Genomic DNA, 228,857 nt, shown 5'->3' with positions numbered 1-228,857 from the left:
ATACCTGCATCAGAGTGTGCTGTAAACATTAACATAAGAGACTTGACATTCAAAGACATGCCACAAGAAAGAGCACTAGGCATCCAGTGGAGCATTGAAAAGGACTGTTTCAAATTTGACAACACACTGAAAGTCCAGCCAGCCACACGCAGAGGTATTCTATCCACTGTTGCGTCAATCTACGACCCACTTGGATTTTTAGCGCCATATGTGCTGAATGGAAAGAAAATCTTGCAAGAAATGTGTCAGCATGGTGTCGGGTGGGACGACCCCATACCTAATGCACTCAAGCCAAGGTGGGTGAGTTGGCAAAGTGACTTTGTAAATCTAGACAAGCTAAACATACCTCGCTGTTACCTGCCTGCTAACTTTGGTGAAACTAAAGAAATAGAGTTGCACCACTTTTCAGATGCAAGCTCAAGTGGTTATGGACAATGTAGCTATCTGAGGGCAAAGAACGCTAAAGGTGAAGTTCACTGCTCTCTGGTAATAGCAAAGGCTCGAGTTTCTCCAACTAAACTGACCACAATCCCCAGACTTGAACTAACAGCAGCTGTAGTTTCAGTCTCAGTCAGCAACATGTTACGGGAAGAACTGTGTTATGGTGCAAAGGAGTACTTCTGGACTGATTCAAAGGTGGTGCTAGGCTACATAAACAATGATGCACGTCGTTTCCACACCTTTGTAGCTAACAGGGTTCAGAGGATCAGGGAAAGTACAAGCCCTCAGAAGTGGTTTTACGTGCCATCAGAACTGAATCCAGCTGACGGTGCTTCGAGAGGTGTAACTGTCAATGAGTTAAATAAGTCTATCTGGTTCACTGGCCCCTCCTTTTTGTGGAAAAATGAACTGCCCACAGCACAACCTGTCGAGCCGGATCTGACCATAGGAGATCCAGAAGATGAAGAAGGGAGTGTGGGAACGTCAGATAAAGACTGTCAGAAGTGTGCTGAAATCCATGAAATCCAATGCACCGTTGCCCCCACCTGGTGCCTTTTCAAATGAGGACCTGTACAGCAAGAAGAGGTGGCGCCGCGTGCAGTTCCTTGCAGAGCAGTTCTGGAGCCGCTGGAGACGAGAATACATTCACAACATCATTTCAAGGCAAAAGTGGCACTCACCAAAGAGGAATCTAAAAGTAGGTGATGTTGTGTTGGAAATGGATGAACTGGCACCCAGAGGGGAATGGAGACTTGCAAGAGTTGTAGAGACTGTCAGTGGAAAAGATGGACTTGTGCGAAGGGTAAAGATCTCACTTGGAGAAAAGAGACTCAATAATAAAGGTCAACGCTCTACTAAACTATCAGTTGTTGAGCGTCCAGTACAAAAACTTGTATTGCTGTTAGAAAGTTCCTAAGGTAACTCCTACATGGGTTATTTTGTTTGGGAAAATTATTCATTTTGGTTCTTATGTAAACCAATTATTCGCAATTTTGGTGGGAGTGTAAATAACCCTGAATGCGTTTCCTTGCACCTTATTTTGGCACTCATTCCTGTTTTCTACTACCAACTTCCTGTCCGTGTGTAGAAGCTTTTATTTTGATGGGACGATTTCCTGTAAAACTGTTTTTGGCGCAGTTTTCAGCAGCAGTCGCGGGAGTTTAGAAAAGTGATGGCCTAACGGAGCCTATGGTGATTTCTTTTGTCATTAGCAGCCCCCTTGATAGAGGCACAAGGTATGGTTATGATGTAAATAAGGAGACGTTTAGATGTTTTTGTGACAGTCGCTACATTTGTTAAATGTTACGTTGAAACGAACTTCATGTTATAAGGTTTACGATTGTAAGAGTGTGGATTATTTTGCTTACACGCTGTTTCTATGTATACATCACCAGCTCTTACGGTGAGATTGATGGTTTACTGCCATTAAACCTTCAAAACGTCATCAGTAAAGTGTCATCCTTCATTCGGGGGGGTTCGCTACAGTTACTTTGATCCAAAATATTAGGAGTACTCTGATCCCAGCAGAGGGCTGGATTCAGACTGGATTGCAAAGGAAACGTGAAATAAAAACTCAAAATGTTCTCAGCAAACGGTGTAAAAATAGTGATGCAATTCTCTTAACTCTGACTTTCTACACTGCTCAAAAACTTACACTTCGAAAATACATCAGCTCTAAATGGGAAAAAATCATGCTGGAGACATTGAGGGCTAGCAGGAGAGACCATGCGCTTACCTGCTGCTCTCTGGCAGGTAGCTCCATGCCCTCCTGGGTTTTAAATGCACCTTAGAACACACATGCATCAACACTACAATGAGCGGGTGGAGGGAGGTTTGGAGTCTTCTCCCACCCCCATTCTCTGCGACCTGCTGGAGCGGGGGGGCTAGGAGGAGGAGTTGGCCGTCCGACTGCGGTCTGGGGTGTGGGGCCTCCCTGCTGCTGCGGAGTCGGGGCGGTCTGCCTCTCCCCACCGCAGGGAAAAGGGTAACACCACCTGGGTCTGGGTGCAGTTCCCCCCTCCAGGGGCAAGGGTACCTAGACCCGGTTCGTAGAGTACGCTTGGGGAGTGTGATCGTGTGTACAGCGTCTCTTCATGTCTGTCTCCACGTTGGTTGAGTGTGGAGTAAGTGCATATGAGAGCATGAGGGTGGGAATGGATGTTTGTATCTGTGTGTGCCTGTATGTCTGTGTCTATATGTCAGGTTGGGTGTCAGGCGCCACCTCTCTGGGGACATCTCAGGCCCTCCAAGGTTTGGAGGCCTATCTCCCCCTACCACCACTTCCCCTGCCAGTGGCGGACTCCCTCAGGTATCGGTGCGTTGGTGGTTCTTTGTGTCTGGGGATGGGCGTCCGGGTACACACCGGCTCACTCCTTGGCGGCCGCTTATCGGGGCCTGGAGCCTGGGGCTCGCTCGGGCCACTTCGGAGGTGGGGTGCCCCCGGCCTCTCGGCCTGGGGCTCGGTCACTCAGGCACAGCTGGCTGCCGGCGGAGCTCACGGGCGCGTCACTGCAACTCCCCCTGGCTTCTGCTCCGCGGCTGCTGAGTGAGCCCTCATCTGGGACTCTCCTCAGCTCTTTCTGGGACAGTGGCGCAGCTGCCCCTCTGTTGGTCTTCCTTGGTCTCTTGTGTTCTGGGGGCCTCTGGATGTCTGGAGTTTTGATCTCCTCCATACCTGCTTCATACCCTGGAGGACGGGGCTGTGGCTCCCCACACTCCCTAGCAGATCGTTACATGGAGAAACCTTTGGAATGCAAGCATGCTGATCCACACAGGTATGCACACAGGTGTACACACGGGTATTTACAGACGCGGACTACAGCTTTCTTGGCTGCTGCCCCAAAGCACATTGTGCACTGTCTATCTTGCGTGCTGCACAATATAGTTTATTATTTAGTATCTACTGATATCTACTGCTAGCTAGTTTATTGTGATGGTGCTGTTTTTTTTATTATGTTGCTCTTTGTTGTTTGCTTTCTCTTCTGTTTTTTTTCTCCATACAGGTGACCCAGGTGTTTTGGGGTTTTTTTGTTTGTTTTTTTTCTTTCTTCCCCCCCTTCTCACCATCTCTTCTCCCCTTCGGTTTTCTTTCTCTCCCTCTCTTTCATTCTTTCTCCCTGTCCTATCCCCCAGTCATGTCTGTCCTGTTTGTAGCAACTGAAAATAAAATAAATTCATAATTATAATAAAGGGTCAAATGGACCAATATGGCAAGGCCATGATGATCCACTTGGTAAAATAAATCCGCTTGGCATCTTTCTTGGCCTTAAGACAACAATTCTGATGGCTAAAGATCCAAACGGGACACAAAAAAAAAAAAAAAAAAAGGATTTAGGTCAGATGAGCATTAAGAACAGTCAATGGTATCAATTCCTTCATTCTCCATAAACTGCCTGCATATTCGTGCCACATGAGAGCAGGATTTGCTGAACATCAGGAGGAACTCAGGACCCCCTTCACCAGTGTAGGGTTTGACAATTGGTCCAAGCATTTTTATACCTATTATACCTAATGGCTCTCAGGGTGTTGTAGCTTAGCTTGTAAAGGTCTGTGTGTCTCTCCAAGGATATGCCTCCCCAGACCATTACTGACCTACCACCAAACCGGTCATGCTGAACAATGTTACAAGCAGCATCTCAACAGCTTCTCCAGACCGTGTCACATCAGTCACAAGTGCTCAGGATGAACTTTAACTCAAGTGTGAAAAGCACAGGGCACCAATTTCAATTCAGTTTATTTATACAGCACCAAATCACAACAACAGTTGCCTCAAGGCGTTTTATATTATAAGGTAGACCCTACAATTGTCGTGGTCTGGGTGAGTGCTGGGGTTTTTCCACTGAGTCACAGTTCCACCCCTGGGAGCAGTCGCTGCTTTCCTGCATGTCTCCACACCTGCTGGCAATTGAGCTGCCAGTACTTAAGACCAGTGCTCATCACTCCTCTTCACCAAGTATTCAGCTAAGCACAGTTAGTGCTGGTCACCATAGTGGGTCACTGAAAGAGATTTTGTTTGTAAGAGGATTATATCCAACCTGTGCTTTTTCTTCCATCAGCTATCCTGTTGTCTGCCACCTCCATCTCCTGGCAATACACGCTTTCATCCTGAAGCTGGTTTGTGCTTGGCAGCTCTTTGCGTCACAACACCTCTCGGATTCACCCACCTGCCTGCCCTCCTGTCACAGTACTCAATCGGACCACCATCTCCTGGAGACCAAAACTGCTCACTCGGACCACTCACCCCTTCCTTGCCATTCCTCCACCTGCCAAAGTAAGAATGTTTCTTTATGGTTCATACTCACCAGGATTTACAGATTCGGTCACTAAAACTTGTCTCCTCTCATTCTAGTGTTCAGAGCCTCCAGGTCATGTTTCCTGAAGGCCAACAAAGATACCCAACTCATTTACTTTACCGGGTAAAGTAAATCCAACCTCCCGGGACTGTTTGGGGGCAATCTGCTAATTCTGGTATTCTGTGGCAAATGTCAGTCATCCTCCATGGTGCTGGGCAGCGACCAGGGTCCACTAGAGGACATTGGGCCGTTAGGCCACCTTCATGAAGTCTGTTTATGATTGTTTGGTCAGAGACATTTACACCAGTGACCTGCTGGAGGTCATTTTGTAGCTCTAACAGTGCTCATCCTGTCCCTCCTTCACAAAGGGGCAAATATCGGTCCTGTTGTTGGGTTAAGTACCTTCTCTGGTCCTGTCCAGCTCTCCTGGAGGAACTGTCTGTCTTCTTGAGTCTCCAAAATGCTCTCGAGACTGTGCTGGGAGAAACACCAACCCTTCTGGCAATGGCATGTATTAATGTGCAATCCTGGAGGAATTGGACTGCGTGTGCAACTTCTGTAGGATCCAGGTATCGCCTCATGCTACCAGTAGGGACACTGACCCTATCAAAATGCAAAACTAGTGAAAAAAAAATAGTCAGAAAAGATGAGAGAGAAAATGTCAGTGGTCTCCAGCTGCAAAACCATTCCTGTTTTAGAGGTCGTCTCATTGTTATCCCTCTAGTGCCCCTGTGGTTCATTTCATTAACATCAAAGCAACTGAAACTGATTAACAATCCCCACTGGTCCCTAAATAACCAGTTCAATATCCCAGAAGTTTAACTAGCTTGATGCTATACTCTGACTAAAAAGGGTTCCTTTAGCATTTTTAAGCAAGCTATTTAGAACTTTAGGAGTTTTTATTCATTGCTATCATAAAGAAATTAAATATACAATGAACTGTGAGCATTGTGGTAAGGTTGAAACATGCAAGTTTTACAGTACATGCTTTCTGAGGATCTGATCTCTGATGATTAATGAATGTAAAAGTCTCTTAAGAAATTAACTAGTTTTGCATTTAGCTAGGAGTGAAGACTTCTTCTCTGGAGAGAAGAATAATCTGGATTTGACGGTTGTCAGAACGGTATCTGTCTGACTGCAGTGCGCCAAGTGCAAAGTTTAATGGAGGGGATATAATGGTGATGGACTGTTTTGTTTTCAGGAGCTGGGCTCAGCTCCTTGTTCCAGTGAAAGGAACTCTTAATGCTTCAGCATACCAAGACATTTTGGACAATTTCATGATCCCAATTTTGTCGGAAAAGTTTGACTCCCTTCCTGTTCAAGCACAACTGCACACCAGCACACAAAGCAAAGTCCAGAAAGACATGGATGAGTGAGTTTGGCGTGGAAGAACTTGGCTGGCCTGCACAGAGTCCTAACCTCAACCCAACAGAAAACATTGGGGGGAGTTGGTTTAGGGCCCGGATGGCTTGGGGATAGAAGCTCCTCTTGGGTCTCTCTGTTCTTGCCAGGATGATGCGGAACCTTCTACCGGATTGCAGAAGTTGGAACAGTTTGCCAGGATGGGACGGGTCCTTCAGTATCTGCGCTGCTCTAGTCCGGCAAATCCTGGTGTAGGTATCCTGAAGCGATGTCAGACTTGAACACAGGCTGGTATGTGGTTGCCTGCTCACCAACTGAGCTAAACTGGCACCAGAGTCAGGACTTCCTGACCTCTTAAATGTACTTCTGAACGAATGGTCAATGGTTCCCATAAACACTGACTTAAGCCTTCTCCGAAGGATTGAAGCTGTTATAACTGCAAAGGGGGAGCAACATCCTATTAAACCCTGTGGATTAAGAATGGTACGGATAATTTGGAAAAGGCAATTCTTAGAAGTCTTGACTAGACTCATTTTGATTCCTGTGTCTTTAGGATTTCCCTCTCTTAAACCCTATTTACTTTCACTGTCCAACTTCCAGATGCGTGCCAAAGAGCAGCCATTGCAACTCATTGTGTGATCACTTACTAGCTGTACTTCCTGGTGTGCTGTGCCTAGCAGATGACTTTAAGAAGGAAGCCATGAGCTCGTCACAAAAAAAACCAAACATTTACCATTTTAAACTTTGGCCGTATTTTTGTTTGAACATCTAACAGTGTGAGGTACTTTTGGCTGTTCTGTTATTTCCCAAGAGGTCATCACAGCAGAGGAATCCACATGTTTGATTTTGCACAGATTTAATGGTGCTGTCCTCCCATTTTCCCAGGCTTGGGACCACCATCGGGAGTATACCAGGTTGTGACCAATAATGCTAGGGTTATGTTTCCCAGACTAAAACTGGATTTCTTTCGTGTGAATGACGTAGTGTAAACCACTACACCACAGAGCCATCTAAGCATCAGACAGTGTAGCATTACAAATATGCTAAAAAAAATATGTCCTGCTTCAGTCCTTGTTCAAGACTCTCATCCTTTTGTAGGGTGGCTGTAGCTCAGGCGGTAGAGCAGGTCATCTACTGATCGAAAGGTTGGTGGTTTGATTCCTGGCTTCCCCTAGTCTGCATGCCAAATATCCTTGGGCAAGACGCTCTCCAATGCATCGGAGTATGAATGTGTGAATGTTAGCTTAAAAAAAAAAAAGCACTTAGACAAATGTGCTTGGGTGAATGCACAAGTTGTATAAATCACTTTGAGTGCTCAGAAGATTAGAAAAGCGCTATATAAGCGCCAGTCCATTTACCATTTTTGCTTTTACTCGTGGATATTCCTATTAAATAACCACAGCAAACCTGTGGGATGTGGCAGAGGTCACATTACAAACAGGGTTGGGAGAACAGGAAGTTAATGAGGAGCCACCAGTTCATTTTTCCCTTGGGCCACCCTATCAGGTTAAAAAATATAGATTTGTTCTGCTGCATATTTCTGTGAATAGTAGAAGTTCAATTTGGTTGCCAGATAGATAATTTACTTCTCAGATAAACAGTCTTAAAGGAACAGGGAAGTGTCAGAGGCTTTATTTCACACACTTAAACTAAAACTAACTGAATTTTAATTTGTAGGAACCCAAGGATCAGTGGTCAGTCAGAGCTGACTCTTTAATTAACCTAACTGATGATGATCTTTCCCCACAGAGCTGGAAACAGATGGTGAAGGAGGCAGAAATGCACAGGACATTATTACATTTCTTATTCTTGCAGGACAAAAACGGCCTTCTAGTCTATCCAGGTCTCTCTTTACTGTCTTGAATTGGCACAAATCTAACATGCCACTTAAACTGTAAATGTCTGCATTTGTGTCTGTGGTGGCAGAGTAGAGAAGCAGCTGTGCTGCATTTTTCACAAACTGAACACAGCGTCCCCACTGAATGAATCAGCAGCAGACTCGTTGACCAGCTGATAACAGTGTCTGAATTTGTACATCCTACAGTCTGAGGAAATCAAGCACAACGTGTCTTGTTCTCTTCTTGCCTCAGCTGCTGAGTACAGTCAATTTCCTTCTATGTCTGCTCATATTGTCTCTCAGCAACTACAGGATGTTTACTCTGGCTTTCAAAACTGACATGTTTTCGAACCTGTTCACAGAAGCACCTCGTAAATAGTAAATTCACCTGAGCTAACCCCTGCATTCAAAACAGAGGGGTTAGCTCAAGGTCTGTGTGCACTGTCTGACTGCAGTAGGCAGCGGTTCACTGACCTTGACAGCAAACCATAAAAGGCCCTTCGATTTTGAAGGAGCTGCAGGATCTCCTTCTCATCATACTTATTCCCAGTATGATTCTTAATTCTTCACAAATCATCCACCCCGGAGGAGCAAGAAAGCCATCAACACGTAAGTGGCTCTTCATATTATCAACCATAAAACCCTGGAAGAGAAAATTGTTCGTGTGGAGGGGAAAACATGTTTCTTGGAGCTCTGCTGTAATTTCTTGTGTGATGTTGTCACCAAGTCAAACACAAACCAGTGTCGGGTACTGTAGAACCTCCCTGAATTATAATGCAACATTCTTTATTTAAAATACTTTTTATGGATGTCTCCTCTCTAACTTTGCCTTTTTTTTTCTTCAAGTTCAATTAGGAGCCAATGGAATGAAAGCAAGATGCAGTTTTGTAATAAAAAAAAAAATCAGTTTCAAACTGCTTCTGTAAGGCAAACAGAACAAATATGAAGTGATCAGCTATGGCTGTAGATTTACATCCACAAAAGGTGTGTCTCTAGATGTGCTGTTTTTTTTTTTGTTTTGCATTTTTTGTTTGTTTTTGGTTTTTTTCTCCAGACATCTCTCTCTTGGCATTTAAGAGGTTTACATTTTATACAGTCATCCTGAAATAGTGGTATATTTTAAAAAAAAAAATCCTACACAAAATAAACCTTTACTTTATTCTTCACTATAGTACAAAGACAATTATGATGCTTTTTAAACTTTTTTTTTATTATTATTATTATTATACGGTCCTTACAATACAAAACACCTTAAGGTGACTGCTGTTGTGATTTGGTGCTATATAAATAAAACTGAATTGAATTTACACACTGACACCTCGAGTTATTGTTGGTTTCACCTTAATCAGAGACTTTATTTGCTTCTGTACACATGTCAGAAGGTTTTTGAGCAAGACTCTGAATTCCAAGAACCAAAAACATTACAGATTCTGCGAAATGAATGTTCAGGATAGATAGGAGGGATAAAGAGATGCTTACCCGTGAATTTATCTGTAATAATAACCTTGTCCTAAAATGGATAAAACAGAAACAAGACACAAATTTGTTTGGCTGATGACTTCTGCTCAGGCTCAGCAGTGAGATCGAGCTACAAAATTATGGTGTGATGGCATGTGCTCCTGTTGGAACCACAAATCTTTAAACTTTGTTTGTTGTTTAACAAAAAAGCATTGTTGTGGGCCTGGGTACTGGGACCTGGTTCAGCAGAAGAGGGGCCTGTGAACTGAAGACTCTGCCTTCCATTCGACTTTTAAATATCCTGGGAACTACAAGTAAACCTCTCAATCTGAGAGCAAAGTTGGATGATATGGTACTACGAGGTCCTTAAGACAAGATGGGGTCTGATTATTCAAGACCTTGTCTGTCAAGAGAAGGAATTTCAGTTCAATCTTTTCATTGACTCAACAGGGAATCAATGAAGAGAAGCTAATGTGGGAGAAATATGCTTTCTCTTTTTGTCCCAGTTAACTAAAGATGCTGTCTTTCAAATCAATTTCATCTTATGGTTCTTCTTTTATAATATTTCCACTTGGATATGCCATAAGTCAAACATGTAATGGGATGTAAACCTGAAAATAACTCTGTAGATGTTAAGAGGTAAAGTGATATCTTGAATGCAGAACATTTATGTAAATTGAGTCGATATGCATAGCTACAGAGCAGGATTGCCACTGGATCTGAACACAGTTTACCACCACTGTAGGATTCTATTTAGAGGCTGAAAGTTGTTAGCATCCTCCCCGGTAATCCTCCCTACTGTGCTTACATCTTCAGCAGGGTGATCTCTATCTAGAGCCAAATGACAACCCACTTTGGATGCATTTTTTTCCCACCGGTCTGTGCACTGTAAGCACAGACCGGTGGAAACTCTGTGCTCCCCACTGCAAACAAGCGCACGTCTCTTGCTGTTAGATTTGTAATCAACTTCATTTTCCGACTCAGCTTTTCCTCTAAGCTGCACAAATCACTGTCCTGTACGCTGAATGGAATGAGCTGAATTGTCTAATTACATCTATATCTCATCTAGCTCCCTCCACAGTCACAGCCACATTAAACTTCCTATTTGTGTCCTCATGATTCCCATCAGCTCAGAACAAGGCCACTGTTTTGATCTTCAGAAGTTCACTGCTGATGTAACTACCGCTTCCTCTCCTTTGTCTCGAGCAAATCATCGGCACGCGTTTGATCTCAAGTCTTCTGGCATCTTTGCAAACTCATTGGGATAAATATTGTATAGGAGGCTGCAGCTGCGACCTCAGCTGATTCTCTGCCCTTTTCCAAAAGACTGGGTGGAATTACCCTCGAGTCCAGGTGTTACGACCTGTATGACTAAATACCTCGAGTGTTGCTGTCACTCACTCACTCCTATTGCTCACATGCAAATGGCTTTACAACCATCTCCCTGTCCTTCAGCCAGCCACGGTTGTCATGACAACAGAGCGGCTAATCTCCAGTGGACAGAGAGAGAGAAAGAGAGTGCATGAGCTCGCACAGAAACGTGCTTCTGGGGACGCGGAAAAGGCGTGCGAGTGTGATGAAGAGATGCAGTGCACGCTTGCTTACGTCTGTGTGTGTGTGTGTGTGTGTGTGTGTGTGTGAGAGAGAGAGAGAGAGAGATTGTGTGAGCTTTTTTTAAAAATAATAATGGAGTATGATTGGAAAAAAACACGCATGTTCTCCATCCCACTGAGAATTCCTAAATCAACTGTTCCCTTCTTCCTTTTAAAAAAAATTCTCTCCTCCCATTTTCCCTTCTCCTGACCTTCATCATCTGTATCTACTTCCCCATCCTAACTTCTTTCCATTTAAATCTCCTGAATGTGCTCATTTTTAATGTCATTTCGTTGTTTTGTTCCACTCCGTTTCACCATACATTTTCTGGCCTTTTCCCCCTCTTCTACCTCTGACACAACCTCTTCATCCCGTCAACAACAATTCCTTAATCTTCCACACTCATCCTCTCTCTCTTGCATTCATCCCGTCAGCCTTTTCATCCTCTCAAACTGCTTCAGCTAAACCTTCTTTTCTATCTTTCTCTCTCTCTCTCTCTCTCTGCACACCTCCTTTCATCCATGCTCTCATTTCTACCCCCCTCCATCTCCGCGCATACATATACAGTGTCCATCCATTTCCTCGTGTTCCTAAATCCTTCCCTCTCTGGCACCATGGTTGCCTAGCAGGGATCTCTCAAACGCACATATGTTAGGGCTGATTAGGCTGGCACAGCCACTGGGCGCTCGGCCCACTGGAGGAGATGATGGAGAGATTCGTGGAGAGTGTGAGGGAGTCATGGAGAGCTGTGTGTGTTGGGGGGGAGGGGGGGTATTGATTGATTGAGCGTCAGGTGTTGGGAATTTTTTCTTTCCAATGAAAAACTACTTGGAAAAACAGTCCATATGTTCCCATACAGTGCACGACCATAGTCCGTGTGCGCGCGCTCGCTCGAGCGTGTGTGCGGATGTGGATCGGGGGGTTTGAAGTTGTTATCCGGTAGAGGGCGGAGTGAAAGCGTAAGAGAACGTGAGGAGAGGGGAAGCAGGAGCTGCAGAGGGCTGGAGCTGCGGAAAGGAACGGAGCGGACATGGGTGGCAGCGGACGCCGGGCATCTGCAGCCTGAGTGCTGGGGGCAGGAGGAGCAGGAGGGCCTCCAGTTGACTGAACAGGAAGGTTTACATTAGCAGAGCCGCAGTTAAAGAGAATAGCCTGCTGTCCGTTTAGCGCCCACACACACACACACACACACACACACACACAGTCACTCACACATCTTAAGAACAGCGGGAGATGCATTACGTCATAGCCTCTCATTGCCCTAGATGACCGCGCGCGCAGGACGGGGAGGATGCGGGGCTGCCGGACTAGAACGGTAACAGATTCCGCTGCTGCTGCTGCTGACCGCGAGCCCCCGGCGGGTGTGTGTCGGCCGGTAGAGAAAGAAGAGGAGCCGCCGTCGCGCGGCCGCCGGCTCTGATGGCTCCTCGCGCCCAGGGCGGGAAAGAGTCACAGCAGTCGCCGCGGAGCGAGAGGGTAGGGGACAGCAGGTATCTGGGAAGTGACGTGGTGTCCGCGCCCCACAAGAAAGCAAAACGGTGCGTTTGTCGTGCATCTCGCAGGAGGGCAGGAGCGGGAAGGCGAACATGGCCGCACAGTCCGACGGCGGCAAAGCCGGGGTCGGGTGCGGCGGCGGCGGGGGTTTCGCCCAGCTCTATGATGTTGACGCCGAGGAGCCTCTGGACTCCGCGGCGATCCACATCTGTCAGTGCTGCCGCTCTTCCGCTTGCTACTGGGGCTGCCGCTCAGCTTGCCTCGGCTCTCTGCTCGGCGGGAGTCCGCCTGCCGGAGGGGTCGGCATCCGGGAGACTCACTGCCCGCCCCGGGAGCAGCTGTGGCTGGACTGCCTCTGGATCATCCTTGCCCTCCTTGTCTTCTTCTGGGACGTCGGCACGGACCTGTGCCTGGCGATGGACTACTACCAGAGGCAGGACTACCTCTGGTTCGGCCTCACTCTTTTCTTCGTACTGGTGCCCTCGGTACTGGTCCAGATTCTGAGTTTCCGATGGTTCGTGCAGGACTACACCGGCGGGGGGCTCGGGGAGGTCGAGGGGCTGACCAAGCGGGGCACGGTGGTTCTCGGGTGCCTGTATCCTGGAAGGGACCGCCTGCAGCTGGCCACTATCTGGCTGTGGCAGGCCACCATACACATCCTCCAGCTGGGACAAGTGTGGAGGTAAGAGGGGGAGGGGGGCAACACAAACACACCTGATCCTTCTCTCGCTCTCTCTCTCTAACAGGCTCACAAAAACTTAATGCTCCTAATGAGCAGAGCAGGGTGTCCACTTGATGTGGCTACTAGAAAAGACAGCTCGCTTCACAGTGACAGGCAGGAGAGAAAAGCGAGAGGAAGACATGGAAAGGCTCTCTGCGACTCCCTCTGTGCTTCAGTTGCTGTCTGGGAATGACAGGAAGATATTAAGAGAGACAGTCAGGAGAACAGAGAGCCTGATTTCACACACAAACTCTGATCTGTTGAAACTTTTCATTTCTGACTCATCCTATGAAAAGCTAATTCAGCAACTCGCTGACCGCCCTGCAGTAAGAAAGAGTAGAATTCAGAGCCAGAACAGAACCTGAGTAAAGCATCTGCAGTTGCAGAGTAGCTACAGTTAAGCCTTCACACAGTGTAAAGAAACAAAGTGAGCCACATCCTTCAGAGTGTGTGTTTTAAGGGCTGACCGAAGCGCTCTCCATGGTGCTGAACAGATTCCCAGCATTTCCAGCTTTTGGTCAAGGCTCTTCCCTTCTGAAATGTCAGCATGCCTTTGCGTGTATCTGTGTGTGCGCTGACACATGTCAGCACGTGTGTGTGAACAGTGGAAAAACGGTGTCAAGGCTCTTCCCATGAGTGTCAGCATGCATGGAGAGTACAAAGAGGAAAAGCATCTGCGCTTCTGGCAGCACATCTCTTACTCTCTCTCTCTCTCTCCCTCTCTCTATTTATCTCTCTCTCTCACACACACAGACACACACATATATTCCCACAGTTGGACAATGTTAGGTGTTAATTGTGCTAAAAGCACTGTTGGGGGAAAAACTGAAATACACACACTTCTTTTCATTGTGGGCTTCTTGCCTCATATAAGCATGCAGCTTGGTCTACACACACAAACACACACACTGTAGTTATAGAAGTAACACGAGTGCGCTGGTGTTTTTTTTTTCCTTTCCAGCTTCCCAGTCTATGTAAGGACAACGTTTGCTCTCTTCCCTCCCTCCTCTTTCTTCTCTCTGAGAAGACTTCTTAATGGTGTCCACTTGCCCCTGGGTGGGCAGCAGGGAGAGTAGAGTAGTGTGTGTGTGTGTTTACGTCCTACTATGCTGATGTGCTACACAGCTGCTGTGCTTTGGTTGTAGGGTTAAATCAACCCCTCTCACACCCATACACACTTACCAGTATTTGTCCCCCCTTGGCCCTCAGAATGGACTCTCCCACCTGGAGGAAGGGCCGGATGGGAAGGAGCATAGAGAGAGGGTGGGGGAGAAGAGGGCGAGAAAGGGTGGTTATAGCTGGGGAAATTGAGAGATGGAGAGGCCGTGGAGAGGGAGAGATGGGGGGTGAGGACATGCACAAGTGGAGTGAAAAAGAAGGGGGAGGGGAGAAGAAGGAGACGTGAGAGTGGTGGGGGCAGGGTGGGCTGGATGGAAGATCAGCTGTACTTGGTTTGAGACCACCTCCTTCCATGTCAGGCCATTAAGGAGCTTGTCTGCTACACTCAACACTGCAGACCAGAGCTCCTGTTTACAGAAGCCAAACAAATGATACTGATTATTTATCCTTCACTGCTCTTGAGTCAAGGACACACATCCTTCTGGCCTTATTTTAAAACCAAAACATCTCGAAATGGTTCGTTTGGGAGGGCCGGCGTGCTGTAAATCGATGCACATGTGGGCATTTTCTTCCAGGGACGCTGCATTATTTATGGGGCGTGAATTAACCTCCAGCTCTAATAGGCGTACTGTACATAATGTAGAAGTGCACGTCTGCATGGAGGACACCCATGCATGGACTGCAGCCATGCACGGGGAAGCTGAAGGATTTTATTTTTACAGCACGTTTACATTTGTGTGCATACTCCTCTCACACACACACACACACGCTCAGTGTGGCAGTGAGGCAGTTTAATTGAGATCACTGCCTACATCCCGCCCACATGTGCTGTAGTTTCCCACATCCAGCACGTATAGATCAGCATCTCTTCAAGGCTGTTTATAGAAAGGTTAAATTCAGTGTAATGAAGTAATGAAGGCTAGAAATATTCACAGCCACCAATCAGGTGAAACAGGAATAAGTCAGAGTGTTGGTTTTGATTTAGTTGCCCGATTAGGCGAAAGAACGCAAGGGAAGATGTGACCTATTAGGCTCATTTCCAGCTCCTTATTCTTATTCCTGGACTCTGGTAGAGTTCAAAATAATCCATATCTGTCTGATACGGGACCTTGATGAAGTCCACGAGTTTGACTGCCGTCTGAGACCAGCTCTTTTGGCTCCCTTTAAACCAGCTTTTTCTAATTGGCCGGCCCTCCAGCAGGCGGGAAGCTGCTCGTGTGCCTTAGATGACCATATTAGGGAGATCTGCTATCAGTGACAGCATGCAGATTTTTTTATTTATATTTTTTGCATCTAAAGGAGGTGTGTTAAAAATAAGGCCTGAGGGCCAGAAGTGGCCCAGCACAGGCTCCAACCCGACCCAGTGGACATCTTTGGTGGAGTCTGAAGGAGGGCGTAAATTTTGAATTTATCTATATTTTAATAAAGTTGACATCTTGTTCACCATCCATACTACATCAAAGTAATGAAGTAATAGATTTTTTCATGATCTACTATAGAAATTTAAGTTTTTTTCAGTTTGTCCTCAGTAAAATATAATTAATTAATTAAAAAAGATATTTTCTGTGATTTAACAAAAACATTCTGCTTCAAACGTACAGGACAATCCAGAACTTTTACTGTTATTTTTACACATTTATTTCTTACATTTTAAGCCCAAAGAGTAATTTCTTTATCATGTAGAAAAACTAACATGTACTGTTGAATTTGCACTTCTTCTTTATTACATTGTGATATCGCAGAGATTTAATGTGCAGATAAACTGCTTTACACTTTGATCTTAAGTGAGTCTGGCACACTTAAGATCAAAGCAGGCCGTACATGGCCCACGACGTGAAATGAGTTTGACTTCCCTGATTGAATGTGTGTAGAAAAGCCTGACATATGCGTGTTTGCCCCTCTGAACCCCTACAGGTACATCAGGACGCTGTACCTAGGCGTCATGTCGCGTCGGCAGAAGGAGCACCAGCGGCGCTGGTACTGGGCCATGATGTTCGAGTACGCTGACGTCAACATGTTGCGTTTGCTGGAAACGTTTCTGGAGTCGGCGCCTCAGTTGGTCCTGCAGCTCTGCATCATGATCCAGGAGAACCGAGCTGAGACGCTACAGTGTAGGTGGTTGGATGGATTTACAGACTGCACTGTACCGGCGTAATAGCATGTTTTCGCGTAGCCAGCAAACAGCATGCAAATGAGCAGCTGCTCAAGTGCTAATTATCAATTTGCACCTATTGTGCTTGATTATGTGTAGCTGCAGATGGCTGCTGGATTTCGCAGGTTTTTACTGTTGTTCAGGTTGTCAAAGATAGAAAGCGATGTGCGAGTCAGACTCCATCATCCTCCTCTTCCGTGTTGCATGCATCATCTTGGGCGGCCACCCACTGGTGTTATTCATCGCGCTCACTCTGGAGTTTTGGGACACAGTTTACCTTAATGGAAAGATGTGACGAGTACACAAGGGGGCGGATACACACGGCAGCTGGGACATTAAAAATAACTTTGTATTTGAGACTCGTCATTACCAAATGTCTCGGTCGTGACACGCACTACCTCTTACTTATTGTATGCTCACACCATTACACAAAACAACCTTCCCCCCTCTCCCTCCCTAGTGAGTCATTATAATGTCGTGTTTATACAAAACAGGAGAAGCATGGAAATCATCCACCTCTGTGTCTCCCTGCAGGCATTTCCTCCTTAGCCTCCCTCCTGTCTCTCGCCTGGGTTCTGGCCTCCTACCACAAACTGCTCCGAGACTCTCGTGACGACCAGCGCAGCATGAGTTACCGCGGGGCGCTGCTGCACCTCTTCTGGCGCCTCTTCACCATCTTCTCCCGCGTCCTCTCGCTCGCCCTCTTTGCCTCCCTCTTCCACATCTACTTCGGCATCTTCGTGGTGCTCCACTGGTGCGCCATGGCCTTCTGGGTGGTGCACGGAGGCACTGATTTCTGCATGTCCAAGTGGGAGGAGGTGCTCTTCAACATGGTGGTCGGCATTGTCTACATCTTCTGCTGGTTCAACGTGAAAGAGGGTCGGACGCGATACAGGATGGTGGCGTACTACACCGTGGTGCTGGCCGAGAACAGCATCCTGACCGGGCTGTGGTGAGTTTAGCGCCGTTTGCATTCTTTGATATCCCTGATGCAACAAGCGTAAAATCGTAAAATATGTTTTTTCACATAAATATCACAGAATGTATGCAAGAATATCCAAAAACTATAAAAGGTAGGCGTACCTCTTACTTCACAAGGAGCTACCGTAAAGGCACGCAGTGTCCTGCAGCTTCTCAGTTTCACACCTACAAGGTTCATCCAGCTTCACAAAGCTAAATGGCAATGATCTGTATAATGATCTCTTTCTAATTCTCTTATAAATGTTTTCTTCTCCTTCCTTTGTAATTTTGGAGTTTTTTTTATCTTTTCTATGCTGCCTGTGTTCTCTCAGGCTTTCCTTTCATTCTTTACTTCCTGTTTTATTTTGAAGGTTACTTGTTCTTGTTCTGCTGAGTATTTAATCTGTATTGTATCCTGCTCAGACTTCAAATTTATTCTGAAATGAACAAGTAAACAGACACATTTAAAGTATACCATAAGTGCTTACCAAGGCTTAGCCCATTTACAACACTAGCAAGGTAAGCCTATATCACAATATTCATGTAATAAAAGGCTAGTAAATGCTTTCGTGATGAGTTTACTGCCATACTACTTGCAATATGGCCACATGGCCCAGGGCCAGTAAGTAGTACACCGAAAAATTGTTTTGCCAGTTGATGACAGTGTTTCTGGCAGCCAGAGTTATCACAGTCATGGCTTTATTGAAATTCATCCATCTTTTCATGTGCTCTCATCCACCACCAGCATGCTTTACATGTTTGTGCAGTCGTTTTAATATGCTAAAGCAAAAAGCTGCGTGTATGCAAACAAACTGCTTGGTTAAATTTGACAGATTTAAAGTTTGGTGCCCTCCTCCTGTCCCTCTAGCAGTGCCACCTGCAGCATGCAGGGGCTTGTCTAAAAGAAGGGTTACTGAGTGTACGACTCTACATTTATTTTAAAACGATGATTAGAAATTATTTTGCCGATTTAGATTATTAATATTAAGTACAACTCCACTAATAAACCATGTTTTAAAATACACACTGGGCTACCCATCAGTAGATAAAACAATTATAATCAGATTTGGGGGACCAGTGGGAAAGATGGTTTAATGCTATAAACACGTGTAGATGTACACCGATTAATTTAACCCCTGTACTGTCACCTGTCATCCTGTAGGTATGCCTACAGAGATCCAGTGCTGACCGACTCCTATGCCGTCCTGGCACTGTGCAGCGTCTACCTGACATTCGCAGGGGGCGTCCTGGTCATGCTGCTGTACTACGGTTTCCTCCATCCTGCCACTGCCCACCTCCAGCCAAGTCCCGCCTCATCCTGCTGTGCCCAGCTGCTCTGGGGTCTCCCTCTCCCCCCGTCAGCCCCACCCACAGCCCCTCCCACACCAGCCCACATGGCCAAGTCACAGACGGAAGAGGATGTGGCCGAGACGTGTCTTCCCGTCTTCCAGGTGAGGTCTGCGCCCCCCACTTCCAAGCCCGAGGGCCCGCTTATAAAGATCGACATGCCCAGGAAGCGTTACCCAGCATGGGATGCCCACTATGTAGACAGGCGCCTGCGGAGGACTATAAACATCCTGCAGTACATAACGCCAGCCGCTGTGGGCATCCGCTATCGTGATGGACCCCTCCTGTATGAACTGTTGCAGTATGAGTCCTCACTCTGACAAACACACAAATCAGCACACACACACACATATACAGACAAGTACACAAAAGCACATGTGCACCATAAAAAAACATGTATGTATATGTGGATGTTCAGATTTAGAGAAGATTTAGAAACACGTTCATGCACAGAAAGTCACACTTGATATAAGCACATACACACACAGAAGCAATCTGTCACACTTATATGTGTGCGCACACACGCGATCACACTTACATTCCTTGCGGGCACCTGCGACCTGTGAGTCCCATGGCCATGACTCAACAAGCTGCTTCGGCGCGAGTCCGTCTCCTCCTCTCTTAAACCTTTTGTCACTCTATTTAACTTTAATCGTCCCTCACTTGGTCTCATTTCCTTAATTTCACATGTGCGCGCTCCGCGGCAAAGAAAAAAAAAGTAAAAATATGAAAAATAAGCGTAGTTTTACGATGGAGTCCTTGACCACCGCAAGCCATTTATGTTGCACGCGTTCACAGGTTTAAGAAGAATAAAAGGATGTGACACAATGACGGTCACTTTTAATAAAATGAGTTGTAACATGTCGTTATTAGTCTGGTCAAAAGATAGTGTATATATTTTCTATGTACAGAGAGGATGTTTTTTAATCTGTTGTTATGTTGTTGTTGGACACATCAGTTTCTCGACATCACTGACAAGGTTAACGGGGAGAGTGGCCGAGCATGATGGAAAAGATGGAGACAAAGTGGCAGTAATGGCATCCAAGGCACACTCAAACAACAATTTTTACATTTGCAGCCTCAATTTTAAAGAATCTAAAATTTTAGCTAAAGTCTCTCAGAAGGACAGTTTTAGTTTAGTAGATTTACTTGTCTTGTCAAAGGCAACAAGTAAAATATTAGCACTAGAGAGTTGACTAGCTTAGCTTAGCTTAAAAAAACTGAAAACAGGTAAAAACAGCTAGCCTGGATTTCTTCTCCTAAAGTATCTAGTAGCTAGCATCTTGTCTTATTTAAATTATACAAAAAGATAAATGTAAAAAATAGTTTTTTGTGGGTTCAGAAAGTAGCCAAACCATCTACCATTAAGAATAATTGCACATTTACTTGCTCCTAAGACAGTAAAAGAGTAACTCTTCGAATTTTGGAGTTCATGTGCTTGTGATTCAAAATATGGAAACAAATTCATACTATAAAAATTATAATTCTTATTGATCAGGGCTTTTAAAAGAAATGTGTTAGTTCATACCTGACCTATCAGGGTAATCAGGGGAGTAAGTTTTCCAGCTAATCTGGGTTACTTTGTGTAGCGCAATAGTAGATGCTATGTTATAAATTCATACTTATCTAAATAAAGAAAAGCATGTATATGAATTTGTAGCAAATGTTATTTCTATCAACAAAATAGTTACTTTTCTATGCTCGTTTCTGCCTACACGATGTCAACAACTCAGCAAGTCCTGCCACAAAATCTGACTCGAGATCTTGAAAGCTAAAGGTTTCTACCTGTTTTTGGTTGTTATGCTAACCTAGGCAGTCTGCTTGCAGGAACTCATATTTAATGGAGAGATAAAGAACTAGTACAACTTTCCTCATGTAACTCAAAGGCCAATTGAGCATAGAACAAAGCAAGCCCAACTATATCCTTAAGATAGACTTGAAAAAAGTATGTTGAGGGCAGTTAGCAACATGTTAGCTGTAATGTGGAAAAATGAAAAACAGTTGCTTCTTAAAGCATATTACAAAAGCACTAAAATAATTTCTTCCTGAACATTTGGAAAAGTAAAAATGTAAAAAGTAAAGTCCTAGATGATGCTGGTCATAACCATATTGCTCATCTGGGAGGGAAATAAAGTGTGAAATTTGAATGCCATCTTAGGGGAAGTTCTCCATCATTTCCTTTTATGCTCCAAGCAGTTGTGGGAGGTCTTTTTATATTATAAAAATAAAGGTAGATTCAAGAGTAATTGTTTTTAATTGAGGTCTACTACATTTTTTTTGTGTGATAGTTTAATCATGTTGGTCCCACACTAACAGGGTGCTGCCACTGAAAATGACATAAAACAGTTTTGGACTTCAGTCATCACAACCCTCCCAGTGACTTGTCTTCTCCTGTTTCGTGTCCAATATCAACTCCTCCAAAGCCACCCACAGCTGAGCTGTGGTGTATGGCTCATTATTTATTTCTTTTGGTTTGTTTACCCCTGTAATCCAAGCTGTTACATTGGCAGGCGAAAACACATGAGCTGAGATATTAGTCATCAGCATGTCAACGGGAACGGTGCAACTCCTGAAATCTCACGCTGTGGGGGGGGGTTTCCTCTGATCCCGTTCCATGAGCCCACTTTCTCCTGCTTTCTACAACCGCCTTTGCTATGAGGGCTGGGTATAGAGAGAGTTAAAACTGGGGTACGTCAACAAATTTTGTAATTTTGGTAAAAGTCAAAGTCTTTCTGAGAGCGACTTGCAAATATACGTAATTTATTAATTTATTAGTCCTCAAATTATAATTCTGTGATTGATTTCAACCAGTGACCCAGAAGTATGAGAATCTTTTGAATTATTGGTAAAACCTGCAATTTTAAGGTATCACATTAAAATTTGGTTGTAGAAAAGCTTGTCGGATATGACCAGTGCTCCCTTTCCATGGCCACTGACTCTGAAGATACCAAGGCATTCCCAAAAACAGCCAAGAGACAATATCTTTAGTTTGTCCTGGGTCTACCCAAGGTCTCTCCTCAGTAGTCTCACCTAAGAAACTTCCAGGATGCATATTAGTCAGATGCCTGAAACACCTCACTTGGTGTCTTTATATGCTGAGAAGAAACATCTCTACTCTGAGTCCTTACCTTATCTCTAAGGATGAGTCCAGACAGTCTTTTGAGTCTTCTTTCTGGTAGTTGTATCCACCGTTTTATTCCTTCAGTCACTATTCACAGTTTGTGGCCAAATAGTTACGGATCACTACAAACATTGTACCAATCTCTGGTCAGCCTCCCAATCCATTTTCCCCCATTCATGAGCAAGACCCCAAGACACTTTAACTCCTCTATTTGAGAAAACAGCCTGTCCCCATAGCAAAGTGGGCAATCCACCTTCTTCTGGCTCAGAACCATCGCTTCAGACTTACAGGTGTTAACTATCAACCCCGCTGCTTATTAGCTGTGAACCACTTAGTGTCTGGAAAGCAAAAAAGTCAGCATCGTACTCAAACAACCAAGACGCAATGTCAAGACCCAATATCCTCTGTCCTTGGCTGTTCCTACAAATTTTGTGCATGAAAGTTCAGAGAAAAATGACAAAGTTGGAGCAACAAAAAACCAAAACTTAGCGATAATGATAGTCCTGATCCTTACCTTGGGAAACATTGCCAGCTTTAACCCTAAGGCTTGTTTAAGGGTTAGGGTCACATCTACCATTTAGCGCTTTCACCTGTTTGGTGAAATGCAACCCTAACGGCAACCCTACCACCAAAGTGGTTCACCGATGAACTAGCGGATGTTAAGAACACCATTAATGACTGATAAAGTTAATCAGTAGATAAAACTGTAATAATTACCCCAGTGTGGAATTTTTTTAAATTTAAATAAGGAGACTAAAAGCAGAAATACAGCGTCCCTTTAAGTGTGAACGATAGGTGGGCTCACATTATTTTTCTGTGGTGCTAGCCGACTAACAAAACAGACAAATCAGTCCATTTGCTGCGATCCGGCGAGTAGAAACATTAGTTGCGAACGCGTAACAGAAGCAGCAGCATCAGTGTTCATATGGTGCGACACTCTCGAGCTTCAGAGTCAACTGGCTGCTAATCCCACTTCATATGGTGCAAATACAAAACACACATGTACTTATGGTGCAATAAGGGCAGATTGTCTCTTTGAATTCTATGGTGCAACTTGAGTACTGCCTTCAGTTATCAGCCAAGGCTGTGCCAAAGGCTCCGTCCAAACGGACAACTGCTCTTCCTGTCCTGCAGAAGCTATGCAAGTCTCCAACATGGGGGAGATGTGCTTAGTGTACACACACACACACACAGACACACACAAACACACACGGTTTTCCTCTGAAGCAGGGAGAGACACACAATTAAAGCAGTGTAATAACATGGGATGTATCCCTACCTCACCGCTTGAACACACACAAACACACTCACACACCAATGTCCAGTATTCCCTTACCCCTTTATAATTTGGGAACAATATTCATATGGTGCTATTGAGTAAAGCTAGATGGGTTTTTGTATAGTTGTGGTTACAGTGAAGAATTAGCCAAATATGTGTATCAAACATTCAAATCGATGAAACAGTCTAATTCCTTCATGTTGACGGCGTATGTAAAAACAGCAACACTTTCCGTCTCTGTGAAACACATCAAAGCAACAATGCCTTATCTGCTCGACTGAAGTGGAGGTGGTTTCTTTTTTTCTTTCTTTTTTTCTGTGTGTGTGTGGTTTTTTTTAAGATATGAGTCATAGGAGGGTGGTGCTACTTTTCTGGTACACTCTGATCTGGACATGCACTGTACATGAAGAATAGCGTCAACACGCAGAAATCAAAGGAAAACAGCGTCATGTGCCATTTAGAGAGCACAGTCAGGCATCTCCTGCTCGTTTCACAGAAAAACAAATAATCTCGCATGAGCGATCTGGATTTGAGAGTAAATATAAATGGCCAAGAGTCACAGCTTATATGTTTCTGAACAAAGAGCAGCTGCCCCGCTTGTTTTTTTCCCACAGCATTAACCGCTGATTTAATTTTTTTGATCCAATCCACAGCTCTTTGCACCCAGAGCTCCAGCCAATGAGAAATCAGGTTTATTATAGCCAAATCAGGTTAGAAGCAACCAAATAATACAATTCTCTCTCTTTATATGGAACTACTCATAAGGAGCGTTCAGACTCAGCAATAGCCTCATGATCAAAGTCCAGGTATCATACATCAGTCTCGGTTGTGTCACCCAGCAGTCAAAAATCATCCACACTGGGCCTATGACTGAGCCTGCGCGCTCTGAGTGATAAGTTTCTTCCGAGAAAACCAGAGCCTTATTCATGCCCACACTGTAAGAGAATTTAAATCCAGTAGGTGTTATGTCACTGTTGTATGGCTTCACATCCACAGCTATGCAAGGTTACAAGCAAGAAGGTTCTGGCCTTAGATAACCTTTACAGAAATACCACATCACTGTTCTCACGCGTTGCTTGTTTTTATATATATGTTTTAGGCTTTTTTTTCTCTTAGGAGGAAGGAATAAACCATAAAGTCTTGATGTGCAGAATTGCAAATATGTGATGTACCATTTGTTTACAGATTTTAAGCTTTTTGCATTTTTCTTAAATAATTTGGTGATTATTTTTATGGACTTTACATTGTTCTCTATCAGGATTGACTTCTGATGGTTTAAAATTGGTCGGGAGGGGAAAACTGTACCTTGGGAATAACTGGGATGAATGCCACCTCCCGACTGAGGAATGTGTATCTGTGAAAATGAAATGAAAACCAAGGAGTTGTTTTTCCTTTGGATAAAATACATAAATGTTCCACTATCAGGGTCTACAAAGCATATGAGGCCTGTGGTAAGGCTGTGTGTGTGTGTGTGTGTGTGTGTGTGTGTGTGTGTGTGTGTGTGTGTGTGTGTGTGTGTGTCTGAGCACAAGCTACCATACCGTGTCATGAATGCTTCATATATTCTTTTGCGTGCTTGGTCTAGAGCTGTGAAAGTATGGTTTTATTGAGGCCAGATGTTAAGTTGTTTCTGATCTCAGACCAGTTTTTACCAGATCTGAGTCCGATGACAATTCAAATCCTTTCCTTGAGGAACCGAAGAGGTTTGGTAGTTTTGGCACAGAAAATGAACAAAAAGGATTTCAGTGGTTTGACTCAGGTTTGGATACTATAAGCACAGGGCAGGGTCAAACTAAACCTTAACTTGGAAGTACCTGTTAGACGTACCATGAGCTTTTATTTTGTTAGGGTCATGCTTTTCTACCATGTTCTTCAGCTTGGGGGGAGAAAAAAAGTAGCTCTAGCGACTTCGATGTGCAAAAGTAACTTTTATTTTCTTGTGGGTGGCATTTTGATTGTAAATACCTTTTTCTGGTAATCCTTCTCAGTTGGATCTATGTTCCATGGGTTTGCTTAGATGGCTCTTTGAAATGTACCGATAGTAAATGTTCTTTCTAAATATCCAGAATGTAAAACGAGAGAAGAAAAATTCAGCCTGACTGGAAGCTGTGTTTTCATAGGAATCTGTGCCATTGTGTTGTCTTGAGTATAAGCACACTGATATTAGCTCTGTGGGTGGGATGACGTTTTTGGAGGTGATTTGCCAGACAACTGTGCTCCTTTTTTTTACTTTAAAATAAAATAATTATTAAGCAATAATTTATTTCAAAAGAAACCTTCACAAGAAATGTTTATCATAATATATAACAAAATAATTTGTTATACATTATGATTTTAGTCACAGAAAATTCAGAGAGAAGACTTTCATGTTTATGGGGGGAAATTAACAAGACAAAATAATGGTAAATGTAAAAATAGAAAAAGTTAACATTCTGACAACTAATTTATTTTTTTTTAAACCTTAATCTTGATTTCTGAGTTCAATCTTGCACATTTATCACTTCATCAATTCAGGTTATCTTTGCTTACATATTACTACAAAAATGTCAAATTAAAAAATCCATTGGGTAATTATTTTTGCTTCAGTTTAAAGTTTAACGTACAAGGAAATGGCTAATTAGCTAGCTAGCTAGTTCTGGCCAAAAAGCTAACGCTAACGAAAAAGTTTTTCGCACAATTGGTTTTGTTTGGAATAAATAACATAAAAGATATAAAATAATAAATCGGAAGTATTCATTTATTATAAAAGAAGACTTCTCCCACATCTAATCTCTGTACAAACCTTATCTAGAGAGTTTGTGACTTCTAGTCACATTTATCATTTATCTTTTAGTCGTATATTTAGCATACATATCATTAGACATGAAAGCAGCATCTTTTTATAATTGTCCATATTTTCCAAGTCAGTCATTAGTTTTTACCTTCATTAAAAAAATGTTCAATTTCTCAATTCACCCCAATTCCAAATATCAGCTCGCTAGTTTGGTTCTGACTAAAAAATACAGTGTCTCGTACAAAAACAAAAAAAGCTAACTAGCCATTTCCCTTTTCCTGCAGTCCAGGTGATTGTGATAAAAATGTATATATTGGATAAGGAGGACATTTTAAACTCCACATATAATCAACTAGCTGAGTGCAGTGCAATCACAAAAAAGCCAAAACATGGGCGTGTATTACATTTCATATGCGAGTCGGGCTGTCTGGCTAACATCTCCTAACTTCACTACAGAAATTCAAATCGCTCCCACGTCAGCTCATGAGAGATACCATTCAGGGGGTTTCCCTAATTCACAACAAATACAAATGGGAGGGGAACGAGAAGACCCATCGTGTACCTTCAGTTTGTGTATTGCGTGTCTACGATAGTACCTAAGCATTACGGTTAAGAGTTGAATGATATTTTCGGTGATTCTAGGCAGCCACCATTAGGAAATGTGTTATTTTTGTTACAATACCTCCTGAAAATAAAGTCTATTTATCTGTGAAGAGACAAAGATTTACAATAATACAGATGACTACATAGAAATTATGACAGATTTTAAATGATGTGAAAGAAATATAAATGAAAACATGTACAGTTCGTTTGGTTTTGAACACAGAACAAATGTATATGCGTCAGTATTGAGTTTGATTTTATATGTTTATCATTTTATTACATTGTAATGTGACTGCAATGGAGAAAAAAAAAATATAAAGGAATATAAATTAATTTTTCCCAAAGGTGTCTCGGTTGTTTTTCCCCAATGCCAGCTGACATAAGGAGTTTTTGTGTAGTGATTCTGAGGAGGATTAAGAGACGAATCAGGCTTCCCAACATTTTTTATTTTGTCAAAATCTCGTAACTACACAAATATTTTGACATGTTAGACACAATTTGCATAGTACAGATTTCTTTTACACTTCTAAAAACAGTAACTTTAAACATCAAGCCTTGATGCGAGTGCAATACAGAGAGCATACATGTAGCATTTAAACACCTGGATATGACATCTGCATTTAAAAAAACAAAACAAAAAAAAACCTGTCATACCAGTGGCCTGAATTTAACTCAGTGCACAACTTGCTCTACTTCCTGAGCCACAGCTGCCCACATATGTGCACATTACATAAAGCCATCAGAAATAACTATATGTGCAATATGCAGAAGAGGGAACATCACATGGCAAACTTTACAAAAGTTAGGGTTTCACATTCTAAATGGTTAAAGTATGCAAGCAGCTCTGCACTGAGTGCAAGTTGTATGTTTTTATTGTGTGATGTGGTTATACTCAATAAATCCCTTGAAAAGTACAGAAAATATTTCACCCATTTTCTTTTTATATATATATATATATATATATATATATATATATATATATATATATATATATTTATTTATTTATTTTTTTCTCCATTTAATAAAGAAACAATGAACAAAACAACTGGGACCTTTGGTTTGCAGTAAATCTTACAAGACAAACAAGATAGAAGTTTTTTTTATGTTATTAAATATTCATCTAGTGCTCTGGTGAGGAGGAGCAGTGTGTCACTGATGTTCTTTAAAATTTTGGGGGGGAAACAGGAAAGGTTACAAGCAAAAGAGCAACATTTCCACAAAACGTGTCATATGGATCCATCCCTCATTGGTTCAAGTCATGTTGTTGAATTTGCCAATAATAGGAGTGTTAAATATCAACAGGCTCATGCTGTGACCTTGAGCGGTGACAGTTTCTGATCCTGCTAACAGGCGTGTGCTCCATCTAATTTCCTTGATCAGGACAGCAGACCTGTGGTTGCTCCCTCTGTGAGCATCAGATTAAATAAAACAGCCTTTGAAATTACTGTTCAACTTTCAAACTACTACCTGAATTTGCGTTTGTACTGTTTCTTAAAAAAAAAAGAAAAAAGTGTGCAGCTAACCTATCTGATGCTAAAAATAACAATTACAGTTTTAATTTTGTAATACAAATCCCTGTGTAAGAAAAAAAAAGACATAAGTGCTGATTATTTCTTTGTGCATCTAACAGTCTTTGGTATCACTCATATACAGGAAGCACAGATGGACCCCTGACACACCCTCATGTAAAGTGAACAACTGGCATAGAAAGCTACTGTGAGGAATTACCTGTAATTCAACAAATTAATATTATTGTACCAATTCAGATTTAAAATTCAGGTTTTGGCATACTTGGGCAAAAAAAAACAAACAAAAAAAAAAACAACAACCACAGAACACCAGATAAAGAAAACTGAAGGTTAATCACAATTAAATCTTTGTCACAGCTGAATTAAATGAGCTAGTGGCTCCCTCTGCTGTTAAAAATGTAACAGCACACAACTTCAAACAACATTACCAAAGAAAAATGGAAAGAAAAGATAAATGAAAGTAGTCAGTAGCTTTTGTCTCTTCTTTGAGAATAATAATAATATCAGACTCATTGTTACCGTCTTCCCACCAAAGACTTCGCCAATATTTCCCCAAAATTTCACAGCTAATCACCACTGGCTTCTTGTCACATGTTCAAGTCCAAGGATTTTTAACAGCAGTAACATTATGAAGACTCAGTAACAACAACAGAATATAGCATTACCCACAGCTGTATTTATACCAGTGCACGGGATCTGCAGACCTGAGGCCTGTATTATTAAGCTAGTTTTCCACACCGGGGATGTCTTTTCATTATCTGGGTTCACTAAACCCGACCTCTGTAATCAGGCTTAGCAGTCACACAAACGTTGTTATCCACGGATTCCCAGTCTAGCTGTGAGCGGATTTTGGAACATAAGACCAATCACCAACGTGGACAGGAAGCAGAGCGGCATATTTTACAATCATAATACCAGACAATTAAAGAGAGGTTAAACATAATACAGGCTAAACTGTTAATGCAGTAGGGAGTGTGTGTAATAAGAAAAGTGCCATGTTTAGTTATGGTATAAAAAGTCCACTCTTGGCCATTTCCTGCATGTCACTACCACTCTGTCTCCCAGCTTTCCTTTCTAGTCTGCACCGTCCCTGGAAAATGTGACTCCTGGATTGAAACCGTTGGCAGCGACCCCGTTCTCACCACCAGCAATGATCTTCCAAGTTCAAATGGTTTGTTGACATCGTCGGAAAGGGACTCTTACAGCATGATCTGAAAGTAGCCAGGCTGGAAGCTGTGTGAACATGCTTGACATTATAATCTTTAAAGGAAAAAAAAATGATCTCTGGTAAGGTTCTGAGTCTGTTCGCTGAACTCTGAACTCCCTCATATGTTTCTGTCTTTAACCTTTATGTGCTCCCAAGAGCAAAGCCTGGGGAGCAGCTGAAAGACTAGCATGACATATTTATGTCTCATAACACAATCACGTGATAAACTGCACAATTGTACTCTCTTTGCATAATGATGGGGAAGTAAGTGACAGGCCTACTAAATTATACAGATTGCATTTCCTTCCAGGCTTTAGTTGAAGCAGCTTCTTGCTTGCTTTTAGCCTGGATTACATTTTTACATTCTTGTTTTGGGTTGCATTGTGGTCTGCTCTTGATAAATGTGTGGTTCTAAACCTGTTTGCGACACAGTTGGTTTACTCCAACAAGGGGTCGTCGTCATCATCATCATAGTCGACCTGCAGCCTCCGGAAAGGCCGAGGCCCTGATTGGCGGCGAGTGCTCAGAGACCTGAACAAAACTGAGGAGGAGAAAAAAGAAAACAAATCACAGCTTGTTCATCTAATGGAAAGGCTGAGAAAATGTTGGGGGGTTCCACAGGGTTCAAATCTGGGTCCCCTTTTTTCCCCCCCACATCAACACAATACAACAAGAAGACACGTTATTCTTACTCACCAGTGATTGTAGTGAGTACCAGCAGGACACCCACCACCAGGCCGATAACCAGGGGAAGATCTACGCAGGCCTCAGCGGCCAACAGGCACCGAGCCTGGGTCAGGGTGCCATTGTTGGGCTGCGCACGCACTGACAGCAGGCGGCACATGAGTGCATAAACATCCACAGTTTCTAAGCTGTTCAGCTGATAACCCTGACGGAAGCCAGGCCCAGTCGCTGCCAGGAAAGGATGCATGCTGGGAAGAGCATTGTCATAGCCATGATCGCCCACTAAAAGTAAACAGGAGTAACAGGAGGATTACCAGGCATTAATATTGTAGGCAGTTAATTCATTGTGCTTTGGCTTTTGTCTTTTAGTCTTAACATGTCAAAAACTCAACATTATTAAAAAAATAAATTAAAATAAAAAAAGCACGTACATCTCGGCAACTTGTTCCCCTTCTTCACTATGGTCCAGCCTTCGTCAGCAATCAGTATGATTGGCTGGATGCGCACATTGTTCTGGTAGTGCAGCCTATCAGGAATGGACTTCTTCAAGTATGCCGTCATGTGGGGGTGGCACTTACTTAGCGCATTGAAGACAGCATCAGCTTGATCACCTGGGCAGCAGACACATGGAAAATTGCAACTGGGAGCTCAATGCACAGAATAACAGAGACAAGTTTCATTATGTAATATGAGATGAGCTTAGCACAGTTACTTTGATTTGGGAAGAGCGCCGCCACAGGTGTGAGGTCCACCAGTGTGTAGTTGTCTTCAGGGAGGCACTCGTCCAGCCGTATGAGGCGATCGGCTGAGCACTGGGCCATCCCGTGGTCGCTCGTTATCACCACGTTGATGCGACCCCAGAGGCCGGTCCGATTTAGCTCAGATATCAGCAGGCCGATGTTGTCGTCAACCTAATTGCACACAAGCAGACACAAATGTCTGCATCAAGTAAAAAAAAAAAAAAAAAAAAAGACTTGCACCACTGGAACTAGTCTTTCATTTTAGTGGAGAGACAGTATATCAGAATATTGGTCTGGAGCTCCAGGCAAGATGTGGTGAGGATGATCAAGAGAAAGGTCTCGGATCAGTCCAAAACTACATGGGAGGAGCTTGTTAATGATAACGCACCAGCCTGCATTTGATTGAAATCTTGTTGTGCCTCTGCTCAGAGAAGCCACATGTACAGCTCCGTCTGAAGTTTACCAGTGAACATTTCACTGATTTAGAGAAGGACTGGGAGAAAGCTGTGGTTAGACAAAACCAAAATCAAGCTCTTTGGCATCGACTCAATCCGCCGTGTTTAGAGTAAGAGAAATGTGACCCAATGAATACCAGCCCTACAGTAAAGCGCGGAAATGGAAACATTATGGATTGGGTCTGTTTTTCTGCTGAGAGTGCAGGATGGCTTCACTGCATGTAGGGGCCAATGAATGGGGCCATAAAAAGTGCATGAGTACCTCCTTCCCTCAGCCAGAACACAAAGGATAGGTCATGGATGGGTCTTCCAGCATGACAATGACCCAAAACATTACACCAAGGCCACAAAGGAGTGGCTAAAGAACCACATTAGGGTCATGGAGTGGCCTAGCTGGTCTCCAGACCTCAGTCGTGCTGCCACTTATAAACTTAAAACTAAAGCTTTAAGTTTATAAGTGGCAGCCAAGAAACCTAAAAGATTTAGAGAGTTTTTGGAAATAATGTGTGTACTCCTAATGTGTGTCCAAACATGGTGACCAACTACAAGAAACGTCTTACAGCTGTGCTTGCTAACAAGGGTTTCTCCTCCAATAATATCACATTTTTCTGCTTGGTAGCCAATTATTTCACTCATCAGTTTATAACTTTTATGTATTAGGTTTCAGGATTTTTGGCTGATATTTTGTCTTTCTGCATTAAAATGAAACGACCACAAAAATTACAGACTCTTCATTTGTTTTTAAGTGAGCAAACTTACAAATTCAACAGAGGACCCAGTAATTATTTCCTCCACTGTACATGCAGGTTTGCTGTAGCAGTATGACAACCTAGTAAGCTTGTTTGAGCATTTGAATATAACCAAATGACTGTACCTCCTTCAGCGCTTTGCCCATGGCGGTGGTGTTGTCAGGGCCGAACGTGTGACCTGATTCGTCCGGCTCCTCCCAGTAGAGAGCTGCAAACTTCACTCGTTGTTCCTGGTGGGATTATAAAAATCATAAACAATGTCAAACCTTCCAGCTTTTCCAAATTAGACCATCTCCACAAAGCGCCACAAATAGGAACGTAGAGACATGATATTTCTACCGTTGCATTTCCTAACAGCCAGTTTGTCACATTCCCCAGTCGTTCCTGGAATGTTACATGGCGGTTGTAGGGAAAGAAGTGTGTAGGTGTGCGGTTCCTGATGGTCACGTCGGAGCCGGGCCACATCATGGCTGCAGTGCTGTAGCCGGAGTCCAGCGCGGTGATCCAGAGGGGCTCCGCCCCATTCCACCACAGCGGGTCGGTGTCGTTGCTAACGCTGAAGTGCTTCTTGCTGATGGGATCATACATTCTACTGGCCAGGATACCATGAGACTCTGCATAAAGCCCTGTAACCTGCAGAGGTAACAATAATAAAAACAATAATATTATACTGTCTATGTGATTTTGTTCTATTATCTAGCTTTAAGAGACTTGATTACTCAAGCATGAAAAGCAGCTTCCAAAATGTTAAAAGGTGAATGCAATGATGAAAGTTTTGGGAACCCAGTTAACTGAATTTTGATTTGATTTGAATGTCTGCACCATCAGAATGCAAAGAGCTTGTTCCTAGAAGTGGATCTTGATGCATTGCTTGGAAGTCTTTAGCAATAGGACAAGTGGTATAAACCAAGAACAAATCATATGCAAAGAATGATGTGCAGCCAAGCAACAAAACTGCACTGAAAATACAGTCCCCAGTTTAATTTAGCACTAGGTTTTTATACAGCTCCTTACCTGGATATGAAAGCAGTGTTATGCTTACTTCACAGTGCAATAAAAACATTTTTGTCCAAAAAAATAAATGAATGATCATGACAAATAGCCATCATCACAGTACTGATCAAAAACAATCGTGTAGCACTAATATCACACTTTGAAATTGATTTTTTTTTTTATATTTCCTTTTAAATCTGACGGACAGTAACAAACTTCAATGACAATATCACATTTACAAGGCTTTTACGGGAAAATTGAAAATCTTGTGTGATTTAAAAAAAATAAATATATAAAAGACCCAGTGAAACATTTTGCAGCTAATGACATTAATTAATAATTAGAATAATTATTAAAAAAAGACCCAACTCTTAAACCTGCGTTCTTGCTGTTGGCCACCTGGGGGCAACCCATATGGTAGAATAATAGCCCTCTTAATTGTGTTCTTTATTTGTAATCAGAAAGGCAGATTAAAAGGAGTTTACTCATCAGCTAATGACTTGTCAATCACAGGTGTTCAGCATCTCCCAACTCAAGTCACTATGTCCATCTTTTATATACAGTCTATGGTTCTGACCAAGTCAATGTTTTGGTGTAACTTTTCACTCTAGAGATACTCCAGCTCAACAAAAGCTCTGGGCCCTATTTCAGGAAGCCGGTTTAGTGCAAACTCTGAGTAAGTATACCCTGAGTTAACGAAAACTCTGGGTTTTCGGTTTCACAAAGCGAGTTTAGATTAATTCTGAGCGAGTTACTATGACGACACACTCCGTGAAGCTAACCTGCCCCCTAGCAGGTTTACTTCAACTAACCCTAACTTTCTCCGCCTCTTTGTCGGAAACCTGACTGTAGGAAGTGTCAGACATGGCGTGCCACTTCCTTGAAGAGCCAGTAGATGTTGAGGCCCAAATTCTCCGCAGAGCTCTCCGCCGGGAGAGAGTGATTAGAGCGCGTTCGGACATTTTATCATTTCCTGATGATTTCCTGTGTGAACGTTACCGTTTTTCAGCACAATCTATAATTTATTTGAATAACATCCTCAGGCCTAATATTGCTCATGTGACACATCGCGGACATGCTCTCAGTTCTGTACATATTATTTGTATTGCACTTCGGTTTTTTGCAAACGGGAGCTTTCTATATAATATTGGTGACGCTGAGCACGTTTCCAAGGCTACCGTCTGTCGAGCAGTCAGGAATGTTACAGTTGCACTGAAACGTCTCCTGTACTCGTCTGTGGTGTTCCCCGGTCATAGACCCACAAGATTTATCAAAGAGGGATGCCACAAAATTGCAGGTATCAGGATGAACAAAACTTAATTCATGATGTGGTGATACTTGAACTACTACTTAAATTTTACATTTATTCTCACGGTTCCCAGGCGTGATTGGCTGTATAGATGGCACTCACATTCCAATCATTGCTCCTTCAGTAAATGAAGGAGACTATGTGAACAGGAAGTCTTTCCACAGCATTAATGTACAGGTACATAGTTCCCTGTAGCATGTCAAACTAACAAATTATTTCATCATAGTAATGGATGCTAATTTGTGTTCTCTGCACTGTGAAGATCATATGTGATGCTGCCAACATTATCACAAATGTGGAAGCCAACTGCTCAGCCTCTGTGAGTGGTGGTGGTGGAGGACCCCCACCTGTTTTTCAGGCCTCCGCTTTTTTTCTGTTGGCTATAACGGGCCACATTTGAGCATACAGAGTAAGCAAATATGTACTTGTAATGTGCTCAGATAATTTCAATAAGTGCTTACAGAGGGGAAATTAATGTAGCCTCTAACTGCAATCGATTTACATCGGACAAACAGACCAAGCACTATGGCTCATAATACAATTACACCTTACCTGTTTGGACTATATTTTTATATTTCATTTTTACTTGCTGCCAGGAACGTTTGGGGCCTGTTGGGTTGCACCTGCGCTCACATCACATCACAAAATAAAATGTATGAAATAAAAAATAAAATAAAATATAATAAAATAACGTGTTAAATGGGTGGAAATCCCTAGATCAATGTTTAAATTAACACTCACGCATTGACTCTGTCGGCTATGTTTTGCCATGCATGCTCCCTTTCTTTTGCAGCTGAGGCTGTGTTACTTTTTTTCCGCAAAATTTGCATGTTATCGCCCACCCCCGTGACATCACGCTCCAAAGCCCTATACTGCCATCAGAATTTCGGCCTCAAGCGCTGTAAAATACATTGACCGCGCCTTCTTTCCCTCCGTCTCCATGGTGACTCGCTTAATCTGTGCTCCACTAATCAGGGCTTTATGCATCCCCGTGCGCGCGCTTAACTTGGGGTTAAAGCAACTCCACGTTGATTGAACTAATTGTTATCAGCCTTTCTGAAACCGAATATTCCGAGTTGGACAGTTCGGGGTTACTCAACCCTGAGTATCGTTTTTCACTCTGAGTTTTCTAAACCGGCTTCCTGAAATAGGGCCCTGTTCTTTCTTTTTAATGCATGCTTACAGACTAAATAAACAGGAGGAAACGACTAGTGAATCTGATGAAAGATGAAAGCAGTGAGGCTTTTGGTTTTTTTCTTGGAAATCCTGAGTGCTGTCGCCTCTGGGTTAAACGGTAGCGAAAGAAAGGCTGTGGGTTTTGAGGCAACGTGTTTTTCAGAGAAGAACCTGCTTATTTCTTGCATCAAATTCAAAGGAAGGAAATGTTTTCAGACCAGAATTAGACACAGCTATCAGACAGATCATCTTCCAAACACACACGCACACAAACAAAAGCAGGCTTACCAGACTGTAATGGTTTGGAAACGTCTTGGTGATGAAGACATTAGTGAGCTGCTCCACCAGGACCCCCTGGCTGTACAGGAGCTTCAGGTTCGGCATGGGGAACCTCTTCAGGTAGTCAGCTCGAAACCCATCAAATGACACCAGCAGCAGCGGCGGCGGTTCCTGCTGGGTGGTGGTATTTTCTGTGGCCCAAACGCCAACACCACAAAGGAAAGCCAGCACCAATTGAAACAACATCCTGAAAATGTGTCAGACAAAAAACAGAAACCTGAAATACTCGAACCAAGCTGAGAGGGGTTTTAATTTCACATTGCTAAGCTAAAGGTTACAGTGTGCCAGCCTGAAAATCCCACCTGCAGGAAATTAATCTGCTTTCAGGATAAAGATACAAAAAAGGCTAAATAAATGAGATCGGCTTACACCGGGTATGATTTCCCTAGGTGTAAGTCTCACATAGATAAAGAAAATGAATATTCTCAAAATACCAGAATCATTCTTTGGCCCTTCACTTTTACTTTATAGGAAGTGAAACTTATAGTTGTTGGCTTTGCAGTCAAAGAAAGCCGGAAAACTCCAACCAGCTACAAATACCAGTCGCCAGAAACCGTAAGAATCTTTTAACACGCTGTGACCACGGTCTAAACCAGCTTTAAGCTGGAAGGTTTGTTCTTCCTGCAAGTTTGCACGCGGATAAACAGGATGTGTTTTGTGCAAACAAAGTCAATAAGTGGCTCAAGTGACATAAGAGTATGTCACAGTGGTGGAAGAACTGGCTTGAACAGAGGCTCAGAGTGAGCCAAGTGAGGGGTGAGGATTATTTCTGCATGTATACAGTTACATTGGTGGACGCTCATAATGGACAAGGCCAAATTTTTAATGAATGACGAGTAGAAGTGATCACTGAGAGTCAGAAGCTCAGGTTGTAGCCTGCCATAAGCTCTTCACTTTAGACAGTTTGTTTTGGGGGGTTTGCAACCCAATTTTGGTCTGTATGACATCAATAAGAGCAGATACCACAAATAAGGCCATCTTTCACACCACCCACCTGCTTCATCTGTTTAGGCACAGGTAACCATCAGAACATCGGCCTAAAGAACAGCTCGTTTCAGACAGAAGATAAACTGTCTGAAACAAGCTCAGAATCACACAAACAAGGATTATTTTGAACGGTTACTCATGAGTCTCCTCACTGGGACCAGTTTCTCCGGTGCTTTCTTCCTATTCACAACTTTGCCATTTACGTTCGATTTTATTTCATCAGTGCATGGAGTAGTGCGGCAAAGACAACACAATTAATAAATTTATAAAAATAAAATTATACCTTATTCATTAATTTAACTATTTATTTTAAAGACATTTTGTTTTATTCATACGCTACCTAGTTACATTTCATATACGTGTTGGAGGAAGTACTGAAGTGACACCAAGGACTTCCAGCGAAAAGCCTTGGCTTTCACAGTCTGAGAAATAAACACAACAAGGAAGTCGCCGTTCTTAAAGGGAAAATATCGACACAGCTCTACTTATAACACAGCGAATAAACACTGAAAATCATGCAAAAACTCGTGTTTTCTAGTGGCAGATTGGAAATACAAAAAGTCTTGGGTCACCCGACCAAGAAAATTTTTATTTTCACTTTCCGCAGGGCGCGTGTTAGCAGTTCGTATACCAAGTTAGCTTGCCAATGTCACAGCGTTCCCCCAACAACAGTCCGTTTAAACACGTTACCTGCCCTGGCAGAGCTGACGGATAATTGTGCTCCAAACAGCGCCTCTGAACACCTTTCCCCCTATCTTCGCAGCAACATCACCGGTGGACTTTCACAAAACACACAAACAAACGCTGCTGAGACGCTGTCTAGTTGGCTAATATCAATCTCACTCAGTTCCGGTGAGAAATTCCAAAATAAATCGCGGCTCTAACGGCGATATAAAAAAAATGCAATTCTTTGGCGTCTGGTAGTTTCGTTTGCTATTTTAATGCCAACTTAATTGTTTTTTTATAATTAATAAATGCTATATTTGCACAAATTGGTTTATTCATAGAGCGTTAAAATGTAGTGCTTTAATTTTGAAATAAACCTTTCGCTATTTGCTTTTGTTGTAGCAAACTTGACGTACCGGTCGATTGATGCCATGACCAGGGAAAAATTACACATCTTCTCTTCTTTCGGCTACTACCTATAGGGATCGCTAAAGAGGAACATCTGCTTAGTGGCGTGCAATGCTGCAATTTTTGGTATCGATTCACTTTCAAATATTGCAGATACTAACACAGATACCAATATTTTAAAGGCAGCTTATGATAATATAGATCAATCAAGTGGACCAATATGGCATTGCCATAATTTCGCCACTTAAAAAATAAATCTGTTGGGCATCTTTCCTTCCCTTCTGACAACAGTTCTGATTGCTAAAGTACTGAACGGGACAGGCAAGAAAAATAAATAAATAAAATAAAAATAAAGGATATATGTAGGAAAGAGTGGTGTGTCATGACTTATGAGATGAATCTGAACACATTATATTGACCACTAAATTACTGTGAACTTTATTTTTTTCAGAATAAGTAGGTAACATGGTAAAACAAGTTCATGGTGTTGTCACAATAGAGAATTTCCTGCAGATCAAAAAGAAGAGTGGCCCAAGTTGTATGCAGTTTTTAGTAAATCTGTTAAAAAAAAAACAACTGAGATAATATTTTCCAACATGATGCCCCTCAAGGTAACATTTTAGCCGTGCGTTGGAATTTCCCTTGACATTTCTGATGATGGAAATTCCCTGTTTGGACCGTTAAACCCACAAAGAAAGCCGTGTAGATTTGTATGCACAAATTTGTGCATATCAGAGTGGAAAAAAGTAGGTTGTACACCAGTTTTAGTGAGATGAGAGTTTGAAAGTTAAACCAAAAAAAGTGTAATCTTTCATTTAACAGGTGAAATTATGAGAGTTTATAGGATCCAGTTTACTTTTTTGTCCTGCAGGTTTCACCTAAAATATTATTTGATATTAAATCTAAAACACACTTTTGCTTTAAGCAGCTGGGTAAAAAGTATTTTAAAATAAATAAAATTCAATTTTTTTCCATCACCAATGTGATCCATAAGCTGAAAATTTGGCCTATCTCAGCCCGGTGCGCAATGTGTCCTTAAGAAATTTAAGGAAACTAAGTGGATGAGAAAAGAAGAAGTGGCGGATCTATAAATGTATCTACAGCAAATGATGAGTATCTGACAGTCATATCCTTAAGACCCAACAAATGCATCTGGCCCTAGTTACTCTTCACCGAAGCCACATGAGAAATGTCTTCAGCAGTGTTACTTTAGATTAGTAACTTAGTTACATTACTAGTTACTTCTATCAAAAGTAACTCAGTTACTTCAAGTTACTCGTTACTTTCAGAGTAACTAGTTACTAGGGAAAGTAACTTTGGTTTAACTCAGAATTCTCTTGTTAATGTGTTGCTTCCGTAACTGGATACCCAGCAAGATTGCCAGTCTTCTAGCTTGCTTACTTGCCACAAGTGCACTGTGCCACCTACCAATAGAAAGGAAAAAATAATGTGCACATTTCCACGAGAGAAATCCCACGCCTGATTCTATCCTAGCCATTCTATCCTCGCTTTTTACATCCAACACAAAAACTGCAGTCGTGGTGCTTTCGATTGTACTCAGAACTCGGAAATTCTGCCTTCTGAATAGGAAGATGTAGGTAACACCAGACTGCAGATGAGCTGCTTACAGGGCTGGACAAGGACAAAAAAATCGTCCCAGGCATTTTGACTAGAGACCGGCCGCCATTATAGGAAAAATCATAAAGCCTTTGAATGAAAACAAACACAGTTGTGACAGTGATGTACACTGTTCTGATGGTATATATGTATCAATCTATCAATCGTTTGTTGTAAGACTCAGATAATTATTTTTTTAAAAGCTAGACATTTTAAATGAGAATAAGAAAGTATTTCCTTGTGCCCCCCTTTCCCTTTTAATGCCCTACATGGTCCCCTGGCAACACTTTGCTAGACCCGCCCCTGCACAGTTACCAGCTGTCAGCTACACCGAAAAGGATCCTGGTGTTATTTATCTCTCAGAAACAGTTCATAACTTCCCTTCAACTCATTCATGTCACCTAAAAGGTAAACCTGTTTCTCCATCACAGCTCTGATGATTCAGTAAGGACATCTCCTGGTTTCATCTTCATGTTTCCCTCTCATCACATATTCAAACCGATATCATGACCAGCAGCTTTACAGCTGTGGCTCCAGCAAACATCAGCTGATACTAGAAATTAATATTAAATAAATTCTAACAACAGCTGATCAAGCTTAAAAATTCTGCTGTTGTTTAGCGCGACATCCACTGGTTTCCTCTTTCTGGCGCAAAGTGGGCGATAAACAAACAAGAGAGCCGATCAGCTGATCATCGATCAGTTTCATGATTGAAGTAGATACAGGAGAGGGAGGGGGAGAGAATGAGAGAAGAAGAGGCAGCTGTGCAGCGTAAACACAGAATAACTCCAGCTTTGTGCCTTTTTCATTGTAGCGGAAGTCCGGGACAAACTGTTCCTTTTCACCTAAATACGAAACGCTAATATTTTCTCTGAATACGAGACGATTCCGTTTTTTACAGGACGGTTGGAAACTCTAATAATTAACCTTATGAACAAAATCAAGTTCAACATTAGTAACATAGCACCCACCCAGCTGTATAGAAACTCCGTCGTGCTAGCTAGCACGCAGTACGAAAAAGTCAGCATAACAAAAATAAACTCCACCTAAACTTGGTTCATATCTGACCCAGATGGACTGCAGGTCATAACTTCTTACCTGAAGTTCAGTTCACCTGACACTCTCGGACCAGCGGCCACTTCGGGTCTCTCCTCTTGCCTCCCCTTTTCCTTCATCCACCTGCCGGCCTCCACCACTTGCTAATGTTATTGAATCTGTGGAAGCTCCGCGATAGCCACAACACGAAGTAACGAATAACGAGCCTATCTAAATCCCAGTAACGAGTAACGCGTTCCCGGTTTTGGCATAATAACTAGTTACTGTGCTCGTTACCACAATAATAACGTAGTTACTGTAACGCGTTACTTAATAACGCGTTACTTAATAACGCGTTAGTCCCAACACTGGTCTTCAGTAGAAGGGTGGCTGCCAAGAAGCCATTTTTGGCATCATGGTGATCCACACCATAAAACAGAGTGGAGGCTCTGTTATGGTTACGGGCTCCTTTTTAACCAGCACTGTTGAGGATCTATCGATGGAATTATGAATACAGAAAAGGATCAACAGTGTTGGATCATGTGATACCGCTTGGCTTGACTTTTCGGCATGAAAATGATCCAGAGCAAACTGCCAATATAGTAAAAGCATATCAGGATAGAAAGCATACAATGGGACACTATCGGTCATGGATTGGTCTCCCCGGAGCACAGAACTCAACATTACCTAAGCAGCATGAGATCACCATGACAGAGAACAGAAGAAAAAGCAGACAACATCCTTAAAAGAGCCTTGGAATGTCCTCCAAGAAGCATTTAGAGTTATTCCTAAAGACTACTTAAGGAAATTACATAAACGCTAACAGAGGTCGTGTTGTGTTGCGAAAATACAGTTGGTCCCATGGTTTTAAGGTGGTTTAGGGTTCCTTCGTTGCCTTCCTAGTGTTTTTCCCTTCAGGTGGCCATGAGTGGATTGTCTGCCCAATGTTTGAGCCATCTCAGTTGCCACTCCTCACCAAGGACTAGCTCAAGACACAACTGTCTGTCAGATCGACATGGTAATCAAGATCTCTGGTCTCTCTGTGGAGCCCTGGTCAGTCCATTCCTGTCCCACCATTGCTTCCCAAGAAACATCAAGGAAGAACTTAATCCAGTTAAGACACTCCATCCTCATAATAGCTCTAGCTTCCACTGACCTTTCTCTCCTTTCCTGACAGAATTGCTGCTTGAACCGAGTCCTGAAAAAACCATGGCGTTTGACCGCGGCATCAAGTCTTTGCTCCTTACTAAGAGAGCCTTGTGTTAATACAGTTTTTGAACAGCACTGTGTCACTTGTTGGGTTGTGCTTTAGAGTGTGAAACATTTTTAGCCAACTTTGATTTATGGCAGGCAGTCATACAAAATATTAACTTCTAAGCTCTCTAGAATTCTACAAGCTCTTTCTCTTATATGCTGGATTTCCATGTGTGTCTACACGTTCTTTTAAACCTTGACTTGTGCTTCAGTTGTGACAAAGCTATTATGACAAATTGTCCATGCTGATAACCCAACTGACAAAACATTTCTCTGTGCAATTTTAGTTTATATGTCTTGTTGCGTTCCCTACCTAGCTTTCTCCAAATCATAAAAAATATAATAACCTCAACATTACCGTGGACAATTACAATCTGTCAAAAGAGTTCTGCCGCATCTGAAGTACACTTTAGATATGTGTTCAGCTGACATAGACAGTGTGAACATAATTTTGGAATGAATGGACCCTCATATATATTTTTTAAACATGCTCATATTGTGTTTATAGACACTAAGACAGTAATAACATGCAGTATACTGACTTACTGCAGTTCCCCTTGGCCCAGCCTTTCGGCCATCCCTGTCCAAAGTCCTGATTGGGCATCTTCTGATAAGATAGGCCCTGTTGCGATTGCCCTCACTCTGCTTTACACCTTGGCACGCTCCACCATCTCTGTTTGATTTCTCCAACCAGGATGGATCTTTCTGAGGGGAATGTGTACGAGAACCCAGAGCCGGCCTACCGGAACCAGTCGTCAGGTGAATATGAATTGCCCTACGAGGCCCCATACGAAGATCTTTCGCATCTGACTCCTGAGTATGAAAACACCAAAGTGGCCTCAAGAAGAATACCAGCTCCTCCTTCGATCCCGGCGCCTGAGCCTCCCGCAGAGGGGAGGCGAGGGAGCACGTCCTCTTCCTCATCCTCCTCATCGTCTTCTTCTTCTTCTCATGAGAAAGAAGAGGAGAAAGTGGAGCTGGCGAGTTCCAGTGGGGAGGAGGAGGTAGAGGAAGAAAAAGTAGAAAAAGAGGAAGAAGAGGAGAACACACAGGTAGAGCCGTTGAATGAGTTAAACTGGGAGATGGAGGTGGACAAATCACGCAGATCCTCATCCTCATCATCATCTTCATCAGCCTCTGAGAAGGAAACAGCTAAGGAGAAGCCAGTGCCTGACAAAGATGGACCAAAGGTCGTACTCTTTGTTAAGGTAGGAAAGAGAAAGGCTCAGATCAGATGAATGTAAAATATATTGTGGCTCTACAGGACACGCACACACATACATACACGCCGTCTTCTCTTTCTTTGAACTAACTTATAGCGTCCATAAATTTCAGTCATGATTAGGTTCATATCATCGTGGTGTACAAGGTCGGTGACTATCTATAGTGTGTGAATTTATGTGGAATGTGATAAAGCCACATTTGAACCTTATGCCTCTTCAGTACAAACGTCCTTCTATTAATAGGCCATATTATTTAGTCATTTCTCTGCACATGTGTTGATGTGTGCTGGAGCGAGATACTCTGATTCTAAATATAAGCTCAGTTGAACTGACGGGAATGTTCGGAGTCAGTGCCGGGATAGTTGGGGACGGTCCCTGTCAAATGACCATGTGAAGAGTGGTATGTGCATGTGTGTTATGTATACAGTGAGAGTGTGTCCATGTTCATTCGTCTATCGAGCTTATATTAGCGATAAGCATTCTAAATCCACACATGTGCTATTACACAATCAGCACATTCCACACTAAAGTCCAGTATCACTCAAGTACACAGGGATCATAAATGTTACACATTGACACTAAAGCAGCACATAGCAATATAACCCAGAGGCCACTGCAGCAGAATTAGAGAGGCCAAAGTCTGCTGCAGGCAACAACAAAGAGCCCGCAAACTAATCCCAGGTTCTCTGAACTCTTTCATTGTGAATATCCTGATTCATTTAAACTCATCCGTTTAATGCCACTTTCTCTTAGACTCATTCTAAAACCTCTAAATTAAAACATCTGAAACACGTACCTCTGGTTAGATTCAGTTTTATAATCTTTTATCTTTTGCCTGCAAAGCAGTTTGAATAACTTCTAAGGTCTGATAAGGTGCTGTCTAAATTACCTTGCACTTACATTAGCCTTGCGTTATCTTGGGAACCAAACTTAAGTCACTAGATAGCTATACACATTTAATATACAGACACAGCTAGCTAACTCTGGTTACTGTGTACACTGCTATACTCTACATTCACTTAAACCTGACTAGCTAGCATCAGTTGCTATGATTTGACAGCTAGTAAGCTAAACATTCGATACTCATTTCTAAAGAGCACCTTTATAAAGATAACATGATAAATGATTTATTCCTTTTTTATTTTGGAAATTATTGGGTTACAGACTTTAGCATACTAATACTACTAATAATAAAAATAATAATAATAGAAGAAACTATTTTCAGTTGCTTCCTTATTCACAAAGGGTCACCACAGTGAGTGACTCCACATGTTTGATTTCCTGACAGGGGAAGCTCCCTTGTGAAATAATAATAATGATAATAGTAACAATAATAATAATATAGATGCTCATCTGTAATTAGCTATATTAAAGGCTACATCATTGCTTTGACAGAGCAGTGGAAGTACAACGAGATAGAGTTCTCTTTATCCTTTACCTCCTGGAACATGTCCACAGGTCGTTTGGAAAACTCTACATACTAATTACAAATGCTCATTTGGCAGAATAGTGTGAGGGTGTTTCCTTAATGATTTATTAGCCTGTATGATGTACAAACTTTCTGTGAGAGACCAGTCATATAGTAAAGAACGTAATGCTTAGTGTAGAAATACACTCATATTTGTCTTTCTTTTGTCAGCTGTACATTATGATTGTATACACTTTATTATTTGTGTAAAGTGCATAAGTACCAACTCCTTACAGGGTTGCCACTTATGCAAAATGTTCAAAACAGGATACACTAGTGTGACAAAAGTTTTGAATGTAAAAATAATTTAGTTTGAAAATAAAATCTGAAATATGCCAAAAACTATTATTGTAAAAATGCCTTAAATTGGATAAAATATACATCTGGTGTTATTCAGGTTGCACTTCTTAGTTCTATAGACATATCAAATGAGAAATAATTTTTTTGTATGTTTTTCATTTTACACTGCTGCCTAAAAATATCCCCATAGCACCACTATGCTTCACTTTAGGGATGGTAATGGCCAGGTTATGAGCAGTGCCTTGTTTCCTCCAGACAAGACTTTTGGCATTTAGTCCAAAGAGTTCAGTCTTTTCTATTACAGTCCTTTAGGTGTCTTTTGACAAACTCTAGGCGGGCTATCATGTGCCTTTTACCAAGAAGTCTCACCATCTGCCATCAGGCCTGATTAGTCCAGCAGATATGGCTGTCCTCCTAGAAAGTTTCTCCTATCTCCACCCAGAAACCCTGGAGCTTTGTCAAAATGATTACCAGGTTCTCGGTCACCTCCCTTCTAGTCCCATTGCTCAGATTGCTCAGATAAAACCTGCAGGACACCAGCCCTCGAGGCCTGGACTTCCTGCTAAAATGGAGTTTTTCCTTCCCACTGTTGCCAAGTTGCTCATGGGGGGGGGGGGGGGGGGGGGGAGTGATCTGATTGTTGTGGTTTTCTTTCTATTATGGTAAGATCTTTACCTTACAATATAAAGTGCACTGATGCAACTGGTGTTGTCATTCGGCACTACATAAATGAACTGAACTGGAATAGAAGTTTAAGCTTGTGTGCAGTCCCACTATAATGTAATATCATCTGTATTAAAGGGTTATATCACAGGGCAAAAAATACAATTATGCCTAATGTTTTCTACATCAACTTTGTACACTGTATTTAGTTATCATGTTTCTTGTTCCTGATCCCCTTTAAAACATCTTGGTCACAGGGATGAACAGCACTGATATAGGGTGCAAAACAAACCATGCACTGTGTGAGAAGCTCTCTGAATGTTTGACATCACCTTGCTGCCATGCTGACACAGACACCATGAGACCTATGGGTGGTGATGTCTGAGTCACCACAAGTCTGAGATGGTAACGATGACTCGTGGTGATTCAGAATCACCCAGCTGTTGTCCATCAAAACTGTAAGAGGTGCGAGGGGCCAGGGCACCCTTGCTCTGCTCTTTCCCTACTTACTGTATTAGTACTTTCACCAACACCCCCACCCCTCCACAGAGGGGTTATTTTTGCTCAGCAATGTCACGCCCCCACGGCTAAGAACTCAGGTAGAAAACTGAGCCCCTTACAAACACACACACCACCCCCTCCACCTTCTTCCCCTCTCTCTCTCTTCGTCACTCATCCTCAGCTGACACTCTGACAGAGCTGCTGTGGGACTGAGCTGACTTTACCGAATGGACCCGGAGGAGAATCTGCTGAAAACTGAGCTGGCTCACTAACATATACACACAAACAAATACAACTGCACTGTGGAAATAAAACACGCAAACAAAGCCAGTCTTTCTTGACCATGACGGATACTGCCACCGAGGAGGACAAAGACCCTGATATTGAGCTGTTTGTCAAGGTGGGGGTCTAAATGTGTGCATTTTGGTGTGAGTACATCAACATTTGACTAACATCAAACTAATATTCGATCATTTCTTGTCTCACTTCTGAATCTAATGTTGCTGCACATTTGTTTGCATGCTGTTGATAATGTTTTTTGTTTTTTGTATGACAAGTAACATTTAAGTTCAGTATGCACACATTATTATCACCTAAATAGCGAGTGTTTGGAATAGTGTTTGGTAAGGTGGGGGGTTAGCGGCTTCTTCAAGCGTGTGCATGCCATGTTGTTGTTGTTGTAGCGTGCTGATTTTCCGTGTGTTAACCTGACACCCACGTGCACAAACAATCTCTCTCTTGCTCTCTCCCACTGAATTATTACTGGGGTCCTTTCAGTATTGAGAGCAGCAGCTTTTAATAGCTGAAGGTTAAGCCACAATATCTGTTGGCATGTGGCATAATACGCTAATGCATAACATGTATCCTTGCTAGGTATACTAAGTAATACACTTTCAGCCAGAAACCCTTTAACCAACTGAGATCAAAGTTGTTGACGACTACAAACCCTAACCATAACTCTAAAAGTAACCAATCAGAATATTTACATTTTACAGTCCTCACAATCAGCAGTCAAGGAAATTATGAATTATTAAACTGTTCATGAATTTGATTCTACCTAACAGAAATAAAAATATTTCAGTATTTTTTTTCCAAAAAGTCTGTTTTTCTATTCTTCAGAATAAGAGTCATCACTAGTGATGATGAGATGACTCTAAGGCAAATTCCTCCCACTTTACAAGTTACTGACATATCTGTAAAGAGAACATTCATTTCCTTTCTGAAATGAGACCATAACATGAATGTATAACCTTTCAAGTAGTTTTCATTGTGTTACTTTACTGTTTTTTATTCCTTTATTCTATTTTTGTGAACACTTGAACATATATGCCGAGTTAAGAATAATAGAAAAAAGGAGACATTAGCTAGCCATGTAAGCTAGCACATCTCTCATCATCTCTAGAGTCCACAAATTAACATATTCATTTCATTTGTTTGAATTAACCGAGTGTCATTGTTTCTTAATTTTGTTTAATTAGTCTCTATCCAAACTGAGTCTCTAACAGATCCAGACAAACTGTTTTCCTTATTTCTGGTCTTTATGCTAAAATGAACTGACTGGCTAACTAGTAAACTTTAAGCTATCTGGTTTAACTTTTAGCTTGTTTTGAGACTGTTAGTGGATTTAAAAAATAATAATTTTATATATATATATATATATATATATATATATATATATATTTTTTTTTTTTTTTTTTTTTTTCCCCAGTCGTGAGGGGAAAAAAAGAGTATTCCCTAACTGGCTGTGAGTGTTCTCTGCAGCCGCTGAGAAATTTACCACTAAAGTCACAGTTAGGCAAGTCTACAGACTGGTCAGTGAACTTTCCCTTTGCTAGCTGCAGCAATCAACAAGGGCAGGAAGAGAATCCTGCTTTTTGTTACTTTCTTGCTGGTTTTGATAGAAGAAGAGGTTGGATTGGAGAAGTGAATCGGAAACAATGGTAGCTTACTGTATACAGTAGATGCAGTGAGCATTTAATTACCAATTACCACAAATCACATGAAAATATGATTTAAGTGGCATATAAGTCAGGTTCTTCACATTCCAACTGATTAAAATGTATATATTATGCAACATTCAGCGCTTCAGTGTCTTATGTACTGTACCTGAATGGATGGCAACAGCAATGAGAAAATTCTTGAAACACTATAAGCTTTATACAGTACATTTTTGGCTAAAATGGGTTTTCTTGTCTTAAAATAAGATTGAAAAATATTTTAGGTGAAGTATGAGTGTTTCCTCGGCTCGACAGTGACCGCTGTTGTATGATTTGATACACACTGCTGCAGTAGGTAGGGACCAGAAGTCCAAACAGGCAGTGAAGCATGTAATGGAAGCAGCGTGGATTATTCATGTTAGACCTGGTGTCTCGTTACAGTGTCCTGTTGCAGCTTTGCATTCACGCACACACTGAAGAACACATGTACACAAACATACACACTTTCTATTTCGATAATATACACACAAGCCCAACTGCAAAACCCCCGCTTCACACTATAAAGCACTGATTCTTTGTCTTTCACTGTGCCAGTGAGCTGATTAATTGATAGCTCATCGGGACTGCATGCATTGTGTGCAAGTGTGTGAATCAGTGTATGTGTGTAAATGTGTCTGTCAGTGGATTCTTGCATGCATTAAAAGAAGAGTAAGTCAGCATTCATCTCTATGTATTACAAATGCACATTCTGTTTTGTACTCAGCTCTAAACTATATTACAGGCTGGGAGTGATGGCGAGAGCATTGGAAACTGTCCTTTCTCCCAGCGCCTCTTCATGATCCTGTGGTTGAAAGGTGTTGTCTTCAACGTCACCACTGTTGACCTAAAGAGGTAATAACTAAATGTTATTGTGTTAAATGATAACACAGTGTTGTGCTGTCAAGTTACAGTTCACAATCAAGCCATTTACATATTATAAAGTATATAAAATATCTCAACTGGTGTTTTTTGTTGTTTGGGTTGGGGTTTTTTGTGCCTGTTTTTATTTGAGCCCCAAAATTCATATAAATTCTTCTCTTGGTTGCGTTACTTGTAAAAATAAATAAATTAATTAATTAATTAATAGATACACAATGTAATGCAAATAAAGCTTTGTCACAATATTAGTATTACGTTTAGATCTGTATTTTCAGCTGCACAGTTGTAGGAACAGGAATTCTGTCTGTTTTGCTCTTTGTTAAAGTAAGGCAAGGCAAGTTTATTTATATAGCACAATTCAACAACAATTGGTGATTTGGGTGTCCAAATTCATAGACTCTTCCAAATGGTCCTCCTTCTTCCCAGATTTGAAGCAGAGGTCGGGTGTATCCTTCGTGGCCCAACCTATCCCAGAATTCATAGCGTGGCCCAGCCAATTCCAGTTTCCAACAATACTTAGTTTTACTCTTATTACTCTTTCTGAGTCACAAAATAAACTTTTACGATATTTTCAGGCGAGAACGTAGCTGCGTAAACTTCAAATATCTGTTCGGTTTATCAAGGTATCACATATTTCCAAAAGTGCTCCGATGTTTTCGGAGACATTTGTTTCCCAGCTCGATAGCTAGCCAGCAAGAACACCGGACTCCAGGCACATTGTTTTCATACCGCCTGCGGTCTTTCGTTACTCAGGTTAAACATGATATATAAGGCTACGTCCACACGTTTGAAAACACAGATTTTTCTATGCGTTTGCACCTTTCGTCCACACGTAAACGGCGTTTTCAGTCACTGAAAACGGAGATTTCTAAAAACGCCAGCCAGGGTGGATATTTTCTAAAACTCTGTTTTTGCATTTACGTGTGGACGAGAAAAACGGAAGAAACGCAGCGTCAAAGGTGTGCGCATTTTTTGACGTCACACTGTGCGCCACGTTATTGTTTCGATGAAATGAATTTCTACAATACTGTTACTGTTAATTCTACTCTCTGCAGTGTTTGAATGCTTACATATACACACAGTTACTGTCCCTCCACACATAGGACTCTGTTCTGCTTCTAAGCCCCAGCTTTGTACTTTTTCCCACCGAGGCTTCTAGACTTCTGATTGGCCAACATTTCTGCACGGTTAGGAATCTAGCGCCCCCTGCTGCTTTGGCATGTTCATAGCAGCGTTTTCCTTCATTTCTGCCTTTACGTGTGGACGGGATTATTTTTTAAAACGAAAACGGAAAATCTCCGTTTTCAAAAATATCCGTGTATCTGTGGACGTAGCCTCAGTCACTTAGATAACTTAAACAGTTATTGTTTGGCTTTTTTCAGTGTTTTATTTGTTTGTGAGTAAATCAGTTTGGCTGAGATTAAAGTTATAGTTTCTACACAGCTGAAAAAACGTTAAACAGAAAAACCGATTAAACAGAAGTGTGAGATGGTCGAGAATTTACGGCAGTGTCCTGTTATATTTTAGATAGCAAGGAGCAGGCGGCTGAGTTTATTAAACTCCACAGAGACAGCGGTGATGCAAATCTGAAGGCTAGACCGTCCCATTTCACAGCTGCTCACTTCCAGCCTACACGGCCTTCGGAGGACCCGACCCACGTAGACCGCAAAAGCCGGGTCCTAAGGAGGATGCAGCCTCTGAATTTGGACACAGCTTAGATGTAGCGTTTTATTGAAACGTGTAAACATACTACGAAATGTATTACATTGTATATTGTATGACTATCTTTTTAACATTCTTTTATAAGCTTTATTGGAATTTCTTTAAGCAGTCTTTGAGAATAGTTCCTAGTTCTGTGACTCGAAATAGCCATAAAACAAACATTGTTAAATAAGAAAAACAAAAAAAAAATGTTTGATATTGTTGCAGTATTACACAAACCTAATTAACATTTTCTTTTATCGACAAAAGTTAAAAAATAGCTTTCAGAGGTCTATTTAATTACGCTCTGGCTCCAAGTGCTGCTCTGAGATATACATGACGGTAATAAACAAAATCTCTGAGGGTCGCAATTAAGTTTTAAGAGCCTCATTACTACATTATCAGTGTTATTACATATTTGACATATTTATTGAAGAGGGTGTAAAAATGATTCCACTCTAATCAGGAAACCAGCTGATCTTCACAACCTGGCTCCTGGGACACACCCGCCCTTCCTCACTTTCGAAGGGGAAGTTTACTCTGATGTCAACAAAATAGAGGAATTCCTGGAGGGAAAGCTGGCTCCACCGAAGTAGGTCTCACACACAGACAAAAAGAGATTGGTAAATAGGCCAGGTAACAACCCGAAACAATGTTCTGCTGCTTTTTCAGGTACCCCAAACTTGCAGCAAAGAATCGTGAATCCAACACAGCAGGAAATGACATATTTGCCAGATTTTCAGCTTTTGTCAAAAACACAAAACCGGATAAAAATCGAGGTGAGCATGCAGCACCCAATATGTCTGTAATTGGGTTTGTCGTCTTTTAAAATCCTATGGTAATGCTTCCTGTGTGTTTTAGCTTTAGAGGCCAATCTAAACAAGGCCCTGGCTAAGCTGGACGAGTACCTGATTAGTCCTCTCCCTGATGAGGCAGATGAGGGAGAATCCACCCGCAAGTTCCTGGACGGAAATGAACTGACACTTGCTGACTGCAACCTTCTACCAAAGCTTCATGTCGTTAAGGTAGCCTCCGCCGGAGTGGTTTCTTTATCTTCAGCTACTTTAATCATTTAACTTTGGCTTTTAGCAGTGTCGAAATAACTTGCGCTTTTACAGGTGGTTGCAAAGAAATACAGAAACTATGAGATCCCGTCAGAGTTCAAAGGTTTGTGGCGGTACCTCGGAAATGCTTACAAACAGGACGAATTCATCAACACCTGTGCAGCTGATGTGGAAATCGAGCTAGCCTATAAGGATGTCGCCAGGAGGCTGGGGAAATGAATGCATCACAAGCACCCAAGAACCTTTTTATCTTTTATTGAGAAATTTCTAATAAATCGCTTCTTTTTTTGAAAACCATTACATACACTTTTGGCACAGTGTGTGTCACTTGTAATAGTAATATAGTAAATATGTTTAACTGTAGCACACTGGTGTGATGTTTCAGAGAAGGTGCTAAAAATCATGAATGGTGTTTGTAATGGTACTGTGTAGCAGCAGATGTCTGACGCATCAAACGATGCTTGCAAACTAAAGAGGCTGAAAATAGTTTCATAATGATTAGGCTACATTACAATCATTTTTCAAAAAAGATTCAATGAGGAAAAATGTATGAAGTTTGCAGCTCAGTGTTTAGTATAGTAAATCCCTGCCTTAAGCAACAACTGTCCAGTCATCGGTGATTAATGAACTGACAGCAGGTGAACTAAGTAAAATTGCCTGGGGAGTGTAGTTCACACTACATTCAAACACAATGATCAAAGCGAAAATTTACAAGTAGGAAAAAACTGTAGCATTAAAATCAAATGCCAGCAAAAAAAATTTAAAAAAGAAAGACAAACAAACAAAAAACATTCCGTTAAATTTAGCGCAAATGAAAAAAAACAAATCCCTTTTTGTTTACAGGTCATGCAAATATAACACACCCTACTATTCGTAGTCAAGTGCAAGGAAGGACTGCTTTGCTTTGTACAGATAGTTTTGTGGTGGTATTGTACCAAGCAACATTACATCATTAGCCTCTAGAAACATTATGTGTTAATAAACACTAATAATTAAATAAGTAGCAATAGCTGACACCTCGCATACTCAATTTTACTTTTACAACTTCATATTAAACATATTAAAAACTACCGATAGGCAGATAGTTTCACAGCTGGGAAACCTTTTAAATCACAAAACCGTCCCAGTATTCTTTTATGGTTTACATGGGTCAGATTCTCTGCATATATTGGTCATTCTTTTAGCCTTTCTTGGGTAAATAAACAAATAATAATAAAATAATAATAATAGAATAATAAAAAAAAATAAAGAAACTGTTGTATTTGTTGTTTTTTGCTTTAACTTTTGCCAAGTTAGCCTTAATTTGCTAATTGGCTAGCTTTTTCTTCAAGGCTCATAGACAGGGGCGCCTCCGAGAGGGGGCCACTGAGAGGGGGGGGGGGGCGGTGGTGTCAAGAGAAAGGAAGACCATACAATAATACAATAAGGTGAAACATTAACTTTTATTCCGGCATATATAATATTTGTCATTCGTATTTCCTGTTGTGACTCCCACCCTGCACAATATTTTTCAAGTAACCTATATTTGACAACAGCATAACAAAACGTAAGTTCGGTTTTTGGTGTGCCACCCCAATATTTTTAGTGGCCACCCCTACGGAAAAAAAATTCTGGAGGCGCCCCTGCTCATAGATGCAACATTTGTCAGCATAGCTGCCTAAGCAACACACACACACATTTAGCATAATTGCCTATGTTGCTTCAGCTAACGATGCTCTAAAGTTGATGTTAACAGTCATTCAAACCAAGGTGTCAAAAGTGTAGGAAAAATTTTTGTAAAAATTTGCACTCGACAGATCCCCAAACAGCCAGTGAGTGTTAGGAGGTTAAGATGTGTTTATCCCAATTTCTACTAAAGTATTATCTCCTTACTAATTAAAATCATATTTTTAGTGTCATAAATGTCTTGGATATTGGTTAATCTAACTGTTCTGTTTGTTTGTTTCTTTTTTTTCCCTGTTGATTTTGATATGATTTTGTGTTTTCCAGTTTTCCTGAGTGTTTGAGGAAAGCACTGCTAAAAACGTGTCTCAGCCAAAGCAGTTTGTCTTTTACTGGTGCAGCGTCAGCGCTGTGATGGCCTTCCTTTTTCTAACAAGGCAATTAACCATTTATTTGATCAGTTATATACAGAGTACAAGACAGATTTTCTTAAAAAGTTACAAATCTTTGTTTTTCTTTTGTTAATATAGTTTTCTTGTTATATTGCCTCACACTGTAGTTTACAGCAAATACTTACTCTGTAGCCCTTTTTTAATAGGTTACAGTCTTGTTTTCAACAATAACTTTCTTTTTCTAATTAACAAACAACAATGCTCTCAGTCTGGGAAATCAGCCTGTAATAAAAAGATCATACATGACAGTAACCACCTAAATAAACCAAATTTAGCTAGTTCTTTTATGCACACTGATGGTAGAGGATTTAATCACGGGTGCCTTAGTGAGAATCAAGTCACCTCAGCCTTCGGCTCTATGTCTGTACAGTAATTTATGCATGTTTGAATATGATAGGAATGTGAATTTTTCATGTCATCTCTGTAGAGCTGCTGGGAAAAAAACCTAAACTTCATATGTCTGTAAATGATCAACTACTATATTTGTCTTCTCTCTGATGATTGCAAGCCACTGTGTAGTCTGTCTTGCTTATTTGAATATTAAATCTATTTTCTCAGAGGCTGACCTTGGGGCTCGTGGTTTTTCACTGGAAACTGTTACAATTGACAGCACTGACGTTCCCAGTAAAACACAAAACAGGTTTTCTCTGATTTGTTTATGGAAATACATTTCGTCATATTCCACGACAGCACAACCACCCACTTTATTTCCACTCAGGCTGAAAATGCCTTTCTCTGGAGGTGATGAATACAGCTTTCTCGCAAGCTTTAGATCAAAATTCTCTGTTTTCATGGGTCAGTGAAAAGTGTAATTTATTTGCATTGCAGTATTTTTTAAATTTAAATTTCCTGAATTCTGATATCAGTATCTGCTCGAAGGTATGATCCCGGTTGAATGAGAAAATGCACTGTATATGTAACAGCAGGACAGATGTGCAAAAAGGACCGTGAAGGAGCAGCAATTGACAGTAATGATGACTGAGTGCTTTACAGTCCAGATATGAACAGTCTGTGGCTTCTACCAGCCAGCAGATGGCAGCAAACACAAAGTTTTATTGCTCTGTAACAGAGCGTATATAAAGCAAAGGAGCATGCAGTTAGGGACCATCTTAATATAGGTGTCTTCTTTCTGTTAAACAGTCACATTTAAAGGGAATTGCCACCTGTCATAAATGTCATTAAAAACAAACAAAAAAGATAATTGTGGTATAAAATCATATCATGTTTCTTTGAAGCCTGATCATCTGTTGTGCTAATCACTATCAGAAAAGATAGATAAAAAGCAGCATTGATGTGTATTGACATTTTGTTCACTATAGATCCTTCTCTGTATTATACGTAATATAATAATAATAATAATTATTATTATTATTATTACTATTATTAGTAGTAGTAGTAGCGGTGGTGATGGTATTAGTATAAGTATTATTAGTATATTAGCAGTAGTATTATTATTAGCAGCAGTATTAATAGTAGCGATACAGTTTTATGGTTATGTGCGTTTTTCCGCGGACTGGTAACACGCGGACGGCCCCTGAGCGCTTATTCGCCTTGCAAGTGGGCAGAGCGAACACAGAGGCTCGTGCGCTGTGCCCAGAATCTCTCTGGTATATTCAACATAACGACGTCTCCGCACGCTCAATGTGGGGTCTCAAGCCTTAAAACCATCTCGTAGCATCACGGCGGGCTGCCGACAGAAACCACTGCAAAGGTGAGACCCGTCTTTCCCCACAGCAACGGCTTCGGGGCTCGCTTTCTGCCCCGTAGTTAGGGTTATATCGCTGGAAGAAGAGGCGCAGTGTTTTGCCTTGTGTGCTCGGGAGTGGGCGACTTGTCATTGCGGCTGTTTTGTTGTGAAATGTGTGGTGGTCGTAGCTAGGAAGCTAGACAGCTAGGCATCTCCCTATTCCAAAGCAAAGCTAGGATAGCCTGATAGCTGGCACGAAAGGCAGCTGGATGTGTAAAAGGCGAGCCCAGTGGTGGGTAACAGAGCTGAATAGCTAACGTGAACGCTAGCTGATTTTTCGAGCCAGTTGGGGAGTCAGGACGTTAATCGCCGCAGCGAGCAAGGGGTCCCATTGTTATTACACTGCCGGTTTAGCTAGCTTATAACTAAAACTACAGTAACGCGGTGTTACAGTGAAGGCGGCGATGGCTGCTCTTTTTGCCCGAATGGCATCACTACGGAGAACAGGCTGTTCAGGAATAACAAAAAGCCCAACTCTCAGGTCATTGTAACATGTCTCGGTCAAGGACAGTTTATTTAAGCAGCCTCGGAGCAGCTGTCTGCACTTCACCAGGAGAGCTCCGTGTTGTTTCACTCCACGGAGCTGTTAACCGGACAAAGGTGAGTCGTTAACATTCCGCGGTGTGTGGCTGACAGACGACCTTGTTCTTCTCGCACTGTGTTGCACTTCCTCGTGTTTTTTAAGAGCACTTTCTTAACTCGGTGAAACAGTAACCAGGCATTCCAGCTTGTTAGACACGAGCGAGGGAGACGCGTCTGCTCCGAGGTGATGTTGCGTTTTGGTGACACAGGCTGATATAGCAGGCTGTGGAAGTTAATCGTGTTAATTCTTGCCCCGTGGGCGTTTTTGATCAGCTGCCCGGAAAAGGACCGGTTTTTGAAAATGAAAGGAAATGCCTGGAAAAAATACCAGGGCAGGCAAAGCTGGTCATACCTGGTAACAAGGACATACAGAGAGTGAGAGATTCTTTGTGTGCTCATTGCTCAAGCACTCAGCTCGCCAGAGCAGGCCACTCATTTCAGCGTGCACCCATTAGTAGCCTCATGTAATCAGGTTATGACACACTGATTTGATCATATGAAATGCATCCTGCTTTATTATCATGCAGGCCCCAAATGTGATTGTATTGTCTACACAAAGGATGTAAAGATGTCTTTAAACATGTGTGGTGGTAAAAGTTTGGCGGTTTCCCCCCAGAATGGGAGGAAATCCTGTATTATTAGACGCGACCCAGCAAAACCTCACCTCCTTCCTGCTTATGATCTCGACTGTACGCTGTGAGCTAATGCTGGGAGTAGTGTCCATCCAGAGGTGAGCCACTGACTGCCCTCTGGCTTTATAAAGAGCTCTTTGAGTTGCTTTTTTTTGCTGCTGGAGCCTTTGGGATTATAAATCCTGAGGAAAAGGAGCTTTGCTTCAGTGGCATGCTTCACTGGCAAGAAATCGTTGGAGAGTGCGTGTGTGCAAGTGTGAGGGGAGGGTGTGCTCTGGTGGGCTCCAGTGGAGAGCCAGCAGAAGCAGCAGAGGGGTGAGGAAGGAGGGACTGAAGATGGAGGGATTGAGGCACTGTGGTGATGATGGAAACCACACAGGGAAAATAGAACACTTGGCTTTTCTGTGATTAAAAGGCTCCTGTTTCTCTTAGGACAAACACACCTGTGTTTCTGCTGTGTGCCAGCTTTCTGGCTACTGATCGCTGAGCTAAAAAAATCAGTATGGTAAAAGCCAGCGATTTCTGAAAGTTATCAGATTTCCAATGGGGCTGCACTGTTATATCGGCCAGTATTGGCTTTGTTAATTGATATCCGTATCTAAGCAAACAATGTGTGGCAGTGGCCAGCATTTATTTGTTGTGTCACATTGGTTTTCAGTGTTTCCAAAAAGCCAGAGATCTCTGAAAGTGATTGGATTTACAACAGGGATGTACCAATATCCAGGATCGTTTTTGGCTGCTTGTGGCCCTTTTGACTGACATCGGTCAATGTTCAGTTAAGCTGTCAATAGACAAAATTGAAGTATTTCCATATATTTCAGTAAGACTTGAAAGCAATACATTTGTATTAGGTTGCACCAATATACCCTGCATATATTCATATTGGTTGATGGCTCTGTGGTTGACTGACATCAGTTAATCACAAACACGGTATGAAAGATGGACCTAACTTCCAGGTTGGAAAAATAAAGCCAGCATGGAAGTGCCTTAAGCCTGAATTGTATTTGAAGGCCACCAGATGGCGATAGCAATTATTATTATTTGTAAATAATAGAAACCATCCATCCATTCGCTTCCGCTTATCCTTTTCAGGGTCGCTGGAGCCTATCCCAGCTGTCATAGGGCGAAAGGCGGGGTACACCCTGGACAGGTTGCCAGTCTGTCGCAGGGCTAACACACAGGGACAGACAACCATTCACACTCACACCTAGTGGCAATTTGGATTATCCAATTAACCTATCCTCACAAGCTGCATGTCTTTGGACGGTGGGAGGAAGCCGGAGTACCCGGAGAGAACCCACGCAAACACGGAGAGAACATGCAAACTCCACACAGAAAGACCCCGGCCTGATGGTAGAATTGAACTCAGGACCTTCTTGCTGTGCGGCAACAGTGCTAACCACCGTGCTAATAGAAACCTTGTCTATAAATTTCTTTGTTGCACTTTGTTGCATAGTTCAATGGCTACAAAGGTCGGGCCACTTTGCATTGCTAATTGTTATTTACCAGTCACTGAGCTCATCAACTTTCTCTAGTCTCTTATCTCCTTTCCTCGGAACAAATGCGGCAATAATAAAACTGAAAATAGAAAAAAGAAAAAGAAAATTGGCATGGGCTGTTGGTCATATTGTTATGTTGTTTCGTTGTATTAGTATTGGCCCAGAATTTTGCGATCCCTAATTTCCAATTGTATTAAATAACATTTTCATATTATATTATCAGCTTTTTTGCTATTTCCTCTCTGAACTGGTTCTTTCCCACAGTGCAGTCACTTCTTTACAGGTGGTGAAAGGGCTGGTGTAAGCTCTGCTGATTCATAACCCTCCCCTGTTTTGTCAAACCTGGAATTATAAAAGTAGTGCACCATGGTCCAGAGAATCTGGTTTTACCTGTCTGTCAACATAAATGTCACTGCTGGAGCTTTAATGAGAGGAAGGGGGGACATTTTGCCACTTGTGACATCTTTAAAGGGTTTTAGAGGATTTGGCCGTGCATTAAGAGTGAAGAGCAGAAAAAGGATTAGTTTTATGTTGGGGAAAGTGAAGTGTTACGGTTTAGAGCTTTAATGTAGTCAGTGAAAGTCGGTACAGGCGTGTTAGTGTATGTATGTCATGCTGGAACATTGCCCTTAAATGCTGCACTTGATTTATAGAACAGCTAAGTCAGCTGAGGATAATTTGCCCATGTGTAAAATTTAAGGTGTGTGTTTCCATGTTTTTCTCACTTTAATGTTTTCGTGTGCCATGTTTTTGTAATCATTAACAACAACAAAAAAGCTTGTATGCATCACGAACAGGAAGAAGGAAGAGCTTTGTGTAGCTTCAGCACCCCACCTGTGGTTACCATACGTGTAGGTCATGTTGTGGCCTGTTGAACCTGTCCTTCCTGGTCTGTAGTGCCTGAGCTGCAAAGGCTCAGGCCCACAAAGAGCAGTTCCTGTAAAGTCAGCCCTGCAGGTTCTGGGTATTCACAGGTCGAGTTTGGGTTCTGGCATCATCTTTCTGCTGCTGTGTTTACCACGTACTTGTGGTGTTAGTGTTTTTTTTTTTTCAGGTATTGTTAAACAATACTAGGGTTCGATGTAACCGCTGTCTCTATAGCCAAAAGTCTGTCGGGCAAGTTGATTGGTCGGCTGCTGGCTTGTTTGGGCCAGCAACAGTGTTTCCACCAAGCGCAGATATGACTTCACCTTTTTTGTTGTTGGTGATGTGGGGCTGGACACAGAGAACAATTACTAAAAGAACATATGCAATGACTGTAAAATATATTTAGAGACACAGAGTACGCACACAAAGTATTGCCAGATTTAGCCCAGTCAGCCTCCATTTTTGACATCGCAACAACAGCTAAGATGGTGCTGTTATGGTTTATGATGCAGCAAAAACACACAACAAGGTAACCCAGGTGTTTCCTGACCATGTTTCCTCACATACAAGGTCTTGAATAATCAGGCACCATCTTATCTTAAAGACTTCATACTACTGTATCACCCCAGTAGTGCACTGGGAGCACTCTCAGACTGCTGGTTAATTTGTCGTTTCTAGGATATTTAGAAGAAGAATGGGAGACGGAGCCTTCATCTTTCATGCCCCTCTTTGGATTCGGGATACAGACAGCCTCTTGGTCAGCCAAGCCACTGAAGAGATTTTTAATCTCAAGAGTTTCACTTCTTCGTTAAATAAAGTAAATAAATAAAACAGCCAAACTGGGTTTCTGCTGGGTTTTGCCACCGTATTACTACCATCCTGCTGATCTTAATTACTCTGACTTTTTTCCTCCTCTTTTTAAGCACATCTGTGGCTCACCACCTACTTCTTTTCCTTAAGTCTGTGTGAGAGCCACTGTGTTCCCTTTTGGGAGGCCAGTCTGATTCTCAGTCTCAGCTGACGGTCCTCCCAGCCGTCCATGCTGCCTATGATCACAGTTGATTGGATTTAGACTTCTGTGCTGGACCTAGATTTCTCAGTGTGGAGATAAAGGTTTAAGGTCAGGCACACTGTTCAAAGCTCTGAATAAATATGGCTGAGGGAGCTGTCACCAAGCTCGATCCCTTCCTGTAAAGATAACCCGATGGTGCTTAACGGCACTCTGGTGTTTCTTTTCAAACATTTTCTTGTTATTCAGCATTTCGTCTGTATCTTTATTGAATTCAAATTGTGTGTCATATTAGCAGATTGTGTAATTGTATCTATCGGTATCAACATCTTTGGCGATACCAATGGCTTGTTTTGTCTGATTAACAGAAAAATCCAAATATGTCTTATTTGTAAAGATGGAAAAGAGTGAAGAGCGGTACATGCTGACATAAGTAAGAACTCCAGCTTCTTCTGACAATCCACAGACATGCATGGATTAGGTAAAGTTGGTATTGTAAATTGGCCGTAGGTGTTCGCTGCAACCCCTGAATTGGATAAGTGGAAGAAAATGGGTGGATGGGAAATGATGGGTCAGCGGTGGTAGTGCTGGTAGACGAGCAGTTCGCCGGTAGCTACGGGCTGCCTGTCTGCTTACAGAGAGTGCTTGTCTGTTCTGTCTGGTCAACATGATGTCAGCTGATAAAAATGTTACACCTGGAACTCGTCTGTTTACAGCACCAACAAAATAAAGTACTGTCAGTGTGGGTCGTTGTTACTGACAGACTGTTGTTTCATCTGGCTGAAAATAACGGGGTGTCTATAGAAGACCAGCAGTTTGAGAGGACTACTCAAGCTAAAGCCACGTTCGTAATGACTAGCTACCCCTGGCGGAGGTCAGGTGGGGCTTCTGTGCACACAGCCAAAGACGTGTTCTTGAGATGACCATAGTTGGGATACCTGCTCTCACTGTCATTGTTCTCTTTACAGAGAGTAGGAAAAAACTGTCTGAGCTCATTATTTAAAACAGTTTCCAAGGTAAATATGAATATTCACTACGGTAACTTATTACATTTAAATATAATATATCAGAAGATAATGAAAAGCATAAACAGCTAATTTAAACTGAGCAAAAGAAATGTATCTAATTAGCATTTTTATTATTCACTTCTACAGTTTAGTCACTCATTCATGTGTAAATATGCAGATTAGAATAGGCCTACATTGCTGAAATTACTCATTGCACTTAGCTAGTAAATATGTGACTAATATCTTATTGTATATGTAGGTATGGGTAAATAATATTTCAAGCAATACTGAAAATAAAACAATGGAGATGGTTGTGTTCACACATCTTATCAGCAGATCCACTGGAAGCTCAATCAAATATCGAAAAATAATCACTTTCTCTTTTCTCTCTACTTCTATGGTGGCCTCACTGTCACCATCTCAAGCCTGTTGAAGTTTTGTCTTATTAAATCTGATCCTTGTTTATTCATGAAGGTGGGTTTTTTCCTCTAAAGAAAAAAAAGTGACTGAATGGAGATCTCATTAACATTGATCTGGGTGCCTAGATAAACTTCCCGCCCGACTCCCAAGCCCAGGATTGGCTGCTGATATCTGGTTCCAAGCTGGATTCACACCAGTAAGGTGACAAAGCCGCAGCATGGTCTGTTTCTCTGGAGGGCCCATATGAATAATTAAGAGGTGGAGCTTATGTGAAGGAGTCAGTTAAGATGCAGAGTCACAGTGGTTTCCATGGTAGCAGGATCATATTATCAGGATCACGTCTCCTTTGGCCAGGTGACAGTCGAAATAGGACTGTGTTAGGCTGAGAGAGATTGGCCTGGAAGGAGGATTTTTATTTCAACTGGATCGTTTCACAACATCCGTGAGTCAAAACTTTGGTTTAGATTCATTATTTTGTGGTCAAAGTTGTGCAGCTGTTCATATTTCATTACTTTTCCATGACTGGGTCCGTGGTGTTTTTCACCCAGCTGAAACCAAATAAGGAAACTGCAGGTGGAAGTGACCCTCAGGCTGGTGCTACGTTAGGTTCCAGCAGTTCCTGGCTGCATTAGAGCTGTCAGCAATAACTACCCCCCCCCCCCCCCCCCCCCCCAAGCAAAAAACAAAACAAAGACACAGGGTCAGATCATTCAAATATTGCATTATAATCCACAAGAGAACCAAAAATCATAATAACTGCTTTGATAAGTAGTTATAGTTCAGCATAAACATGTTTATACCTTACCTACACATTAGAAGGGCTGCAGTTCCCTGTTGTGGTCTGTGGCTTTGTAATATCCTGGCTGGCAACTGGCACTGTGCATTAAATACATTCATTTGACCAACTAGCCCAACCGATACAGGCTTTTTAAACTTGATACAGATACCAATATTTCATGCCTTTAAAGGCTGATATTCTGATACATGAGCCGATATTTCTTTTGTAATGGTTTTCTTTTTTCATTCCAAACATGTTTGTTGCTAACAATGGAGCTGCGTAGTGTGTTCTGGTAGAAATGCTTTGCATTTTCAGTCGCCATTGAGGACGTTTCTCTCAAGTTGAATCTACCCCCAGTGTCTTCAAAGGGAAACTCAACAACCCCACACTGCTTGCATCAGTACTGCTTTCCCTCATTTGTTTCATTTTCACTATTGAATGTTTTTTTCTTTCAACATTTAGTTATACAATTGAATTTGGCATATTTGTTGACAGTGCTCGTCTGCAGGAAGGAAAGGCTAGAAAGTCAAAGGGACAAGAAGAGCTTCAGCTAAGTTGTGTGTGTGCAGGTTTTTCTGGAATTTCAGTTAGTTTTTAGGTGCTTAATCATAATAAACACGAACACTAATTCTGTCTTTGGACGATAGCATTAATCCTAAAAGAATGTGTATCGCAAAAGTCAGACAAAGTAAGGCTGTTGGTTGTCACCACCTGAGAGCTCTGCGGTCACCTGGATGTGAGAAGTCAAGACCCTATTTATATTCACGGGGAAAATGGATCCTTTTTCAAAGCTGATCAATAATTGATGGCTGAGGCTACATCTAGAGCATATTTCACTACTTTTTGTGCTTATGCAACAAGCTCTTAGTGTATGCTTTTTTTTCAGTTCAGTTGAATTCTCTTTATTTTAGGCCTGAAGCAATGCAGTGGAATTAATCTAGACCTCCCTGAGTCTGCTTCACCTTTATGAAACATCCCCTAAACTGCACTTTAAAGGAAGTTATTTTCAGCTCTAATCTCAGATGTGGAGGAAATGGATGGAGCCTGTATCTCGCTTTGCAGCATGTCCTGTTCATAATCGTATGAGGGCAAAGGTTATGTGATTGGGACTCCTGTGGAAGGATAGTGAAGCCAGAGATGATTGACAATGATGAGATATAATTTTTTTTACTCTTAATCCCTGTGACTTTACAGAGAATGCAGGGAAAATAAACCTCCTGGCCATGATTGCACCAGGCTAGACTGATAGCACTGATTGTAAGCAATTGTATTTGATACTGCTATGACCTAGAGCCAGTGTTGGGAAGGTTACTTTTAAAATGTATTCCATTACAGATTACAGAATACATGCCCCAAAATGTAAATGGTAAATGGCCTGTATTTATATAGCACTTTTTACTAGTCCCTAAGGACCCCAAAGCGCTTTACATATCCAGTCATCCACCCATTCACACACACATTCACACACTGGTGATGGCACTTTCATTGCACTTGCAGTGACCTAACATTTTCTACTAGCATGATCATAAATGGTAAATAAAATGGTAAATGGCCTGTATTTGTATAGCGCTTTACTTAGTCCCTAAGGACCCCAAAGCGCTTTACACGTTCAGTCATCCACACATTCACACACTGGTGATGGCAAGCTGCATTGTAGCCACAGCTGCCCTGGGGCGCACTGACAGAGGCGAGGCTGCCGAACACTGGCGCCACCGGGCCCTCTGACCACCACCAGTAGGCAACGGGTGAAGTGTCTTGCCCAAGGACACAACGACCGAGACTGTCCGAGCCGGGGCTCGAACCGGCAACCTTCCGATTACAAGGCGAACTCCCAACTCTTGAGCCACGATCGAATGACAGTAACGTATTCTGAATACTTTGGATTACTTAATATATTATCATGCTTTTTACAACAACGTGAATGTACTATTGCTGTGTGATTTATTACTATTACTGAAGGTCCGCGACTCCGAACTGTAGTAAAGGGACCTCTGACTAATACGGCGGGGTCCCTGTCGGCTCGTAGCCGAAAAATAGCTTTACTTTGTTGTCTGGGTCAACTTTTCTTGCGAGAGACAGAGAGAGGCGTTGAAAGGCTGCTCCAACGGAACTTATTGTTTTCGGAGGAAAACACGAACACGGTGTACAGTCGAGTCTTAATAGCTTACTTACAACTGGGCTCGTCAGGCTCTCTTCTTGGCTGAAGTGGTTATTATTATATTTACATGCTTCCAGCTCCCGTTTTTCCTCGATGACAACTCGTACCTTTCCACTCGCCTTTTTCTCCCTCCTCGCGCTCACAGACGCATAACGTGTATGGCAGTGCATTCTCCCTGCAGCACGGACTACACTGCCCATGATGCTACATTCTTTAGAGCTATGCTTGTAGCATTCTGCCTGTTAGCTTAGCACAACAACAACAACAACAACAACAACAACGAAAAGGTGCTCTCTCACCCAGGAAACACACAGTCGCAGAGAGAGAGAGAGCGCCGCCCTGTAACCATGGCAACCGTAACGCTGCCGCCTGGAACAACAGAACGTAGCTGTCAAACAAAACCCAAACAGTCCTGACCCGCGACAAAATGAAACAGGAAAGTACCGCAGTGTAATCCATTTATTTCAACAAAGTAACTGTATTCTGAATACCACCTTTTTAAACGGTAACTGTAATGGAATACAGTTACTCATATTTTGTATTTTAAATACGTAACGGTGGTACATGTATTCCGTTACTCCCCAACACTGCCTAGAGCAACCATAAGGGCTTTGGTTAATCTGAACAGACATTTGTAAGAGCTGGACAGGCTATACATGATGAAGGTACTTAATCGCAGATAGCGCCACTAGTGGTGACTCCAAAATTGACACAGTTTCATATTTTGTAACTGAGTGTGTCTTCAGTTTGCTGAGTCTGTTATATACTGTAGCTAGCACATGAAATTTTACATTCATAATGTAGTTTTTAAAGGGAAATTAAATTCTGTCTGTCATTTTTTGTTTTTAAACTAAAACGATGCAAGCAGCAACCTCTGGGGCTAAAAAATCATCTCATAGATGTTAATAACTGTAGGACCACGTGTATCCCCATTCAACTTCCATGTTAAAGTTCCCGATTTTAACCATGTGTATCATTTAACATGTGCACAGACTACTATAAAAATATTTCTAATTTCTATTTGCAGTTAATAATTTTCTCATTCTTTTTGATACTTGTAAGGTTTAAGTTCGGGGCCATTGAAGCAGGGTTATTATAGTGAACTAGAACAAAAAGATTTTCTGAAAAGCTGAAACAAGAAAAAAACATTCTGAAAATGAACTGTAACTAAATTGAATTAAGACAAATATTGAAAATGAATCCCAAAATACAATTGAATAACAAAATGCTAAACTATAACAACTCTGGTTTGAAGTGTGTCCAAGATACATGCGGTCCAGGTTCTATTCCTCTGTTACTTAGCACTTGCTGTATATGCACATTACTAATTAAGCTTGCTAACATTAGCTGGGAACTGCCGAGCATCTCTAAATATGGCTATGGCCTCAAAAAAACATGACAGTTGACATAATGCTAACATTGAAACTTCAAGATCCGGAGTTTTGAAACCACTGGGTAAGGTAACAGTGGCTACACCTATCTTTTATTTACGGTTTTTACTCTGACAGTAAAACACACACACACACACCCTTAAGACGTCTCCCTCAAAGAAAAACCTCATGGTCTGTGTTTGCCAGTGTTGTTGTTGTTGTTGATCACTGTCTTTTTTTAGATTATAATCTTTCCTCACGACTTGAATTTCAGCAGTGGCCTTAAGGCTATTGGACAGAATTCAATGCATGCCTTCAGATGTAGTTGGAAATTCCCCGCATATTTACAGCGATCTAATTGTTTTTATAACAGTTGCACTACTGTGGAATTGGGGAAGAAGCGCTGCACACACAGACTGAATACTGACCTGGGCAGCATTTGATGCATAGCTAGACTCGTTTCAAACATATTTAAAGTATGTAAATGTGGCTCTGACGAAGAACACTTTCTGGGGGAAAGATGCCAAACAGCAGTTCCAGTTGATGTTAACACTGTTAATCTTCAGACAGAAAGCAGAAACCTTATCAAGTAAGGGGACAGAAATGATAAAACACAATCTATATTTATGTTTGCCTAATGCGTAAAAGGTCCTGGGTTTGAGACTGGGAAGAAATACTCCTCCCTCAAGGGAGCGGCCAAAAAAGGCCTCTTTCTATCGTGGGAAATCCTATTTTTATGGAAATGTGAGTTTTAGTCCTCATCCTTTTAACACAAAGTTTTAATTCCAGCTAGACAACTAGAAGTTTGCCTTGGATGCTTGTTTTCTGTCATCGGCACCATCATACTCTTAGCTGTTACAGTTCACCCTCTCTGTCGATGTGAAACTTACTGCTATTGTTGCAGCTATGCAGAAATGCCACCACAGAAACTGCATTTGAAAGTCTAATATCAGTGCCAGGTCTACCTGGAGCACATAGGGTTAATCCACACTGCTTTAAGCTCAACAGCTGAAGCTTAAATTTCACTGCTTTTGTCCCAGCAGGATAAAGAACTTTGCCACTGCTCTGGGAGGACACTGATTTCTGTCAGAACTGAATGATTCAGTTGTTTTTATCTTTACCGTCGCCTCTTGAACCTTCAGAGTTTGATGCACTGCCATTTCTTCCAACAATGAAATGGCCATTCAGCAGGTAGTTATGTCATCATCTCAAGTTGCCACGGATCATATTTTCTGCTACCGTAGCCGGCTGTCATCACACCGAGTTTCAGTGGGCTGTTGCTGGTGAGAGCCAGGGGGCTCCCTGCCAGACTAATTAAGATCCTGAATTAGAAACCAGAAGGCAACTGAGAGGCAATATATGCACCACTGGGGGCTGAATGGTTGCATTGCTCCTTTCTCTAGGGATCACAGGACATCAGAAAGCCTCCTAACAAAGGGGTTATGGATTTCAGAGTTAAATAAGATGGATAGATGCAGGAAATCAGGTCAGACGAGAGAGCTGGCACCAACTGGGACTATGTGTGTTTTCAGAAACCGAAGCGGTTGAGTCAGTGTTCTGTGTAGGTTTTGGCTCGTGCATCTTACAGCGATGTACCACGGGGTTGTCTGAGCAGCGTTCCTTTCTGATAAACAGCCCCAAAGCTTCCCATGCTTGTCAGCGCCCAACTAGAGAGCACTGCCAGCCTTTTTTCGTGCCCTCCTCCAACAGAGTCCCGAGCAGCGAGAGACATCCGATGTTATCAGCACTGCAGATTTGCCAGCGCTGCTGCCAAAGGCTTGTCTTATGAATTCACAGTGAAGTACCGAGATTTTTCTTTCTTGCCTTTTTTTTATTGTTGTTCCCGTTATGCACACATCACAAAGCAAATTGGACTAGTAAATGTCCGAAAGACAGAATACAGAATTGGCTTAATTTCTGACAATGTCATATTTGTACAAATGTATAAAACCATTTCTGTGCACGCAAAAAGCAAAAACAGGCCTTCGTCCTAAATGACTGAACATTTATGGTGTGTCATAACCTGCAGTGAGATTCCAGCCCTGCTGGAAGCTGCTCACAGCTGTCTCTGACCTATTTATGAAGCTGATGGATGGAAGGTGAAAAGAGCCTTTGTGTGGCTGCCTTTTGTGTTTCTTGGGAAGGTGCTGATGATTTCCTTTCAGAACTTAATTGCTGGCGTATCCAACTTTGCTGTGCTTTAGATCCAGGACGAATATTCCTCTGTAAATGTTCAACAAATTCAGTAATTCTGATATAGGCAGGAGCATGTGGTGTTGTAGTTAAGAGTATTGGGGTTTTTCAAAGTGTTGCATTCATGCAAGCGGCTGTGGTTTTGACCTGGTTAGAGCTGCTCTAAAAGGGTCTAAGAAAGACGCAGTTCAGAAGCAAGGCTGCAGAAATCCTCTCCTCACACTTACCCTCGTTTACAGCAGCAGCGGCTGAATGCAGATGACATCACATCTTTTTTCTTTTGGCTTGACTGCGTGCTGTAAAGTTTTTTTTTTGTTTGCTTGTTTTGTTTGGGTTTTTTTTTATGTTGTTGTTGCTGTGGCATAATGCTTAAAGCCAGAGGCATTTATTTAGCTTAGCAGAAATTGCCTAGAGGTCGTCAGTTAATACTTGTTGAACTATTTAACAGCTCCAAAAAGTGCTGCAGGGCAGCCTCATTTTACATTATGGGCAAAAGCTTGATGGTTAAAGCCAAATTTGCTGATAATGGCGCAGTTATGTTCAGCTAGCTATAAAGCCAGGGAGTGCAGCAAATTAGAGTTGAATGTTTATGCTGATTAGCCTGGTGAGGTTTTCTCTACAAGAAGCTGATCGCACGGCAGAGAACAGAACAATGCGTTATAATCAGAAAAGGGATGTTTGTTTCGGTTTCATTCATGTGGTCAGGCATGCACGCAAATGCTGGTTAATAAGATATCTGGTAGCTGCTTGTTTACAGCACACACAGGCACCAGCATAGATTAATATTAATGATGTGTGTTTCTGATAAACGTTATTTCCTGTTGCTGTAAATAATAATCGGGGTATTCAGTACTCTCATCAAGTATATTCTGCTAAGATTAGCGCGGGAGTTGCAGGTTAAAGGTGACCTGTTATTCTTGTTATGGCTCCATTCTGTTATCTTTTCTTTAATATAACTCAGCATATGGCTTCGGTGTAGAGCTATTCAATATAACGATATATATTGGATGACGATATGAAAACGTCTATCGTTTCATCTTACGCTTTCGTTTGTTTCATGGTGTCGCAAAATAAACTGTTCACGGCAATATTTTTTCATGGTTTTGATGGTCGCTTTAGTGGCTATATTATTTCTTAAAGTTCTCCCTTTCTCTTATATTTAAAATATCTACACTACTGATGGTCAAGTGACTGTTTTTATGCATTGTCGTTAGCAACAACGATGGTAAAACCAGCGTGTGGCTCCGTCATCCGCTTGTTTATTTTCCACATAAACCTTTCACAATAAAGCTGAAGATCCTGTTGAGATTTTTTAAAATAAACTGAGATGATGGCAAACAGAAAGACCAGTCAAAACAAATCCAGGACCTTATTCCTAAACGAGGGGCTCCCTCTGTAGCATGGACATGGTTTGGTTATGAAAAGTCTGACACGGACCAGAAGATTGTACTATGGAAATTATGCAGGAAACTGGACCCCATATCAGACTCAAACACAGCAAACCTGTTCTACCACATACACAAGAATCACGTGAAAGAGTGTGGAGAGAGTTTACGGATGAGAAGCAAAGAAGAGTCGTCAGGTGCTCCAAATAAACCTTAGACTCAAACGTTAAAACAGGCTTTTCCCAGCAGCACGCCGCGTAATAAATAATCGCAAAGAAAATGGCAGCCATTACAACTTGCATCTTAAAATGTATAGTTTTAAGCATCGCTCAAAACTAGACTCCAGGTACACGACGCCCAGGAAAACACGTCACGCAAGTCGAGTTGCCCGAGATTTACAGATTTGACAGAAAATGTAAAATTTTTGTGATATATATCATTGTCGGGCTGATAAATGTCTTATATCGGGATAACAGTCTTGTAACCTGCTTAGCTCGGAGGTTCCATGCGATTTAAATCTCACAAAATGAGCGATACTACAAGCACAGCAGAAGGGCGGTTTGATGCAAGAAGCATATACAGGCTGCTGACTGGACAGATTACACGTGCTATGTGCAAACCTGCATTCCAGCTATTCATCAAGGTACGATGCCACATGTGTACAACTTCTGCTGACTGGATTTCAGTGATGGGCTTTTGATATTCTTCATCGGGCATGCTCTAAAAACTTAAAACGAGAAGAAATAGTTCTAAAAACTCTCTTTTCCTGTGACTTGAAAAGATTCAAAGTCTGTGTCCCCCAAACTCCGGTGTGAATTTATTCTGAATAGTAGACTTTTTTCTTTCTTTCTTTTTTTTTTTTTTTAAACGAATATCAACAACTGAGCTTAAAAAAAAAAGTGTAGTTCATTTAGTACAGCACCACAAACAGCTGCTGAAAAGGCAAGACTGTCTCAGACTGTTGGAAGTTGTAGACAATTATTAAACAACTGGTTGATTAATAATTTAAATGTTAGTGAAACCCAGGCCCCGTATTAACTGATGAATTAATTGTAGCTCAGCTTGTCTTGCCTTACTGTGTTTACCTGTACGCCTCAAACTCACGTACTGCTGTCCGACCCCACACGCAGACCAAGTCTGAGCCCCTCTCTAAACGTGTTGCGAACATGAGAGTGCAATGACAAAAAGTGAAAGGGTTTAAAATTCTGTTTGTGTTCAAGTCAAGTCAAGTCAAGTCAACTTTATTTGTCAATTCTGCCACATGTACAGGACATACACAGAATAGAAATTGCGTTACTCTCAAACCCTAGTGATTAGAAAAATGCAAATAAAATAATTAAAAAGTAAAAATTTAAATAAATACAATACAATTTTACGTATAACAAAAAAAAGCTATGCAATATACAATATACAATATTCAAGTAAGAAGGCATAGTGGTGCAAAATAGGCAAATAGTGCAAATGGGGATTTAGTAGTGTACGGTAAGAGATAGTGTAACAACAAAGTCTTATGAGGTCCAATGCTTAAGCAGTCCAATGCTCCACAAAGTGACTGGAGCAGGCCAGTGAGTGCGTCAGAGAGTGAGTGTGTGTGTGTGTGTGACAGAGTTCAGTGAGACCGTGGTGGAGAATGGCCTGGTAAATGGCCTGTATTTATATAGCGCTTTACTAGTCCCTAAGGACCCCAAAGTGCTTTACATATCCAGTCATCCACCCATTCACACACACATTCACACACTGGTGATGGCAGCTACATTGTAGCCACAGCCACCCTGGGGTGCACTGACAGAGGCGAGGCTGCCGGACACTGGCGCCACCGGGCCCTCTGACCACCACCAGTAGGCAACGGGTGAAGTGTCTTGCCCAAGGACACAACGACCGAGACTGTCCAAGCCGGGGCTCGAACCGGCAACCTTCCGATTACAAGGTGAACTCCTAACTCTTGAGCCACGATCGGGGGAGAGGGGAGAGGGGGGCAGAATCGGGAGGGAGTTTAGCTTCCTGACAGCCTGATGGATGAAGCTGTCCTTCAGTCTGCTGGTCCTGGCCTGGAGACTCCGCAGTCTCCTCCCTGACGGCAGCAGCTTGAAGAAGCTTTGCATTGGGTGCGTGGGATCAGCCGCTATGCAAAGGGCTTTTTTAGTGAGACGGGTGCTGTAAATGTCCTGGAGGGACATCACCTGTCAGTGAGGAAGATAAATTGTAAGCTATTCAAATGTTTTTATTTCAGGGACAGTATACACCCTTTTGCTTAAACATTCACACAGCAACATCAGTCACACACGATACTATCTGGATTAAACAAGACTGCTTCTGTTTCAAGAGTCGCAGAAGCATTAAAGTCATTTCTTTGTCTTCTTTTTTCCTTTTTTTTCTGTTGTTTTGTTTTTTTTACTAGTCGAATTTGGTGTGTTACCATGCCACGTTAAATGAGCCTCCACACACTGAGCACAGCAGCCTTCAGCTGGGTGTGCTCCGGCTCCGTTGTGTGTGGCCTGCTGCAGTTAGAAACAGGTTGATCTTCTCAAACTAATAGTGGAGGAGAAGTACGCTTCACTAACATTAAGCACCTCCACCCAGTTACTCATTTTCAAGAATTTGTTCAACTAAATTGCATGCCTTAAACTTCATAGTTACCTCAAAACTCCAGGACGTTACTGAAACAACTGAAGTGGTCTGTTACTTGAATCAACTACAAATATTTAACTGAATAGGAGTTGCGGTGCACAAAAAAACAAATGTTGTGTTGTTGCATCATTTTTCACTAAGTTTTTAACTTTAACAAATAACAGGACATTGGCCATTTTCTCGTTTTCATCTCCACAGTTTTGCTCATTATCTGCTTTAATCTTTTCGCTGCTAATACCGAGGCTCATACTGAGGCTGCTGGCTCTGAGCTCGGGATAGGTTTAGCTAACACTTTAGCTACTTTGCCTTTGTTGGCTTTTTTAAAATCTTCATGTTTATCTGGGTGAGGGTGATTGAAGTAGTTTTGTTGTTTACTTTGGTAAACTTTGCATCTTCACTTACAGTGAAGTATTTCCATGCTAGTTACATATGGGCATGTGGCTGAGTGTGTGTATGTTGTGCATGCTTGTAATAGGACCCCACCTCAGTTTACTGTAAGTTATATCTCAAACTGCCAAACCTCTCTTGGTTATCAGTGTTTTAAATTAATCTTGGTCATGTGGGATTGGGGTAGGGAAGGCAACTCCCTTGTTATCTGAGTTTAGCAAAGCAACTACCTAACTCCTGATCTCTCCTTCCTCTCTGTTTGTGTTTTCTGCAGCAGGTTGGACTCTGCCCCCTGAGATGTTACTGAGCGGTGAGGATGGATCAAAGAAGGAAATCATGACGGTGACGAGCTGCATGCCACCCTCCAAAAACTGCCGGAGTCGCTCCAACTGACACAGATATGCCTTGCCTGCCCTCCTGATTCCTCTTGCCCAACTCTTTATCTTTCCCCCTGTCCAGTCAAAGTCAGTCCAGCTCTTCCAAGTCTCTGTCCTGTCAGCATGGCTACACCTTTCCTGTGGAAACTGTCCTCTCAGAAGCTGGGCTTCTTCCTGGTCAGCTTCGGCTTCATCTGGGGCATGATGCTGCTGCATTTCACCATCCAGCAGCGAGCCAGCCACGAGAACAGTGCCGTGCTGCGTCAGCAGATCCTCGACCTTAGCAAGCGCTACATCAAAGCACTGGCTGAGGAGAACCAAAGTGTCATGGATGGTCCGTATGTTGGAACCATGACGGCTTACGGTGAGTAGTCGACTCGCTGACATGGCTGCTCTGATTTTAGCAAACAAGAGCAATCTTTCTACCTTTACTACAGAATCTTTGTCGCCAAATGTGCTCTTCAGCAAGGCCAGGATGCCATGTCTCAATCAGTCACAAAATAGTTTGACACATGCTTCCAGAGCTGAACATTTCTGGGACATACCTGACAGTGCATGTCATCAATCAGTGTTTGACCTCTGGAGTATGAATCTCTGTGAGACTGCTGTGATTTGCAAGTAGTCTGGGGCACTTAGTGCTCACAAGTGGTGGGCCTGTACTTGGCATTATACACACCCTTATTAAAGCAGCTTCCTTGCTTAGACCACAGAGTATTTGCAGAAGTGCAAATGCATATGAAACAGATCGTTTCCTGGTGCGTGGTATGTAAGAGCTGAAGAAAATCATTTGACCTGATTCTCTTGATAGTGCCCCCCATCTCCATCTTACTGATATCGCTCTCCAGGTTTAAGGTTGGGTATGGTTGGTTATTTTAGTGCTGTAAATGTGTCACTTTAAGTGTAAAAGGCCAGATACATGTACATGTTTAAGTGTGAAGCATAGCAAAATTCAAGACAGTTATTTTAGGCTGTTGGCCTCTGTTTCCACATCTTCTTTAAATTGGATGGAATAGTTCCACTTGTCTGCCTCCTGAACAGGTGCAGCATCGGCTCTATTTTTAAAAAAAAATGTTCGGGAGCTTTAACGTCAATACGGCTGCATTGGAGCATAATACTGTAATAGCACAGGTCCAGAAGAGCCATCAATAAGTTATTCATGCCATTAATAGACCTGTATGGCTCAATGGGAGGCTTCATTAGAAACCTGAGATTGGAATTGATTGTTCTCTAATGCCCAGAGAAACAACAGGATACAGTAGAGCTCCTGGAGATTAGGAACGTGAAGAAGGAGCCAGAGCGAGAAGAGAAGAGAAACAAGTGCGCTGGTAGCATAGGGTGTCAAATTTCTGCTTCCCCCCCTTTTCTGACACGCATTAAACTGCTTTTGTTTATTTCATGTATTTCAAGTGCATGCAGAATGTGGAAAAAATTCAGGTCCCTACGCAAAACGTCTTCCTTTCCAAATTACTGCCAGTAATCAGGCTCTGCTTAAAACATTTAACTCAGCAGTGTCATCTGAGCTGCTTGGAGGAAATAAACTTCAACATCTGCATTATTATATTAAGTCATTATTATTGCTTGTTTGTGCTGCTTTCATTGCCCAGACTTGAAGTACATTTGCATGGGACCTATCCTCCTGTAAACTCTGTGATTTGTTTGGGGTAAAGTGGTCTGAGCCCCATCCATAGATTTATTTGTAATACATCAGCCTGTCGTTCCAGGGAACAGATTCCTGTCCAGTTTGTTTTGTTCCCTTATATGATCGATTGATTTTCACACTGCTGTAGCAGTCTGCTGACCGGCGTCCAATATCCCATCACAGTCCATTTCAAGTCCTTGATTAGATAGCCGAGCACTGGGATCCTCTGTGCTTCCTGTGTTTGGCTTGATACAATTCGTAATGAGTTTACTGGGAAACAGCGTTTCCTCCTTTACCACCCATAAATGACCCATGCCATCTTAATGCATGTGGTTTTAATACTGTAACTCCTGAAAGCTGATTTGGGCCACTTAGTTGCTTTTAATGGTCAGGATAATTTTAAGAAACCCACATGTTGAGAAGCATCTAATCAGTGAGTCCAAGCCTTTTTGTACACAGCCAGTCGCTGAAAGATTTCAGGTATTTCTTTCTCTCTGCGGGTGTTTAAAAACATCTTCAGGGTTATATTTAGATTTTTAAAAATCCTGTGCTACTATATGAACTGAATTCATCAACAGGTAAAAGTGTATTTTTAGGAAGATTGAATTAGTGGGGGAGTACTTAGAACCACTCGTAGCTGATTTCCCACATAGCAAGAAAGTCCTGGGTTCACATCATCAGCCGGCTGGGGCCTTTTGTGTGGAGATGTTCTTCGTGTGACTGCATGGGTTCTCTGTGGGTACTCCAGGTTCATCCCACAGTCCAAAAACATGCTTGTTAGATTAATTGGTGATTCTAAATTGGCCATAGGTGTGACTGTAAGCATGAATGATTGTCTGTGTCTCTGGATTGGCCTTGCATTGAACTGGCAGCTTGTTTAGGATGTAAAATACGTTTCACTGTATGAAAGCTGTGTTAGACTCGGCACCCTGTAACCTTAAATTGAATAAGTGAATGAGAAAGTGGATTTGTGAATTACATTTGAAATATATGGTTCTGATTGGTAGAAATCCCTTTAGTACAAGTATATTGAATTCCCTGTTTTGCTTCCTAACTATAATTTCTTTCAAGCTCATTTCTTCAAGCAACTTTAAAGTGGACATTGTGTTCCTGCTTTATTAAGTCTTCTGTTTTAGTTTTCAGTGTGTAAAATGTTTCAATTATATTTCAGTAGATTGCAGTCAACTGGCTTCGGTTATCTTACATCTCACACTTCAAGTGCATAACCCTAGCTACAGTGGCTGCTACAGGACAAACATGTTTTAGTTATCCAAGAGAGATCAAAACATTATAAACATGTCATACTCCATAGCGCCAGCTGGCGTGTTTCTGCTGCTGTTTGGCCTGGATCTGCCCCAGAGTCAGTCCACCGTTTACCTCAGGTGTCAATGCCAAGTGAGAATCGTCCAGCTTTATTTACTATGGAAGAAGCTTTAAAACTTAATGAAAGGAGTCTGATACAAGTTGAAAAGTTAGACAAGCTCACTTCTGATTTATGACACTGATACTCAAGTGAGTTGTTAAGGATAGGCTGAACTGTCAGTAGCGCTGCTGTTTTCTTTCAACTCATTCAATGTTTCAATTCAACAGCTTGGACAGTCTCGGTCGTTGTGTCCTTGGGCAAGACACTTCACCCGTTGCCTGCTGGTGGTGGTCAGAGGGCCCGGTGGCGCCAGTGTTCGGCAGCCTCGCCTCTGTCAGTGCGCCCCAGGGCAGCTGTGGCTACAATGCAGCTTGCCATCACCAGTGTGTGAATGTGTGGATGACTGAACGTGTAAAGCGCTTTGGGGTCCTTAGGGACTAAGTAAAGCGCTATACAAATACAGGCCATTTACCATTTTATTTACCATTTATGATCATGCTAGTAGAAAATGTTAGGTCACTGCAAGTGCAATGAAAGCTTCCCATCAAGTGAACATAACGTTATGAGGGATTGAGCAGCTGACAGGGAAAGCAGAGTTTTTCAGTCATGTCATCTCACTTGACCAGCCAGCGTCAGTTTTAAACCTGAATAAAAAGGCTGTTAGAAATGAATATGATTGGATATGAGCTTTACTCTTCCGCCTTTCCAAAACTGATCCATGGAACTGGTTGGAACGATCTGCTGTTACCACGTAGCTATCAAGCTATTGTGGATTTCTTTCATGGTTGGGAAACATATAAAGCTCTTGTGCTCTGTGCTTGGCCCGGCAGCCTCGGTATGTTGCTTTTCTTCGTCCTCTCCAGGATGGTAGGTCACCATGTGCTTCCCTGCTCTTTGCTACGGTCAGTCAGATGGAGCCCACTGCCTGGCTGGATTGAGCTTTTGGTTGTGGATGATAGGAAAGAACAGGGGTTGCTGATAAATGCTTTGGGCTTATGTTTCTGTGTAATCACTTCTTTTTAATATGTCTGTGAAGGTTCTCAGTCCTCCAGGTCATCACTTCACTTCTTTTTAATGCTCACGAGCTTAATGAAATGTCCCAGGTGATTGTGTAACCACATCATTGCCTAGTTTGACACTATTGTTTATAACAGAATGAATTTCACTATGTTTATTGCTGCAGGGTTTGTTTTTGCAAGTGCATCAGTAATAAGAAGGATGGAGGCCGGCAGAAATGTTTCCCTAGGTGTGCCATTACTCATCCAGCTTACCTGGCAGCACATTTAATGCACACAACGACAGGTCAAAGCATTATTCACAGCAACACACAGCCTGATGAAGGTTTTTGAATCACAATCTCACATTTAATTACAGTGAAGCCTCACGTTTAACTATAGTAATTATAGTGACAGATATTACTTCCTCACTTGATAAATACTCCTATCGATGCTACTCTCCACATTTTACTATAAAATAAAGACATGATGGTGGTTATAGTCACTGATGTTTTTCATTTCCTACTAAGCAGATGTGCTGGTGTTTATTAATGTTCCTCCAGGGTCAAGGGCTGGGATAATCCCCCTAAAGTTCTCAAAGTATTGCAATTTAACTTTCTCAGCTCATGCTATGATCCAACTCGCTAGTGCTGTGATCGAGTGTTACGTTCTGGTCCCGGCAAGTAAATAAACGTAACAAATAGTTTGCCCCACTCACTTCCCACCCACGCACAAACCCCAACAACGACACCTTTTTTAAGTATTTAAGCAGCCATTTATTTTCATCAGCAGTGAGCAATGCCAAAACAATAAACAAAACTCCCTATAAAACAATCCCTAGTCTTCCCTACACCAAAATAAAAAGAAGCCAAAACAAAAGACAAGTCACTTACCTAACTATCTAACGAAAAACAGGAGAAAACTTGTTCAACAAAAGAAAACGGCTTCTCACGCCTACTAGGCTGCGACAGTGAAAGTTATACAGCAAAGGAACAAAAAAGTGACCGCCACTGGTTAACTTATTTACAATTATTTACATGGCAAGGCTAGAGGTACACGTGAATACTCCAGCCTGCACTACAATGACACAACACACAACTCTGTGACCGAGTCAACGGGGTTCCAAACAGCACTCCCAGGTGACTGTCATCCGGACGTTAAGTACTGGAGGTGGTCCATCAATTATCCAGTCGGAAGGTGTGTAGAGACTCCACCCAGATACCTAGCAGCCACGCCCAGGTGTCCACCTCCTAGGAGAGAAAAAAGGGAAAATACCGCCACCATCCTCCGGTGGGAGGCACAACACCAACAAACACATCACTGGGTCATAACAGTTTCCCCCACCCAAAAAAAATCAAACATCCAACCCCACACAAAGATGTTTGATTTACGACCTAGAGAGGGCATCAGCCATAACATTCTCTAAGCTCTTATATATCGGATCTCAATGTTGAAATCCTGTAGGAGTAAGGACCAACGCATGAGGCGCTGGTTGCTGTTTTAGAAATGTTCTAGAAAAGAAACAGACTGGGTGGTCAATGCCATTTTCATCCTCCTGCACGAGCACTGCACCCGCCCCCAAAACACTGGCGTCCACCTCTGAATCCTTGGCCCCTCAGGAACCGCCCAGGGACACCAAAAGTCTCCAGATTGCGCTTTCGCTCCTCTGCCCACGTCAGTCTGAGCCCATTATCAGATGAGATGTTGTCAAAGAAAAACTTTGCTTTGTCATAGTAGCACTTTGGACCAAAATGATCCTCCCCTGAACTCAGCTGCAACCCCTCCTTTTCCCTTCCCTCAGAATTCCCATCTTTTAGATTCAGCCCCTCCTGTAACTTCTTCTCAAGCGCCTCCTTAATGAATTGCGCGTTGGAGGAATCAAAATCAAAGTCTGTGTCAAATTTAAGGGTGGGAGATGGAGCATTAGCCACCATCAGCTGGCCTCTTCTGCGGTCCCTAGGCCGTCGAGGTCCTTGTCTTTTTCTAGCAGGTGGCCTGGTTTCAGCATTTTGCTGCTGACTGTCCTGAAAAGTGAATCTACTTGGGTCTGATTGCATGGTGGCTTCAGCGACCCTTGTGGTTTGAATATTTGTTCTTCTCGTCCCCTTGGGCTGCCTCCTATTCTGCTGCTGCTGTTGCTGGGATCCACTCGCACCTCTCCTCTGCCTAAATGTCTTTACACTGACGGTTTGAACAGCCTTTGATGTGGCACGATCGAAACCACTGTTATCTGTAAGTGGTATATCGACTACTTCTGGCGACGGAAAAACTGTGCCGCCAGCTAGATCGTTTCCCAAGATGATGTCAATACCTGCAACCGGTAACTGGGGTCGCACCCCAAGCTTAACCTCACCAGACAAAAACTGAGACGAAAGCTGCACCAAGTGTAAAGGAACCCGTATTACACACATCCTAACTCCCCGGGCTAACACATCCGCCCCACAACAGGATTGAGCTGAAAACGGTAAGACCCCCTCACGAATGAGCGACTGTTTCGCACCAGTGTCTCGCAAAATACTGACAGGAGTCCGCCGATCTTCTCCTATCAAGGAAACAAAGCCGTTTGACACAAACGGCTTAAACCCCTTATCTACTTTATCATTTTCGGGTGCCATCACCTCCCCCCAAGTAGGAGAGTTTGTCTGTAGAAGGTTTATTGGGGAAGGAGATGTACCCTCCCTGGTCATTTCTTTTCTCTTCAGAGCAGGGCAAACCGCAATAAGGTGTCCCTGCTCATGGCAAAAAAAACACACGCAGTTCTCAATGGATGAGGGGATGGCACGGCGGGTGCCCCTTGGAGACCATCTGGGCGGGCTACTGGAAGACGGAAAACTGTGAGCAGGAACCGAAAACACCACTTTGTGTGTCAACACAAACTCATCAGCCCGTATAGCAGCAGCGGTGAGAGTCGTAACCTTCTGTTCGTTTAAGTAGGTTACCACAGTGTCTGGTAGTTGGTTTTTGAACTCTTCCAACGTCACCAACTCACGCAGGTCATTCAAGGTGTTTACTGCTCTAGCATGACACCACTTATCAAACAGAGTTTTCTTTTCTCTGGCAAACTCCACATAGGTCTGGTTGGCGGATTTTTTCCCATTCCTAAATCTCTGCCTGTAAGCCTCTGGCACAAGCTCGTAAGCACGCAGGACAGCAGCCTTCACCATATCATAGTCAAAACTGTCCTCCAGAGAAAGAGCGGTGCACACCTCTTGAGCTTTCCCCACCAATCTACATTGGAGTAGAAGAGACCACACATCTTTTGGCCAGTGCAGCGCACCTGCGATACGCTCAAACACTGTGAAATACGAATCCACCTCAGTTTCCCGAAACGCCGGCACCATTTTGATGTGTTTACTCGCATCAAAGCCACCACCTGGCATCAAGGCCGGTGGCTGCGGAGATGGCGACTGCGGGGATGATGACTCCGGGGAGGGTGCCTGCGGAGATGGTGGCTGCGGGGCTGACCGAGGTACAGGCGGACTGGCAGACACAGAGGCTCCCCTCTCTACCTCCAGAGCCCTGATCCTCAAGTGCATAGCCTCCACCTCCAACTGCTGTTTCTTTAGCTCCACCTCCCTAATGCGCAGCGTTACCCGCAGCTCCTCTGCAGAAGGGCTAGGTGGGCTAGGTGGAGAAGGGAGATTTTTCAGTGGGGCAGACACACCAGCCACGGCCCCCAGCTCAACCCCCCCCCCAGGACCCGGCTCACCAAACACCCCCTTGTCCGTCAACTGGCCACATAGGAGCTCCCTAAGCTCTTTCTTCTTTGCAGTCAACGGCACAGTCACATCAAAGAAATCAGCAATAAGCAAGAGGTCAGCCTTTTTACACCTACCCAACGTCTCTGCAGACGGGCTCAGAGTGAATTCCTCCAACTTAAACTCCATCCTAACACACACACCCCCCCACACAAGAAAAAACCGCCAACCAAGAAAACAAGCCACAAAAAGAACACAAAAGAGACGAGCCCCCAATATGTTACGTTCTGGTCCCGGCAAGTAAATAAACGTAACAAATAGTTTGCCCCACTCACTTCCCACCCACGCACAAACCCCAACAACGACACCTTTTTTAAGTATTTAAGCAGCCATTTATTTTCATCAGCAGTGAGCAATGCCAAAACAATAAACAAAACTCCCTATAAAACAATCCCTAGTCTTCCCTACACCAAAATAAAAAGAAGCCAAAACAAAAGACAAGTCACTTACCTAACTATCTAACGAAAAACAGGAGAAAACTTGTTCAACAAAAGAAAACGGCTTCTCACGCCTACTAGGCTGCGACAGTGAAAGTTATACAGCAAAGGAACAAAAAAGTGACCGCCACTGGTTAACTTATTTACAATTATTTACATGGCAAGGCTAGAGGTACACGTGAATACTCCAGCCTGCACTACAATGACACAACACACAACTCTGTGACCGAGTCAACGGGGTTCCAAACAGCACTCCCAGGTGACTGTCATCCGGACGTTAAGTACTGGAGGTGGTCCATCAATTATCCAGTCGGAAGGTGTGTAGAGACTCCACCCAGATACCTAGCAGCCACGCCCAGGTGTCCACCTCCTAGGAGAGAAAAAAGGGAAAATACCGCCACCATCCTCCGGTGGGAGGCACAACACCAACAAACACATCACTGGGTCATAACATCGAGATTCCTCAGAAATCGGATGTCGTAACCTTTAGTGCATTCCAGAAAATGTCCAAAAAACCCAAACAAACTGAATTTGTTATGGTTCTTACCTGCAGGTGTTGTTGCTCAACAGAGAGGGTATAGCTACTGCCTCTTCCAAATCTAATGATATATGGAAAGTGGCAATTTTTATGCATAGAGTCTGATTACATAGTCCACCGGCTTTGTGTAAGCTGGGGCTGTTGGTTTTCTGAAAAAAACCCAAAACAAAACCAAAAAACAAAGGATAAGATCATTTGAATACGCTTTAAAAAAGGAATGTTAACTGTATCCTAACTTCATCAAAACAGTCTCATCTTGACTCGAGGTTGAAACAGTTGCTTTAACAGTTTGGCAAATCTCATCAGCATCAGACCTAAAGCAGCCAACTACACTGCACTGATTCAAATTTAGTTTAAAGTCAGATTTGTATATGTGTCAGGGCTTTTACAGAGCATCTAACCTTTTACATGCGGAATATCACACTGAGCTCCATTTTTCATTAAATACAGTAAAGTGAGCACAAACCTTTGAACATTTTGCTCTGTCAGCCATGACAGTAGAGCACAGAGAAACATGGCAACATCAAGAATAATCCCTTGACCCTAAGTGTCATTACCAGTGACACTTAGGAATTTTAAAATGTCAGCTATGTTGGTATCGCATATATTAACATTGCATAAATATCAATAGCTGTACCTTTTTGTCTAGGTGTCTGTGTGTGCCTATTTAATACTGGTTCCAGTACTCATGCTTAATGGTAATAAACACAATTGGTAAATTACCCTACTGGCTTGCTCAGGTAAGTCTGGTTTAACTGGAGTGACCATGGACAGTGTTTGGACTCTTGTTGTGAGGAACATTTAACATATGCACACTATAACTTCATACATCTGTCACATAAGCTAGAAGTTTCTATCTTTTGCTCTCCTATTGGAAAGACGTACCAAATGAAATTTGAAACAAGTCTAATGAATCTCTGTGTTATTCGGCCTGAAGTCAGGGCTCTGTTTCTGGGGTGAATATATTATGTTCGGCCCAATAGCTTGGCATGGCAAAGCTTTCCGTTTGGATTCTTCCTGGTGTCACCGAGCTGCTCTCTGTACATCTGCTCCTCCCAGCATACCTCGGCTCGTCCAAATCAGACAAATGCTCTGGCCTTTCCCTTCACACGAAACATACTGGTGGTGCTGTGCCAGGCCTCGTTGTCCTATTGCCAATCTGTCTGACGTGATGAAAAATGGCGTGTTAAATGCATCATGGCGCGGGAAAAAGTGGTGTTTACATGTGACAGACAAGCAGCAATTACCATCTTCTGAGTAAAGCAACCCTGAGTCATTTTGGATTAGTTCAGTAGATATTTAAGCCAATATACAAATAATATAACTGGCTATGGCTTTTAAGAGTATCTCAGACCTTTTCTCTCAATGAAAATTAGCAAGCGTAGGCGTTTTCTCTCTGTTAACTACATAACATGACATTTAAACTGTCGCTAATATTCATTTGTGTTCCTGATGTTGCTGCATTTAAGTTATCTTTATGTAACCTCTCTTAGCTTTGCTGGCTAATATAAATAACAACTGTTGGCTGTAGCTTCAATGCTATCATTGTTTGCATAGCTGTGTAATGGCCTTTGGCTCCATTGGTAGTCATTAGCATAACCTTTTTGAGTGGATGTATTCATAGAAGCAGACTTGCGTCTGTTACCTATGTACCCTTGCTTTCCAATGGTAGGGGATACTCTGTGCTCTGAGTAGCATTTCCAGCAGCTTTAACATTTCTCTGTAAATGCCAGTGCATTTGTTACAGGTTAAAGTATCAAGACAAGTACCTTGATAAATGGGTCCAAAAATACAGTATTTAAGCATTGTGACTGTGCAAATATAATCTAAATATGGCCTCATCTATCTGGCTACTGGTCAGGAACGTTCCTACATGTTCTGCATTTTGCCATGGTTGTGTTTTATGAAAGTAAATTTAGAAAAGATTTACGTGGAAATGCAAAGACCCTCACAAAACTGGAGGAACAGGAAGTCATTTGCAAAGACTCGGGTGCTCCCCATTAATAATTAAATGAGCCGGAAGCTGGTCCCTGAAGCCTCAAGAATGTGTTGTTGTAGGACCTGAGCTTGTCATTGAAGCTGAAGCTATTTATTGTCAGAGATAGCTGAGCAATTTTCCTCAGTCAGTTCCATGTGGGGACTTTTACAGAAAGGCAAGCTCTACTTGCCTTGCTTGTCCTGGCTGAATACCACTGCTCATACTACAGATGGCAGCTTTAATGGCACGTTTGTGTCGATTTCTAAAGAAATATCATAATTGACCAACCATATTTGAGCTGGTTTTTGCTGCAAACGAATAAACAGTGTTTGGAGTATGTGGAGAACAAAAGAAAGAGAATGTAATCTTGAAACTACTATCCTTTCCGTTTTGTGGTAATTAAGCCGTAAAACATTGAACTTAACATGATACAGAAACACAAGGAAACAAAGAATGCTGGGTCAAAATGACCCAGGACCATGATACTTAAGCTGGAGACCCCAAATTTAAAACAAAAGCGTTAGGACTTTAGTCAAAATCCTTCTAGGAGCAACTTGTGCCACTTGGTGACTATCTCACACTCAGATGGCAGCTGGCGGTAGTAGTCCTTGTTCTGCTTCGTTGAGCTCCATGAAGCTACACGTGAACCACCTTGCACCAGAGCAGAAGAAGTACTACCATCTCACAGTGTTGCTAGCTACAGTCCAAAGTTACAGCTTCTCTTTCTCATTCCACAAGAGCACTGAGCAAATATCATATTTTATGGATTGAGCAAGTGAAAAAAAATCAAAGATACACTTGCCTACGTCTATCCCGTAGTACCAGTATGCCTGCCACTACACAGCTGAAACCTCAAGTGTGCAGTTGTACCATTAAAGTAACTGGTTTTCTGGAAACAGGGGCAAGATACGTGCCAACTTTGGTTTTATAAAATTCTCAGAAATTTCTAGCCTGGTTTTTATTCCTCTCCCTTAAAATGTTTGCTTTAGTCACACAACACTTTCAGCTTTTAGAAGAAATCCCCCATCGATGCCTTTCCCACCACTTTTTAGATTAAAGGTTGATTTTGACAACTTAAGCTCTTTGACAACTTAAGCACTCTACTCCAACTCATGGACCTGACACACCGCTTTTTTTTGCTGGAGAGAAATAAAATTTAACATTCTCATTTTGCAGACCTGAAGAAGACTCTCGCAGTCCTGCTGGATAACATCATGATGAGGCTGGGCAAGCTAGAGTCCAAGGTGGAGAACATCTACAATGGCACAGGGCCCAACCTGAGCAACGGCACCAGCACTATTACGCCCAGTGCTCCAAACTCAGAGAAAGTAAACGTGGCAGGTATGTGCGGCAGTCTTCTTTCGCTTTGGAATAGAGTGTTTGTGTGCATGCTGTGCCAAGGTGGGGGGCAGTCTAAAGGATTTATTTTGTATTTGGATTTGTAAATGTTATCAGTACAAGCTTAGAATCAGACACCTTCCTGGCTCCAGTGGTCATTGATCCTGTGCCACTTAGAAAGACTATAAATGTCTCTGTGCACTCATCCTTTTAGAAGTGTTTGATACATACACAGTACTGAGAAATGGGAATAAGCTGATTGTGGCTGTAGAAAATTTCTTTAAAACTACTCTAGTCAATATCTTTCCTGCGGCATGCAGCTAGCTAAACTTTCCCAGTATTGCCACTGCACTTGATGGGTCCAGACCGCATCCTTGGACTTGATTCAAATAAGGCCTGTGTTCACGCTGCATGACCCTTTTATTAGTTTTCATTGATTTTCCTGCCAGCTTTCAGATGATGAATTCAGCCCAGCTGAGAGAATGAGGTGTTGGTTTTTCTGAGACCCCTCTGAGGGACTTGCTCTCAGTTGTTTGCGCAGCATTAAACAGTAGGAATGTGAAGCTGCACAGCGAAGCAGTATGTGCAGAATTGGATTAGACTGATTGAGATGTTCAAAGAAACACTGGCATTAGTGTAATTCTAATGAGAACTGCTGTGCTGTGCTGCCGCCATCATTTTGGAAGTGCTGATGAGGCCTTTGTGAATTTGTTATTTCACATGACAAAGGACGGTAAGAATACGACAAAATTATGTAGAGTTGAATGAAAGTGTGAGTGTTTGTGATGAAAATACCTGTCAAGGATATAAACAGGCCACTCACTCTTATAGCAGTGAATTCAAAGAGATACAGTGTAGAACATTTGAAAGGCAACACCGAGTAAATTACATGACCAAAGTGTGTGAAATGAATGTATATTGTTTTCAGAGCTGCCCAAGGAAATTAAGTTCTAGTCATATATACGGGCAGGGCAGTTTCTATTAGAAAATTGAAGCCGTTGAAGTTTCCTCCAGGGAAGAGAACATAGATCACCTGCCCACAGATCTAAAAGAAAAGGCAGCGTCGCATTAAAAATCTTATGGCTGAGTAACTAAACAGATTAATTGTTTTTTATTTTGTTTAAAAACTGTTATTTCATCTTCTTTTTCTTTTTTTTGGCTTTAACTATATTCTATAACTATATATGTAACCACCCTGCACAGGCCTGTGGTGAGCCGCGGTAAACCTTGGATGCATCATTTTGAAACAAATGCAAATTAAAAAAAAGAAAATGTGATAATGAAAAAACAGTAATCAATATAGTAACGGTTCCAGACGGTGTCCGACTTTCAGAATTGCTCAGTAAAAAAAACAAACCCTCACTTTCTCTTCCTGTTTCTGTGATATTCAAAGCCTGCTTTGCAGTCATTCTAATGCCACATCCTTTCACCTGCCTTGGTTTGTTTGCCTGGCACTAAAGCAATTTTCTGCTCTTCTTTAGCATCTTTGGAAGGTTGCCTTTGACTGTACCTCTATGAGTTCTCTGCTCTTTCACTAATAGAAACGTTTGTACAGTGAAATGACTCAAAATGATGTGTTCAAAAGCCAGAGTACTCTGGGCTTTAAAAAAAAAAAGACAGGGATCGTTTTAAAAGAAGCTGTTATAATTGTTAGTGAAGCCGAAATGTTTGACTCATCGGTTGATTTAGTTGATAGTTGATATTCAGTCGATCAAGATTGTCAAGTTAGTGTTATGCATTGAATCGTCTGGACATCTTTCAGTTTCTTGACGACGTTTCACCTCTGATCAGAGAAGCTTCTTCAGTTCTGAAGCTTCTTGGATGAGATGTGAAAGATGTCCAGATGCTTTTCTTTCCAAGCTCCTTAGACCAGGAGTCATATTGTTTCTCATTCGGGAGCGGTTTTCAGTAAGCGCATTAAAACCATTGTGCATATTCTTTCTCATGTTCAAAATAACAACATTGTTTTTTTGTTGTTGTTTTTTTACTTGGGGTAACAATACTGCAGTCTGTTTGGGGTTGCATAAGGTTCTGATCTGCAGTTACTGTGTTACCTGTAGCTGATGGCAGTATTTACACCCCCCACCTGTACAGAAAATAAAGCCGTACTCTGCTGTGGGCACGGCTGGCAGCAAAATGAATTTTAGCCACCAAACAGAAGGAATCAATATCTGTTTCAGTGGATTCTATATTTAGAACATTTTCACTGCTTCACCTGCTGTCAGACGGGCCTTTACGACGAGGAAGCAGAGCTGTTACGCTCCACCAGACTCCACTGACAAAATGAGGAAGTTCGCCTCATAAAAGATTTGAGCTGTCTGCTGCTGCTTTGATTGGTTATTTAGTGGTGTATTTGAATGTACTCGTCAAATCAACAGTGAAAGTATCGAGCAGCGCCAGATTTCTGTGAAATAATAAAAAAACCCAAAAAACTCAGCAGACTGTGGCGAAAGCCGCCACAGTCTGTGTGCAATAGTTTCTGCAAATCAACAAACTTTGCACCTGTTGCCCCAGATTAAGATTACATAAATGTGTCCTGTCAAACTTTATTATATAAATTTATATCCATTGTTGAAAGAGCAGCACTGTCTTGCTCTGTGAAGTACAGATGGAGACGTAATACAACATCAAAGCATAACCATATCAACAATATTGTCCCATTCCATCTCCATTATGAAGATATATCTATGCATTAATATATGTAATTAAAAACAAACACACAAACAAAATGTAATATTATGACCCAGTCCTAAATTTGAGCATAAAACCTTGTCATTAATTACAGCTTAATTACATTTTTGCAAACCAAGGAATTAGCAGATTAATCAGTAGCTAATTGCAGCTGTAGTGAAGAAAAAGCTTACATGTAATTACATGGAAATGGAATAAAAAAAAAATAGATGTAATATTTGTAGAGGTTTATGGAAGGCTAGACTTCTTAGATGGAGCGGGTTTTGTGACATTAGGTGGCGGTTAATGAGCCCTGCCTTTGCAGGCAAGCGTGATAAAACATTGTCAGAGCACTCTTGGCTTGAACTGCCCTGTTCCACAGAAATCGTAGCTGGACCTGTGACTCATCTCAGTGAACTTGCAGTGGCCTATTGGCCTAAAACAACCAGTGGCACCCTTCAGAGACATCTGGAGCCTGAATGTATGTCAAAGCTGACAAAGCTGCACCAATGTCTCTCTTGATAGTTGAACTAAAGGCCCCAGCACTCCAGAGCCTCCATTGGAGCATGTCCTCTGTCTTGGAGCAGGGGCAGTGCTGTTGCCAGCTCCACCGGCGCTCCTCCCTGACTGGAACGCAATTACAGAGATAAGAATCTGGACAGTGAGTGCAACACGCCTGCCTTTCAGGGAGGCTGCTATCAAGATGGAGCTGAGCAGCAGCTCTGGGACTGCGCCGTTTCCAATGGAAAGAGGGAACAGAAAAGAGGCGCATAGAGAGACTACAAACCAAAACTACTGGAGTGAGGAGTCTTTAACTCCTCACGCCTTTAAATCTCACATTGCTGAAATAAAAATGAACCAGGTCTTTAGCCACATAAGGCCATGAATGATTTGCATACAATGCTGGTAGTTCCCTGCCAACTGTTTAGACATTGTGAAGAGCTCCTTCTGTCTTGAGATTGCAGCTGCCTTGCGTTGTGTGTTGTACAAGCTTCATTAGAGGTTGAGGAATTACATTAACATGGTACAATTTTTCTTCAGCCAAAGACAACGGGCACAGATGTCTGTTATGGTGGCCTTTAGATTGCTTCTTAGCAGTAAGCAGATGGGGCCTGGTCAAACTGCATGTGATGCCATGTCTCACCACGCTGTTGCTAATGTAGCTAATCAACCTCTCTAACCATGTTTCATCCAAAGTTCTGCCCCTGGCATGGAGTCTATGTAATCTCCTTCTTCTCACACTCACACACACACACACACACACACACACACACACACACACACACACACACACACACACACACACACACACACACACACCAGGCATAGAGATAGATGTAACGAACGGTCAGGTGGTGATTTGCAGCATCTAACTCTCCCACGACTCTCACTTGTTCCGTTTCATTCCCCCTGCGATGTATTTCTCTTCCCTTTGCGAGTGTTTAAGGTTATCAATGTCTCTTCCGTCTCAGCCACACCACTGGTGATGTTTGGCTGATTTGCAGCTCGCTGTCTCTCAGACGCCGCCGGCCAAACAGAGATGCTTGCATTCACCGCTCGCGGCATCTTTGCCGCTTTGTCTCTTTCAGCTATCGATCGGCTTGATTTTCTGTTTAATGTTCTCAGTGAAAGATGAGATCCAATCCTCAGTATCAACAAAGGAAAGAGACGAGGATAGTGCTTCTGCTGGGAGTTGCTGGTGGCTCTCTCACTGTGCCTTATTTTCTCTTTATTCATCTGCTCGATATTCCTCATTTTCCAAAGCCACTTGTGTGTCCAATGTACCTCACAACAGGACGTCACTATTATCAGTTTAATAATAAATACATTTTTCTACTTGGGTTTAGATTAGACTGGATAGCATCTTGTTTTTGAAGGCCTGGATTCTCGGTGTACAGATGAAAACTAATAAAATACACATGCAATTCAATTCATTGCTAATAAGTTGCAGAGAGATGCTATCCACTCCCACACACTAAAATCCTCCCACGAATCCTGACTTTCATCACCCTAAAATCTTTGAATGTTGCATAGCAGCATAAACGAAACCAGAATTTGAACCATTGCTTTTACAGCTGTTGGATCTGTGTTGTATTTCTCAGTGTTTTAGTTTCGCCCTTCAGTGTTTCTTACAGATTTACTTTCTAGTTGTGGTTGTGGCTGTCAGTACTCTGCTCTAAAGCCTTGGTATAGCAGCACATTAAGCAGTAAGGGTGGCTTTGCAAGTTAGTATCTTATGTCTTACAGTGTCTCACAGGTTAGAGTGGACATCGATACATCTTATAACAGAAGTGCTGAAGACTAAACTTTAGCGTTTAAAAACCTAGCATCATCGGTCTTGACGTACCATTCAGTCTCACCCATTCTTAATTCAGTCATTCACCAACCAACTTTAATCTCAACTTTAATTTTTAAGGATTAATTTTTTGAGGATAATTTTATCTTCTTTTTTTTTTTTGCTCCCAGTACCAAAGTTAAGTGGCAGTATTCTGGCTCTTTAAAGCAAAAAGAATCTTGACCGTCTGCAGTCAGTCCAGAATGCTGCGGCAAAGCTTTTAACAAAGACACGAAAAAGAGAGCACAGTAGACCAGTTTTATACTCACTACACTGGCTTTCAGTACATTTTAGAATTAATTTTAAAATCTTAGTACTGACTTTTAAAGCTTTGAATCATGACGCTTCTCTCTATATTTCTGATCTTTTAGGACCTCACACTCCCTCTCGCAGCCTGAGATCATCTAATCAAAGGCTGTTGGTAGTTAGTTAAAACCAGAGGTGATAGATCTCTTAGAGCTATGGCCCCCAGGCTGTGGGAGTCTCTCCCTCCATCTTTACGTTGCCTGGATTGTATTTATTCTTTTAAACATCATTTTAAGACTCATTTATTTAGACTAGCTTTTAATTAGATTTGTTCTGTATGTTTGATTGTACTGTTTTATGTTTATCTGTTATATATTATTGTGAAACACTTTGTGGTTTTTATCCTGTCAAGAGTGCTATATAAATCAATAAAGTAAAGTAAGTAAGGGTGTTGGCGATGACCCGATGCATGTTAAGAGTTCAGCTTTGATGTGGCATTCTTGGCAGAAAGTCTCACTCTCCTCTACTTCCTCCACATCTTGTGCGTACCTGCCTGTTTTAGTTTGACGTGGACTGAGCCTCTCCAGGACTTTTCCCACTTGCACATGATTGCACGTCAAGCACAGCAAACTTCTTCCGCTGTGATTGTATTTGCCCCGTGTGCATACTTTCATTACCTTATAGTATCTATCGCAGCAAACTGTGTACTTAAGTCTGATTTTCAATGAATGGACATTCGAGTTTTGCCATACGATAGTCAAACTCATGCCATACTTTTGCAAGCATGCCTGGAGTCACTGTAGCTGTTGTGAAGCTACGGCAGCCACACAAAACTCACCAATCTGCTCTTTCTATCAGTTCATTCGATCATTAGCAGTTAACAGCTGCAAAATTAAAGCGCGTTGAAATCTGTGTCTCATGAATAAGATACTCCATGGATAACACATTTGACTCTATTAGATTAGATAAAAGGGAGTCATGATGGCCAGTTTTTTAAGTCCCCCGCCCCCCCCAAAAAAAGTTCACAGTTATCAAACATCAACATACTAACCCATCTGAAGGCTCTTTACAGATACAGATATTTTTTTGTTGTTGTGAGGTCACATAGTGTAAATCCCCTCGTGTCGCTCCTTTCCCTCCACACTCTTATTTCTCTATTTCAGCCCTTTATCCCGCAGGCAGGCTTGTATGTACCCTTGAGGTCTTGACTGGGTTGAGTGGAAGGAACATCTGGGGATGATGCGCCATTGGCTGCGACACGTGCATCCAACTTTTTCTTCTTTGTTTTCGTCTCTCATCTTACGACTTCCCTCTTTTTCTTTTTTTTCTGCCCAGTGACTGTTTGCAGGGAATCTGCTAATTATGAAATCTGACAAACACTGAGAGTTTAACGGTGTTAGGTCCAAAACGCCATACCATATTTTTCTGCTTTTACCATTTCTAATTCTCGTCCCTCTTGTTTACCTTCAGTCTCTTCATGCTCCATGTTTTTTTTCTTTTCCCCTCTTTGTATGCTGCCCTCTCTCTTCCCCCCCTACATCCTCTTCCTCTGTGCCAGTTTTGCTGCTCTGCTGGTTCAAGCCGCTGCTCCGGCCCTATAGGAATATAATCGGCTTTGACTCCTTCCACCAAATATCAACCATTTCCCCAGGCATATTTTATATATTTTTTTTTATTTTTTTATTTTTTAATAGCCGGATAAACACACACACTCACTCCAGTTTTCATTCACTGCAGCTGCAGATTTTTCAGGATCCAGATGACAGAACAGGGCAGCAGGCGCACATGAACGCAGAGCTGATGCAATTCAGTCCTTTTTCACACAGAGACTGACGACTGCATTATCGCCCGTGCTTGTTCATATTCGGGTTGCATGTTTAGACACCCACCCACATACGAGAGGAAACCAAATTCTCTGCATATTTTCCTGCATCGTGCAACTGCCTTCCTCTAAAGCCGTATCTTGCATTGTAACACCGGTCGCAGAGAGTGCATGTGTCCAGCACTTGGTCAGAAACAATTCAAGGTTTCAGGCCTTGCAGAGGAAATGGAACATCTGCAATAAACTTGCTGCTATTTTTAGTCTAGTTTCTCAGGTCTGTTTAAAATCTGTCATCAAAACAGTGAATTCTTTGAAGACACAAGCCAGTCTTCACAGCCTTGCCCCTCTAACCACAATTGGTAGAAATCAGCAGTGGAACATTAGTCATAGCTCAGCAATGATGAGAGCTAATCACAGCTTTCTGGCAGCCCTGTGTCCTTGTGTCGCTTTTGGTGCAAAATCGGCATCGTCCTCTATTTTCGGAGGGAACAGCGAACCGATCAGATTGCTCGAGCACAAAAGAGGGACTGATTACAGACAGTTTCTGTTCTGTGCAACAGAGGAAGGGAGAGTAATATGAAACTTGGTGTGGGCTGGATGTTGGGGTTACGTGGGGAAATTTGGATTTGGTTTTTTAGCCTCCAGAACTTTGCAGTGGAACACTTGTGTGGACCAAAGGCAGAGAGACACATGTGTTTTGACCACTTCCAAACACGTGCCGCCTCATATTGGGAAGCCCCTCTGGTGTGTGTGTGTTACCCTGCTGTGGTCCCTTCAGGTGGCAGCCTGGCCTAAAGAAATGGCTTTCAGTAGCTTTTGGGAGTTTCATTTAAGGGGTGCAGGTCAAGTTTTACAATATATACAAACACTGTAAACGCAAAAGCTGTCCGTAATCCTTCTATAATCCTAATGTTTACATTTTTTACATTTTGGAGTGATGTAATTATTACTTGCCTACCTCTCTGTGTTATTCTGGGTTATTAATAAGTTTTTAATAAAACGTAATTTCCTGTATGAGACATTGAAAAATTGAGCAAACACTGAGCTCGTTACACATGAAGAAAAGCTTGTGTACAACAAATGTAGGTAAATCTCTACCTACATTTGTTTAGCTTTTTTACTTAAGCAAGCAATCTCAAGATAATATTAAGCTGCCTTGTCCTACCTATGCGTTGATTATCATTGTATTTTCTGTCCATTTTTCTTTGAGGCAGTGAGTTTGCACAGTTTATAAAAAATGCATCAAATTTTACAGTGTACTCAAAAGTTAGGCTTAAACTTTTCTGTTTCTGGCATTTTCTGCTTTAATAATTAATACAACATTTTGTTTAATAATGTGAATGAATGTGTATTTGGTATATCCTGTACCAGAGGTTTTATTTTTTTAATGTTTTTTATTGCATTTAGATTTAGAATTCACTGAACACTGGTGTAGTCTCCGTAAACATACGCATCAACACATCTTTGTGCTTGTTGTCTTGGTAAATTTGACCATATTAAAAAAAAAAAAAAAAACTAACGACATTAGTATTATTATTTTGTACTGTTTCAGTCAGTGTTTATTTTTTCCTAAAGTTTACGTCTTTAATTTTAGTTTGTATTTCTTTTAACTAATTGTTTTCTCACAGTTTTGATTATAATAATCTTGATATCTGCTCTCTTGCTGTGAGGCAATAGCAAGAAAAGGAAGTAAGACAAAACCGTTAGCATGTTCCTTATTTATAGAAAAAAAAAACCTTTCCAACAGGTAGATATAATTGAGTTGACTTATTAGACAATTATTAATTTAACTGTAATGGAAAGGGACAGGTGCTATTAAAATGTTTTTAAAGGGGAAGCTTTGAATGAATCAGTGTGGCATTGATAGAGGATTCGATTTCACAGGTTTAATGTTTTATGTCGCATGTCACTTCCTCATATATAAGGTCACACAGTTTCCTCTCTTCTGAGTGAGCTCTGTCTGGAGCTTTCAAATACAGATCTAAAAGTCACAGGGAAGTAAATGAAAACAGCAGAAAGGAACATTAACTGTATCACGTCTTAACGTGTCTGATTCCTAGAAACCCTTAAGGTCAGCCGGTGGCATCCGTAGCGTTAACTTGAACTTTAACTCCGCACTTGAACCCAAGTAGACAGCTTACAGCTGAGTTAAAAGTGAAGAGCAGAAGCACTGTTAACAGGCTGAACAGGCTCATAGCCTAAGGAGGTGGTGGATAATCAGCTTTATGATAAGGTTTGTGTGAAGCCAGGCGAGCCAATGAGAGTCGAGCTAAGTTGAACTTGTTCGTAGCACTCCCTGATGACAGTCGCTGATCTCTCCACCTGCACAGCTGTCGAATCTCTTTGGTGACTGTGTTCGTCAGCCTTCCTCGTGTCTAATTGATGAGCTGCTGCTGAGATGTACCCTCGCTGATACCTCTGCTTCTTCTCGCAAAGTGCATCTAAAATTAGTGTTTCTAAGCAAATGGATCAGAGGACACGGCGACAGAGGATATGCTGCACTTCTCCCCTCTGTAATTTATTTTTTTCATTTTTATTTTTCAAGCTTTTATCTCAGTTGTCACCATAGTGACAGTTAACGCATCGTGTGCTTTAAAATTGCTCATTGCTCCAGCGTCTTTGTTTAGCTAATTGTATTGTTGAGAGTTAGATTCTTACCATCTTGCACTTGCACAGCCCTTCTCTTTTGCATTCCAGTTAATTTGGTGACTTATTTGAGTCCCACTGACCAAATTATGCCATTAAAGCAGGGCCTTGGCACATGTCACGTTATCTGAGGGTTTTTAGTTAGGAACGCCTGAGAGGGAAATCATTGAGAGTGAGATGGATACAGAGAATAACAGAAACCACATATAACATAAACCAGATGTCTTCAATCCAGTTCTGGAGTTGTCAAATGTCAGATTACCTCATGGACTTGGACAAACACACATACACACTGGGACAGGGAATGGAAGAAAAACCCTCTGTGTGTGTTTGTGTGTAATATCACATATTGTTCAGAGATGATGCTATTTAAGGGCTCTCAGATGGCCAACACTGTGTGCTGGGAGCTGGCTAATGGTGACCTCAGTGCTGTGAGCTCTTGTGTATCTTATGCAAGTTGGAGTGATCTCATCTGTTTTCTTCCTCTGGTTCTCTGTATTTTTATTATTGTGAGAAAAAATCTAGATCGAATAAATCCTTTTTGGGATTCATTTTCACTACAAAGGGTACAAAAGTGTAACCTTTCTTTTGGCCTGACACACCCACCATTTCCTGCAAGGTTTAGCCAATCAGAAGAAAGCAGGCTTGGTTGGGAGGTATAGTCTTGTATGGGGGCGGAGTTAAAACTGCTGTCTATGAAATAAGGAATATTTTTGAACTGTGAATCATGCAAAGCAACTCTAGTAGAGTCTCTGTATAAAGAAAGGAGGTGAAAATGTACATAATATGCTCACGTTCAAGAAATTTTATTAACATTATACATAATTATGTTATGAATGACCAGAATACTTGATGACAGCTTTAACTGACTTTTTCTGGTTAACTCATGAACTATTTACATATCTAACATACCACTTTTATTTTAAAAGCAAAAGTAAAAATGATAGTATGTTTGTTTTTTAGTTTCTAGCAGTTCTACCATCAGCTCTCTGTTTGTATAGCCATCCCTCACAGGGTTGCTTGTTTCTGTTAGAAATAAGCCAGGTTGTTTCCTAGAAACAGCTTTGTGGGTTGTTCTTGGAATACTCTTTAAAGGAGTTTGTTGTTTTAAGCTCCATGCATGGTTTCCTCTTCCCTGCCTCTGTTTTGTGTACACTAGACTGAGGTGTGGTTTGCTGCTTGGCTTTTCACCTCAAATTGCCGCTTATAGACGTCAATCATGCTTCACATCATCTGATTCAGCATCAAGCTGCATGACAGCTAGGAACTGTGAGGCTTATTTCTACATGAGAATTTCTTTATTTCTTTTCTGGTCAGTAAAGGCCCTGCTGATGCACCTTGACACCATGCTGGGCGGGGTTGTTTCGGCCATGCTTTTCCCAGCTTTAATGTGCAGCAGTAGATGATTTGTGCTGAAAATGATCGTGGTTCTCTGTGAAGCAGGTCATTTTGTCCGACCTAAACATCCCTGGCGTAGCAGAGGTGAATAACTAGGAAATTGCTCCTTTTGAGGCAGCACCACCTCTTCTACGTTTGATCATGAAAGGAACTATATTTAGGTCGTCTTTGGAAACTGCTTCTTCCACTTCATTACAGCTAGGAGAGAAGATTTGCCTGGTGGCGTTGGCGCTTGCTGAATGACAGGCTGCCTCTTTGGCTGTTTGCTTGGTTGGTCTGTTGGGTTGGTTGGCAGACTGACTGGGTGGATGGAATGACAGGAACTTGCACAGAGCGAGTTCCTGTCATTCCACCCATCCATCTTGTGTGCTGCACAAGATGGCCCCGTCACCAAATAGCAAATCACAAGTCACATTTGTTTAGCTTATTCAATACACACAGTCAGCAGATGTTTTCACACAAGTGTGATCCGCCCCATGGGTTTGAGAGCTACAGCTCTCTTATTTTTCATTTTTCTCTTATTTGCTTTCCTCATGTTTTGCTTTGCTTTCATAAGATGTCATTAAGTTGTAACTCTGGTATGTGAAATAGTAAGGGGAATTAGTTTATAGTGACTGCATATTTTAACAAAAGTTATTTTTTTAAAAATAGAAATTTAGCTTCATTGTAAGGGCAAACGCATCGCTATAGGACATGATGTAATATTAGCATTTGTTCCAGCCTTGAGATTTAAGTACTTTAAAACCAGGACTGATATTTGGTGATTACAAAATCTGATATTCCGATGGGTCTAATGTTTAATAGTTCAGACAGGTCCGGCCTCCATTATTCGTTTATAGAAGGCCAAACCTTACTCTGGCTGTTTGTTGCTCAGCTCCTGCTGTTCTCAGAAACAAGAAGAGGTTTTGATTGTGTCCATCTTTTGTGAGATACTAGAGTGGCTCTCAGGCCTCCCACAGCTTCCCTCAGTTTTCTGCAGAGCAGTAACTTCACATGAATTGCCAAAAAAAATCTTGTGCATTGTGCTTCAAGATTACTGTAAGAAATAATGTGTTTGGTGTAATTAGTCGGCCCAAGACAAAGACCTGTTATTCCGACTGGTTTGCTGTTGTACCTCTGTAGGAATCGTGGTAATCATTTCCTTATCGGGGGTGGTAACGGAGTCCAAACAGTGAATCTGTTTGTGTGATAATCTCTCTGACTGCTGTTTTGGTGTCTCAGCCCCACTAACTTTCTCTAGGGGCGTCTATCTTTGGGTTCTGACACGTTCTTATGGAAAACACCCAATTTCTGTCCCGCACTTCAGGTGTGTATGAAAGAAATGTCAAATCTTATCAGCAGAATGACATTTCATAAGATCAGAAGTTGTTTTGTGGTGTATTATCATTACCAACATTACTAATGTTGACATATCACAATCAGGTAGAGCTGGGCGATATAAGATTTTTTCATATCACGATATGTTTTTTTCATTTCAGGCAATAACGATATATATCACGATATAAGCCAAATATATTTGTAAGATTTAAATGTGCCATTGCTCACAAGTAAAATGTGAAATAATCAGCAGCTTGTTTTGATTTAAATATTTATTTCCCATAATAAGTTCAACAGGGTAGATGTACTTAAGGAACATGAGACTTTTTCAGATAAATAAAGGCAAATATTGCAAACTACACAAAAGGCAGCCGCTAAAGCGTTTAAGTTTCAAAATAGAACAAACGAAACAGACTAAATTGTCAATTCCACTTAGAAACAAAATATTAATTCTAAAAATAAATCTTAGTTTGTTTTACAGAAGAACAGACAAAACTGACTAACTTTTGTCAATATCAAATAAACTGAGAACTAAAAGGAAATTCTCAATCTCTCCTTGTTGTATAGCTGAGCTTTTCAAACAGTTTTAACAGTTACTTTAGTCTGACAAAAGCCGAATGACGAATTAGCGCTTCCAGTCAGAGACTGAGGCTACGTCCACACGTACACGGGTATTTTTGAAAACGAAGATTTTCCGTTTTCATTTTAAAAAATAATCCCGTCCACACATAAAGGCAGAAATGAAGGGAAACGCTGCTATGAACATGCCAAAGCAGCAGGTGGCGCTAGATTCCTAACCGGGAAAAAGTAAACAAAGCTGGGGCATAGAAGCAGAACCGAGTCGTATGTGTGGAGGGACAGTAACTGTGTGTATATGTAAGCATTTAAACACTGCAGAGAGTACAATTAACAGTATTGTAGAAATTCATTTCACCGAAACAATAACGTGGCGCACAGTGTGACGTCAAAAAATGCGCACACCTTTGACGCTGCGTTTTCTCCGTTTTTCTAGTCCACACGTAAATGCAAAAACGGAGTTTTCAAAAATCTTCGTTTTCAGTGACCAAAAACGCCGCTTACGTGTGGACGAAAGGTGCAAACGGATAGAAAAATCTGCGTTTTCAAAAATACCCGGGTACGTGTGGACGTAGCGCATGCACCAGTTTATTGTATTTCCAGACTTGCTTTCGGCACAATTTACAGTGCACACTACTCTGTTTTTTGTCAGACTTGAAATAGCTGAAATACCTTCACACTACGGAACTTCTATGGCTCTTCCGTTCGACAATCTCTCCGGCATTGGAACCATCATCTGTTTTCTCTTCGGTCATGCTCGGTTGATTTTTCTAGTCGGCACACTCATTTCCTCCATTACCCGGGCGGTACGGTGGCTGGCTGCTTCCCAAACAAATACACATGTGCGGCTTGGCACTTGTGCTGTACGTAACAAGTCACGTGACGTGACGCTGCGGCTGTGATTGGTTCGGCTCTGCGCTACTTAATTTGGATTGGCTGCTCTTTTTTTTCTTTTTTCTTTTTTAAGAGGACAAGAGCGGCGAGGTCTATCGCGATAGTTAAATTTTTCTATCGAGAAAAAGTTATATCGCGATACATATCGTTATCGTTCTATCGCCCAGCTCTACAATCAGGTATTTCTTCTTTTAAGCTTCTTGAAGGCTGAGTGTCTGTTCTGGCAGTAAATCAAGGCTATCATTGGCTGATGATGAACTTCAACATCGATGGATGTTGAAAATGATATTTATTGTATGTGATTGTGTTGTGCTGTCCTAAACTGTGTGAGTGTTAAATCTGTTCCACTGCAAATGATTGCAGCTACTGCTACTGTACAGCATTGATCGTGTTGTTATTTTTGTGTGTGTGTGTAGATTACCCAAGTTAAAGTTTGACATTGATGAACCACAGTACTGAGGAGAAGGGACTTTGAGTCAAGTGACTCATCTGTGGCTTTTATTTCAAGTCAGGATTTGACAGGATAGTAAACTGGTTTGGATGCCAGAGTAATCTTGTCAGTTTTTACTTTCTATAGTTTTTCCCAGCACAACATTGCAAGAAAAGAAGCTAAAGGAAATCTGTCAATGAAAAAGGTTTATTCCATGACTGTTATGGTGAAAGTAAGACAAACATTTTGACATGAAAATATGTAGTTTCAATTTCACTTCTACCTGAGTATAGTTACTGTATATCGTTACCAGTTCAGTATTTGTCAGGGAGCGCTCTGGGTTATAATTATTATCTTTATTATAATTACTTTATACTTTATTTTAATACAGCATAACTAAGGGGGGGGACTTGAAGTTGACATCAAGCAATGATGAGCCAATTGACCCACACTAGCATCTTGCTGTGTGTCGAGGTAAAATAGCATTATTTTACTATTTATACATTCATTACTGTGACATGTTTTTACCTATGAGCGCACTTGTTATCAAATGCCACAGTCTTATTGGTCAGATCTGCTTAAGCTGGGCACACACTGCGATTTTTTTTTTCTCAGTCCTATATTCAGCTCCTGCTCAAACTATACGGTTGAATAGCAGGGGTTAGAAGTTCGTAGGTCACGATGCAGGGTCTCACACTATACAGCCCCATGCTCTGATGCAACCTGAGTGCTCACACTGTGCATCCACAACATGAAGTGGTATGGATGCACAGTGCAAGAGACAGATTTTATAACACATAATCTGTCTCTTGCTCTCCCTCTCTGTCTTACACACACACACACACACACACACACACACACACACACACACACACACACACACACACACACACACACACACACACCGAAAAGGCTTGCCAAAGTTCTACCAGATGGTCCTCCATCACTTGTGTCCAGATCAAACATTGCACTTCTGTGCTACTTTGTCTTTTTCATTTCCATCTTTGTGTTTGCACAAACAGGTTTGATTTTCTTGTGACCATACGATTGCTGATTGTTAACTTTTTTGAGATTTGACTTCTTTGCTGTATTTTAATAAATATTTTCCAGTATTGATATCAAGTTTAAACTCATTACGTCAGCCTGGCATGCACCTCTGAGCTTTTTATCCATTTGCCTTCCATTATTTATATCCTGGCACTAAAGGTCAGGGCGGATGACGACTCTGAATGACGATATCAGAAAAGATGATTATAAGACTGGGAGCCGTGCGGGCCAAGCACGTTAATCCTGCAGGGACATTCAAATCAGTGTGGAGGAGATCTCACAGGAGGTCTCTCCTCCAACTGCAGCTTCTGGTTTTTATTCTTCTACTGTTTGCATCACTGCAGCTTCAGCTGGTGCAGCTCTTGCCCTTGTGTGGTTTTTCGTTTTTATGGAGTTAAGACTACAGAGCCGAAGGTGATGCTATCGGATGACCATCATCCCTGACCGCAGGGTAATGGCCAGTCTCCATTTGCAAATTCAAAAGACATCCAGACATAAAGTGCTGAGAGTGTTCTGCACTGGGATGATTGTGTAATTTTATTTCATTTCACACTGCGCAATAGGTCTAATGCAATTCTTGTCACATTGTCTGATGACTCATGTCATGGGCATAAATACTTGTGCAAAACTTCCAGTTTCGTTAAAGTAAAAATCAACCCTTGTGATCTCTTGTTTTATTTGGAGCAGGAGCGAGTACAACTTCATGTTGTGGCAAATTCTTTTAACGCACAGCCTCAAAGCACTTTCAGGTATTTTTCTTATTCGCTGGTCTGTCTTAATCAATTTCAAATGAAACGATGTGATGAGTTCCTACTTTGAAATTACAGACACAAAGACGAAGCTCTCGAGTCGTCAAACAGATGCTGTTGTCTTCGATTTGCAGAAAATAACTTTAAAGTACCTTTGTGGGCCCTCCTTTCCAGTTTGATGTTTACATTGGACTCTACAAAGGTACCTTTGCATAGACCATGGTTCATAATAATCCTAGTTTGTTATCCTGGGCCTTGTTGCAGACACTCAGCTTGAAACAAGCTCACTTTCAGCCATCTTTCTTCTGATTGGCCACCTTTTGTACAGAAAAGGCTTGAACAGCTGGTTACTGGCTTGTTACCACAAGCTTCACTCACAAAGTCACACACATTCTGCAGTCCTGTCTTTGTAATCACCTTAAGACGGGGCAGCTCAAGGGTTCAGCATGTTGCCCAAGGATGCTTTGACATGTAGGCTGGAGGATTCAGTGTTGTATAAATAAAATTGCCATTGCCCCTGTGTCTTCTCCCTCGCCACACCGCCAGCAGGTCGTAGCAGATGTTTGCCCCTCCCCGAGCCTGGTCCTGCTGGATGTTTCTTTCTGTTAAAAGGGAGTTTTTCACACACCCACCTCATTTTGGGCAGGTTTAATGATTGTTAACTACTGTATGTGACAGCAAATAAGGAGAAGCACAAGAGGTGACATTTAACCAAAGCAAAGCCTTTTGAATTTAAACATTGTTTGTTATTGCTTCCTTATTATATGATGCTTGCTGTCCATGGAGCATCACATCTAAACAATTCCTACACTCTTTTGTATCTTTACTGCTTTCTTTCTTGTATCACTTAGCATCCGTTTAAAGTTGTATCGTCACAGTTACCATCGTGTTCTGCAGAATAGCAGTAGCAGAAATTGTTGCATTGCCAGTTATTACAGCCTAAGGATAAGAAGTAGTGGATAAACATCAACAAGATCAAAAATAAAAACAGATTTTGTATTCACGTGTTTGCATTTAAAATTCTTTGTGTGTTGTAAAGACATCTGATAGGTCATTCAGAATGTAGGCAGTCGCACACAATAGCCCTAATGACCTACATAGTACATGTTTATTGTAAGTATTATAATGTAAACTAGTTAGCAGTCAACAGAAGGGGAAATAAAGAAGGTGTTGACAGTGTGATTGGAGCTAGAAAGATAAATGTGTGACACGGTTGTGTGTGGGCCTTGTGTACTCCACACATGCTTCATTTCCCCTCACAATTCAGACCATCAGTGTGAACTGCAGATGTTAATATTTTTGTCTCTATTATATCCACTGTAATAGTGATGTATCCAGTAAAACAAAACAAAAAACCCCACGCAGACAGATAAAGAATTCTGGAGCTGACTGACTCGACCTTATTGATTTAGTTTCTCTCTCTTTCTCTTTATCCAGACCTCCTAAACGGAGCCCAGGAGAAGTGCGAGCTGCCGCCTTTGGATGGTTTCCCTCACTGCGAGGGCAAGCTCAAGGTGAAGCAAACATGCAAACACACATTAAAAACAGGCCTCTCCATCCCACTCTCTGAGCACAGCTTTGAAAAGGAGGTTTGAAACATGTGAAAGACGAGTTACTGAAAGGAGAACTGCCTGCAGAAATTCATAGCGAACAGAAAAGAAAACAAATGACAGTGTAATCTACAAAACATAACCAGCATCTGGCTTATAGCTTTTACATGGACAGTGGACAAAAAGAGTTGATGCAAGGGCGTTAATTAGTTTATTAAATTGCATTAATATTCAAAATATAAAAATAAAAGGTGTAATTTTAGGGCCAATAAAACTCTGAGCTGCAGGTCTGAAGTTTGTTAGGTTGGACATTAATTAACATGCACACCATCATCACGCCTTATTTTCATCAGCACAAAAACTACGTAATCTTTATTAATGTTCCTGTAGTATTTTTTATTATTATTTAAAAGTAGCCTGTGGAGTATTCCTGTGAATACTCTCAGTGTTTCCTGCCAGATCATGGCCTTAAGAGGCACAGGTTACATTCTGCATACCTACCTGTGTGTTAATTTATGGGTGGCCCAGGTATTTGAGGTCAGTTAGTAATGATGCTGTTTTGATTGAAATGGTGATGCACTGAAGAACCATTTATGTAACCCACATGTCACACCGATCGCAACCGATTCCCTCAGCTTCTTTTCAGCACCACACAACATCAGTCATCTCATATATAATGAGCCTTGTAGTTTGTGCTCTACGTTTTTAATCTGTCATATGTTATAAACACGTTGCTGTTAACGAGGTAACGCTTCTGACTCGCTAACAAAAGGAGAGAAAACATACCTCAGAGCCTGTTTCTGTAAATTTGCCTGGATCACAAGATAGACTGGGATAACTGTTACTCAGGTCAACTCAGGTCTGGGAAACACTTTTGTTGCTCTGCATTTTTATTACAGGAAAAATCTGCAATGCAGCTTGAAGCTGGAAACACCCACACAGATTTAAAAGAGCACCACCGGCTCGTATTTCGAATAATTGTGAATGATTAATGAATGTTTTTTTAATAGTTGTTTGCATTAAATTACTCAGTGCATATATGTAGTCGTAATAAGATCTCTTATTACAAAAGTGCAGAGCCCCTAAAGTCCTGAAGGAGGATGCTTTTCATCTGGTGTGAACCTAATTATCTTGCCTGCACAGTCAGTGAAGCTAAAGCCTGATAAGCTGAGTTCTTTGCATTTTTTTGGTGACTGAGTGCAATTAAATCGGTTAATTAGTCAATTATCTGTTGTACACAGGACAGCTAAATATTATTTTCCAAGGCGTCCAACGACTTCAGACACATAACAAGTTTTAGTTTGAACTCAGGATGTTATGCAGTGAAGTTCATCTTTGTCTTAAATCCTTTGCACAAGCTAATTTATATGTTATCTTATATGACGTATATACAGTGTGTTTAGATACCGGGCATAACATTATGACTGACAGGTGACATGAATAACTGATTATCTCTTCATCATAGCACCTGTTCATGGGGGCGATGTATTAGGGAGTGTTAGAAGCACAAACAATGGGCAACTGTAAGCATTTGAGCCAGTTTGACAAGGAGCCAAACTGTGATGGGTAGACGACCAGGTCTCAAAATCTGCAGCTTTTGTGGGGTGTTCCCAGTAAGAAATGGTCAGTATCTATCAAAAGTGGTCCAAGGAAGGAAAAGTTGTGAAAAACTGACAGGGTCATGGTCGGATCAAGCAGACGAGTTACTGTCGCTCAAATTGCTAAAAAAAAAACCCTAACGGCGGTTCTGATAGAAGACAGTCCCTATTATGGAAACGGTAATCCATGATCTTTCAGGGGGATAATGGGCCCTGCCGCAGAGCAAAGATGGTTCATGATGGTTTTAGGAACACAACAATGTGTGAGTAAGCTGTGAGGTGTGTGAAGTCTTTTGGCTCAGACGTCACACAGTTTGACTATTTTTGTTCACTCTTGACTCTGTATGACAACACCAAGAGATGATATCCCTAATATGGTCATCTCAGACACTCAGCCCGACCTGAGCACATTTACCCCCACCCACCTGCTGTTCAGACCTGTTTGCAAGTGGCAACCAATCAGAAGAAAGTTTGTTTAAATGACTTGTTTTAAACAGTGGATGAAATGAGGGGGCTGGACCAAAGTCCATCATAAAGCAAAAAAGGATTATTTCGAAGCAGAACTCATGCATAGCTACTCTAGTACAGTCTGAGATTGAAGAGATGGAGCTGGGAATAAGAAAGTGCTTTCTATCTAGTTAATTCAGTCTGTGATGGCACACTGCTGCCTTCACTTTTAAACAACTAACACATCACTGTTGTTGTGAATGCATACTTCCCAAAACTCCTACATGACACTGCTGTACAGTACCTGCAGGCCGGATGAGCAGATGACAGCCAGGTTTAATTCTGGGGCAGACGGGTACTGGCAGACACAGGTGCATACACCCAAATAAAACACATAACACATGCTGTGTTATGTAAAACAAGACAATGCTTGTCCATTGTCTTGTTTGGTTTTTTGTCTGTGTGTTGGCGAGTCTGTGTCCCTCAAGCTGATGGGGGACTATCATACACACCATCTGCTCAGCCACTCCTAATCTTCCATTTGTACTGTTAGAATTTCCAACTTGGCCTGAGGAAATGCTAAAGCTTTCCTTGCACATACACCATCTACACGAGTGCTGCACATGAACTCCTTTTTCCTTTCAGAAAAGGGATCAAAATTCAGTAAACTGGCATTTCACACGAGTAAAACATCTGAAAAATACATTTTCTCCTACTCACAGAACTCTTTTTGGTCATTGTTTAAAGTAACGCAATCTCTATGCATTTGCCTTCCAAACGACTCCGAGCCCATCTGCCAGTTCTCCCAACTATGAAGCGCTTTGAATAGTCGATTTTCTGTTTGCCAGTGCGCTGCTCCCTTAGGTTACTGCAAATCACCATGCATGACGTATTGGAGCCTACGAGCAGGATAGCTGTCAGTCCACATCTCAGCTCAGCAGCCCTTCCACTTCCACAGAAATGCCATTGCCACAGAAATCTGCCCCCCGGACATCAAATTAGAAGAAGAGTTTCTCATCGCAGTCCGCATCCAGAGTCTCCATCAATCCCGGCTTTCCACACATTTTATTGAGGACATTCTACATTCTTCCATTTCAGTGAAGAATGACATTTTCACATTGAAGGATTTCCACTCAGTCACACATGAAGGTTGCCACTAGGGCTGCCACAAACGATTATTTTGATAGTCGACTAGTCACCGATTATTTTTGCGATTAGTCGACTAATCAGATCATCATCCATTGGACGTAAAACTTATTGCACCAGCAGCATCTGGTCTTATATAACTATCATTAGCTTACAGCTTTAAGTGTTTAAGGTGCTAACTAAAAATAAAGACAAGTTGATGGTTTATTAAATTTTAATGAAATTTGCAGATTGTTTCGGTGAAGTTTAATAAACTCCTTGCTATCTAAAATATAACAGGACACCGGAGTATATTCTCGAGCATCTCACACTTCTGATAATCAGTTGTCTGCTTGACGTTTATTCAGCTGTGTAAAAACTATAACTTTAATCTCAGCCAAACCGATTTACTCAGGAACAAATAAAATACTAAAAAAAAAAGCCCAGCATAACATTTTTAAGTTATCTAAGTCACTTATATATGTTTAACCTGAGTAGCGAAAGACGGCGGTGGGTTTGAAGACGATTTGCGGGGAGTCCGGCGTTCTCACGGGCTCTAGTGAGCCTTGCCCCCGGCTAGCTATCGAGCTAGTGGGTGACAGACGTCTCTGAAAAAGTCGGAGCGCTTTTGAAAGTATTCTCGCCTGAAAATATGCTAAACGTTTATTTTGTGACCCAGAAAGAATAATAAAAGTAATATTAAGACTAACTAGCTGCCGCCATTGTTGGAAACTGAGCTGGGCTGCGCTATGAATTCTGGGACACAGCTACTTCTTTGGGGTTTAACGGCACCTGGCATCCTTGTACATGCACTGCTGCCATCTTCTGTTTCAGTCCGTTATTACACTCTTAAATCCTACTACTTATTCCTGCGTCTTTTGTGATCTTACAAAGCTTCAAACGACTCGTCAACTATTAAATCAGTCGTCGACGATTTTGATAGTCGACGTAATCGTGACTAGTCGACTAATCGTGGCAGCCCTAGTTGCCACAAAGTTAGTAAGGCTGCTCTCAAACATATCACCCTCTCATTCAGATACGATCACTGTAGTTTCAGCAGTGGAGGTCTTTTATATACAGTCTGTGGCTCTTACAATATACGTGTGACATTAAAGTTTATGTTGGGTCAGTATGCCCGTCTCACATTTATCTTCTCCTCTTTCTCAGTGGATGAAGGAGATGTGGCGCTCTGACGGCTGCTACGCCAACTACGGCGTGGATGGATCCACCTGCTCCTTCTTCATCTACCTCAGCGAGGTAAATCCTTCTTTTTTGTGTTAATAAATGTAGATAAAAAAGACTGATTGTATTACATCGTCATGATTACTTTTCATGTGGTACAAAATCAACACGGCAAAAGCAGCACTGGTGTATGAGCGCCTGACCAGCATCTTAACAAGCTGGTTACTGTTTACCATTTATATACAGGCTTTGTGTTTATTGATGGCAGATACACCATTGGACCTCAGATACGCCACTGTTCTCTGTATGCTGCTAAGTGTCCGTCTCTGTGTGTCTGCATGTTTTCTCATTAGTTGGCTTTTATATATATCTGTCTCCTTTACTGGTTTCTTTTAATCTGCCTACCTTCAGATGTAAAAAGCAGAAATGAGTAGAAATCACCTTCATCCTCATATTATTTTATAAATGTTTGTCCACCGAGCAGAACAGTTTTAAATAAATACGCTGCTAAACATGGTGTAATTGTTTTAACTGGTTTCTTGTGTTAATTTTGGTCAGTTTTAAAGTTGAAGTAGATGCATATGAGCTGCATACTGTAATCATAATTGTTTCATTTCCTCATCGCCCAAGAGATTGTTACCTGGGTAAATAAAAAGAGTTTTCCTTTAAATGCAGTGCTTTTCTACCAACTATATAAAATGATAAATTAGTTACTCAGGTTCACGTATTTTTTTAAAGACAGGAAAATATTTCCAGCCTTCTGTTTTTATTATTGGACTGTACCAGCATGGCTTGGCATGATTGACAGATCAAAATAATCCTTATTTAGTTTACATTGGCTCATGGCACAACCCCCCCAGTTCTTCCCATCTGAAACGGCACTAAAAATGATTTTTCAACCTCAGTAAACATGAAGCAATCATTTTTTTGTAAAATGTAACTGAAATATATAAAATCAAAGGCTTATTTGTTCAAGTACCTAATCATTAAGGAAAATGTGCTTGTTATAAACTGAATGTAAACCAATCAAGTAAGTTTTATTTTATATTGTGCTGGTATAACAAAATTAACTGAAATTAAAATAGAATTTATATTTGAAATGCTAGTTAAATTAGCATTCTGGGCAGATTTATTTTATTTATTTATTGATTTTATTTTATTTTGTGGGCGTGGCAAGCAACTGCAGAGCTACAGAGCTGAAAGTAAAGAAAGTTGCCTGAAACAGAGTCTCTAAAACACTCTGAGCGTTTGGCTCACTGGGGCTCCTTGTAGATGAGCCAGCTTCATTATTTACAGCCTGAAATGAAATATCTAATGTGGTTACTGACAAATAAAGCAAAACAAAAAATTTGTTTTCATTTGTTTCATGTTTGCTACATTCAGCATTTTTGTGCAACAAGTATTCCTTACTGTAGCAAGTGCTTGTGTCTTATTTGAATATTATAATATGTATTTAGGGGTGGGCGATATAAACGATATACGATAGAAATGATATAAATTTGGCCAACGATAGAGATTTTGACTATACCGCTCTATCGCGATAGCGCATGTTGATGATGTCATCAAGCTGCGCCTGTTTTGGTCAAAGCATCGCAGCAGCTAAAACCATTATCATCTGCAAATTATGGCGGGCGACAGTCATAGCAAAGAGATGAAGCACTTTTGAAATATGGGGAAAGCCAAAAACTTCGCTTCCTCCACTTCCGTAACATTGATTCATTAATGTTGAATTCTCTCGCAGCTGTTCTATTCCCATGTTGTTGCACTATATTAATAACCAAGCTCGTATTGTTGATGAATAATCTCAGTTGTTCTCCTGACTGAAGTTTGGCCCGTGTATAGCATCCTGCTATGCGATTGCATTTGTCCCTGACCACCAGAATCCCTCACGTTCACTTTTATCGAGTGGAAAAAAAGTTGGCGTTCATCCTCCAGCTTCACTGTGCTAATGTTATGCTAACATAGCTGTGTCGCTAGCAATCACGTAGCACAACATTATATACCAGGTAGTCCAACTTCAGTAACCCTACAAACGTTTCCAGCATTTATGTTGGAAGTGGTAGCAGAGCTGTACGTTTTAATTAGTTTCAAAAGTCTCAGTCAGAAGATGGTATGAAATGTTTAGGTGTAAACTAGCGAGCTAACTCCCTGCTAACTTCTAACTCCGTTAAATTTAATAAATTCTGTTTTCATGGATGTTAAACTTAATTGTTACACCCGATAAAGCAGCAACGCTGATGATTTTATTAAAGATGAAAGAATTTAGACCGTTTTTAACTCTTAGTGTTCGTTTGACTTTGGGACCTGAAGCAGACGGCGTTTTGGACCCAGATTACTCCGCGAAGCTCCTCACTACGGCAGCCGTAATGCTCTGACAATCCATCAAGCAGTGCGGCTTACCAAAGTTGTACTAAAACATTTTTTAACAGATTTCTGCACGCAGAAATCAGTTCGAAGTCAGTAAGTAAAATCAGAATTCATACATAAGGCACACTCTCGATTTTTGAGAAAATTAAAGGATTTTAAGTGTGCCTTATAGTGTGGAAAATACGTTATACAGAAGAAAAGAATATATCACGATATATATCGTTACCACACGTGCTTCAAATTATATCGCGATATGAATCTTAGGCCATATCGCCCAGCCCTATATGTATTATTACTATTATTGTATATATGTCTCAAAAAGTCATAAAAATCACAATGATGTAGAGGTCTCAAAGCTCATGTATCAAATAGGATTTGCTTGGCATTGCATAAAATAAGGAAACGCATAACAGGTTCCCTTAAAAGCAGAGGAACGTTGTGATGAAACATTCTTGTTTTTTGCATATATTCGAAAAATGAAGAGTCTTACATTCTTTTCAGAAACCTGCAGTTGCTTGATCTATTTTCCCGCTGCTTGCATGGTCTCTTTCTGCGGTATATTTTTGGTTTGTGCTTTGGGTTTGTTCTCTTTGGATTCAATAAGTACGATAAGAGCTGCAAAAAACCTCAGACAACCAGTAAAAAATGGATACTGCATACCCAGAGTGGCCTGACAACATTCCTGCAAACTGAGAGTGATCACAAAAGAATGAAGTGCTAAAAATAAGTAGAGGTAAAAGGGGGATTTCATTTTTCATGAGAGCAAATTAGTGTGTTGAGGAGGACGGTGAGGGAGAACGAGGAGATGATTCAGTGGGGAGGGGGGTGATGTGGTAATGTGCGAGGCACTCCTTCAAGGGATGAGTTTGCAGCATATGAAAAGAGATTCAGAATGACTTCACTTCAGTCCCGGCAAATAGGGGGAAAAAGCCACGGTGGAGGGATTATTCATTATTGACGAGTTCCTTCAAGGGACACTTTCAGACCTTCAATTTTTTGCATGATTTATCTTTGCCCCAAACACGGACATGTACTCGTTTTGTAGCGACAGAGCTAATCTTTTCCTTAATTCTAATTAAAGTCTGCCCCCCCCAAAAAAAAAACCCCTAAAAAACCCCCAGCTTTGCTTCACATTAAACTTCCGCTCTGATTCCTCATTTCAAAGATCTTCCGCAGATCACAGCAGCTGATTACGTTTGATCAGCGAGCCTTTCGTTTCTCTTGGACGAGTTTTCCTTAAATTTGTCTCATCACCTAATTCTAAAGTTGGAAATTGAGCTTCAACTAGAGAGCTCTTCCATGTTTGTTTTGTTTTGAGGTGTTATATTTTTGGGAAAAGTAGGATTTCAGATTCAGAGAGGTCAGCAGCCTCTTATGAATTTTGTATATGAGCTGAAAGCGGTCGACTGGTAAAGAAGGCAGAAAGCTGGCTTGGTCGGTATGGGAATAGAAGCGAGATGGACATTAGTGGAATCCATTAGGTTTGAGAGAAACCTCGTCTTTCTATTCATGGAAGCAGGAAGCAAACAGAAATATTTGTCAGAATTTATAAAGACTCTCTGCTAAGCTAACATCCTTCACTCTTCACCTCTAGTGTTACAGTTCTTCTTAGCTAAGAGGAAAAAAAAAATTCAAGCTCAGATCATACACCCTTTACCATGTATAATTCATACGTGTCAAGCGCTGCATTAACCTTGCAAAGGGGCAGCGCATCCGGATGGATGTCAGCGGGAGAAGGTCAGGGTTTAGCTAATGGTGGTGTGTTGCTGATTGACAGTAAACACTCGCAACTTGTACAGAGCCAAATTTTGCCAAGACAAGCAAAATGCATAATTAAACTTCAAAGGAGCTTGCAAAGAAAAGCGTCTGGACTTCTTTAAGTTGCTTGAAGACGTTTCACCTCTCATCCGAGAAGCTTCTTCAGTTCTAAGGTCAAATGGTGGAGAGTCCCAGATATAAACCTAGTGGGAGTGACCCCCCACAGAGGGACAAAAGGACCCCCTGATGATCCTCTAATCGCCTGAGCCAAGGTGGGAAACTGGGCGTGGGTCCCAATCAGCCAGAGTTTCGGGTGTGTTCATTGTGAACCTGGCCCACCCTTATCATGCGAATTCCTGAGGTCAGATGGCCCAGGATGTGAGTGGGCGTTAAGGCGTCTGGGAAGGGATCTCTCCACCATTTGACCTTAGAACTGAAGAAGCTTCTCGGATGAGAGGTGAAACGTCTTCAAGCAACTTAAAGAAGTCCAGACGCTTTTCTTTGCAAGCTCCTTTGACTACGATGACCTGGATGACTGAGAACCTTCACAGACACAATTAAACTTCACTTCTCCATAAACATCTGTATGTACAAACGGATGAAGAGGAAGGAACTGCACAAGCAATTGCTGAGAAAGAAGAAGTGATTTAAATCAGGCGTACGAACAGGATGGAATATGGAGACTGCAGTCAGAGTGGCAGTTGTTCAGCATCAGGCAAATCCTCAGCTGTGTGGCTGTGTCCCACCTTCACCTACCTACAGACCCGTGTGTTGCTCTAGCGTTAACAGTTGGGTACTTTTCCCTCGTCTATGGAGGGCAGAGACACAGCACGAAAACCAGTCCTCTTCCCCAAACAGCCACAGGGACAACTCCTTGATATGTTGATATATGTTGTGTTTGTATGAAAGTAAATTTACAAAGCTGGAGGAGTTAAAAAGGAGATTGAAGTGGGCCAAAACAACAAACAAATCAATGGTCCATAAGGGTCATATGGGACGCACACGCACCCAAAAAAACAGTCATCCAACAAGTCGTAAATCTACATGATTAAAACACAATTCTAAATTTTAGAATCTTTTCTCATAAGCTTGTGAATTTGTTCTTGGAAAACAGGGATTTTCCTTTTTAAGTTTAAGATTTTTTTCCTTATAAAGTCTTGTTTTTTGTCCTCACAAGTTTGGCCATTAGTCTTTTACATTTATGGGGTTTTTCTTGCTTTTTTTCCCCCCTTAATTCATTATTTTTATTAATATTTTTAAACCTTCAATGGCCCTCATATATTATCAAGTACCAAACCAAAAAACTAGAACATATCTCCCTAGCTAAAATAAACAGGAAGACATCATTAAAAGTAAACAGCGGCTCACGAACACAGCGTACAGCAAGATGTGGCTGTTTTGGATGAAGAAGACCAAATCCCTGCCCTGAGGTGTTAACATATATATGTCATCAAACAGGAGCCACTCATCTGCGAGCTAGAATTTACCACCCAGATCACACCAGCGTACCTGCATATGAAGCAGTTGTATCTGCTTCATATGTTCAGACAGTTGTTGGCGTAAACACAGAAGCCACACCCACCTGCTGTTTAACCCTTTGTTTATTGAAGGACATGCTGTTTGAATGGGTGTGAATGCACTCTGAACCTTGTGAGACGTGTGGTTTCTAACAGAAAGTCAGACAAAATAATAGTTTCTTGCATTTTTCATTTTCTTTTTGGTCCAGTGCTTTTCTTCTTGTTGTTAGTTTGTTTCATGTATGAAATAAATAATTGGTGGGGACGAGGGGGAAGCTTGCTTAAATGGTTGAAGTAAAGTTTAGCACTGGTGTATAATCTGTGAAAATCCAGATGAAAGCAGTAAGTGACACAGGCAGACGGAGAATTAAGGAAAACTACTTTTGTAATGGCAGGAATGGCCATAGCTTAAATGTACAGTGGAATTTTTTTTCCCTGAAGAAGTTGAGCTTGAAGGCCAAAGCTTCTACCTCTAAAAATGGAGGAACAGTAGCACAACCGTCGTGTCGAGAATGTAAAGCAGTAATGATGCTGGAAACATACAGCCAATCCATTAAATGCTTTCTAAGTAAGAGGAGTATTTTAAATTGTCTTGAGTTGCTGTCTAATGCAAAGAGCTGAAGAAAAGTGTTATATAATCACATATATATGAACTTGAGAGGATTCCTGCAGTTGCTTCTTGGCATTTAGTAGGCCAAGTTTAGCAACAGTGAACAGCAGCAGGGTCCATTTACATCTCTAGTAAAGTGAAGAGTTGTGCTAATGTACTCAAAGTTTGTATATTGACATTTCTGTGTGTGTGTGTGTGTGTGTGTGTGTGTGTGTGTGTGTGTGTGTGTGTGTGTGTGTGTCACGGTTCCGGTGGATGTCTGATAAAAGGTTAAAAAAAACAAAGCTGTAAACTGAACAGGTGTTTTGGGCTTCTTCCGTAGGTGGAGAACTGGTGTCCTCGTCTGCCCTGGCGAGCCAAGACCCTGAATGAAGAAATGGACCAGAGAGGCCAGGTGAGAGAAAAACAGCACACATCTCCTGTTAACTGTAAACTGAAAACACAATGGACCGTTGAACTACTTCAGCTGCCCTTCGAGATGAACCTTTCAGAGGCTCTCACATCACGAGCTACTGCTCAGACAGGAGAGATAATAGTCTCCCCTCGCTACTAACCCCTCGTGTTGTTATAAAAATAGGCTTGTGTGAGAGTAACCAGTTGCAGTTGCTCACTATTAAAAAAAATCTACTTGGTCGGCCTATATCTATTAGGCACCGTTATGCCGGGGTTGTTCGGGTGTCGCATTACAACACAGATGCCATAGCTGTGGTCCATTTAACTGAATGGATTTCATGGATACTTGTATGCGTGATGGCAAGTTTTATCATTAGGATTAATTTTCCTTACATGTTTAGACCTACTCCATTATGCTTCATTTATAGGATATTTCATATTAAGAAATAAGGGGTTTCTGTATGCAGGTAGAGCAGGTCATCGGTTAAACAGAACGTTGGCAGTTTGATCGCTGGCTGCTCCAGCATGGTTGCCGAAGTACTCTCAGGCAAGTTACTGAACCAATACTGATGATCTGTTCCTTTTAGCTGACCTCATTTTGTCAGATAGGCTCTATTGAAATGAATGGCTAGTAAAATTAAGCACACATGTGGTCAAATGTATAAGTGTGATACATATGCAAAAAACAGGAAATCGGGAAGCAGGCAAATGCTTTTTTTCTCTTCAGCACTGTATATCAGTTGCTTAGCGTTAGCCGCAGAGCAGACAGTAATATACATTAAAATACTAAGAACTGGTAGTCAGGTGAAAGCAAGTCTCATAACAATAAAAACTGTCCACCAATAGCTAACATTTTAAAATGTTTGCTTTTCAAGCTGCCTTTACAACCAATCAAAGTAAAATCGAGCCAGCGAATGAGCAAACGGGCTGAGCTGAACTGTAAACATACCTCGATAGCTTATGATAGCTTATGCTATCGAGGTATGTTTAGCCTCTAGAAGACGAAAGCCGGAGTGATGGAACCATGGGTCAAATCTGAAATAATGATCTTGCATCTGTGCCAATGCGGTAGCTCAGTCAAATCCCACTTACAGAGCTTGCTTGCTGGCTTGTACAAAGTCTACTGTATCTTCCCCCTCCCCCTGCCTTTTCCTCTGCTTTGGGTGAATCGATATTAAGCGCTCTTCATCCCCCTCTCTGGAAGCATCAACAGCACTGACCCATCAGTAGCGGGGACATGCCATTTGACAGGCTTTGGAGTTTTTAATTCATGCACAGATTTTAATAGCTTCAATCCGTGCAAGCGATTTCCTGTCGTGATGAGGAATGCTAATGCCTCGCTACAACCTTGTTTCAGCCACCTTAGCAGCTAGTAATGGCACTGTGGTTTCTCCTTAGCACTCTATCTTTCTCCCACTAGTGCCGCCTCACTCACAGCTTCACTTCTTTTCCTAAAAATTATAGTCAGGTTTGTTTATATCGCACCTAATTATAACAACAGTCGCCTGAAGGCACTTTATACTGGAAGGGAAAGACCCTTCAGCGTTCTGGAGAAAACCAGCACTTGGCGACAGTGGGAAGGAAAAACTGGCTTCTAACAGGAAGAAACTTCCTGCAGATCCAGGCTCAGGGAGGGGCAGCCATCTGCTGTAACTGGTTGAGGGTTAAGAGGGAAAAGGGAAAGAAAGACAAGAGCGGAGGGAGATGTGACAAAGCACATTACTCTGCTCAGCGTCATATTCAGATGAGACGGGGTGATATTTGAATGTGTTTACACTATTTCCCTTTCCGTGGCCGTCTGTGACGTCACGTTTATTTCCATCCTTCAGCTTGACTAGCAGTTAGTCAGCAGTCTCACAACAGAGGCAAGATTACTAACATGCAGATAGACGTTTCACAGCATGAGCCGCTTTGCTTCACAACCTTTTTATTAAACATTTAGTTGATGACGATGTCCCGTCTCTTGAAATCTGTGCCCCCAGAAAAAAAGTAGCAGTGATCCTTCTTTGTGCTTTGTATGTCTCTTCTGTGGGAATCATCAAACCCTGCACAGCTAAGCCTTCTTCCTCTTCTCCCTTTAGACATTTGTTTGTAACAGGGAGCACTTGGCGCTCCAAATGTTTCAGCACCTGATGTTCCCGTAACCATAACTACAGTATAGTGCTTTCTCAATTCACTATATGTACTTATAACTCACTGTATAAGATTTTTGTTTCTTTTTAAAAAAAAAAAAAAAATAGGACAAATAGGGCACATTAAAGCCCAGATTCACCAGTCATTCATCCACCCCCCTATTCCGCAGACCAGCTCCGCCTTTCTGTCTCCATCCGTTTAATCCATCTGCTGATCCAAGGAGATACAATGCGAGACTCAGTCACTTTGGATAAACCTTTTAATCGTAGCTACACAGTGCTGGGGTTGAGCTGGGGATCTTGTATTAGTGGAGCTCACTCCAAGAAAACAAGCCTTTGGCAACTTGGAAGGCAATATTGCAAATTCTGAATTACATTAGATAAAATTTTAAAGATTGCTTTGGGATTTTCTTGCAGCAGGAGAACCAAGCAGCCATGAAGAAACACAAGTGAAGCAGATAACAAAGTGAACATAATCACTGTCTTGATGAGAGATTTTAAAGAAGTTGATATTCATGTTTTCTGTGGACCAACACGCGCACGTTATCAGATTACAGTCGCTGTACTTGTGTCCACGTTTCCACACAGGCGGAGATCCGGACCAGTTTCGAGGAGCTTTACCGGATGATGTCACAACGGGAGGAGTTCCGCTGGATGATGCTGAGAATCAAACGGATGGCCGAGCCGTGGGTCAGCGCCATCCGCTCGCTGGCTGCAAAGCAGAACCTGGGCAAGCGGCGGAAGAAGAAGGTGGGCATGACAGATGATGATGTAGTTTGCCGGAGCTTTTGTCCACTCAGGTTTTGTTTTCAGGGACGAAAAGAAGCTGTTTGTTTTTTGTGCTACAGTTGTTTTGTAAAGAGTAACTGCAGGCTCCGACATAAATGTGTCACTTCCTCTCTGCCAGGAAAGGCCCTCTAGACAGCGTTCAGAGTAATGGATGAAAAGCTTTTGTGAGCTCAGTGTCCTGTTTGTGTATTATATGTAGAAGATGGAGGCACAATACCAAAGTATGCAGTGAAACTCCCAAGTTTAGTCAGCTAAAAGGGAAGACTGGTGCTTTTCAGAAAAATATTCTAGCTGAATAAGTGAAATGTTAATATTTATCTACCTAAAAGTCAGCAGGATGCAGCTTTTTTTTTTAGCTTTCAACCAGCCAGTTGAAATGAATGCACCACCTTTATGTATACCAATACCGATATACACCCAAACACACTTTGACACACTTGTAGACCGCCTCACTTCTGCTCAGAGAAGAGCTGATGCTGGGAAAGGACTGACACAGATATTCCATTGTGTCCCAAGCTAGAAGCTGCTCCCAGCTCTGAATAACTGCACACTTCCCTTGGCCCTTCTGAATAATTCACATCGTGCTCCCTTGATACCGTGGTGCTGAAGTGAGGCAGCGTCCCCTTCATGTGAAACTCAAGAGTACAAGAAACAAGAAATCTCACGATCTTACCCGGCCGTTGCTTTTTTCCACCCACTTTGTTGAATCTGTTCAGTCTCTAATGAGACAAAGAACAGTTTCTCGTGATAATTTCAGCTTCTGATTTGTTCAGGAATTCATGCTGTCAGCAGTGAAATGTGTGTTGGTCACTTCAAACAAAGCCTTCTATTACTTTCAGCTCCCACTGTGGAACACTATGTTCCCGCTCGGCAGCTGAAAACCATCCTGTGTGTTCATGTTTTACTTAAGTTGTGTGCGTTTTCTCAGCATGTGACACTGCTCACCTGTCAGCATAGGAAAAACTAGAACTGCTTTTACAGCAAAACCTCTTATTATAATGAGCACTGTAAACATTTTGCACTCTTAATAATCTAACCAGTTATTTTAGATAGGAAACCAGTAACATGTCTTTTATTTGTCCACTCTTCTTGTGGGCTACGCTTGTGGGCTACGGTGGCTCAAAACAGTCAAAACAAGAAAGAAAGAAATGGCTCAGTCACTGCTGTCTAGGGCTGGGCCATATTATACCGTTCACGGTAATACCGGTATAATGTTAGGCAACGATAGGAAAATGAAATATCGCGATAGAATATGAGTAACACGCGCATGCGCAGTGCCTTTGTTTTCATACGCACATGGCCAATTGTTGAGTGAAACAGATGAACCAGAATTGGTTTGTAAAAATGGTGCAACTTCAGTGATGTGGAACTGGTTTGGTGTTTGTCCGTCAGATACACGACAAAGCACATTTTTTTGCAGAACATGCAAGCGGCCGTCGTTATTGTCGTATTTGTCGGACTAAGATGCTCTTAAATCTGGGAGTAATCTGGGTCCTAAACTCCGTATGCTTCTGGTCAAACGAACACTGCAGCATCACTGAGAGTTAAAAACTTCTTTCATCTTTAATAAAACGATCAGCATTGCTGCTTTACCAGGTGTAACTATGAAGTTTAACTTCCAGGCATCCATGAAAACAAAATTTATTACATTTAACGGAGTTAGAAGTTAGCAGGAAACTAGCGGAAGTTAGCTCGTTAGTTTCGCTAGTTACCTAAGCATGATATTGCATGTTCTGACTGAGAGATTTCTGAAAAAATTCAAACATACAGCTCTGCTATCACTTCCAACATAAATGAAGACAGGAAACTAAACAGCAGTGACGTTTGTAGGGTTACTGAAGTTGGGCTAGCTGGTATATAATGATGTGCTACGTGATCGCTAGCGACACAGCTATGTTAGCATAACATAAACAGTGAAGCTGGTGGACGAACACTAACACTTTTCCACTTATAAAAGTTAACGTTAAGGTTCCTGATAGTTAGAGACAAATGCAATCGCATGGCAGGATGCTGTAAACGGACCAAACTTCAGTCAGGAGAACAACTGAGATAATCCATCCACAATACAAGGTTAGTCATTAATATACTGCAACAACATGGGAATAGAGCAGCTGCCAGAGAATTCAACATTAATGAATCAATGGTACAGAAGTGGAGGAAGCAAGAAGAATGAGTTTAATAAAGTTTGATTTATCTGACTGCTTTGTTTCGCTTAATGTGCCTTATAATCCCGTGCACCTTATGGTCCGAAAAATACGTACTGCACACTGCAGTTTAATGTTGCAAAGCACCTCTTTTTAACTTCAGTGGATATTATACATGGTTATGCTCAGGATATGTCAGCCCATTTCTACTGGAAATGTCTTTTGGTTAAACTTTCAGCAAGGAATTTGCATTTGCACTGTTACATTTTTATAAAGCTTTAATGTACATAAAAACCAGCTTCTTGTTTAAGTGAAAATAAATGGAAGGTTGTCTTTTTACGCTAGTAATGTTGTGGAGTTGTATTTTGTCTCGCATCAATTATATCGTCAGTTATATCGTTATCGCAAATTTTCAAATATATATCGTGATAAGTATTTTTGGCCATATCGCCCTGCTCTACTGCTGTCTTTCATAAACTTTATGATCGCCCTTTTATTCCACATTCACAAACATTAAAAAGTATTCTCATCTTCTAAATGAAAAGCTGCGCTACATTAGTTCCTGCACTTACTTTTTATTTTCCTATTTTCTCCTCCGTCAGATCCTGGTCCATCTTGGTCTGCTGACCAAGGAGTCAGGCTTCAAGATTGCAGAAAATGCTTTCAGTGGGGGCCCACTGGGGGAGCTGGTCCAGTGGAGTGACCTCATAACCACATTGTACCTGCTGGGCCACAACATTCGCATCTCTGCTTCCCTCAATGAGCTCAAAGAGTAAGATTATTATTATTATTAAACTGTCTATTTAAGGTGGACTGATGTTAAGAACACTCGTGTGGAGGATGATCGTTCATAAATAATTGAGTAAAAGGCAGCTATATGGGTATAATTCTCTGTATAGTCAAACCAACACCTTTAACATTAGTATTAATCTTATTTACAAAGTGTAAACTTATTTAAAACTCCTGTAGTAGCTCACATTATGAACTGTCAGCAGTCTGACTAAACAAAGTTGTTTGTCTTTTTCTATTATAATGATGATGATGATGATGATGGTAAGACAAAATTTCCAAACCAAATCACAATCCTTAATCCTGAGTTTGACAGATTCCTTTCTCTGTTGTATACGTGCTTGGCTTTGATCAATGGCCTGCCTAGTAAAATTAAATGCAGTGGCTGCCTGCTGACTAGTTTGACATGTGGATCAATTTGCTGAATCAGAGTTGTTGTTTTTCTTTTTTCTACAGGATCATGCGAAAGGTTATGGGAAACAAATCCAGCTGCCCCACGCAGGGCGATAAAGTGGTAGAGCTTATATACATCGACATCGTGGGTCTGACCCAGTTTAAGAAGACTCTGGGGCCTTCCTGGGTCCACTACCAGTAAGTATATTTGTATTTTACATTTGAAGGCCATTAAACTTCATTTTCTACATCACCTTGTGTTGACTGTCAGGTTTCTACATGAACGTAAACACTGTGGGATTTGGATCCAGGATTTACATCCATATGGCTCGTTCCATCCTTGGCTACAAAGGCCGAAGTGCTTTGCACCACCATGTCGCAAACATGCTTTTTAATCCAGTAAAGCTGGGCCTTTTAACCAACCTCAAGTGGACATTAGAGGAACTGCAGCAGTTTTGGGCACTTCCAAGTTAGAGGTTGCCTTTGGCGTACACCTAGGCAGATTGATAATCTTGGAGGTGCCAGAAGGAAGAAGATTATTTCCTTTTAAAATTTCTTGACTTGCTAAGCTCCAGAAGTTTAGAAGCTGCTAGCTTGCTAGCTTCCTAAGTAGTGTTTTCCAGTAATGCATTATAATTTGTAAAAAAAAAAAAAATCATTCCAGAGTATACATATGTGTTATATGTTGTGAATGGTAAGACTATTTCAAACACGACTAGAAATCTTGGAGAAAAACATGTATTACAGTAGAATATTTAGTGTACAAATTTAAAAGCTGCTAGCTTACTACCTTGCTAGCTTGTGTCCTTAAATAATATATTGTGATTTCTAAAAATCATTCATAAGTAGGGATGGGTATCGTTTAGGTTTTATCTGATACCGGTGCCAAACCGGTACTTTTGAAACGGTGCCGGTGCTTAAACAGTGCTCGAACCGGTGCTTAAAGAATGGAGAAGACAAACTTTGTCCAAAAACCTCTTATGTTTTTATTTTTAGCAGTCTCTTTTTTCTGCAAAATGATAACCAAGTTAGCCTTTTCTGTTGATACAACATGAAGGGAGTATCTCCCATCAAACAAGAAGACAGCCGCATGTAGCTATGATGATGTTTGCTAGTTCACCTTACATGCATTAATGTAATAACGTGGTTAGCCTACTCAACGTAAATTACACACGAACAACATTAAACTACTCGCCCAGAAAAGAACGGCTGCTGCTGCCATCATCATCCGTCATCATTTCTGCTACACTGACAGGGCTAGGGGCCAGGACTCTCCTCTTCGGGTTCTTGGGGGATGTTGCTAACTCGGGTCCGATAACAGGCAACCCACCCACAGTAGATGTGCTCGGTGTGAGGTCTCGCAGCAAGCTATCAAATACGGCGCATTTCTCGGCTTTTAAAAAAACGCTATGCGTCAGCAGGTGTTTCTTCAGATTCGAGGAGTTACCTCCTTTGCACAGTATCACCTTAAAGCACTTGTTGCAGGCTGCTGAGTTTGCATCTTTTGCTGTGAAGTACAGCCAGACTTTTGACCACTTCGCCTTGGGCATTTTTAATCTGTAGCTCTGCTCTAAAAGAACGTACATACCTGGGCCCGCTTACTATCCTTGGAAAGGTAAAATGATTGGCTAGAATCCAAAGTGTATGACTTCTCTAGAAAAAAAACACTGAAATAAAGCACCAGAATGTGCGCTGCTTTTCGGTCTGGTTACTACCGTTTATGTCAGAACCGGTGCAATTACGGCACCGAATATCGGTACCGATCCTTCATAAGTAGAGATGTCTGATGTATTACAGTTAAATATTTACTTTCAGAAGTTTAAAAGTTGCTAGCTTGCTAACTTATATTATGATTTCTAACAATCATCCCAAAGTAAGACATAAAACAGCATGCTTGTGTGTTGGCTCAGCGGGCTTAATATTAATGAGAAAATAAAATCGGTCACATTAAACAGCTAGATTTCATGTCATTTACTTTGTTATAGCTATCAGTTAAATATCATGTATAGCTATCGAGGGCTCTCATATCATTTCTCTTTCCTCATGTAAAAATCTGGACACCACTGCTGCCAACTGTGGCTGCCAGCAGCTTCCCTCACGTAGGCACATGTCGCTGGGTCGAGGTTTGTCTGGCACTCGTTGTGACAAAGAGTCTATTTTCTGCTCATACATTGCCACAATTTCCCAAAAGGCCCAAGGAGCTGTTGTTCATGATGTTGTGACCAATTCTATTCTGTCTCCCCAACTGCTCCACTGAGGACTGTAGATTAGGCCTTCCCGGTTTGTTTTGAAAAGAGCCTCCTGTCAGCGCCGACTGACAGGAAAAAAGAAGGAACAATAACTCTGGGGCAGTAATAGCTCTGTCGGTTCCTCCTGCTTGTCACCAGGTTTTGTTTGTGTGAGACTGAACACTTTAACCTGCATCCGCTCACTTTATGCCCTGAGGAAATTGGCTTAGCCTCAGGTATAATTAAGGTCCAGATGATGTTATTGGTGTTAATTCTCCCACCATTATTGAACAGTTATGTCAAAGCGCTTTGTGTCACTGTATACTTCATATGCACTTTTGTGAAATAAGACCTGGAGTGCAGGCTGAAAAGTTATTTTCCACTAAGTGTAACCTTAGAGTCTGGGAAATAATATCTCTTCCTTTTAAGGCCTGAGAATCCCACAATCCCGTTTATTTTCTTTATATTCATGCAGGGAGGTACCCGATGTACAGAAGAAGCCAGATTTGTTTTGTTTTTTTCATTTAAGACCCCAAATTCTTAAAAGCAATAAACTCTAATAATAACACATATTTTTTTTGTGTGATGGGACAAAGCAAACAAGTCTGTCCAAGCTGTTTGTGATTGCTGTTTTGTTATTCCTGCCATCAGTCTTTATGTTTCATACTACTCTGTAATGAAAATACTCCAAGTTGTTATTTTCTTGGTAAAAACTAGAACAGGTGTTTGCCTATCGTTCAATTTAATTTAATACTTTCATTGCCTTGCTTAATCAGACACGCTTCCAGGGATCTAGTGGTTAACACGTTCGCTCCAGGTCACTGGTTTAGTTCCAGCTAGAGACATGGTTCCTCACTGGGGTTGTGTCACGAAGGGAGTCCAGCTTAAATCTCTGACAAATTAGACATGCAGAGCCACCTGCTGTAGTGAGCCCTGTGGCGAGGGAGCAGCCTGTTTATTCAAGCACAATATCTAATTCAATTTCATTTATAATGCAGCAAAACACAACAATAGTCGCTTCAAGGCACTTTATGTTGTAAGGTAAATACCTTTCAATAATAAAGAAAAAACCGCAGCGATCAGACTACCTGCTGTTAGCAAGCAGCTGGCAACAGTGCGAAGGAAAAACTCCCGTTTAACAGGAAGAAACAGCAGTCATCTGCCACAACTGTTTGGGGTTGAGGTGAAAGACATGGGACAAAAGACTCAAGTCTTGATACAAGTATTTCCTGTTTCTTCCTTTGTTCAATTTATTTTGCCGTTTCTATTGTTTTGACAACTTTTTTTTTGTAGGCAAGTTTGTTTTTTTTGTGACTCATGCTGTTGTTTACCTTCTCTACTGTGTCAGTGCAGAGGTATGACTTGCAAGTCCTTAAATAGAAACATGTAGGTAATAGACGTTGACATTTTTGGCGTGCCATCGTAGCATTGTTCACACACAGCCACTGTCAAGAATTTGTGGTATCTATGGAAACATCTAGTCTTTAAATCGAGACTTAACAGGTTTTTCACATTTACTTCAGTTAACATTTGAAATGTAGACCTTACTGAGTCAAACTAACTCAACTTTGTGTTGAGTGAGACAATAAAGGCTGAGTCTAACAAAATATACCTTACAAGAATTTACCAAGACTGGCTGCAGGTCATAATCTTATCTCAGGACTGGGTTGCTAATGTTATCCTAATCTGATAACACTGTGTAACATCGAGGGACACAATCATAGACTGGGCGACAGCGTTGCATTTTGGTTTTTCTATCCTGATATCATTTGTAATGTTGTGTGTACAGCTTCAACACAGGTAGCTAAATTAAACTAAAATCAAACTAGTTGTCTTTCTTCTTACTAGGTCAGTTTGTAGCTTGTTTAGCATGTCAGAAATGTTATAGCGATTACTTTATGGCCTAATATTTACTGGATACAGTGAACTAAAGGATGAACTGAGCCTATGTTATTATAAAGGAACATTAATGGTTCACAGCCAGTGGGACCCCAAAATAATAACAATTAGTTAAGAGTGTTACAATTTTCACGTTTTTATTAGACAAACCATTAACTCATATCTCTGTTTATCATTCAGCTCTTGTGTTTAGCTTCAGGCATGTGCAGACCTGTAACAGACCGTCAGATAGATCAGCTGAAGACCAAATGTTTCACTGACTGTGTTTGTTGGATGTGTTTGTGTCGCATCTGAGATAACCATGATATGAGAGGAAACTGACATTTACTATAGCGATCATCATAATTTATTTATTTGGCTGGTGTTTATGGGGAAATCGGACTCATACTGTAAAAAACAAAAACAATAATAGCCCAGCTTGAAATAAAGCAGCGAGTATCACCAAGTACATACTTCTTCAGCTAAACAGCCTCATCTCCTGCCACATTATGACGCCCACAACTCACGGGCCACCGTTTTACAGCTCCAGCAGCACTACCCCATCTGTTAAGGGTATATCTACCAGGGACGGATGAGGGTTGTTTTCCTCTGGAGTGACTAGAGATAGCATGTGGGCATGTTGTTGTGCTGCTTTCATTTTAAAGTTTCCTCTTGGCGAATCTGTTTCCAACCTCCTCACTCTCCCAGGGTGTTTCACAGTTCACACAGCCAGCTGCACAGCGTCTGGGTGGGCGGAGAGGCAATCAGTGACTGAATCAAAGTCTGTGTGTGTGTGTGTGGTTGTGTGTCTTCCATATATGCACCTGGCTTCTTGTTATCATAGTTATTAATGCTGAGTTTTGTACCATGACCAAAAAGTGAAAGTCACTTAACTTTAGTTACCTCTGAGAAAATCCACCAGAACATAGCAGTCTAAAGAGGAAGGGGGGTTTAGTCAGTGGGGACAAGATTAGCAGCTTGATATTAATTTTTATGTTTTTCAATGATTTTTTTATGCCTAACTAATGAAAAATGAACCCAAATAATAGAGGTGGAAATACCCCACAATGCAATGTTACTATAATTTTTAACATTTTGCATTATTGTTAGTATTGCGGTAACTGCGGTAACACCAGTTTGTTGCCGGGCTAACACAGATACCACTTGCACTCACATTCACACCTATGGGCAATTTAGAAATACCAATTAACCTAACCCCAGTAACTCTGTGTCTTTGGACTGTGTGAGGAAGCTAGAGTACCCAAAGAGAACACACATGGACACGGGGAGAACCGTGCTGCCCTAATAGAAAGTTAAGTTCTCAGTTAAGTTGTTTTTTTCCTGCAAAATTGTCTGGCATACCAACACTGTCACTAAATGTGACATAAGTGTTCCTATAAGACAGAGTCAGTCTGCTTTCAATCTGCCGTTGAATTGCGATTAGATGCAACATGTTTCTGATAATATAACAATTAACTGTGATACATCATCAACAATCACATATCTGTTGCTGTCTGCATAGACAGAAATTCACATTTAACTCAGATTCACATGGCTATTACAATTACATCTGGACTGATAGTTACATGTTGGAATTATGTCTGCATTCATAAAAAAACGTCTCTGGAGCGATTGCAGAAAGGTTGTTTCCTTTCAGGCAACCTGTGAAATCGCAATTAAAAGTGGCGAAAGTGTGCAATGCTATCAAGCTCTGGGCAACCATGTAGTCACCACAAGTTACAATCAGTCATAGAATGTGAAAAAATTCAATACAGTCAGCATGTAGCCACCAGTTGTTGTTTTTTTAATGCTTTTGTTTTTGTTTGTTCATTTTTGTTGATACGAGGAAGCTGCTGTCCTATTTTTACTCGCGTGGTTGACCCGTTAGCTTTCTCTGAATTAGCAAGTAGCTTTGTCAAGCTGAGTGCGTCCAATATGTTTATGTTTAGCTCTAAAAAAATAAATAAATAAATGACATGGCATTTGCTGAAATGCCAACTCAGGCTTAAAAACCAATGAATAACATCACATTGGCCACATCCATCTTTTCTATACAGTCTGTATCATTGACTCGATTTAGCCTCTGGGACCAATGATCGCTGTTTTGGAAACTTCTGTGTAGCTACCCGATATTGAAATAATGTATACGTGATATCTAAACCAACACTTCTTCTTTCATGTACCAGGCATTGTTTATAATGAGAACACTGAAGCAAATACATTTAAAAGAAGGTAATAAAAGCAGTGAGCCCCCCTCTTTTGCTTTCCACACAGACTGTTTACTTGCATGCAGGTGTAGTCTGCTGAGTCGTGACTCACACTACAACTGGAAACCAGAAAGCTTCTAGGGCCAAAACTGTTTCTTTCCTACAGATTCTCCATATTTATATGCAGATATCTGTTTGTGGAGATTAACTCCGTGCTGTGCATTCACTAAAGGTCAGGAAGTGCTTTACAATTCCCTCCCCTGGTTTTTGGTCTAATTAATCCCACACTGTGACCTTTAAGTCAGCCATGATGTTCCCTCACAGCCACAGCCATAGTCTGAGGATTTATATTTGTGATTTCATTTTCTTACATGGATGATATGTGTCTCAAGCGCTGACATGACAAAGACTGTTTTTAGCTTTTTAAAGCTCCAAATTTAAATATAGTGTCATTCAAAAGCTAACACAAAAACTTCAGCATTTATTTCTTGAGCTAAACACTACTATTAGTAAAGCCTTCTGTTTCTTCAGTAAGGTGGCTTAAATGGAAAGATTAGGAGTTCAAATGTTGACAAATTTTGAATCATGCTCTTTCTCAGTAGAGTAGCTTAACATGTCCCCTTTCAAATAAATAATTATGAGCTTGTTTCTGTGTGCTTCACTAAAAACAATGGGCAGGAACACAAATTGGTAATTTTAATTGCGTGCACTGTGCTGTTAGTGTATTGTTCTCTGGAAGATCAAGGGTGGATTTATGTGATTGATATTGTTTAATGTTACACAACGTGTATGCATGCATACATCTGTGCATCTGACCGTCATTAAAACTTGTGTGTTTTTGTTTTGTTTTTCCACAGGTGCATGTTGCGGGTGCTGGATTCATTTGGGACTGAGCCAGAGTTCAACCACGCTCACTATGCCCAGTCCAAGGGCCACAAGACGCCCTGGGGGAAGTGGAACCTCAACCCGCAGCAGTTCAACACCATGTTTCGTAAGTCGGCAGATTTTAAGCACACCCGCTCTCTGCAAAGCCGACTGTTAACGGTCGCTGAGAGGACTAGAAAGCTGTAGCCATTTGATTGAATGCAGGATTTATAAAATAGTTAATGTAATGAAACCCATCATCTCTGAGCCAGCAGGATAATCATGTGCATCTAAGAATGTTAGTGTTTGAGAATAACACTGGTCTTCTTTACACTAAGACATGAAAGATTTCATCACCTCTCCAAGTGACCCACACTGCTGTTTAAATAAAGTCAAGCTGCCGTAGGAGGCCGCTTGCAACATAAATCAGTTTAACTGCTCAGCACTCCTGGCTGTCATCTGTGTCTACAGGTCAGTTAGATGTTGAAGTTTCTGTAAAAAGAAGAGGCATAAAACACGCTCTGAGCATCCAGGACAGTGCGAGTTAATGGAATCTCATCAAGCAGATTAGTAAGTAAGAGGTCAGGCACTCAGCTCTCCATTTTGCTGTGATTATGAATGTAGGACGTAGTGTGTGGATGCTATGGGTGTGTGTGTGTGTGTGTGTGTGTGTGTGTGTGTGTGTGGGCGCATCGCTCCTGCTGTGGGATCACTGTGTAACTGGAATCAGCCGCATTTGTTGAGACGGATGAGCGGCGGCAGGAAAGGGAGCCAGCATCCCCGGAGTACTGACCTTTTCCCCATAGCTAAGAGAAAGTGAAATGTTACCCCTACAAATCCTCCGTTTGCGAGGTGAGGCCTGGAGCTATCCAGAATGCCACTGCACCTGAATAGCTCATTGTGCACTGAATAGGGTATGTCTTTCTCATAAAACACTGGAGCCTTTGCACAAAATCCAGTCGAGAGTCGCTGGGTTAGATGATATCGCTGGTGAAACAAGTGCACAGCAGTTGGGCTGAGTGTTAAAACCACAGAATTGCCTCACTTCTAGACATGAGAGACAAGAACAACAACCCCCCCCCCCCCCCCCCCCCCCCCGCATTGTGCTGCGTTACACCGGCCTTCAGGCTGAAGTCTGCTGTTTGAAACTTTGAACATTTAATATTTTCACATTATGCACACATTGTTTTTGCATATGGAGCTGCTGTTGCTCATCACGTTGTTTTAGCTTTACAGTTAGTGGCGTCGTCAGCTTCACATCGTTTCAGTGAGTTTCTCAGCGTTCCTTTGGGTTATTATTTTTAGTTTATTTCTTTAAACCTTGAATTAAAATGAAGAAAGGTTCTAAAAAGTCTTATAGTTGCCCACATTTTCCTGTTGATATTAATTTCAGTTTTCCTGCATGAAAAGAAAGTAATGTAGGCTTAATACTAACTTGAAAGCCAAAACATTTGTGACCTTATTTTGACTTTTTCATTGTCTTAAAATGCTCTCTAAGAAGTACTGATTTTCACTGCTAAACATAATCTGTAACCATGGTGATTCAGATTAGCTCTTCAGAGTGTGAACACAGCTTCATAGCCCAACAGTCAGAACTCCTCTGAAATGGATTACTCGCATTTCTTGCTGTATCAAACTGTTTTTCCGTGTCACATATTGAAGGGAGATGTAACAGCGGAGTAATTGAGTTCGGCTCGATAATTTATGCTAGATTCGGATTGGTTCATTTATAAGGATAAATCATTGGCTAGGGGGGGATTGGGAGTGTGTGGCCTGTGGTCAATAAGACAAGACCAAATGAACTCATTAATCTATTTCAGAGTTGGGAAAGCAGAGAGAGTTTTCTAGTGTACAAATTGTATTCATATAGGCTGTGTATCCTAACACGAGTCATTAATAATCGGAAGATCTGAAGATTTGACGGAATAATTATGTAGATCTATGCAGCGCAAAAGAGTGACATTTGATTTGATTTCACTTTGTCAGGGAAAACTTGTGAAATTTGTCTCGCATCCCAGGATGTGCACCGTCTCACATAAATAACAAAAACACAACAGCTGCTGTGTTCAGCTAGCCAGGTAGCGGAGCAGCCTGTTATTAGGTGGGCGGGGCTTTGTCGCTCTATTAAAGAATAGAGAAAAAAGATGGAGGATGAAGCAATGAGATGAGCTGCGTTTGCTGTTTGGAAGTCTTTAGGTTTTAAAAAGACAGAGAGATGGGGAGGTTTTTTGTTTTTTCTGAAAGGCCTAACCAGCTCCTCCACAAGTAGCAACAGTGAGCCAAGTGAGGTGGTGATCCAGTGTTACGCAACGCCAACAGGTGTGTCCCCCCATGACGTATTCCCAGCTCTGCAGTGGAAAATGTAGCCAAAAGGAGTGTCATGTTTAAGTGCAGTGAGAGGAAAAAGTGGCAATACAACTTATCTGAATTCATGTTTGCAGGATTAGTGTCTTTCACGTGTAATTTATTCATGGATTCATCAGCTTAGAAATCCACATTTTTGTAAGTTACATAGGCCTGAAGTGACTGCAGATAGATTGAGTATAGCCAGGCTTTAGATCTCTTTTTTTCTGGGCTTAAATCACTTAACATTGCTGACGCTACTGGGGATTTTATTAATTGGTTAAACATTGCAAGGATAAGTAATTTGCATTGTTGAGCACATTTCTTGTTCTTGCTTAACAAAGCAAAAAGAAAGCCTTCAGATGCAGCGAGGTTCATCTATTCCTGTGTTGTGGTGATCCCTCAGATTTGCATTCACTATAATAGGTTCTTATCCACCGTATGTTCATGCCCAGTTTCCTTTGTGTTGCTCTGCTACCGAATGTTTAATCCTTCATGGAAATCATGATTAATACTGGTCAGAGGTCAAATGTAGCAGATGATAGCATTTATCTCTGAACCTCTGCCAACTACGTAATTGACCCTGATGTCTGCTTGGCCGGGAGTGCCCTGAGAGCTTTGATTGATAATGGCGCTGCCACACATGTTGTCTTAAGTATTTCTTTTAATCTATTGTTTGCTCTCTGACTTTCCCTCTCAGCACGCCTACTTTACATGGCATCAAAAGTACAAGAGCATCTGTTTACAACAATGAAACGAGAGCCCTCGGTCAAACCAGCGCACCTGCTTTTCCAGTCAGTCAGTATCAGAAGGGAGGATTATCCGGGGTTAGCTGATTGGCTCATTGGCTAACAACTTGTCAATCACAAGCCGTTAGCTGATGACGTGCAGTTTATCAGTCAAAGCCACTCCTTGCTCATTACATTCATTTTCAAAATACCAAGATGATGAGAGGAAAAACTCTCAGCTTCATAGCTGGACTCCTCTAATCAGCGGTTAGGCCATAGTGGCTGTGCAGTAAATGAATCAAATCGTCCTGTTTATGAGGGGAAGCACATCAGAAAAAAAACATTCAGTGACAAAAGCTGAACTTTTTGTGTCCCGTTACATCTGGTGTAAAACTAACCCAGGATTTCATAAATAGAACATCATACCAACATGGTGGTGGTAGTGTGATTGTCTGGGCCTGCTTAGCTGTTTTACCACCTGGACCACTTACAATGTGTCCGGCCTTCAGTTCACCGTCTGAAAATTTAAGAGCACTTGGGTTACGCAGGACGATGATGTGAAACACACCAGGCATCCACATCTGAATTGCCCAAAAAACACCAAAATGAAGGTTGTAAAGTGGACTAATCAAAGCCTGGACTTGGCACGACCTTTAACAGGCAATTCATGCTAAATTAAAACAATTCTGCAAATAAGATGTGAAAGACTCATCACCAGTTATCATAAAAACACTTGATTGCAGTTTTTGCTACCAAGGGTGGCACAACCAGTTATTAGGGTTAGGGGACAATTACTTTTCCACACAGGGCCAGGTAGATTTGGACAATTTTTTTCCCTAATTAATGAAAAAATCATTTAAAAACAGCATGATTGGAATTACTCAGGTTGTCTTTGTGTAAAATTACAATTTGTTTGGTAAAATAAAACAATAACAAACCAGGAAGAGGGCTAAATACTTTATCACACCACGTCGCTATGTCAAAATAGATTTGGATAGAACAGAATAGAATAGACCTTTATTGTCATTAGACATGTACAACGAAATTTGCATTACTTTGAAATGTTTGTCCCTGACAAGAAAATGTAATTCCTGACAAGTAGAATCCGTGTGCCTGTTTCTGTTTAGCAATGCTCGCAGTGAAGGGGACACTGAGGGTGTTATTTTGATGTAATTCAGCGCCTCACAGTGTGTTCTTACCCTGCTTCATTTGAAACCTTTACAGATGATCATTTAGATTGATTGTAGTGGATTTCTATAATATCAGTGGAGGAGAAGCTTCAGACAATATAGGAATGCTGCCGAGAAACGCAAATATGGCTATTTCGTTCTGTTCTGCCTATACTGTAAGTGGTTGGTAGTTAAAGAACACCTAACTAAGAAGCAGAGATTTACTTTGCAGACCTGCTGTATCAATTTATACTAATGGTTTCCTAATGTTATCCTTCCATTCAATCACACTAAATAGAATATGCTGAGAAAGAAAGGCTGTTAGGGACCCTTTCAGTTTTCCTCACTGAATTCAAAAAGATCCAAACTCTACTCGAGATTTAAAATCTCAAACTTGCAGATGTAGCTTCTTTATTTTCCCCCTTCAGGGCCATTCAGAGATGCTGTAAGACCCTGAAGTCTTTGATGTAGGTTTTTCAAAGCGTCTGAGATTTAAGCGCTGATGTTGCATTTTTGCAGTTCTGTCTGGCCAGCAGAATAAAAGTTTCTTGTTGGGCCAACACTAATCACACAATCCCTAGTTTATAATTTGGGATTACATTTGTCTGATATTTTTTGTGCAGGAGCCATTGTACGATGACGAATAGTCAGAATTTACTGAGATCTTACTGCTTCTTTAGGCAATAAATATCCCAGAAAGATATCTTTCTCCTCAGAGTCCTATATTGACTGCTAATCTAACAAAGTCTAGGCTTCCTTAGAAAGCAAATTTGCTCCCTCACCTCTGGCGCTCAGAGCAAGTGCTTCTCCGACAGCGCTGTCCTCCCAGGCTGTTTGTTAGCTAATAGCGAATGATGCTGTGGCAAGTTGAGTGACATTTTGAGTAGCGGCCCTTGTGGGACAAGAAGCATCTGTTACCAAGTGCATCAAGAAGGCTGAACACTAATTAATAGCCTGTCCTGTTTACACAGTTTGATGGAAGAGTGTTAGTTCAGTCTCCTCCAAGTTCTCAGGACACCTCCGCCTCTTTGGCATTAGAAAACCATCATAGTCTCTTGTTATCATCTGAGTGGGCATCTTTTTGGATCTGACTATGTAAAAATACATTATATTAAAATACGTATTTAAATATAATGTTAAATATGAGATTTGTCGTCAATCAGCTCTTGGAGTAATTATGAAGACTGACCTCTGCTCCAAGGTTTTCTCCAATCTAGCTTTTACCAAGCTTTGTTATCCTTTCTACACTAACAGCTGTCAATGACTTTAAATATATGTTTCTGCTTTCTCAAAAAATCTTTTACTGTCACGACGGTAACAATGTTTGTAAAGTAGCTCCAAATACAGAGAAGATGTTCAGCAGCCAACAGGACACCAGATCACAGCCCGACTAAATATACTTTCAATTTAATTTAATTTATATTGTGCAAAATCACAACAACAGTCACTCAAGGCCCTTTGTATTGTAGGGTAAAGGCCCTACAATAGGACAAAGAAAACCTTGGGAATCAAGTCAATCCTCTATTAGCAAGCACTTGGTGACAGTGGGAAGGAAAAACTCCATTTTAACAATATGAGGCTCAAGGAGGTCTGCCACGACCAGTTGGGGATAAGGGGAGCGAGTGTATAAACAAACAGAGTGAAAAGACGTGAGTTAAGTGGCAAATCAGTTGAATTAAACACTCCAGGGACATGGATAGTAAGGCACATGTAAATTTAGTCAAAACATTACTGAGGGCAGGAAAAACACAAAGGAGGGAAGTATAAACAGAGAGAGTGAGCAGCTGACTTGCAAAAAAAAGTAGGAAGTAAAGTAAAAGAAGGATTGGAGGGACTATACAGGGTGGGCCATTTATATGGATACACCGTAATAACATGGGAATGGTTGGTGATATTAAAGTCCTGTTTGTGGCACATTAGTATATGTGAGGGGGTAAACTCCTCAAGATGGGTGGTGACCATTTAGAAGTCGGCCATCTTGGATACAACTTTTGTTTTTTCAATAGGAAGAGGGCCATGTGACACATCAAACTTATTGGTAATGTCACAAGAAAAACAATGGTGTGCTTGGTTTCAACGTAACTTTATTCTTTCATGAGTTATTTACACGTTTCTGATCACTTATAAAATGTGTTCAATGTGCTGCCCATTGTGTTGGATTGTCAATGCAACCCTCTTCTCCCACTCTTCACACACTGATAGCAACACCGCAGGAGAAATGCCCGCACAGGCATCCAGCATCCGTAGTTTCAGGTGCTGCACATCTCGTATCTTCACACCATAGACAATTGCCTTCAGATGAGCCCAAAGATAAAAGTCTAAGGGGGTCAGATCGGGAGACCTTGCGAGCCATTCAACTGGCCCACGACAACCAATCCACTTTCCAGGAAACTGTTCATCTAGGAATGCTCGGACCTGGCACCCATAATGTGGTGGTGCACCATCTTGCTGGAAAAACTCAGGGAACGTGCCAGCTTCAGTGCATAAAGAGGGAAACGCATCATCATGTAGCGATTTCAAATATCCAGTGGCCTTGAGGTTTCCATTGATGAAGAATGGACCCACTATCGTTGTACCCCACATACCACACCAAACCATCACTTTTGTTGTTCCAACAGTCTTGGAGGGATCCATCCAATGTGGGTCAGTGTCAGACCAATAGCGGTGGTTTTGTTTGTTAACTTCACCATTCACATAAAAGTTTGCCTCATCACTGAACAAAATCTTCTGCGTGAACTGAGGGTCCTGTTCCAATTTTTGTTTTGCCCATTCTGCAAATTCTGTGCGCCGATCTGGGTCATCCTCGTTGAGATGCTGCAGTAGCTGGAGTTTGTAAGGGTTCCATTTGTGAGTAGCTAATATCCGCCGAAGGGATGTTTGACTAATGCCACTCTCCAATGACATGCGGCGAGTGCTACGCTGTGGGCTCTTGCTGAATGAAGCTAGGACAGCCACTGATGTTTCTTCATTACTGACAGTTTTCTTGCGTCCACATTTTGGCAAATCCAACACTGAACCAGTTTCACGAAACTTAGCAAGCAGTTTGCTAACTGTAGCATGGGAGATGGGTGGTCTCGTAGGGTGTCTTGCACTGAAATCTGCTGCAATGACCCGGTTACTGCGTTCACCAGATATCAACACAATTTCGATCCGCTCCTCACGTGTTAACCTCTTCGACATGTCAATGGCTGTGAACAAAGAGAAACTTGTAAATAACTCATGACAGAATAAAGTTACGTTGAAACCAAGCACACCATTGTTTTTCTTGTGACATTACCAATAAGTTTGATGTGTCACATGGCCCTCTTCTTATTGAAAAAACAAAAGTTGTATCCAAGATGGCCGACTTCTAAATGGCCACCATGGTCACCACCCACCTTCAGGAGTTTGCCCCCTCACATATACTAATGTGCCACAAACAGGACTTTAATATCACCAACCATTCCCATGTTATTACGGTGTATCCATATAAATGGCCCACCCTGTATATGGGCTCAAAATGTGGTCATAAATATTTTGTACTTGTAAATCAGGATTTGTATGTGTAAAAAAGATTTGTGTGTGGACTGCAAGTTACTAATGCCAAATTTTGTACGAATTTTGACCCTATTTTTCTTCCTTTCATCTGATTGTTCAATGGTCATGTCAATCACAAATGTAACAATCCAATCAGAGAACAGATGGGTTTGGCTGTCGGAGGGGCGCTTTTTTTGAACTGCAGGTCTTTGAAGGGAATAAATGCCCTTTTACATGCCAACCCAGCGTTTTCCTTCATCACCACGAAGGAAAACAGTCTGTGGTCGTCCGAGGTTGGTGGTGTGTCACAGGTCTACGTGTTTAATACAGGGACTTCCACAGCCTTTTCAACAGCACTGCGGACCGCGGGGGAGGGGGGGGGGGGGGTCTTCATTACAAAGCTTTCTTTGTTATGAATTAGCATACATGTTTTTATTGAACATTTGAAGAACTAGCAAAAAAAACCCAGAAACTCTTGTAGAGGACATAAAGTCAGAGATAGAAAAGACAAGCAGCAGGTGCATCTAGTACAGGTAGAGCTGCTGCAAAAACCCACAGAGCTCAGCAGCCAGCGCAACAAATTCTGGATCCTTTGCTTTTAGTTAGCATTAGCAGCACATCCTGCGTCCGATGTGAAAGGACTTTTATGCTGCCCACTGTGACTCACAGCCATGGTCCCGGGTCAGCCCTGACTTTGTGTTAAACTAATCCTAAAGTAATAATGGTATTTCTAACCACTGATATAACACAACGTTATCCTTTCAACAACTGCTGAAAGTTACGGGACCTAGCTTCTATCATTTACACAGAGATCCTCCAGCTTCAAACTGTCCACACAGTCCACACACAAATCTTTTTTACACACACACAAATTCTTTTTACACATACAAATCTTTTTTACACACACACAAATTCTTTTTACACATACAAAACTGATTTAAAAGTACAAAATATTTATGACCACATTTTGAGCCCATAAATATAGGAGGACATTAAAAAGGAAGGGACTCAGGAAACATAAATGCAAAGGATTAAAGGATTACACCAATAAACAAGGAGCAGTACAATGACCGTAACACAGTAACGATGATCAAAAATATACATTTTATTCTCTGATTCTTTCCCTCCCACAGACGACAGTTAGCTGAGTAAAAGAGATTAAAGGGATAATCCACAGATAATGTTGACTGACTCACAAATGAACACACAAAAAGGTCACAACTGAAGTAACAGGATGTGAAATCCTGAATTTTAAGTCTTTGGGATGTGGCAGTTTCCATCTATTGTCAAATTTCCTTTAAATGTCACAGGGAAGGGCTCTCATGCTTAAAGAGATCGGTGCTTATCAGCAATTTTATGTTGACCTTACACTGTGTATTGTGGGAGTGGCGCTTGACTCCTTCCCACACTGACACCTCGTACAGACGTGGCAATATCTCCACAACAGCTACTCCCACGTTATTGCACTCTCCCACACTCCTCACACAAAGTGAATCACCTGTAATGTTGGGTCAAAGGTTCCTTTGTGTTTTCATGTTAGGAAGTGAAGAGCAATAGTTTTGACTGTAATAGACAGGAATTGAAATCGCATGATAGTGTTCTACCCTCGCCAAGCAGCACTTTGCCCAAAGAATAAGCTGCTTATCTGTGCATCTCCCCAAAGTGAAGAGTTTGACGTGTAACGGGTGAGGCGCGTGTGATGACTGTCCCAAATGAAATATTTCAGCACAGTCATGGAAACTTTGAAATCTGTATTTGCTTTATGTTCAGGCAGACCGTAACAACTGCTGTCTCCTTGCGCCCTTTTCAAGTCATTGCAGAAAAGGATGTGACTGCATATTTTTGCCATCGTTCAGGAGATGCGTGGACTGTTGCTTTACTCTGCATAGCCATTCCCTTTTCTTTTTTTTGTTTGCCTAAACGTATTAAGCGTGAGCCAATATGTGACCTGCCCGGTGAGATGGCAAAAGCAAACACTGTCTCTTTCTTAAGCGGGATGCTGTACCAATCCACCCATCACCATGACAAAGAACACGTCAGTTTTACTTGTAGAACTGAGAAAAGTCATGCTTTCTGTATTCCTGCCATCACGCGTCAAAAGTCACAATATATTCCTTCATGTTACATAAAGTATTATTAATCCACAGTTTAATTGCAGCGCTTGAACTTGAGTTGTTTAAGTGCTGGCAGGTAGTTGAATTCCTCTCTCAATCTTTCCCTTATTTACTGCCCTGAAGCCCATTCCGTCTCCCCTGACTGACTGACCTCAGTTTGCCTTTGTAGTAATAAGCTTGCGGTAAGAACAAGCTCTGACCGCAGTGGCTCCCCGGAGCTCCAGCTCAAACCACAAATGCACAGCCAACCGCCTCCCCAACACAACCTCGCTCCGTTCGCTTCCAGAGGTGAAGGCACGGGCTGCTTTGTAGTGCTCCGTTATTTCGTTTTAAATGATGTTATTAGGCCATTTAATTCCTGACTGAGCCTTTCCTGTCCGCGCTCCAAACCCTTGTCTTCACACTTGTTTTACAAGGCAGATGCTAGTGAGGTAAAACGCTGCCAGCTTCAGGCTCCGCACTCAACGCTGAGTAGAAGTGGAATGAAAGGAACCAGGATGCAGTGTTCGCTGGTCTCTCTCCCGGCAGAGCTCACCTCTGATCAATTTAAGTGTGTTTTATTTTTAGAGAAATTAAAACATTTATCGTCCTCCTTGTTTGTTTGTTTGTTTGTTTGTTTGTTTTTCATATTCAAGCCCTGATGCAGTGACATCATCAGAGTCTTCTAAATAAAATTTATTGTTTAGTTATTGTTAGGTGCACGTGGTCTTTCAGTCAGTCAGTCTCAGGTTTTCAGGACAGTTAACAATGAAGTCTCATGGTTAATGTTGAACGATGCCACGTGGTGTGCTGACAAAGATAGATGTCACATGGCACCAAAAAAGCTTTACACGTAAATGCAAAGCTGACCTTTGTCAGGTACAAATGACACCAATTCTGTAGAATTGCTCACATATTCTTTCCCCCGTTCTGTCGCAGCTCACACCCCAGACAACAGTTTCCTGGGCTTTGTTGTGGAGCAGCACCTCAACGCCAGTGACATCAAGCACATCGATGACGTTAAGAGACAGAATCAGTCACTAGTCTATGGCAAGGTGGACAACTTCTGGAAGGTAACATCATCTTTAAATGCTCTTATATTAAACTTAAATTCATTTATATTGTTACTTATATGTGCCGTTATGTTTTTCTTTGCACATGTTTATGATCTACATTCACTGCTTGCAGTCACTGTGTCTATACACCTCCAGATTCCACCTTTTTAACAGTTACAAATGGGCACAAAGTTAGATATGTATGTCCTCCCTGTGAAGATGACAGGGACAGACTTCACTAAGCATGCCAGAGAAGCCCAATGCACCAAGGATAACCCATTGTCAGCCCTCTGAGAGCTCTGCAGTGAAACTCTTTGAACAACCTTGGGTGAAACTTTCACAGGAAACTTAATAGCAGTCTGGTTTAGGAGCTCAAATTCAGCTTATCACCTCCTTGGTGGAGGTTTTAATATATTCAAATGCATGCTCACTCTGCAGCACAGAGACCAAGGGATTACTGTATCCTAGACAAAAATGGCTTGGAGACTTTGGGGAGATTTGAACATTGTTTGGCTCGACATGGATGGCTGGATTAGTACCCAGGCCTTGATGAGCTTTCAGCTGACACCACGTATGCTTCTGAGTGGGTTGCTCCAGATCCAACTGACTCTATAGATGTCTGAACTCGATGGGATAATAATAGATGCTACAAAGAGAACTGTCGTCGTGTAGGAGGCAGTGTGATAAAGATGTGGAGGATTAAATAATAAGCCCAACCTAACCGATTAATGATCTTACTCTGGAAATAATACTGTTCTTGTGGATTGTTCCACTTGCTTTTATCTAACTTTACTTGCTGCCTTTAAGCTCATTTAAAATATGCGTACTGTTTTTTGTTTTTTTTATTCATACCTTTACTGTGTCTCGGAAAATCTGAGAGAACAGTTCTCAGCAGCTCTTACTGCGTCGGCAGACTTCAGCTTTGGAATAAAACAGAGCGCAGACAGCCTTCACTTGACAGAGAGTGACCCTGTCTGCAAGCATACACTTTGCACTGTGTAGAGGATATTGATGGAAAGGATTTTGTTCCTAAGAACAGCAACACGATGTGTCGTTATGCACCACAATGAAAACTGTGATTATTAATTTGAAGTTAATATTTGTGGTGAAATATTAAATCAGCTAAATTAATACTTCTTAGCTACCTAACTCATGGACAAGCTGCTGTCTAGTCCCTAAATTAACTTGCAATAATCAACTAAGTGTTGCATTAGTTAAATATTACTTTAGCTGCTCTAGCAAAGGCAGCATAATATCCCCCAAAGTTATCATCACAAATAGATTACGCACAAAATATAACACCGCAATCCAAATAAAGTACAGTAATCGGTAACTGACAGTCCTCGTTTTCCACACAGTGGTGCTCTAGCAGAGCACGCTGGCCTATTCTTGCTACACAGTCAACTGGTTAGTAATGACATGTTCACGCTGTCATGTTTTCATACGAAGAAACTTGTGTTTGTTTGAATTCGTGCTACATCCGGTGGTAGAATGTGACGTTGTTAGCATGCTCATTTCTGTTAAATGCATCTAGCTAACAATTTTAGCCGTTTGTATTGATGTAATTACCTGTTTGCACTTACAGTTTTAATTACACTTTGAGCTTCATCTTAGCACTGACGTTATCTATCTATCTAGTTATTGTTATCATTATTATTATTATTCCCTGCTGGCTTGCTGAGGGTGTTAGTAGCTGACTGGCTTATTATTATGCCAACCACTGAGGTGATTCATCCTCAGAGAGGATAGTGAGAAGAAGTTCAAAAAAAAGAGCCCTCCTAATGTAAAACATATTCAACACTTACACTTCCAAGCCACTTTATAAGTCTGTAAATCCCGAGGCGTTACAGTTTTTAATCCAGAGGTGTACTGCTGCGGTTGATGGCTTCTTCTGGTGAGTCACTACACACACAGTATTGTGCCATTCAGTCCGGCTTTAAAAGGGCAGACGGGGAAGCCCATCAGCTCCCAGCAAGGGGCATTAGCTGCTAATCAGACTCCCGAGCGTGTTCATTACCTCCTGCTTTTAATTAAAGGGCCGTTTTAGGGCTGACTGATAACGAGTTGACTGGCTTACTGCGTTTCCCTTCCTTGTTCGCTTAAACCGTGCGGTGCTGCCATCTCCTTCTATGTACTCGAGAGGTTTCATTTCAAAATGACGTATCTTCTTTTTAAAGTAGAAAGTGAGACCTGCTGTAAGAAGAGGCATAATGATTTCTGGCGTTAAATTACAATTCCCAATAAGAGCTGTCTACTTTTTGTTATCATTACGATTCCTTTCTTCAGTGTTTCTCATTATTATTATTACCTGTTATGTATGATTTATGAGTTTGAGTCAAATTAAAGGTAAATTCAACCTGTGAAAAACACGATTTTATTTAACTAACAGTGAAATAATTCAGACTGCAACTAAAGGAAAGGGTTTGATGATAAACTGTATATAAAAGATGTACTTCTTGCACTCACTATTTTCTACTTTTTAATTGTTTTTTTATTAAAAAATTATTTTGTTGCAGAATTAATTTGTAGTATAAAACAACCCATCATAATATACTGTTATAGATTACGTTGGCCCACTAAATCACTGGTGGAAAATGTTGCCATAGAAGCATAAGGAGTATAATGATGCTGTTAATGGAGACGGGAAGAGGAAGTGGTGAAATTCTGCTTCTGTTCTCGCATCCCCTTTAACCCATGTCCACACTAGTTCAGAGCTCACACTGCTTTAAAAAGAAAAGCTTCTTATGCGTCATCTGAACAGCAGCGCTTTGTACATTCACGTTTATTTTATTTATTTGTTGCTCTCAGTGAGCGTAAAGCTGATCTCTAGACAAGTCTTATCAAATGTTTTTGTTTTATTGAGCCAAAACAGCAAAGGAGCGTGAAGAAAGTGGACACTGAGGATGAAAATGTGTGGCCCAAACAGGAGCCAGCCTCCTGCACAGGCAGGTTTAATGTGGGGTTTTGGTGGGTAATAGACTTTATGTAAAACAGAGCTGTTTGAAAGTATGGTCACTTTCATCCCACAGGTGTGTGATGGGAAGCAGTGTGTGGAGTAGATCGATCACAGGGACGCACGCTCTCTCTTATATAACGTTTGTGTAGATTATTTGAATGTTATACGTACTTTTGTTTTTCTTTTGTCTTTTTTTTTTTTACATAATTTGAGCTATTTTCCAAAAAATCTTGCAAGATACACGTTATTAAACCTTTCACGTGGGCAAGAGCGATACCCATGTGCCATATTTGTACCTCCAAACGGGAATCTGGTGGGAACACGGGGTACAGAACAAAAAAATGCAGTCTTTCTGAAACCCCGCAGAGATTTAATTAGAAAAAAACACACATGCTGGGAGCTTACAGAGGGGGAGGTGTTCCATGTTCATTACATCCTTCTCCAGAGAGGATGTATACTCAGAGCCTGAACACTGGTGTCAGAAGCGATTCCCTGTGTCATGAAAAATTCATGCGTGATAAGGTCTGTCTGGCTGAAATGTTGCAAATAGAAATAACTGTGAGCTCATTAAGTGCAGACAGTGACCGAGACGGTTACAGCAAAGGTCCCTTAAAAGAAACCAATCATTATATCTCCTCATTTTCTATCTTATGTGTTCTGTTGGACATGTTGGATGTTTATATTAAGCATGGCCAACACGTTAAATAAGAAGGTCAGTTTATATACGCATATACTCCTCTAAATGCTCCATTTCACACTGTATTTTTCTACTCTTGGCTCTACGTGACATTAGTAATATCAAATACAGAAGCCCCATTCACCCACTGTTCAAACCAACTCTTTACATGTTAGAAGAAATTTGTCTCAAAGAGAGGAAAGTGAGCAAAAACGAAAAAGGTGGAGATGAACTGGAAGGGTGGCACCAAGGCATATACATATACAATTATGCTCCTATTAGCTGTTTGCCAGACGACACCCCTGGGCAACAGAAGTCTTGTGTAAAACTAAAACATGTCACAGGTTATTTGGGAGCAGTTTAGAGTCGGGGGAGCTGTGAGTGCTGCACCTAGTGTTGACCAGGATTATGAAAACTGCGGTGGAAATGAGTAGATCTCTTTAATAAAAATCTTACTCTAGGGATCGTAGCTGATCGTATGTCTGTTAATCAACATGCATGAAACGTACTAGGTACCAGGATTATCAGCATCTGTATAGCTTTATGGATTTGTTTTATAACACTTAAATGTGTTGTTTTAACACATGAGCGAACTAAACAAGTTCTTTTATATTGCATTGAGTCCTTGGCGCTGTAACAGTGATGAGTAGCAAGCCTCTACTCATTAATAGTAAACTGGCTGTTTTTCATTTGGCTGTGTGTGACCTCTGAAAAGCACACGGTAGCAGGTGGCTCATCTGACCTCGAGGTCGAGCACGGCTGGACGTGAAACGGCGAGGGAGGTCCTGGTTTTTGAGACCTGAAATAAGATGGCTAGACTTCCTTTGAGAGAGCTGTTTCTATAGCAACCCATAGCTGGAGGAGTAGAAATGCAGACCCAAGCAGCTGAGAGTGACCAAATGCCCCCCCCCCCCCCTAATTTTTTCCCATTCATTCACATACACACACACATTATACAATCGAGCTGTGTGTCGGTGGCTCCTGGCAGGTCAATGTTAAGAATGTAATGGCAATACAGTTTCACCAAGGGGCAATGAACAGGCAGTGATGATACCATTAATGTTCAGTAACTCAATATTAATTGTAACTGTAATAATAAAAGTAAAAATGATACATTTAGAAGATTTATAATATATTAAAGAGGAAGGATTCTTCTCTAACGCGTCTAGGTTTAATTAAAAACATCAACGAGTGATTATTGCTTTTACCTTGACTTACAGCAGCAGCGTGCTACATTAGTCGGTTTTCCTATTTCACAGCATTCAGCGTGTACGAGAGCATTTGATGAGACAGAAGGGAACATGGAGAAAGGTGAGAATGAGTGGGCTGTACAGGGAGGAGAGCTGCAGGCCCTTGGCGGCATATCAGAGGACATGGTGAAGAAAGACGAATCGCACCGCGCTGACAGGGAGAGAGACACAAACGCACACACGGAGCTCACACAAGCAGCACAGTCAGAGCACTCTAACCCTTGTAGGCTCATAAGCAGACAGCATTGTGATTCCCCTTCTATGATAATCCAGTTGAGTCGAACATTAAAGCTCAATATGAAGTTTGAGGGAAGAGATGGGCTGGGTTGGAAACATTTTTTATTGCGGTTATTAAATTGACTTCTCCTGTCACAGATGTTTTATTAAATTAGGCTCAAGACATTTCCAGAAGGTGGGAGCTGTTATTGCTTTTCTTTGTTGATCTGCAGTGTTAAATATTCAGTTTGCCATTTGTAGTATTTTGCAACTGGAAAAGCAGGACATCCTGAAAAGAAACAATACTTAGCAGCGAAATTCATGCATTTGGTGCTGAAATGTACAAAAATTCATAAAATTTTGGTACACATGATGAAATACTTTAACTAAGCCTGGGTCTGTATTTCGAAAAAACAAAAACTTAGAAATTACTCAGTTTTCTGATAAACGTTTTTTATACTTTTTATACAGTATATATAATTATATCTTAAATACAGATATAACAGATATAATAGACAACAGTGTTAGTATTCAAATACAAGTATATGATACAGTTCATGCATGAATTAACTTTAGTACCACTGCAATGAATGAAGGCTAGACTACAATTTTATTTATTTTTTTATGAACACATTTTTCCACCTCCGGCCTTCAGGCCCCATGTGTGATACTTATCTACTTATATATTGCAAAGTAAAGACCCTACAATAATATAGAGAAAACCCCAACAATCAGATGACCCTCTACATTAGGCGACAGCGAGAAGGAAAGACGTCCTTTTAACAGGTAGAAACCTCCTACAGGACGAGGGATATGGGACAAGGAAGAATACCCATTTCGGTTCAAAGTAAAAATTTAACCTGACCATCAGCTGGACGTCCTCTGTTGGTAGTGTAGCAAAGAGGCTAATAAAACCAATAAAAACCATGGGTGTGTACCTACAACGCTAGCAGAACTAACACACACACACTGTGCATACAGTCTTATATTTGAGGAGCACACAGACAATTAGAACGCAGTCTTTAGTAATTCTTAATGTTTGTCTACCCTAGATTGAAATTTGATTTCAATCACTGAAATTGTGAAACAGTGGCAATTGATAATTCAACCAGTGAGAAGAGTTGAACTGTCATCTCTGTGATTTAAAGAGACAAGTGAAGCTGGCAGGGTCATTTGTCATTGTATGTCCTGGTTTTAAAAAAGTAAAGAGGAAACACGCATTGAATATTGACACGCTCTGCTTCCACAAACATTTACAGGAGAGGTGTTTAATTTAGACAGCACAAGGACAGAGCAGGAGAACACACAGAAACCATAAATAAATCAGTAAATTGTAGTAGCTCCATTTGGTTAACAAGGAGAAATGTATTACCCAGCACCATATCCATTCTGAATGTGAGTACCTTTCTTAGCCAGGAATTAGCTTAAACTCCTCCCAGTAGCACCTATTTTGTTCCCTGCACATTTTTGTCCTTTAAATGTGTGGAAAAATGGTATTCCCCTGTGCCTTGAGCTACCATATACAAGCCTTTAATAGCACCCATTGAAGCGTGTGACAGATACAGGTGTTTCTATCACAGCAAGGATATTATAGCTGCGGTTTCTCTGTTTCTGTTTGCTTTTTATATGATTATGATTATTAGTCCTCCTCTACAGGACTTGAAATTCAACTCTTTGTCACACACCAGTCCAGGCTGAAACACTTGGATGATTAACGCAGAGCCTATACACACAGCTGGGGTGGCAGTCATGTAGCACCTCCTCTACTGTCTCACAATCAAAAACATGCTCCGTGTGGTGGAACTACCAGATTCCTCCAGTAGATTAGAGACTGCTCTGCCTAATGGGGCATTGCAGGGTATTGAAGTGTAATGACCTTTCCTGACTGCACCCCAAGCATCTCTGGATGCAGATTTATCACCAGCATTCCTGTGGCTATTCCTTCAGCATCTGTCAAGCTAGCTATTGAATTTTCCAGATTGTCCATGAAGGTAGCAGCGCCAAATGAGCCAACACACTGGTGATCAAGCCTTCCGATAAAAGTGTTCCAGTATTTATAGTGTGCTTTAATATTTGTCACAGCAATGGTTTAAAAGCATTTAAAGGTTATGAAATCATCACAAGAGAAGCAGTGTTTGCAAGCTTTGCACCTGCCGTTGTTGTTAACCACACATGCATCTACAATAGGAAACAACAGCAGGCCAATTTGAAATACTAATAGAAGCAGAGGGAGCAGCAACGGTGAGCTGTTAAATTAATAACTCATCAGGGGTTTGGTATGTACACTGTAAGCTAGAAGTACTCACTGGTCTGCTTTCACACTCATATGAACCTGAGTGACATCATATTCTTAATCTGTAGGGTTTAATATGATGTGGGCCCCGCCCTTTGCAACTGTAAAAGCTTCAATTCTTCAGGGAAGTGTGTTTATAGGAATGCTCCCAGAAGCACATTTGTGAGGTCAGGAAATGACATTGACATTGACATTGGACTCTGTGCAGGCCAGTCAAGTGCTTCCACACCAAACTCTCATCCATGTCTTTGTGGACCTTGCTTTTTGTACTGGTGCACAGTCATGTTGGAACCGGAAGCAGCCATACTCACAGAGCTGGAATGCTGAACCATTAGGAGTTCCTTTCAGTGGAACTAAGGCAGAGAGGTTGCGCAGGTCATCTGCTAATCGGAAGGTTGGTGGTTCAGTTCCTGGTTGCTCCCAGTCTGCATGCCAAATATCCTTTGGGAAGATATTAACCCCAAGTTCTACAAATGTTAGATAAAAAAGCACTCACTTAGAAAAAGCATAGAAAAAAGTGCTTGTGTGAATGGTACCTGGTGACTAAAGTCATTGTGTCGGCCACTACATCTGCTTTACATATCTGTGTATGTGATGTTTTCTTTTGGGATGTGTGAAAGGGAATCATTGAGCCATCAGCAGATGTGATGCTGAGCTTGACTCTGTGTCCTCCCTGAAGTGACTCCATGGTTGATTTTTAAAACATACAGCGACAGAGATAAACCTCTCTGCAGCACCGTGTACACATCACACTTAAACTGCAGCCTTTCTCCAAGGCTCAGTATATCACTGCAGTATGTGTGTTGAATGGGTCTGAGTGTTGTGGAGGGAAATGATTTTTCCCGTCTCTCTGAAGAATGGCTGAAGTGATTTTTTTTTTAAACTTCATTTTATTCTTTGCTTTGATTGACAAGCTTGCAGTTTTGGGGCCCCCAGAGTCTCTCAGTTGGAAATAATTTCAGATTGGGGAGGGGGCCTATCTGAGGTGCGTTTGATGTTCGATGTTGAAGGCAGTTTGATGGTCATGTAAGTCGAAGCGCATGCATCTGTCTGCATTCTGATGAGGCTCAAGCTCCCCACACCTCTTCAGGTTACTGCTCGACTCAACAGTCTGCTCTCTTTTCTTTAACTTGAGGCCTGAGAACAAAATCAAGTTTAGGAGGACTGTATACAGTTGTGTACATGTATTTCAATGATTTTCTTTTTTAAACATGTCAGACCCCTGTATGGAGCTCAGTGTTTTACCAGTTGAAATAATCCTTCTTTTTATCCTATACCTGTCTGGAAAAAAAGCAATTTAACTTCTACCTTTAAGAAAACCTCTTCTGATTGGCTGCCTCTTTGTAAATAGGTTTGTAGAGATGTTGCGAGCCAAGAGTAGAAAAAAACCCTGAGCCTGAGCTTTTTGGCTTACAGAGATCACTTGTACTTACACTGGCCTTATTTTTTTATCCATGTTTAATATAAGCCACTGTTCTAACTGTGCATGTGTATGAAAGGAAATAGATAAAAGCATAATAGATTCCCTTTAAACCAAAAATGTGTGTGGGTCTGCTGTTCTCCGATTCTGTGTTGCTCACGCTGTCTGCTTCCATCCCTGGACACTCATCCCTCAGCCCGACAGAAAGCAGCAGCCTCCTCTCCTGTTTCCTCTTTGAGCCAAGGTTTACAAATTCACTCTGATTTACAAGGTCATAAAACGCACCTCCTCCTCCTCCCCCTGCTTCAATCAGCCTCGCCAGCTCAGGCAGTTATTTTATAACTCCCCGAGCACGTGCTCCTGTTCAAGGCCGCCGCAATCGATGTGCTCCCTGGTTTCACGTTGCATATCACACGCGCTCTGAAACCTACACATATACGTACAGTACGGACGGGCGCCCATCACCCTGCTCGCCCAAATGCACGCAGGCTGTCAGAGGGGGAAGACTTTGAGCCTGCTCTAAAGTCATAACTTCTTTGTAATTCACAGCGTGCTGACAGCTGAGATAGGATCATGAATAGAAGTTGACATAACATCATTACAGGAAAGCAAAGCCAAGGAAATCCACGATAAATCAAAAAAAATGTTGATCCACTTTGCAGTCACGCTCCTCTAGCTCGTCGTTGTTTTTGTAATGTTCTTCATGCTCTAGAAGACATCTGGATAGTAAGTACAAAGCTGAGTGTGGCCTGAAGGGCCGCAGCAGTCGACTGCGTATTCATCCTCCGCATACAATCAGGGTTACTGGAGCAGTCCCCATTTATTTAAAAGAAAGAAGCTCACATCCTGCTGCCTTCAGACTTCTTCCTTCTATTGTGTGTGGATTTTTTTTTTTAGTTGCATATTTGCAAATCACTCTTACAGATGACGCAACCTGTCGCACACTTATTTTACAGCACGTATACTCACCCATGCTTCCTGGAATGGCAAACAGCGAAGTAACCGCTGGGACATCACATATCAGTTTGGTGTTTTGAAGCTGAGCATGATGTGACTGTGAAGACCAGGGACAGTGCGCGACTGTAAGCTGACAGCTTGGCGTTAACACTTTAATACTGTAGGCTTGCACTACAGGATTTTTCCTGGTTTTTAACTCTAATGGGGACCATCAGCTACAAAATTTAGACAAACTGAATTGATTATGCACTTATCAAGAACGTGAGAGCCATTGCGTCACCCCCTGCTAGCCGTTAGAAACAATGCACGGTTAAGGCAGTTAGCTTTGGTTTCACAGTTCATACAGACAGTTAAACCATGATTTAGTCACGCAGGAGCTATCACTGTTGCACATTGACTTGCTGAACACACTGTGACACTTGGTGCATTTGAGGGTTTTTTGAATTTTATTGTGTTTTACAGTCTTGCTGTTGTGTAAAAGTTGCAAGAGTCGTTTTTTTATTATAGGGTTTGTTGGTCATAAAAAAAGACGTGACTGCCAACCGACTGCAGTAATATTCAGAGTATTAGTTTATGAACATAACATCAAAAACTCTGCTTTTAAAGTAATCCCAGCTCTTTTAGTCAGTCAGTGCACCATAAACTGATGTAAAAGTAAAAAATATGTTGCATATGTACATAATTAAAATATTGATGTGAATCACCAGACTGCATTAGACGTATTTCGGTTATTGCTTTAAATAAGACAAACTTGTAAAATATCAGAGTTATAGACCAGCAGTTTATTTGCTCGTCTTTTTTTCCTTAGCGTCTTCTGAGCTCCTGCAGCATCGCGTTAGAGTTTCAACGCTGTTCTGCTTTCTCTTCAGATACCTACCAGTAACCTTGATTAGTAAAGACCTTCTCACTCACTCCCTCTCACACTCACACAGGCACACACACAAATCCTGGCTCAGCCCTCCTGAGTGAGGAGATTACAGGATAGTGATTTCACCTTCTAATTAGGACTTCATCTCACACACACACACACACACACACACACACACAGAGGCTGCTTTAGTTACAGCAGGCTGGCTGGAGGCATCTGATAGCCAGGCCTCCAGGGACCCTGACGAGCGACTACCTGAAATTTAACCCCCAAAAGGAAGTACTGTGGGAGACACACACACACACACACACACACACACACACACACACACACACACACACACAACAGCACAGAGCAGGAACAGATCCTGGAGGTAGAACAGATTCAAAGGCAGGCTCGTGTGTAGGATATCTGATTTATACTTTTAACGCTCTTGTAAACAATAATGTTCCATTATAGAAGTGTGTGTGTGTGTGTGTGTGTGTGTGTGTGTGTGTGTGTGTGTGTGTGTGTGTGTACGCACACATACATACTGGTAATTGTGGCTTCACATCACGATGGAGAAGAGTGGCAGCTTTCATCTTACTGCCTCCCTGAAGGGTTCTACCTTAAGAGCGCTCAGCTGCACTGTACCCCGCTCCCACAGGGCTCAGTGCTTAGAAGGCACAGGATACAGTTAAAAACATATTTTGCACTTCAGTTCAGCATTTTATGTTCGAGTGTTGCTGGGTTATACAACAGTTATGTCCTTGTTTTTAAAAGTCGAACACCTGCTGCGGGTTTCTCTGTGGGAGAAACTTAAATATGATAGCCTAAATAAGGAATAATGTGCAGAACCATGTCAAAAGCAAGTCCAGAAAACTTTTGACTGGGAGTTTTTAAAGAGCCCATTTTTCTAATTCACATGTTGCCGTGTCTTCTGTTCATCATTAGCTAACACATGTCCTTTTGAGACCTTTTGCATATCTAAATCTGCAAACAACAATCTGATGTGGCTTAGTGACAGTTGGGAGGAAGAGCTTCCTTTTTAACAGGAAGAGATCTTTAACAAGGCTTAGGGATGATCTACCACGACACCTTTGTGGGCTGCATGTCCCTCTACTTGACATTAGTTTGTAGAGAGGCATGCATCTGATGTCAGCTGGTAGACTTCTATTGCTCTGAATGAACTGAGAAAATTCAGTTCAGTTTTATTAATGTAGCACTGAATCACAGCAACAGTATGCTTTACACTGAAAGGTAAAGAGCCTGCAGTAGTCCAGAGAAAACCCCAACAATCAGACAAGCCCCCCCACCCCCAAACAAGCACTTGGCTACACCGGGAAGGAAAAACTCCCTTTTAACATGAAGAGGCTCCGAAGAGAGGCAGTAACTGATTAAATGCAAAGTAATGTATAAACACAGAGAGTGAAAACCACTTTGAATGCTGTTTATTGTGAGGCGGCACTGCTTCCTGTCATATCCGTCCTCTCTTCAAACCTGTGTGAAATACCTCCAAACCGCAAACTCTTTGTGCTGTCTGTTTGATTCAAAATAACAGGTGTGAAATGTCACCAACCAAACAGTTAAACCTCGTTCCAGTGTGGAGAATCTGCAGTTCAGGCTCGCTTTAACATCTGCAAGTATGGCTGCAAGTTGCTTAACTAATTACCGAAAAAGGAGCTGATATATCTCAACTTGCAGTGCCTAGTATTTGTCTCAAGTTAAAATCAAAAAATTGTCCTACATTTACCACAATGCAATTGGATAGCTGTAGCTGTTTGTCTTTAAAACTCCTTTCCCCCATTGTAAAATTGCTAAAAAGAAGAAGAAAAAAAAAAGTAACAACACTGGCAAAAACACAGGGGAACTATGTGTTTGTCTGTTATCAGTAGACGCCCCTTTAAATTAGATTAGATTGTTTTTCTATCCATGTTTCACATTTGACCTGATAATCAGTTTGTCAGCATTCCTGTGCAGTAGAAACAGGCCGGGCATGACTTTAAGTGTAAAAGTAGCAGGATTACTTGGTTTTGGGTCTTCTTCTTTAGGAGCATAACAGATCAGGTAGACTTTACTAACAACAGATACTGTGTGCACCGATGCTCCTTTTACAGTGCTATTTTTAGCTGAGCCCACCACTCAAGCCAGATGGTCTGTCGAGTAGCCTGAACAAAAGTTCACCAGGACACGAAATGAAATACTGATACTGATCCCTTCAAACAGAAATTGCTATTCAAAGAGCTTTTGCAGGAGAGGAGATTTTGTCTCTAAATTATACCAGTTTAACCTAAAAAGGTTGACGTTTGAATGCTGCTTTGAACCTAATTTAAATTGATCTGCTTCATTTCCTCCCCATTTGTTTTTTAGGACAAGAAGAAGTACCTGGACATCATTCACAGCTACATGGAGGTTCACGGCACAGTACACGGCACCAGCACCGTGCACCTCCCGGGCTACGTTAAGAACCACGGCATCCTTAGCGGCCGAGACCTTCAATTCCTCCTGAGAGAAACGAAGGTGAGAGATCCTCACTTTAAATTGTCTAACATGGAAAAATGAGCCTTGAGGGAAATAAAAGTACATGGCTGCAGTTCTTACTAGGTGGCTGTAAAAGCCACAGATCAACTCCCACACTTTGCCACACTGACATTTTTTAAAATAATGAAGAAATTGTAGCGAGGCTTACCTGCAGTATATCGAAGAAACGCTGTATCTTTATTAACTAACCTTGGACTTTTTGATGCGCCGTGACTACAAAATCACCTCTGAATGTTTTTCTTCTTGCTTTATATTTAGTCTGCTTGTCAAAAGAAATTGAAAAAAGAAATATTGAAGCACATATCAGTGCTACAAAAATAAATCTACAGGCAAGTTGGAGTAAATATGTGATTCTTCTGAGACTTATTGGAGGTTTGGGTGGAAAAAATGTCTTTATGTGAATAGAGGTCTTCTTCTGAAAGAGCCTTGAGCCAAGTGGCTGTGCTTTCTCTGAGCCTGGCCGTTCACAGAGGTACTTCCCCATTCATACTCCAACCACTCGCACTGACAAAGACAACTACATGGCAAAGTGTTGTGTAGAGCAAGCTCTTCAGAGGCAGTGACGTATGAGAGGCAGGTTTCTAGGTTTTTACGAATGTATGCATGGCTGCTAAACATACAACACTTTGTTTTACACCTCTTAAAACAAACACTTGTAGGTAAAAATAATAAATAATTCCCAGAAGCTGCAGTCCCCTCTTGTTGTAAAAGCAGTTGCTTTATATCTATAATTAGCTGTCCGCTTTAGTTCTTTCAAGGCTTAAAGTTAAACATTATTAGAGTTATTGCAGCTTTGTGCAGGTTCATCTTTGATATACAATGTATGTTTTAAACTAGACAGTTTTACCACCGGATTGATTTATCTTGGGACACATTCATTACACAAACATACCTGTTGCCCTAGAAGTCTGCTAAAGGTCAGGACACTGCTTCTCACTTGAGCCTAAACCCTGATAGTGTCCATAACTGCCACACAGAACAGAAATACAAGGAGAAGAAGCAGAAATCGATTTCCTGTGAGGTCTGCCATGACCTGTCATGGTTTTGCTAAGACTGCACGGTCATGAGGGGAGGTGTTCTGAACGGTCTGTGGACCCACTTTGAAAACGTATCCAAAAAATTCCCACCGAGCTGCAAACTTCTAAAGAGCTACAGAATGAAAATGACAAGATCCTCACATAGCTGACAGCAACATCCGCTGGAGGTGCAAACTGGCACTAATTCAGCTAAGAATCTCTCTGGCTTCAGTCTTCATCCCTTTCAGGAAAAAATGAGGTGAGGGGAGGCTTCGATTTTCTTTAGCCTCTGAAACTAGATACTTTCAGGCAAGGGAGGGACATCAGAGCGAGACGGCCACAGCTCACGATACAGTCAGTTATAGAAAAAAAGATGGATATATATCTAAACCTCTTTGTCCTTAGCAGAGCTGCAGAGTTGCTTTAGCCATAAAACATTAGTGATTCTGTCCTGAGCACCTGAAACCAAGGATCCAGTGATGTTCGAGGCACCGAGGCACAGAAAGACAACGATGCATTCTGCAGTGGAGCGGATCATTAAAGACTGAAGGCAAACAACGCTCCACCAACAGTGCAGTGAATTATGATTTGCTGGAGCGAGAGCTTTATTAGCAAAGTCTGGCAGGTAAACACACAACAGAACCGGGATATAATATAAACCTCCATATCTTCTCATTACATGCGTTCCTGGCTGGAAACCCATCGGGGAACGGCCAATTAAATCGCACAAAACCAGACATTTCTCCGGCATTCTTGTTTAAGAGTTTACAAGCAAAACAAGGGGCGTTATAGGCACTCGTCCTTTCGTCGCTTAAACAACACGTTTACTCTTACCTGCGAGCAGACTGCCTCAGCTAATTGGCCTCGTGAGGTTTAGCTTTAAAAGTGCTCCCGCGTTGAGGCGCTTTTGCGAATATGTTGCCTTGTGACATTTGAAGGAAGGGGGGAGGTTGTTCAAGCTCCAAATTCCCTGAAATAAACTGTGACGTGCTGCGCTCTATCAGGTGAATAGCGTGGATGATCAAACCGCTGACATGCAGCAAAACGTTGCTGCGTCATGTTGCAGACTGACAGAGTCAGAGGTTTTTGATGTTTTTCTCTCTGCCTTCTCACATCCGTCTCACAGGCCTGTCTAACTCAACCTGTTAGATTCTCTTGCTTCTGTTTTTCCACCTTCTGCACACACCATGCTTTCAACAACCAATTTATGCTACTGTATGCAGTGTGTGCAAAATAAGAAATGGTGTTAGTATGGTAATGGTGTTTGTCTTGCTCCACCGTTAATGCCGCTGTAATCAGCATAAAGGGAAAACTCAAACATCCCATGGCAGGTGCTGGGATTAGAAATATCATGAACAAACAGCCTAATTAACTCGCTGGGTCATTACACTCAGAAGCCACCGTGTTTTTAAGCCCTGCGTGGCAACGGCAGAAATCTGATGTTGTTCCAGCACGTTTTGCATGACAACTTTCACTCCAGATACCTCGTTAGCTTAAATTTACATGCTAGACAAAGGTGCAGCTAGCAGCTTCTTCTCCTTTGTATATGATCTTGATCTGGCGTTGAGTTCTGCAAGTTACTAAGAGATTGTGGAAGTTGTAGCACCTGTGAATGTTCAGGTCTTTTGGCTAATAGCTGCTCACTGTTCCAGGGAAAGACAGTCGAAATAATCAGAAATGCAAAACACCTGCTGCTACTGTGGCTAAGAACTAAGACGCTATTGTTGCATGAGATAATGTTGGAAAGTTCAGGTGATGTCTGACATTTGACAGACACCGTAATGTAAAGAAGAACACATTAAACATCATTTATAGAGCACTTTGGTTTCCACGGACAAATTTCACCTCTTGTATTTTTCTGATTTTGTTTTTTATGCAAATTAACCGATCTGACCACCAACAATACTGAATATACAATGAATATACAGTGATATAAAGATGGTAGAATAATACTGTTTCACCTCAGACACACAGCTAGATGCAGCTTCGAGTCGAATGACTGACCCAATCTCTCTGAATTGATCACCTCGGATGTGATCCTTACTCTGCCAGAAAGAGTTCAAACTGCCCCACAGACGAATATCCTGAAATTCGTACAAAAGCGTGCGAGACAGCATCAACTCCTGGATCAAACTATGAAATTCTCCCTACTGTCGCCGTCTCCTGAGGACCCCAAAGTGCTTTACACACCCAGTCATCTACCCATTCACACACTGGTGGAGGCAAGCTACAGTTGTAGCCACAGCTGCAGACTGACAGAAGCGAGGCTGCCATATCACGCCATCGGCCCTTCTGGCCATCACCAGTAGGCGGTAGGTGAAGTGTCTTGCCCAAGGACACAACGACCGAGACTGTCCGAGCCGGGGCTCGAACCGGCAACCTTCCGATTACAAGGCGAACTCCCAACTCTTCAGCCAGATTAGTGTTTAGAAGCATCAGGACCAGCTCACCACCGCTTGATGTTGACTCCAGTTTAATCATAGTGCATTTTTGGGTGGATTTTGGCAAAACTTTAGTAAAATCGCAACTGTTTCGATGTTATACGACAAATTTGCATCAAAAATCTTCAATGTGCTCAGTGCATAAAGGTGTTAGCCGAAAGCTCAGGCTGATCTAAAGTGTCCGTTAGTCTCCATTTCATCCACTATGTTTCTGTGTGATGTCAAAGAGAGCAGATACTTTAATTCCTGACTAAATTCTAAGAGTAGAACATTTATTTGATCATAAGAGTTTAACTTTTAGTGTGTGAGCGCGTCACATTTATTAGTAAAAAAAAATCCCCTCCCTCCGCCCTCAAACCACATCTGCAAGGTGATACATGATATTTTCATATCTATATAACTTCTTATATGCACAGTCTCACTTTCACTCACCCGTTCAAACTGTTTTTCTGATCATTTTGTCAAGGCTTGCAAAAAACCCTGAGGACGTTTATGCTGCTGCTTCTGAAAGTGTTTAAAACAAACAAGCCAAAAAAAAAAAAAACTGGTAAAGGAAGTGATCTTTGATATTTAATAACTACAGGTAACTTGTACTACAGTAACTGCTGTTCTTCCCTACAACATTTAAGTGCTTTCAGAGACGGCTACTGGTATTTAAAAAAAACTATTCTTGGCCCTCATTAATATTTTTAGTAAAATGCAGCTGACATATATGAAATCCAAGGTTTATTTATTTAAGGAAAATATGCATATGTATACCAATGAAATCCATTAAATTTGACCAGATTCTAGTTGAATCTAAAGTTTTTGAATGTACTTGCGTTTACAGAACATTTACATGTAGTCAGGTTGCTTAAAGGCAAAGTTTTGAGGCTCCAGTGATTACACTACAGGATGTTCACACAACAAAAACACATTTTTCATTAACAGCATACACACAAAAAATACACAATTATTGTAAAAAAAAAAAAATCAACAGAAATCAATCATATTTTATCCATTCAATATCAATATTTTATCATGAGCGCATAGTTACTGAGCAATCATTTCTATTAAGTAAGAAAGTACTCATGGTAAAATGTGATTGATTTCTGTTGATTATTTTTACAATAATTGTATATTTTGTACAGTTGCTGTTACAGACTCCCGCATTGCCCTCATGCATATTTGACTGTTAGCACTGATGCTACTTTTTTCCTTCAGATGTTCTGCAGATAATCATTAGTTGCATCCCTCGACTTTAACGCTGAGCGATGAGAGCAGAAATGAAATCTTCTCGTGTCGTAGGTGTGTGTCCTTTGCATGAGTAAGGCAGGATGTTTCCTCAGGGGTCCAAATCGATAGCAGCTTTCATGTGGAGAGCTGCATGGTGTTGAAGTCAGCCTGTCCATGACCACGGGACTCCAGAGCCGTTGTAAACTAATGATGAGATTGTGGGTCAGTGCTATAAACTTGTTTTTGTTTTTTAAATCCATTCACATCTAGCTACAATCAATTTGCAAGCGTTAGTCATAAACTCCCACCTGAGTTATTCAGTGTGTTTATCTCAGCTCTTCTCCCCTCTGGGTCCTCTCCCTACAAGTACCAGCTGACTGGTTTGCAGCTTTCAGGAGCCTTTGCATGCATGCGATTAAAGAACGCACGTGCTTTGCTGCCACCTGTTGGCAGAAATATTTCAGTAACACTCACAGCTGAAAGAGCAGAATTCACTCCACAGGTCTGATTATTCATGTGACTACAGGCATACCTCATGACACAGCGCTGCATTGTGCACTTAAAGAAAGCGTGTGTATGTAACACCGACTCAAACACACAGATAAGCCATTGTGTCAGCCAGCTGGCTCCACTCAATAAGCCACTCAGCTGGCACCCGGCCTCCCCTCTCAGTTTCTCGATTGCTGTCTCACTACTCATGCAGGCGAGCTCCACAAATATTTGCTTTCTTTCCACTCAGGAGAAGAAAAATTGCTTCTAGAACCCTCCACCCATTTTCACTGTTTACTGAAATAAATGTTTGGGATTCTGGCTAAGCACAAACAGTGGAGACACTATACCGTAGCATAAACACCCAGAAACTTCCAGAGTCCCGGTCGGCCGTCAGGTTTTGTGGAATGTCACAGTTTTACTTTCAGTGCTGAGAAGCCACTCGTTCCTTGTACAGAGCCTTCTTTTTTGTTTAATATGGAAAACTACATGTTTACTACATGGTGGTGGAAAATTGTCAGACGCCACCTTTGAGCAAGCACATGGCGACAGCAGGAAGGAAAACCGCTTTTTTAACAGAAAGAAACCTCCAGCAGAACCAGGCTTAGAGGTTTGAGTAGAAAAATTACGTATTTCTGTGTTAGTAATGGCTAATGTGGTGCCAAACAAGCCGAAGAAACACCTAAAAGACATAAACCTTGGTTTAAATGAGTCGTTTCAGAGCTGAAAGGCGGTTCTAAGGTGTCTTTGCCAGTTTCCATGATCGTTTACTATCTGATTTGATTGCTGAGCTATTATGTACCTCCACGCCTAAGATATCAAACTCCTTCAGCCCCGTGGGAGGAGTAAACGTAAAAGTGATGTCTTCATATTATCGGGCTTGTTTTCCCTCCCTTGTTTCATGGCGAAAATGTGCTGCCTCCGTCACAATTTGTGCTGATAACAGGGGAGATTTGTTTCTACAAGGCACTATTGGCGACTCCTCAACACAGCCAGTAAACTTCGGCGCCCCTCTGCCTCCTCCCACCGGCACCTTTAGTTGTGCTTATTTCAGGACCTGCACACTGCTGTTCACACATGCCTCCTCCTTACTGACTTGTGTGTGTTGATATCCAGCCTATGGAGCCTGACAGCCGTGTGTGTTCTCTCCTCTGCAGCTGTTTGTGGGTCTTTCCTTCCCCTACGAGGGTCCCGCCCCCCTGGAGGCCATTGCCAACGGCTGTGCCTTCCTCAACCCCAAGTTCAACCCTTCGAAGAGCAGCAAGAACACAGACTTCTTCAAGGGCAAACCCACCCTGAGAGAGGTGAGAGGAGTGCAGGATTTGTCCCCCGCAGCTCGACCCATAACTTTTAAATCGTTTGCTTTTCCTAACCCCTCCCCCCTACCCCTCTCATTTCTGCTTTGCTGCCTGCAGCTGACCTCTCAGCACCCATACGCCGAGGTGTACATCGGTCGGCCCCACGTGTGGACGGTGGATATCGAGAATTCTGCCGAAGTAGAGAGGGCCATCCGCTCCATCCTCAGCCAAAAGGTAACCGCGGGCGACTGAAAGAAGCTAAAATTTGGTGCAATTTCACAAATGTTATTGCATATTTGTTTCTACAACAAGGGCAGAAGCCCCTTAGGTGCTGTACAGACACACAAGCTTTCGGCCCTACTGCTGCATAGCTGCAAACATCTTTTAACTAAATGCGCTGCACATTCAGCAAGCTTTAACTGACAGACTTTAATACCTTAAATGAACTTAAATACAAACACAACAAGTCATCTTCAAATTCCCTTTTATGCCCCTTTCATCCTCACTGGGTTTCAGCACTTTTCACCTTCATTTCTTGCCAGTGCCTGGCTCCTGGGTGTTCAGTCAGTAATTGCAGTGAGTCTCTCATCATGAGCTGACAGATCTGACGCGCCTTCTTCTCAACCTGCTTCCTTCTTTATTTTTTCTTTCAGTTACTCTTTTTTTTACCCCCCTTATCAAGTTAAATGTCAGACCTTTTCTCTTTTTTTTTCTCCATCCGAGCCGCTGTCTGAATCTCAGAGGACACAACATTCACCTGATCTGTATTGCAGCGCAGGCACTTCCCAAAGATGTGCTTTTTCCAGCTTCATCCTCTGACACTATTCTTTCAATTTCTTCACTTGTGAAATTCTTGTGCTTTTTTTTTAAGCTGCCAGTCTTCTCTCTTAAGCATCACCACTTTTTCCACAATAGGGAGGGGCGGGGCCATCTGCCGCGACCGGTTGGGGGTTAATGAATAAAGAAGTTAAATGAGCTTCAGTGTACACTTGTTTGTTGTACAGACCTTCTTGCTGCTCTACATAAACATGATTGATTCCAGCAGTGTCACTGTTAGTGAAATGGACCTGTGTTGATGTGTCAAGTGATTGTGACATAAAACCTCCTGTGTCTGGGAGGTCCAGTCTCTTTTTTAGTATTCCTGCTACAATTGCAACATGAGGACAAAAGAGTGCTCTAAGCCACTCAGAGAACAGATTGAAAAGTAAAAGTCAGGACATGGTTACAAAAAGATTTCCAACTGCTGGGATGATTTGTCCAGTTGAGGTTCTTTGGCCTGATGAGACAGAATTTGAGCTTGTTGTCCATTAGACTAGATGCTGTAGCATCTAGTCTAATGGACAACCCCACAAATACACCATCTCCACTGTGAAGCATGGTGGAGGCAGCATCATGCTCTGGGGGTGCTTCTCAGCAGCGAGCCCTGGAAGGCCTGTAAAGGCAGAGAAGGACATGAATGCAGACAAATATGCACCAAAGCAGAGAAATGATACACAGACAACAAGGTGAATGTTCTGGATTGGCCCAGATCTCAGTCTGATCGAGAACTTGTGGCTGGACTTGAAAAGAGTGTGAGTTAGCTTTTTTTTAACTAACATTAATGCCTCCATTCCCTTTGCTGTAGTATTTGGTGTGAAGAGGGAATGAATTTGTTTACTGAATAAAAATGTGGACAGCTGCTTTCATAGATTTCTTATATGATGAGCTGCAGTGAATGAATCTGAAAAATTCAAATCTTCAAATCTTCTTCTTCTAAGTTAAAAAGCAAGTGTGCCTCACATGTCTTAACACGGAGCAAAAAAGAGGGTGTGATTGTGTAAATGGCGTCCTGGCTGGTTAGTCGTTAAGGAAAACCTTGTTGGAGCCGCAGGAGGATTGATGGAGATATCGTGTTCCGTCTCCTGGTCCGGGCCCATGCATATTTAAAACTGGACTCAGGACCTCGTTGTGTTGTTGTACTCCGCCGAGCTGGTCAGAACAATGCCTGTGTTCACTGGACGAGCCCACAGAGCCTCATATGCGCCGTGATCCGTGGCGAGACGCAGCCTACCAGGCTCCGGCTCTCCTCCTGCTCCCCCCCTCCCTTCCCCTCTCCTCATCCTTGCTTCCTCCCAGCAGCCAAAAGCTCAGATGGAGCACGGAGCGACTCAGTTCAGCAACAAAGGCTGCAGTTGTTGGTTGTCCCCCGTTTGAAGTTTCCTTCAGCGGCGCAAAGATCAGACAGGAAGCTAACGCTTCACCGGGAGGAGCTCTCTGAGCGTCATCATATAGAAACACTGTCGAGCACAAGAGTTTACAAGCTCCCTCGCCCTGCACGTGTTTTAACAGTCTGTGTTTTGTGTTATTCAGATTGAGCCCTACCTGCCCTATGAGTTCACCTGCGAGGGGATGCTGCAGAGAGTGAACGCCTTCATCGAGAACCAGGTACTGCCTCTGCAGAGCGCCTCTCCATCTTTTCCACGTGCACACAAGTCAGAATGAAATCATGTCGGGCTTTAATTCATGCCACCCTCAGCTGTGGTTGGCGTCCCCAGGGCCGTATAGATTTTCAAAACCAGCAAGTTCAGCTGCCGCTGATTAAAATTCAAAGATTAAAGCCTGTCGAAATAACTCAACATAAGCATTTACAGCAAGTAGACATCAAAGCAAAATGAAATATGAGAGGAAGCAGAAGCTATAAGAGCGATCAAAACATCCCATGAAATGAACAAAATCTACAATAAAGATGAATTTAATGGAGTTTGACAGGTAGGCCAACACCTTTCTGTCATCTCCCTGATCATTTCCTGTTATCTTCAAATTAAAGGTATAACATGCCAACAAAATGCTTTTATTCAGATTAATTTTGCTCTTATTTTCTGTCATATTGTGTTACAGTGTTGGAAGATCATATTAAAGACGGACATGTTTTTTAAATAATGAGGTCGGCACGTGTACGAAGAATACTACACGTTTCATTTCTGTCAGCTTTTAAGCTCTTGGATCTCTGTAATCTCCGAGCACAGAAGCCCCGCCCACCTCCCGTTTAAACCTCCTGCTTGCATGTGGCAACCAATTATATGAAAGTTAGTTTAAAGAGCGGCAGAGCTAACTTATTTTTACTTTCTTTACATAAAGCATACAGGTATTACAAAGTTACGTTTTTTTTTTCCTTTTCCTTTTTCCTCCTTTTTGCACTCCTGTTGTTTAACATCATGTTGTGTCCTCAGGACTTCTGTCACGGTCAGGTCATGTGGCCTCCCCTCAGCGCCCTGCAAGTGAAGCTGGCAGAGCCCGGGCACTCCTGCAAGCAGGTCTGTCAGGAGGAGCAGCTCATCTGTGAGCCCTCCTTCTTCCAGCACCTTAACAAGGACAAAGACCTGGCCAGGTGGGACACATACTTTGCCTCAATACTAGTGGCCACTAGGTGGCAGCACGACACAGGCTTAAGCTCATGTGAGCATTTATCATTCTCTGATGAGCTGCTGAAACCTGCAGTTATAGTTATGACCACTAGTGGGCTGAGTTTAGTTACAGAAGAAAAATGGATTATCAAGCCTGCAGCTCAAAGACACCAGTGTGTGCATGTGTTTTCTCTTCTTGTCTCTCCTTCACATTAAAAAAAGTGTTTAAAAATAAAATCTAAAGCGGTCCGTCTCTCCGTCAGGTTTGGCATGGACTGTCAAACGGTGGAGTCGAGCGCCGACACCGTTGTGCCCGCATACAGCGAGACTCGCCATCACTGCATCTTCCAGTCGGACCTGCTGCTGTTCAGCTGCGCCGGCGCCCACTCGACACTGCAGCGCATCTGTCCCTGCCGTGACTACATGAAGGGCCAGGTGGCGCTGTGCAAAGACTGCCTATAGCAGCAGCACCCAGGCTGACAGAGGGTCAGGAATCAGATGGGATTGCGGTGATCGGGGAGGGGGCGGTGGTGGGCGGATGTACAGCAGCTTCAAGGAGTGTGCTTGAGGGAGACGCACATTCCCGAGCAGTCATGCAGCTATCAAACACACAAACCAGACTCCTTTGTGACAACAACAGGACAGAAAGAACAATCACAGGACTGAGCTCGCTCTTCATATTTATTGTTTTCCTCCGGTAGCTGGAGGAGGAGCACTCCTGCAGCTGACCGGAGCATCTGCCAACTCTCACCTTCATCAGCAGGTGGCGCTATGAGGCCTGGAAGTGGCGTGGATTTACTTGAATCAACAAAGGGAGTCGTACGAAGTCGCAGCAGATGAGGTGGACTGCACATATCGGTGACCCTCCACCCCTCCACTCCACCCTTCCGTCCATCTCACCCCTGCTCTAATCTGAAACTGTTATTTTTAGGTAGGTTTGCACTGGACCGGCACCGCTGAAGGCCCACATCCCCCAGCATACACACACACACACACACATAGAAATACACACAAACACAGTGGGCTGTAATCAGATTTACACTGTAACCAACCCATTCATCTCTTGACTAGATTGGACAAGTAAAAGTAGAAATCTAGATTTTTATCCTGGCAGTTTCGATCGTTTCCTGACGCATCCTCACCAGACTCCGTGATCTTCATCCCCACCCTTAAAAGAGAGGAAATTCAAGACTGTCGTGTTCGGTTTTCATACATTTAAGTTGCACACGTGTTTTAAAACGTTGTAAAGATGAGGGACTGTGTGTGTCTGTGAGTGTTTCTGCAAAAGGCCAGTAGAGAATTGTAATTTTTTTTTGTTTGTCTGCCTGCTTTAAGCACACCATCCGGCACTAGGCACGCACCAAAATGACATCGCTCGTTCTCTGTGTTGTGACGTCGAGTCGTAGACGATAGCCGTCATCAGTAGCAGCGGTAACACCTTGCAGCAAAAGGCTGGGAAGCCTTACTGTCAACACGTTGTTCCGAAGACTCGTAGAGAAACACAAAATCCTTACTTACAGAGATGTTCGTCCATGTCTTTGTGTAGTAAACTGTTTTTAAAAAAAGACTAAGAAAAAAAATAAGACAAAACACAGATTCCTTTGCAGCATACTGTACGCACCACAGACATGTCAACAAAGAGCTCCGCGGCGGGCGCTACGCCTTGCATCTCCTCCTTTTCTTTGGATAATCGTTAGGATCTTAATTTGCCTGTTTATTTGCTAAAAAAATATAAATAAGGAAAAAAAGATGAGATTTGTATTTCTTGTGGTGAATGGAAAAAATGCACTAAGTTAATCAGAGGTTTAACATGATATTAGTAACACTGTATATTGTTCATATGAGTTTTAAAGGTTTTCTTTTGTATTTATTTTGTATACAGATCTTTATCGCTGTGTTCGGCTGGAAATCTTTTTCTTTTTTTATTTATAGGATGGGTGTCTTTTCTTTTGTTTCCCTTTTTATTGACTTTTATTTATGGAGGGTAATTTAAATGTAATTAAAAAAAGCATATTTGTCTCTAGGTGTATGAATAAAGAGAAGGAGACTTTGTCTTCTGCTGTCCTGCTTTCAGCTGTGATATGAGACCAAAAAAAGCAAGAAAAATAAAATATTGGAGCATTTTTATTTTGCACCAGAATTTGGTCTCAAATGGATTTACGTACCTAAGCCAGGCCTGTGTCTGTCTGGCTGGCTGCTTTGTGATCATTCTAGAAAGTATAGTATAGAAAATATCTTATCAAATGTTTGATTATTTATTCCTTAAAGAGCTTAAATGACACAAAGATTGGTTTAAACTTTCCAGTCTAAACGTAACGCTCATCGCGCTCTCTGTAAGGCAGACAGTAGTGGACAAACATGCTTGTTTTGTGGGGAAATGAGCCTCGTACACTTTGTGCTTTGCTTTCATTTCACTGTTGTTTCTGTTTGCACATGTTTCAGTTCAGCCTGAATGGCGCCTTTTTCTTCTTCTTTTTTCTTACCCTGTTAAGCAGGTCACCGATCTGCCGCCAAGTTAAGTGTTTCAAAAAACATGACGTGCCTTTTTGTGGTTTAACTTCAGTTCTGCTTTTGTTTGACGACTGTTGGTGAGCTATTTGTGGCAGGGTGACGTTACTCTGTTATACATGTTTACTTCTGCAACATCAGAGTCAGGTTGGGTTTTTTTGTTTGTTTTTTGATTTATATTCATTTTAAGAAATTTAAATTGGCTGTCCACATCTTAAGATTGTTTTGATGAAGATATTTGGGAAAGTGATAAAACTGATAGGCTCTTTGTTTTTCAGAACTAAAGTCAAAAAGAAAGAAAGCAGTGTCAGCTCATCATGTTTACCAGTCAAGCTCTGCAGTGGATTCACATGTGTGATAGTAATGCGATTAACCAGTTGAGTAGTCAGTAATAAGAGGAATCAGATGATCACAGCACATGTAGAATAAATGGGATGTCTGATTTTGAATGCCTTAAACTGATTACTCATAGTTGTCTGGTCCTTTCTAAACGTGACCTGCAGCACATGTGATGGATACACAAGTGGCTTCAAGCTTGAAGAAAGAAAAAAAAAAAAAGAGTGGTTTTTAAACTTTCACGAAAAGCATCTGGTGGTGCTTCAAAACAAATCCCATAAAAAAAACCAAAACCAACAGTGCATTAGTGCAAATCGCTAGTTTCCGCATTGGTTCCTGTTAAAAATGTAAAACTGGAGTCCAGTAATCAGTTTCGGGGGCATACATTTAAAAGGGGGCATACCTACAGTTTGATCAGTGAATTGTGAAACGTCACAGCATGTGCTGTTCTACAATAAATAATGAAGCAATAATCAGCTGCCTCTCCAGTGACTCTGTCATCGAGCAGACGACTCAGTTTGTGTCAAACCACAGCTGGTACTTCTTTACTTCTACTTGAAATGAAAGTCCAAGAGGAGTTAGAGTACATCTGACTGAGTCAAGAAGCAGCTGACCATTATCGAGCCTGCTAGGAAAGACGAGCCAGGAGCCATTTGTCATGCTTGCCCATGGGGGGGCCGTGCTTGCCCATGGGGGGCCGTGCTTGCCCATGGGGGGCCGTGCTTGCCCATGGGAAGTTGTTGGGGTTCTCTGTGTTGTAGCACCTTGAGGTCACTGTTGTTGTGATTTGGTTATATAACTGAAACTGAATTGAAGTAACTTTCAGAATAAAAGATTGTCAGCTAATAGATCAGCCTGGATGGTGACATTTTGGGTTTTTTTAGAATTCAAAAAGAAAATCAGGGCTGTAAGTGAAGCCTTGTATTTTAGTAGCACTGAATATGTCAATGTTTAGACCAGTGTGATCACACACATCGTTTAAATCAACCATGCACCCGTGGTTCTTCATCTTTAATGCACATTTAAACGGCGTCAAAATAGTCTCACTAGTATCTCCAGGACCACATTTCACACTTGATGACAAGTGCACACAAGCACTGAGTGACTCACAGGATGATTACTGGACTGTAGCGCTTAGCAGCCATTCTTAAAACATGAGGACAGAGTAGCAGATGGGACTGAGTCAAACTAAACGGCACATGCATAAGAGAGTTGCTGGAGCAAACTGTTCATTGATGGTTTTGGTCTTTTTATGGAACTTGGTCATGATTTATTTTTTTATTTTTTAAAGGTAGAATATCACCAGCGTTTAAAGCTCGTACATATCCAAGGTGGGAATGCTTGAGTTCGTGCTAAACCAACAGTGATACCCAGCACGATTCCTTTTTCAGCGAATAAGCAAATATTTTGAACCCTTCACAGTCGCTTCTTAATAACCATGACTCTGAGGCCTGCTTAAGTGATTAGCTAAACCCCTTCTGCTGCAGCCAGAGCCTTATTTCTTTTCTGTTAGCTGGGCTTGTTCAGAGCACATCTTTGATCAGATCATAGGATGTTTGGTTTCTGGAGGAATCTGCTCAGAGCGCCAAGCCATCAGCAAAGTTTGGACAGAATAAATCAGCGTATCTCATCTGTTTTGACCTCAGCATTGAATGTCTCCATTGTATGAACTCTGCTACACACACACCAACATGGATGAAGATTTGTTTTGCTCTCAGTTAAAAGTCAGAAACCCCAGGACAGCAGTGAAAAGTGGTAACACAATGGTTTTGTTTTCACTGTTCTTGACGAGTAAGAGGGATACAACTTTATTTTTAAATAAACCTTTTTTCTGTGACAAATGGCTCAGACTCTGGTTTTACATTACAGCTATACAGATTATTTACACGAGCAAAGAAGTGTACAGTCAGCAGGCTGAGGAGCGCCTCAAACTCTGTGTCACAGAGTTTAAGAAAACCGAGCTGATATGAAGTTAAATGTGTCTCTCGGTGTTTACGACATGTCCAAGACAGGAAATTAGTGATTACAAGCTGTTTGTATTTTTGTTGTGATCTTTTCTTAATATTATGGCCTTCCAAAATAATTTTCTGTTATCTGCATGTTTTGTTTCTCACACCGATTTTAGGCACACATGTATCTCCACAAGCTCAGGAACAGAATCGATCCCTTACTTGTATTTAAATAAATAAAACCAAACAGCACAGTCACAGATTTTTCATAAAAACTAGTATCACAGCACAGCATGTACATTCAGTTACGGTCACAGCAGCAAGCACAGACTGAGGAAAATGTGGGAGATATGAAAACTAACAAAGAAAAACCCTGATCAAGTTGCACAAACACCTTGAAAATTAAGGCTTTGGGATAGAGAGGAGCTCTATTGTACAAAGTAAGTCCTTCAATACGACGATGAGGAGGAGGAGGAGGAGGACAGCTAGAAAGTGAAAGCTTCTTTAAATTAAAACCAAAAAGGACTTTGCCTGAAAATGTAGCTGCGACCCTTCTAAATGGCCCAAAACCAAACAGCAGCTTCACATATGAGAGGAAACGCGTTGACTCCTGATAAACAGCGACTCACTTAATGTCCACAATCATCACTGCATTGAATTTCATTAAAATATTTCCCTGTTGGGGCGTCGCCATTGACCCAAAACCGTATGGCAGCCTCTACAGTGCATGTCTGTAGTACTGTGAGCTCTGAGTGCAGGACAGACACTGTTTTCATTTCACCAGCCAGTAGGTAACAAACACATGTGTAAAGGTGGTAACAAGGAGAGCTGCTACAAAGGCCCTAACTGACCCCAGTAACTACTCCCAGTCCTGCTCCTCATTTTCACTGGTGCTGGAGACGACCTCTTAAACACAGGAAACACGTGAATCCACCGGCTGCTGTCCAAAGTTCAGCACCTCAAACTCACAGAGAGCAGCAACCCGTCAGATCCATTTAGGGTGAATGCAAACAAACAGGGAACAGAAGCTGTTGATCTTCCAGCGTACACGAAACAAAACCCACTTGAGTCTGTGATTAATAGACTAATAATCCAGCTGCTTTTGTGTCAGAGGAGGTGGTTGCACCAACTACGATAACATTAAAGAAGTCTCCAAAGGAAGCACATACAGGAGAATCAGACAGATTATAATTGTTACTTCAATAAATTCATTTTGTAAGTTTATTCTTTCAGCCACGCTCTATTTATGGTTAAGGATAAATATAAAAAGCAGAATACAAATGTAGACTTTGTGTATGTGCTGATTTTAGAATCTTATATAAATCCTTAGAGCTCAATAAAACTGAAAAATCAACAACTAAAGTTCTGTCTACTAATCTACATTAATTACTGACGTCCTTCAGGAAAACACAAAGACTTTAGATGCTCTTTAAAGACTTTTCCATTACTGTCCATGCACTGCAGTCCCAGGGATGCTCCAGGAATGGTGACGCTATTTTCCAGCCAATTGTCAGGGAGTAGTGATTTCATACTTGCAGCTCCAGAGCACGTTAGGTCTGCAGCATTAGTTATCCCAGTAAGAAGTAAACCACCTTCGTAATACAGAAAAGTCAGGTTAACCCTGGAGTTACCTGGATAAACTCAAACCTGAACCAGCTCAACCTCTGATTCTTTTAAAGAACTTCACAGTTTCTAAGATTTGCTCCTCCAGCAGCAGTAACCTCACGTGTCTAAAGGTCTAGTCTGTTTGTAACACGCACATTTGACAAATACTGAGATTCATTGTCCACGTGTACACTGATGTCTGTTTGTGTGTGTTTTTACATACCTGCCCACATTAACGTGCAAAAACACAACTGTGGCCCAAACCAACAGAACTCCTACTTCATGCACAGGTCGGCTCGTCAGAGCGCTGACACGACAATGTTACAAACATAAGAGCAGAGAGCATGCATGAACTGAACCCAGGAGGAAAAATCCAGACAAGTTTGGTTCATGTTCTCTCAGGTTTTCCGATCTTATAATGCTCGACTTTGTGACGTATCTGAAGAATCCATCCAATTACCCCTGACAGTTAAAAACCTGCACACTGCGCTACAATCACCTTCTGATTACATGTTCCTGAAAATCTCTCTGCAGCTTTTGGACCAGCACCTGTTAACAGACAAACTGAAACAGATCACTTCCCTGGCAGAGGTAAGAACTCAGCTCTTGCTGCCCACTCATAAAAACAGCACAGTTTGTGAACAGCTTCTGTCTGGAACTCTTTCATAGTCTTCAGCTCCTAAAACTGCATCAGGGTAAAGAACAAGCTGAGCTTACTGATACCTGTGTACGTGTGGGGCCTTTAGCTTCAGCCATAAATCTGTTTTTGTGTCACTGGTCAGTATGAAAGCTGTATCTGCATTGAGTTCAGTGCCAACAGTGTGGAAGCATTTAGTGTGACGGTCATTTTCTTTGACCTTTACATGCGTCTCATGTGGGGAATTTTGTCTCAGGGTCAGGCTTCAAACACTCAGCTACAGTTGGTGGTCACAAGTTTATGTAGATTTACACAAGTTGGGCTGGTCTCTCGGAGGCATTTCTAAACAACTTCAGACGGCAAGATCATCGGTTCAAAGAATCGTAGTTATTCACGTAGTTATTCAGACGTGTCACCACTTTTCCAAGGTCTGGAAGAAAACCCCAACTCTTACCCTCGGGAAAGAGGAAATTGGTTGAGATGTTAAGGATCACTGAAACAAGAAAGAACCTCCTGGTAAAAAAGTCGACACCTTCAAGCACAAGTGAAATGTGTGACTGCCAACATGGACGAGCCAAATACCTCCTGGAGGAATATTTTATGGTCAGAGAGACACAGATTGAGCTGTTTGGCCACAATGACAAGACGTATGTTTGGAGGAGTAAAGGTGAGGCTTTCAAACCGAAGAACACTGTACCCACCGTCAACCATGGTGGTGGTAACATCATGCTCTCAGGCTGTTTTACTGGGATACACGTGCACTGCACAAAGCGGATAAAATAATAGTGTAAATTCAAATTCTGCGGCTCGAGGTGCAACTTGCACATATTTGATCCTCTGTAGACTTTTGACCCCGCGTGGAGTAAAGAAAATCTGAAATATACTGAAACCTCTGCAGCCTGTTCTTGTTTTTGTTTTTGAATTATTGCACATGTATCCTGAACAATCATTCCACCCTAGTTCAAAATGCCAAATTACCATGACAGACCCATGATGACTGTGTGTAAACTTCTGAGCACAACTGCATATTAGATAACCGTTCTCATGTAATGACCTACATTTTGTAGTCCTTTCTTTTGGTCAGTAGATGGCGAGAGTTAATTGTATAAATGCTTTTCCTGGGAGGCAGCGCAGCCGTTTTGTTTTCCTTCTGTTAGAGTTACAGTGGAAAAGGGTCAGATCCCGACTCTCAGTGCCAAGAAAGATTATTTTTTTGCTCCAGGATTGTAAGCTGGCACTAAAAGGACGTTGCTGCAGTAGTCTGGATAAATATTATAAACGGCTAATCACACGTCACTGAGCCTGTGATGTGTGTGCTTATGTACCTGCTCCTTGTGCCAAATGGACTTTTTATTGATATTTATCTTCTCTCTAGTCATAAAAAGGTAAACACCATTAATACTCCACCGCTACATCAGCTGCATCAATCACTCTGACCTGCTGTGCTGCAAAGCTTTATAGCACAGCTGAGCAAAGGCCTCGTGGAACCATGGGAAAAAACAAGCTGCTCTGTCGTGACGGGGTGATGACATGTAACTGAGGTATTGAACATCCGTAACACTGCAGTCTGAGCTGTGTACAACTTTTGAAAAATTACATTAACCCCCTCCCCCACAGTCTTATCTCTGTTACCTTCTTTAAATATGGATGAAATAAACATGAAAAAGCAGACTGTGCCTTTGACTTCTGAAAAACAGGTGAACATTTCATATGTACATTAAACTGTAAAACATTAAAAATATGCCACTGACGCCATCTTCCACTCCAGCTCTGAATGGGAGAACTGCACAGACAGCGACGCCTTCGCTGGCACCGCGAGGACTGATTGTGATTGTCTGTGGAGGGCCTCTACAGTCCCCATCCTGCCAGTCACTCCCAAACCCGCCCTCTGTGATCCGTCACTCAAAGCGCTCGTAGTTCCTGGTTTGTCGGACGCGGGGGACCATGTCCAGGAGCAGTCTGCGGCACAGAAAAAAAACAGGCAAAGAGATCAACCTCTGATCCACCTAATGATACATCTGAGCATCTCGGCTCAATATTGCACTTAAACATTAAGGTCGCTTTGGGGGATTTGAAAATGGAGATGACAGCAACCTTCAGACCCCTACCAGCTGTTAGAATACAAATTTTCTAGCCTCGAGATTTCAACCTTTAAAGGTGTCACTATTTTATTTTTTCATCATTCCCGTGTACAAAATATAACTTGCAATGCTTTTATATGAATCCAGTGACAAAACTGCACACACTGAAATTGGTTTTCCACACAGAACTAACACAATGTAATTACACCAAATCACTTTGTAAGCTTTGGTTTTATGAATACTGACTCCAGATGGAGGTATTCTGACTTCATTGTGCTTTTATTATCTTAAAACACCACAGAGTATTTATTCGGGTAGTTAGTTTATACCATTTCCTCACTAAATGTCCAAACCAATGCTCTGCAAGCTGCTTTGCAACCCACCTCCACCCCAGCTCCTCTATTCATTCTGTGGATATGTTCTGCTGCAATATCAACAATTATCTCATGACACCAAATAAAAGGTACGCCATTTTTTTTTACCAAGTACTAGCCACTTACCTAACTCCATAGGCGAGGATGATCAGACCTATCAGGACACCTATTGTTCCATCCAGGTACCACACCTTGGGCTCGTTCTTGTAGACTTCAGCACTGATCAGGATGGAGAAGCCCATGATCCCCCCCAGCAGTGAGTTGAATCCTGGAAAGAGACGACAAATGTCAGTCAAAGTCGGCTTTGAGGGTTCAGAGGTCAGCTCCCAGAAACCTGCTAGTGTCACTGTGATATTCACCACTGTTTTCACCAAGAACCCAGTAGTGTGACAGATGTTTAAGCTGGCTCCATGCACCTGTAATCTCATCAACTATGAGGCAACTTTAGGAAACCAATTGGAGCTGACAGACATGTCAGAGTGACAAACCCATGATTTTTACGATTGTGATGGCATCACTACGGAAAGCTGAGAAAGTTTACAAGTTCTAAAAAGCTATGATCTCTCTGCACATGCACACCTACCATCAGTGAGGAGAGCTCGGCTTGTCAGTACTTTGCCGAGCATGAACTTGATTACAGCCAATATGATGCACATCAAACCGCTGACAATGGACACGCTGAACAGGAAATCGTCCTGTGAGAAACAAAAACAACAGACCAAGAGTGGGATTCAATCTCCTTGTTAAAAGTGCAGCATTGGTTCAAAACACTTCAAGACTTGTCTTAGACAGTGATTACTATCAGCTCACAACAGGAAATTTTACCAAACAGCAACTTGTACAGGGTTGAATGTTTTTTTTTTTTTTGGAAGTGACATCAGAAACAGCAGCATGTGACATCACGTGATGGCGGAGCTTCAGTTCATCCTTTGTCATCCTTTTTTTTTTTTTTTTTTTTTTTTTTTTTTTTAGGACAGGGGGAAAGAATGAAAGAAAGAGGGGGAGAGAAAGAAAGAAAACCAAAGGGGAGAAGAGACGGTGAGAAGGGGGGGAAGAGATAAAAAACAAACAAACAAAAAAAAAAAAAAAAAAAAAAAAACTCCTGGGTCACCTGTATGGAGAGAAAGAAAAACAAAAAAAAACAGGGGAGACAGCAAACAACAAAGAGCAACATAATAATAGAAAAAAAAAACAGCATCATCACAATAAACTAGCTAGTCATAGATATCAATAGTTACTAAATAATAAACGATATTGTGCAGCACGCAAGATAGACAGCGCACAGTGTGCTTTGAGGCAGCAGCCAAGAAAGCTGTAGTCCGCATCTGTGAATACCCGTGTGTACACCTGTGTGCATACCTGTGTGGATCAGCATGCTTGCATTCCAAAGGTTTCTCCATGTAATGATCTGCTAGAGAGTGTGGGGAGCCACAGCCCTGTCCTCTATGGTATCAAGCAGGTATGGAGGAGATCAAAACTCCAGACATCCAGAGGCCCCCAGAACACAAGAGACCAAGGAAGACCAACAGAGGGGCAGCCGCGCCACTGTCTCAGTAAGAGCTGAGGAGAGTCCCAGATGAGGGCTCACTCAGCAGCCGCGGAGCAGAAGCCAGGGGGAGTTGCAGTGACGCGCCCGTGAGCTCCGCCGGCAGCCAGCTGTTCCTGAGTGACCGAGCCCCAGGCCGAGAGGCCGGGGGCACCCCACCTCCGAAGTGGCCCGAGCGAGCCCCAATAAGCGGCCGCCAAGGAGTGAGCCGGTGTGTACCCGGACGCCCACCCCCAGATACAAAGAACCACCAACGCACCGATACCTGAGGGAGTCCGCCACCGGCAGGGGAAGTGGTGGTGGGTGGAGATAGGCCTCCAAACCTTGGAGGGCCCGAGATGTCCCCAGAGAGGTGGCGTCTGATACCCAACCTGACATATAGACACAGACATACAGGCACACACAGACACAAACATCCATTCCCACCCTCATGCTCTCATATGCACTTCACACTCAACCAACGTGGAGACAGACATAAAGGGACGCTGTATATACGATCACACTCCCCAAGCGTACTCTACTAACCGGGTCTAGGTACCCTTCCCCCCTGGAGGGGGGAACTGCACCCAGACCCAGGTGGTGTTACCCTTTTCCCTGCGGTGGGGAGAGGCAGACCACCCCGACTCCGCAGCAGCAGGGAGGCCCCAGACCGCAGTCGGACGGCCCACTCCTCCTAGCCCCCCCGCTCCAGTAGGCCGCAGAGAATGGGGGTGAGAGAAGACTCCAAACCTCCCTCCACCCGCTCATTGTAGTGTTGATGCATGTGTGTTCTAAGGTGCAATTAAAACCCAGGAGGGCTTGGAGCTACCTGCCAGAGAGCAGCAGGTAAGCGCATAGTCCCTCCTGCTAGCCCTCAATGTCTACATGTATTTAAAATTGAGAGGTGGGCAACGACGCCAGGGGTGAGGTGTACACCCTGATGGTAACTTGGACTCCGTGTATCGTGCCCACCCCCAAGATCCTATATCGTTAGCTTCATAGCATAAGTGCCTAAGTCATTGACTTAGTCAAATGACTTAGGCAATTATGCTATGAAGCTAACGATATGTATGTGTAATGAGGGTGTGAGTAATGTGAATGTCTAAGTTGTGGGATAAAATTGAGGCAGAGGCAGCCAGAAGGGGACAGAGGGGGGGGGGGGGGGGGGGGTAGCCTCCTCTGCATCCTGGTGACATACCCCTACTCCAAGGCCCTGCATGTGTGGGTGGTTGTGGTGGAGCAGGAGGAGGGAGGCAGCTGGAGATGGGGAGGGAAGGAAGGGAGGGGCAGGTGACCCCTCCCTGGGGCCAGCTCCCCCGCTGACCCCAGTAGGCACTCCCACACTCCGCGACCCGGGTTGAATGTTTTTAGACAAAGTTAGCTGCTAGCATTGCTAGCATTAGCTGATTACTTAGGAGTCCACCATCTGGTCTTCCTAGAGCACATTCTAGGTCAATAAAAATAAAAAATAAAAACTACCCACCCACCCACACAGGAGCAACAGGCAAAAGTCTAGCATTGATACTTTATAATGTAAAGGTCACAAAACCAATGGCTATGTCCATCCTTTATATACAGTCTATGGCCTTGACTGCTGAGGTTTCTTTTACTACTCAGTGAGTCAGCTCATGCAGGGTAATATCTGTATTTATAGACACAACCAGTACTTCACTGTGTACCAAACCCTATCTATCAGACTCTTCGTTCAAATTCAAAGACAAGGTCTCTTTTCAATACACCTACAATCACAAGGCAGCACACAGCTCGGGACTGTAGCTGTCTTTTAGCAAACTTAACCTTCCAATCCCTACAGGTTATTCAGAAAAGCAACATTTTAGCACAACGTCACATTTACCAAGCTCACCAACACTGTGAGTCTAATAACAACTACATCAGTAACAAGTTTTTTCACACTGAACTGATGAATCCAGCTGCTCTGCCTCCTTGTCAAAACAGCACAGACACTATCTCTGACAACCCTGACACCCCCACAATCATCACCACCTCCCCTCAGTATCGTTTACCTCCAGTAATGGTCCAACAATATTCTCCACTGCTCCCCGTAGCTCTTATGTAATTGCTCTTCCTGATAAGTCTTTTTTTTATTAGTGTTGGGCCACAGATTCGCTTCCTGCGCTTTATCCGTTTGGTTTTCAACAATTTAAACATGACTTTGTTGTTACATGTTTAAATTGTTAGCTTCTGTGAAGCACTTTGTGATTTTTATCTTGAAAGGTGCTATATAAATAAAGTTTTACTTACTTTTACTTACTTACATCTGTTTTGAGGGCCACATCACTAAATGCCTGAGATGTAAATGCACAGAGGACGGCTGGAGGAGGAGAGATGGATTAGAGAAGAGAAAGCGAGCTGCAGAGCACTCAGAGCCTCTGCAGCAACATTAATATTGTACTATGGCCTCGGAGCCATGAAAAGCTACTTTGGCAAGCTCGCGCACATCAAAGAGGAGATGGAAAGAAAACCTCAGCGTGCTGCATAGACCTGAGTCAATGCTGTGACTCAGGTTTGAAACTAAAATTTTAATTGTTTATCTACAAAGCATTGACCATTCTTCAGCAACAGAAACGTATTCAAACCAGACATAGCTCATTTTGGTTCATTAGACATCCTCATAAGGTGAGTTACTTTTAAAAGAAATGCTTCTTAATGTGAACTTTTAACAACAATTCTTAAAGTCTTTCAAAGCAAAAAATAAGCCTGGCTGCAGGCTGTAAAAAAACAAACAAAAAAGGCGCTACACACAGGCTGTAAGTAAACGATGGACATAGCCACTGTGCCTTCAGCCAATTGTTAGCAAAGTCCTGTTGTGAAGCTTTGAACCGAGTGTTTTAACCATCGCCGTCCAGGTGCTTTGAAACGGTGTGGTGGGTGAGGTGCAGACATGACTGCGAAACCTTGTCAGTCACAAGGTAAGCCCACCCTAAAGCAGTGTTAAATTAACTGACCAATTATTTTTTTCTCTCAACAACCTTTTTTTTCTGACAAAAACGAGACGATAATTTAGTAAAAAACAAACAAAACAAAACTAACCCACAAGGACAAAAACTACAAACTATTAAACGTATCCATATTTTTGTCAGTGAATAAAAACTAGATAAAAACGTTCTGGAGAGACGAGATCAGAACTTAGTTGTGTAGAAAGGCGGGAAGAGTTTGGAAGTGATCCAATCACAAGTAATCTTGTGCAGCAAGGTCAGATGTGCACACTTGAACTGCCTCCAGGATACAGTACAACTAGCTCCCGTGCTCCCTTTATCTCATGAAAATTCGACAAAATGTCAAAGTTTGGGAGGAAAAGAGGAGCAAACGACACATGGATACATTTCACATTTGACGTCAAGGAAGAGACACTTCTGACCCTAACCGATGCCCGCCCCTCCCTGAGCCTGGTTCTGCTGGAGGTTTCTTCCTGTTAAAAGGGAGTTTTTCCTTCCCACTGTTGCCAAAGTGCTTGCTCACAGGGGTCATATGATTGTTTTTCTCTGTATGTATTATTGTAGGGTCTACCTTACAATATAAAGTATAAATAAAATTGAATTGAATTAAAAACCAATTCAATTGGTTTTATATTGTAGTCAGCTACAATATAAAATGTAGCTGATTACATTTTATGTTTTAGTCAACTAAAACTAGACTAGACAAGTCTAGGACTTTTGACTAAAATCAGAAGCTACTTCCATCTTTTATATAGAGTCTATGACAGTGCATTATATCTATCACTGCAATAAAAAACACACATTTAGGTATAGATGTAGCTAGGGTCAAGAGCTGAGAAGAGTGAATGTACTAACAGAGGCACACACTGTCGATCATTTATTTGGTTATTTTGGAAAGTTTTGTTTCCAGTCAGCTGAAATGAAGGATTGCATGCTGCGACTCACTCTGTTATCACAGGGAATCCCCCAGTGACCTTATAATCAATTTTCCCATGACTGTTGCAGGCTGGCATTTTGACCAATGGCAGAGGGAACCACACACACACACACACACACACACACACACACACACACACACACACACACACACACACACACACAGAGAGAGAAAAGCCTCTGCCCATAATATGAATGCAGCAGTTGACATTTGCGTGTAACTACTATAGATCTCTGTGCAGAATCTGCCAGCCTGCACCTCTGAGGCTCAATGTCAGCATGTAGCTTGTCATAAAACTACAACTAAATTTGTGTGTGGATTAAAACAAACACGATAGAAAGTGTTAATATTCAGCTGATGAACAATTAGATTTTTATTGGGTGCCAAATCTGACTGCACTGGTTGCTTTTGCTTTTAACTTCGTAACTAAGGCAGTTTGTCTTTGTGCTGTATTTAAACGTCATTCTGTGGCCTTGCAAAGGATTACATAAACCTCAAGAATGTAAGACTCTCTCAGCTGTCAGAGGTCAGAATTAATTTGCAATATGAAAAGCCCTGCTGGGAGTTAAAAGGTTTTCACAGAATCTGTGTCATGCAGAGAACGGTTTGTTTTTGGATGCTAACTGACATTAATTGGGCACAAAGGACCTGCAGAGCAGGAACAGTCAGGTGTCAAACCAAACATCCTCCTCCACACACCTCACACCTCCCACTCTGTCCAACCCTGGCGTACCTGAGCAGCTGCTTTCCTTATTAACATTTTCTAGAGAGGAAGGAAGTGAAAATAAATCTTATTTTTTCAACACTGGCACAAGGTGGGAGGCTGCGAGGCACAAACTTTAGATCTCCAACTGTGATGCACCAGAAGTCAGTCTGGTAGAAACCAAGTGTGCGACAGCAGAGGAGCGGGTCGACTCAGAAAAACACAATCTGTCTGTCTCGGCACTCTCACATTCTGCCTTTGTTTCCACTTTAGTGCTCGCGACAGGCCATTCTCTCCCTCGCCGCAGCCACACATGAATAGAAGGAAAACACAGTTAGGTCAATAAAGCTGTAAAGGGCTTCAAAAACAAATTGGATTTTGAGACTGAGTCAGTTGTGGAGATTATCTGAAAATCTTTCTTTTGCTCAGCAGCTGATCCAACAATGTGATTCGTCTCATTGAAAAGCATCCAGCTCGGTTAGCTTCACATGTGGAACAACAATGTGAGGAGCACACAGAGGAGTTAGTGAGTAAGTAAGCTGGTAAAGATGTCACCATGACAGGCAACCTGCATTTATGTTAACATCATATACACGCGTATACGCTCATTGACCACTGTTATTAGGTACACGTGCTATATAACAAATACTGTGGTCATAAAGTTATGGATATGATCAGCAACAGCACTATGCTCAGCTGGTACTAAGAGGCCGAATGTATGCCAAGAAAATCCCCCACAACTCTACACCACCACCAGAAGTCTGAACCATTAATAAAACTCCCATTCAAATGTTGCAGTAGAAATCAAGACACATCAGCTCAGGCAACATTTGGGTCCTACGGTCTGAACTTTAGCCTCAGTTTCCTGTTCTTAGCTGACAGGAGCGGCATGCGGCTCGTCTGCTGCTCGTCCATCTGCTTCAACGTTCCATGTGCTGTGCATTCAGAGATGCTCTTCTTCATACCTTGGTTGTAACAAGAGCTTGCTTTTTCTTCTTTTTTTAGTTACTGTTGCCTTCCTGGCAGCTTAAAGCAGTCTGTCAGCGAGGCCTTTTCACCCAGAGAGCTGCTGCTCACTGGATATTTTCTCTTTTTCGCACTGTTGTCTTTAAACCTTCGCGTGGCTGCGCGGGAAAATCCGAGTAGATCTATCTGGCTCCAACAGCCACCCCACTTTCAAAGTCAACTAAATCACCTTTCATCCCCATTCTCATGCTTAGTTTGATCTTCAGCAGGTCATCTTAACCATGACTACATGTCTAAATGCACTGAGTTGCTGCCAATGTATTATCTAAATAGATATGTGTTAATGAGCACATCAACAAGTGTACCTAATGAAGTGGCTACACAGTGGCTACGGTACATAACAGCATTACACATTTTATTAATTCAGAATTTAAGAGGATGGATTAAACTCGTGTCCATAAGTTTATTCTTAATCTCTTCTACTTTTAATATTTCTTATTTATCTCATACCAGCCACGAGTTACTGCTGCGTCTGAGATCCACCACAGACAAAGCTGAATGAACATGACTTAGGCAGGAAAAATAATAAACAGCAGCTGATGGATGATACTGACTGGCAACTAGGTGAAAACGCTATTTGCAGAAGTGTGAAAGCTTGTGAGTCTTCACACGTGAGGTTTGTGAGCGTCACTATTACACTTGGTTTACTCACACTCTCTCTCTCTCTCTCTCACACACACACACACTTACAGACAGTAATAACAGGGGGGGAAAAATCTAATTCTGATTCTGAAATATTTTTGTGAGAATAAAGTAAAGTGACTACCAAAAGTGCACATTTAGAGTCACATTAGTCTTGAATATTTTAACCATAAAAATGATCTCACTTCAGATGCACACAGTGTGGACTGCAGTGAAATATACTTTTTTAACATTCACTATCACCTACCTACATAAATTATTTCATGTTTGCCAAAATACACAAAACTACTTCAGCAGCATTGCACGATTCCTACATTAGAATCTGTCATCACAACATTCGTGTGTAAAAGGTGCTGAAAGGACATAAAAGAGAAAACACACGCATCTCCTCCTCCTTTCTTTAGAACAGGTATTTGTTACATTGTTACCTTGCAATTGCACAGGTGATATAGAGTAACAGGAAAGTAATACATTAATAAAGGTAAGTCTATTTTTAACCTGATCATTGGAAATAAAAGACAATCATAAATCAGAGCTGTAGGCTTGGCAACACACGGTGTCCGACTGCATCGTCTACATGACCACACAGCATCTACTGCAACACTGAAGCAAAGAAAATATTTAAAACCAAACGATCTTAATACATTTTTGAGTCCCTAACATTTCATCTTCAATAGCATCTCTGTGTTCATAACACCCTCCTCTTTGTGTCTTGGTCTCATCATCCTGAGCTACCAACCAAAGATGAAAGTATGCCGTCCAATCAGATCCACTACTCAAAGATGGAGTCAGAGTCAGCCATGCTACACACGGCTTCATGCAAATAAACATCCTGCATGTTGTTTGTAAAGATATTATTAGATATGGGAGCAAAGTCAGCTGGCCTTTTCTTAGCTTCTAAATGAAATCCCCGTCTCTGGCTCGCTGTCTGTATTACACCAGGGACAGCAGAGCCCTGGTCCTGGCCAGACACAGGAGCGGTTACTATCTGCCAAAGCTTTAAAAATAACTGCAAATTCCACAGAAAAATCTGATTACACACTAAACCTTTGGCAGCCTGAGTTCAGGGAGATGAACGTGGCTGTGGGTTATACAGCTGCCATGGTGTGCAGTATGTTAGTATGTTTAGGGGGTTTCCCCTGAATGTTAAATGGAGAACATTATGCATCCCATATGGAAGCCGCTTAATCCAAAGCTCTCGTCCATCTTCTGTCTGAATCCAGTTTTGACCCCTGCATCTCAGCCAGAGCCATTTCCTGCCTGCCATGTAGGAAAATCAGCATGTGGTAGTAAACTAATCTACTATTATCCTGTCTCATCCGCTGCTTTTTGTGCAATAAGTGTAACAATTAAAGCATGGTGCTCTGCAGAATTGGTCTCTTTTCATAGTCCGATTATAATCCTCACAAATCTGTCTAAAAGCAAACACAGAACAGTGTGATGGATGAATTCTTACCACTTCTGGTAGCAGTTTGGTGGCCAGATCGTGGATGGCTTTACCCATAATGCATAAGGAGGACAGGATGAAAACCACACCCAGGATAACACAAGCTCTGCAGAGGAAAGGAAAGAAGACACAGGCGATCAGTAACCAACAAACAGAGTGTTTTTAGTTTCTTCATTCTTTCTTTCTGAGCAGATCCTGATGCGACGGCCAACCCAAACAATAAAAGTGGTGCTGCATGGCTGCAGGGCTCGAGCCACGATTTCACAAACAATGAGGTATTAAATTCAAATTTCTCCAGGAGACCTCCAATCGATCATCATCATCATCATCATCATCGTTTATTTGTATAGCACTTTAAGAACACACCCGGCAGACCAAAGTGCTGAACAACACAGATCAAAACAACTACCAAATTAAAAATACCATAAAATCGATGACTCGCTTATAATTTTGACTTGCCAAAAAACCCAGAATCTAACATCTCATCTAAAGAGCTGTAGTCTGAGGACTTTGTGTGTAGTTTGCGTGTTGTTCCTGGGTGCATGTGGGCTCTCCTCTACAGTCAAAGACAGGCAGGGCTCTCTGGGTTGGCCTTGCCTCTAACTCCGTAACAGCTCAGGATTCAGTATGCCTGCAACCCTGAACTGGATAAGTGGGAAATAATGGCTGGACTGATCTCATCTAAAGACATTTTTAGCTGGAGTTTCTGTATATCAGATGGAGAAATGTGATTTTGCAATTTTACACGGTTCATCCATTCAAGCTTCTCCTCCTCCCTGACTTTGCATGCATTCCAAGTATGAAAACGGTATCCCTGATTAGAGCCATACTACCAAATACTGGTCCTGACTAAAACTAAAGTCCAAGTATAAGTAGTAGATGTTTTTCTGAACATGGAAGCATCAACTTCTATGATAACTGTAGAGTGTTAGATAAAGCTACAGCTTCCTGCTACCCTAAACGATCCTCAATGACAGATAACATTTATTCAGAGTGATCCGGAGGATTCATTTGGAAGCAGCAGATGTCCTTTAAGCACCTTTACCCAATTAACAAAGTCTAGAGGGACACAAAAACCAATCGGAGCATATGTCCTGGTCATGGATGAATACCCAAGTGTATGTGTTCAAATCTGACGGCTGCTCTTGAGCCACACTTAGCATCCTGGGTTTTGACCGGATGAGGTAACCAAGGCAACCCAACATCACTCCGGGAAGTCCACAGCAGGGTGCACGAACACACGTAGACACACACAATGGAGCGCCATATCCACCACTACAGCCCTCTATCGCTTCCTGTGGTTGGAAAATGACATCATCGCTCCGAGCTGGTGTTTACTCCACAGCAGAACAACCGAACAGCAAAAAGACCAGCAAAGTGTTCGGCTGCATGCAGCTTCTGTTTTAATGCACAGACGTGGATCACTTATTAATATCAACACGCTCACAACAACAGCATCTCTAACCTTGGTGATTTCAATGGAGGTATTTGTGTTTTCACGTGGAAAACAAAAGTCCCCAATTTGTCTTACTTTGACACCTAAAGCTTGTTACCTTGGCAACCACTCGTTACTTGGGCATTGCTGTTCAACCGCACCTTCTCTATCATTCCCAGACAGATCAAAAAACTAAGAAAAAGAACACAGAGGCTCTCGTTGTGCATCAGTAGCCCTCTCACTCAGTCTGCTCAAAGCCGCTGGCTATCTAACAAACAAACACTGCAGCAGGAGGAAGACGCCAGGCTACAGTTAAGGTGTAAATACATGGATCCATATTTTATGCATCTGTACAAGTACTATAGTGGCAAGCAAGTCACAGGTTTAATTCCAGCCAGAGCCACAAATCCCTGTTGGGGTTGTGTCAAGAAGGCCAATCAGTGTACAAAACTCCCAAATCAAACACGCTGTGGTGGCTATGTATAAGACAGCAACAGAAAATAGCTTTATATTTAGATTTTGTTGCTCTCGGATGATTCTCATTTTACTGTTTCAGAGTATGTCTGCAGAAACATGTCTGTGTGTGTGTGTGTGTGTGTGTGTGGGTGTGTTTGTGTATAGCTGTCATAGACTGTGTGAGTGTGCGTGTGATCAAGAGGAAGCTGTCTTCTCAGCGAAGCCAATTACTGGCTGAGCAGCTCCTCAACTTTGTCCAGATTCTCCATTTAGCAGTGCTGAAATGACACAATGAAGACCGCTTTCAAGTGGATTTGTGTAGATGTTTTCACATGATGGTTTAGCAAGCTGTCAAATATTTATATTAAAAATACAGTTGGAATTAATCAGACAGGTCTTTAGTCGCACACTTCCTGTTACTCTGATCATTTTATGTTGTCTGTCTGGTAAATTTAGCAGTTCTTTCTGATAAACTCACAAAACCCTCAACCATAAAATTTTTAAATTTTATCTGCAAACAACTTTGGTGAAAATTGAAAATTGTGTGTTGGTGTTTAGCAAACTGTACAGCTTTTTTGGCAGAGAGTCGTCGAGGCGAACAATGTCGCTAGCTAGGAGCTAGTTAGCTTAGCATAAAGGGTACAAATGGACATAGCTAACATAGCTCTTTAAGTTAAAAGTGTATCTAAGAGCTGAAACTCACTCATTACTGCAACATATTTTCATTAACTAATATGCACACACACAAGCAGTTTGTATGGATAGCAAAAACAGCTGTTAGTTAAAGAGCAACACAAAGACAGCTTGGTTGGCTATGATACGCTCAGACTCTGGGGATTAAGGAAGACGCCATTTTTGTTTCCATTTATCATGTAAATGGATGCACACGGGACAAAGCAGAGCTAAGAGACTATTGGAGAACACTTAGATTCATGTCCTAATTTCTTTTCAATTCGCAACACATTTATATCTCCTCCTATGAAGTATTTTTATTTAAATATTTAAATAGATCTTTAAAAAGATGGGTGTGGTCTGAGAACTCACTGACACTACAACTAGAATATATAATTATTAAAGTATAACAATTTTATTATTTATCATTTTATTAGCTTCCTCATGGCTTTCATGTTAAAGCAGATGCTTTGCTGTTGAATCTTTTTCCATGCACTTCAGTGTCTGGTCTCCAGAGGATATGAGCTCATCTGTCGTCTCTAAGGCAATTAGCAACTCCTGTGAGACCGTGACACAACTCCACTGTTAAGTGTGAGTCTGTGTGTACGCAGGGAGTGAAAGTTTCACTTAATCGCCAGTACGGACAAACCTAAAGATTTTACTTGCTTTGCTTTGCTTGCAACCCATCCTATGCTGGATGAACTGGTGCAACACCGTTCAACTATTTCAGAGCAGAAGTAAAGTGATGACTGGCTCGTCTCTCTCTTTCAGTCTCCTGCTGGCTGCCAGCACTCTGACCATTCAACAGGCTCTGAAAGGGCAGCCTCCTCTCACACACACTCTATTCTCAGCCAGGTAGAGATAAGATGTGAGGCGCTTGTCTGTGATCGGTCCCACTGGGCTGAGCTTGACGGAGCTGAAGAGGCATGCTGTCTGACACACTTCTCTGCTGGACAGAGCAGACCACACAATCTCTCCCCTCGCTCACACAGGCCATTGTAGACACACTGAAATAAATTTCATCACATTGCTGGACTTCTTTTGTCTTATTGGTCGTATATATGAGACCATACCGAGGCTTCTGCAGTGTAGCTACACCTATGGTAGGGTGACCATATTTTTGATTTCCAAAAAAGAGGACACTTAGCCCAGTCATGAAGAACTTGCTTAAAGAAACATATTCAACATATTTAAACGATGCCTTCTCTGTGCGGTTAATGAATGGTGAAACAAAAATGTCATATAGGCTTTTACAAGTCAACAAGTGCAAACAAATAACTTAAAAGCCTCTGGAATTAAATAATGGTACAGAAATAAGGCCTCATCTGCATAAGAAAAATTACCAGTACTGGGTCGGTACGAGGGAAATTTCTTTTGCAGTTCATCTGAAAAGATGCACTTGCGCTTTGGGATCTTTCAAACATCATTAGGTGTGTTGCTGCGCGCTCTGTCCCGTCTGTGAGCGCAGAACAACAACTCACAAAGCAGCAGTTCAGGGATGACGTCACACACATGGGTCCTCTGTCGGAAAACCTGGACATTTTTATCAATCTCGAAAATCACCCCGGACGTCCCGAACGAAATGTGAAAAGTGGACATGTCCGGGGAAAAGAGGACGGTTGGTCACCCTAACCTATAGTATCAATTTGAAAACCGTAGGTGGGTTCCTTGGAGCTATCGCATTCACAGGACCTCTGAGTCAAACTTGAGTGTGACAATACTTCATCAGCCTTTTGATGCCTGAGGGGTAAAGAAAACTATATATAGAAGCAAAGCTGTCAAAAGCTGTATTTGGGTTTGAACTTTAATTTTAAGTATACATGAATTCATGTTGTTGCTGTTTATGGGCTGGAAGTACCCGAGCTAAGTATATAAAAATAAGATTAATCATATCTGGTCAAAACAACTTTACTTGTGCAGCCAATCTGATATTTATGCAGTGCAGCACTTTACAGTGAATTGCTGGTTATTGCATCAACAGTTGTTCAGACTGAGTATATGAAAATGTTTCTGCTAAGACCTTCTGACTGCTTCAGACCATTCGCTACAAATAAATTTGGTGGTGAAGGAAAAATGTACGAGGAGCAGCCTGGCAGATGATTCCTCGATCACAAACAAATGTTAGCGTTGCTAAGGAGACTGATAAAGCACATGTCAGTAATAAAAACTACTAAAAACTTAATTGATCTAATTTCCTCCAGCAAAAAAAGCATTAAAATCTCAGGCTGGGGAAAGTTTTCTGCCTGGGATATGTATGCTTTCTTTGATGGAGGAAGTTTTCATTTTAAATCAAAGTACCGTGTATGCCACAGACAGTACAAACGATTGATGTCGCTACCGTGATGCCGTCCGTTTGCTCTCTGAAGTTCTGTTTTGATTGTGTTTGGTGATGCGAGGGGGCAGAGACCTAATGCCTTTTTGCAGCAACACCTGTAGCCATATGGTGGCTAAGACACACTGGCTTCATTTTTCTGACCCAGAAGCTACGTCCATGTTTTATACCGTCTGTGGCTTATGCAGAGCATTATAAATAAAGGGGATTTTAGCCCGGGTCAGAGTGGATCGGGGTGAAAGGTGATCATACTTACATGTACTCGCGGTGCGCCGAGTGGACAGCTGCGGCGTTGCTGTATCGCCACAATACAATCACAGATGACAACACATCCAGCGTGGCATCAAACTGCAAAGTGTAAACATTGGTAATTGGGAATTCTATCACTACAATTTCTACTTTTAATGAAGTAGAGTGTTTACTCTGGACTTACGGCAAATCCAAAAGCTGAAGCACTGTGGCGCATCATAGAAACAGCTAAAGAGAAAAGAGAAAAACTTTTACTGCACTGTTCACGTTCATCTTCACATCAGAAATAATCATTTGAGTGCCTGTAGCTGCTGTAAGCACAGAGTCAGTCTGTGATCGTTTCATTTAAAGTAAACAGAGATATCTGATGTTTGCTCCAGTCTATTTAACTGCAGCAATGATTATTATTATAATCATTTCTAGTTTCTGCAGAGAACCTGCTGGATTGAAAAACAAGCACCGTTTTTGACTGGTTAATTTAACATCTGCCTTTTTATTTGGATTAACTAAGCTGTAGAAATGGTCAAAACAAACACTAAACAGCACAGTTATATGCATCCACACACACCTGCAACGGGAGTGAATGAGGAGAGAAGGAAGAAGAGACAAAGGAGAGAAAGATGCACAGAGATAGACAGGAGGATTCCTCTCCTCCCACGTTTATTTTTAGCAAGACTCACAGGGGGCTAGCAGCTCGCCTCAGCCCTGCATGCAGAAACACAGCGCTGTGTGGTATCACTTTCTCTCTTTTCCCCTTTAGCAACACATTCTAGTTGCTGCAAAAACAGCAAAAATCTTTTCTTTCTCCTATCCCTTTTTGCAGTCTGAGCTCCCTTTATTTTCCCCTCCAGCCTCCCAAGCTCCCCTCTCATCCATCTTCACTTTTCCTCTTATTGTTTCATCTACATTCGGTTGTTCTCTCTAGGCTGAAGGCACAATCACCCGCTCGCTTGCAACAGCTCAGACTGAAACGAGAACAGAAACAGATGCTGCATCCACATTCTCCTGCACGCAGTTAAGCAAACATCGCCAACCCTTGAATACAAATGATTGGAAGGGATACTGTTCTGACACAGAGATGCAGAGTATCAGCAGCAGACCTGTTGTCATTCCTTCTTGGTGTGTAACTTTATGCTCACCAAAAAATACTGAACATGGCTCACACATTAAAAGTATGGCCTCCAAACTGCATTATAACTAATGCAGTTTGGCATGTATTTACTGATGATGCCCTCAGCTGAAGCAAATGCTCCCTGACAGGTTATAACCTTACATATGCTCGCCACACTCCCATTTTATGGATTTACTATACATCAAATGACCAGAGCACTTTACAAAAACAAGCACATCAAAATGATTAAATGCATCTTAGTAATCAAATTAAAATAAATTTAAGCAGTAATAAAAATATAGAAAAAAGAAATCTGCAATCTCCTTTGCAACCCACCTGCACCCCAGGTCCTCCTTTCATGCTTTCATATCTGTTGCTCACTAGAACTTGGCCTTCCTCACAAATATAAATTAATGCAGATGGAAATATCAATTTTCTTTGGAGTCAAATGGTCCAGACTGAAATTTTAAGCTCCATATTTCCTGCAATAATTGAAGATTTGACGCTTTTAGTTGCTCTTTTTGAGTTTTATTTCACTTAAAGCAGCTGTTTTTACACAAAGGACACTTAAAGGTTGTCTCTCAGTGGCTCCCATTATTTCACCCGTCTATACTTTAATCATTTCATTAGGATGAAAATAAAAAAATAAAGTGTAGCTTTAATTTTGGAAAGCCACATCCAAGCTAGCGGATTTCAGTACAAGCCTCTTTGCAACCCACATCGACGCCGTTTCCTCCATTAATTCTACTTCTAACTTAATCATTGTTAAATCGATGTCTGCTGTGTTCTATGCTGGCTTTGCAAAGCAGGTCCAGAACAGAACCATACCACCAAAAACAAACACAGTCTCTGACTCAGCTAATACAGCATTCGCATGTTTTTAAAACATCCAGGGTGGGGAGATATATTTAAAGTCAGAGCTTGTGGGCCTCATCTCTCCATGTGTCAACAATACACGATCTAGCAAACAGAACCTGGCAGCTGTTGAAAGCTGCTTAAGGTAAATAAAAAGGGAGGGGCACCGAGTATCAGTCATCGGCCAGAATTGACATAACGAGGCAAAAGTAGGAGGTAAACACTCCTTACACGTAAATGACTTGCAGTGACAGAGGTGAGCATGTATGTGAGAGTACAAAAAGATAGAAACAAAGGCAAGGATTACACAGAAGTGCCTTAGTTTAGCTGTCAAATGCATTCCTGCACACTCAAGCTTGATCCAAAACCATTTGCTGCAACATCAAGGGAGCAGATTTGTATCTAGGACTACGAAACTGAGCTGACAGCATCTATTTTTCAAGTTAAATTCTCCAGATAGCTGAAAAGACTTCACGTTCCTTCATCGTGCAGCCTCCTCTCATTCTACCATGTCAGTTTAAAGATTTCTTTTGTGATAATGACCCCACACATCTGACTGTAATATATATCGTCTGCTCCTCTTCCCTTCTCCTCTCTGTCCTCCCTTCCTCTCTTTCTGGCACCTTCATTAGCCGCAGAGAGAACAAGTTGTGTATAAATGAATCTGCTGCGGTTCTGCGGTCGTCAAAGCCGAGCCCAGCGATGACTAATTGGCTCCCAAGAAAGCTGGGTGGGTGTCAGCCGGGACGGACCTGCAAGCACGTCAGGCTATCACACACATACACACACATGTACGCACAGTGCTACTCTACTCTCCCTCTTCCTTACTTCTTGTCACATCTAACAAGACGAGCAGGGGAAGAAAGGATAAAACGCTATCCGAGCTCTTTATGCATATCAATGAAACGCTTCACTGTCAAGTTGTTTTTTCTAGTTGGTGCAGTGATGGCGCTCGTCTGATTGTCCCGTGTGTACCAATGCATAGGCCTTGTCATTAAAGCAGCAGCAAGTGGCTCAGTTACAAGTTTCTTCTTGATAATAAAACATGAGCTAAAAGCAAACCCTGACAAACATGCAGTTCACTTTCAAATAAACTCTCACTTTTGTATTTTATATAATGCGCTAAATCACATCAAAAGAAAGAATTTGCACCGCTGTCATCTGTTACTTCACACTTCATTGGACTTTTTTATTTTGTGTTAGCCGGTTGTGAGCAGTTCTCTTTATGTTAATATTCATCTTCAGTAATGATTTTCAATCCCTGGAGTCCTCATACACACAGTCTCCTCCCAGCAGCTGATGTTGACACGTGTCCACTCGTTGAACTCATGCAGGCTCTAATCTGATGTTCTATTGACTTCTGGCTCTAGCAAATTGAGGGAACTCTTCAGCCAATCCTCACAACACCAGTTCAACCAAACCAATTGATATTTTTTGCCACTGTGAATTTGTAACTACAGCCAGGTGCCAAACTGCTATGAACCCAGTCTAACGTTAACCTTTCCTTCACTCAGTGTAGTAAAGCTTTTAAGCTGAGAACTGTCCCGAGACATTTTCCCCACTGAGATGTTCTTTTCTGTAAAATAAAAAGCCGCACCTGCCTGCCTACAATAAAGGTCACACGCACTTGGTCTTTTCCATGTTTGAGTAATGCTAATGTTTTACAGCATCTATGTTACCCAGAGACTGTTTCATTCTGTCATCATGTAGAGCTCACAGAGAACAGCAGCAGGTGGTGAGGAGTGGACTGACTCCTCGCAGAGCTCTGATAAGTCTGTGAAACACTGTTGGACCTCAGGGTTTGAATCCTAATGAAGCCCTTCGCACTGACGTACAACTACTGTTCTTTTGGGTCTTTTTTAACCTCTTAATGTTTGTAATAATCCGAACTTTCAGACAGAATTTAGTTAAATCTCTTAACCAACTAAACTGTGACTTTGTCTAACCTAATACTAATAATTTAAAGAACCACTTTCTGTCCATTCATCAGTTTTTCACCTGTTCCAGAAACAATTTAACCAATCTGATTGAAACCTGCAGATATATGGCTGGTGACCTGAGTAAGCAACCCTGCTGTTGGGGTTTAGTTGGGGTTTTTCCACGCCTTCTCTCTGTGTGTTTTGTGCATCACAAGTCCTTTAGCCTCTTCCTTTTAACAGTGTTTTCTTTGGTGTGGTTTAGGTATGCTGCCCTATGCAGGAAGCTCCTTTATAAAAACAGATCTTTCCAGGGAATGTAAACATGTGGCCAAACATACAGGTAGTGCAGAATTATTAGGCAAATGAGTATTTTGTCCACATCATCCTCTTCATGCGTGTTGTCTTACTCCAAGCTGTATAGGCTCGAAAGCCTACTACCAATTAAGCATATTAGGTGATGTGCATCTCTGTAATGAGAAGGGGTGTGGTCTAATGACATCAACACCTTATATCAGGTGTGCATAATTATTAGGCAACGTCCTTTCCTTTGGCAAAATGGGTCAAAAGAAGGACTTGACAGGCTCAGAAAAGTCAAAAATAGTGAGATATCTTGCAGAGGGATGCAGCAGTCTCAAAATTGCAAAGCTTCTGAAGCGTGATCATCGAACAATCAAGCGTTTCAATCAAAATAGTCAACAGGGTCGCAAGAAGCGTGTGGAAAAACCAAGGCGCCAAATAACTGCCCATGAACTGAGAAAAGTCAAGCGTGCAGCTGCCAAGATGCCACTTGCCACCAGTTTGGCCATATTTCAGAGCTGCAACATCACTGGAGTGCCCAAAAGCACAAGGTGTGCAATACTCAGAGACATGGCCAAGGTAAGAAAGGCTGAAAGACGACCACCACTGAACAAGACACACAAGCTGAAACGTCAAGACTGGGCCAAGAAATATCTCAAGACTGATTTTTCTAAGGTTTCATGGACTGATGAAATGAGAGTGAGTCTTGATGGGCCAGATGGATGGGCCCGTGGCTGGATTGGTAAAGGGCAGAGAGCTCCAGTCCGACTCAGACGCCGAGCAAGGTGGAGGTGGAGTACTGGTTTGGGCTGGTATCATCAAAGATGAGCTTGTGGGGCCTTTTCGGGTTGAGGATGGAGTCAAGCTCAACTCCCAGTCCTACTGCCAGTTTCTGGAAGACACCTTCTTCAAGCAGTGGTACAGGAAGAAGTCTGCATCCTTCAAGAAAAACATGATTTTCATGCAGGACAATGCTCCATCACACGCGTCCAAGTACTCCACAGCGTGGCTGGCAAGAAAGGGTATAAAAGAAGAAAAACTAATGACATGGCCACCTTGTTCACCTGATCTGAACTCCATTGAGAACCTGTGGTCCATCATCAAATGTGAGATTTACAAGGAGGGAAAACAGTACACCTCTCTGAACAGTGTCTGGGAGGCTGTGGTTGCTGCTGCACGCAATGTTGATGGTGAACAGATCAAAACACTGACAGAATCCATGGATGGCAGGCTTTTGAGTGTCCTTGCAAAGAAAGGTGGCTATATTGGTCGCTGATTTGTTTTTGTTTTGTTTTTGAATGTCAGAAATGTATATTTGTGTATGTGGAGATGTTATATTGGTTTCACTGGTAAAAATAAATAATTGGAATGGGTATATATTTGTTTTTTGTTAAGTTGCCTAATAATTATGCACAGTAATAGTCACCTGCACACACAGATATCCCCCTAAAATAGCTAAAACTAAAAACAAACTAAAAACTACTTCCACAAACATTCAGCTTTGATATTAATGAGTTTTTTGGGTTCATTGAGAACATGGTTGTTGTTCAATAATAAAATTATTCCTCAAAAATACAACTTGCCTAATAATTCTGCACTCCCTGTAAAAGAAGATGGAATTTGCTTATTAACGGTACAATGCTCACACAGTCTGTGTGCATTAAAATGTTTAAGTGTGCAGTTGAGCTCACTGCTAAGAATATACAGTGATCAGTCACGTTAGCACCAGAGCTTTTTCTTCGGGACCTGGTAAGTTTGGAAACCAGATCAGCGTCTTTGTCTCTTTCAAAACCCTGCTGAGGAAGGTCCCAGGGTTAGACCGATACTTCCTCCTCAATAATGTTTGGCTGGTGGCACGTAACAATGCCAGAACTGCTGGCTTCTCGGCTGAGCATTGGATTTGAATATGAATAACATTTTTGTCTGCCTGTCAGTAGTTTTAATGTGGCTGATTTCAGTGTACTCTGGTTACTTAGTGTTTAATGAGTGGTCACAAAACTGAAGCAGTGGATCGTTACCTAACAGATGTTCTTTACAGTACCGATCAAACAGACTCTGCAGAGCACGAATAAGACCAGAGTGAATCGAATCCATGCTGCTCTACAGATGTGGTAATCAACCGCCAGAGATGGGCAGTAGGGTGTTACTGTAATCCGATTACTTTTTTCAAGTAATGAGTAAAGTAAGGGATTACTATTCCAAAAAAAATTAGATTACTGTTCCTTTCCCGTAAGCACGCTGCGTTACTAAACCGTGACTTTTGTTTGTGAGAGGGTCTCATGACAATGACGTACGAGAGTGCAATGTCCGTGGCTGCAGCAGACGTGTGCAGATCAACAGTGTGGGAGAGAGTACGACCATGCAGCATTTGAAGCATGGACGTACTGACATTACTGAGCTTGATTCCGTGAAAAGTGACAAAAACAGTAGCGTTCGCTATACACTCTGCGTTGGAAGAAAACTTCTTTCTACAGCAAAAAATTAAACTTCAAACCTGAGCAAGTACCAAGCACACTGCCACAGGAATGTGGAATTCACAGAGAAACCCCCGGATCCTCCCACTGACATGACCGCTGCTCCACCGGGCAAACCTCCACCTGCTCCACTCCTGCTAAACAGGTGACAATAGATTTAAGAGCGACAGGACTCAGTCCTGCTGAGTCTTTGATTTTTTTTTCTGTCTTTTACTTGCATCTATTTGAAAGAGTGAGCGTAAACACACATACTTATTTTATTTTATATGCTGGAATATGCAGAAAATAGGTTTAAATGTTAAACAAATTTCTTCCAGTCAAAGACAGCTGCATATAATTTATTTTTTGCTTGATGTAATGTGCATAAAGTTAAAAGATTAAAACTAATAAAACAAGTTTTAAAACGAGACTTTTTCATTTAATTCAATTTTATATGACGGATTAAGCAGAAAAAATTGAATTGGGCTGAAAGGTCTGTTGCTTTGTTCAGGTTGTGTATCGTGTTTTCAAAAGTTTTTAAAAGTAACTAAGCAATAAAGTAACTAATTACTTTTGAGAATAAGTAATCAGTAAAATAACAGGATTACTTCCTTGGAGAAGTAATCAGTAATTAGTAACTAATTACTTTTTTCAAGTAACTTGACCAACACTGTCAACCGCTATCTGAAATCACTGATTTAGCGTTTTCATAACTTCACAAATAACAAACGAAACTGTAAAACTCACAACTTAAATTAATCAATTTCAAGTTAAGTGAACGAGAGAGCTCTCTGACCAGTGATATAATTTGTAATTCACCAGCAGGAACCACATCCTCATTTCAGGTTTGATAGCATTTCTAGTAGATAATGGAAGATGGATTGAGAATGAATTGAAGCTGCAGTTTATGGAAGGCCTCAGAGGGGACTGGCGGCGGCTCCTGGGCAGAGCCCCGTGTACTAATGAGAAGTGAATGAACTGAAAAATGGAGGGAGGGTGGGGCACAAAAAAGAGAACAGTTTGTAGAGCCGGAGAGTGGAGTGGGGCGGGGGGTCATATATAGGGGTGTGTATTGAGGTGTGGTTGTGAAATCCAATTTATTATGTTAAACTACAAGACTCATTGTTTTGGAGACTACATCCTTAAATCTGCAATGACTATGCCTCGTTCAGAGAGGAATATATCAAACCCACAGCAACACCAGCATAGTGAAGTCTGCTCACAGACTATATAAAAGACAGACAGAGGCCCCGTGCCATCACCTTTTGATTAAAGAGGCTGTCATGAAGCCCAACAGGAGTCCACTGGCATCTTGATGTTTAGAAAATGCACTTCAAAAAACTTTTATATTCAATTTTATATTTTTTGTGCTTTTAATTATTTTTTCTATCCACCCATCAAGCAGATGACAGAAGAACTTGTGAAGGAATATAATTACTGATTTTAACAGCGTAATGTGTTACATCATTGTGTTACTGAAAAATGTCATGTTGGGAAACTTAGTGTAAAAAGTTAACATGGAATATGTTACTGGTAGACGAGTAGTCTAATGTTTGTTTCTCTTGTGTAAATGCCCAATAAATTGATCACCGGGAACACCCCTACACTCTACTAATGTTAAGTAATTTCATTACATTTTCCATGTATTTTTATCACATGAGTAGAATCTAAAATGTTACATTTATTGGAATCTGATCAAATGAAACGTACTGGTTTACATTCAGTTTATACCGAGCACATTTTCTGAATAAATAAACCTTTGATTTTATGTATTGTGTCATGCTTATTGAGGGTGAAGAATCATTGTTGCAGTGCATACTGCCACAGATAATTAGAGAGGCAAACAAATATTCATACTCCCATCCTCGTACCCAACCACCAAGAATCACCAATTATCCGAACAAGCTTGGACTGCGGGAGGAAGCCGGAGTACCCAGAGGATCATCATCATCATCATCATCATTAAAATTAAAAAATTAAAAAAAAATCAAGATATTTAATGTTACTCTGTAATCTCAAATACCAGCACATCACCAAACCACAGCGTTTTCTTCTGTTTGTGTGTCGTGATTCTCGTTGTCAGATCACTGGTCGCAGGAATCCGTCTGCTACGCCGGCCTCGTTTGTGTCTTCCTGTGCTCATTTCTGCAGCTGATTTGAGGGTGGCGCCATGTTTATTTATGCGTGAGAGCAGGCAATATGAGAAAAGTCCCACAGCAGGACTGCAGAAATGTGACAAACATGTCTAATGAAGACAATACAAGAAAAATATTCAGTGAAGAAAAAGCTTAATGAACACAAGAACCCTGAAAAACAAGGTGAAGGAGGCTGTTATCCTGACCCTCATCAGTATTACAGGAAACTCATATCTCTACATACAAACCAGTGTGGAGGTGATAAGGATCACAGATGCAAAAAGCTTGTTTCTTTACTTAAGTTAAGCACCAAAATGCATTTACTGCAGAGGGGGAGGAGTAAGCTGAACATCAGGTGACAGATCTGTCCAATAAAAAATGTCAATCAAACACTTGAAGCAAACATCATATTCTGGTACACACAGGCGCAGTCTGTCAAATCTAAACAGCTTTCTAAAGCGGGCTTTAAATACAGTTTTTCCTATTGAAAGATAAAGTGTCTCACTACTACAACAAATAAGATCCCGGACAAACAAAAAGAGACACAGGAGGAGTTATTTATCCAGCCAGCAGTCTCGTCCTTGACACACTCGGGATAAATGAAAAGAGAAACCCAAAGGTTTAGCACAAAGTGTTGGGTGATTAAATATGTTCTGCCTCAAAAGAAGCAAAACTTCAATAAATGCAGCAAGCGTGAAGGTCGACTTCACAAAGGTGCTGACGGCAAAAATGCTCCACGTTGCTTTTGTAACTGGGAGAAACAAGAGCCGTGGAAGGCTAAAGTTTGAACGAAACAGGATCCTGGCACGAGTTAGCATGCTAAAGTGCTTTTTCTACATGTTGCCTTTGATTTTGAGAACAAATGTTTAATCTGTTGGGTGTCACATTTACCAGCAGGGTGTTGCAGTAATTAGCAATGCTGTCCTTCGACTGACAAACCAAACAGCAAGCTCTCTTTTGACTCGTCTTTAGATCTTTCGCACGCACAAGAAATGTGGCATCAAAGGAAAAGACGGGAATGTGTTACTCACTGAACGCAGCAATGGCCAGGATGATGGTGACCACGATGGACGCCCAGGACACCCACAGAGCCTTCTTGCGGTAACTCTGTGCTTCGTGAGGCTTCAGACGCATACTGCTCTCCAGGAGACCTGCAGACAGTGTCGCAGGGCACAGTGACCCACAGTATTCAAACAGGGTTTGGAGTTGCTTTTAAAGTGGAACTTTAATCCATTTCGAAATGTTGTGCCACATATACACTGTTACTCAGTGTAACAGTGTATATACTGTGTTACTGTTACATATTTCCCACGCGTGGGACTAATAAAGGTTATCTTATCTTACAATGACAGCTGCTCGTGTTAGTTTTAAAACAAATGAGGTGTGTGCAAGTAATCACACTGCTCTGAGCGCTCCGTTTCAAACTGACTTTTGTACTCTTGGATGTCACCGAGAGAGAGACTCCTGGGTATAAACTACCTGCGACTCAAAAAAACGCTGCAATTATTCAGAAATAATTTAGTTTAAAGGAAGAATAAACTTTAACGAGAAGGAGCGAAAACGGCTTGTTTGAGACTGACTGAATTAAGGTCCAGTATAAGATTAATCTGGACTATTTTGAATTTAACTCAATGCAAAGCTACACTAGTAGAGTCCAATCATAAAAACATAAAACTGAAAATAAGCATAACAGGACTGTCTATCACAGGGCTAACACTTACACCAATTTACCTAAAGAGAAGAGGATCCAGAGAGGACTCCCACAGACAGGTCCCAGGCAGATGGGGGATTGAACTCAGACCCTTCTTGCTGGGATTCAGCAGTGCTCATGATTGCGCCACCACTTAAATTATATACTGACAAAGCAACTTTTGTTTTTGTCATCATCTTATGAACTTATCTTGTGAACACTTTGACTGTGTGTGTCTGCTGTTTGGTATGAAACAGGTGATGTGCAGTGGAGCTTTTTTCAAGACTGAATCGAAATATGGTGGAAAATCTAATCTGAGCCTGGAGCCTAATAAAGGGAGTTTTTCCTTCCCACTTTCACCAAAGGCGTTCCCAGAGGAGATCACCTGCTTGTTGATTTTCTCTGTATTATTGCAGACAGTATTGTAAACAGCCATGTTAGAGGCTGGAAAAGTAAAGCACCGAGTTGATAGATGCTACAAAGCCTTGCTGATAAACTGATGATGATGATATGAAACTGACTGATAAACTCATGATGATGTGTATCATGTGATCACTGATCAGTGTTCGCAGGCTAATACAATCTATCCATCTAAACAACCAAGTTTGAATTTTGTTTTGTTTTTAAAACAAATATTAGATACATAACCTCAGACATAAAGGGTACAGATAAATACTTACTTGGTGTCCTGCTGGCTGAAAGTGAAAAGGCACTGACCAAAAGATGGCTAACACAGGATCCACCAACCTTAAACAGCTGGATTAATGTAACACTAGAGATTTATAAGATGGAAAAGATTACTTTTTTTAGTGAATTTAGAGTATGAGAAATGTATAAACCCCTGGGGAAAATGGCTCTACTATGCGGGATCTATAAGGCCAGATATCGCTGCTATCCACCATTAGAGTGGCTTAATTTGCAAAGTAACATGTACTAATGCTATTTATGCCCTCATCTGCTACTGATGGTGTTGTTACTCGAATGTCCTCTCTCTGGATGCATACAGTTACAAACTATGTCTATCTGTAAATATGTTTTGTTTTTGTTTCACACTCTTGAGCAGGCTACAGTTGAATGAATTAAAGTGTATTTCCAGTGCGTGTACAGTAAAACAAGCACCGGTCTACACGGCATTACGCACGGTGTGTGTCTTGGCCACGGGGCATCCAGAGAAACTTTAAACAAAATCCTACCTCTGTCGTCTATGCTGTCATTTATCTTCATCTCTTGGTCCATTTTAAAGCCCTCTGCGTGATTTTCTGTGTTGGGCTGCTGCTGTATAGAGTCCGCCTGCTCGCACCGTCCGTTTACCGCCGTGGGGTCCACAACTACAGCCGGGTCCGGGACAGTGGTGGAGTCTGGCGGTGTGGGCTCTGTCATCTTCTCGGTGGGGGGTCGCGGTTCCATTGAGGCACTCCACAAATGTCTCACCTGGGTGAGAAGCGCAGGCTTGCAAACAGACAGAGACCCAGAGACAGACAAGGAGGGAGGGAGACTTCTCACAGGGTGCCGAGCCAGTTGCGCCAAGTTACATACAATCAGGCGAAATCGTACCGGAAATTAGAAGTTGTACATTTCAAAACAAAAGCCTTTTTTGAACCGTATTGGAGAAAAAAAAAAATTTTTGTTTAAAAATAGACAGTAACGTTGAATATTTCATATACTCTTTTATTTGATATCAATTAACTATCATCATGCTATTGTTTTAGACTACAGTCTGCTCCACAAATGATTTGCTACTTTTTGAAGCATCCTTTTTTTTATTTCCTGGCTGTGCTTTTCACTATTTCGACAGCATCTCTGAGGGTAATATTGTACTTCTTTTTACTTCACTTTTTTTAATATGATAAGTAGCAGTTGCTAGCTACTGTAGCACTTCAGATTAAAGCATTAAAGCCACTGAACCTACGCTATAACACATTGTTATAAACTGACCTATACTGGGGGGATGAAATGGTTAACGTTAACCCGCCCTCGCCTAGAAGCACTTAAATACTGTTTTTCCTTTTTCCTATACATTGGCTACAATAGGCTGTGTAATAATAATATGTAGCTTTAGCCCCTTAGTTTGCTGACATGATTTAACAAGCCATGTTTAGGTAGGTAGTTTTAACCGAGCAACAGTAGGTATTTGCTAATTAATTCAGCCTTATAAGTTAGTTCCCAAACAAGAGATGAGATTTATTTCGAAAGTGTTTGCCGGAAGTGGTTTGTGTCAGAGCTGACACACTTGACAGAAAGATGTTGCGCACAGTCTGGACGAGACGTAGGAGACGGAATATTCACATCAGGCTCCGATTCGCGACTTTGTGACAGATAGCCGCACCTGGACTCTAATTACTAGTCTAGTGGAGGTCACGAGACCAGTGCTCGTGCTGCAGCTCAAAAGTGCACTTACCGCCGCGCTCTGCACTGCGCGTTCGCGAGGAAAACATCTGTCCCATGTGGATTCAACGAGCTGACGGATGTGAGCGCGTGCAGATAGTGGTGCCCCTGTCACACACCTGTCACGTACACTACATAGAAAAGAAAATAATAACACAAGCTTGCTTTTCCATATTGTTTTTTTATTTGTAACCGAGAACTGGGAAAAGAATGTGCGTATTTATATATTCATATTCAAAATGATAACGGGAATGCCTCTAATGCGTTCATGCTCAGGAAAAAGCAGAAATATGTAATACAATATGTTTATAGAGCAGTTCCCACCGTGTGAGCTCTTTCGGCCACTCACACGTAAGAAATATTTAGGTATGGGTCAGAAGTAGTCAGTTTAGCCTGTTTGTGTAAGATTGGATTTCACATTTAACTTAAGTAGAAATATAATCATCAAATACATATTCTCGTCAGGGTAATCTGACCACTAAGTACTTGTTTGCCATTGTGAATGTGTGACAATCATGGTGACATTTTTCTTTAGCAACCACTGGCTCTTAAATAAATAGTTATTTTACTTTCATTGAAATTATTTTTCTTTTTGATTAGTTTTGATCTTATCAAGATGTTTGTTTGGTCATACTTTCTTTTATTTTATTGAACTTATTTAACATATAGGCTATTGCGAGTTTAGCACATGTACAACATAAAAGACTTATTATAGTAAAGTTGTTGGACTTTTATTTTGAAAGAAAAAAAGAATCGCTGCAGCATGTTTGGATGAACATTACAGTTTTATCTATTTGTTTTTATTTTTGTTAACTTTTTACTAAAACAAGACTATGCATTCTGTGAGCTAAATGCTATTCCTAACAATATTTGTAAATCTATTAATATTTCCATTTTTATTATATATTTCTCTCAGTCTAATCTGCTTAACTAACATCAACGATATAACCTATTTAAGTTGACAGAAGAGTCAACACGCCTGAGCTTTCAGTTCTATCTCTTGGTCTCTGCTTCCCTTTAGTGGAGGATGTAGAGTAATACAGCTTGTGTTCTACTGAGTGTGATATATATTTATCTATATCTATATATACATATATAGATATAGATATATAGATATATAAAATTTTGGGTCTGCCTGGACTTATATGAAAACCATAGCAGGGTTTCAAAATCCCCAGAGCAGCAGTCAGATCATTTTAGATGGTTTTAATTCAAACAGAGATTTTGCAAATGCTTTAAATATGTTTTATGCTCGTTTTAGTTCTTCTGATTTTAGCGAGGATATTTTGGAACTGAAACAGAAACTGAGAGATACTCAGCACTTTATCATTGAACTCAGTGATGTCCTGATAATATTAGTGGCCGCCTAATTAAATCTTGTCCTGACAAACTCAGTCCTATATTTCAGGTTATTTTTAATAAATCCTTGCAAACACAACATGTGCCCTCTCTTTGGAAAGAAGCAGTCGTGGTTCCTGTCCCTAAATCTAGTCGTCCAAAAATTCTAAATGACTTCAGGCCTGTTGCCCTCACTTCAGTTGTAATGAAAGTCTTTGAAAAAATCATCAGAAATGTGATTATGAAAGAGACTGAACATCAGCTGGATCCAATGCAGTTTGCATATAGCATATATAGAGGAGTGGAAGACGCACTTTTGACTTTACTAAATCTGATTCTTAAAAATGTAGAGAGTAAAGGGACTTTTGCAAGTCTTCTTTTCATTGATTTGTCTTCAGCTTTTAATACAATACAGCCCCATATTTTAATTAAAAGACTTTTAGAACAGTTTGACATCAGGAAAAACCTGGTGGGCTGGATTTTTGATTTTTTAACTGACAGGTCAAGAGTGAGAATAAATGGGATTCTGTCTGACCCAGTGTTCTCCTCTACAGGTTCTCCTTAAGGGTGCGTCTTGTCGCCCTTATTATTCATTCTCTATACAAATATGTGTCAGAGCAGACATGAAAACAGGGTCATTATTAAATATGCAGATGACTCTGTTACTGTCAGCTTACTGAAAGAGGGTGAAACTAACCACGTCCAGTCATTGTTGACTTTGTTCAGTGGTGTGAGGAGTCTTATCTCCAGCTGAACATATCTAAAACAAAAGATATGGTGATTGATTTTAGGAAACAACAAAATGGGGACGTAGTCACTTTAATTAAAGGTCAGAAAATAGAGCAAGTACAATCATATAAATATCTTGGGACCATAACCAATGAAAAACTGAACTTTGATCAAAATTGAAAATCAGTTTGTAAAAAGGGTCACCAGCACCTTTATTGCCTTAGGACACTTGCTCATTTCCACACTGACCAAAAAATTTTAACTTTGTTTTATCGTTCTTTTATTGAGTCTGTTTTATCCTTTTGTTTGGTGGCATGGTTTGGTCAGACCTCTGTCACAGAGAAAAACTCTCTAAATCAGATAGTGAGATGGTCCAGTCGTCTGATAGGTGAGCCACAGTCTTGTTTAGCCTCCCTGTACTCTAAGCAGGTACAGAGGATGGCTTTATCAATCCTTAAAAATGGTTCCCATCGTCTAAGGGGTGAATTTCAGCTTCTTCGGAGGTTTCTATTTCCCGAGATGCAGGACAAAGCGTTATAAAAATAGCTTTGTCCCCGTTGCTGTCACTGAATTAAATAAGAACTGTTTTTGATTCGAAATATTAAAATGACTATATATGTGCCACAGTGAGGTTTATATCTTTACTAGGTATGTGTGTTTTAAAAGGATGCCAAATGCTGTCATTTGTTAAGCCGCCCTCGCCGTACCTCGGTGGGTCCATCAGGTCCTCCAGAAGCGTGAGCAGTTTGGTGAGTTTCACCATTTGGTCCAGGAGCTGCGCCTGGATGACGGCCGCTTTCAGCGGTACCACCGTCTTTCCCTCGCCCAGTTTGAGGACCTGCTGTCCCGCATTGGTTCAAGCATCGCCCGCTTAGACACCAACTACAGGCGCTCAATCCCTGTCGCCTATCCATCTGCCTGCGGTTAGTAAAAGTGTTTAATACGGTAGTCCTTTATTGATACCTGTGCTAATGTATGCTAAACTATCGTTTATACACTGCTAACATGGATGTGCTATGCTAACAGTGAATGCTGTCGGTGTTTACTGATAGCAAACTGTGGTATGGAGACGACTGTTTATAATATTTCTAGTGATACTCAGAAGCTCTCATCAAGACCTGATTTAATTCGATTTATGCTGTTATCAGTGTTTGCATTGATAGCATGGCTGTGGTGTCGTATCAGTGTATGCTCTCGGTGTTTGCTGATATCAAACTGTGGTATGAGGACCACTGTGGGTTAATCTTTGTAGTGATACTCACTCCTTTTTATTTAGACCTGGTTTAATTCTGGTATAGTTGAATATTTGTATATAATCCCTGCAGCTGTCAGACTCTATAACAGGGGTCACCAGCCTTTCTTAAAACTGAGAGTCAGATAAAACTGTGAACAGTTTGGTTCATCTTTACTTATATGGTTCTATCCAGCATATTCTATCTTGATATGCTGTCTTATCACAGGTTAATTTTTCAAAAATATTAGCAATGATTTATGCAAGGAAAAGGCTACGTACAACTCTTTATTTCTATTAATGTCTTACTTCATTGCTACCTGATTGACATGTTTAGGAATTATGAGTGATTGGCTCACTGTAGTGGTAAAAGTTGCTACCAATCAAATTATGATATGGTAAAGTTAAAACAAAACACAACTGACTGTTTTATATTAAATCTAATATATATTATGTAATTATCCTTATAATTACAAAATGTTTTATGTAAGAGTTATGTTTTGTAATTTAAATCTGACATCACAAAAGTATTTTGGAGGTTGAATAATGTATTTTGTAACTGCAGTACACATAATACTAATTTTGAACAATTTTGTCCAGGTTCCTTGCCACCAGGGACTCCTTCAGGACCATCGCGTTCAGTTACAGAGTCGGTGTGTCCACGGTGAGCCAGATCATCCCCCAGGTAGCGACGGCCATCTGGGACTGTCTAGTGGATGACTTCATGGCTGTGCCTTCACCTGGAGACTCAAAGAGAAAGTATATACAGTGGTCCCTCATTTATTGCAGTAGGGTTTCTCAGAATAACTAGCCCCTCGCCACACACTTTATACACTTTATTCACTTTATTCATTTATTTTTTTTACACACACACATGAAGATTAGTCACAGTTCTCACAAGTTGATTCTCACAGTGCAAACCTTTGTAGATTTCAAAACGTAAAAGTATCATTATGCTGTTTTTTCTTCGTCTGCCTGCCACTTTTGTGCGCCTTTTTCCCTCCAGGAGTGATGATGTCATCATCACTCCATAAACCAATGAGATTATCACATGACATTTTTGAACAGGGATATTTCTTTTTAACTGTTTTCAATTTAACATAATATTTAAGTGTTTCTTAGTTTTAGACTAGTTGGTTAGTCTATTTCAATGTTTAAAACCATATCCCAGGGTTTTTACTTCACCATTTATGGAGTTTTAACAAGCAAATAAAAGACAGAGCTTAATTCTGTAAAGATTAGATGAAAAATACTCAAAGGATAAATTCAATTGGTTTATTATTTTGTTACATAAGTTGAAAAAAGTAAAGAAAAAATTAAAACAAGTAAATGAAGGGGGGGGGGGGGAGAAAACCCCAACAATCCCCTCTGAGCAAGCACTAGGCGACAGTGGGGAGGAAAAACTGCCTTTTAACGGACAGAAGCCTCCAGCAGAACCAGGCTCAGGAGGGGGCAGTCAACTGCTGGGACTGGTTGGGGGGTGAGGGTGAAAAAAAGATTAAGAAGGTAGGGAATATGTGTTAGGAGAGAAAGGGAGAGGGAGGACAGGAGAGGTGAAAATTAAGATGGATCACAGGTGGAGGAGGACGAGGCTAAATCATCTGAATAACCAGCAGAAGCCTCTTTTCTTCGTTTCCAGGTATTTTTCCATGAGCGCTTTTTTCTCCAGGATAAGGGTTCTCAACTGATCGTTTGTTTCTGCATTTTGCTTCTCGAGTTGCTCGCATCTTTGCTCCATTTCTTTTAATCCTGCTTGTTCTTTTCTAGGCTTTTCTTTCGGGTCTTTGTACAGGGAGTGCAGAATTATTAGGCAAGTTGTATTTTTGAGGAATAATTTTATTATTGAACAACAACCATGTTCTCAATGAACCCAAAAAACTCATTAATATCAAAGCTGAATGTTTTTGGAAGTAGTTTTTAGTTTGTTTTTAGTTTTAGCTATTTTAGGGGGATATCTGTGTGTGCAGGTGACTATTACTGTGCATAATTATTAGGGAACTTAACAAAAAACAAATATATACCCATTTCAATTATTTATTTTTACCAGTGAAACCAATATAACATCCCCACATTCACAAATATACATTTCTGACATTCAAAAACAAAACAAAAACAAATCAGCGACCAATATAGCCACCTTTCTTTGCAAGGACACTCAAAAGCCTGCCATCCATGGATTCTGTCAGTGTTTTGATCTGTTCACCATCAACATTGCGTGCAGCAGCAACCACAGCCTCCCAGACACTGTTCAGAGAGGTGTACTGTTTTCCCTCCTTGTAAATCTCACATTTGATGATGGACCACAGGTTCTCAATGGGGTTCAGATCAGGTGAACAAGGTGGCCATGTCATTAGTTTTTCTTCTTTTATACCCTTTCTTTCCAGCCACGCTGTGGAGTACTTGGACGCGTGTGATGGAGCATTGTCCTGCATGAAAATCATGTTTTTCTTGAAGGATGCAGACTTCTTCCTGTACCACTGCTTGAAGAAGGTGTCTTCCAGAAACTGGCAGTAGGACTGGGAGTTGAGCTTGACTCCATCCTCAACCCGAAAAGGCCCCACAAGCTCATCTTTGATGATACCAGCCCAAACCAGTACTCCACCTCCACCTTGCTGGTGTCTGAGTCGGACTGGAGCTCTCTGCCCTTTACCAATCCAGCCACGGGCCCATCCATCTGGCCCATCAAGACTCACTCTCATTTCATCAGTCCATAAAACCTTAGAAAAACCAGTCTTGAGATATTTCTTGGCCAAGTCTTGACGTTTCAGCTTGTGTGTCTTGTTCAGTGGTGGTCGTCTTTCAGCCTTTCTTACCTTGGCCATGTCTCTGAGTATTGCACACCTTGTGCTTTTGGGCACTCCAGTGATGTTGCAGCTCTGAAATATGGCCAAACTGGTGGCAAGTGGCATCTTGGCAGCTGCACGCTTGACTTTTCTCAGTTCATGGGCTGTTATTTTGCGCCTTGGTTTTTCCACACGCTTCTTGCGACCCTGTTGACTATTTTGAATGAAACGCTTGATTGTTCGATGATCACGCTTCAGAAGCTTTGCAATTTTGAGACTGCTGCATCCCTCTGCAAGATATCTCACTATTTTTGACTTTTCTGAGCCTGTCAAGTCCTTCTTTTGACCCATTTTGCCAAAGGAAAGGACGTTGCCTAATAATTATGCACACCTGATATAAGGTGTTGATGTCATTAGACCACACCCCTTCTCATTACAGAGATGCACATCACCTAATATGCTTAATTGGTAGTAGGCTTTCGAGCCTATACAGCTTGGAGTAAGACAACACGCATGAAGAGGATGAAGTGGACAAAATACTCATTTGCCTAATAATTCTGCACTCCCTGTATATGATAGGGCAACACCCCCACTTGCTCTTAACACTGTACATTACACATTTACATGATATACATATTTACATGATATTCACATATCAACATTTATGTTCCAAACAAAATATGCGTAAATTTATCTATTTCCACTTTACTTACAGACTTAGTCATGATGTCTGCTACCATGTCTTCTGTTGCACAATATTTAACTTGTACTTCCTTCTCAGTTATAGCAGACCTAATAAAATGATACTTGACGTCGATGTGTTTACATCTTTGACGGTTTATAGGATTTTTGGACAATGCAATTGCACCTTGATTGTCTGCAAGAATGGTAACTGGTGAATATTGCCTTTTAATGTCCATGCCATTAAGTAGCTGTGAGAGGTATAAGCTTTCTTGTACTGTGGCGGCCATCGCCATGTACTCTGCCTCGCACGTTGACAAAGCTACTGTAGCTTGCTTCCTGGTTTTCCAGCAGATCACTGGCCCATTTTTGGATAGTACAAAACAATAACCCGTTGTACTTCTCCTGTCACTCAAATCTGTGGCCCAATCTGCATCGCTGTATGCTATAAGATTTAGGTTTCCTTCTGTCCTTTTATAGCACAGCTCTTTGTTTAGTGTCCCCTTAAGGTAACGTAATACATGTTTTGCTGCTGTTCAATGATGCTCTTTTGGCTCAGATAGGGATTGTGACAGTTTGCTCACTATCCAACTCAAATCTGGTCTTGTACATGTCATTAGGTAAATCAAACTGCCCACTAATTCTCTATATTTTCCTGAATCAGCTGATTCACCATGTGCATCAAAGTCATTTTTGAGTTCACAAGGAGTAGAACGTGGCTTACAGTCAGACATTTTGAACCTTTCCAGGATTTTTGTGACGTACTGTGTCTGGTTTAGTCTTATCTCATGGTTCTCTTGTATACAGTCAATACCCAGAAATGTTTGAGCTCACCAAGATCCTTCATTTTAAATTTCTCATTCAACATTTGTTTCACGTTTCTGATAGCATCTTCACTGTTGGCAGCTATGATTACATCATCAACCCAGATGATAAGAATCACTGTCTCACTCGCTGTCTGTCTGGAATATACACAATGGTCTACAGGATTTTGTTTGTAACCTTTTTCACATAAATGGTCATGTAACATCTTATTCCAGTTCCTGCCAGATTGTTTCAAACCATATAGTGATTTGTTTAGTTTGCAGACCAGTTTTTCACCTGTGTCTGATTTTACTTCAAAACCTTCTGGTTGCTGCATATACACCTCAAAATCGATTGGGGCGTGCAAATAAGCAGTCTTCACGTCCATTTGATGGAGTTTAAAGTTGTACCGTACTGCTAATTGCATCAGAGTACGCACTGATGTCATATCTGCAGTCGGCGAAAAGGTTTCTTTGTAATCAATGCCTTGAACTTGGCTATAGCCTTTAGCAACATATCTTGCTTTAAATGTTTTAGTCCGATTCGGGTTCTCTTTTATCACATACACCCATCTCCCTCCCACTGCATTTTTACCTTCTGGCAGTGTGGTTAGAGTAAACGTATTATTGTCTTTCAAGGATCTCATTTCATCTTCCATAGCATCTGACCAACACTTAGAGTTCGATGACTGCATAGCTTCTTCAAATGTCTTTGGTATGTTATACATCACCCTGTAACAGTAATCTACAGTCAGCGATGTTTGGTCGTCTTCTGCAGTTTGGACATAGTCTTTCAGGTAATCTGGCCTTCTCCTGTTTCGTTTAGGATATCGTTCAGACTCTGTTCTGTCACTCTGTTTGTCTGAGTTTTGTGTGTCATTTATGACATTGTCCTGAATGTCACTTTCAGGTTCCAGGATCATACTTTCATTTGATCTCTGGTCATTCCCTGTTTTGTCCATTCTAGCGGGGTACTTCAAGATGTCCCCTGGAGTCAAATCATCATCTCCATCGTCATCATCCTGAGTGGTCTGGGTTTGGTGCTCAACTACACCTTTAGTGAGGAACTTAACCAACCTATGTTTAAGAACTCGTCCTGTTTTAGGGTAGTAGACTAGATATGACGGACTGTTTTTATCGTAACCCACAAAAACTCCTTCGTCACATCTCGCATCTGACTTCTTTTTGTTGTGTCCGTAACCGTAGCAAACTGATCCAAAAATCCCCATCCTCGACATGTCTGGCTTCTTTCCTGTCAGCATGTAATAAGGGGTTTGCTTTGTGCGTCTGTTGTAACACCTATTACGAATTACTGCGGCAGTCATAACAGCATAAGTCCATAATCTCTTTGGCAGGTTACTTTCGATCAACATACACCGTGCCATTTCAAAAAGTGTTCGCCATTGTCTCTCAGCAGTCCCATTCTGATGAGGTGAATACGGCGCTGATGTCTCATGCTTTATCGTGTTTTTATTTAACAATGTCTGAAACTCTTTAGATGTAAATTCAGTTCCATTGTCTGACCTGATTCTCTTTACTTGCCCATAAGGGGCGACGTCTGCCAAGAATCTTTCAGTTGCTTTTACGGTGTCACTTTTAGCCTTTAAAAAGTACACAAACATTGTGCCTGAGTAATCATCAGTAAATGCTAACGTTTACCTGAACCCGTCTTTAGCTTCTGGTTCTATCGGTCCAGCTAAGTCAGTGTGCACTAGCTCTAATGCTTCTTCTGCTCTTTCGTCAGGCTCTCTATTCCTGGTTTGGATAAATTTCCCTTTTATACACACTTCACAATCTTGGTAATGTTTAGCTTTACCTTTTTATTTTCATACCCTCGGTAATGTTCTCTAGTTTAACCAAGTCTTCATAGTTACAGTGGCCGAGGATTTTGTGCCAAGTTTCTACATCATGACAGCCATTGCATTCGTCGTTGTCAACATAATGATCAGATGTAACACTGTTCAAATAGTATAGGCGTTCATATTCACTTATCTTAAACCTTGTCCCGTTCTTATGGATAAGCTGGTTGCAGCCCTTCTTGAAGGTTACTGAGGCTCCTTTAGCCGTCGCCGCCTGGACCAAGAAGATATCTTGCAGGTAAGAGGGAATGTAAAGGGCTCCCTCCAGTGTCGCCTTCACCTTTCGTCCCTCGCTGTCTTGTAGATAGACCTCCACATCTCCCCTCTTCAGTGCGACCCCACTCGTCCTCGTCCCGTCAGCTAACTCCATGAAGTGTCTTCCAGGTGCGAATGTCTCATCAAAACTTTTGAATCTCTGAATGTCCGTAATAATGTGAGAAGTGGCCCCTGTATCAACCATTAGGCCTCTCTGTTTCAGCCCTTGATTTCCACAGTCTTTAGCTTTGAACGCGAAACTATGATCTTCTGCATCGGTTACGTGTTTAGCAGTAATCTTCTTTCGTCGGCGACAGTCGCTGTCCTTATGCGTTGAGCTTTTGCAGTAACCGCACCACTGCTTCTCTTTTTGTTCTTTCCTTTCGGCCTTTGTGTAACACTCACGTGCTATATGACCCTTTTTTTCACAGTTGTAACATATGATTTCTGCATTGTCTCTCTCTTTCTTCCAGTTATTTGCCTTCATCACATTGTCTTCAGAACATGTGGCCTTTTCGGTGCTCTCGTAGCTTCTTAATTTAGCTTTGAATTCACTAAATGTCATTGCTTTGTCACTGTGGGTTACATGTATGGCAAACGGCTTGAAAGATTCAGGCAACCCTTTTAACACCATTGCAATAAGCAGTCCATCACTTAATGTCTCTTCTGCATTCCTCAGAGCTGTAATGGCAGTCTCAGCCCTTATCATATAGTCTGTGACGCTCTCGCTGGGCGTTTTCTGTAGCGACGTTAGCTCCGTATACAGGCTAATCACACGTTGTTTCCCCTTACCGGCGTAGTGCTCTCTCAGAATTCCCAACGCTTTCCGTCCGTCATCCCTGGCATCTCTCATCATGAGTGAAAGACTTCTATCATCCAATACTTGGATTAGCTCTGCATAAGCTACTTCATTCTTTTCATCCAAGGCTACGTTCACACTGCAGGTCTTAATGCTCAATTCCGATTTTTTTGATCAAATCCGATTTTTTTGTCTGCTCGTTCACACTACAAATAAAATGCGACAGCAAACGCTCTCTAGTGTGAACGCTCAAAGCGGCCCGCATGCGCAAAAGAAGACGTCATACACAACGCGCTCTGTTTAGACCCAGAACAAACTATATTGTTTGACTGATGGCCTTAATATAAAGACTTCGGACTTCATGTTTCCCGATTTTTGCTTTAAGTTATTTTGTTATTTACATAATAATGTAGATAACCTAATAATTATCCTCATTGCTGTTTTAGAGGAGCGGTGCTTCAAAGGATAGTTGCAGATTTCTGTCAGAATCTGCAGGTTATGCAGTACAAATAAAATGTTAACTTTTCTCCAACGTTGTCTTCCCAGCAGTTTCACCGGATGGCCAGGAAGCGTTCGCGATGTCTTCTCTGGCGCTGATAATTGGCGTCTGTCTTGTATCAGTGACGTAAAAGACGGATTTAATGCGGCTTGACCGTTCACACAGCAGTCGCTTTCTGAGACATCGGATCGGATTCAGTATGTGGTACTGATCGGATTCAGTACAACATACGAAAGTGACCCAGATCGGATTTGAAAATATCGGATTTGTGCCGTTCACACTGTCACACCATGATCGGATATGGGTCGCATAGGGTCAAAAAAATCTGATTTGATGCGCTTTCGCCTGCAGTGTGAACGTAGCCCAAGTCCTTGTCTTCTTCCTCCGACTCGCCGGGCTCGTCCAAAATGGCGGCCTTTAGCCCAAGTAGTCGCATGTATCCCAGGAACTTTGTTTCCCACAATTCGTAGTTTCTCTCATCTCCGTCGAAGCACAGACTGTTCCACCGGCTTCCCACATCCCTTCTGGGCCCATAACCTGTTGGATGTTCCATTTTCTAGGGCAGAAATACCGTGGTAACTCGCACATCTCATGGAGGAATAAACCACATACACCTTGTTAGAGTTTTACATCAGAGGCACACGCCTTCCTCTGCGCCAACATTTATTGAACACACACTTCCGTATTTATACCTTTCAGATTAAGAGCACATACATATATGATAGGGCAACACTGAAGTTGGATTATCTGGTATATAATGATGTGCTATGTGATTGCTAGCGACACAGCTATGTTAGCATAACATTAGCATAGTGAAGCTGGAGGATGAACGCCAACTTTTTTTCCACTCATTAAAAGTTAACGTGAGGGATTCTGGTGGTCAGGGACAAATGCAATCGCATAGCAGGATGCTATACACGGGCCAAACTTCAGTCAGGAGAACAACTGATTATTACTCATCCACAATACGAGGTTAGTTATTAATATACTGCAACAACATGGGAATAGAACAGTTGCGAGAGAATTCAACATTAATGAATCAATGTTACGGAAATGGAGGAAGCGTAGTTTTTGGCTTTCCCCATATTTCAAAAGTGCTTCATCTCTTTGCTATGACTGTCGCATGCCATAATTTGCAGATGATAATGGTTTTAGCTGCTGCCATGCTTTCACCAAAACAGGCGCAGCTTGATGACATCATCAACATGTGCTAACTACTTTAATGCACAGTGATCATTTTTTGGATGTGTAAACATCCATAACAGTAAAATTGTTAATAAATAAACAAACAAACAAACAGAACTAACCCGCATGCCTGCTTTCATAAGTCTTTTGTACTTTATGTTTGATTTTAATAAAAATCGGCACAAAGGTAAAGCAGTCAAAGGGCACGTGCATTATTATATACACTTATACATATAATACATATAATAGCAGCAATGCCCAAAGTACAGTTGTGACCTGTAGTGGGTAATATTTGGTAATATAAATATTTTCGTTTTTATTTTTTAAATCGAGTCCGTACTCCCGTTCTCGCTAGTCTTAATTTAAATGGTTACTGCGAAACTACACAGACAAGCTGTTAGTGTTTCTGGGCTAAATAAAGCAACCTACTGGAGTAATTACATAATTCAGCTTTAGTTTTTGGGTTTGTTTGTTTTTTATTTGTAAACAAAATCGGGTTGGAACACCAGTAACGCATTGTCTACACGGCGTGCGATTTGCACCACCGACCGTCGGGGCGCTATTCACAGAATATATTACCGGTTTCGTGTCGGTTTACGCGTCTTCTCTCTTCCTTCCGGTGCCCCGCTTGCCCCACTCCCTCCCGGTGCTAGACCGTCGGGCTTGGCAGTGGGAGCGTAATGGCGGTCCACCGGGGACCCTCTACGAAATGGCTCTTCACCCGGGAGCAGCTCGAAAATACGCCGTCTCGACGCTGTGGAATAGAAGCAGACAAAGAGCTCGCTTACCGACAGCAGGCTGCCAACTTAATCCAAGAAATTGGCCAGAGACTCAACGTGTATCCTTTCTGAAACGCTGAGTCTTGCCGGACGGCAGGCGGGCTGTCTGTAGTTAGCATTAGCATAGAGTGCGGCTCGAAATGAAATGCTTGTTATATTTTATCCTGTGATTGTGTAAACAGGTGTCCAATGGTTCGGTGTTGTATACATAGGCCTCTCTGATAAGATGAGCCATTTTAACTCCTCTCACAGGACGTTTGTGACCCGCCGGAGGTGATGAGGCCCGCTAGCTAGCTTAGCTATTGTTTGGCTCGTCAGTCTGTTGTTTCTATTGTTAGCTTTTGTCTACTAAAAGCAGAGATACTGATATTAGTCGTATGTGTGTTGTAAACATTTTGCCACTCTATACACGATTCCAGCCCACATTGGAAATGTGGGCTTTGTGTAATTATGAGTGTGTTGACAGGGTTTTAACCCGCGGCCTCACGTTTTGCGATCTCCAAGGCCTTAACTCAGTACTAAGCTTTCTAATCTAATGGCGTTGTTTATTTGCCTGTGAACCATCCATGTGATTTCCTTAACCGTTCACTCAGCTCTCAATTAATTATCAACACTGCTATAGTTTATATGCACAGGTTTTATATGATCCACTCCTTCACCAAATTCAATAGAAATGTAAGTATCGCTGCGTTGTTCGCTGATATCACGATCACCTTTGCCGCAGACTAGCAAAACTGTGTTTTTCCTTTCCTCCCTTGTATAGATAATTTCCCAGACTACGTTGTTCCTGGCAGCTAAAGTTGAGGAGCAGCCCAGGAAGCTGGAGCACGTCATTAAAATAGCCCATGCCTGGATTAACCCACAAGATCCTCCCCTGGACACTAAAAGCAACGTGAGTAAACTGTGACTGCTCTGGAGCTTATGTTTTTCCATACTTTGTAAGTTAATGTTTCACAGACCTTACAGTGTGGTTTTTAGAGGTTACATATGGATTGTACTGATGCTGCGACTAGTAGAAACGTGAAGCCGAGGTTTTTGGTCTATTTGTTTTTCTTTTCGATATGTGTCCTGCTGATCTATTTTATTTCAGATCTCTTATTTAGCTCTGGAAAACTTTAACACATGTTGATCACTAGTTCTGAGGTTTTACGATCCCTCGGTTTATGCCAGTATATAATCTTCTAAACCAACTTTGTGCCATGAGCTGAAAGGAAACAGTCTTAAAGGTTGAGCACCTTTTTCCATGGTCTGATTATCCTATCATTACCTTGTGAGATTGGAAATAACAATACCACTACTAGGAGTGAGCCTGGGTCATTTGGGGGTTATGTGACCGTTAAGGTAGTGCTAGCTATCCTTTATAATGCATACTACGTGGCCCCAAGCACAAAAAACGGTGCTGTTCCTAGAGAAAGGAGAGGCGGAGACATACCTGGAAGTTATCTCACTCCCAGTGTGAAGTGAATGTTTGCTGGAAAGCCTTGCTCACATATGGTTGGTGACTAATTCCAAAGCGTAGGATGACATCAGCTAAATAGACAAAATGGCTCTTAACATTTGTCTTTTGGACCTTTCACCCTTTTTAAATGTATAAAAAAAACTTGCCCGTCCTTCTTCTCTTCATCGGGTTCTAACCATGTTTATACGAGAGCAGGGGTGGGCGAACTTTTTGATTCGTGGGCCACATTGAGTTCTAACATTTGACAAAGGGGCCGGAACAGGAGCAGATAGATGGCATGCTTTGAAAACATCACCTCATTGGGGGGGAAAATACACATCTTGGGATATGGAGAAAACATGTGCTTTAATTTCCAATGAAAATGAAGAAGAACATTACAATAAAATCTCTGACTTCGAAATGAGTCTTTAAACACTGAAAATCAAATAAATGAACATTTTATTTTAAAGCACTGAAAGTTCTGTTATCCTTCAGGATATCACATCACTCTCCTCCTGACTCTTTTTTTTTTTTTTTTTTTTTCAAAAACGGTAGGAGATGCAGATGTACTTGTCCTGTTCCTTTTATTCAATTTGTTTCCCCGGTGCCAAAAGTCAACAACGACCAGTGCAAGAACGAAACAGTTGCAGCAAGTCAGTCTGTGAAGCGTTATATTTGATCTGCGCACACTGTTCATTTTAACAACGTGCGTATCACGGAGACACACATTTTAATGGGAGCAGTGTTGTTGGTCTCCTTTTTTAGGCAGCGCATCAAAGTCTGGAGTTAGTTTTGTTGTGGCGATTCTCAGGATGGATCTGAGGTGTAGGTCTGTTAACTTGGATCTGTGGCTGGCTTTGTTGATGTTCATGACGCTGAATGTCTGTTCACACACGAAGGTAGAGCCGAACAAAGCCAACATCATCTGCGCTTTTCGTCTTAGATTTGGAAACGCGGCATCATTGAGTGAAGCATAGAAGTCATTTAGTTTCAGAGAGCTGAACTTCTCTTTTAAGGCAGGGTTGGACTGAAGGTCGATGAGTTCGAGCTGAAGCTCCTCTGGAGCTGTTTCAGGGTCTTGTGACAGAGGAAAGGCCAGTGATTGTCAATTTTATCGAAATCCAAAAACCGACGGCAGAATTCTCCGTGCAGTGCATCCAGTGACTCACTGTATTTCTTTACTTTTGCTCCGGCCTCTTTCAGCGTGGCTAGTGTAGGAAAATGAGTGAATGACGTGTTCAAAATCTGCCTGGAGAATAAAGCCAGCTTGGATTTGAAGGCTTTCACGTTTGTGTGCATGTCATGCACAAAGTGCTCCTTCCCCTGCAGTTTCACGTTGAGCTCATTCAAGTGTGAAAATACGTCCGTAGCAAACGCAAAGTCACACATCCAGCTCTTGTTGCTCAGCTCAGGAAATTCCTCAGTCTTCCCCTGCCGCTCCAAAAACACGCCAATCTCCTCTTTGAGCTCCCACACTCGTTGAAACACTTTGCCCAAACTCAACCAGCGGACACGGGAGTGATAAAGCAGGTCCTGGTGATCCGCATCAGTTTCCTCCAAGAATGCAATGAACTGACGGTGCTGAAGTCCCCGTGCGCGTATGAAGTTGACAAGTTTCACCTCAGGATTCACAACATGATTCAGCTGTAACACCGATTTACATAGAGATTCCTGGTGGAGGATGCAGTGGAGAAAAATGACATCCTGGTCAGAGTTTTCATCTTTCACTTTATTCTGGATTCTCCTCAGCAGGCCAACGTTTTTTCCCGTTAAATTCAGAGATCCATCTGTGGTGACGTTAACAAGCTTACTCCGAGGAAGCTTCATCACATCAGAATTGCATTAACAAGGTTAATTTATTAATTTTTTTTCAAGTTTGGCGGGCCGGATCAAAACGTTTGATGGGCCGTAGTTTGCCCATGCCTGTACTAGAGTCTTTCATTGGTTTGGCACAACTGTTCCCCACAACCACATTTATATAAAAGAGGGCAGATGCATAACCATTATTTTTCTTTGCATGTGAAGGCCCACTCCTGTGTGTCAGAAGTGCCAGATGTCGACATGGCTGAGTAGATCGGGATAATAATAATTTAATGTGAAAATGAGCTGGAAAGGCCTTGATTAACAAAGTGATTACTTTGAGCTCTGCTGTCTGGTGAAAAGCAGGCGACACTCATGAGATGTGTACTGGAGTCTGTGTGGATCGCACCATTTATTAGGTTTGACCTCTGACTGGAGGCAGCGATGGCAGGCAGCAAACTGCAGCTTTTTGTCTGTAAAGTAATCGCAGCTGCAGTTTGATGTCTAGAATAAACGTATCTGTTGTCACAGCTGACTCTGAAGTCAGAGACTGATGTGAGTTAATTACTGAATTTGCTTAATTTAATCAAATGCTTTTCACAGAAGTAGCCTCTGTTACAGTTCGCTGAGTGTCATCATAGATAATGTTGAGTATCAGAGACTGTTAAACGTGAGTTGCATGCTGAATTTTCTTAATTTAATCAAAAGTCTTTCAGTCTTAGTTTGTTGTACAAGAAAGGACAAAGATAATTTGGTTACATCCAAATTTTTTCATGTTTTGCAGCATGGCTGTTTCTTTTCTTTTGTTTTTCCATATTGGCTTTTTTGAAGTTTTAAACTTCCATTTACTTAAAAGAAAATGTAATTGTTAATGATGATTGGGTGGGCTTAATTCAGTCTTGACTGTTAGCACAAGGTGACCGCCACAAGTATACAGAAAAAATTCCACCCATCCAAAACGGAGACGGACACACATCAACCTTTTCAGTTTTTGTATAAACGTGTCTGTGTATGTCAGCGTGTGTGTCCACCAAATTAAACCAATTATATCCAGTAGAGTTCACAAAGAAATGATACTTGGTTATAATTTATACTAAAATTCCTACTGAATTACGAAACTTCTTTACAACAGCATCGATACCAACAGTGCTGTCTTTTGCCTCAGCCTTCGACACACAACTTCACACAGCTCCTCCTCTCACTAACAGCTGAAGTAGTTAACCTTCATAACACTGAAGAAGAGTTCAGGAGGAATTTCAGAGGTCAGGAAAGTTTCCATTTCAACAGCATTAAAGTATTAAACAGTTTTCATAAATGTTAACCTGGAAGGCGCACACGTTAGCATTAGCCATTTACCTTTTAGCAGTTATCTGATAGCCACATTAGCCATCTGTTAGCATTAAAGTAACAGCTGGTAGACTGCAGGTCGTGCTGGAGTACTGAGCCGTGGCAGAGTAGATTACAAACACTGACGGGTCGCTGGCTTTATGAACTAGCAGGCGATCCGTAGCTGAACTGAGTAGAGTTCAGCGTGTGGAGAACTAATCCGAGCAAATAATGAGTGAAATCCAGAGCAGAGCAGGAATCAAATGGGTTTCAGGTCTGATGAGCAGAACTGGGGATGTAAACAGCTGCAGCAGAAATGAATTCTGCGCCATTGCTCCTGTTGTTGCAGCATGGTGTCGACACCTTTCCATGGCATTGAAAATGGTATCGAGTTTGAAATTCGAGTTTTGTGACATCCCTAATGTATAATGCTAACAGGCTTGCTCCATTAACATTCCTGTCCACTGATTGTATTTTTGTTTTGTGTGTGCGCTTATAAAAATGGATTTGTTTGTGGTTGTCGAGGGTCGTTTTTAATTCTTCACGGCTTGATCTGTTTCAGGCATTCCAGCAGCAGGCACAAGAGCTTGTAGCACTGGAAACAATCGTGCTACAAACTCTGGGTGAGTACAGGCTGCGCTGCACAGGCTGCGCTGCACAGACTGCACACACTTTCTGCTGTCCTTGGTTTTCCTGGTTTCTACAATAGACCAGTGTAACACCAAGAGGGGGGTTACACACAGAAGAAAATGACTAAAGTACCACACATGCATGCTGACACTTTTTCACATATTCTGATGCAGCGTTTTTCCTCCCGTTCTGTTGAGCAAATGTAAAAAAAACCCCAAAACATTATCTCACTGATGTTCTGCTTCTGTATTTGCACCTCTGCCTGACAATCTTCCTTCCTGGTTGCAGGTTTTGAAATAACAGTTGATCATCCGCACACAGATGTTGTGCGATGTTCCCAGCTAGTGCGAGGTATTACCTTTTTCCTCACCTGTTACTTTTCAAGAACTACTGCTGTGTGTTATCAGCTTTGCTCTAAAACCAGTTTTTTCTCTTGTTTTACAGCAAGCAAGGATTTGGCACAGACTTCCTATTATATGGCTACCAACAGGTTGTTATCCTGTTCCCATTATTGCACTGTAATGGCACACTATAGCTTCCTGCACTGCAGGGTACCCCTTCCTGTGTCCAACGCCCTGTTTGCACTTGGATCCTGGGAACCCCCAATGGGGAAGTACCGACCAGGCTGCTGTGTGCGGTGTATTGTACAAGGGCTCTGTGTTGGCACATAGGGGTTGAATGCACAATGTGGAGTGTAGTGTTGCTGTTTACCTCTCGAAGTTGTTTGGTACCGAGTGCACATGTCTTTAAAAAAAAAAGTCTCAAACGGTAGCCTGAATATAGATTGCCACTAAAGATTCTTAAACTTTTAGAGTTTCTTGGTAAGTACGGTTACTGTTCTTTTTAAATGTTTCTTTTTGATCTTTTTTTAAATCCAGAGGAGCTAACAATGAAACGCCAAACTATACTGCAAACTGAATGCTTTTGTTCTAGAGGACTCCAGAGGGTCACTACGGAGTACTGTGAGGAATATTAGCTAGCTCAACAAAACCTAAATCCCTTCTTCCTTCAGACTCTGTTCGTGCTCACATAACAAGGGGCACTTCATGCGTTACGTGAATCTTTTTCCACACAAGATATTTGTGAGTCTTGTCTTCTCCATTCAGTCTTAATCAGATGAAGGGTTCGCTTTAAACTGGATTTACCTAAGCATTAAAACTGTCCCATACTCTAATTTTGGAGACATGGATGTTGTTTTGGTTTGTACATATCAAAGTGAAAATCATGTTGATTGGGGGAGAAAGTATATTACAAAGGGCATTTAAGCTGATTTCAAACTAAACCTCTGAACGTAAGTCTCCTGGTTTTATGTTACCATGGTGATTTAGCCTGGTAAAAAGACAGCCACTGTTGTGACATAGGAAGCTCGACATAGCAAACGTTTAGTTATTCAAGTTTTTTTGTTTTACAGATGAATAATAGACACATCTTTTACTTACTTTCTCCTAAAGTTTTAGACTAAGGCTAATAGAGTTGAAACATATAATAAAGTGCAAATCTATATTGTCTGTGGGCTTCAAATGCAACAATAGGCCTCTATTTTTTTAAGCACACACTCTGTATATAAAAGATGGACATTGCTACTGTGACATAACCCATTTCTTTGCAACCCCATATTTAAACGCTTCTGTTAGTTGGGCCTGTGTGTTCTGCTTGGAAGAATATAGACGTCATTGTTCATTTAGCTTCCAGTGATTCAAAGACATTTGATGAATGACTTGTTAAGCTTGTTGGTACTTAGTACTGTTGGTGTGTAGCTAGCTGTGTACACACAGGGGTACATAAACTAGCTTTGACACATTCTTCCAACAAAAACAACGACTTGTAGCTCAGTGTGGACTACTTATTGGCCTGAACTTTTAAGGGAGCGACAGCTGAGGTCACCACGAAAGAGGTGTGAAACATCATCAGGGGAAACGGCATGAAAAGCGCAGACAGTGGGCTTTGCGCTTCTCTGCAGCCGGCTGAAGGACAAGTAAGAGCACAAGCAAGAGTGGCCCACAGACTGGTTGTGACATTAAACTGCTGTGACATGATGACTTCAAAGCTGCCCACAGGCTTTGTGGGGCAGTTTGCAGTGTAGTTTGGGTGTTAGGGTGTGGGAGAAATTAACTGTAGAAAACTGAAAGCGTAATCACTTGTCTTGGCTATCAACATCAGTGTTTCTCAGTCTCAGCGTGGCTACATTTGAATCGTCACTAATTTTATACTGTATATAAGCGCTGTGTAAAAATATCAAAACTGAAACTCTTTATTTTTCTTAAGAGATTAAGAAACGCTGTTGTTTTGTAATTTCCATCATTTTTACATTAACACAAAACAAATAATAAAAATCAGTACGTCTATATTTATGTAATCATTTGAGACATTTAGGAACACAATCTAACAGATATAGGTTTTAGACAGGGGAGTCCTGTGAGGTAAGGATATGTGTATGTGATACGAAGATAACTGAATCTGACAGTCACCACTGTTTGTCTGTTAAACAGTAAAATATATAGTAGATCATGCAAGTTGGTGCGCAGATCCGTCAGCTGACAGTCGTCTTTTGCGTTTCTTGTCTCCTGCAGTTTGCACCTCACCACCTTCTGCCTACAGTACAGGCCCACAGTCGTCGCATGTGTCTGCATCCACCTGGCCTGCAAGTGGTCCAAATGGGAGATCCCTGTGTCTACAGATGGCAAACACTGGTGGGAGTATGTGGACCGCACAGTAACGTTACAGCTGCTTAACGGTAAGAGCATATTTTGAGTTGTAGAAATTCACATCCCAGCAAAGTAAAGTCACACAGTTCGTACAAGGAAAGTGTCTTCTCAGCATTTCATAAAGCACAAAAAAGTTACAAACTCTTCTTTCTGATCAAGCATCTTTAAATGTGTTTAAAAAAGCAACATAAACTTCAAACACAATGTGTTCACCTTCCAACAGTGTGGTCTCTCTTCATCCACAGCTGCTGTGTTTTAGACAGATGGTGAATAAGCTGGGTCTCACTTTTAGCCCAGGCTCTCCCAGAGCTTCCAGCAGTAGTATATTACGGCATTGCCAACACTAAATTGGGTGTGACACAAGTGTTTGCTTTGTGTGGGCCACAAAGTTTTAGCACCAGCACATTTCCATGTCTTGTGTATCAGAGGAACTGAGGAATCTGTTTCTGTGCAGACTGTAGATCAGATCACGATAAACACTTTTCTCTTTTTATTGTCAGACTGCTGCATGAGTACGTAACAGTGACCTCACCCACAAAGACTAACACAAATCGGGCTTTGCTTTTCAGTAATTTATTTGTCCTGATTTTACAGCACAGAGGTCATCTGATAAAAATCCCCAAACACACATTAAAATGTTGGCTGTGCTGCGATTTCTGCTTTGTTAACATATAAAATCGCCCCTCAACCAAAGGTCCATTCTGAGCCAGGAAAACCCTGCATATGTACTACTTTCTAGTATGAGGTTTGACTTTATTTCACAGGGAACACTGAGGCTTTATGGAGCTGCAGCTCTATCTGGTGGCAGATGGCTGCATAACATTTAGGACACAACACCAGCACTGGGTATCAATTAAAATGTTTAATTATTAACATTTAGATTAAATGACAAGTACATCTGGTACCCAGGATTGAGAATAGTGACTGTTTTTGTCTAGTAGTCGCACACACCTGTAATTCACCTTTAATCTGAAAATGTGTTGCCCTAGTTCTTCATAGTCTGAAGGCTCCGACTTTAAATTTTAGCAACGTTACCTGTTTCCTTCCTTATCCCTCGTCTAGAACAGAGTTGACACTGGACCATCGTCTTACTCGTACTTTAAACGTTTCTTCTAAACAGCGAGCTCTGATCTGAATGGCCACGTTACTGCTGTCCTTAGAATAGTTCATCTGCTTATTCGGTGCATCTAGTGTCGTATGTTCAAACTGCAGTTATACAGTCTTTCACTGCAAATGGTGACACTGGTCGTCTTCCTTCTCTGGGTCCTGGAGTCCATCTGCAAGAGCTCTGTAGAGCCAGCTGATGGTTTTGTTTTGATAATTATAGCGAGTCCCGCTCAGTGGATTTGTCCACCTTGTGTGTTACAATTGAGCCCTTGTTAGAGAGCTGGTAGAGCTGAGGCTGCCTTGTTTGTTTTCAGAGCTCACCCATGAGTTTCTTCAAATCCTGGAGAAGACACCCAGCAAGCTGAAGAGGATACGAAACTGGAGGGTAGGTGAAAAACATCAGACAGCCCAGAACATAGGGCACAGCTGGTACTGTGGAGATTTGTATTGTTCGTATGTCATGCTGAGTTTGCCTTTTCTGTCTGCAGGCGATTCAAGCTGCTAAGAAGCCAAAGACAGATGGTTCAACTGGGGACACTGCCTTCCAGGGAACATCCTTAGAAAGCCTTCCTGGTGTCACCAACTCCTTTTTCCCCTCAGCATCAGACTCTACAGATATGCCCAACCTAAATACCATCACAACCCCGTTCGCCTCATACCAGCCACTAAACGACCAATCAAAGGCTTGCGGGTACGACCAGTTCTCCCAGCCCGCCCACTCAGACTTCACCCTGGTGAAGCCCAAACACAAAGCTGCAGGCGGGACTAGCAGCGAGCTCGCTGTGAACACCGCCGCTTTTTCGCGGCCACAGAAAGTCTTGACTCTGGAAAAGTACAGAGAGAAACACGCGGCCGAGCTGGCCTTGCAGAACGGCGTTAAGGAGGAGCCAAGCACAGATGTCTACACTCCTCCGCCGTTGTCCTCTCACCACCACAAGAAACGTTCTCAGCCGCAGCAGGCCAGCCAGCCGGGTGACAGGAAAGAAAAGCCCAGCTCTAAAAAACCTCGCCTCGCAGCCTCATACGCAGAAAACGGCTCGGCCACTAGCGAGGAGCTCAAAATGCGGATCAAAGTTTCATCGGAGCGCCACGGCAGCTCGGAGCAGGGTGGGGCTCTGCCAGGCAAAGACAAACACAGAGAGCACAGCAGCCACCGCCACTCGAAACACAGCCACTCGCACTCGTACTCCCTCAGTGCAAACAACAGAGGGGCAATAGACAACTCTTCCTTATCTGCCCGTACTCCCGGCAACCACTGCATCGAGGGCAGCTCCTCTGGCTCGTCTCGTAAGAGACCCCACCCTGATGCCGGCAGCCACAATCACCACCATCACCACCACCACCACCACCACCACTCGTCTAAGAGCAGCAGGACCTCCAAAGGAAGCCTGAGCTCGTCTCACTACTCAGACAGCAACCAGAGGATGATGGAGCACCACGGCCATGACGGAACCAACGGCATGCTGACATCTAACGGGCAGCACACTGACTACAAAGACACTTTTGACATGCTGGACTCTTTACTAAGTGCCCAAGGGATGAACTTGTAACCCAGAGAGTCCCCAGTGTTGTCTACAATAAGGTATTACCATGTTTATTAAAATTTTAAAAATGATTTTATTTGTCTTAAGTTATCTGAATTCTGCATCACCCTCAGTCGTGTCTACACACTGATCATTGATGATTCTTGTCAAACTGTCAAATGTCATAGAGCTGTGTACTACTAGCTTGCAGCGCACACTCAAAAATTGGATGTTTTTGAAATGCGGCTGAAAAAAGAGGTTTTTAAATGTTCTCTTAACTTGAGCTGACATCTATTTTTAACACGGATGTTTTTAGTCACAAAAGGGAAGACGCAACGCAACCATTGTGACAGTTTACAGTTCATGTTTTTTTGTTTGTTTGTTTTTTCTTCCGTTTTTGTATGTTAAGACATTTTGTTTCACTAAAAATCTCAGGTCTTGAATTTTTGATAAAAGAACGAATCTTCCTCTGTTTGGGTTTATTACCTGTATCTGTGGAGATGTATCACCTCGTCGGTTTGCTGACGAAAACAAAAGCAAAACTTTGGCGTCTCTCTTAGGAAACACGGTCTGCATATATTTAAAAGAGCGCATCAACAGTTCCGAACAAATAAAAATGTGAGGGGAACTCCATTTGCCTATCGGGCCGTGCCTGAAGTTTTGTGCAGATTCACTATAGAGCTAAAATGAAGTTTACTTTACATCTGCTGTGAAAGTGCATTTAAGATATAGCGGCTGAAAGCGCAAAAAAAAAAAGGCCGTGTGATTGTACCTTGTCAATTACTATTCAGTATGATAAATGTTATTAACTACAAGAAAATACAGATCTCTAAAATAAGATTGTGTATATAGGACTGTAGTTCAGAATTAAACTGTTATTGGTTTATTGCATCAGTCCAGACCTCCTTCCATTCAATGTATCATGAGATCTAAAGCAGACTCTGTATTGATGAACATATCCTTGATTTGTGTATTGGGAGCCCAAATAAAGGTGTAAAAGATAACATGCTGAATTATGGAAGTGTTTGACATTTTGTTTGTTACAATGTTGTTACGATGGGACTAAATTTTGTTACTGTGGGACAGTGAGTTTGTGACCACTCCAAAATGGCATAGCTGCGACAAACCAGTGGCCCAAACTGGAGTACCAGTTCTGAGCAAAAGTTTAAGTATGACCAACTTGAAAATTTTAAGCATGCCAAAGAATACGAGTACACCCTTTTGAGCTATCTGTGTGATGTACTGCACTCCCCAGCCTACATTTATATAGCAGACGCCTCCAAAGAGCCGTGCTCTGCGGGGGAGGCAAGCGGCTACAAGTCTAAGTACGGAAAACTGCTATGTTAGAGTTTGCCACAATGCATTTTCATCAAAACTGATTTGTAGCATGAAAACGGCATACTCTTGCACTCTGAAACACTGGAATAAGCTACGCACATGTTGGAACACAGACTGCAGAGTGCGCTCTGCATGAAAGAGATTCAGCCTCTGATACAAATCGAAATGTAGATCCTACAAGCGGCCTGCACCCACCAACCTCACATCAGTGCAGGAACACTAAACCAAAGCTGCATCCTAACAGTCCAAAAATGCAAAGGAAGCTAAGCTACACGACCTCGAGTCTGCACTCTTTTAAGGTAACCGCTAATCGCAGTCACTAGTTTCAATCATTTCAAATGTGTCGTCTGCACACCCATAATGTGAATGTCCCAGTCCACCGCACACAGAAGGAGCTCTATTGGTTTGAGTACAATGAACTCACTGACATGTTGAAGAAATGTCTTTGAGATGATGTGAGCTCTGTGACATGGCACGTTTTCCTGCTGGAAGCAGCCATCACAAGATGTGTACACTGTAGTTTTAAAGGGATGGACATAAACAATACTCAGGTTAGGCTGTGGTGTTTAAACAATGTTCAGTTGGTAGCAAGAAGCCATAGTGTGGCAAGAAAATGTCCCCCACACCATTACACCATCAGCCTGACCCATTGATACAAGGCAGGATGACTCCATGCATCGATAATGTTATTGTCCAATGTTGGTGAGTCTGCAAATTCAGTTTGCTGTTCTTAGCTGACAGTAGTGGCACCCACTGTGGTCTTCTGCTGCTGTAAGCCCATCTGCTTAAAGATCTGATGTGTTCTGCACTCAGAGATGCTCTTCTTGACTGTTGCCTTCCTATCAGCTTGAAGCAGAACTGCCCCTTACTGGGTATTTTTCTCTTTTTGTGATGATCCACTGTAAATCTTAGAGATGGTTGTGTGAGAAAACTCCAGCAGCTGAACAGTTTCTCATAGCAGCCTGTCTAACACCAGCCTGATCTATTGTGCATTCTTGATGTTTTTCACTCTCACAAGGCTCCATTCAATTCAATTCAATTTTATTTATATAGCGCCAAATCACAACATAAGTCGCCTCAAGGCGCTTCATAGATACAGAGAAAAACCCAACAATCATATGACCCCCTATGAGCAAGCACTTTGGCAACAGTGGGAAGGAAAAACTCCCTTTTAACAGGAAGAAACCTCCAGCAGAACCAGGCTCAGGGAGGGGCGGGGCCATCTGCTGCGACCGGTTGGGGTGAGAGAAGGAAGACAGGATAAAAGACATGCTGTGGAAGAGAGACAGAGGTTAATAACAGATATGATTCAATGCAGAGAGGTCTGTTAATACATAGTGAGCAAGAAAGGTGACTGGAAAGGAAAAACTCAATGCATCATGGGAATCCCCCGGCAGCCTACGTCTATTGCAGCATAACTAAGGGAGGATTCAGGGTCACCTGGTCCAGCCCTAACTATATGCTTTAGCAAAAAGGAAAGTTTTAAGCCTAATCTTAAAAGTAGAGATAGTGTCTGTCTCCTGAATCCAAACTAGAAGCTGGTTCCACAGAAGAGGGGCCTGAAAACTGAAGGCTCTCCCTCCCATTCTACTTTTAAATACTCTAGGAACAACAAGTAGGCCTGCAGAGCGAGAGCGAAGTGCTCTAATAGGGTGATATGGTACTACAAGGTCATTAAGATAAGATGGGGCCTGATTATTTAAGACCTTGTATGTGAGGAGCAGGATTTTGAATTCAATTCTGGATTTAACAGGAAGCCAATGAAGGGAAGCCAAAACAGGAGAAATATGCTCTCTCTTTCTAGTCCCTGTCAGTACTCTTGCTGCAGCATTTTGGATTAGCTGAAGGCTTTTCAGTGAGTTTTTTGGACATCCTGATAATAATGAATTACAGTAGTCCAGCCTGGAAGTAATAAATGCATGAACTAGTTTTTCAGCGTCACTCTGAGACAGGATATTTCTAACTTTAGAGATGTTGCACAAATGGAAGAACACAGTCTTACATATTTGTTTAATATGTGCATTGAAGGACATGTCCTGGTCAAAGATGAGTCCAAGGTTCCTCACAGCGTTACTGGAGGCCAAGGTAATGCCATCCAGAGTAAGAATCTGGTTAGATACCATATTTCTAGGCTTTTCAGGGCCGAGTACAATAACCTCAGTTTTATCTGAATTAAGAAGCAGAAAGTTAGCGGCCATCCAGGTCTTTATGTCTTTAAGACATTCCTGCAGTTTAACTAATTGGTGTGTGTTATCTGGCTTCATGGACAGATAGAGCTGGGTGTCATCTGCATAGCAGTGAAAATGTATGCTATGTCTTCTAATGATACTGCCTAAGGGAAGCATGTATAATGTAAACAGAACTGGTCCTAGCACTGAACCCTGTGGAACTCCATAATTAACCTCAGTGTGTGAAGAGGACTCCCCATTTACTAGGGGTGCAACGATATTCGTATCGATATTGAACCGTTCGATACAGTGCTTTCGGTTCGGTACGCATATGTATCGAACAATACAACATTTGTAATTTATTTTATCAACTTTCCTTCTGACGATGCTGTCTGTGTTGAGCGCTCAGTGAATCTGCGTTCGACTACTCCGCCTAGGCTGCACTGTCGAGCGCAGATCCACTGAGCGCTCAACACAGACAGCATCGTCAGAAGGAAGAGCGCAGGGCAAGCTAGTGAGAGAGAAGTTAAGCTCTCCTTGCAACATGGACCTCCCCCACCCTCATTCAGATCTGGCATTTGGAATTATTTTGGTTTTCATGTGACGTATGACCCTGAAGGTAAGCGAGTCATGGACTAAAGTAAAACAGTATGTTGGATGTGCCACGCAATGCTCAATTACATGGGTGGGAGCTAGTGTGTTAGCGCAGTTAGCTCGTTAACGTGTTGGCCGGCTAGCCCCATGCACGGGGCGATCGGCGGTAGCTCGTTAACGGAGATTTGCCATGTTGTGGCGTTAAGGTCATTTCAACGAGATTAACCTGAAAGCACTAGTGGGAACACAACGAATATGACTGCACATTTACGCCGACATCATCCTAGTGCAAAGACAAAAACAACAAGCATGCTACTAACTTTAGCCGAGTCATTTAGACAGCTGTTAGCACATGATTCTCCTTATGCTGCTGAGAATATAGCCCAGAAGAAGCGGATAGTATAGCTTTTATTTTGGAAAGAGACATTTCTCTGTAATAAACTCTCTTTTCCAAAGATGAGTGATTCCTCAATCAGATACAGGGCTCGCAATATCGCTAGCCCAACGTCCCGGGGCTAGCGATTTTTTCAGTCGGGCTACCAAAATCTATTTCTTCCCTGCCCGTCGGGCTATTGTAGGAAGGAAAAATATATGTCAATGCTTTTGCATTCTTTCAGAAATGTAGCTGGGTAATTATGTCATTGGCATCGGTGAGCCACTGTCAATATGTGACATATTGAAATCGCGTTTGAATTTGCGCTTGTTTTTTTGCTTTCACTTTGCAATCCTGCGAACTGTGTATAGAGAGCGACAGCACTGATCTGTGAGTGATGATAATTTGTGCACCAATTCCTCTGACATCGTCTTATCAATCGTTAGCTTACTATGCAAACATGACAAGTGAAATCTCTCGCAGCTTAAACATGTGAGAGGTTGATCGCGCAGAGAATCGCTGAGCTTATGTGTGTGTGTGTGTGTAAAAGCAGCAGGATATATATTTTAGTTCTGCTGAGCCAAATAAGACAAGTCAGGGTGAAGAAGTGACAGCCAAAGAAAAGCTTACCACAAAACGGAAAAGTTATGACAAATCAGACTATAAGGCAAAAAGAAAGTGCAGCTTTATGGTTTCATGGACAAAATAATTTCTGTGGCTGCAATATGACGAGCTAAATAACCAGGGCTGCACATAAGTGGTCTGCAGGTGCGCATTCGCTGTCAAAATAAAAAACACGCACAAGGGTTAGGGTTAAATTTAAAACTGTACTTTTGAGTTAAAATATATATTTATAATTTTAATAAATGACAAATTAAAAAGGCATGAACATTTTTTTGTATCGAAAAAATATCGAACCGTGACACCAAAGTATCGAACCGAACCGAACCGTGAATTTTGTGTATCGTTGCACCCCTACCATTTACATGAACAAATTGGAGTCTATTAGATAGATATGATACAAACCACTGCAGTGCAGTACCTGTAATACCTACAGCATGTTCTAATCGCTCTAATAGGATATTATGGTCGACAGTATCGAATGCTGCACTGAGGTCTAGCAGGACAAGCACAGAGATGAGTCCACTGTCAGAGGCCATAAGAAGATCATTTGTAACCTTCACTAAAGCTGTTTCTGTGCTGTGATGAGCTCTGAAACCTGACTGAAACTCTTCAAATAAACCATTCCTCTGCAGATGATCTCTTAGCTGTTTGACAACTACTCTTTCAAGGATTTTTGATATGAAAGGAAGGTTGGAGATTGGCCTATAATTAGCTAAGACTGCTGGGTCTAGAGATGCTTTTTGAGTAAAAGTTTAACTACAGCCAGCTTGAAGGCCTGTGGTACATAGCCGATCATTAGAGATAGGTTGATCATATTTAAGATCGAAGAATTAATTAATAGCAGGACTTCTTTGAGCAGTTCAAAATGTAGATGTCAGTGTTTTTAAATAAATGATGTTATAAGTGACCAAGAGGTATACCATCATGCATCCATGTCTCAGGTTCAGGCCAGGGAGGGTAAAGTCTATTATCCAATCCTAAGAAGGACCCCAAACCCACAAAAGAAGTTAATTCTGGTGAGGTTCCCATTCCAGCGGCTCCTGCTGCTACTGCTTTAAACAGTGCTGGAACTGCAGAAGAACCAGCGAGTCCAGGAAAAGACTTTGATGTGGTCACACCAGCCTGTGTAAAAGACATCAGGGTCACCACAGTACAAAACACTGCTGTGGCTCTATATTCACCATCTCTTTTTGGCCCTTCTGTTGGACCATTTATCAATATTACAGAGTTTTCCAAAGACCGTCAAACCAAGAGAAAACAAAAAATGACTTCTAAAAATGTCTCAAAACTTATCAGGCTCACAGATACTAATGTATTATATTTAAGAAATAGCTAAATACATTCTAAATAAAAATATCAGTTAAATTTTGATCACAGCAAATACGAGAATATTTAACCTCAAGTACAGACAGCACATTCAGATTGAGCTGTTGTACTAAGTAAAATTACAGAAAAGCAAAACCTAAAGTAACAGTAGTAGTTGTGCAGGGAAGCATCCCGTTCTTTAGGATGACTTCTCATCTTATAGGATTTTAAATCCCTGTTAAACAATCATGGGAGACGGCTTGCTCCTCCATGAGCTCGAATCTGGAGGTTTCTTCCTATTAAAAGCCAATTCTTCCTTCCCATTGTCACCAAGTGCTTGCTCGTGGAGGGCTTTCTAATTGTTGGGGTTTTTCTAACATTGTGGGGTCTTTACCCTATAAAGCACCTTGAGATGATTGTTTCTCTGAATTGGAATTGTAAATGCAAACTGGGATTTGAAATGTCCCAGAGCAATCTGTAGTTTCAGGGTTTCAGGGTTACTAATTGCTGCATTTTGCCTGGACCTAACAAGTGTGCTTACAAACATATTCCGACAAATGTTTGTTTCTGCAAGCCGGACTCAGTTGAAGCTGTGGTGAGGTGGTGTTCTGTTGGATTAAGATCAGGTGATTGTAGTGTCCATTTGAGTGGCGTTGTTGTTGTCATGCTCAAGAACCCAGTTTGAGATGATGCGATGGCACCACAGTGATGACAACTCGTTATTTCAACAAACTGTAAAACCAAAGATGGATGGAGCTCCCGGGTCTGAAAAGTGAAGTTAATCTCTTCCTGGAAGGCCAGCAGGGGGCGACTGTTCTGCTTCACTTGACTCTTTGGCTCTGTAAACACTTTCCTGATCAGTTCATGGCCTCAGTTGCTCCTTTCGAGTCTGTTTGTAGGTAGCCTGGCTCCTATTAGTTTCAGAAAAGGCTGATAACGCTCTACCTCACCAACCTCCTGGATCTGTTTTTATCTTCAGTTTTGTAGGCAGTGCTGAAACACCAGTCTAAGTCTACATTGGAGAGACCAAACAGCCACTTCACAAGCGCATGGCACAACACAGAAGAGCCACCTCTACAGGACAAGACTCAGCAGTCCATCTGCATCTTAAGGATAAAGGACACTCTTTCGAGGATGCCAATGTTCACATTTTGGACAGAGAGGACAGATGGTTTGAAAAAGGAGTGAAAGAAGCCATCTATGTCCACTGTGAGCGACCATCTTTGAACAGAGGCGGTGGTTTACGACACCAACTCTCTGCCATCTATAATCCAGTTTTGAGATCCCTTCCCAGACGCCTTAACGCCCACTCACATCCTGGGCCATCTGACCTCAGGAATTCGCATGATAAGGTGGGGCCAGGTTTCACAATGAACACACCCGAAACTCTGGCTGATTGGGACCCACACCCAGTTTCACACCTTGGCTCAGGCGATTAGAGGATCATCAGGGGGTCCTTTTGTCCCTCTATGGGGGGTTTCTCCCACTAGGTTATACCTGGGACTCTCCACCATTTGACCTTAGAACTGAAGAAGCTTCTCGGATGAGAGGTGAAACGTCTTCAAGTAACTTAAAGAAGTCCAGACGCTTTT

General features: G+C 41.8%; 9 protein-coding genes across 11 annotated transcripts in view; 5 read left to right on the top strand and 4 right to left on the bottom strand.

The window, feature by feature from the left end:
- The first annotated feature begins 11,992 nt into the window (after window positions 1-11,992).
- On the top strand, window positions 11,993-26,896 carry xkr6a (XK, Kell blood group complex subunit-related family, member 6a). The gene is made up of 4 exons (XM_085264600.1): window positions 11,993-13,159; window positions 16,232-16,428; window positions 17,004-17,421; window positions 18,592-26,896. Exons 1-4 carry the CDS (start codon window positions 12,570-12,572, stop codon window positions 19,094-19,096), a joined length of 1,710 nt encoding a protein of 569 aa, XP_085120726.1. The 5' UTR covers window positions 11,993-12,569; the 3' UTR covers window positions 19,097-26,896.
- A 671-nt stretch (window positions 26,897-27,567) lies between these two features.
- enpp4 (ectonucleotide pyrophosphatase/phosphodiesterase 4) lies at window positions 27,568-37,556 on the bottom strand. The gene is made up of 8 exons (XM_085265381.1): window positions 37,411-37,556; window positions 35,683-35,920; window positions 32,256-32,549; window positions 32,042-32,146; window positions 30,685-30,883; window positions 30,404-30,583; window positions 29,985-30,254; window positions 27,568-29,829 (listed from the first exon to the last, which is right to left on the bottom strand). The coding sequence occupies exons 2-8, from the start codon at window positions 35,917-35,919 to the stop codon at window positions 29,726-29,728; spliced, it is 1,389 nt and encodes a 462-aa protein (XP_085121507.1). The 5' UTR covers window position 35,920; window positions 37,411-37,556; the 3' UTR covers window positions 27,568-29,725.
- A 4,798-nt stretch (window positions 37,557-42,354) lies between these two features.
- On the top strand, window positions 42,355-52,850 carry clic5a (CLIC family member 5a). Of its 2 annotated transcripts, none has more exons than XM_085264828.1 (6): window positions 42,355-42,908; window positions 48,574-48,683; window positions 50,878-51,003; window positions 51,084-51,190; window positions 51,273-51,436; window positions 51,530-52,850. In XM_085264828.1, the coding sequence occupies exons 1-6, from the start codon at window positions 42,396-42,398 to the stop codon at window positions 51,692-51,694; spliced, it is 1,185 nt and encodes a 394-aa protein (XP_085120954.1). In that variant the 5' UTR covers window positions 42,355-42,395; the 3' UTR covers window positions 51,695-52,850. The 2 variants fall into 2 exon arrangements, with proteins under 2 accessions (XP_085120954.1, XP_085120955.1); XM_085264829.1 differs by lacking the exon at window positions 42,355-42,908 and adding an exon at window positions 46,023-46,255.
- Window positions 52,851-55,169: 2,319 nt separating this feature from the next.
- mgat5 (alpha-1,6-mannosylglycoprotein 6-beta-N-acetylglucosaminyltransferase) lies at window positions 55,170-164,933 on the top strand. 2 transcript variants are annotated; one of them, XM_085264927.1, is made up of 17 exons: window positions 55,170-55,300; window positions 72,529-72,992; window positions 84,513-84,677; window positions 102,242-102,318; window positions 106,692-106,781; window positions 113,281-113,352; window positions 116,072-116,233; window positions 119,019-119,188; window positions 119,662-119,796; window positions 126,769-126,902; window positions 137,564-137,697; window positions 150,665-150,814; window positions 157,154-157,300; window positions 157,412-157,528; window positions 159,644-159,718; window positions 160,504-160,661; window positions 160,941-164,933. In XM_085264927.1, the coding sequence occupies exons 2-17, from the start codon at window positions 72,752-72,754 to the stop codon at window positions 161,137-161,139; spliced, it is 2,226 nt and encodes a 741-aa protein (XP_085121053.1). In that variant the 5' UTR covers window positions 55,170-55,300; window positions 72,529-72,751; the 3' UTR covers window positions 161,140-164,933. The 2 variants fall into 2 exon arrangements, with proteins under 2 accessions (XP_085121053.1, XP_085121052.1); XM_085264926.1 differs by having other exon boundaries at window positions 72,526-72,992.
- Window positions 77,176-79,040, bottom strand: LOC146547716 (uncharacterized). Its single transcript, XM_085264931.1, has one exon. The coding sequence runs from the start codon at window positions 79,034-79,036 to the stop codon at window positions 78,173-78,175; it is 864 nt and encodes a 287-aa protein (XP_085121057.1). The 5' UTR covers window positions 79,037-79,040; the 3' UTR covers window positions 77,176-78,172.
- A 357-nt stretch (window positions 164,934-165,290) lies between the features above and the next one.
- On the bottom strand, window positions 165,291-200,269 carry LOC146547714 (transmembrane protein 163a-like). Its single transcript, XM_085264929.1, has 10 exons — window positions 200,168-200,269; window positions 197,407-197,524; window positions 196,202-196,439; window positions 194,350-194,469; window positions 184,733-184,776; window positions 184,556-184,647; window positions 179,414-179,510; window positions 170,751-170,862; window positions 170,294-170,435; window positions 165,291-169,671 (listed from the first exon to the last, which is right to left on the bottom strand). Exons 1-10 carry the CDS (start codon window positions 200,221-200,223, stop codon window positions 169,611-169,613), a joined length of 1,080 nt encoding a protein of 359 aa, XP_085121055.1. The 5' UTR covers window positions 200,224-200,269; the 3' UTR covers window positions 165,291-169,610.
- Window positions 200,223-221,867, top strand: ccnt2b (cyclin T2b). Its single transcript, XM_085264928.1, has 11 exons — window positions 200,223-200,383; window positions 201,292-201,450; window positions 210,209-210,393; window positions 210,928-211,009; window positions 211,098-211,226; window positions 215,461-215,521; window positions 215,817-215,879; window positions 215,973-216,018; window positions 218,099-218,262; window positions 219,655-219,725; window positions 219,829-221,867. Exons 3-11 carry the CDS (start codon window positions 210,236-210,238, stop codon window positions 220,888-220,890), a joined length of 1,836 nt encoding a protein of 611 aa, XP_085121054.1. The 5' UTR covers window positions 200,223-200,383; window positions 201,292-201,450; window positions 210,209-210,235; the 3' UTR covers window positions 220,891-221,867.
- Window positions 212,503-213,599, bottom strand: LOC146547713 (general transcription factor II-I repeat domain-containing protein 2A-like). Its single transcript, XM_085263768.1, has 2 exons — window positions 212,942-213,599; window positions 212,503-212,849 (listed from the first exon to the last, which is right to left on the bottom strand). The coding sequence occupies exons 1-2, from the start codon at window positions 213,597-213,599 to the stop codon at window positions 212,503-212,505; spliced, it is 1,005 nt and encodes a 334-aa protein (XP_085119894.1).
- A 2,999-nt stretch (window positions 221,868-224,866) lies between the features above and the next one.
- LOC146547711 (uncharacterized) overlaps window positions 224,867-228,857 on the top strand; it is a 20,361-nt gene continuing 16,370 nt past the window's right edge. The window contains exon 1 of the mRNA XM_085265176.1: window positions 224,867-224,988. The gene's annotated coding sequence lies outside the window, so the exon portion shown is untranslated. The remainder of the gene's footprint in view (window positions 224,989-228,857) is intronic.

Source organism: Mchenga conophoros, linkage group LG23 (genome assembly GCF_057382185.1).
Source record: "Mchenga conophoros isolate Kocher_MC1m ecotype Shallow Benthic linkage group LG23, M_conophoros_male_GT1.1, whole genome shotgun sequence".
Taxonomy (NCBI): domain Eukaryota; kingdom Metazoa; phylum Chordata; class Actinopteri; order Cichliformes; family Cichlidae; genus Mchenga; species Mchenga conophoros.
The sequence above is the reverse complement of the archived record's forward strand: the minus strand, read 5'-3'. Positions and strand labels throughout refer to the sequence as shown.

Coding starts and splice junctions, on each gene's coding strand:
- LOC146547714 (XM_085264929.1), bottom strand. CDS start 200,223: ATGGTGAAACTCACCAAACTGCTCACGCTTCTGGAGGACCTGATGGAC. Junction 184,777..194,349: donor CCTGGCCATTGCTGCGTTCA/GTGAGTAACACA, acceptor TTTTCTCTTTAG/CTGTTTCTATGATGCGCCAC. Junction 179,511..184,555: donor TCGGCGCACCGCGAGTACAT/GTAAGTATGATC, acceptor TTTCCTCTGCAG/AGCTTGTGTTATCCTGGGTG.
- ccnt2b (XM_085264928.1), top strand. CDS start 210,236: ATGGCGGTCCACCGGGGACCCTCTACGAAATGGCTCTTCACCCGGGAG. Junction 211,010..211,097: donor TCACCAAATTCAATAGAAAT/GTAAGTATCGCT, acceptor TCCCTTGTATAG/ATAATTTCCCAGACTACGTT. Junction 218,263..219,654: donor AACGTTACAGCTGCTTAACG/GTAAGAGCATAT, acceptor GTTTGTTTTCAG/AGCTCACCCATGAGTTTCTT.
- mgat5 (XM_085264927.1), top strand. CDS start 72,752: ATGGCTACACCTTTCCTGTGGAAACTGTCCTCTCAGAAGCTGGGCTTC. Junction 113,353..116,071: donor AAATGGACCAGAGAGGCCAG/GTGAGAGAAAAA, acceptor GTTTCCACACAG/GCGGAGATCCGGACCAGTTT. Junction 119,797..126,768: donor CCTTCCTGGGTCCACTACCA/GTAAGTATATTT, acceptor GTTTTTCCACAG/GTGCATGTTGCGGGTGCTGG.
- LOC146547716 (XM_085264931.1), bottom strand. CDS start 79,036: ATGTGTGTAATACGGGTTCCTTTACACTTGGTGCAGCTTTCGTCTCAG.
- clic5a (XM_085264828.1), top strand. CDS start 42,396: ATGGATCTTTCTGAGGGGAATGTGTACGAGAACCCAGAGCCGGCCTAC. Junction 48,684..50,877: donor ACCACTGTTGACCTAAAGAG/GTAATAACTAAA, acceptor CACTCTAATCAG/GAAACCAGCTGATCTTCACA. Junction 51,437..51,529: donor CAAAGCTTCATGTCGTTAAG/GTAGCCTCCGCC, acceptor GCGCTTTTACAG/GTGGTTGCAAAGAAATACAG.
- enpp4 (XM_085265381.1), bottom strand. CDS start 35,919: ATGTTGTTTCAATTGGTGCTGGCTTTCCTTTGTGGTGTTGGCGTTTGG. Junction 32,550..35,682: donor TTCCAAACCATTACAGTCTG/GTAAGCCTGCTT, acceptor TTACCTCTGCAG/GTTACAGGGCTTTATGCAGA. Junction 30,255..30,403: donor GGGGAACAAGTTGCCGAGAT/GTACGTGCTTTT, acceptor GTTTACTTTTAG/TGGGCGATCATGGCTATGAC.
- LOC146547713 (XM_085263768.1), bottom strand. CDS start 213,599: ATGAAGCTTCCTCGGAGTAAGCTTGTTAACGTCACCACAGATGGATCT. Junction 212,850..212,941: donor AGCAAAAGTAAAGAAATACA/GTGAGTCACTGG, acceptor CTCTGTCACAAG/ACCCTGAAACAGCTCCAGAG.
- xkr6a (XM_085264600.1), top strand. CDS start 12,570: ATGGCCGCACAGTCCGACGGCGGCAAAGCCGGGGTCGGGTGCGGCGGC. Junction 13,160..16,231: donor CAGCTGGGACAAGTGTGGAG/GTAAGAGGGGGA, acceptor GAACCCCTACAG/GTACATCAGGACGCTGTACC. Junction 17,422..18,591: donor AGCATCCTGACCGGGCTGTG/GTGAGTTTAGCG, acceptor GTCATCCTGTAG/GTATGCCTACAGAGATCCAG.